The following is a 206,710-nucleotide window of genomic DNA, read 5'->3' on the forward strand; positions in this document are numbered from 1 at the left end:
ACCAAATGCATAATTCTCAATGGCCAGCTTTTGCCTTTGAACCTTGTCACTGAAAACTACTGCTTTAATTATTCTGATTGTTTTTGTAATGTCCTTTATCCATTATGTATCTTAGTTTCTCATTGTCTTTGTCCTTCAGCACAATGTTTATCTGTTCTTCAGCCCAAAAAAACCAAAACTATCTACCATATTTACACTTTCATTCTGCTGCTTTCCATGTCAGTAATAGCAGCAGCTTAAAGCTACCATTTCATTTTGATAATTCAGTTCTAGCTACCTTACTTGCATTTTTGTGTGACAAGGATGCTAGAATTCTAAAAGCATTCTAGAATGCTAATGTACATTAGCTACAGCAAAACAAAGATTGAAATACTGAAAGAATTCAATTATCCTATATTTCACCAGAGGTGTCCCATTTATTTTATATCATCTTCCACTTGTGTTTACCTACCTGTGTTTAACTGTGCATACTTTGAGAGATGGAAGAACTCTCTGAAATGTGAGTTTTAAAGTTTAAAGTTATGTGAATGTCATACTCAGGATAAAGTATTCTCTACATGATTAAAATATGGATCAATTTCAAAACTTAAATTGTTTTCAGATGCATCAGATGTTTTAAACCACAAGGGAACAGAACAGAATAGAACTACAATCAGCATGACATCCTTCTAATTCCAAACCTAGAATAATAAAGGAAGAAGAGGTAAAAGTAGTATCAAGTGTTTGAAATATTGCTGAACTTGGAAGCAAAAAAAGGGGGTGCGGGGAGGAAAGGAAAGGATTGGACCAAACTCAAAACCAAAACCTTAAAACCTTGGAAAGAATCGACTCAGTTACCCAAATGTGGGATGTGGTCTTGTTTCTTTTGCAGGATCAGTACCTCCTGAGTCCTGCCCCATCCCCAACATCCTGAGAATATTTTGAATGTTACAAACTTGCCCCACTCTTAGAATTCAACAATATAAACATTTTTTTTTTTACTTCTGTAGTTGAATTTTCACACTTTATAAGATTTTGGACATACATTTTGGTTCATTGTGGGCCCTGGCTTATGATGATGCCCTGTTCCTAATAGATGAATTTTAAATAGAATCATTTTAATGGATCAATGGTTTCTGACTTGCCCAAGAGTAAGGGGTTACATGCTGAAAGGAACAGTGATTTGAACATGATTGACACATCTAAATCTTATTTATTATTATTATTAATATTTCTATGCCACCCACTCTCCGAGGACTCTGGGCAGCTTACACCAAAGACAGTATACTAAATAGCATATTGCCCCCAACAATCTGGGTCCTCATTTTACCCACCTCGGAAGGATGGAAGGCTGAGTCAACCTTGAGCCAGTGAGATTTGATCCGCTGATCTGCTGAACTAGCAGTCAGCTGAAGTAGCTGCAGTACTGCACCCTAACCACTACGCCACCTCAGTTCTTATAAAGTTCAAAACTTCAAAAGTTTAAGTACTTTTTTAAGTACTAAAAGTACTCATCAATATAAGATATGTGTTAGCAAAATTTACAATAGATGTAGGAATCAGAAAGAGGGGAAATATTGTTATGTATACTATATAATGTTTTAAAATTAATATGTAAAGGGAAGGATTAGTTGAAAAATGATAGTATTATATGTCCTCAAATAATATTATTAAGGTTACCATGGTTATTAGCATTGAGTAAGATAAAATAATATTGAATAATTAAATGATGAGGGATTATGTATAAGGTGGAGTAAATATTATAATGTTAACACTTTCAATTGCATATTTATAATGATATAATGATGTGAGTATGACTAATGTAAGAAATATAACTACAATGGACAAGAGATGAAGGATAGAAATAGAATACTTAGAATAAGAATGGTGTTATCAAGATAGGAAATAGAGGCAGAAATTAGAAAGGGGGAAATAATACAATGAATGTTGTTATATAACATGCTAAAATCAGCAGATAGATGAAAGGATAAGAAGTTTAAAGATGATTGTATTTTGTATAATGTGATCAGAAAGACGTGAGTATGATTAATGTAGGAGATCAAAATTATTAATTCTATCATTATTGAGGCAGGTCTTGAGAGAGTTATCTGGGAGGAGTTCGATCCTGTGGCTCCCGAGGACGTGGACAGGATTCTGGGACGGCTGAACGCGACCACATGTTTATTGGACCCGTGTCCCTCCTGGTTGGTGCTGGCTTCCTGGGAGGTTACACGAGGCTGGCTCCAGAGGATTATTAACGCTTCCTTGAGGGAGGGTGTCCTGCCGGCCACCTTGAAAGAGGTGGTGGTGAGGCCCCTCCTCAAGAAGCCCTCTCTGGATCCGGCTATTTTGGTTAACTATCATCCAGTCTCCAACCTTCGCTTTATTGCGAAGGTTGTTGAGAGTGTGGTGGCGCGGCAGCTGCCACAGTACCTGGATGAAGCTGTCTATCTAGATCCGTTCCAGTCCGGCTTCAGGCCTGGGCACAGCACGGAAACAGCATTGGTCACGTTGGTGGATGATCTCTGGAGGGCTCGGGATAGGGGTTGCTCCTCTATCCTGGTCCTATTAGATCTCTCAGCGGCTTTTGATACCATCGACCATGGTATCATGTTGCGCCGATTGGAGGGGTTGGGGGTGGGGGGCACCATTTTGCGGTGGTTCTCCTCCTACCTCTCTGATCAGTCGCAATCTGTGTTGACAGGGGGGCAGCGGTCGACCCCGAGGCACCTTGTTTGTGGGGTGCTGTACATCTGTACATCTGTACATCTCCACCCCAGGCCACTCCAACAATGCCCTTGAAGTGATGTCCCAGTTCCTGGAGGCCGTGTGGACCTGGATGGGTAGAAACAGGCTCCGACTCAACCCTTCCAAGACCGAGTGGCTGTGGCTTCCGGCGTCCCGATATAGCCAGCTGGTGCCATCGCTGCTTATTGGGGGCAAATCACTGGCTCCTACAGAGAGGGCTCACAACTTGGGCGTCCTCCTGGATACACGGCTGTCTTTAGAAGAGCATATGACGGCCATGGCCAGCGGGGCTTTTTATCAGGTTCGCCTGATACGCCAGTCGCGTCCCTTTCTAGATCGGGACTCCCTATGCACGGTCACTCAGGCACTCGTCACCTCCCGCCTGGACTACTGCAATGCTCTCTACATGGGGCTCCCCCTGGGGTGCACCAGGAGGCTCCAGCTGGTCCAGAATGCGACCACGCGGGGGATTATGGGAGCGATGGGGCGCTCCCATGTGATACCTCTCCTGCGCGAGCTGTACTGGCTCCCAGTGGTCTTCCGGGTGCGCTTCAAGGTGTTGGTGACCACCTTTAAAGCGCTCCATGGCTTAGGGCCAGGGTATTTACAAGACTGCCTTCTGCCACCAATAGCCTCCCACCGGCCAGTACGCTCGCACAGAGAGGGCCTCCTCAGGGTGCTGTCCGCCAGACAGTGTCGGCTGGCGACCCCCAGGGGGAGAGCCTTCTCTGTGGCAGCGCCTGCCCTCTGGAACAACCTCCCCCCAGAGATACGTACAATAACAGACCTCCGGACTTTTTGTCGGGCCCTGAAAACTTATTTATTTCACCTAGCCGGGCTGGCTTGATCCCATAGCTTTGGTTAATTTTAATTTATTTTAATTGGGTGTTTTAAATTGCGGCCAAAAATATTTAATTATTTTTAAACTGTTTTTAAATTTTGTGTGTTCTGTTTTATTCTGGCTGTTCACCGCCCTGAGTCCTGCAGGAGAAGGGCGGTATACAAATTAAAACAAATAAATAAATAAATAAATTATTGTTGGGTATCAAAACCAATACCCAGAAGCCACACTGTTCATGTATTTAATATTCATACACATTTAAAAATAAAATAACTTATTTGGGAAAAAAAGTTTAAGTAAAAGTTAAATATGAGAGGCTGACAACTGGAAGTTCTTAAGTCTTCTTCAAAAGACTTCTTCCTGCATCTTCTAAGAAAAAAGAAAGGAAATCCTTTTAAAAATCCTTCCAGGATTTCCAGTCCAGAAATATAGCATTAACAAAACTTTATGAAATAGAGGAGATGCAATTTTACATATGAAGATATTTTCTCTTCCTTCCTTCTTTCCTTTCTTCCTTCCTTCCTTCCTCCCTCCCTCCCTTCCTTCCTACAGACACACACAGCCTCCAGCCTAATCCTATCCCAATGCTATGCTTTTAAAGCTATGAACCAAATCTCCAAACATTAAAAAAAGTTTATTGAGAAAGAGACAATGCCAAAAAAAAAAAAAAACTACAGAATTCCAAGTAACAACATTAAATTAATTAACTTACATATTATCTGTTCAAGTAAGATCTTGATTTTAAGAATATGTTTGGAGTTCACTGAGAGTTGATGGCTTGAGTTAAATTATTTGGAATTGTTTTGTTTCTTATTGTCCCTCTGACTCCACCCACCCACCCCCATTTTATATAATATATATTTATATAAATATATATATTTATATAAGAATAAATGAAAGACAGTATCTGGACATACGCTTTGCCCAATCAGACAAAAGGCTTCTATGTTGATGTTGTGGATGTAACTAATAAAATGAAAAATTGCCTGATTGCTGAAATGACCATCCTAATAACCCCATGAATGAATTATAAAGATGCTAACTAGTTTACAATAATTATGTATTTTATTACTGTGCATAAGTTATCTTTTTGCAAAAAAAGAAAAAGATGGATCCTGTCTATTCTGGCCTGTCAGCATGGAAATCAACTACTGTATCGTACTCTTAAAAATCTAGAGCTGTCCTGTGACTCATCCCCTAAGTACATTGGACAACCAGAAAAATTCTTACACATTTGGAAGAAACCGGAAGCATTGCGGCAAGATCGGCTGGAGAAATAGTGGGTTCCGATGAGGCCCGGCAAAATCCAGCCGGACAAACTGCTGTCGGGGGGGGGGGGGTATTTGGACCGGAACTGTCCTGTAGGGATGATGAAGAAGGAGAAGTGCTTTGGATGACCAAGAGGAACAGGCAAGTTCCTCGAAAGGTCGGAGGCTGCTCTTCAAACCAGCGGCGGGGGCGGCGGCCATTAAAAATGAAGCTGGGGCAACCAGACTAAGTTGTTTGTGCAGGAGCAGTGTCTGAAAGGAGTGCTGGTACCGGGTGAGTGATTGGCCAACTCACAGGTAAAAAAGAACATTTTTAACAACTTTAAAAGGTGTCCGGAGCAGAAATGAGCAGCTAATTGACACTTGGGAAAGTTAATGGAGGGAGAAGAACAAAGAGGAGGTTAAAATACTACAGCCCAAAAAAGAAAATTTTACAACTGGATTTAAAATTGGATTTGGAGAAATTAAAAATAATAAAAGAAAAAAAAACCCGAGGGAAGGTACTTTTTAGGTGGATTAAAATATTTTTGATAGTTTTGACATCTGAAGGAAAAGAACAAAGAGGAAGTTAAAATACTAAAGTCCAAGAAAGAAAATTGTTTATCTGGATTTAAAATTGAATTTGGAGAAACTAAAAAAACAAAAGAAAAAGAAATCCAAGGAAAATAACTCTTTATGTGGATTTAAAATATTTTTGACAGCTTGGATACTTAGTTGCCCTGAGAATATTGTGGATTTGAGAAAGACATCTGCTGGTGGAAAGTGAATACTGCAATATTGGTGGGAAGACAGAAGAAAAAACAACAGCTGTGACCATGATTTAATCTGGAAAATGTGAGAATTTTTAAGGAGTATCTGCTTTTCTGAACTGCTTGGTTTTGACTGTCAAAAATTGTGGAAAATAACAAAGCTTTAATTTGGAGTAGATTGGGTAAATATTTGAATTGGATAACATTTGGAATTAAAAAGAGACTATATGGACTTTAGAATTTCAATTAAATATAAAGTAAAAGTGTTAACAATTTTTTAAATTGACAATATAGAGTTTTGGATGTGTGAAGAATTAATTGAGATGTTTAAAAATATGCGTAAATCACTAAAGGGTAATAAAAAGTTAGAAATTTTGCTGGAACTTACAGAGCAGGAAAAAGAGAGTATAAGTGAGGAGCAAGAAAATAATACTGAAAGAAAAGGAATTGAAAGCAAAAAGCAGTTAGATGATTTCACTGGGATTAACAGTGGCAAAAAAAGAGTGGATGGGGGGAATATTCCCCCCAAAAAAATCAAACAAAGGGAAAAGAAGGAAATAGTGAAAAGAGACTAGGAGAAAACTTAGGGAGAATTACTTGAGTAATATATTTAAAAGTGAGAAAAAGGATTCTGGAGAAAAGACATAATAAATATGTCTAAAAGAATGGGATAAAAGGAGGAAATTACTAAGAAGTGGAATTTTGGAGAGACCAAGAGAAAATGGCTAAAGAGGGGAAGAATAGTGGAAAGGAGGAGGGGAAATAAGGTATATATTAGTAGATTTAAGGGAATTGTATTAATATTATTAATTGTGAAAGTCAATTAAGTTAAAGGATTTTAATTTAAGAAGTCAATATGATGATGTATATTGCATATAGTAAAACAGAATAGCAGATGAAATATGAAATGGTAATTGGGTTTAATTATGAAGACAAATTAAATTAATAGACAAAATTGAAATGTTAAAAAGTGGGATTAGGATTTTCAAAAACATATGCTGTAAATGTAAATGAAGAAATAAGATAATTAATTGATGTTATTGTATGAAATTAGGAATCAAGGGTGGATAGTGATACGGTTTATGTATTATGTATTAAGAAGAGAGTAAGATAAGATGTGGATAGCTAATTAAGTTAAAGGGTTTTAATATAAGAATTGAACATGATGACATATATTGTGTGTAGTTGAAAAGTGGGGAATTTTGAGAAATATATTTAGCAAATGGAGAAATAAGACAATTAATTGATGTTATTGTAAGAAATTAGGAGTTAAAGGGCAGATAGTGATACGGTTGATGTATTATGTATTAAGAAGAGATTAAGATAAGATAAAGAAGTATGGAAAGAATATTATGGCCAAAATTGGAAATATGTAAAATGTTTTTTTGGGGAAAAAAAAGAGATGAAATAACAAGACATGGTGAAAAATGATGGATTTGTGATAAAGACTTATATAAAAAGGATGAATATGGAAAAGGCGATGTATAAGATGTGACCCGGTCAACACTCTGTTCATAAAGTATGTATAATGAAAGAAAATTTTTAATACAACTTGTTTACAAAAAAAAAAATTGTTACACATTTAACACTGTGAAAGAAAAGTTTCTTGCCAGCTGATCTTGATTGCTGCTGAGAAAATGTGTATAGAAAATGCATTCCATACACAAGGACTTCTTTACCAAAAACAGGTGCCATATTTTAAAAATCTATGAACTATGTTCTTACACTTCTACCTTTGTATTTTCTTTAAGATACACATTGTAACTCAAATTAATTACAAATGTAAAAAGTCCATATAAAAAAGAACCATGCTATTGATGACTCTGTAATATAATTTCAGGATATTTTCAATGCACAATTTCTTAAAGATATGTGAACATTTGATGTATGAGTCTTTATATCTTAATACTTGAAAAAACCAATAATTGTGATTCCAAATCCTTTTAAAATTTGCAGCAAATTGCATCTTGTAAACTAATTTCTTTTGAATTTAGATTTTAAACTTTTTACTAGTTACAAATAGACGAAAATAAACAAGGGCTAAATTCAGCCATTTCAAACTGGTTTAATTTCAAATATTAAATTATTATTATTTCTATGTTATCATCTTTATTATAGTCTTTTATAGTGAAGCCAGTCAGTGATTCTTAATGTATTTTATATATTTTTGAAGCTTTTGACTGATAAAAATTCTTTCTATTCACAGGAAATATTTATTTATTTATTTATTTATTTATTTATTTATTTATTTATTTATTTATTTATTTATTTATTTAAATTTGTATACCGCCCTTCTCCCGAAGGACTCAGAGCGGTGAACAGCCAAAATTAAAATACATACAATATAAAATTTAAAATAATTTAAAAGCAGAATTAAATCGAATTGGCTTCCCAAAAATTAAAACCCATTACCCTTAAAATAACCCATTAAAATTTTAAGCCAGCCCAGCTTGCTGAAATAAGAAGGTCTTCAAAGCTCGACGGAAGGTCCGGAGGTCCGGGATTAGTCGTATTCCTGGGGGTAGCTCGTTCCAGAGGGCGGGTGCCCCCACAGAGAAGGCTTTCCCCCTGGGGGTCATCAGTTGATATTGCTTGACCGACGGCACCCTGAGGAGGCCCTCTCTGTGGGACCGAGTTGGCCAGTGGGAGGTTATCGGTGGCAGAAGGTGGTCTCGTAAATAACCGGGCCCTAAGCCATGGAGCGCTTTAAAGGTGAGAACCAATACCTTGAAGCGCACCCGGAAGACCACCGGAAGCCAGTGCAGCTCGTGCAGGCAAGGTGTCACATGGGAGCGCCATGTCGCCCCCATAATTACCCGCGCGGCCGCATTCTGGACCAGCTGGAGCTTCCGAGTGCTCCTCAAGGGGAGCCCCATGTAGAGAGCATTGCAGTGGCCCAGGCGAGAGGTGACGAGGGCATGAGTGACCATGCATAGGGAGTCCCGATCCAGAAAGGGACGCAACTGACGTATCAGGCGAACCTGATAGAAAGCCCTCTTTAACAAAAAGGAACTCAACAGGACTGCCCACTCACTATTGCTTCATGTATTAGTTATTGGACCGTTAATGATAGATTTAAAAACTAAAGAGAAAATCAAAGGAATATAAATGAGAGAAAAAATTTTTTGCTGAGATTTATTTGCACATTGCACAATTCAAAAATTATATAATTTCAGGGGTTTTAGAAGCTTAGCAATAAAGGAGAATATTTGTAGTTCAGGATTGAAATGAAGGTTCCCTGGTGCTCTCTGAGCTTGATGATATTCTTGCAGACATTTCATTACCCAAATTAAGAAACATCAACAATGCTAGTGCTAGCACTGATGATGTTACCAACTTTGGGTAATGAAACAACTGCAAGAAAATAACCAAGCTCAGACACCACCAAAGACCCCTCATTTAGAACCTTAAGAAAACATCCTTTCCTTGTGCCAGCTTCTGTCTCTTCTCTTCTCCTCTCCTCTCCTCTCCTCTCCTCTCCTCTCCTCTCCTCTCCTCTCCTCTCCTCTCCTCTCCTCTCCTCTCCCTCCTTCCCTCCCTCTAGGGGTGGGTTCTACTTACCTTTACTACCAGTTTGTAGTGGGGCCATGCACACGCACACGCACACGCACACGCACACGCACACTCTTCTGCGCAGGTGCAGAAGCGTTTTGATGACGTCGGGGTCGGTGGGTGGAGCCTCCTGCCGGTTTTACTACTGGTTCTATAGAACTGGTGTGAACTGGGGGCAACCTACCACTGCCTCCCTCCCCTCCTCTCTCCCCCCTCCCCCCCCTCTCGTTATTCTTAACTTTGTTCCCTCATTTTACTGCCCTAGGTTCTAGGGCAGACTTCTTTTCCTGTTTGCATTCTGTTGGAAGTTAAACCACAACAAATCTTCTTCTTATTTCCATCATTGCTATCTCTCTGGACTAACTAAAAACCACATAAATAACATAAAAATGCCCTGTTCCAGTTTTGAACATTAGGGAGTTAGTTTTACTAACAATAGTTTTCCACTTTAAAATTTTCAGAGATCTTTTCATAAACGATCCCATCACTCACAAACTGGCAGAGAAAAAGGGTTACGCTGTACTGGCTGCTGGCTGCTTTCAAGCATTGCCCTAGTAAAAGGTGATTAGGAGAGGCTGCCATCAGACAGGTTGAACCACCTGATGCATCCCTAACCTGTGCAGTTGGTGAATCCTTAGCTCTTCTTCCAAAGAAAGCTAGTCCCATCAGCCTAGCTCCAGGAAAAACAAAAAGGAAGGTGGCTTGGATTTTCCTATCCAAAGCCTACAACTGCAGAACTTATCAAAACCTTGTAAAAGCTGTACAATTATTTAGTCTTGCATGTAGCAAAAATTATAAAGGGAGATTTCATTTTAACCCAATTAAGCTAAAATTACTAAATGTAAAAAGGTATTTATTGGAAATGTAAAATACAGATAGACTCTGTCATCTGGTTTACTGCAGTTGCATTTATCCACCATATATATAATAACATTATCTATATAAAACATTATTCATGGTAAAGAGTTTTGAATATCTAGTTTTTATCACATGGTTCTGATCCTTTTGTAAGAGAACTGGGGGTGGGGTGGCACACGTATTCAGTGGCCTCTACTGACCTTACCCCACCCCACCCCCAGTTCTCTTACACTGAAGGCCTCATTATCCAGACTTCCATTATCTGTGATGCATTCCACTGCAATGTAATTCTGGCAAATGCCAAGGTCTGCACGTATAGGTAAAAAAGCGAAAGGGTAAAGTGAAATATTCATTCTGCCTTTCTTTCGATTGTTTTTACAGGTAAGTGCCAAAATGCCTATAACCTTGACACACATTTTTCCAAACATTTTATACTTTCATATATGAATGGCTGTAAAAATATGGGCATGAGGATTCCCTATATGAATTTTTACATTCTTGTTTTGCAAGAAAAACTAGAACTATCAGGAAAAGAGTTGAATGAATCTGATTTTTGGAGAACATACTATCTATACATACTATATCTATACTGTACACATATTGTCTGTAAGCTAGTTTGGCATATTGGAGAGGCAGTTTGGTCTAGTGGTTAAGGCAATAGGATAGAAATCAGGAGGGTGTGAGTTGTAAGGCATGAAAGCTGACTGGGTGATTTCTCAGCCCAACTCACCTCATAGGGATGTTGTGAAAAAAATAGGAGGAAGAAGTACGTATGCTGCCTTAAGTTATTTATAAAATAATAAAAGTAGGATAAAAAAAAATAGGCATCAAGCAAGAAACTGGGAAACCCTGAGTTCTACTCCCACCTTAAGCATGAAGCCAGCTGAGTGATCTTGGTCAACCATTCTCTCTCAGCCCTAGAAAATAGGCAATGGCAAACCACTTCTGAAATCTTGCCAAGAAAATTACAGAATCCTGCCCAGGCAATCACCAGGCCTGACTTGAAGATAACACACCCACGTACAAACAAACACAGATACACATACATGCATAGTAGTTCTTAAAGCAGGATGCTACACAGATTTCTAAGAGACAGTTCTAGCTTTACTTTTTACCTTTATAACTATTATTTTACAAAGTGTGTTTTAGAGCCTTTTAAAAATCAGACAAAGAAGCCAATCTCAAATCAATAGAAAATGTGTTCCAGAGACTTGGGAAGTTAATTTCCATTTCTGAATGTAGGAATTGGTGACTCACATAATATTCTTCTACTAATCAGCAATCAGGCTAGGTTTCTGATATCAAAGAATAACACACACCTTCCTTCCTTCCTTCCTTCCTTCCTTCCTTCCTTCCTTCCTTCCTTCCTTCCTTTCTGTCTTCCTTCCTTCCTTCCTGTTTACAATCTATCATGTAAAACACAACTCTGGGCAGTTCATAATAGCAAAACTAAAACCCAAGCATCTGACCTATCACCCCCAATTCCATCAGTCCATACAATCCTCAGGCTCCTTACTTTATTGAGTTCCTAGGGGAAAGCCAGCTTTTTATAGCTTTCTGGAAGACCAAAAGGATGAGGTGCTGCTGGATCTCAGGGGAGGGTGTTGCATAGGGCAGGGGATGCTACAGAAAAGACATGCTTCCTAAGTCATATTAGATAGTAACAGTTCAGGGATGGGACCTGGTATATACCCACCTTATGTGGAGCAGGAAGACCATGTCAGAGAGAGGTGGTCTCTCAAACAAACCTGACCCCATGCAATGTAGGGTTTATAAAGCTAATAGCCAGCACCTGGGAAAAAACTGAGAACCAGCACACAGCAATGATGTAACATGGGCAAACCAAGGGACATCCAGCACTGTGCAAGCTGCCATGTCCTGGACCAGTTGTAACTTCCAGGCAGTCTTCAAGGGCAGCCCCTTGTAAAGTTCAAGGCAATGGTCTAACCAGTAATGACCAAGGAGTGAGAGACCACGAGTAAGCCTTCTAGTCCAAAAATGTACACAATTGGTGCACAATACATTTGTGCAAAGATCTCTTTAGCCAGAGCTGCCACCTGCTCTTCAAGCAGGAGCTGCAAGATGGGAGGGACTTCTGAATTGTGTACCAGCTCTGTTTGAGGAAAGTCTAGCTGAGGTGTGAAAGGTAAACACATCGCCAGACCCTGAATAGGAGCAAAAACCAAAGCTACTTTATCTTGCTAGGGTAGAGTTAAAGTTAGTTCCTCCCCATCCAGTCCCTCATAGTCTCAGGGCACCAGGCCAGCAGTAAAACAATGTCAATGGCCAGATCAAGGGTGGATGAATATAATTGCGTATCTTCACATCCTGATGATACTGTAAACTGTTCCATCAAAGAACCTCACCCAGCAGTTTCATATAGAGGTTAGAGGAGAAATGAGAGGCCCAAGACCTGAAGCACCCCACTTTGCAGGGGCCTAGGGCTTGATCAATCCCCACCCCCAATGCTGACTGAAATTGGCCAGTGAAAAAGGAGGAGAACTACTGCAAAACGATGTCTCCTTCTCTCAGTCCCTGAAGCTGGGTGAGAAGAACACCGTGGCTGATGGCATCAAAAGCTGCAGAGAGATCCGGGAAGACCAGAATGGTCCACATTATGACTTTGGGACTGATGAATAACCAGTAGAATTATTGCCTACCCATATTCCTATGTTTCAAGCATCTTCCTTGAAACTCTTTAGCATTATCAAGCCGACACTGAGCTAGTCACGTGAACACAATTTCCCCAAGTGAGAGTTGGGGAACTGAAAATGCAATACAATTTACACACCCTGGCTCTATGGTAGCTTAGGCAGAAAAATGAAAATGAAGAAAGAGCCCAAAGCTCTTTCTAAAGACGTTCTAAATTATTTTGTTCTGTTTACATTCCATATTCCTATTCAAGGTTGCTAACCAATGAACAAAAAAGAGATTCCAAAACTAAAAACACGTTAACATGAATTTTAATTTAATATTAAAAGCCTGGTGAAAAAGAAGCCTCTTTACATATTTTTAAAATGCTGATAGTGGTTAGCATAATTTCTGAGGAAGTATATTTCACCGGTTGGGTAATGCAGAAGGGCTTCTCCCCAATAGAAGGCCTCTGACAGCAGGAACTCCTTTAGAAAGACTTCTGCAGTTCTTAGCTCCTGGGCAGGACACTAATAAACTCTCCTGAGCCTTAAGCCATAACCAGTGCAGATCATCTATTACAGAGATTGTGTGATCCAATATATTACAAACATCCCATAGTTTGGTCTACATTTAGAAACATTAAGAGAAAGGCAATAAAGTTGCCATCAGAACTGCTCCAGAATACATTGTTTCAGATAATTTACTTAAGTTTATTGAGAAATTTAAAAAATAATTTCCCTCTTATATTTCAATTGGAATATGTTATATTATTACACATGTACTATATCAGTCAGGCTGCAGATTCCCAACTACCAACTGATAAAAATTTATCTTCTTCTGGGAAAGATGGGTCCAAAAATGATGGACTGTTATTTCTGTAAAACAAGAGAAAGGTCAATTCGAGCTGGAAGGAAATGCATGTCTATGTATGCTGCCCTGAGTCTCTGGAGAAAGGTGGCATATAAATTGAACTAATAAATAAATAATAAATCTAAGACCTGCAGACAAAAGGAACTGTAGACAAGATTTTGGGGGTGGGAATTTGAAGTGGATAAAGATGCTGGAACCTACTCCCAGGAAGCTGGAGGTAGCCATGGTTGAGGCAGTGGTGAAATGCTACCGGTTCGCACTGGTTCAGGAGAACTGGTAGTGATAAAAAACTACCGGTTCGGGCAAACTGGTAGTTTAAAAAAAGCTACCGGTTCCTGCTAACAGGTATTTCCGACAATCAGCTGTGCCACACAATTTAAAATCTCTAGAAAGCAGGAAATCCTGCTCCTCACTGTTCTACTTACCTTCCTAAGCCTTTTTCCATGTGCAGTGCACGTTTGGCACGTACTGCACATGCACGCATGTGTTTGGCACACAGTGCGCATGTGTGGGCAGCATGTGTTGGTGTGCAGTGCACGTGCGCTATGTGCATTTGGTTCATACCGCACATGTGCGGGCAGTGAACTGGTGGCAAACCAGGAAAGATTTCACCACTGGGTTGAGGCCTAAACACAAAGGTACAAGAGTCGGGTTAGCTGAAGGAAGTATTTGCTGAAACAATATTTTTACTGTCTTTGCACAGGTGGAAAATTGAATTCAAGGCAACAACTTTGAGGTTCAATCAGGGGTAAAATCCAGCAGGTTCTGACAGGTTCTGGAGAACCGGTAGTGGAAATTTTGAGTAGTTTGGAGAACCGGCAAATACCACCTTTGGCTGGCCCCAGAGTGGGGTGGGAATGGAGATTTTGCAGTATCCTTCCCCTGCCATGCCCACCAAGCCACACCCACCAAGCCATGCCCACAGAACCAGTAGTAAAAAAATTTGGATTTCATCACTGCGTTCAAAGAATGCAGGCAACTGACTGACCATGATTAAAAGAACGATAGCCAGCACACCTATTGCTGTTCTCCTATAGGAGAACAGGTAGAAAAAGAGAAGCCGAGAGAAGAAAATCAAACTGTAGAAAGAAGAAGTGAAGGAAAAGAGACAGTGAAAATCCCAGGCAGAGAAAGGAGAAACATCAGCTTGTTGATATGCTTGTGTGTTTTATTAACTTAGCCTTTGTGATTGTTCTGTTGTATTAAAGAGGGAATTGTGTTGAATTGTGGATAACTCAGTCCTAATATTCCTGACTATTGCTGGTCATAATGCTGAGCCTGCTGGGTTTTGTGGAGGACAACATCTAAAAAGGAACCTCCACTCTCCCTCCCCTCCTTTTCTTTCCCCCTTTCCTTAGGCAGCTTGACTGGGAATAATCAGGATCACCTTTGATCGCCTGTCCCAGATGTGCAAAGTGAATCTGAACTACAACCGACAAAGTGATCCTATTCAGTTATTCTAATAAGCAGCAGAGATACTCATGGATGAACCAGGTTTCTCTAAAGACAGTGATCACTGGAGAGAACTGCAAATGTTCCTAACTTCTATCTCCTGTTAAAAGGACTATTTTCAACTTGGGAATGGTTTTGTTTGCATGATACATCAGGTACAACTGTGACAACCGAGTTTTAATCAAGCACCTTCTTTGAACTTACAAAAATTCACAAATTATCCTTAGACCATGATTATAAAGAGTTTGGTCTAGTGGTTAAAACACCAGACTAGAATGTTGGAGACTACGAGTTCAGGTCTCACCTTAGACATGAAAGCCAGTTGGATGTTTTTGCGCCAGTCTCTCCCAGCTCATCACCTCACGGGGTTTTTGTTGTGGGGGAAAATAGGAGGAAGGAATGTGGTATGTGTTCACTGCCTTGAGTTATTTGTAAAAACAATAAAGATGCAATACAAATAAAATAAATAAACCATGGGTAAGCATGTAAATAAACAAGGCCTATGTAAATCAGTCTAAGCATTCAAATGCATAAGTATTATTATTACAGTGCCAGGTAAAAAAAGCAAATTGTGTATGCCACTTTTACTACACAGAGACTGGGGGGAAAAGTGATAGCTCTTTTTATTCTATGTGGCCCATTCTTTCCCAATTTCTTGCTCTCCAGATACCAATTTCCATTACACTCTTCAGAATCCGGTTCAGGACGGCTTGTAATCAGTATCCACTTCAGAGAACAATACTGTCAATTTCTATTTCATACAGGAATATTTGTGGAAGAGGGGGATTAAAATGTTTTTAAAAAATTTAGTTCAGTTTGCATTCTGGCCAAAAATACGTAACTGGAAAGAGTGGTCAGTATACTACTGGTATTAAAAAATTACAAAACTCCCTTAATCAGATCATTAGTTTATTTAGACCAATTTCCTGGATCTGGGTACATCTTCTGCTGATCCAAACTTTATTGGGGCTGCAACTTTCCAAATTATAGTTGGTGAGGCATTCTTTGCACTGCAGCTCCGATGTTTCTGGGGGGAGTCAGGTTGGAGAAGACTGACCTGGACCCCACTAGGGCACATTCTAGCTTGGAACCATCATTTGTCTATTCTGAGGCCTCAGCAGCTGCAGTTTAAACAAAATGATGCTCCGTAATGACAAAAGTAGGAAAATATCCTCTTTTAGAACTTTATTTGTGCCAAGGTTCCATGCACAAGTTCCATCTGAGATGGTAGTTTCAGAATAAAAGTTTTTGTGTGTGATTTGCCCAGGCTTGTTCAAATTCTCAGTGGCAAAATTAAATCTGTTGGTGCAATCTGCGCTGTGCTTCGCTTTTAGTGTGGGTCTTTTAAAAAGCCCGATCCAAGATGTCGGAATGTAGCAAGTTAGTCCACTGTAGGTATACCCCATCTCCCCCATGCCAGCCTATCCTTGAATGGCAACTCCCCCACACAAGAGTTTTTCCTCTGGAAAACTAGCACGAAGAGCAAGCCAGCTCTTTCAAGCCAGCAAAGAGCAGGAGGCTGGGAGATGGCCTTGGACACAACTACCTCCCCTCTTCGCTTGACTAGGGCTTGCTTCTGCCTGCTCACCCTCAGCAAGGGAGGAGAATTTCGCTGAAGCCGATTCCATTTAAATATATAAATAAACATATCAAATACAAATAAGGATTAATAAGAAACCGGAGGTCCCGGTTCCCTCTTCGGCAAGGCTGCTTGCTCCCTGAGGACGAAATTCGCCGGCGAGGATTTCAGGTAGACGGAACGAACCAATCCACCCCTCCCGCTTCAGCCCGTCTGGAGGGGCTTGGGAGCCGCACGGGGGCTGCCAAGAGTGTGTCTGCGTTGAGTGCGAGTGCCCTGGGAAGGTTTGGCTCGGCTTGGCTCGCAACTCCCAATGGCTGCTGTACAAAGCAGGTGGGGGGGGGATGCCGGGCGGGGGCGACTGCATTCTGCTCCCAGGCGAAGCCGGAGCTGCACGCGGAAACGGGAAGGGAGAACCACACGGTCAAGGCCCGCCGCTCTTGACCGATGTCAAGGAGCTGAAGCGGGTACGAAGGAGCGGAGAAGCCGGAGCCTGGGTAACTCTGGGCCGTCGTTCGGGGGCTGCACCGCACCACCTTCCGCCGGAGTTGGGGATTCGGCTGTGGTGGCTACGCTGCGGTTGGTCCCCTGCGAGGCTTCCCGGCCCCCCTTGCCCCACATAAAGACGAAGCAGCGCTGCCCAAGGCAACAGGCACGCGACGTTCTCGCTGGCCCCGGAGACCAGCTGCGGCAGCGGGGGTGGCCCTCTCGGCGCCCGCAGCGGTAGAGCGGGCTTCTCTCCCCACAGTCAGGCGGGAGAAGCTTCATCCAATCTGTGGGGAGGAAGAAGGACAGCACCCAACCTCACTGCTGGGCAAGCCATTGGCTGGGGAGCGGATCTCTCTTCCCCCCCCCCTTGAGGGTTTGGGGAGCGGCCTGGTTTCGTTCTGTAGAGGAGATCCTAGCCTCGTCTTCCTCTGCCGCCCCACGGTTCTCGGGGGCAGTGTGGCCCTGCTCTCGTCCCTCTGGTGCAGAAGAATAGAATCTGGCCCCCTTTAGAATTTGGCGGGGGCCAAAAGGCAGCCAGATCTCTCGCCACAGCCCAGCCGTTTATTTAAGGAGAGACGGCTCCCCTCCCTTAATCGGCGAAGGAGGTGGGGCGGGGGTAGAAAGAAAAGAATAGCGACGGAGCTTTTCTTCACTCGCCACCCCATTGTTGGCCGCGAAGAGGGAACAAGTTGACCTGCTCAATTTCCCTCATTGTTTGGGCGCGAATATGGGGGCGGCCTGGCTACGTCCTGCTCCTAAACTCCGGGGCAGAAAGCCCACCCGGTTTTCCTCTCCCCCTCCCCCTCTTGAAGCGGAATAGGTTTAAGAGGTCGGCCAGGCGCCCTGGTCAACCCCATGGATGTGGCGAAGGACAGCTCAGACTCAGCGGCACCACGTGCACCGGAGAGAACCCCGGGACGGCACTAAGCCCGGTTGGCTGGTGGTCACGGGGCGTCAGGAGGACTCCCCCCTCCCCTTATTTCAGGCTGGCAAGGAAAGCGGCGGCTGCCCAGCGGGTGGGTGGACGAGCTGAACAGCCACCATCTTTGCTCGCTCGTGCTCTCTCCCGCACCGCTTGGCGGGGGAGCTAGCAAAGGCCTGGCCTCGCAGGCGGCGCCCTGCCTGGGGTGGCTTGGTACGAAACGACTTGTTTAGGCTGCGTGGAAGGACGGGTGCTGGCGCTGGCCGCGAGATAGGCTGGGCTTGTCCAGCGCGGGCAGAGAGGAGAGCTTCGGCGCCATGTGCAGTGGGAAGGAAGGGAGGGAGGCCGAGGTTAGGCCGGGCAGAATTGCTCGCTCACAACCAGCCCTCGGGAGCAGGCTATGGAGGTAGTCAGTGGAAGGAGCCAGAGGTGGGGCAGGAGGGGCTGCAGCAGTGAGCACTAGGGGGCAGCGACAAGCACACAGGGCCGTGTGGTGCCCAAAGGGGACAGGAGCGGGTGCGCCCGCTCTGATTGGACAGCGCCGCGTTTGCAGCTGCTGAACCCCAAGAGTCAGTCAGGGGGCGCGCGCGAGCGCGCACGGGGGACAGCAGTAGCGGCGGCGGGGGCGCGCCTGCGGCGGGGGCGCGCCTGAGCGGAAAAGAGCGAGCGAGCTAAGCGCAAGAGGCCGGCAGGCTGCTGTGCTGGAGTCGGAGCGGGTAGGGGCCGGAGGAGCCAAGTCGGCTCTTCGTTTTGGCCCCGCACTGAGGGAGGGGGCAGGTAAATTTCAGGAACGACTTCCCCGTTCTCCAAAAAGGCTTTAAAGCGTTTTCTTCAGCCAAATCCCATCCGGACATGGCAAGGGCGCTGCAGCCCACTCCAGATGGGCCTTTGCAAAGGGGAGGGGGGGAAATCCTTGCTAGCTTCTGTCGGGCCTAGTAGGGAAGCCGGGCGGTAGGAAAAGGAGGAGGGATGAAAAGTCCAGAAGCCTTTGCTAAACCGTTCACTGTGTAGCAGCTGGAGCTTTCGGGGAGGTGGGGGGGAGTGCGGCAAGGCCAGGCCGGGCCTGCTCTGCTCTGCTCTGCGGTGCTCCCGGCAAGCAACAGCAGGATGGATGCTGCCCTTGTTTTGAAGGCAACGTCAGATTGTGGCGATTAGGAGGCAACGTTGCTGGAAGTGGAGAGTCGGGGGAAGGAGCCCGCAGCCGGCTTGTTAGACGTTCTGCGGCCTCCGGGCCAGAGCAGAAGGCGGCTGTTGGGCCTCTGCCGCGGTAGCGGCCGCCGAGAAAAGGAGGAGGAGCAGGAGGAATGGCTGCCATTTTGGAGAACAAGGCCATGGAGGGCTTGGCTGACCCCATTGTTGCTGTGTTTACTTCACAGGTTGATGCCCGCCTCACAGAATGGATCAGGCCTGCGAAGTGAGCAGGAGGGGCTGCCTGCTCTCTTTCGCCACTCCCTTGGGGCTAGACGCGCTGGAGGAGGACGGGGACAGCAGCCCCTACGTGGGGGAGGGTCGGAGCGGTAGCCCCGAGCTCCCTAATGGGTGCTCCGTGGGGGTTCCTCCAGCAGCGTCCGAGGCTGCATTCGGCCAAGACCCTTATATCCCACTGCGGAAGCTGCAGGATTTGGCCTCCATGGGCAATGCTGAATATTTCAATGGCTCAAAAGATGGCTCTGATTCCTTGCAGGAGCTGGAAATGAACGACTCCAGCCGGGATTCCCTGGAGCTTTGCAGTTCGTCGTTGTCGTTAGATGGCTCCAGAGACTACCCTCTGCAGGATTCTGCCAGGATTCTGGATTTTGACTCTTTTTCTTCATCCGAGGAAGACAAGGAGGTGGATTCAGAAGCCTCATTCGTCACATCTGAGGAAAACGCAGAGGAAGAAATTCACTTGAGGATGGAAAATAGAGCTACACCTACCTGCAGTAAGGAAACCGACTCTGAAAACAGGGCAGACCTCCATCTAGGAGACTGTATAGAAATTAAACCCAATGAGACCATTTCTGCCCTCTTATCGACCCCAGTTTCTTCTCCAGAGCATGTACAAAATAATGCTTACCAAGAGTCTGCTATAGGGAGCAGGACTGAGAAAACTGATCTACCCTCAATGCCTTATTTACCTGGAGATGCTGATCTGAGAAAAGAAAACCAATTCAGTCTCATGAAAGTATCTGAAAAGGAAGATCCAAATCCGACTCCTATCACCTTAGAAAACTTGATAGAAAGGCTTGAATCTTCAATTACTGCAAATCCACCAACTTCAGGATTACCATCTGTAAGCAGCCTTGGGGTACCAAATAAGTTTTCTGGAAATTTATTTTACTGTGACCACCTGCTGCTGTAGAGAAGCACAAATAGAGGGGAGGAAAGTCAGTCAGTTATGGGGCAGCTTTCTGCAACCTGGTGCCCTTCAGATAGTCTTGTTCTTAGAACCATTAACTCTCTGAACTAGGATGCTAAAATTTAATTCATCTGGAAGACATTATGCTGAAGAAAGTTGTGGGGCAGATTTTTCCATATATCTGTTTATGTGTTTCAGATGAAAATTGAAATGGGAATGATTTAGTGAAGTGAATAATACAAATTTAGCTTATTCTGCTTGGCGCATAATCATCAGAGTTGGTATATTGAAAAGTAACTTATTACAGAAGCAGGATTGAATCATTATTTTTTTTTCTTTTATAGGAATTTACATCTTTTCTTCTTATTGACAACCATTTGGCAGAATTGGGATGTGATATTGATTATTTAAAAAAATTATTACTTTAATTATTTTTTTAAAAAAGTTTCATTTACAACATTTTCTTCTTCCTGCTTACAGTTTCAATTATTAGTATAAATCTGGAATTTTAAAACTACTTTAAAGCGAAAATATTATTTGGATAGAACATTTATATATAGAACTAATGTCTAGAGTTCTATGTAATTTCTGAGTATAGGTTATCTTTAAATCAATGAAAAATAAACCAGTTCTACGAACTAAAAGGTTATTCTTGCATTTCTGATTTGATTTGCAAGATTGGTAGAACTCTCTCATATAAAGATTTCCCTGCAAGATTAATAGCAAAAATATGAAAATAAGTGTAATTTTGAGCATTTCTTTTGCACAGAACACGTTTCAAATAGTTGCTGTCAATTTTGTCTTTTTAGTGCATGTACATATGATACAACGATTTGACATAGTGTGGTACACTATACATTGTATAGTATACATGTGATGTCAACAAGTGTCACATGCCAGATAGCCATGCATATATATCAGGATAAAATAACATGCATGAAGAAGGGGAAATATGCTATAGAAAGATTTAACTAAAAAAGTAGGTTTGAAGATTACATTTTTTATAGGTATAAGAAGTTGATCTGTTCATGGGCTGGAGTTGATAGGGAATGACAGAGCCATGATACTGATAATATCTGGAATCAAAAGTTTACTTTTCAGGAGTAATTTTGCAAATAATTATGTTTTGCTGTGGCCCTATATTCATTGCTCTGAGTGGAAGTATTAAAGAATAAACACAGGGATTGGCTTAAGAATTTTCATTGTGGTTGGTTTGTAAAGGTTGTGCTGTGGCAGTAAATAAATAGAAAAAAGAGTGTGATATAAGAGTAATAGAACAATTCTGCATTTGCCCATTCAGAAGTACATTCCATGTAATTAAATGGAACCTATTTCTAGGTAAAAGAAAAGGATTGTGAACAGTTGTCTGCGTGCATGCACGCACCACCTCTAAGTTTGGACATGATATGGTGAGATTTTTGAGTTTGCTTGTTACGTGAACCAGACTATTATGAGTTTTTGTGTAGATGCAAACAATGTATTTGTACCAAGTGCTGCTGTAAGAATTTTTTATCTTCAACTGTAACATTGGTTACTTTACTGAAGGCTAGGTAATTCAGGGGGAAAATAGTTGCATTTAAAAATAGCAGCTAACCCAACAATATTTTTTGCAGCAGAATTTATACTTCATTGCATGAAATGGTTATTCCAACTATTAAGTGCACATATTTATGTGAATGTGTATGTATACACACACACAAACATTTTGCACAATATAAACAAGAAAAGTTCTTAAAGCAGTCGTCCAGTTGAAGCAACCTGAATTATATGAATTGAGTAATTTATTATATTTGTGGATAGGTGAAATTGATCTGACTAAAGAACCTTATTTATTGTTTTAAATAAAGCAAGCATAATCCTACAAGAGACATTCTCTCCTGTGCAAGGCCAAACAAGAATATCTCTGAAGTAGTTATTTTATGATGTTGCTACTATTTGTAACTGCTTGCATTAAAACGTTTGGCTTTTTGTTCAAGTGAGGTGCAAAGGACAGGCAATGCAAGAGTTAGTCATAGGAATATCGCTGTCCTGAATATAATTACAAGTTTCATTTCCAAATCACTTTGTGTCTAGTTTTTTTGAGTTAGAATCTCTGTTCTCTTAAGCCTTCTAAGTCTTGAGTGTCCATGATTGGGTCCTGTGGTGGTTATTGCAAAATAAGAGGCATATTAGATGAACATTGCTTGCTTGTGTGTGATGCTGTTAAGATAGAGAAAAGTAAGAAATCTTTTAAAAAAGAGATTTTTGTCTTTTAGAATTCAATATTATAATTTCTCTTTTAAAATGTTTTGGCTAAGATTAAATCAGACTAAAAGTATGTTAGCTTACTGGGTCAGTTTTGTGAGTTTATATATAAACAATAATAAACCAAGTAAATTCTAGGCAGTTATTAGCAATATGTAACAAACTGTAGTTTTCTCTTTCATTCAATTGAAAGTAATATTTTTGTAAGAAATTATGGTTAATGGTGTGAGTTCTCATACTTGAAGAAAATGGAAACCTTTATAGGTATTCCTTGACTTGATTCCTTGACCACCATTTGTTTGTAACTTTTGTTAGTGACTATTTGAAGTTATGATGAGCCCTCACACTTATGACTGTCTTAGTGTCCCTGCAGTTACATGATTTCAGTCTGGATGCTTGGCAACCAGCTTACATTTACAACAGTTTTTTAGTGTCCTGGGTCATGTGATTGCCATTTGTGATCTTCCCAACAGCGTCTGACAAGTTAGTGAAGAAGCTGGCAGGGTAGGTCACAGATCACAATCGTGATGTATTTTTTAACCAACAAAATTAAGTGCGGTCATGATGCTTTGCTTAATGACCACACTGCTTAACAACATATTTTCCAGTTCCAGTTATGTTCATAAGACGAGAATTACTTATAGCCTGTGACAAACTGGAAACAGGCTTTACTTGTATGGAGTTTAGGTGAGTACAGAAGCACGTGGCCTGCAGTGTTTCAGTGGGATGCTAAAGATTGCTATTACTTTAAACCTGAACCCCTTGTAGTAAACTCATAGGTAGGTAGAACTGTTGCTTTTCTGTGTAGAATAATAGTGGATATTATTATTTTTTTTGCTGCAAAAAAGAAAAAATAATTTGATGGACTTGATGATTGGAAAGGGTAGATTATGGAAAGAAAGAAAGTTTGATATATTCCTTCTTAGTAAGAGAGAGTAAAACACAAATATTCTTATAACTGCTGTTAAATAGATTAAAAGCCACTTCTTTATTATTTCTTTTTCCTTCATTTCTACTTCATTTCTTTTTTCTTTCCTATTATTTTTCTCTATTTCTCTTTAAAAATGTGTAATGTTTTTATTTGGAGGAAAATTGTCTGTCTATCTGTCTGTCTGTCTATTCTATCTATTCTATCTATCATCTAATATCAGAAATGGGGATCTGGCAAGTTCTTGTAGCTGGGGGGATCTGTAGCCTGTGCCCCTGGGAGATCCCATCTCAGGTTTCTCAAGGCAAAAATTTGACTTAGGTCATCTTTTCTGCATCTGTTTCTGTATTTACCACCACTCAAATTATGAAGGGCTCGCTAAAAATAAATTGTTTCCATTCTACCCCACATACTCTGCCCATAACTAATGAGACCTTCTGACAAACATAATGGACAGGTAAAAATAATTTTGTGGGTTCATGCTAAATATATTAATACCACACATATTAAGTTTTAGTTGTTTAAAATTAATCAACATTATTTACAAAATATTTGTTGTAGTCATAGAAAAAATGGAATAGCCTTTTAATTAATTTAAACCAATATTATTTATTATAATGTAGACTGTTTTTTAAAATGTGATTCTAGGACCCCTGGGTGTCCCCCTAAGACCTCTTAAGGGTCTGCAAAATAAAATTTGCCAACCTATTTTGAAAAATAATATCCGAGGAAGCATCTTGTCCCAATTTCGTCAACCCATTGCATCAGGTCAGGCAGGAAGGTATGTTACCGGCCCGATTGGTTAGAGAATTTTGACTGGCAGGAACTAGATAAAGAGCCTTTTCTGCCATTACCATTGTCCTATAAAATATCTTGCCTCCAGAGGTGAGATTGTACCCAGCTCTTTTGGCCTTCCAGAAGGGTATAAAGACCTGGATTTGCCAACTGGCACTGGGATTGAAGAGTCAGAGGTGACCCTGAGATTGGTTGGTGGTTTGTTTCTGCTTTGTTTCCATTCAGGTTTTCAATTAAGTCTCTTTTACATAGTTTTATGGTTTGTATCTGTAAATAATCCAGAGTCACTTGGGTAGTGAGATGGGCAGTGTCTAAATTTGATAAATTAATAATGCAATATTAAAATTCCATCAAACAATCATAAGAAGTGGCAGTGTGACAGCAAATGTGGCAGTTTTAATTTTTAATATGATAAATAAAGATAAAAGTAACCCATACAAACAAAAGCTCTTTTGGGAATCAGCCATAAATTTTAGAAGGGTCCTGAGAGCACAAAAACCATAAGAAACACTGATACAATAGTTTTGCATCATTGATTGTATATAATAAAGTAGTTTGCCCATAATATCAATATAGAGGAAGAATGTTTCAGGTAGTCTGGCCTATCTGTGAGAGTTTTTACTCGGAGAGAAATAAATCTACCTACTAAACGCTCCCTTGTCTTTGCTCTGGGGTCCTTCCTGATGTGTTGGATTAAAAGGATCCTCTGCCCCTTTGCTGTCCAAAAGTGTCAGTCCTAGATTCTGGTGTATTTTTTTAAAAAAATAAATTTTATTCATATTAAAATATTTGACACAGTGTGACCATCCTGGCGTTATCTCCACCATGTACAGTAAAATATAAAGCAAATATCATATATACTCATCATACATTACTGATAATATACAATTATTCTGCCCATATACTCCAGTGGTGGGTTGCTACCAGTTTGCCCTGGATTGGGCAAATCGGTAGCGACAACAGCGGGAGGCTCCTCCCACCCACACGCAGAAGCGTCATGGGTGGATGGAGTGAACCGGTAGCAAACTAAATTGAAACCCACTACTGATATACTCATTTATATTTACATATATTACATCACATTTCAGGTTTACAAATCCTGATTATTTCCTGTTCCAACTCCCACCTCTCAGTTCCAACCACTGGTAAAATCTATTCCATATATCATGATATTCTGTCTCTCCTTTATTTTTTAATTCTAACGTCAATCTATCCAATTCTGCGCAAACCAATATTTTCTTTATTATCTCCCTTTCTAAAGGTATATTTTCACTTTTCCATTGTTGGGTGTATACCATTCTTGCTGCTGTTATAATGTGTAATATTAAATATGTTGATGTTTTACCATAGCCCTCTGTTGTGATTCCTAATAAGAATAGTTCTGGTGTATTCTTATAGTGGCCTGAGAGCCTTTTAAGAATGAAATGTTTTTTTTAAAAGAGGTAGTAACTAGGAGAAGAAACTGGCCGTGTTCCCCAAGACCAAATTAAACAGAGCAAACCCTAGTGAAGCTCCTCCACCCATTACTGGAGGACTCTTCTTGGGCAGTCAGCTTCTTTTTGTTATTGCAAACTGCAATAACACAGCCCCCCTCCCCCTTCTCATCTTTATGGCTTAGGAAACGTTGGAATCACAGAAAAGAGGCAGTACTTAAACTTGACTTTCTGGCAGACTGGTGGTTTCCCCAAGAAATGTGTTGGATCTTGGTTCCCATAATTCTCGGCCAGACTGGTATTAGGTTGTGAATTAAGTCTAATGCATCTGGAGAGGTTCTTGGGAGGATTTGCTCTTCCTGTGGAAGTTTGCGAAAACTAACTTGTATCTTAGGGGGCTTGATACTGTAATGCTACTGTGCAACCTTCAGATAGATTATCTTCATTGTTTTCAGAGAAGAACAATGTATCTTCATAGCAGTATTCCTTATGACAGATTGAACAATCCAGGCTAGGCCTGGAAAACATAATGAATTTAGGGATTGATCCAGAATGTTCCTTTCATGGAGACTTCTGCTGAAAATAATGGGGGAGGCAGTTTCTGCCCTCCCCCGGGCTCCAGTGGCAGCAAAAACTTCAATTCTGAAACATTTCTAGTTCTCCATAGCTTTTAAGAGTCATGGGGTTTTCTGGAGATACTAAAATGGGCAAAAATTTCTTTTACCTCTCCCCATATACTTTAGATCAGAGGTGTCAAACTCGTGTCATCATGGCGTCATCACATGATGTATCGTGACCTTTTTCCCTTCGCTAAACTGGGTGTGGGCATGGCTAGTGCGTGACGCATTTGGCCTGTGAGTTTGACACCCCTGCTTTAGATTATTCCATAAATGAGATACAAGAGGCTCTCTATTTTATGATTGTACACAAACTGCTTAACAACTTTGTTCATTGTGTTTCTGTTCAGAAGTAAGTAAAATGGCTTTTTAAGTTCATAAGACATGTATTTAATTCCTCCATTTTCAGTGGCTATTTTTAGTTTGCTTGTCACAATTAATTTGTGGAAAATCATAAAAATAGGTGAAGTGAGGCATCTATTAAACATTATGTTGTTTCTTATATCTTGGTCTGTAAATGACCTTTCTATCAGTCAATAATAATTTTTGCTAAATGAGGATGAGAAGACGTGGTAGTTGGGTCAATTAAGAAAGTTAAAGATCTGTATCAAAATATCACTTTAGATGCACTGAGCTGAGGATCATTTCAACCAGTTAGTTATTGATTAGAAGACTAGGGTATAGGTTACTACAAATGTTCATTTGAGAGTAACCAGACAAAAGTATTGATAGCAGGCATGGTCTTCTGCTTCACATAAGTATCATAAAACATCTATGATATGGACAATATATATTCATGCACAGTTTTTGGACAAGCCCATGAATGTACAACACACACAATGTTTGCTAGAGGTAGCCAAATGTTTATATTCAGAAAAATACAGGGTATTTCTTGGTGCTTTTTTGGGGGGGAGGGAAGCACAGTACTTTTGGTCATAGGGCATTTAATAATTGGAATATATATATATATATCTTTGGGGATTATGGTGACTATTAAGATAAAACTATTTCTGACAGAGCTCAAGTTATACTTGGACAAGGTTGGCTGTACTGAAATATTGCTTCCTTTCTCATATTCACATAAGCAATATGTTTCAATAAAGTAGCTCCTACACAAAATTCAGTAAAGTATAATTTTTTTCAGAGAGTGGTTGAAGCACCAGCCTAGAAACTGGGAGACCATAATTTCTAGTCTCCCCTCAACCAGCTGGGTCTTTCAGCAATGGTAAATCACCCCTGAAAGATGGTGCCAAGAAAATTGCAGGAACCTTTCTAGGTAGTCACTAGGAGTTAAGACTGACTCAAAGGTACCAAATAATCATTTTCTTTGTGCTTAAAATGGGATCTATAATTAGTGTAAGTCAGATTTAATTGTGTACTTACAGAAAGAAGTAGTTCATTGTTTAACAGGCCAAATACTCCAAAGAATATTGCCCAGTGGATGAGTGCAGCCAGGTTAACATATGGATTAGATTGTGAATTAAACTTGGATTGAATATTAGTAGTTCTTGATTTATTACCGTAATTGTGACAGGAATGACAGTCATAAGTCTTTGCGGTCATAAGTTGAGATATCATATGACTGGATTCAAAGTTGTTTGTTTGTTTATTTATTTATTTATTTATTGGATTTGTATGCCGCCCTTCTCCCAAAGGACTCAGGACGGCTCACAACAATAAGAAACAGAGAATACAAAAGTTAAAAGACAAATTAAAACAGAATATCCAATAAATAAGGTTAAACAGAATACCAATTCAAATTTAAGATTTAAGAATTTAAAAAGCTACAAAATCAGTTTAGAGTCAACCCAGGCCCACCCATTGGAAGACCCAGGTCTTCAAGGCCCGGCGGAAGGTTCGGAGGTCGGGGATTATCCAGAGCTCCAGGGGTAACGTATTCCAGAGGGTAGGGGCTCCCACAGAGAAGGCTCTCCCCCTAGGGGTCACCAGTCGACATTGTCTAGCCGAAGGTACCCTGAGGAGGCCAACTCTGTGGTAGCGAACCGAGCGATGGAAGACTACCGGTGGCAGTTATGACTTTTCTCCTCAACTATCATATAGCATTGAACTAAAGGATACCTAATTGTAGTAAGATATTGTTCCTAATTGTTCCTAATATAGAAAATGTGTTTAATGTATATTTCTATTTTTTTGTCAAAAGAAGAACAAATATTTAATGTTCTCCTTTTTTCTTGTCATACATTTTACATTGTTGCAAGCTTTCTAAAACTATGGGGAACAAAAACTAGTAACATCTCTCAGTGACTTGGAATAATTTTTTTTCTATTGTTACCTATTAGTATTGGAATGTTTACTGAGAAAAATTCTAGCCCAGGAGATTACCTAATTGCATATGTACACTAAATGACAAAATTAATTGCATTTTTTCTTCTGTTACTAAGGCCAGAATGAATGAATTAATTTGAAGACAAAAGGTTGCTTTTCACTGCTTTTGGAAACCAGGTAGTGTCAGCCCTGGTTAGTATTTGAATGGGAGACCACAGGGAAATTTTAGGCTTTTAGCCTAGATTAGGATATTGAAAAAAATACCCTGGAAGAAGGCAGCAGGCACTCACTTCTGTATGGTTGCTAACAGGACTCAATAGGACTCAAACTCAATTTGAAAGAAGAATTTACATGTAAATGAGGTAGTACTTAAGGAAACAGTAGTTTAAATGTTATGTATTTTCCTTTCTAAAACTTCCTTTGAATATCATAATGCTTTTTCTTCATAACTAATTAAACGTGAGGGAAGCTGCTGGCAATTTTATGCTTTCTTCAATCTCATTGCCATCTTCTTTTACTTCAGCTTTCCTTATTATCTTTACTTTACTTTCTATTTTACCTTTTCGAAGAAGTCAGATCTGCTTTCTTGTAGATGATGATGATGATGATGATGATAGTCTTCTATTCTGACCCATTTTCCAATTTTTTTTCAGATACAATCATAGAGTATGGAAGTGGCTGTTCCATGCATTGGCAAAACCGATATAGACAACATTTCTCAGGTCCCGACACATAATTCTGTAGACATAAGTGTCTACATAAGTAAAATAGGAAAAAAGGGATTGGGGACTCCTCGTGACAAAGAATGGGGTCATTTTTTTTCCCAGCAGTGATACTTCCTTTATCAGTAGGAAAATATGTTATAGTATCACAGAGAAATCATGACATTTCTTTCACAAATGAAAAGGAATTTGCTGACATAAATTGGAGACTACTGCATTTAATTAATGGAAATTCATTTTTATTCTCTATTTTAGTAAGAGTCTATGCTGTTAGAAAAAGAAAAAAACATCCACTTGACTTACAACAACAAATACAATGTGTGAGGGGAAAGAGCATTTTAGTGCATTATAGCAGGGGTCTCTGACCTTGGCAACTTTAAGCCTGGCGGACTTCAACTCCCAGAATTCCCCAGCCAGGCTTAAAGTTGCCAAGGTCAGAGACCCTGCATTATAGTCAAAAGAGAAAGAAAGCCGGAGAATGTGATATTAGGAAGAAAGTACTCTTAGGTATGCAGTATGGAGTAATTGCCTGGTTTCCATTTTGTAATAAGGATTTTTTAAAAATCAGAAAATATTGTAATAGTAGATTCCACTGACTTTGAGAAATCTTAGAGATCTTATTCTCTTATAAACGTTAGTTGTGGCTTATGCTGCAGCAAGAAATTTGAGAGCACGAATAATGGCTATACAATGCATAGCCATTACACATTGTACAATGTATGTTTAGTATACTGAGGAGCTAACATCAAAGTTATTGGTATCACTAATAAATGCCGCTACTTATTAAATAGATTTATATGGCCACCCAACTCACATTCAATGACTCCAACAGGCACACAATGTTAAAAATCAATATAAAACCCCCCAAAACAACATCCCCGCACCCAGCACTGAGAAACCTGATCATACAAGCCACTTAATTGACTCTGAATCATCCTGGAGTCCTCAGGGCCTTCCAAAGAAGTATCAAGGAGAGGGCCAACCTTATTTCTGAGGGAATGATATTCCAAGGGAGGGAGCCATTGCAGGGAAGGCCCTACTTCTAGGTCCCATCGGGTATATTTCCTTAGTAGACAGGACCAGCAACATACGCTGCCTTCCCACTCTGGTGGGTTGGGTAAATATATCCAGGGAAAGGGAAATATTTACAGGAATATTTAATTTTTTTACACAGAAGAATGAAATTCAATATGAACATGGCTTCTTTTCATCTATTTCTGTTATTAATCATGGTGTATAGCTAATCTGGCAGCATTATTTATATATTGATCCTACCAGTTGTGTCTATTACAGCATTAAGCACTAATTATTTTGGGGTGCATTTTTTAAAAAGACATAATTCATATTGTTGGTTGGAGCTTGACCTTGAAACATTTCCTCTTTTTTTTAAATGTACTGTTGGAAGAGAAAATACACAGAGAAAGTACAGTTGTTTAATATATACATCAATTCTCCTCAGACTGGTGGACTACAAATCTACAATCCACGTCTTGCCAGGGCTTGTAAGGACACTACACAAGATAGCAATATGCAATAGGACAGTGATGGTGAGCCTTTTAGGCACAGAGTGCCCAAACTGGAAGGTGCATGTGGGTGCCAGAGCACCAGAAACCCGACAACCAGCTGGCTGAGTCGGTCCCCACAGAGAGGGCTCTGAGTGCCACAGGTTTGCCATCACGGCAATAGGATAACACAGCACTATATAGGAAATTTATAACAAAAAGAGTGTTCCTATACACTGATAATATTACATGTATCAATTTGTAAGTGACAGTATTTTGGGATATAAAAATATTAGAATTTTGAAGTGTTTTGCAGGCTCAGTTAGGGGATAAGTCAGAAAATAAATTTGTTAGCCTTTTTTGTCCAATGTCTTTTTAAAAATCTTTTTCTCCATTCCAAGGTGCTGAAGTTTTTAAGACATTTTCCTTTTATTTTTCATCTAAATTCTAAGAAAATTCTAGTATTTCTGTAGAAAAATATGAAGTTTTTTCCAAGGCACTAGTGTTGCATAGAAATAGTATTTATAATGAAACTTCAACTTCTGTCTGAACTTCTCTCTCTTGTTTTGGTGATAAAGACTCTTGAGTTTGATTCCCATAAACAAATCTACCTTTATGTGTGTAGATAATTTCTGGTATTTCTGCTGAACAACTATAAAACGTTGGGTTTTTTTTAAAAAAAAGCATTAATTGGGCTGATGTATAGATTCTAAACCAGGTGCTGCACAGTTAATTTTTGAATCCCTATATGTAGCTATGTCATCTTGCACAGCACTGTGGCAACTGGGGGAGTAAGAACTATGCTAAGATTCTTTATATGGGGTAAGTTGGGTACAGCTGCATATTTTATATTCCGTTTAGTTAGTACTGAATGCTAACTTTTTCTCTCTCTGCAGTGAGAAGAACTTTTATTGTGCCTATAGCTTTTAAAACATCATTACGGGGGTGGGAACTCCTGCTAAATTTATTGTTAGATTAATCTTGGAATTAGAATCACTAGTAGGCATGTTAAATAATGAATGGAGTTGAAAAAAGAAAGGTCCTAAATTTATAAAAGGAGAACCACAAATCATTACTACATTACTATATTATTAATGTTTGAAACAAGTTTTCCGTTTCCTGTTTTCTCATTTGGATTGTTTAAATTTAATTATGAGTTAGCCCAAAATCTTAAATTCTTTGCTCTTTGGAAACAATGTGTTGCACAAATATGGCAACATATAGTTTTTCTTTTATAAAGGAACATATTTTATACAGTGTTTTAATTTTATTGTAATTTAGTTTAACCTTAAATCAGTTGTAGTTTTTGCCTCTCTTCTTCCCTTTCTCATTCTGGCCTCCCTACATTCCACTCAAAAATTAAATGTGGTACTCCATCCAACAAAATACAGCATTATCACGTTGTACTATGTCTGAACCATGTTGTTATAGGAAAATAAAATTAAAATACATTTTCGAGGTAAATAAAATTCCATAATAACAATGAAGCAAAGCCATTGGGGGTTTGAAACAAAATATCCTCTGGCAAGACAATGTCATACCATTCTTTACTTTTATAATGCTGATAACAGTTGATCCCCAAAGTCTAGCAAATGAGACAATGAAGAAAATAGTCCAGATTAGATTAAAATTATTTTGACTTCTTTGAACTTTTGAAATAACAGAGTTGCTCACAATATAAATCAAATTAACATGAATTTAATGCAAGCCAGAGTTCTTATAAAAAAGATAAGAGAACTACAGCTGCCTACTCTTGTGAAGGGTCACAGAAGGTAAAATACTGCTATGTTTTCCATTCTTATCTTTTGAGAAGAATGATAGGGGATATCCTAAAATAAGTAGGACATTTAAAATTTTGTTCTGTATGTAAGGGCATTTTGCATCATGTAAGATAGATAGATAGATAGATAGATAGATAGATAGATAGATAGATAGATAGATAGATAGATAGATTGATAGATAGATAGATAGATAGATAGATAGATAGATAGATAGATAGATAGATAGATATGCTTTTTTATACATCCCTGTTATAGTCAGTGGGGCTTTGGAGAATCAAATCTAAATCTACATACTTTGTCTCTCTATTCTATTAGTCTATATTTGTTATGTTAAGGGATCTATTTATTTGTCACTTTCTATCCTGCTTTCATTGTGCCCCTCATTTCCTAACATTGTTAAATATAATGTTTCAGTGTTTATAGATAAAAGGGAATGGCATTAGAACATGTAAATTAACAAGGTGGCCTTTTGAATGTGTAGATTGTCTGTTTTCTAGAACTTGTTTGTGATGATAAGAATATTATTGCTGAAATGCGTCTAACCAGTCTGCTTAGTAACCAGTATGTTCTCTTTGGAAATTGTCTTAATGACCAGTATGTTCCATTTGGAGATGTTCTGTCTGTACCCAATAGACTTCTGTCTGCTACTTTCTCCTTTCTTGATTGTTTTCTTTCTTTTTCCTTTGTGCAGGACTTTGATATGCTTCAGAGGTGTATTGGATAAGGCTATAGTATTAATACTTATGGTTGTTTTATGTGTTTGCCAAATTGTAACTTCATACTTAGTACTCCTACTTATTTAAATGCACTGCTGACTACTAATATTGGCCTGGATCCTAAATAATGCTTAGTCAGTGGCAGCTTCTTCTCAGATGGTTATCAGATTGGCTGCAAACATCTAGATGACCATCAGGTGGCAAGAGTGGTTTAGATCAGGGCTGTCAAACTCTCGTCCCGCTGGTCGGATGCATCATGTGCTGGCCACGCCCATGCACGGTTTAGTGAAGGGGAAAAGGCCTGATACATCATGTGATGCCGCCATGACAACGCATGTTTGACACCTCTGGTTTAGAACTTTTTTTTACTACAATCTAATGGTCATCTGGAGTTATTGTTTCCCATATCTAGTTCTCAACCTCTCTGTACATGCATAAAAATGTGTCCATATGCACTTTGCTCATGTCATACTTTCTTCAGTATTATTAACTGCTTTCTCAAAGAATGTTTGTTAGCAGTATGAGTTGAATTTTTATCACCAGTGAAATCTGGATTATAAGAAAATTACACATTTCTTTAGGATGAATATCTCTTCGCTGTTTGGACCCCTTTTATTTCCATAGCCTTGAAAATATCAAGTAACAGAATTTAAGTTTGGAAGATATCTTTATGAATTATTCAAGTGGGTACAACTTATCCTTGCTTCTTAGAGCAAAATAATAGGGAGGGTAGTATGCAAGTTCAGAATAGAGATCGAGCTAATGTCAGCACTTTGCCTGTCAAATGGGTAGGTTTGAGGTACTTTTATAGGATATGGGGATGAGAGTCGAGAAGCCAGAGGCTTGGTTGGATGAAGCACTGTCCCACTTGGAGTATTCCTCCTAGCAAAAAAAAGGAGCCATATTTGCCAGCCATCCCTTTCAGGACTGAGCCCAGTACCATCTCTTTCATTGTCCAGATGAGTTCTCTAATCCGTAAAAAATCTTTTTCAGAGCCACAGAGGCTATAAGTTAATCCAAAACCCTATCAAGCCCTTGCTTTTTTTCAGCTTGCTAACAAAATTGCCCACTGAATTAAAAGCTGATTAAAAATGATCCTGGTCCAATCTATAGAGTTAACATTTGAACAATTTAAAACATTATAGAAGTGTTACTATTGCAGAAGGAACTGTTTTTGTGGCCATACTCCCATTTTTAAAAAACACAATTAAATATCCTTTCAGCCACATTAATAAACATAACCAGAAAGGGGGTGCCATTGTGACCATTGAATGCTAAATCAGTTCAATAGGAAACTACAAAGTGTAATATTTCCTCTCCTTTCTAATGAGTAAGAAAATCAGTCAATGAGAAAAAAAGAGAAAGCTGCAGAAATAATATTCCCTGTAGATAACACACACAGTGTTAATTTATGCAAACATGAATTATTCTGGTGCTTTCAACAAGCTCAGCGGAGCTGAAAATAAGTTTAAAGTACATTATGAAAAGGCACTTATTGGACATGTGCAATAATTATAGCTATGGATAGGTGGATTATTTAAAAAAAGGTTTGGCTAGGCTTGATTTGTTAGTTTCTGCCATGTGCATATTTTAATCTTGTATTAATATCAAAATTTATCTAGTTTTTTACTTCGTACAGGAGAATTCAAAACATACTAGGTACCTATATTGATTTTTAAGTGAATATATTTTCAAATGTGTAGGTGAGATTAATTGTAAATTGAATATGTAATTGAGCTTGTAGGGTAGTACGTGTATATTAAATTCAGGCATATATACTGTAGATAGCTAATTCTCAACTGATATAATTGCTATAGGGAATTACATTTTGGATGATTGCTTCTGCAGTAAAATCTGTAGATATTTGGGGTTTTGAAATGCTTTCACCATCATTAAGCACCGTTTAAATTCAATTCAAACAATAAATATTGCATATATATATTGTCAGAAAAACCCATTTCCGGTATATTAAATATGGGCCTTTGATGGGAAGTGGGATAGATATAGTTTAAATAATGAAATCATGTGCAGAAAACTCACTTCCTATACTTCTGTGGACATTCTCTAGATAAACAGCAGAAACCTTTCAAATCCTTTTGAAACTTCTGCAGAATCTTAATGTTCAAGACAAGGGGACAGTATTCTGACTCAGTGGTCCCCAATCTTTCTGGCTCCATGGACCAGCAGCAGCAGTGGCGGTGGTAGCGGGAGGGGAGGGGATAGCTTTGCATGCAGAACCTAGCTCGTGCACATGCAGAAATGAGTCTTTGCTTGTTCGCCCGTTACTTGTGCAATACGGTTCCCAATGGGCCACAGATTGGTACCAGTCTGTGGCCCAGGGGCTGGGGACCTCTGTTCCAACTGAAATATGTCTTTCCATAAAGAATGAGTTAGGATGCATTCTTTTGAAAGAAATTCATTTTAGACAATTCAATAACACATAGTGAAGAATTGCTTCCACAAGAGATATGGCAGATGTGTCCTCCAAAAAGTTGATGCTGTTGTTGTGAAGGTCATACATCCATGGATTTTGCAAGCATAGAAGGCATTTCCATCAGGACTATTTGCAGCTGCTTTGTTTCACCATTAGCCCTGCTCGAAGAGCCTATGCATGCAGAAATATATCCACTTGGCAGTGGAAGGCCTTCACAGCAGCTGTACCAAATTGTTGGGAAACTCTGATTATTTGGACACTTGAAGAGATGCTTTGTTCAAAATGCTATGTAAAAAAAACACATGATTTATACAATACTCATGGATAGTGTTTACTGGAATCCAAACTGGCTCAATCCGAATGGAATTAACTTTTTATCCTGAAACCCTCATTAGCAGATGCATCGCCAGATTTTTGGTTCACATTGTCCATTACCTCCAGCTGGGGACTCTGTAGGTGACATGGCTATGTGGCATCTTTCCACAGAGGAAGGAGGCATCCTCATTACCTATCTGCTATACAATTTGTGGAACAAAAGTACAGTATGCTCAGATTATTTCAGTGGCACAGCCAGCAATGACCCACATATAGCTGGCCTAGAAGATGCGCTTTGAAGTTTCTTAGGCCACTGTTTTGGAGCCCTAAGTTGGAGGTTCTGCAACCAGGGTTATAGTTTTTTAGGTGGAATTTACATACTAGGAATCTGATGTGATTGGTGCTGAGTTATAGTGAACTTCTGTCAAACTTTTGACAGAGTTTGCATGCAGTTATTAACTGATAGTAGTTTAAAAAGAATCCCCCCCCCAAACTTCTCATTACTCTAAAACTGCATTTCTTTAAAGGAATATTGATTGCTCATGATTTATGTATTGAGAATTGGTCTATGAATTTTTTACACTGGTTGGCTTGCTTTTCTTCATAAAGAAGATAGAAGAACAAGAGAGATAGAAAAAGGAAAATATTGTGAAAAACTGTCATAAAGAAGCACTTACCGGTAGTAATATAATGATACAATGCATTGAAATTTTGGGTTTTTTGAATAATTTTTTGTGCTATCAAAGGAATATTATATTTATACAAATTATTACAGTTCATTTTTTAAAATCATAGTTGAACCTAGAATATCCTTTTCTTGAATGCAAGTATGTATGGGGAATGCATCTTCCATACAATGGGAGAGACAAGTAGTTTCCATAGTGCAAAATAATTTCAGATTTGTATATTTCCACTTCAGAAAAGGTGATAAATTGTGATTTTTATTATATTTCAGAGTCAGTATGATGTTTTTGAGATGAAAAATCTTGATGGGAGGAAAGTTATTTGAAAAGAGAAGTAGGAAAAGGAAAAGGATTTTCTGAGCCCTTCCAGTGTTTCCAAATTTATTATTTCTCATGCCTAGGGAAAGAAATAAGGTTTGTCCCTATATTCTTCAATTTATTTTCAGTTTTTAAGACCACCATTTGAAGTGTAGCTAAAATTTCTTCTTGAAAAATTAGTGATTGTATCTATATTCTTTAATATTACTTGTCTCAGGCTTATTAGGAGGTTACCCTGTAAATAGTAGAACTTTAATTGGTTATCAGCTGAATGAATTCTATAAACTTTTTTACAACATGTCTTTAAGTCTTCTGAGGCCACAAATTACATAAAGATGCTGCAGAAGAATGTTCTTGTTTATAGATAGGTGCAGAGATCAGCAAATTATTTATAGAGATTTGCATAGTTAGATTCTGTTCAAAAATTGCATCTAACAAAGGAAGTTTGCTGTGTATTATGTTATTTATGTGGTTCATTTACTCTGGAATTTGAAGTGAGGCCATAATTAATACATTTTCAATCTTGGCTTAGCAATTATAGTCATATTTATGTCCAATATCAGTGGCCCCCAACCTTTTGGGCACCAGGGACCAGTTCCTTGGACAGGTTTTTCCACGGACCAGAGGGGACATGGTTTTCTGTGCTGCCTGCATCCCGCGGATGGGGCTTTGCTTGTTTGGACGAACCGGTTTCTGGCATGACATGGACTAGTGCCAGTCCACGGACTGAGAATTGGGGGGCCCTATTCTATATAATAACTGCTATAAAATTCCAAGTAACATTTAGCTTGGGAAGGCATTGAAGAGAAAACTATTCTCCTATGGTAAGAACTATACAAGAACTATAATCTCATATGAACAAGCAAGCCTATTGGTACACATTGTTTAATTGCTCCCCCTTAGCTTTTCTTGGCATTTGATGCCTCTAGCCAACTTGGGAGAACTAAAAAATGTCAGAGGAAACAACAGATAAGCAATCAAGAAGATGACTAATTGGAAATTAAGTGTATAGTTCTTCGTCAAGAATTGAAATGGGATCTGGCAGTATTTATAGGCTGTTAAGGTCATCAAGAAGCAATGAATAACACAGTAGTTCAAGTATGATGAAAATTAAGATAGGGGATAATCCTACACTTTCACAAATCCAAAATAATTACAGCAATAGACTCTCATTCTCTATTGAATAAAAGAGGTAACAACTGAGTTAATCAGATTCAAAAGATATAGAGATAAGAGAAGGACCTTTAACCAATTGTTTTGTGTTAACGGGTAGATGTTTAGCTACTACCATTGGGACCTATATCTTGGTTGTTAAACAAAGAAGTCACTAAGTGAAACAGCAACTGTGCCTATGACCTTACTTCAGCTTTCCTTTGCTTTACAGACCTGTGAAGGTCATAAATGCAAAGATTGGTTGTAAAGTTCCTTTTTTCATTATAGCCATAACTCCAAACAGTTGCTGAACAAGTACTGTCTGTACTCAATAGAACAAACCAGAGTAAATGGTCAGTGAAATGCAATATTTTGGATTAGTGTAATTTCTTACTTAGTGGTTTTTGCAATCACTAAGAAATGTTAAAATTGATAAAAGATTTTTTCCCCCTGTGAAAATCATATATTTATGATTTTAAAAGGAAAATAATAATGGGTAGATATAATAATAATTAGATATTTTGCATAAGCATCCACTTGAGGCTAGCTATTTAAGTAGGAACATCTGTTTTGAATTGTTTGTATTTCTAATTAAAACTCAAGTACAATAATTCAATTGGTTGAGGAAGAACTATTATGTAAAGAAATTCTATTAAATATTCCAAATTTTAGCTATTCGTTAACTATTTCCAATGGTATGCTGGGTTACAACTCCCCAGCCAGCATAATCATTTAGCAAACAAAGATGATAAGAGTTGTTGGTCAGTGCTGGCTAGTAGAATGTTCGAATTAGCCATCATTTCTGAATCCCAAGCAATTTGTATCTTTGGAGATAGCATGCTTTGTCGTCTACAAGATTAGAGAAGAAATGAGTGTGCAGTAATGTTGACTCAGAATTAGCTCCATTAAAATTCATTGTTTACTCTTAGCCTTGTTTACCCTTAGCCAATAGAATTGCAGCTCAATACTCACATGATCTTCATATTAGAATAGGATGAGCAGATACAAAAGAAGTTTGGGCTTCATTTATTCTTTGCAAATTTAATCTTCTGAAATTTCCTCTATACAACTGTTAAAGAAGAAACTAGTTCTCCTTTACCTATAATTTAGCTACCTGAATATAAGTAATTTCTGTGAGGGATACGAGTTCTAATTTTTCTACTTGACAGAATGGCTGGGTTTAGATGTCTCACTAAGCCATTATATGACCATTATATTTTCAAGCTATGATTAAAACAAGCCACAACTCGATATAAAGTAACAAGTCATAGTGACCTGGTTCACAAAATACTGAGAGGGAATGGCTGTGTTTTTGGCTTGTGGCCCCTGAGAATTCTGAAAGCATATTGTGGATCATGTCATAAAATTTGACTTTGTAATAAAAGATAGTTTATTCAAGAATGGCTGCTCCACTGGCTCTGTTAATCATAAATATTTGTTTATTACATAATAAACTGATGAAGTTATTCTTGATGATTTATGTTGTTAGATGCATATACATTTATCATAGTGTTCCTTTTTGGGATAAGCCATGCACAAAAAATAAGTGAGAAATAGTGAACAAAAGACATTAAAACATTAGATTAAACTCTGACATTAGAATTTAAAAATGGAAGTATAGCTAAATCCTGTTTATACTGGCTCCACTATCTATATTTCTCCAAAACTTTCTATCTTTATATCATCGCTTTGAGGTCTCTTCAACTGGAACCCAGAACGTAATGGTGTAGGCAGTGCTGATTATGCCTCAGTATGCCCATATAACACCTCCGCTTCAGGAACTGCATTGGTTGCCTGTTTGTTTCCAAGTAAACAATTCAAAGTGCTGGTTGCTACCTTTAAAAACCTACATGGCACAGGGCTCGATTACTGGAAGGACCACTTGCCTCCCATAGAATCTACCCAGCTGATCCAATCTGGCAGGGTTGGCACACTCCAAGTTCCTTTCATTAAACAATGCAATCTATCAGGACTCTAGAAGCATGCCTTCTTGATAATGCCAGACCTCTGGAATGGGGTATTCCCCAAGATTTGAAAGGCCTCCACCCTACTGCTGTTTCAAAGGACCCCAAAAAAACTGGCTCTTGATCCAGACTTTTAGTGGGTGTGACTGAAGACTCCCTTCTTCTTTTTTCCCATTTGGGTTTATCATCTCTGCCAACTTTACTCTTTTTTCTGTGTAGTTTTCTTAATTTAAATGTACTTAATGTTTAAAATGATCAGAGTTGCTGAGAGTTGGGCAGCTTTTGAATTTAATATATTATTATTGTTGGTCATATAGTCGGCCCGATGTTTAGACTGGATTTGGCATTTTTACCACCTATTGAGTCCTTCCCAAAGGCCTACGATAGTTAAATGTTGTTTCATGATGTTAAAGGTATCATCACAGGATGTAAGCTGTTTGAAGTAAAGCTTACTTTTGACGATGATTTTCTCACTTGGTGATAGATGGTGCTGCAGTTGTTTTGGGATTGCACCCAAGGTGCCTATTACTGTTCGGTACTATCTTTGCGTTCTTTTCCAATAGAGTTGTTTTACCTCTATTTGCAGGTCTTTGTATTTTGTTATTTTTCCAATGGTTTCTCTTCTATTTTGCTGTTTTCAGTTACTGTAGCATCCACCATCCAGACTTTTTTTGTGTGTTTCTTAACTGTTATTAATTCTGGGGTGTTAACATGGCAGTGTGCTTATCTGTTTGAATTCTAAAGTCCAAGAACACTTTAGCTTCTTCATTTTCTTTTATTTTCTCTACTTTGTGGTTCTACTGGTTCTTGATAAATGGTGATTCTTGCAGATACTCCAGTGCAGCATTGTTGGTACTTTGTCATGCCATTGTCTGTGTGATCTTACAGCATCTAACTAGCTGGTCCATTGTTTCTTCAGCTTCTTTGCAGAGGTGGCATTTGCTGTCTGTGGCTATCTTCTCTATTCTGGCTTTGCCTGCATTTGTTCTTAAGGCTTGGTCTTGTGCAGCCAGAATTAGCTCCTCTGCATTCTGTTATTAAACTAAACCTACAATCCACTATGATCTATATTCTACAGTACTACAGGTAGTGCTCAACTTACAACAGTTCATTTAGTGACTGTTCAAAGTTACAATGGCACTGAGAAAAAATGATTTATGACCATTTTTTACACTTATGACCATTGCAGCATCCCCATGATCACGTCATCAAAATTTGGCTGCTAGGCAACTGACTCATATTTATGATAGCTACAGTGTCCCAAGGTCATGTAATCCCCTTTTACAACCTTCTGGCAAGCAAAGTCAATGGGGAAGCCAGATTCACTTAAACACTATGTTACTAGCTTAACAATTGCAGTGATTCACTTAACAACTGTGGCAAGAAAGGTCATAAAATGGGGCAAAACTCACTTAACAAATATCTCACTTAGCAACAGAAATTTTGGGATTAATTGTGGTTGTAAGTCGAGGATTAACTGTGTTGTAGTATGTAGTAGTATGTTGTAGATCTATATTATTGCATTTTCCTAATACTATACTAAACTAAACCTACATCCACATCCTAGTCAACATATCTTTAATATCATCACAAGCGTTCCTTATATTTTTCCAAGGGAATGTCACACATCATTATCTTAATCCATGCTCAATGTTGAACTATTCACTACGCATTCCTTACATTTCCTTGCATTATTTACTTATTTGATAGGTTTATATCCCATCTCATTTTATAACTCACTTTATAGCTCTAAATTCACCCTGTGAAGTTCTATGGCTATTTCTATTACTTGCATCTGGATCTCCCCAATTCTCATCCTGCATTTTAGCCATTGCCCACTGTAATTCTATTTTCTAAGAATGCCTACAAGTAGCTTTATATATCCTGGGGGTATTCTTGGAAATAATTGTGAAAATAAAGCTGGACTGTTTTCTGTTTCTGCATTGTGCCATGCCAGATTCCTAATTACTTTTTTAATTAAAAGAATCTTTTAAAAATGAGTGGAACTTAGAGCCTGTTGAATCCCAAGAGAGATATTTGTAGATACATCGTTGCTTATTGAGATTGCATTGCACATTTGAAGAACCTTATATTAAATTATGCATTATGAATTTTAAAACACAATAGATATGTTCACATATAGCACCAAGTCAAAATAGGCAAGTACTGTCAATGGTATATGACAAAGGCTAATTATCTCATATGTATGTATGAATGTATGCATGTATGTATACACACACACACATACACATACATATGTGTATATGTGTGCGCGCGCGCCAAAAGCAAACATATTCCTGGAAATATTGTATGCATAATTATGCAAACATTGCTATTTCATAAATACTTGAAATCAAGATTTGTAACAATGGTCTCTTGAATAAACCATGTTAGCTGAATTTGCTCATGAAGCTAATCTATAATGGCAAGGTTATGCAAAGCCATGATAGAGTTGACTTTGTTTTACTTAGTATATTATGAGAATCTTTGCAAACTAGGCCATTATGGATTGTTCAGTGCTCATGAGATAAAGTCATTTTTTTTAGCTTTATATATGAATTTTCCTGCATGCTGGTCTCCCGTGGAATATACTGTATAGTTTTTAGGAATGGGTATATGAAACCTAAAGAGAACAGAAATCCAGACACCTGCACAAAGGATATGGTGCAGAAATAAATGTGGGAGTCATAGGAAAACTTGCAATTCATCTACATGACACAGATCCTACTTCTATAAAGAATTAATTTTATTATTATTAATTTTTGTGTTTAAGAGAATTCAGACTTACATTTAGTTTCTGTGGTGCTATTGTATGCAAATACAATCTAAGTACAGAAAGTTTGATATTGAAATAACATTTTATCAGGCTGTTTGATTTAAAATAATCTTTCAAAGGAATTAAGTATTGATCTACATGATAAAGCCCAAAAAGGTCTTTCTCAAGACATATTTTATCTTATTCCTGACACATGCTATATCTTACACCTGATTTTGCTTTAAGATCTTAGTTCTTAAATTTTTAATTTTTTTGCACAAATGTATCAGATCATATTAGCATATATTAGCACAAATGTGTTATACCTGCTGTAGTCATTCCTTAGTTGATATTTCCTGTTCCAAAATTTTCCTGTGTTCCATTAGGAATATCCAACGTTTGTAATTTTTCTCTTTTCTGTCCTACTAAGCAAGAGCAGAGACTACTTTTTCTTGTTGTCCAAAAGTTTATAAAACTGTGCATTGGGGGCGGATGGTAACTCTATATTTACATAATCCTAACAATGGAGTCAAATGAACATCCTTAGATGTTCACATAAATGAACATCCTTAGATGAACACCCTAGAGGAAATGTCTAGAATTGAAAGCAACAATCTTCCTTTGATATGCCAGTAGGAACAAGAAGATTGCCAGTAATGCTTGTGAACTTGTAAACAATAATTAAAATGTATGTACATGCTGACAGAGGTTGCATAATATGCCAATGTCGGTGAATTATTTTTCTAATACTTTTCAACAAATAAATTAACTCCAGACTAGCAATTACTATGCTATGCTAGGATTCCCCAGTAAAAAAAAAAAAATCCTTATGTTGAAACAATTATAAGCCTGCTCATAAACACACCGTGTTTCCCCAAAAATAAGTCCCTGTCTTATATTTTTTTGAACCCCGAAATAAGCGCTTGGCCTTATTTTCAGGGAGGACTTATTATTTTGGGGCACATGGAGGAAACCAGAGGAAATGGCTGCGCATGCATTTAAATAGTTTTGGGTTGGGCTTATTTTCAGGGGGGGCTTATTTTAGGGGAAACAGGATAGAAAATATATCATGTAAGGCAAAAGTGAAGACGTCTCTTTCTCCAGATATTGATCAATGGCATCTTCTGGTTGCTAGAGTCAACCTTGACCATTGGTGAGAGATTCTGATACTCTAATTCTTCATTCTGGAAGCCACAATAGCTTCCCATGCTTACTGCAAACAGGATATACGGTCTCATTTTCTAATTCAGATTTTGCTTATTTATTTGAAGCACAAATTCTTTTCAAACTTAAGATATATATATATATATATATTAGATTCCAATCTCTGCTTTATGGTTATATTTTTATTAAGCCTTTAGAAATATTTTGATCTCTTCCATGGCAGGCAAGATTTCAAAATTGGAGAAGGAAAGAAGAAGAAGGCAAAAAGTTTGAAGTCAATGTCTGCAGATGAAGTCTAGTTAGAGGCAGAGGCTGCACATAATACTGTGCTGATACGGTTAATATAAAATGGCTTCTGAGGTTTCTGGAATTAAGAAGAAATAAACAAATAGATTATTCCTGAAAATAGGAAGTCTGATTGTACAGAAATCAGTTTATTCTTATGCAAAGAAACAAATGTTTCTTAGTAGTAGAAAACAGAAGGAGGGAGTAGTAGTGGACAGTGTTGTGGTAATAAAGTTGGACCCTGGGAGTAATTTTACCTAGTAGGTACAGGGGCTTCTTGCTATTTTTGTTGTTATTATTTTACATTCATTGATCACCCAACTCCAATGGACTCTTGGTTTATACCTCTTCAGAGAATGTAGCATTGTTCCTGTTTCAGATGGCATAACATTCCTTTTTCCCCTATATAATTTATCTGCAATTATGCAGATGACTACCATTAAAAATATTAATTATAGTTTAGAAATCTATATGAGTAGCTAATCATGGTCTCATGGTAATATCCTGGAATGATGATTAAAGTTCAAAGTTTATTATTTGCAGCCCAAGATCAAACCCAGGAAAAAGACCCAACCCCACAATAAATATAATAATAATAATAATAATAATAATAATAATAATAATAATAATAATAATAATAATAATAATAATAAAAATGTATGTATCTTGCAACTTTCTTAAGTTTGTTTAAAAGTGGGCACCCAAAAGAAGGATAATGGTATTCTGGTCACAGTGACAATATTAAGTGGATAGCAACTGGGAAAAGTAAGTAAGTTCAGTTGCCAGTGGGACATTTTAATAGCACATGTGAAATAGTTTTTATCTCCATGACTGAGTAGAAACAAGCATGGCTTTTGTATGGGATAATTATTTCTACCAGTTGTTGCCATAATAGGTAATATACCAATTGGGCCAGTGTAAAGGAGGGTAGTATAGAATACTGGGGGAAAAAATCCAGGGACAGTCCAGGGAGGGGAGGAAATTATGTTATAAAAGAGGTTGCATATCTAGATTGAGTATCTAATTTAACAGAAAAACAACACCACTAATTTAGTAGGTTAAGATGGAAGATGTTGAGATTACTGAACAGTGCAATCATGTGCACATCTTCTCAGAAGCAAATAACATTGGATTCATTAGTCTTTGGATGGGTGATATAAGGCTAAAATGATTAAAAAAAATCTATATCAGCACTATCAGCCTTCAGCAGGATGGGCAACATACAAATTTAATAAATAAATGTATTTCTTTCCTGTGTTGCACTTATGCTGAATTTAATGTATTGAATGCCTGTGAATTCTTCATAGCAACACCCTTAGTTTTCCAAAGGAAAATGCTGTTGATCATGGTATGTTTAAGTGGAAAAAAATTATGCTTGGGTAGATTATTTTGGATGTCTGCCATTTTGCTACCTCTTTTTACAATACTGTTGTGGCAAATTTTTAATACTTGAGCTGTGTTCTGGTTTGTGTGTGCTGTGATCTGTGGAGTGGGAAAGCCATACTACCATAAAAAAGCAGATTCTGGATTCCAGTTCTTCTTCCTTTCATGCTAATAAAAATTGTTTTTCTAACACTGTTTTATTTTCCTTAAGGAAGATGCTACTAATAGAGCCCTAACAAGGTACAAAGCATCTCCGTGATTAAATATTTTGTACTAGTAATATAAATTCGTTTCCCCATTTTTATTGGCAATATCATGGTTAAGACCAGAGCTCTTTCCTTTCAGAAGAGAGCAGAAATACTAGTTAGGGTTTGTTCACAGATTTTAAAGTTGATAGATGTATGATTTATAAATGTTCAAAACATTAACTTTATACAAAATTTTGTAATTAGGTTTGCCTTGAAGTGAAATACTCTTTTGACTATTTTAATTTCCAATTCATATGGTGCACTTTTACAGTGAGGAAGGATGAGAACTAATTCAGCAACTGATTTATTGTGATTTCTTGTTTTACTTCAAAGGGTCGAACCAAGAAACCTGCTCCAGTGAAATATGAAGCTGGAGATCTTGTATGGGCCAAATTGAACAGACGTCCGTGGTGGCCCTGTAAAGTTTGTCATGATCCTGTATTAGATACTCATTCAAAAATGAAAGGTAATCTACTCATCCTGCGTTATATAAGTTTTGAGTTTTATTATTGAACATCATTAAGTACATGTAACATTTTGTAAATGATTTATTTGCATTGTGTAGATTAATCATGATCAGTTGATAGGGAAGAAATAGAAATGACTAAGCTAGTCCTAAACTAATCATATTTGTAATTGAGATTTTCTTTTTTTTTCCCAAGTTTTTTATTTTTTACATTTTTACAAACATATCAATGCGTGAACAGTGTGGCACCTGAGTGTCATACATTTTAGTACAAATAATATTCATCATATTTACTACATTTGACAAGCTTATATAGTTCTGGTAATAGTACACCAATTTATGTTGAATTATAATCTTTCATTATTTAGTTATTCAATATTTCAATATGTTATTTTTATGACAATCACCATATTCTGAGTGTCATTCCTTTTAATAACCTATTTCCCCCAAAATAAGACCTCTCCGGATAATAAGCCCAGTCAGGCTTTTGAGTGCACGTGCTAAAATAAGCCCTCCCCGAAAATATTTAAATGAATGCGCAGCCGGTCCGTGCCATTTCCTCTGGTTAGGGTTAGGGAGACAGAGCTGGAAAACAGGTAAGATGGCAAGAGGAGCCCCGTCTTGCTCCACGTGCCCAAAATAATAAGACCTCCCCGAAAATAAGGCCAAGCGCTTATTTTGGAGTTCAAAAAAATATAAGGCAGGGTCTTATTTTCGGGGAAACACGGTATAAATAAAATATTATTAATAATATTTGTTACATTGAATAAGCTTAAATGGTTCTAATAATAATACACATATTTATGTTGTTATAATCTTCCATTATTTAATTATTCAATATTTCAATATGTTATTTTTATGCCAATCACCATATTATTCAAGCATACTTAATAATACCATCTGATTTCCCCTTTTATTATTACTTCACCTTATTATATAAAAATGTGTATTCCATTAATCCCCCTCTCTCTAGTTTCCATCCCTATTTTTTTAATTATGTCACTATTATATTTAAAAATACTCTCTTTCTATCCATTGTTTCTTGCCCGCTTTAAAGCTTTAATTGTTCATTTCTTAGCTTGCCTCCCATATTCCTCTCTTGGATCTTCATCTGCTTCCACATCTTGAATAATCATTTTAAACATTTCTCCCTTCTCTGCCCTTTTCCATTGTCTAATTTTCAAAATATCTACTCTTGCCTTTATCTTTCTTCCAAAAAAGTCTTCCTGCAATTTTTAATTCCTTTTTTTAATTCCCTTAAAATACTCTCCCCTCAGCTTATTTCATCAGTCATTATTATTTTTGTTGTTATCTCCTTCCTGTCATCTTATTTTATTTGTTGGTTTATCTGTTCTGTTTTTTCATCTATTCTTTCAATTGGCTCCTCTTCTTCTTGGGTGTCCTGATCACTCCTTGTCCTTTGTATCATGTTTTCCAGCTGTCCATCTACGCTCTGCATTTTATTCATAATCTCCTTGCATTTTCTTGTCAAAGTATTACCTTGAATTAACAACACAATTTCTTCCCAAATTCCATTCATTTCTTCCTGGTAAAGTATCTTGTTTAGTTTTATTTTATCCCACTTTTGTCCAATAATCCAAAAACGATATATTCAAACCTAAAGTCACTTCTCAAAAAGTTCAATATTTGTAAATCTTTATATCCCAAAGCTGATCGACCTGTTCCTCTGGATAGTCCCAATTTTTTTTCCAGAACCTTCATAAGTCCCTCTATAAATTCAGTCTTGTGTTATAGCCTTCAGGGATCACTTTAATAATAATGTCTTTCTTATTCTCACATTTAAATCTCCAATAGCCAAGTATTTCTAGGATTTTGGGAATGTGTTATGCCTTCCTTTTGTAAGCAGGTGGCACTCTCTTACGTCAAATTTCAATATTAACCAGTTTTATCCAATTTTAATCCAAATTTATCCAATTTTAGTCCAAAATATAAAGTTGATATTAATTTTTAAGTAAATATTTCCAGCATTTTGAAATGCCTATCCAAAACAATGCCTGTTCACTTTAAAAATCCAATTTTTTTTATCTTTAAAGGTTTTTGCCTTTCTTCCTTTGAATCTTTTTCCTTCAATTTTGAAATTCTTCTCAAAATGTTAAATCACTGCTTTTAAAAATAGCAGTAAGCCCCTCTTTTCCTCGATATTCTTTTGGGGTTAAATTTTAAATAAAAAGGATTCTTCTCACCCCAAACACTATTCACCAACTCCGCTCCAGTAAAGTTCCATAGGTTTTCCTTGGCTGTCCCAGCTTTGTGGCAGCCATCTTTAGGCTGCCTCTTCTCCTCGCTATGCTGGAGTGGGAAAAAAGCCTAGGGTTCAGCAGGAGAGTTGTGATCTCTTCCCCAACTTCTCAGGGTGCCCCTCCTTAGCTTTGCCGCCCCTACAAGGTGGCTTTGGCGCCTCTCAAAGCCCACAAACAGGGAGAACTCAGCAGAGGAAACTCGGAGATCTGTTCCCTGTGTTTGATATCGCCGCTACGTCAGCTGCAAGTCCCTGAGTGAGATTTTTCTTAATGGGGAGAAGGGAAGTACAGAATATTTGTTAGATAGTGAGTGGGCTTGCTTTGAGTGTGGATCAAGTTCAGGACAGTCCAAATTTCCAAAGCACCCGAAGGCCAGACAAGGAACAATGGATGAAAACTGATCAAGGAGAGGTTCAACCTAGAAATAAGGAGAACTTTTCTGACAGTCAGAACAATTAACCAGTGGAACAGCTTGCCTTCAGAAGTTGTGGGTGCTTCATCACTGGAGGCTTTCAAGAAGAGACTGGACAGCCACTTGTCTGAAATGGTATAGGGTCTCCTGCTTGAATAGGGAATTAAACTAGATGACCTACAAAGGTCCCTTCCAATTCTGTTATTCTGTATTTCAAGTGACTGTTTTAAAGTCAGAATATTCTTGAATGGAATATTTTGATCTTCCTGAGTACTATCCATATGAGTGCAGTCATGCAGCAAAATTCTAAACTGGTCTATTTTGAAGTTAGCTGTTGGGTTTATTTTTTAAAAAAATGCATGTGAAGATTTTTATAACTATAATCTTATGCAGAATAATTTTTTCAGTTCTTAAGAATTCCTCAGATGCAACTACTAAGGCCTTTTTAAAGTGCATATCTTTAAAAATAAAGTTTACAATAAAAGGGGGCAGCAGAACAATCACAGTTATGGGGATATTTTAAAAAATAATTGCAGTACAGAGTATGTATAGTCCTCAACTATTTGTTTAGCAAATTTTTGATGTGACAATCGAACTATAAAAAAAGCAACTTATAACAGGTTCTCATACTTGCAACCGTCATAGCATCCCTGTGGTCATCTGATCAAAATTTGGGTGCTTGGCAGATGGCATGTGTTTATAAAAATTGCGGTATCCCAGGATCACATGATTGCCATTTGTGAACTTCCCAGCTGGCTTCTGACAAGCAAAATCAGTGAGGGAAGCCAGATTTGCTTAATGATCATGTGATTCACTTAACCAATGAGGTGATTCATTAACTGTAGAAAAAAAGGTTATAAAATCGGGCATGATTCATTTAACAACCACCTTGTATAGCTGAGGGTTGAAATGAAGGGTTCTTGATGCTCTCTGAGCTTGGTTGTTTTCTTGCAGATGTTTCATTACCCAAACTAGGTAACATCATCAGTGCAAATGATGAACATCACTAATGATTTTACCTTCATTTGGGTAAATGTCTATGGAGATTCTCAATCATCCAGGTCATGGTTGTCCCAAAGGTGCTTTCTCCAAAAGGCAGCTGGATTTTCTTGGGTTTTTTTTTCTTTGAAAACATTTAGCTTCTCATCCAAGAAGCTTCTTCAGTTCTCCAAAAAACAGCAAAATGTTTTCAAAGAAAGAAAAACAAACAAAGTCCAGTTGCCTTTTGGAGAAAGCACCTTTGGGACTTCATTTGGGTAATGTCTTCAAGAAAATGTTGCGGTCTGCCAGCAGCCTGTGGAGCTGGCAGTTGAGTCGGACAGTGAGGAGGCTGGGGAGGAACATGGGCCAGTCCTGGAGTCTGGGGAAGGCCTGGACGAGGGCTCTGCATCGGAGAAAGAGATGGGACCAGGGCCATCTGGGAGTGATGCGCGGACTCGAGCCTCCAGGGTCGGACAGCAGAGAGGCAGAGGAACAGGAGGAGCATGTTCCTAATGTGCACATGCGCAGAGCTGCCAGAAGGCACGAACAGTTAAAACAAAAGGGATGACTCGGGAGTAAGGCCTGGAGATGATTGGCCCCTCCCATAAGGATTAAAAGAGGAGCAAAAGCACATGGGCACTTTGCAGGAAAACAATGTTGTTAATTCTGTTCCCAGTCGGCATCTCTGTTTGCTTCTGGAATCCATGTGGCTTTGTCAAGTAGGTTTTTGGCAGTGTGTCAAGGGAGATAAAGGTTGGTGATTATCCCGAAGGACTTCTCCCGAAGGAGTTTCTGCAACCAATTGGGACTCAGCTGTGAATGAACGTAATTCACAGCTATTGCAATAAAAGAGGTTTTTGGGACTACTCGTGTGTTTTAATGACTCAGGAAGCCTAGGTCACAGCAGAAAACAACCAAGCTCAAAGAGGACCCCTCATAACAACATCCTTGCTTAGCAGCCGAATTTCCAGTCCCGATTCTGGTCTTTAAGTTGAGGAGTACCTGTATTGGTGTGAAGGAGATAGGGGAAAAAGTTATCTCTCTACTCCTAGTTAAGTGTTATTAAAGAATAATGCTAGGAAGAAGAAGAAAGAAGATATACATTATAGCCATCTAATAATAATGAAAAGGGGAGTGAGAAGGATAGATTCCTGGGGATGGATGGATTAATTCCAAGTGCAGCTCATTTTTTCCTGTACCTTCCTCTCCCCACACACATTCACCAGTTGGAAAAGAAGACTCACTGTTTCTATTGGAAGGGTTTTTTTTTAAAAAAAAAATGAATGACCACAAGGAAAGAGCAGTTTTCAAAGTCTCTTGGTGGACCCAGGAGAAAAGGGTTAACTTTGTCTTGCCTTCTGTCCCCAAAATGGTTTGCTATGCTGCATGTAGGAATTGGAGATCCTCCAGTGTTGCTGAATACTGCTCTGTAGTCTGCCTCATTGGCCGTGTTGTGGGCCAGGAATTGTGGTTCAGCAATTTCTGACCCTGCATTGGATTCACCACTTCTGCCTAATAGGGGCAGTTGAAGCTTAATATGGAGAAAAAGGAAGCTCAGATGACCTTTGAGGGAACCACCATAGACTGACTGCATCTTGCTCATAAAATAAAGCAGTAGCTATAGAGATATATTTATTTATTAGATTTCTTTTCTGCCTTTATTCTTTTACAAATAACTCAAGGCAGCAAACACATGCAATATTCCTTCCTCCCAACAATTTTTTCCATCACAGGCCATGTGATGCAGGTGGGATTGAGAGAAAGTGACTGGGCCAAAGTCACCCAGCTGGCTTTCATGCCTAAAGCAAGACTAGAGCTCACAGTCTCCTGTTTTTAGGCCAGCACCTTAACCACTACATCAAATTGGCTCTTTTAATTTTAGAAATATGCAGCTCCTATTAAAATTAAGCCTCTCGCAAGATTGGGATTGCTTTGGAGCAATTCTTAGGATATTTAAAGAAAGAAAGGCTTATTTGTTTGGTTTACTTTTTTTAATAGTGAACTTTGATGCCACTAGGTATGAAAGGTATCAAAAAGTGCTGAGAATGGTGAAGTTTACTGAAACGCCACCTTTAAATATATGGAGGGTGATAAGGTTTCTTTACATCCTACATGGGTGGTTGGTGGGGGTTGTGGGTTCTTACATTGTGAAATTTTAATCTTGTAAATTACCTAGTGTCATTGTACATGAGTTTATTTTATTTATTTATTAAATTTGTTTGCTGCCCATCTTGCTGCGAGGTGACTCTGAGCAGATTACAACAGTTAAATTGCCATATACATTTATTTCATAAATAAATAATAAATTTAATAAATAAAATCACAGGCAGAAAAGAACATTCTTACTGGTCATGAAATGTTCTGGGGATGCATATTTGGAAAGTCTAATGTATTTTCCTTGAGCTCTTGATTCTAAAAGAAAGCTGACAGAAATCATGCAAAGGATTCTCCTATAATAAAGTGAACATGCGTTTCAGTAACTTATTTTAGGCTCCATTTGCTAATCCTAAATTGGCAGTTTCAGGCCGTTCTTTTCTGAACCAAGTACAAAATGTAAATATAGCTATTTTTATTTCAATAGTTACTAATCGCAAGCCATATCGAGAGTATTACGTGGAAGTATTGGGTGATCCATCTGAAAGAGCCTGGGTGGTAGGAAAAGCTATTGTGATTTTTGAAGGAAGACATCAGTTTGAAGAACTACCTGTCCTTCGGAGAAGAGGGAAACAAAAAGAGAAAGGTTACAGGCACAAGGTAAATCTCTTGTTCTCATGCATATACTGTGTTTAGGCTTCTTGCTGAAATATAACATATAAGTAAGGATCCAGCCAAAGTGAACTATTATTGAAAGAAGCATAGATTGCAGTTGGAATGAAACCTCTTGTATAAATACCTCATTGAAATTAGTAGGATGTCAGTTTTATTTTGATTATGGCCATAACATTTTCCAGCTGTAATGATTGATATAATTTGATACTTGAAACTTGTTAGTAGAGTAATGTTTTATGTATTGGTATATTCAAATGGATTAGAAATGGATTAGAAAATGGCATTTGTTTTCCTTTTCTTTTTTAATAAAACAGTAGAACTGATAATTTTGAGAACAAGTCACAATATTTCTAATGATGAAGCATTTGCCCTGGAAGTGCAGGTATAGGATAAGATGACCAGGATGGGACTTATTTTAGAATACTGGTTCCAGTAAGAACTCATTGATTTCCGGTTCCTAGCTCTGCATTCCTTTTTCTAATCCTGAAGTGGTAGTATTAACTATCCAGGGAATTGTTTCATTTGAAATACTCCAGGCTGACCAGTGGAATTCTTAACAATTCCATTAGGCTTCATTTAGGATCGGTATTTTCTCAAGATACCTGAATGTAATAATGCTGCTCAAATCTGAGTTGTATATTTTGTTATACATCACAAATAAACTTTGTGAAGGAAAGTATGATAATCTCTTAGTGTGATACTATCTTTTGCATATAAGTATTTATTTTCTAATTTCCTCTTGTTCTGTCTTCATTTATTTTTAAGGTTCCTAAGAAATTTATGGCTAAATGGGAGATCAGTGTTGGCCTTACTACTGAATATCTTAAGCAGAATGGCATGAAAAAATGTATCCGGACTTCTAGCAAATTGGAGAGCGTCCATTTAATGGGATCATATAAAAAGGATTCCTTAAACGAGCAGAGCAGGCATCTGAATGGATATTTGAAACCGTTAGCATTTGATTCTAAACATTTGACCCATGTTAAAGGGAAAATATTCACTAAATCACAAATGAGGAAGAACTCTGATGCAAGGAAGGGGAATAGAATTAAAAAATGTAGCATTAAGAAAGAGTGTGAAGGGGAAGTGCCAATGAGCAAAGTTAAAAATACAATTTCTGAAAACATGCCAGATAAGCAGGCATCTCATGAACTTTGCAGAGCAGCAGAAAGCCTTATAGGTTCCAAATGTACCGTGGAAAACTATTTGCTCTCTTCTTTTGGAGAAAGACAATTTGAAAATAAATCTAAGAGAGGAGAATACGACATCTCTCAAAGAGACTGCCAACTTGAACCCCCCAAAATAGATTTGAAGAAAATGAAAAGCCCCTCAGGCTTCATGTCCAGTTCAACACAACAGCAGCCATATTCTGGAACTGATGGTAGAAATGAGAGAAAAAAAGAAATGGACTCTGATGGTATCTGCGATCTAGAGCCTCTTGACCAAAATATTACAGCAGCATATAGAGATCTAAAAATTTGTGACTCTATAAACAAAACAGGAAAGGAACTGTCTTTGGGGCAAAGAAGCATTAAACGTCCTGTATCTTTCTCCAAAAGTAGTAATAGAAATCAGAAACCTCTGGAAGGCTCTTTAGATAGGAATGCCAATGTTGAAACAGGAGGTGAGCAATTCCAGCAGCCATCCTTTGAAGCTGAGAGGAAGGCATTTGCTTACAGGAAGGACAATCTTACCATTGTAGATAAGCACACTACACTCCAAAGCAAAGGGTTTACAAGTCACATGGATATTAAACAGTTTCAATTCAGAACTATAAAATGCAAACAAAAAGGATCTGCTGCCACCGCCACCACAGAATCATCTCTTAAGAAAGACGAATGTATCCCTGACTGCTGCTTTTCTACTACCAAAGGTGCCCCTGGGTTTCAACTAGATACACCTGCCAAAAGTGGGAAGCTTGATGGCCCCAAACTGCCAAACAGCACTAGAGAGAAATCTCATGATTCTGCTGAAATAGAAACAGCTGTTGTGAAACATGTACTTTCTGAACTGACGGAGCTGTCCTATAGGTCCATGAATGATAAAGCTAAAGACTATGGGCCACCTAAGACTGCAATGCCCTTACTCTTTTCATCTGTCTCGGGGCAAAATCACTTGCCTATTGAGCCTGATTACAAATACAGCACCTTATTAATGATGTTGAAAGATATGCATGACAGTAAGACAAAAGAGAAACAGATCATGACTTCGCAGAACATTGTCTCCTACAGAAGTTCTAGCAATGGTGAAAGTGCTGGAAGTAATACTCCGAGCGATTTGACATCTTTGTCTACAATGGGAGCAACTCCTAAAATAGAAAAAAATCAAGATAGTGTTCAAGAACCAGAATGCCATAAACCCAAAGAAGGTCAGTCTTCTTTTTCACATGATATCACAACCAAGTTGATCAATCCTGGTGCTAAAAAAAGGGAACTCACAAATACGGCTGTTGCTGATACACACTGCACCGCAAGGCGCAGCTATCAAAAATCTAAGCAACTATCTAAACTAATAGTTAACACAACATCAAAGAGCAAATCATTAAAACATTTATTCAGTACAGCAAAGAGAGTGTCCCACCAGCATAGAGCTACCCTAAGCTCAGTTGCTAGATCTCTAGACAAAACCCAGGAAGATTTTGCAAGGAAAGTACCTTGGGAGTTGATTCAACACTCTCCTGGTGAAGACTCTTCAAGTTCCTCTGATGGCAGTTTAGTTCATGTAAAAATGAAGTCAGAATCTGGTAAAAAGAAAGAGAGCTACAGGCCCTTTGAAAATGGGGAGTGCCTAGAGTTGGAAACGGGACTGAATAGAGAAGGCTCCATGGGGGATGAGTCTAAAGATGTAAGCCACGTAGCACCCAAAAAGCGATGGAAGCGTTTTAACCAAAGCAGTTCTAAAGCTGGTAAGCACATCAGTAGCTCTAGGGAAGCAGAAGGGGAAATATTTTGCCCATCTTTGGCTGGTACTGAACGAAACAATTTTGACAGAGTGGAAATCTCTCCTTGCTTTTCAGGGTGACTAAATAAGACCCCTAAACAGGCAAAGTTTGTGAAAACTTTTTTTTTAATTTGATTTATATGCCGCCCTTCTCTGAAGACTCAGGGCGGCTTACAATGCGTTAAACAATAGCCTTCATACTTTTGTATATTTATACAAAGTCAGCTTATTGCCCCCACAATCTGGGTCCTCATTTTACCTACCTTAGAAAGGATGGAAGGCTGAGTCAACCTTGAGCCTGGTGAGATTTGAACTTGCAGTAATTGCAGGCAGCTGATGTTAATAACAGCGCTTTAGTCTGCTGCGCTACCAGAGCTCCCTCCTTTTTAGCCGAGTAATGTTTTCTTGTTTATAATAAGAACTGCAAGTGGGCTGTTTGATTTCCTATAGCTGCAGGTGGAATTTACTGTGAAATCCTGTAGATAAAAATCATTTTTAAAAAGGTGGACTAGAACTTGGTTCTTTGATATCTAATTTTCCAGGATAATTCTCTGTTTGTTAATACAAGGGGTAGTAGTAAAATGTGTGCCTGTACCAGTAGTTTGAAGTGGTACAGCTGTTAAATTACTTATTGTCTCATTTGTAGGTTGTGAAAACTAAGTGTTGCAAAGATATAGAAGCAAGCTAACTTTGACAGGAGAGAAAATCTTAGGAGAATAGCCTGGCATATATTATATTGTATTGAATTCTTCGAACACTTCTCTTCTTTTAAACTTAATCTAGGCTTCTAATTTTTAGAAGTCAAATCAACAACTGTCCAAATAAGAAAAGAAATACATTAAGAGTTGTTGTTGTTTTTTTACTTTGCAAAAGGATATTATTTTCAAATGAAACTGTTGTGGAATCAAGCCCAGCTGTACTATAAGCAGTTCAAAATAGCAGGAATTTTAGTGTGTCTGTTGTGACACACAACTAAATGGTATAAATAAATTTATTAGAAACAAAAATTTGGTTTACATGTGGTAAGAAGTGTAAGATGTAGAATGGACTGTATTAGGCCTACTGTATCTGGGCTGCGCATACCCAGATGACAATATAGGTGGCAATAATTCTGAATCTCTTTGCTGCTATCTAGTGTTGCCTCAGTTTTTGCAGCCCAGAGATAATACACTTAGTCTGTATCATTTCAATCCATGGGCTGTAGATTGTATCTTTAAGTGTTCACCTACATCATTCATGTCCAACCTTGGGGTTGCCTGTTATGCTGTTCCCCAAATCTTAAATAGTTGCTTGAGTCCTGCCAGACTATAATAATCAGTATGACAAAAGAGAAGTATTATTTAATGCATGAGAAATTAATTTATTAACCATAGTTTATCTGAATATCTTGACTTGAAGAACCTCTGCAAATAGGCAAACAGAATTGAAAACAATGGGCTGAACTACAATTCTCCTCTTCTCATATAATAGCATGTGTTTTATGTCCTGCTTTGTTTTTAACTGAGGGAGCATTGAAAAGAATATCTCCACCATAGGTTAAAATGGTGTAAGCCATCTTCCCATTTCAGTAATGTGGAGGTAGGTTGAGATCTGAAGGCGAAGAAAGCAGGATAAAGGTCAGTTATAATTTGGTAGTGCCAAAGATATTAATTTGTACCTTCTTTATGTATAAAATATATATTCATACATATGCGCTTGTATGAATAAGGTTAGGAGTTAAGAGGTTGCTATCACAAACGGCATCTCGACCTGCTGTTTTATAAACGTAAATTAAACGCACTCATAATTAGGTTGCTCCCAAATATGACCTCAGATTTATTCTAGTAATTCCACTTCATGTTGAAAATAGACCTTGCAATATGCATTGAAGGACAGATATATTTGATTTAAAATTTCAACATATAGACTGTTGTTTTAGTAGAACAAGGTAATATTGCAAGTAGCTGATCCTGCCTAACAATAAGTTACTGCACTTTTTATCTAATGTAGTGTTTGGAGGTAGCTACTTACACATTATATTGGTTTTGTAGGCTCAGCATTAATTACAGTACCAGTAGTTTTCTAGGTGAATTAAGTGTTGATTTTAACTTATGAAATCCATATAGCTTGGGACTTGGATACCTGCAGAATCAACTACTTCATATGGAGCCTACTGATCCGGTGTGCACACCCTGGGTTGGAACCTTAAAGGGGGAGAGGAGAATTTCAGTACTTCTAAGATGGTTGAAAGGTTCACCACAGTCTGTGGGATTGACCTTTGCTGAGAAGTCTAAAACAGTAAAGAGGGATGCAATTCCCCCCAATCCAGATCCCATTGCAGATCATCCTATGAAGTTTCTGCTACTTGCTCAGACCTGAATTCTGACTGAACGGAATCAGATCATCCAATTAGTTTTGGATATTTTGCAGTTGAAGTACTATCACAACCTTCCCCAGAATTGGGAGATTTGAAAATGTTTTCTAACAGGGCAAAATCAAAGGAGGGCTTCTTCGTGAGCAGGGGTATTTTTTCAAGGAGGATAATACTAATCCTTCACCAACCTTGGCTTTAACTCCCTGACACAGCTGATAACCCTTACTTTCTTCCTGAAGGGAGGTCAGTAGGTATAAGTATAAGTATAATTTTATTTCTATACCGCCCTTCTCCCGAAGGACTCAGGGCGGTGTACAGCCTATTTAAAAACACAAGACAAACATCAATTTAAAATTTAAAATTATTAAATAAATTCGGCTGAATTTAAAACCCCAAAAATTTAAAATACCCCAATTTAAAATTGTTATATTGATAGCCCGGCCTGGCGGAACAACAGGGTCTTCAGTGCACAGCGAAATACCCAGAGGTCGGAGGTCAGGCAGGATTTCCATTCACATGTGGGAGAACTGATACTCTTCTCTTCACCAGGGTGCTCAGAATGAAATGAACTATAGATAACATTGTAAAATGCTTATCTCTGTTTGTTTGTTTTTTATTTGATTTATATGCTGCCCTTCTCCGGAGACTCAGGGTGGCTTACAATGCGTTAAGCAATAGCCTTCATACTTTTTTTAAAAAAAAATTTGATTTATATGCCGCCCTTCTCCGGAGACTCAGGGCGGCTTACAATGCGTTAAGCAATAGCCTTCATACTTTTGTATATTTATACAAAGTCAGCTTATTGCCCCCACAAACTGGGTCCTCGATTTACCTACCTTAGAAAGGATGGAAGGCTGAGTCAACCTTGAGCCTGGTGAGATTCGAACTTACAGTAATTGCAGACAGCTGGTGTTAATGCTATTAGTCTGCTGCGCCACCAGGCTCTGTATTACCTCTTACCTCCATTGATTCTGTCCTTTTGGCATCTACTTTTTAAAAAAATAAAAAAGTTTAATTTTATTGGCAAAATGTTATGGGTTTGTGGACAGTTTTTTCCCAACTCTTGCTATACAAAAGGAAGTGGGTCACCCTGAACAATACTGCTGGGACCCAGCCTGCCAGCACAATAAAGACAACTAAGAATACTTCATCACGCATATCACTATAGCATAGACACAAATATGAGCTTGTACCGGGTTTGTTTAAGCCCACTTCTATCTTTCTTCATCAATGGTCCTGTTATTTCATTTCCCAGAACTTCTTAATAAATTACTGGGCACCTTGGAATGTATGAACAGGGGGAGAGAGCACTCAAAAGTGTTTAGGGTTCTCCTCTGCAGAATTTTAGGTGACTACCATTAGGCAAACGAGTAAGACATTTAGCCATGGCAAATACTACCAGTCTCATCCTCAAGCATAGATTACTAGCAGCTGCTCCAAGGTGAATACTTAATATGATGGGTGACTGCTTACATCTATCAGACCAGACATTTATGTTAATGCAAATATTCTCAACTGTTTTCTTCATGTCGCCACTACATCATCATCAAAAGCTTTTACCCTATAAACTAGAGTTCAGTAGTATGGCAATTGTGGATACCATAGCATATGAGATTCTGGCCATGAGCAAGAGTAACTCCTAAAAGGCAAACTCTGAAGACACGATGGTAAAGCTACTGGTTGCATCCTATTTGTTTTCCAGACTTGTGGGGCTAAGGGAGATGAGGATGGAATCCTCTCTGAAGAAGTGAAATTGATATTTAGAGGGCAAAGATACATAAAAATAATTTTAAAAAAAGCTTGTGATGATGATGATGAAGACGATGGTGATATTTTACAATGGAAGATTCTATCCCACCCCCATTGTTCCTTTTTGAAGTCTGTGAAGCTGTTTCTCTCTTCTCTCAGTTGTAAATGCAGAGAAGAAGCGCCTTAGAAAACCAAGTAAGAGGCTTCTAGAATACGCAGAGGAATATGATCACATATTTGCATCAAAGAAGAAAAAAAAGAGTCAGGAATCATTTCAAAAGGTGGGTGTTGAATCAAACTAGGAATTTATGAAAAATGGGGAAAACTTAATTTTTTTTTATGGCTAAAAATTAGGACTAGAATTCAAAATAGGAATAGTATAGAGTGGGGAGAAGCAATTTCCTCTTCTGAGTATAGTTTTTGTTTAATGTGTGAATATACGGGTAGTCATTTAGTGACTGTCTCATTTAGTGACTATTCGCAGGACAATAATAAAAAAATAACTTTACAACCAGTTCTTTTAACAACTTTTGCAGGTCTGTAAAGCAAAGAAAAGCTGAAGTAAGTGAAGCTCACTCTTGGCTTCGCTTAGTGATGGCTTTGCTTAACAACTGAATTGGTGGTCCCAATTGCACTAAACAAGGCCTATCTCTAGTAGGAATGAGGAAGGATGGATAGTAAATTACAAGTGACACAAATACCCCCAAATATTTGACTCCTCCTATAAAGGAAGTTTTTTTAATATAATAAACAACTTCTATATCATGCTTGCTTCCTACGAAGGAATAGGATTTGAGTATATCACCAGTCAGAAAATTGTTCACAGAAGTATTATAGTACTTGCCAATCTACCTTGAGTACACAATGTTTAATCTCTAAACTAGTCAGATTACTGTAGTTCTTTAAATTATGATTAGGGATGAGAGGAATACATTTGGTCATGAATGAATAAAGAATTAATTCGTTGTTTTAATATAATCTGGTTTTTCCCCAATTCGTAACTTTAAAATCTTGTGATTAAAATAATCATATTAAAAATGGTAAAATAAACCAATTGTATTTTTAAAATTATAAGTCTTATTTTTTTAAAGCACATATCTTAAGGAATATAGGGATTTGCTTATGCGAATTGCATCACCATGATTAATTTTTTTCCTTCATTCTTAGAAATGTCTATTGGCTCTCCATGATCCAAAGCCATCAATTTATTGCTTCCCTCATTCCCACTTAATGGTTATCATGGACAGAGAAGAAAGTCAGAGAAACCTCTAGTCTAACAATACTGTATCATGTGGTGTAATATTAGTTATGGAAGTACCAAGTAGTGGCAATACTGTGCCTTCATTATTTCTCCTTTTAATCTTATATTGTTGTTTTTTAAAAAAGCAGAAGTTTATTATATACCTGCATAACTGCTTCCACTAGTAGAGCTGAAAGTAAACTTGATTTTCATTGACTGCTACCTAAAATATGCTGAAATAGGTCAAATCCTATATAACTTTGCTAATGATTCGCACTGATTCCTGCACTGACCACTATTTCTCTGCTAACAGACAAGTTCTCTGGAGAAGTCTGAAACCAAACAGAAAAGCAGCATTGAGAAACAAGCATGTAATAAACCTCTAGAGCAGAAGCCCTTGGACTCCATTTCATCAGCTTCTTCATCAAAAGAATCTCCCCCAGTCCTTGAAGCCGAGCGTCCTCTGTCAGAGGAGTCTGATGTCCAATCCAGGGAACCCAGATTAGAAATGCCAGTTTTGACGTTATCTTCACCAGACGTGTTGGAATCTGTTGCCTCTGCTCCGGATTCTCATTCGCAGGGAGAAGAACCAATAGTGAAACCAGGTATGGAGATATGCTTTCTGTGTAACTCCATTTGGAAACCTAAGATATTGCATGTAGTATTTATTGGATGGATTTCATTTATACCTTGCCTTTCCAGCCAGGCAAATATTGAAGTAGTATAATTTTTTTTTAAAAAAAAAATCTCATCCCACCCCAGGTTAAAATTAACATTAAAACAGGTACCAGAAACATTTAAAAATTAAAGGCTTCAAGAAAGAGAAACATTTATAAATTATGTAAATTATTCTCTTGGAAGCATTCCACTTCACAATTTTATTTGTTCAAAATATTACTTATGCATTTATTTCTGTCTGCTTCAATGTTTACAAGCTGTTTAACTCTGACAAAATGCAGAAATACAATTTTCAGACTTGTAGCTTATAAAATAAAATGTCAGTTTATAACAGGGTTTTTTTTTTTGTAATGTTTTGAGAATTACATTAATTACTATGTGAACATTGCAAAACATTTTAATGTGAATATGGAATGCATTCTACTTTATTGTTTCCAGGCATTTCTGTTCAACTAAGCATAAGAAAATCACTGTGGTACTCTTACATTTTCTAACTTGCTAGTTAGACTAGTTATGGTAAAACAACCTGTTAAGAAGACCATGAATCCAGCCAGATCTGGAATTTTTCATGTTTGACTTGGCTTTAGTTTTTCTTACATCTCGCCTTTTCCCAAGAGCCATCAATCCACAGGTAAAGACACTATAGGTCACGGGTGTCAAACTTGCAGTGTCACATTGCCATTATGTAATGTTTTGTGACCTTTTTCCCATTCGTGGAGCTGGGGTAGGCATGGCCTGCACATGATGCATCTGGCCCACGGGCCACCAGTTTGACACTCCTGCTTAGGAGCCCAGTTTGCAGTATATTAAGAGTATAGAGGTTTACCACTGCCTAGGAGGGGTCCCTAAACTTTTTTCCATTGCACATCACTTTAGCATAATCTTAATGTATACAAGTCCCCTAAAAATCCAAACACCAAAATGAACACAAATTAACAATGAAAACAATACAATGAAATTTATTATTGGAGTTTTTTCCCATTCAATCCTGTCCAATTCTGAGAGGCTTCCTGAACCTGCAGTTTTCTTGGCAAGGTTTTTCAGAAGTGGTTTGCCATTGCCTTTTTCCTAGGGCTGAGAGGAAGTGACTCCAAGGTAGAAGAGAATTTACATCCAGTTCTCTGCAGCCCAAGGGCATTAACTGATTCATTCATTCATTGGAACGGGACTTTGCATCATAACACTTTCCTCACAAGTGGATTGTACAAGTGGAAACACTGCCATTTTTACTTGTTTTAGATTTTATAATAGAGAAACAGGAAAGTATGGGAATTGGGCTTCTAGGAGTTCATTCACTAGTAATTACCAGAGTTGCAGCTGCAGTTGAATAATTTGGGATATTTTATTTATTCTTGCTTTTTTTTCCTTCTGTTATAAAGAAGCTTAATAAATGATGCTATTGTTCTTAGTTGTTTGATGCTGCTTTTTTAATCCAGTGAAGTCACTGTTTTATATATACATTTTTCTTGTAGGAAGCTTTGAGAGTAAGCGCCAGCGAAAGCCAACGAAAAAGCTCTTAGAATCCAATGATTTGGATACAACATTTATACCAAAGAGAGAGTGGACCTCTATAAAGAAGGTAAATTGATCTTTCTTTCAGTTTAAAAATAAGTCTTAAAATATTACCATTTACTCTGAAAATCAGTTACTTTCAAGACCTGGCTATATGACCAGGCTTGGGGCTTCCATGGAACCAGAGGCTTCTGTAGATGGCTCCATTGTTAAGGAGGTGTTTTTTATTCTCCTTCACTTCTGGCTTGTCTTTTTAGTTGTTATATTTATTATTGTTGTTTTTATACCTGTACTTGCTGTTTTTATATGTTCTGTTGTAAGATATTGTGCATAACACAGAGTTGCCTTGTGCACCTATATAAATGTGATCAATCAATAAAACTCCTTGTTTGCGACCCTGTAATCCCTTAATTAGGAATAGAGTTGGGGTGACTGGATGGAGCTGAGCATTTACTGGCTCAATGCCCTTCCTGATGCCACATAGAGTGCACAGCAGATATATTTTCTTTGTGCTCTAAGAGAGAAATACATGCCGCTACCTAGGATTGAACTCTCAATCTTTTGAGTGAGAGCCAAGAGTCTTCAACACTAGGCCACCATGCCACTCAAAAAAATTAATAACTAAATAAATTGCAGAAGTATGAAATTTTAGACAGCATATGTTTGATTAACGCATAGGAGCTGAGGGAAAAAATCCATGTAATATATTTCAGAAGATGATCTATAACATTCCCATTGCATATTCTTTAAAATACATGTGTATACACGGAGGTTACAGTATGACATGGTGATCTGAATTGTGAACTATTTGGTAAAGAAACCTGGATTGGAACTGAATTGCTTTATGAATTGTGCCCACTCTTAGGAGGAGTCAGATAGCAGTAATTGGGCATGCTCAATGAAATATGATTCCAGAGGGGAGGGGTGGGAGTGAAAAAAGCATCCCAGAAAGGACCATTCCTAGTTTTCGGGTGAGTAAAAGTGAGGGAGGGAAGAGATACTTTTAGTATGGAATTGTTGCTGCTCTCTGAACTTGGATGCTTGCTGGCAGAAATTTCAGTGATGGAAGAAAGTGGAGTTTGCTCTGTTTTATATATATACTGCTAGACAATAGTTTTCCCTATCAATGTTAGTGGGGGTGTTATTTTCTTTTTGGTAGTGCCTTGATTAGGCTATTGTTTACTCCTTGTTTTTCTAAGTTGCTAGTTCCTTGATTAGGGTATTTTTACTGCTTGATTATTTCTCTGGTTTTACTCCTGATGTTAATCCCTGTTTATCTGGATATTGATTGGGGAGATATTCTGGTCTGACTTTTCTTTTTAATTTTTTAATCGTCTCTTTTGAATGGTGTGTAATATTGTTTATTTTATAATTTGCCTGTTGACTGAATACCAAGCTTCCAGGAATTCTGTGATGCTTTTGGATTTACCTTGATCTAGAATGCTGACAGTTTCCCTGTTGAAATCATTGTTGAGTCTGGCTGTATGTTATGAGATTAAGGAATGTTTATTGTGTCTTCTTACTGCTAGTTGATATTCATGGATGCACTCTGCTAGTCTTCTGCCTATCTTTCCTGCATAGTGACTGTTACAGTTATTTTACTATTGTATGTTGAACAAGTAGTCCTCAATTTATAACCACAATTGGGACTGGAATCTCGGTCATTGAGCGTAGTGGTCATTTAGCCCATGTGACTGAATTACTTTGACTGGCTGCAGGAATGGAGCTGGGATTTTCAATATTTAGGAAATTAATAATACATTATGTATTATATATCCATGCATCCCACCATCCAGCCCCACTTCTGCATCTTTCTCATTTAATTTTTTTTGTAACATATTAACTGGTATTTTTAGACAAATTTAGTAAAAATATGTCCTTGTAGAACAATGTGTTTTCATGTTCTAAATTATCAATGGTGCTTATCCACAGTGTTCTGAGGCTGGTCCTTTGGATACTGAAATGCCTGAGTTTTATTCCACATCTCGGCTTTCAAATGCTGTCGAAGGTAAGAAATGCATACATAAGTAAATAATACTAAAGTGAGCCAGGGTTTGGGATTGCATCTCAGAATCCATCAGCTATGGTGAATGTAAGTATCTTCATATGAACCAAGTATAAACTGAGCCCAATAAAAAGGACTATATTTTTATCTCATTAGACTGAACTGATTTAAAATGAAATCTTTGTTCTACCTGGAATTCCTCAGGAACATTCTGAGGAATAATTCAGGAACATTCAAAAACATGAACAAAAACATGAACATATGAAGAGTATGAATAGAAGTCATCTTGAGAAGAAGGTTGCATGAGAATCAGGTCTTCTTTGATTTAACTTTGAGGGGTTCAGCTCCAACTGGACTTTTTTTGGTTATATTCTAAAGGGTGAGACATCCACAATCAATTGAGGTGATTTCTTAATTTTGATATGTAGTTTTCAAAGAGATTCTTAAACTGCTGCATTTATCTAGACGTAAACTCTCTGCATTAAAGATGAACATGCCCTACAAAGGAAGAATACGTAGGAAAAATATAATTTTAGAATAGAATATAATTCTTTATTGGCCAAGTGTGATTAGACACACAAGAAATTTGTCTTGGTGCATACGTTCTCGGTGTACATAAAAGAAAAGATACATTCATCAAAAATCATAAGGTACAACACTTAATGATAGTCATAGGGAAACAATCAATATAAATCTTAAGGATACCAGCAACAAGGTTACAGTCATACAGTCATAAGTGGGAGGAGATGGGTGATAGGAACGATGAGAAGATTAATAGTAATGCAGACCTAGTAACTAGTTTGACAGTGTTGAGGGAATTATTTGTTTAGCAGAGTGATGGCGTTCTTGTGTCTAGTTCTGGTGTTCAGTGCTCTATAGCGTCGTTTTGAGGGTAGGAGTTGAAACAGTTTATGTCCAGGATGCAAGGGGTCTGTAAATATTTTCTCAGCCCTCTTTTTGACTCGTGCAGTATACAGGTCCTCGATGGAAGGCAGGTTGGTAGTAATTGTTTTTTCTGCAGTTCTAATTATTCTCTGACAATAATTATTATTGTCTGTCTTTGCTTTGGGTTGGGTTAATTCCACATTTTCTTGATTATTTGCTTTCATACACAGAAATGGTCAGGTATTCTCATGTTCTGCTCTCTCCTAGCAAAAACAGTAAGGAGGAGGAGAAAGATGATGGAAGGGCAGTTGTATTAAGAATGCAAGCAGAGAAAAGGGACATCAAAACACTATGGAGATGATGGGGGAAAGAGGTTACTAGGCAAAGAAGAGAAGCCTGTTAAAAGAGTTAAATTTTTCAAGCAAATAGGGTGTACCAAGCAATGGCTGGTCTTCAAAGTCACATCTTTTCAGCATTATCTTGTAACTTCTATCCATTTGCTTATTTAAAACACTGTCCCTCTATTGTTCTCTGAATACAAAGATCAGTTTTTAGGTAATTACTTGAACCCAACTAATTCACAGATAAATTATTTGTTGCACAATGGTCCTACAGAATAAGTAGGGTGTGCTGTTTGCAAATGGACAGACACATTTTTCAAACAGTTAGAACCAAAATATGGAATACATATACATTGTCATTACACTGTCTATATAGCCACTGAAGGGGAATCAAAATTTGCAGAAGTTTTTGCTCAATTAACAGACCAGGGTTAGATTATGGTATTCAGTTCTGAGGACCAGGGATGCCACAATTGTATTGTGGGGAAGTTAACTCATATAGCTCCAGTTGTGTGGTCTTCCTTGCTGCAGCTCCTGAAAAGGTTCCTGGGAAACAGAGGAAGAGAAAGCGGCAGCGACGCAGCTTGGCAGCAACTCCCTGTAAAAAAGAAAAGAGTGACAATAGCCAGGAAGAAACTCCAAACATGGAGGTACTGCTAAGCTTTGTATGATGTGACTTTGCAATTTTGATTGAGGAATAAACTTTTCTTATATTTATAACAACAACATATAAGAAGGAACATTTTAATAAATACTGTTTTGCTAACAAATATTTCCCTGCTAAAGTAGGCACTTGCTTTAAAAATCCTAATCATGTTAATTTTAAAAGATATTGTTGAGACAGTCACATGACCAGGATAAGCTAGAGGTTTTTGGGTAATTTTGTTCTGAAATTTGAGAGGTGTCTAATAATAGTAACTTTTGTTGTTCAGTCACTGAGTTACGTCCAACTCTTTGCAACCTCATGGATCACAACAAGCCAGCCCCCCCCCCTTCTGGGTCTTCCACTGTCTCTCACAGTTTGCCCAAATTCATGTTCGTTGTGTTGATGACACTATCTAACCATCTCATCTTCTGCTATCCCCTTCTCCCTTTGCCTTCAATCTTTCCCAACATCAGAGTCTTTTCCAATGAGTCCTCTCTTTTCATTTGGTGGGGAAAATATTTGGCCTTCAGCTTTAGTACCTGTCCTTCCAAAGAACAGTCAGAATGGATTTCCTTTAGGATTGTCTGATGTGATCTCCTTGCAGTTCAAGAGACTCTCAAGAATCTTTACAGTGTCTCAGTTTTTTACTTTATATTGGTATAAAATCATATACTTTATAAAAGGTTTTCCCCCTCTTTTATGCTCTGGATGGTTGTTTTCATTTACTTGGTTTTATTTTAAAAATGAAAGTGTTCACATGAGCGGAAGAATTAAACTAATTTATTAAACTTTCATGTGTGTAATGGCTGATGGAACGTCTGGAAACCACCAGGGATATATTAAATATGGGGTTGGTGTGTTTAAAATCTCTATTTTTTCTTCTTTTTAAAGGGTGACAGATCTCATGGAATAGCTGGAAGCCCGAAGGAAACTACTGAGGAAGGTTCTGAAAATGATCCTGGGTTGCCTTCATCCAAAAAGATGCAGGGGGAACGAGGTGGAGGAGCTGCTCTCAAGGAGAATGTGTGTCAGGTAGTAGCCTCCAGTATTTGTCCTAACACAGTAACTGTAAGGATGGCTTGAAACAATTAGACAACCAGAAACACTCCACGTTCCTTGATTCTTTATAGAGTGTTTGTATAGTAACTGCTTTTGTTCGCATTGCTCTTTTCCTCCTAAATACACTTTTGCAAACAAGACTTACTTGTAACTACAAACTGCCCAGAATTATGGGAGTGGGCAGATAAAAATTTGAAGTCATCATAATCATCATTATTGTCATCATGATCTTTTATTCTTGAAAGTCACTTTGTTGCATTCAGCTTCACTTACAAGCTTCTTCCATTGCATGTTAGTGTTTCTAATGTCCTTTCTGCCTTTGCTGATTATCTCCTTGCTGATTCCTTCTCTTCTGTTTTTCCTATATCTGTTACTTTTAACTCCCAGCTGAGTTAAAAGCTCCCTATGTATTCATAATGATTTCTTAAGCTTCCTGCTTCCCATTTTTTTCCTAATGGAATAGTGTGCAGTAATACTTCCAGAAAACTTTTGAGAAAGCCCAAGCCTTTCTGTACTGTCTTTTATCTAAGGATTTCTGTTAATGAGATCCATTTTACTGCTACTGAGTTGTTCATTATTGAGTAGCTGCATATCCCTCTTGGTCTAAATACATGGCATTATGCTGTTTTCTGGGATCTCTTCCCCCACTCACCCCCACTTGCCCCATCCTGATAGTTTCAATGTAAAGCTCTCCAGATGAGGGTTGCAAAGTGATTTCCAAATACTTTCTTCCCCTTTCATATGTGGGTCAGTTTACCAGAGTCCTTTATCTTGGAAGTATCAAAATTTCTTCCATTCTATACTATCTGTATGACAGATTTTTCACGTCCAGTATTATTATTATTTTCTTACTGGGCTATGCTCTACAACAGGGAGAGGTGAAAAAACACTTGTTTCTTCATTCCCTTCACCCAATCTATCAGTATATCATAGCACCTTGTAGTGTCTTCAAGGCTCTGACAAGTTGTAACATTTGTTCCTATGTAGATCGTTAGGAAGGGATATTTTTCAGCAGGTGTACAGGTAGTCCTTGACATACAACCGTAATGGAACCTGTCCATCACACTCATATGTCATGATGGTCAAAAGGCAGTTCGCCCATACTATAAAATGCAGTCATGTGATTGCAGGATGCTGCAAACTGCTGTAAATGTGAGCTTGTTGCTGGACACTCAAAATATGGTCATGTGACCATCAGTGAGGGGATGTCATGACTTCAGAACTAGGTTGTAAGTTCCCTTGGGAGGTTTTTCGTAACTTTGAATGGTCACTAAGGGGACCGGTCATACGTGAAGGACTACCTGTAAAAGTTTTGGGGAATTGTTCCATTATTTCTGCTCTTTCAGTAAGCTTCTTCTGGGAGTCTTCTTGATGCTGCGGTCCCAGTGTGACTATTTCCTGCACCTGATTTAAAAATTCTCCATCTTCCCTGATAACCCTAGTGATACTTAATTTGGCGTTCTCTTTCAGAGGAGCAGTCAGTTTACACTTATAGCATGTATTTGTCTTCAAGGGGAAAAAAACACCCCAAATACAACACATCCCCTGCAGGTCATAAGAGCAGGTCCCTCACCGTCTCTATGTTCCAATAAGCAACAATTTAAAAAGTTGGTTTCTGAGTAACTGACTTCCTTGTACGTCCTATAAAGATGCCCTACCTATACCCACAGCAAACAGAATTCCAGCTACACCCCAACATTACTCAGGAAACATTAAGCAAGCAAACACAGGAACACCCAAGAAGCAGTCAGCAGCAGAAGCAGCAATCAATCAATCACCAGTCTCTCCAGTTTTTCCTCTTTTCCACTTTTCCCTTCCCTCTTTTCTGCCTCTTTCCTCCTCTCTGTTGAATTCCTCTGCCTAATAAATGTCTGCTCTTCTTATTCATTTGCTTAGTGACCTCTCGGTTTGGGAACTAGCTCCCTTATATTTCAGTGTATAAAATGTTTTCCTATTGACTTTACGGTAGATAAGAAATGCATGTAAACACATTTGCTGGGGGAAGGGGATACGGGAATCGAGCTAAATTTTGCCTTGTAGGATGGACTTAAATTTAACTTTTGAAATAGTCTAAATTGCTTATATTTCTACAAAAGAATCTGTATACTTCAGAAAAAAGTATTATTGAATGTTTCCAAATGAAGTTTCAATTGGAGTTTTGTATATTATTGTACATACAAAAAAAAACAGCTTATGGTGACATACTGTTCATTTACATGCAGATCTGTGAAAAGCCAGGTGAATTGTTGCTGTGTGAAGCTCAGTGCTGTGGTGCTTTCCACCTGCAGTGCCTCGGGCTCTCAGAAATGCCGAAGGGCAAGTTTATCTGCACTGAGTGTTCCACAGGTACAGTACTGGATGGATGGAAAGAACTTACTATCAAATGTTGCTGTCTGTCAGCTTGGCAGCCTTCAAAAAGGGTTGGACCAATTAATGGAAAGCATGGGGAACAAATGGCTGTTAGCCTTGATGGCATTGTGACTGCCCCTGAAGAATATCTGCTGGAGGCTACTGAGCTTCCTTGTAAAGTCAGCTGGCCACTGTGAGAACAGACAGCTGGACTAGATAGTCCAGGGGGTCTAATCCAGCAGGGCATTGCTTAGGTTCTTATATTCTTAGGTAAGTGTTTGAACTTGTTGCAAACAAGTGGTTTTCCTATGGGGAACAGATGGCCTTGTGGTCAACTGATTTAGAATATATTTGAACTCTTTTGAGACCTTCTCTCTGGTCTTAATTATAAATTTTGGTTGTTGTTGTGTCTGTATTTGAATGCCTGTATCTCTTGTTCTTGATTTCTCCTTTAGGAGTTCACACATGTTTTGTATGCAAGAATAGTGGGGAGAATGCAAAGCGTTGTTTACTTCCTCTGTGTGGCAAATACTATCATGAAGAATGTATACAGAAATATCCTCCCACAGTCATGCAGAACAAGGGCTTTCGCTGCTCACTGCATATCTGTATGACATGCCATGCTGCTAACCCAGCTAATATTTCTGCATCTAAAGGTACATACAGGGGACTTCTTTATGTAGTCAGTTCAGAGATGCCAAAATTTGGAGCATGATGTGGGTTTTATTTGTAGACATTTAAAGAATCAATGGACTTTTTTAAAAATTGAAATTTGAATTTTATTATTTCCCTGACATATTAATTTTTAGAACTGCAATTCAATATATTTCTGTTTAGGTCGCTTGATGCGTTGTGTGCGGTGCCCTGTTGCATACCACTCAAATGATTTCTGCCTTGCTGCTGGGACAGTGATACTTGCTTCCAACAGCATTATCTGCCCCAATCATTTTACCCCGCGAAGAGGCTGTAGAAACCATGAGCATGTAAATGTCAGCTGGTGTTTTGTTTGCTCAGAAGGTAATGCATTGTTTGCTGGATGTGATGCATTGTATATATTTTAATGAAGACTTCTTTGTTGTTGTATTGGAAGACACCTCTGAAGATAGGAGAGGGGATTTGTGATGGGTGTATCAGAAGAATAAAGCAAAAATATCCTAGATATTATCCCCGTGCAAAGTCTGATAAAACTAAACCTCAGCATAAGAAGTTAAGATGAGTTAGGGCTTGATTGTGCAGAAGCTTCATTTATATATCTGTTAAGTTTTTCTCTGCATCTTTTCTGAAAAGTATAGGGATGATTCCTCACTGATTCCTTTATTATCTTGTGAACTATTTGTGGTATACAATTAGATGAAAGATGCTGGCCAGTCGAAAAAGCAATCCCAGTTCTACAAGGGCATCTCTGCACAACTAGTGTTGTAGTATTAAATACCTGCATGTTACATTGGCTTTAAGGCCTCTAATTATAAATCCTATTACTAATGGTAACTTGGTTCTGACGACTGTTATAACCCACCTTTCGTCCTTATAGGTGGTAGCCTTTTGTGCTGCGAGTCGTGCCCTGCTGCCTTCCATCGGGAGTGTCTGAGCATTGACATGCCAGAAGGGAGCTGGTATTGTAATGATTGCAAGGCTGGCAAGAAGCCACACTATAAGGAAGTGGTCTGGGTGAAAGTGGGGCGTTACAGGTAAGTGAAAGAAGCAATTCATGTTACACCTAAATTACTGATTTTGTCTCAGATACTCTGAGTCTGTCCATTAGAAGAAGAAATCACCACCATCTTTATAGTTCAGGTAGTCCTCAACTTACGACAGTTCATTTAGAGATTGTTCATTTAGAGATTGTTCGGAGTTATAACAGGACTGAAAAAAAGTTACCTATGACCATTTTTCACACTTACAACTGTTGCGGCATCCCCATTGTCATGTGATCAAAATTCAGACACTTGGCAGCTGACTCATATTTATGATGGTTGCAGTGTCCGGGGGTCATGTGATCCCCTTTTGCGAGCTTCTGACAAGCAAAGTCAATGGGGAAGCCAGATTCACTTAACAGCCAGGTTACTAATTTATCAACAGCAGTGATTCATTTAACAACTGAGGCAAGAAAGGTCGTAAAGTGGGGCAAAATTAACAACTAATTTCTCACTTAACAACAGAAATTTTGGGCTCAATTGAGGTCGTAAGTCGAGAACTACCTGAAATGACAATTAAGTTACCTTAACACACGTGTATGTTTTATCCTCAGTTTTTCCTGCTGAGGCTTTCACATTGTGTGGAGAACATGTAAAACATGTCTAACTCAAGGCCTGTGGGCCGGATCCAGCCCATGGGGTGCTTACATCTGGCCCATGGGGCTGTCCTGGAAAAAGCAAAGGATTGGCCCGCGGTGCCTCTGCCAGCAAAAATGGGCTCCCATTTTTGGCTGCGACGGCCTCCTGCAACCCTCTGCCAGTGAAAACAGAACTCAGGGCCGCCTGCGGTCATTGCAGCGAAAACAGAGTTTGGGAGCCCATTTTCACTGACAGAGCACTTGGGCCACCACAGGCACCCACGCCCACCCCAGCCCCCCAAGGTCAAACACAACCCTGATGTGGCCCTCAATGAAATCGAGTTTTGACACCTCTGATGTAAAGCATCTGGTCTTGTCCTATTGTGACTGAGTTAGCAAAGCTGATGCGTATCTGAGAAGAGAAGTTGCAGTAGAAGTTGCATCTCTTCATTACTTTACCTTGTGTTCAGGGGTGAAATGCTACCAGTTCGCTCTGATTCGTGCGAACCGGTAGTGATACAAACTACCTGTTCAGGCAAACCGGTAGTAAAAAAAAAAAAAAAGTGACGATCTGATGATCAGCAGGAAATCCTGCTTTCTAGCAAAGCTAAACCGCACAGCACAGCTGATCTCCACCCCTCCCTGCTGTTCTACTTACTATCCCAAGCCTCCTTTCGGCACGTACTGCACATGTGCGCGCGCACAGCACGCACCAAAAGGAGGCTTGGGAAGGTAAGTAGAACAGCGGGGGGGGGGGGGAAATCAGCTGTGCCGCGGGTTTAGCTTCGCTAGAAAGCAGGATATCCTGCTTTCTAGCAAAGCTAAACCACTGATCATTGGATCGTAGCTTTTTTTAACTACCGGTTCGACCGAACTGGTAGCTTTTTAAACGCGTAGCGCGCATTTGGTGTGCACTACGCACACCGTGTGCATTTGGTGAGCAACGCGCATGTGCGGCCAGCAAACTGGTAGCAAACTGGTTCAGATTTCACCACTGCTTGTGTTTTTTATCATCAGGTGGTGGCCAGCTGAGGTTTGCCACCCTAGGACCATTCCTATCAACATTCAGAAGATGAAACATGTCATTGGTGAATTCCCTGTTCTTTTTTTCGGATCAAATGATTACCTTTGGACTCACCAGGCTCGAGTGTTTCCTTATATGGAAGGAGATGTGAGCAGCAAGGATAAGATCGCAAAGGGAGTCGATGGCATTTATAAGAAGGGTAACTTACTTTAATCCAATCCAATCTGAGAGAGTGCTTAACTATCATAAAATCAAAAAGTACTTGGCTGATACTGTGATATATCAACTTACTTTATTATTTGTGGTCTCAGAGCAAAGGTAAGCTAAAACATTGACAATCTGATATTTGCATTTTTATCATAGTTAATGAATCTGCCTGTGAGTTATTTATGCAACATGTCAATTTTGTGCAGGAGTTCAGGATATTATATTTGTTTTGATTTTGTTGAAGTGAAGCCACCATAATATTCTATAGATATGTGTCTCACTCTTGAAGGCTTCTCATTGATTTGGGTCTCTAGTCACTGACCATACAATGCAAACTTTAACCTAACTTCCTCCTTGGTTCAGTCAGAGCATGCTTCATTTTCCAAACTTCCCTGATCTACATATCTCATTGCTGATGCTGGAAAGATGAATTTGAGTTGAAGCTTTGCATAGCTTAGGTTATGTCCTCCTCCTTATTTTGGGGGCCTATTGCACATTTATTCACATATGATTCTTCATACAAAAATCTTGAGAAATGACCCAGATTGCCAGAAAGGTATATAAAAGTGTCTGTTCAAATATAATAAAAAAAGCAATTCTCAACTTAGCTTTACAGGAAGCTGCTGTAAGATTTGAAGAATTAAAGGCACAGAAAGAACTGCGTCAGCTACAAGAAGACAAAAAGAATGATAAGAAACCACCACCATATAAACACATTAAGGTCAGAATGCACAACATAAGAGATCTGATGATACCTTAAATGTAATTGAGTGGTTAATGACGTTGATTGTATGTGACTTTTGCAAGCTTTAATTGTATATTAAGCTTTAGTTTTAATCAGGAATTGCTGTCAACTAGTACATATATTTCTTGCTTAGCTTGGATTTAAATTTCTATGTTTCCTAATATCCAACCAAGTCAATCCTGGATATAACTTGAAGGAAGGAAGGAAGGAAATTCTTGCAGCCTTTGCTATTGTACCCTAGCACTGTTAAACGAACCACACAAGTAGATTCCCAAACTTTTTGTCCCATCCCATCATATGCAAATTAGCTGTTAGCTACACTGAGTTGAACTTGGTGCTAACCTGCAATAACTCAGTATAAGGGAGTCTTCTGGTTCAGCAAAGATATAATATTTACATATATATTATTGGAAGGCCAACCCATCTGACAGCCAGTATATGGTCACATAAAGGAAGTGAAATATGTACTATTTCTTCTGGTAGTGGTAGTAATAAAGTAGCTCAAAGTACTCTCTGCAGCTGTAAAAAAAATTTAGTAACTATTTCAACATTGTTTCCTCATCATTTATGCTGGCAAAAGTTATTTATCTTTCACTGAATTTCAGCGTACTGCCAGACAGTGCATCTGAGTGGTGTTTTCAAGATGTACACTTCCTAAGGGGTTCACTTCAAATTGTCTATTTCTGCTTGTAGGTAAACAGGTCTGTGGGCAAAGTGCAGATCTTCACAGCAGATTTGTCTGAAATACCACGCTGCAATTGCAAGCCTACAGATGAAAACCCCTGTGGCTTGGATTCAGAGTGTATTAATCGCATGCTGCTCTACGAATGTCACCCTGCGGCTTGCCTAGCTGGAGAACGCTGCCAAAACCAGTGTTTCACCAAGAGACAGTATCCAGAAGTAGAAATCGTCCGTACTTTAGCACGTGGCTGGGGTTTGCAAGCTAAGAGAGACATTAAAAAGGTATTTTTGCTTTTTTATTTTCATTATAGTTACCACATATCTAAAAACAAAGAAAAAGCCAGTTTTCTTGTTTCCATATACATCATAAAGACATGGTAGAAGTTTTATTTCTCATGGTACTTTTTCTACCTACATAGAGGTTACATTATGCAACAATGGAATCTTAAATTACATCCCTCAAATCTGTGTATTCCTTACACTAATTGCCTTTCCGTGTCAATTATTTCTTTTTTCAGTGTCAATTATTTGACATACAAATTCTGATTTAAAAGACACAAATTATCTATGGCAGCTCACTGTTTCTGATACCCATGTTGTTACATCAAATTACTACTGAATATTCATAATATTCTTAAACTGTGCTATAAATAACATGATCCTAAATTATTGTATCAGGAAGCAATTGAACAAACGTTCCTTAAAATATTTGCCAGTTTTAGTATAACAGGTACTACAGATTAGGGGTGAAATGCTCCCAGTTCGGACCAGATTGCCCGATCTGGTAGTGATGGCAGCGGGAGGTTCGGAGAATCGGTAGCAAAAATCTCTGCCCCCCCTCCCCATGCCCAGCTGAGCTACACAATCATCAGAGACTTTTTTTAAAGCATTTTTTCTACAATTTCTTTGCCTGAAAAAATGCTTTTAAAAGAAAAAAAAAAGCCTCTGATGATCGCATGGCTCAGCTGGGATCGTCAGAGGCTTTTAAAACCATTTTTTCTACAACCTCTTCGGCTGAAGAGGTTGTCAAAAAATGTTTTTAAAAGGCTCTGGCGATCCCAGCTGAGTTACCTAATCGTCAGAGGCTTTTAAAAGCATTTTTTGACAACCTCTTCGACCAAAGAGGTTGTAGAAAAAATGGTTTTAAAAGAAAAAAAAAAGTTGCCCACCCAGTCATATTACCCCACACACACACCAAGCCATGCCCACAGAACCGGCAGTAACAAATTTTAGATATCACCACTGCTACAGATGCTTCAATAGTCAGGTTTTTGTAAGTGTTTAATAGCAGCCCTGAGAAAAAGCAGAGTGGGAAACTGTAATCTGTAAGCCCATGTAGGCTTCTTAGATTTTGAGTGGAATATAATATAAATATATAATCTTAATGTAGCCCAATTCCAAATTGTTAAGAGTTCTAAAGTTCAAAAGCATTTTTTTTTTTACTGATTATAGAAATAAGTTGGTTATATTTCACTTATGTTGGTTACCTGTGTGACAAATATATAGGCTGCTTGGGTCTCTCTAGCAGCCTCATAGGTTCTGGATTTTCAAAAGCATGTAGGCTTATTCTTATAGTAAGAGTGAGAACATTATTGAATATGAAACAGATTGGTGCCTCCTCAGACTTTTCTCAAAAAAGTAGCTTGGAATATTGACATTAACGAAGAACTTTTTGTTTTCCTAGTTTTGTAATCAGAGCACTTACTTGTTCTTCCATTCCTGGGAATTTCAGGGTGAGTTTGTGAATGAGTATGTGGGAGAATTGATAGATGAAGAAGAATGTCGGGCCAGAATCCGCTATGCTCAAGAACATGATATCACCAACTTTTACATGCTGACCTTGGACAAGGTGAGTTAAAAACTTCTTTGTTTGCTGTACATTGAGTGACAGGTGGATATATAAAAACAATTTTGTTTCAACATTTGGAGTATTTAATAAAATGTCAAAAACCCTTGGAAAAAACAAATGCTCCTTTGATAAGTTTGTGCACACTGTGCTTTCTGAACTGTTCAGTTTGCTCACCTTTGTATTTTTTAAAGTGCTCTACATATAAGCTAGTCTCAGCTAAAAAAGATTAAAGCTATGTTTTTAAAAGATGTTATTCCATTTGGTGATTTTAGGATCGAATAATTGATGCTGGACCAAAGGGCAATTATGCTCGATTCATGAACCATTGTTGCCAGCCAAATTGTGAGACACAGAAGTGGTCAGTGAATGGAGATACTCGTGTTGGGCTGTTTGCCCTTGTAAATATTAAGGCAGGTCAGTATATCTCATAAAAGCTCTCTTTAGAAACATTTGGGGTGTCTTAAATGCTTAGCCTTTGCTGTCTGGTGATGATTATAAAACCCATGACAAATATATTGGTGTTTAGGAGATAAGTTGTTTGGGTGGATAGTTTGTTCCCTGAGTACGTGGACCTTCTGCTAGCCAGAACTGACTCATCCTGACTCCATCTGCAATTTGTCTTTTTCCTCTACATTTTCTCTGCTCATTTATTTCCTGAAAGATGGCAGAGGACTGTTTGCTGTAGATGCATGGTTCTTCATTTCTTTTCTCTAAATACCCCACAATGAAGGTTTATTTTTTTTAACCTCATGTCTTCTTTCCCCCCTTCTCTGCTACTTTCCTGCATAGTTTTTGATACCAGTGTTTCTTTCATTTGGTTGAAGAAATCAGTGGTGGGATTCTACCCGTTTGCACTGGTTCGGGCGAACTGTTAGCTCTGACTTTCAGCCATGAGCGAACCGGTTCGCTCCGACTTTGAAGTGGGCCCACCCGCCTGCCCCTGCATTATACTCACCTATATTTCCGTTTCCGAAGCCCAGCTGATTGGGGCAGCAGAGTGGATTGCCTCGCCTCAGCTCTTTTCCTTGCCGGCTGCAATTCAGAAGGTGACTTTTCTCAAAACTATGCAAACTGTCTGGCGTGTGCACGCGCTCAGCGAACTGGTTGTTAAACCAGTAGGATCCCACCACTGGAAGAAATCCTGCCTGTTTTGTCAGCATTAGTAAGACTGCACTTCTCTAGGAGCCTATAGAAGTCTTGTACCCTGTTTCCCCAAAAATAAGACATCCCCTTATAATAAGCCCAATCGGGCTTTTGAGTGCATGTGCTAAAATAAGCCTCCCCCCAAAAATAAGCCCTCTCTGAAAATATTTAAACGCAGAGGTGAAAATCAGGTAAGATGGCAAGAGGAGCCCTATCTTGCTCCATGTACCTCCTTGAAAATAAGGCCAAGCACTTATTTCGGGGTTCAAAAAATATAAGACAGGGTCTTATTTTCGGGGCAACACGGTAGCTGCTGAAAGAGTTTTGAAAGGTGGGGGAGAAATGGTATAAAAGGAACAGTGAAGAAACGCCAATGTTTTATTTACTGGGATTAGGTTCTGCAAAGAGCCTAATTACTAATCTCTAATAATTGCATTACTAACCCATGGATACTGCTCTGTGTTGCAGTCATTCTGTTAGAAAAAACATGTTACAGCTATACTTCAGAAACAGTACTGAGATATAGGCTAGTAGATACTGCCTAACACAATAGAAATAGATTTACCTCAGCACTTTTAATTTTTCTTCTGGTTTTATTTATTTATTTATTAAATTTATTGGCCACCTATCCTGCCACAGAGTAACTCTGGATGGCTTACAATATTATAAAACTACATGAATAAAATGCTATATATTCATCCCCATGGTCATCCCCAGCATGAGTGGGCCAATCCCAGTGGGATGAGATCATCCCTCAAGTAACCTGGACCCATGCTTTAAAAGTGATTACCAACACCTCAAATTGCACCTAGAAGCTGGCAGCTAGTGCAGCTTGCGGAGCAGTGGTGTTACATGGGCCACCCTTGGAGTCCCAAGAATTGCTATGCCACTGCACTCTGTACCACTATAGCTTCCAAATGCACTTCAAGGGTAACCCAATGTAGAGTGTGTTGCAGTAGTCCAACTTGAGATGACGGGGGCTGGAATGACTGAGCGCAGAGACTCCTAATTCAGGAGAGGCCGCAACTGACGTACAACTTAAAGTTGTACAAACGTTCTTGTTTGGTTGACTTTTGATCTTTCATTCCTTTATTAGATACCGAATCTCATGCTCTAAAACCTGTATGTTATCATCCAGGTAGGTCTTACTGATTTCTTTCATTACCAGGGACTGAGCTGACTTTTAACTACAACCTGGAATGTTTGGGGAATGGGAAAACAGTTTGCAAGTGTGGAGCACCAAACTGCAGTGGCTTCCTTGGAGTACGACCAAAGGTATAACAGTGTATCTTTGGATATTTTTCATTAGATGCAGCTGTATTAACCTCACATATACTGGATACACAGGAATTGTTTATACTGCTGTGGTCCTCTATTATTTGTGCAATTTGCTCCAGTTAATAAAAGTAGCATTCCTGTTGTCTATTCTGCATTATTTAAACAGCTGAGAATACAAAGTAAAAAGAAGAAGAAGAAGAACAATTCTTGTTTTCCTTGTAGTTGTTCACCTAGTAATGGACCAACTAGGATTATACATTTCATTATGTACCTTATTTAAACAAGTTAAAAAAAAACTAGTTATACGAGAACAAGGATTTTTTTTCCATCCTGAAGAATTGCTCACTGGAATTTTTTTTTCTGTCTTCAGAATCAGCCACCTGCTACAGAAGAGAAATCTAAGAAATGTAAGAGGCGGCATGGGAAGCGCAAGTCACAGACAGAAGTCACAAAAGAGCGGGAAGATGAATGTTTCAGTTGTGGAGATGGTGGGCAGTTGGTTTCCTGTAAGAGACCAGGCTGCCCCAAAGTCTACCATGCTGACTGCCTCAATCTGACTAGGCGACCTGCAGGTCAGTCGTGTATTCTCCTATTTTGTTACTGCAGAAAGTATTTCCAGGATGAAAACAGTAGCTCATACGCATGTAGGGAAGACAAAAGAACATATTGCTACATATTGGCTAAAGTTCTGTTCTTTAAAATAAACCTATAAACATAATTTTCTTTTAAGGTGTTCTGTTTTTTTCTTCTCACAGAAACATCTTGTGTTAATGAATCAAAAACTAGGACAAAGTTTGAAAATGAAATTCTTTCCTTCATACATTAAGTGCAGTACTAATAGAAAAAAAATTATTTTGGATGAATTGGGAGTCAGTTATCTCCCCTATACCTTTTTTCTCATTAAAGTATTCCACTTTAACAAGCTTTTAAATACCAGCTGTTAAATGATTCAGTTACAACTTCTGTCTATCTAATTTGATTCTCTTATAAATGGTTCCTAGAGTTTGAATTAAGTAATTTAATGGTTACCTGAAGCAGCATTTATCATTAGAGTGAACTAGGAACAAAGTCAGATCAAAAGAATTGAGGAAAGGAGCCCAGGGGAACCAGACATACGCTTATCAGATCTTAAACAGCAATTAGTTGAAACCCACAAGAAGCTATACCATCTCTAACTTTTTTTTTTTTTGAAGTGGGAGAATTGGAAATTTTTATATCTCGTTAAATTCTGTCTTAGTTAAATTCCCGTTAGCCCATCCCTAATCCTATAGGGTATAAACTGTTTTAGTGAAAAAGCACATGTGTTCCATTGCAATGCAAGGACTGTTTGTGTGCTAATGTTCCCTTGAAACTCCAGCTCTCTAATGGCATGGGTCTGGAAAGACCCTCGTCCCTGAATCTGAAAGAGAAACAATATACCTTTGCAAAGTGTTTTTTTCCTCCAGTGCGCCCCTCTTTGCAGTACTAAGCACAAATACTTCGGGTAAAGCAAAGACATTTTATTAAGGGGGGGGGAGTCTTGATACAGGGGACAGAAACAAACAATACATTTGATATTTATAAGATGACAGAAAGCAACAAATCAAACAATAAAAGACATTGATTAGATACAGGGAAAGATAAACACTCTTACAATATGTGGCATCTTCTCCTTTCCTGTCTGGGTTTGTTTCTTTAGCACTTGCAGCACTCAAGGATTTCAGAATACAATCCTATTGTTAAATCTCTGAATAGGCTAGTTTTGCACATCGAGGGAAATGGCTTTGGCTAAAGGAAAAACAAGATTTCCTAAACTTCAAAAAGAGGCATGGTTGTCATGTTAAAATGCTAATATCACCTTAATTAAAAAGCTCATCATAAAGCCTAAAATTCCAGGTAACGCTAAGGCCCTGTTTGTTTCTGATCGTAGATATCCTTTCTTGTTCTATAGATGGAGGTGCCTGCAGTTGGAGCTAGGGCAAAATTGAAACACAATAATAGTTACATAACAGTGGAATGAAACCATTGTATGTAATGAATTGGCCTTTGTGGGTTATATCCTCTGAGCAATTTAATACCAGCATCTGGATGTCTGGGAATCTGGAGCTGAATTTAGCAATTTTCCCTGAACAGCTTTCACCAGTCAGGGTTTCCTAGAAACTGCCATCAGTCATTTCAGTCATGCTTTTTCCCGTATTGCAGGAAAATGGGAATGTCCTTGGCATCAGTGTGATGTGTGTAACAAAGATGCAGCCTCCTTCTGTGAGATGTGTCCCCGATCATTCTGCAAACAGCATCGGGAAGGCATGCTGTTCATCTCCAAACTGGATGGACGCCTGTCATGCACAGAACACGATCCTTGTGGACCTAATCCTCTAGAGCCAGGAGAGATTCGTGAGTATGCGCCTTCCACAGAATCAGCAGCTGGCTGCCAAAACACTCAGCCATCAGACCAGCAGCCTGCAGCTACAGGCCCGAAATCTCAGTCCTCAGAGAGTCTTCCTCTGACTGTGTCTCTGAGGCTGCAATCCTCAGATAAACCACCTTCCTCTTCATTGGCTCTGAGACTACAGTCCTCAGACAAGCCGCCTTCCTCGGTGGCCCTGAAGCTACAGCCCTCAGATAAACCACCCTCTACAATGGCACTGCGGCTTCAACCAGCAGACAAACTGCCCTCCACCCTAGCCCTGAGTTTAAAGCCCTCTGACAAATTGCCCTCCACCCTGGCCTTGAGGTTCAAGCCATCAGACAAACTATCCTCTGCCCTGGCCCTTAGATTGCAGTCATCAGACAAGCCACTTTCGGCAGTGGCTCTTAGGCTACACCCCTCAGAGAAGTCAGCACCCACGGTGGCCCTCAGGCTGCGGGCCTCAGAAAAGCTAGCTTCCCCTGGGGCCCGAAAGGGGCAACCCCCTGAGAAGCTGTCCCCCGCCATAGTTTGGGAGGAACAGTCCTCTGTCGCCACTGAGGAAAAACCACCTGGATCTGAGACAGCAGCCAACTGCTCGGCCCTAGAGGCGCCCAGGAATTCAGACCCATCACTGATGGGTGCTTCCCAGCCCCTATTGCTAGATAAGTGCCCCACCACCCCACCGCCCCATGGGCAGGTAGTGGACAGAGCTGCAGAACCTGACTCTCTGAGGCCTGAGCCGCAGGGCAGAGCCATTTCTGTGGGGCCGCTGCCTCAGCCTTCAGGGAAGGCAGCTCCTTCACTGAGCCTGAAGCCGCAGCCGCCAGTCAGACCTGTCACCCCGGTAGCTCTGAGGTCTAAGCCGTCAGAGAAGCTAGTCGCTCCGACCGGCTCACCGCCTCAGACGCCCAGCAGGCTGCCTACCCCTGTGGACACTCGGCCTGTACCATCTGACAAGCCTTCTACCGCCGCGGGCCTGAGGCCTCAGCTCTCAGACAGGCTTCCTGCCCCACTAAACCCCAGGCCTTTGCTTTCAGAGAAAGCACTGCGGCCAGTCGACCAGAATGCTCAACCCAAAGAAAGAGGCTTTGTGACTGTGGAGCAGAACCCTCAGCCGAAAGAACGGACATCTGTATCTGGCGAGCAGTCTTGTCGGCCAACGGGGAAATGTCCACCATTCCCAGGGCAAACCTCCTGTCCGCTAGAGAACTTGCAAATGCACGAAAAGACCTCTTGGCTTAGTGCAAAAGGGCTGCCATCCATGGAGCCATCTTTTTGGACAGCTGAGAAACTACAGTCTCCTGAGCACAGTCTCTGTCCAGGCCAAGAAGCAATATCTGCACCCTCCACGGAGCAGACATTTTGGTCAACAGAGAGATTGTCTGCATTTGAACAACCCCCTTGGCCTGGAAGGGAAGCTCTACTACCTTCTGGGCAAACCTCATGGCTGACCAGAAACATTCAGACATTGGAGCAGATCTCTTGGCTCTCTGGGAAAATACAAACACCTGTGGGGCAGGGCATCTTGCCTTTGTCTGAGCAAAATGCGGTGCTAGGACTGGACCAGGACTCCCCTGGCCACGAATCTCCTGAGTCTAAATCTAAATGAAGCCAGTTTGAGGCCAGACGGGTCACCTATTTGTTTTGATTGGTTTTTTAATTGTATGGGAAAGGATTGTTTTTGTTTGTTGTTTTCTTTTTAATTCACTTCCCCAGTTTCTTTAACCTCCAGCAACATCCTGCTCAAGCTATACAGACATATTTTAACTAAATCTCTATGATGCCCAACCAAGGAGCAAGAATGTAGGTGGTCTTTACCTTCATTTTGCAGACAATAATGCTGAAATAAAGGAATCCACTTGGGATAAAATATTTAATTCCATTAATCAGTTTACTAATTTTGTGAGTCTGAATCTAGGAACAGACTTGGATTCCTAGATTATTCCCATGTAGTTCCAAAGAAATAGTTTGTTATCATAACAAACTTCCACACTGGCCCCTCGTATTTCCAAAATGTTTAACTAATGAACCCAGATATTGAGGGCACACAAGGAAATGCAGCAGGTTTTTAGTCCTTAATTTTCATTCCTTGCAGTCTAACTGCTGTCAGGGTGGAGCTTTTCAAATGCAGGTGCTTTTAAAAAAAAAAATACTTGAAGTTAGTTGAGGACCTCAGTTCTGCAAAACAGAAGAACTCGTGCCTCAATGAACCTAGGTCTTATAGCGGGAGTATTCAGAAATACTATCTGGTAGATTCTTTGGGACTTTGACCTTTAGTGCAATGGCACTAGAGCTCCCTTTTTAACAGAATTTTGACCACTACAGACACGAGCAGTTTAGAAAAATAAGTACATTATTTGTCTAGCTTTTCAGTACAGCATTGCTGTGTTGGATTTTGTTTTGTTTTTACAGTTTGTTCACCAAAGTCATCTTGTAGTCAAACTGATAGTGTGGACAAATAAAACTAATTTTCCTCTTTTCCATGGCAAATCTGCTTAAAAATAATGTTTGCATTATGTATGGGTGTATTTCTAAATTATAAGCTAATTCAGAAAACTAAACAGTTGACCTATATGAGAATAAATGTTCAAAATGAAAAGTGAATATTACTACCTGTATTCTGATTAGTATCTAGCTTAGCAAGCCTTTCATATTGTCTCCTGCAACACTCCCACACCCCACCTACAGAAAATTGACTTGAATTTAGTGGGGCAGCCCTAAGGTGTCCTGTTGTTTAAAGAGAGAGATAGCTAAGGTTATAGTTCTCACACTGGAACATGAAGAGCTCTAGCACTTGCCTGAGGTTCCTGTTTTTTTTTCTTTATTTTCCGGTTAATGCAACATTTTAGTCCCAACTGGTGGCTAGGTTGGTAATACTGTCTTTCCATTAAGGAGAAGCATTTATTACATAAAGAGGCAGATATATTATCTGCACCACAGAAATATAGCTTGCGATGGTACTGATGGTGGTTTCTTTAAACTGTAGCTGGGGAATCAAATAAATTATTATTTCACCCTGTATATGGCGATATTATTCACTCTGCAGGGCCTTCACATATATAATATGGCTTCCATTTCATACTACAAAATTGGCAAACTATTTTACCATTTTTATATTGCCACCCTATTCTATTTGCCTGGGCATCTGACTCTCACAGACGGTTAAGCTCCAGTTTGAAGCAAAAACTTTTTGAATAGCTCCCATTTGGTCCTCTTTAGATGTTCACATTTTGGCACAGAGCAGAAATTCTAACTCTGTCCCAATCTAGAGCCTCTCATCTTGGAATAGATAACTCTGGGGTATTCAGGGCCTGTAGGCAATCATCAATGTTGCAGTGGCAGTTCAAATTCAGATCCATTACTTTTTTCAATGTTGGCTTTCCACAATGACAATAGCAACTCGGCACTGCGAAATATTCCCTACCTGGTTGTGCATCTCATCTTCTCTGATTCATTTCATTCTCTCCAAGTACAGCTAATGACTTTGTAAAAAGCATTATGACTAAATGGAACCTTAGTGCTTAAAGTTGGTTTTCCTTGAACACCTGCAGGCCGAGCGCTGCTAATTGCTGAAAATGGCGAAATGCAAACACCTTTTGTTTCTGCGTGACTCCTGCACAAAAGGAAACAGGACAGTTCTTCTGAATGAGACAGATACAAGAAACCAAGGGCATTTTACCAAAACTTTTTAAAATGAAAAGACCCACCTTTTTGAACAATCAAGCAAGTCAAGCCAATCACGAGGCTCAGCATATTAAACATTACTCATGCGGAAACAAAATGAGGCTCTAAATTTTACGTCTCTAGGCCTTCCCGTGAACTGGACTTTATCATGTAGATTATGTGTTTAGGGCTTCCTTTGTGCCAGCCCCTGCCCTCCCTTCACAGCTGTACTTGTAAGAAGAGAGATATCTGCACTGCTTTATCCAACTTGGTTCTTGCAATGTCATGTGTTTTAACTAGGTATTTGTTTCATGAAAAAAAAAATAAACTGTGAATATTTTTGGTGGAGGCTATTTTAAATCTTTAAAACTCAGAACTTTTTTTTTTGAGTTCTTTTGTTCAGATTCCTAGGGATCATGTAGGTGACTGTAAGAACTGGGATTTATGTAGCAGCACATTCTGAATTTTTGGCTAGGAACTCATGATTGACCCAATTTAAACTTTTCAAGTGGTATTTCAAAACAATTGCCCAGTGATTTATTTAATATTACACCTTTCCTCTTTTCAGTCTCCTGAAACTAAACTTGTTTAAAGTACAAAGCTGTTAATTGAACTAAGCAATGAAATAGAAAACGCTGCAAAAGTATAGCTGGAGCAACTTGAATATTTTATCAAACACAACAGACCTCTCCAAGTCCAGAGGTTAATGTCCAGTTCATTAAGCTAAGTAAAGAAACTACAAGATGTAACCTCAGGAAAATATGAGGCATAAGGAGGAATCACCACCTAGGGTCTTGGTTAGCATAAGGTAAGAAGTTACGGTCTCTATAACCAGATGATCACGTGAGGCAGGAAATTCTACATTAGAAGGAACTGGTCAAATAGAGAATGCCATCAGTCCAAAAGAAAAGAGCAAATAAGGGTTGGAGAACATAGTTGATAAGAGTTGAATTCCCAGGGGCTAAAATAGTCTTGAATTTATTCAAGAATTAGTCTTGAATAAAGTTATTTGGGCGTATTTTCTCTGCTGTTGAGTAATGGGCAAAGTGATGCGCTTATGTGCAAATATTTTACTTTGCTATCATGTTTATTTTAGACAGAAAAAGATGGTCTATAATTAAGAGTCTGGTCTAGGGCCATGCAATTTTGGTAGATGGGGGTCTGAGATCATATTTTGCCTTTGAAAAATGGGCCAAGAAGGCACATTCCAAAAATTAAAAAGATTGGGGAATTGAGAACAATCTGGGCTAGAATTTAATGTAAAAACATACATACATACATACATACATACATACATACATACATACATACATGCAGTGTGCATTATACAGTTCAAGTGACTGTATAGAACTGTAAAGTATACAATTTGTGCCTCTCCTTTTTCCAAACATTTTATCTAAGCTTTTGAGAAGGGAGAAGTGAACCTTAAAGCCTGCAGGTGCCTAGATCTGTTCAAAAACTCATGAAGCTGTTAAAAGGTTTATTTTTTAATATATAGGCTACTTGTGGAAAGTGTACAGTGTAAAACTAAATTGAGGGCACTCCTTGGTCAGTCTTGTAATAGTTACAAGTTAAACATAAGTTTATTACCCAGAGGTTTGAATGGGGCTTGTTGAAACAATAGATATACATGATCATGATAATATTGAAGTATATGGAGAATTCTGGCCAGTACGGTTCAGTAATGTGCTGCTAACCATTCCATATTTCATGCTTCTCTGTACCAGTTTTCTGCATTTTCCTGAAGATGTCAAATTGACTGCAAGTCCTTTAATTTAGGATGTATAGTTTCAAAATGTGGGCATATTTTTAATTAAAAATGGGAATTTAGAATTATATGTAATATTCTGCAGCATTCATATGCTTATATTCAATTTTTTAAAAAGTCTTTCCTCCAAATACACATAATTACTAATGAGCTACATAAAAAGTATTCCCCTTGTGTTAATATATGAGATTTTACAGTGTGCTTGAATTCCTTGGAATGTACAAAGCTGTCAAAATTAGATACGACCAGGATTGACCATTTAAAAACATTGCAGTACAGGAATTGAGAGAACATTCACATCCAAGATCAAGATATATTAGTGTATTCAAATATTGACAGAAAGTTACACTAAATAATGGACACATTTCTGTCTCCTTTTCTAGATTTGCAATTGTTAGCATATTCAAGATGGTATATCTTGTCAATTTATATGTGACAGCCACTTGAATGCGCTAGTTCTTGTGGACTTCAGGTCGCGCTAGTCCTTTTGGTCTCCAGGTCGTTGTATGCTTTGTGCTTCTGCAAAGCAACATCTTGAAAAGTTGTAAAGTGCAGCTCAAATTCATCCTGCACTCTTGACTAGATAAATCCCTAAAGCTGTCCATTCTGCTCATCACCAATTAAACCAGATTACAGAGAGCATGCTCTTTTGGTTGTAAAGTTGAAAAACCCTTGAGGCAGCAGGATATCCCAGTGATCATTTTTTACTATACTTTATGGTGTGACGATTTTACATTTGCTAGGTCTAGGTCTGTCATCATCTGAAGAGAGATACTTTCGTAAAAGCTTAAGAGCCTATCCTAGTATGTGGTCAAAAGTATTTGGAGAGGTTTACTTACATTTGAGGGCTCAAAACAAAAGTAATATTGATTCGGGGGGGCGGGGCGGATGGTGGAAGAGGATCTTGTGTTTATCTTTTGCAGCAAAAGCAAATTCCTTGCAGCATTTTAGAGACTAACAAATTTATGACAGAAGTTTGGGGATTGCAGTTCTTAAAACAGCTGCAGTATTGTTCATACTTTTGGTTATTTATAAAAGTGATGTTAAACTTTTTTTAAAAATCATACGTTATCTTTATGAAACCAAAATAAAAATGGGTGAGATAAGGTAATTGGCACTTAGCAAAGCTAACGTAAGAGAGGGGGTGGGGGACTGTTTCTCCAAGCAATATGCATTGTTTCATTCTCAGGCATGTTGGTTACTGATTGTGGAGAGCGCATCAATGGGAATTATGGCTAAGCAGAGCTGTTTGCAGGAGTAAACAGTATATGCTGCCATAACCCTCCAGTGCTTAATTTTATCTGCATGGATGATGAAAAGGGGTCAACAAAACATATACCTGTATTAATGAAAAAAATCAACCCAATATGGCTACGCAGAGCTGCCCAATTCTACAGAGATCTGGCTGTCAGGAGTTTTTGGAATAGCTACATTGGAAGAAGAGGAAGTGTCTTTGGGTTATTAATTTCATTTTGCTTCCCATACCTAGTTGACTGTATGTGAAATTTATATTGGGGGAGGGGGGAAGGTTGCCCTACCCAGGCATTCCCAAAATATGTACTGTAATTCTTTGTATATAAAAGAACATAATTACTGTAAAGTAAAGTTTAACTTTACTCTTATCTGTGTGCATTGTCTCATTAAGGCCTGGCAGAGCATTAAAATCTACCTTAAAGAAAAGCTACTTTTACATCACAGGTAGTTTCCCCATCCAAACAGTAAATGGGCCCAACAGTGCTTAGCCCCCAAGACAGCACAATGTTGTCTGCCACTCGGACAAGGTGAAGTCTAGCTTATTTCTGGTGATTTATTAAAACTGTCCAGACTAAATTATTAAAAACTGTTTAAAGTGTGCTGCAAAATTAAAATGTACTTTTTACTGGATGCTTAACACAAGGCATTTTAACTTCTACCTTACTATAGCTAGAAACTTAGGTAAGTTTCCCAAGATTGTTGTGAGCTTATTGGTAGCGAAATGTGGAAAGTGTTTTCTATTTTCCCAAATGAAAAGCAAAACCACCATACATCAAAATAGATGGACAGGTTTTAATCATTGATAGCCTCAATACTTTTGAGAAGCTGAGGGCTATGGAGTAACTGCCTCCTGTACAGAACATATTGGGCTTGTGTGGTAGGCAATAAGATGGTTTGGGGCAGTTTAACTAATTTGCTGTTTTGTGACACACACTTTGCTTGCATTTTTCATAAAAATAATGGATAGTTTCCTCGGAAAAAATCATGCTTTGGGAATTAAGCCACAAAGCAAAATTCAGAGGCTGCATTTGTCAACCAATTTTAAGAGATAGGTTGCAGCTAAAAAGTTATGGCTCCTCTGTCCTGCTGCTTCTTGTCAGTTACATCTACATAACAAAGAATGATCCGAGACCTTGTTCCAGCTGAGCAAAAATATAGGAAAACTCCCATTTGCTTATTCACCATCCTAAAATGATGGAGCCACTTTCTATCATTAACCAAAACAATGTGCAGCCTTCTTTTTAGTGCCTTTGTAAAAGGTTGTCCTACTTTTAAAACTCCAAAGGTAGAAAAACCATTTTGCAGTGACAAATTAACAGGTAAAGTGTAAATATATTGTACACCTTACTACTGCTAGTGTTTATAAAAGAAAACATTACCACCCATCCGTCAGGAAAGGAAAAGCATTTTCAGAATTACATCTGTGATCATCTCACTCTACAGCCTTCTAGCATTCTCTAGCTCCCATATTGCACCAGGCTGTAACTGCACTGGAACGCCAGTATCCTAATTTCTATGTAGTTCTACTCAGTGTAAAATTTAGAAACAAATCCTTTCATAGTATTGGGCCTTATTATTTTGTATGCATTCTTGTATTAAATTACTTTGGCCAACTCTGATTAAGCTATCTCAATAGAGACCCCTATTTGAAAGAAGGGTTGTTTCTGTTGCTACATTGACAGCTGCTAATTGGCAGAAACTGATGGTTATCCCTAAACCACTCTGAGATGGCTTGGAGGTAAGAAAGTTTCCTCATATGGCCCTGACGGATAGCCCTCATTTAACAACAGTGACCAATACCGTAATTTCTATCACTAAGCAATGCAGTTGTAAAGTGTGAGGTTATGTAACCATGTCACTTTATGATAGAAATTCCTGCATTTTCAGTTGCCATCATTAAACATCATCACACCATCACTATTTGCAACCTATACATTTCCCTGTTGACTTTGGTTATAGGAAACTGACAAAGGTGGTCACAAATGGCAATCGTGACCACAGGTATGCTGTGACCATCCCAAGTATCAGAAGAGGTAAGTATCACTCCTTCAGCTCCATTATAAGTATGGTCACTGAACAAGTGGTTATTAAGTGAGGACCACCTGTGTATGACATATGCAGTCAAACCAGGACACAGATTCTTTTCCTAATTTTCTGCAGTTCTGGACATACTGTAATTGCAGATAAATTCTCATCCCCAAGTGCTTCTCCAAATCTGAAATTTTTTCAGCAGAAATAGAAAGTTGACCATATCCCTCAACACACAAGACCACACTGCCTTTTATTTACATGTAGATAACTTATTAGAAGCCATTTAAATAAGCTTAAGAATCAGGCAACATCTTCAAAATAGCAGAAACAACCCTAGTCAGCAGAAGGTCTCTTGTGCATAGTGATGAAAAATAATAATTCTTGACACAGTTCAATAATTTAGTCAATATCTGCTGGGAAGGGAGCACAAGGCAATCAAGTCTTCCACTCAACAAGGCAGCGCGTTTTGCAGCATATTCATATCCTTGATCTATTTCTCTTCTGTTTCCTTGGATAACGGCCAACAAATGATGTTCTACATATCCAAAGGGCAAGGCATTCCAACTAGCAAGTAGAAGATGTGACCCACCAGAAAAAGCATGAATTGCTATCTCTGGTGGAAAATGTTACTTTTGGCAAAATAAAGAATTCAGTGATGACAACAGCTGTAAAAATAGGTGGTAGTGTTCTTTTGATTCAGATCAACTCCTTTTTCCTCTGAAAGCAAAACACATACAGGTTATACAAGTTGTACAGATTTCAAACAAATTAAGGTTAAGGCTCCATTAAAATTTCTGTGGAAAAATTTGGCAGTCACAATTCACTTAAATGTGTGTAACACATAAAAGCTAATACCTTTCTTCTGTGGTCATCATTCCTAATCCTCCCTGTTACTGATAAGACAGGAGCGTGTATTTGGAAAAGATGCTCATAGATTCTGCTGCCTTCCATACTTCTCAGGACACATTCATAACTATTCTTCTAAATTTAGTTAAAGGTCTCCAGGTCTCAGTTTCACAGGGAATAATATGCTGGATATGTCTTAATTCAGGAATACAGCAAATGATTTAGAAGTGGATGTAGATGCTCAGAACTCACCTGGTTCAGCAACTCACCTGTTAACTCAAAGGCAGCAAAATGCACATAATCTTCAGCCACCTTCTGGAAAAGCTCATCTTAAAAAATAGAGATAATAAAATCACATAGAGCAATGAAACACTCAAAATACAGCAAACAATGAAAATCCCATTGATAAACTGCTGAGGCAGCCAAAAATGTAATCCTTTTAGTCTGTCTATTTGTATACCCTCAGTGGGATAGTTAATTTAACTAAGTACAACTTGTTTCTGAACAGATCTGCTTAAGAGTTATATTGTAGTTCTAGCTCAGGGATCTGCAACCTTAAATACTCAAAAGAGCCATTTGGACCAGTTTCCCACAGAAAAGAAAAGAACCAGGAGCCACAAAACCTGGATGGGCGTGACCAACTCGATGTCACTCACTCCCACCCAGTCATATGACACACTCCCAGCCACGCCTACTCAGGTTCTATTGCTCCCAGTGCTTTCTTTTCTGTAGGAAACAGGTATCTCTGTCTGTCTGTCTGTCTGTCTCTCTCTCTCTCTCTCTCATATATATAGGCCAGGCGAGGAATGACTTGGAGGGGAGGGTGAGGGATGGGGCCAGCCAGTGGTGGTTCAGCCAATAGGGAGCCACAGCAGGGGGACAAAAGAGCTGCATGCGGCTCCAGAGCCGCAAATTGCTGACCCCTGTTCTAGTTGAAGAGAAGGTAAAAATAGTTGCTTTGTCTTTTCTCATCAAGAAAAGATAAAAAATAACTCCATTCACACTCTCCTATCTCCAACACTAGGAGAGAAAAATAGGGGAATGAACATATGATTAAACACATTCTACCTATTCTGGAATTAGGTTGTTCCAAGAATGCCAGACATGTTTAGCATAATGCATGTAATGCACAGAAACAAGATACGCACCTACATTCTGTCCACTCTTGCTTGAGGTTTCAAACAGCTCAGCTTTGATCTCTGGAATGATGTGTCAGAAGGCAAGGATAAATGCTTTGCTTTGTATTAAAACTCTCAACTGTTAGTAACTGATATCAACTATTACAACCCTCAACCTCTGGGCTAGATCTAGAGCAGGAGCAATCTATACAAATTACAGCCATTTTGGAATCAGATCATTTCCCCCTCCCCTTCAACAAACATGAATATTCCAGCCAACTACTGCAACGCTCTCTACACGGGGCTCCCCTTGAGGAGCACTCGGAGGCTCCAACTGGTGCAGAATGCGGCCGCGCGGGTACTTATGGGGGCGACATGGCGCTCCCACGTGACACCTCTCCTGCGCGAGCTGCATTGGCTTCCAGTGGTCTTCCGAGTGCGCTTCAAGGTGTTGGTTCTCATCTTCAAAGCGCTCCATGGCTTAGGACCTGGTTATTTACGAGACCATCTTCTGCCTCCGATAACCTCCCACCGGCCAACACGCTCCCACAGAGAGGGCCTCCTCAGGGTGCCGTCTGTCAGGCAATGTCAGCTGGCGACCCCCCGGGGAAGAGCCTTCTCTGTGGGGGCACCCGCCCTCTGGAATGAGCTACCCCCAGGGATACAACTAATCCCGGACCTCCGGACCTTCCGCCGGGCCCTAAAGACTTTTTTATTTCAGCAAGCAGGGCTGGGTTAAAAAATTTTTAATTGGGGAATTTTATAGGTAAGGGGTTTTAAATTGGAGAAGCCAAAGATAATTTAATTTCGTTTTAATGTTTTTTAATATTTGCATTGTGTGTTTTTAATTCTGGCTGTTCACCGCCCCGAGTCCTTCGGGAGAGGGGGCGGTATAAAAATTTAATTAATTAATTAATTAATTAATTAATTAATTAATAAAATAAATGACATTGCTCCAAAAAGGTGGATGCACATTATTTTCCCTGAAGGGCAACACCTAACTCACATAATTGCAAACCTTAAACTGCTGTATTAGAAAAGACGACAGTGGAACCGTTTGCCCTCCTCTCAAAACTGAGCAATTTTAAGCAGTGTCATTTTCATGAGGAATTATAACCAATAAATAAACATGGTCTGCCTTTCCAAGGACATAGTCAATGGAACATTTGAACCTCCTATAAATGACTTACAGGGACAAGAAGGACACTGATCTATAACAGAATAAAACAAAAACACACCATCTGCATAGTCCTGTACATCATGGAAGTCTATTTCTCGTCTTCTCTTATCCTCTTCAAGTAAGTCGCTTTTGGTACCACACAAATAGATCCTGCAGTTCTACAAAGAAAGAAACAAGGTAAGTACTTTCAATATATGAAGTGTCCACTGACACTTTGCTCCTCATAGGAATCACTATAGTTTGTATTTATACTGTGAAAGCTAGTTAGTCTTCATTCTGTTTAGTATTTTAACTAGAAACATCTCAGAAGGTCCCCCAAAGCAGTTTTGAACTTAACAAACACTGGGAGATAAATTAGATAAACATAATGACCAAGCCAAGTTCCCAAAATGTACTTCCAGTGTCTCAATTGCCTACATCAATGCCTAACATAAGCATCTCCTATGGAGGTGAGGGAATTTATTCTCTTTAAAAACTAATAGCAGTATTTTTATATGCTATTGCTATCCAATTCCAAAAGAAGTCTACGAGGCTTATACTTTAAACACCAGAAAAACAATAAACAGATAATCTGAACCATCCAAACAACCCTAATCCACATATTATAAAAAGGTACCACTGATAGGACCCCATAAACATCATCCCACAATTTTTCTTGATGTTGTCCTGGAAAAGCCAAGTACCCAATTTTTCTCTGCCTACAAATAGAGATCAACGTACTTCCTCAAAGTTCTGTAGTTCATTCACCCAGAATTTTGCTCTCTGGAAACTGCTTCTGTCAGTAAGATCTGTGGAAAGAGGAAGTATCAGGACTAGATCCCACCCCTGAGATTAAATAAAGCAATTCCATTCATCCTTGCATAAGTAAACTATGTCAAGAAACTAGAAGGATCAATTCAGTTGAGAAAGTACAAATATCTTCGTCAAGGGCTCTTATTAAAGCCAGTGTTGACCTGACACCATAGCCATTTGGGCTACTTTATGTGCATGTTAAGCAAGGTTATCAGATACCTGTCATTTTTATTGGCTCAATCCCCCAAAGAGACCCAATTCATTAAATCACAACAGAATCTGTGTACCAAAGTACAATTTCAATTCTGTATATATAAGAGCCAAGATGGTGCAGTGGTTAGGGTGCAGTACTGCAGCTACTTCAGCTGACTGCTAGCTCCGCAGATCAGTGGATCAAATCTCACCGGCTCAAGGTTGACTCATCCTTCCATCCTTCCGAGATGGGTAAAATGAGGACCCAGATTGTTGGGGGCAATATGCTATTTAGTATACTGTCGATTGTTGTAAGCCACCCAGAGTCCTCAGAGAGTGGGCGGCATAGAAATATGAATAATAATAATATACTTTCGTGCTGAAAATTATGTTGTTCTTTTTGAATTTTCAGTATTTCTGCAAAAATATGTAGTATGTTTTCCACACAAGTCACTTACTAGATAGAAAAACCCAATTAAATAAATTAGAAAATTATATTTATTTATTCATTTATTTATTTATTTATTGAGGAAAACTGATTTAAAGGAACATATTTGTATGTGACAAAAAATAAGTCAACCTTTGTTTTTGGTAACTAGTGAACTCCCCTTGAACAGCAGTAACCAACTAAACATTTCCAATAACTATTGATCGGTCCTGAACATGAGCTAGAGGAAATTTAGCCCATTCCTCCTCACAGAACAGCTTTCAGAAGTCTTCAGAAATCTCCTTTTGTCAAACTGTGACAGACTTCCACGTTCTTGTTTTGTGAAGATCAGACTTCAGAGTGAATATCCAGAATTCTGTTGTTTATATTATTTTATTATTATTTTATTCAATTTATATCCCACCCTTCTCCTAGTGGACTCAGGGCGGTGCACAGCCAGAACTAAAACACATACCAATACAAAATTTAAAATTTTTAAAAGAATTATATAACTTTGGCCCAAAATTTAAAACAGTCAAACTAAAACCCATTGACAATTTAAAAGGCTAAAAAAAAAAAAAAAGGGGGTGGGGGTTTCACGTCAGCCCTGCTTGATGGAAAAGTTTTTAGGGCACGGCGAAAAACTCGGAGATCCGATATCCTTCGTATCTCCGGGGGCAAATCGTTCCAGAGGGCAGGAGCTGCCACAGAGAAGGCCCTCCCCCTGGGGGTCGCCAGCCGACATTGCCTGGCTGACGGTACCCTGAGGAGTCCCCCTCTGTGGGAGCGTACTGGTCAGTGGGAGGCTATCGGCGGCAGAAGGCGGTCCCGCAAATACCCAGGTCCTATGCCATGGAGCGCTTTAAAGGTGGTAACCAACACCTTGAAGCGCACCCAGAAGACCACTGGAAGCCAATGCAGCTCACGCAGGAGGTGTCACATGGAAGTGCCCCCTCGCTCCCATAATCCCCCGCGCGGCCGCATTCTGCACCAGTTGGATCCTCTGGGTGCTCCTCAAGGGGAGCCCCATGTAGAGAGCATTGCAGTAGTCCAGGTGGGAAGTGACGAGAGCCTGAGTGACTGTGCGTAAGGAGTCCGGATCCAGAAAGGGACGCAACTGGTGAATCAGGCAAACCTGATAAAAAGCCCCCCTGGCCACGGCCGTCATATGCTCTTCTAAAGACAGCCGTGCATCCAGGAGGACACCCAAGTTGCGAGCCCTCTCCGTGGGGACCAATAACTCGTCCCCAATAGCCAGCAATGGCACCAGCTGGCTATACCGGGACGCCGGAAGCCACAGCCGCTCGGTCTTGGAAGGGTTGAGTCAAAGCCTGTTACTCCCCTTCCAGGTCCGCACGGCCTCCAGGCACCGGGACATCACTTCAAGGGCCTCGCTGGGATGGCCTGGGGTGGAGATGTACAGCTGAGTATCATCAGCGTACTGATGGAACTCCACCCCAAAGCCACGGATGATCTCACCCAGCGGCTTCACATAAATGTTGAACAGAAGGGGCGAGAGGACCGACCCCTGAGGCACCCCACAAACAAGGTGCCTGGGGTCGACCTCTGCCCCCCGGCCAACACCGACTGCGACCGGTCGGAGAGATAGGAGAACCACTGCAAAACGGTGCCCGCCACTCGCAACCCCTCCAACCAGCACAGCAGGATACCATGGTCGATGATATCAAAAGCCGCTGAGAGATCTAATAGGACCAGGATAGAGGAGCAACCCCTATCCCGAGCCCTCCAGAGATCATCCACCAACGCGACCAATGCCGTTTCCGTGCTGTGCCCAGGCCTGAAACCGGACTGGAGCAGATCCAGATAGATAGCTTCATCCTGGTACCCAGGAAGCTGTCGCGCCACCACACTCTCAACAACCTTCACCAAGAAGGGAAGGTTGGAGGCCGGACGGTAGTTAGCCAAAACAGCCGGATCCAGAGCAGGCTTCTTGAGGAGGGGCCTCACCACCGCCTCTTTCAAGGCGGATGGCAAGACACCCTCACTCAAGGAAGCGTTGATAATCCCCTGGAGCCAGCTTCGCGTAACCTCCCGGGAGGCCAGCACCAACCAGGAGGGACACGGGTCCAATAAACATGTGGTCGCATTCAGCCGCCCCAGTATCCTATCCACGTCCTCGGGAGCAACAGGGTCAAACTTCTCCCAAATGGCAGTCCCAAGACCGGCACCCATCATCCCATCTGTACCTACCCAGTCAGAGACCAAGCCTTCCCGAATCCGAGTGATTTTATCGTGCAGATACTGAACAAAATCCTCAGCACGACCCTGCAAGGGATCCTCCCGCGCTCCCAGATGGAGGAGGGAGCGGGTCACCCTAAACAGGGCAGCTGGGCGGTTATCTGCCGATGCGATAAGAGCAGAAAAATAGTTACATTTTGCCGCTTTTATCGTGATATTAACAATCCCATGTGTGACCATGGGATTGTTCTGGCCCAGGTTGCCTAGGCAGGCTTCCATAGACTCCTTTATTGCTCTGCTAATTCCACAACAAATGGCCGGTAAAGCTCCATCCCAAACTTCCCTGAAGGCAGCCACCCACAATTCCACAAACAAAGCCAATAATCATGAGCCAAATCGCAAAAGCCCAGAAGTCCAAAAATAAAGTGGAAGTCCACAAAGCAAGATCCGTAAGTCATACACAAGATTCCAGGTCCATAGGGCAAGGTCAGAGTCCACAAGCAAGAGTTGAATTCCACAGGCAGAAACACAATACAAGGCAGAGTTTTTCCAAGGCAGGAAAATGCATGTTAAAGCAAAGCAATTGTTCCCGACAAAGATGACCTCCCTCCCACCCCCGGCTTCTGTTTAAGTCAACCCAATCCTGGTGTTCCTTGTGAGGAGGGACGGGGAGATGCCATCCCCATCGGACACTCCCAGTTCCAACTCCTCCTCCGAACTGGGATCAGATGAGGCCATGACAGGGACAATGTGATGATCCTAAATACCTGCCAATTTTGAAGTTTCCAAATCCTAATTGCATGACTGTGGGGATGCTGCAAAGATGCTGCAATGGCCATAAGTTTGAGGACCAGTCATAAATTACCTTTTTCAGTGTTGTAAAGTTTGGTTGCTGAACAGAGCAGTCATTAACTGAAGACTATGTATAACTTATTTAACTGGGCTCTCTTTAACTAGTTTTAGTACTTTTGTGGACAATAGATATTTTAGGTCCTACTTATGCAGAAATATTGAAAATTCAAAAAGTTTCACAAACTTTTAAGCACTATTGTACAGTTATGAAATTGTTTGATTAGAAAAAGAAAATCAGATTTTCCCCACTGATAATATTTCCTGACCAGGACGAGTCTCACAGTGTTCTATTAGATTTAAGTATATAATATTTGCTGTTAAGCAGCTCAACTATGGTTGCTGGGTGATCGAACAGAAGAATAATTTCTATAGCATTGCCCTCAAACCCAGCTGTATTATAGATGTAGCTCTATCCGTCCTGGTCTTTGTAGCAATAGATTTTAGCTAGAGCCTATTGCAAGATATTTCAGGGTGAAATGACTTCCTTCAAGTGGTAACATAGGAGGAGGGAGCTAAATGAAAATAGCAGTTGGTGTCCGAACAGTACAAAAAAATTTGCCTTTTCCAACTTGGCATTTTCTAATTGCACTTTCCCACGATTCCAAGCTAAGATGGTCAGCTTTGCTCTAGAAATCTGCCTGAACCAACATGCAAATAAATGCTTACCATAATGTAAATGATGGCTTTATGCAAATGAATGCTTACCATAACATACAATGGCAGCTTTTGCTCCACGATAGTATATTCGGCTCATAGCTTCATACCTCTCTGAGCCAGCTGTATCCTAGAGAAAGGTAATGGAGAAGAGTCAGATTTCCACTTAGTGGGAAAGTATAGTTCCACATTACAGAGAACTATGCATAATGCAATACAAACATTGATTAAACATATCTACTGTCAGTATTGTGAAGTAAAATTAAGAAACATTCTCTTTATACAAAATGTCCTTCATCACCTTGCACAACGTAAGTTCCATAAGTGCTCTTGTTTTTTATTGTTTACTGTAGCCCACATATCTATTATTTCAACTGTGACTTACCCAGATACCCAAGGTTACTGTGCGGCCTCCCACTTGCATTACTTTAGCCACGAATGCAGCACCTATTGTCTAAAATAACAAAGGTAGATGTGAACACAGCTATGATATCCCTGTCAGTTTTGGAAAGCAGCTATGCACACAGTCAAGTTACAACCATAATTGACCCCAGAATTACAGCTGTAAATTGCTGCAATCCTAACTTAAGGCATCATGTGAATGGATCCATTTTTAAAAAATATTTTTATAGTGGTTGCTATGCAAATTTATTTCACCCAATGGACTCCCCCCCCCAAACCAGAAGTAAACACCAGAAGCCAGCAAAAATGTTGTAAATGCAGTCACTTGACTGTCGGACCTTGCAAAGACCCTGTTGCCAAATGCCCAAAATGCGATCATATTGATGGAGGAAAGGGAGAGAAGCTACCTCCATATCTTTGAAAACATGTCATAAGTAACTCTGGGGAAGTCCATCTTAACTTCAAACCAGTCATTAAACAACTAGTTGTGAATCAAAGACTTCTTTTAGAGGCAAATGTATCATATCCAAGCAACTGTGGCATAAATGATTTATAAACAGGAAAAACAAGTGCTTTAACCTTTTCTCTTCTTAGTGTGCATTACTGAGTGAAATACATGCTGGCAGATAAGACGCTATATATTGAGAATCAATAACTTCTCAGAAATTTTTTTTTGCAAAGCTTCCTTAAACTGAAAGTAGATTTCTCTGCCCCAGTTAAAATGGCTCCTTTTTAAAATAGTTTCACTTCAGTTTATCAACCGCTCCCCATTTCACAATAAGTAATGTAAAAACCCTCTGAGATTCAAATCCTGATGACTAGAGCCACAGGGCTGTCATTTATCTGTTTATTCAGTCTCTACTTCTGAAATCCAATAGAACTGTAATAGTAGTTCTATAACAGAATAGCAACAGAAGAATATTAAAAAGGTCATCAGGAACAATAACATCCAGGCCCAACCCAGAGTGGGGCTTTCATCTTGTACCAGGTCTCTTTTCTCAGGACTTTCTTTAATAGCTATGTTTTATAGCTCTCCTTAACACTCAGCAAGATAGGGGCTAGTCTAACCTTAAGAAATAAAATATTTCAATTATGTGACTGCACCAAGGGAACTCAACTCTATAAATAAAAAAGGAGCTCTTGGCATCATTTAGCAAAATGATTTGCCATTGTTTTCCTCCTGGATGTTTGAGGACTATCCAATCTAGCCAATGGCCCTGGGATTTCCCAGGCAATTTCTTATCTGAATGTCAATCAAGACCAACTCTGCTTAGCTGAAAATATCAGCTAATATTGATTAGATGTTGCTTATAACATTAAAATAAAACCAAGCCTGAGAATCCAAACTTAGTGAAATTTGGGGAAAGAAATGGCTGGAATTGTGAAGGATTCAGTCCAATTGAGCGGAAAAACTTTCAGCACAAAAAAAGAGACAAAACTCACATTTTGATAAGGTCCTACTAGGAAGCGGTTGTGAACATATCGCTCCACCAAGCTGGTCTTGCCTACGTACTCTTTGCCCAGCATCACAACTTTGGCATCCACACGCTGCCCGCTCATTCTCCTGCCCTGGCAGCCGAGTGTTGCCCTCCAGAGGGATCCTAAGCTCCCCCAACTCAGTCGGGTGGAGCAGCCAAAGAGGTGCAGCTCAGTTAGGCAAGTTCACCTGAAGCAAGGAGAGGAGGAAGTGCAGTGATTCATCACAATGGAGAAGATAATTTGACCAAAAGCTAAGGCATCCTTCTCTTCTGTTCTCCTTCTGTATTTGGCTACCAAGAGTGATGGCGCCTTGGATGAAGACACCCAACACTCCTTTTCTTACGAACAGCAGGTTAAATACTCCTACCCGTGAGAAGACAATGTCACCAGACCAGAAGCACAAGTTTTTTACCCTTCCAGTTCAGAGACTTCGCCTACTATCAGTAGCTAACATCAGAAGTAGAACAGAGCTGGAAGAGACCTTGTAGTCCAGCCCTCTGCTCAAGCAGGAGACCCTATGCCAGGGGTGGGCAAATGTGGCCCTTTTACAACCTGTGGACTTCAACTCCCAGAATTCCTGAGAGAGCTCGGCTGTCTCAGGAATTCTGGGAGTTGAAGTCCACGGGTTGTAAAAGGGCCACATTTGCCCACCCCTGCCCTAAGCCATTCCAGACAAGTGGCTGTCCAGTCCCTTCTTAAAAGCCTCCAGTGATGAAAGGCAAGCAGTTCCACTGGTTGGCAGCTCGAGAGGCAGGAATCGACCTCGGCGGCGCGAAAAGGAAGATCTGACTTGGATTCGAGGAATGGCTGCCCGCTGCAATTAGCATTACATCGGAGCACGCCGGGGGTACGGACCACTTGTCCCCAAGGACCGAAGCGCTGAACGAGGCCCGGCAGGTACTGAGGGAAACGCTACACGATACTCACCCCGGCCTCATGTCGCTGGACCCGGCCGACCACCCTTACTGGAGACGAGGCGAAGAAAAGCAGCGGCCTCCTTCCGGGCCGCCTCGGCCGAGCAGTTTCCCAGGACATACCCGGGGAAAGGGGCGGGGCTTCTCCCCGGGAGCGCAAGCGCGTTCTGAGGCGGGGGGCGGGGCCTGGGCTGAAAGCGGGAGGGGAGGAGGAGGAGGAGGAAGCGGCGGAAGAAGCGCCGCCGTCGCCCCGCGGAAGTCGTTACGGCTCTCCTGTTTCTGCATGGCGGCTGCGGTGCGCCTGCAGCTGCTGCTCCCGCCGCCATCTTTAGCGCTGCCCGCTTTGCGGGGACGGGACGGCGGGAGAGCGTGAGGCCGGGTCGGAGCAAGCCGAGCCGGGTGACGCCTCCCCCGCTCTCCGCCGGCTCCTTCCTCCTCCTCCTCTCCCGTCTCCCGTCGGATCGGTGACCGCGGAGCCGATGGGGAAGTACTTCCTGACCCTGAGCGTCCTGAAAGGGCCTTGGGACCAAGTCTTCACCGCCTTTTGGCAGCGCTACCCGAACCCTTACAGGTCAGGGGGAGCGCGCGGGAACGGACCGCGGGACTCTTCTCCGCCTCGCCGTCTGCGGGGCGGGACCCTCGTCTCCTGGCCGCGGGGCGGGTGGGGGGCTGAGAGAGGGAGAGAGAGAGAGAGGGAGGTGTGTGGGTTGGGCGGAGAGGGGGGGCCATAGTTGCACGCAGCAGGTTCTTCTTTCGGGGCAAGACGCGAAAAAGGGCTGCCGTTTGGAAACCTCGCCTCGTTCATCCCGCTTGCTATTGGAAAAAAAAAGCGCAGCTGTTTTGCGATGACTTCCCGAGTAAGTACGCGGGTGGCTCCGGCTGCAGCCTCGATCATGGGGAGGAAAAGCTCTGCGCCGACCCGGGATTCCCGCCCCAGGGGTAAAAGCTGAAGCCGCGGGCAGCTGATGGAGAAGTCGAAAGGGGAGAAAACGGAGGGATTGCAAATCTCAGCCCTCCTTTTTTTCCCACCACTCCCCTCCTAATGGCGAAGAGGCCGCCGTGTGATGATCTCTTCCCACTAGAGGGAGGAAGGGAGCGAGCGAGCGGTGCTGAGCTGAGCTGAGCCGAGTTTGTGGCTGCTTCGAGCGTCATCTGAGAGAGCTTTACTACTGCGAGTGGAAGCTGAAATAATAGGAAGGTGGGGTGGGGTTTTTCTTGGCTGCTGTGTTTAGAAAGAAATGCAAAGATTCCTGCGGGAAAAGAATGATCAATAATAATGGTTTGGCTCGGTTTAACTGGTGCTAGAAGAAACCGTTGTCAAAATGAGCCCCTCTTAGGGAAAGACCCCAATAGTATAGAATAATACTCCTGAGGTAAATTTAGTTAGCAACTGCTTATCTTCTCAAGCCAGTAGGCAAAGCCTCTTTTATCCTGATCTCATTAACTTAACAAGGTTAATCTTGGTCACTGTACTGTCCTACTTAACTTACTTTCCCTACTTTAACATCTATATTTGGCTGGAATAATTAAAAGGTGGTCGACCTAATTAAACATGAGACCACTTCTTTTGCCCATTGGATTCTGAAATAAAATAAATGCATGCTAGTAGAACTGCAAATCTGTCAAAAGTAAACTTGAAAGCAATGCTGCTCCATTTCTCCTTCCCAATCAGGACAGGTGTGCTTTTGACAAGATTCTAGATATGAAAATAGGGTAGCTAAGACAGAAATATTATTTGACTCCACTGATTTGCATGACTAGATAAGTAGGGAGTGTTATACTGCTATTTAATTATAGTTGCACAACATAGGGTAGTATCTTAAATTCTCTTTTGTCTTTTTTACCTAGCAAGCATGTCCTAACAGAAGATATCTTGCACCGAGAGGTGACCGATGACCAGAAACTGCTTTCCAGGAGGCTGCTAACCAAAACCAACCGGATGCCACGCTGGGCAGAACATTTCTTTCCACCTAATGTTGGCCGCCATGTCTACATCCTAGAAGATTCCATTGTGGACCTACAGAATCGAACCATGACCACATTCACCTGGAACATTAATCATGCACGTCTTATGGTAATAGTAAAATGTTTTACATTTACTTGCAGCCACTATTGCAACATAAAATGACTCAGAAGGTTTGGGGAAGTGATTGTTATTTTGGAATGCTGTCTCCCTTGCAGGTAGTGGAGGAGAGATGTGTTTACAGAGAGAACCCAGAAAACAGTAGCTGGACAGAAGTCAAGCGGGAAGCCTGGGTCTCCTCCCGTCTCTTTGGCGTTTCCCGTGCTATCCAGGTAAGGGAGCTACAGATCTGTGTTTGCATGACAGAGAAGAGACTGCCTGTAATAAACAATCTGGGACTACTGGTATCTAGTTGAAAAACCAGGCTGATTGCTCAATATTTAAGCTCTCCTAATAAGTACAGAAGAGGCTATTTTTATCTCTGCTTCTTGCTCAACTGATTGTTCTCTTGTTTTAGGAATTTGGCTTGGCTAGATTCAAGAGCAATGTGACCAAGACTACTAAAGGTTTTGAATATGTGCTAGGAAAAATGCAAGGTGGGTACATTTGTAATAGCAACTACAAAGGCAGATTAAGAAAATTCTTAATTGCTTTCTTGGACTTGTTTGAAGTACCACAGGTAGTCCTCAACTTAAAACCACAATTGAGCCCAGAATTTCTGTTGCTAAGTGAGACAGTTATATCCCATTTTACAACCTACTTTGCCACAGTTAAATGAATCATTGCAGTTATTAAGCTATTAAGACAGTTAAGTGAATCTGGTTTCACCACTGCATGTCAGAAAGTCGCAAAAAATGATCACATGAACCCAGGATATAGCAACTGTCATAAATATAAGCCAGTTGCCAAATATTTGATTACGTGACCATGGGGATCCTGCAAGATCATAAAGTGTGGAAAAACTGTCATAAGTTACTTTTTTTCAGTGCCATTGTAACTTTGGTCATTAAACAAATGATTGTAAATTGAGGACTACCTGTATTAAAAATGTAAAATCATTCCTCATAGGTAATGACTATTAAAATTTTATACAATATTTTCCAAACCAGAGTTTTACAGAAAAACTAGGTACTGTGGATATATTTATTTACTCCTGGACTTTTGGCTTATTGATTTTACAGGTGAAGCACCATCTAAAACACTAGTGGAAACGGCCAAGGAGACTGCCTTGGCAGTTACTGAGAAGGCAAAGGACTTTGCTGGCAAGGCAGCTACTACAAAAAAGCAACAGTACGTGTGAGAAAACAGTTTTTCCACTGAAGGAACTAAATGCCACTGGCAAGAGTGGTACAATAATACTGGAAGGTTCACTTTAACTTAAGCTTCCCTTCCTTTGGAAGTTGACCAGAATGTCTGTAGATTTTATGTTTTTTTAATTGAGACTGTACAAATATGACAATCATCTTCTTTCTTAAAGGTGTATTTATCATTAAAAGAATAGACTTCAATTTATTTCAGTATCAGGATCTGTTTTTCATCAATGATTTAATTATCTTCCTATTTACACTTGCCTCTTATGCAACTCAAAAGCAAGCCTTCGTATATGAGACTTCAGAGAATTGGTAGCTATTGGTGAATAAATGTTACAAATTACTAGGTTAGGTTATAATTAAAAATGCCAGTTATCAAAAACCCACTGAGTACATCTTAAGGTGGTTCACCTAAGTCAAAAGGTCAGAAAAACCTAGATTTTGCAATGGCAAAAGGGTCTCTTGAAGCAAAACTTTAATATTAGTCCATTCAACAAGACCCATCCATATAAAAAAAAGCTGAGCATAGCATTTACCTGTTGTGATGTGGATTTTTAAAATCCTCCCTGTAGATAAGAGCTAAGTATCTTTTGTTTAAAATGCCTGGGGGTCCTCAGCAGCCCAAGTCTCTGCAGAATGGACTTGCCTGTTCCACAAACCTTAACTAGGATGGGGTGTAAGATGCAGCTATCCAAACCAAGTGTATATCAATTATTTTGAAACCTCACTCTTCTTTCTCTTGCCACCATGTGTTACGTGTAGTTAGCCAGCTTCAGTATGTAACTCTTTTAACAATTGTCCTAGTTGGTTTTGTGAAGAAGGTGGAGATGCAAGACTTGGTTTGATGAGGAGGTGCATAGTCTTTTTTGTAAGAAAGGGGGGCTCCTCTTTACTTACAGAAAACAGTCTTATAAACCATGTATCAGTTACCCTGCCACGAAGTAATTTCTGGAAAGCTTGAAGCTTGTCTAGATGAATGCTGTCCTCCTAACTGAACTTCTGTCCATAACCAGAAGTTGCTGACATTGGAATAGCTGTGCTCCTGCTGAGTACTGAAGGCAGCCATGACATCTCCAATGCTAGCAGATGCCAGGCCTTCTACATCCACTTCCTCTTCTGCAACAGAACAAAAAAAAACAAACCCTTAGCATTATGCTTTATTCAAATGGAATGCAGTCTCTCTTATACTAGCTTCCTTTTCAACATAGCCATAGCCAGTTTTCCTCGAGACCACATATTTCCTGTTGCCTCTGCCTGTCCAGTTCAGCCCAACAGAAGGGTATATTCTGGGTCCTGTCAATTAAAGTCATCTTGCAGGACCCCAGGAAGCCTACATATTGTTGTAATTCTTGCCCTCTGGAACGATCTCCCCTGCTCTGAGATTTCGTAAGCCTTCCTTGTGGGAAGCCTCACTCCCTTTTTTTGTTTTAATAAGTTGTTTTTTAGTTGTAGGCTGGGAGCCATGTGGCCTATAAAATGAAAACAAATGTAAATCTGGCTCAGTCATCCTCACCCTAGGAGGTAATCACCAAATTTACCATGCCTTTTTATCATTAACATTGTAGCCAGTGACTTTCTGCTTATCAGACCGTGCATTTTTTTGCTGCATAACTTGTCTGCATCATGAAGATGTAGCACTAGAATGATTACTGGGCATTGCCCACCTGAGTCAGAATGCTCAGAGGAGAACCGAGAAGAATCCAGGCTATCTGCTTCTGCCTTTTCCATATTCAGATGGGCTTGCAATTCTTCTAAGCGCTGGTGCAAATTCTGCTGCTCACAACGTAGCCTCTCTTTCACTTCTTGAGCTTTCTGTTCCTGGTGTTCTAGCTTCTGGGAGTGAAAGAAAATAATATTTGGAGTTACAATTGAGATTCTTTTATTTCATATCTCCTAGAAACATTACACTGATTACTGTTGGAAACAAAAAATAATACAGCTTCTTTCTCAAATTCAGCTGGAAGCATTTACTAGGTAGTCCATCCTAAACACAAAACTGAAGAAATTATAAAAAGTTACTCTTGGATGGATTTACGATTTCTCCCTTTGCTTTCATTGGTTCTTAAAACTTACTTGAAGGCTGACAGGGTTTTGTTTTTAATATAAATTTTATTAAAAGTTTAAAAGAAAACATAACTAATACAGAATAAAGGAAACAAAAGAAAACATGCAGAAAAAAGCTTCTGATTTTCTTTGTAGCATATATGTAATGTTATATAATTGTCTTATTCTATGATAACAAAAAAAGCTCACTTTTTTCTATTCAATTTTTTTTAATCAAAACCATGTCATAGGTATAATTTTTTCCATTTCATGGAAAAAGTCTACAAGGGTTTTCCAGTAATCAAAATCAAGGAAGTCAATTTAGCCATCTCTGCAAGTTCCATCATCTTCACCAACCATTCCTCTATTGTGGATAGTCAATTTTTTCCTCTTGAATTTTTTTGAATAATCTGCAAATGTCATACATAAAAGCACAAGTTCTATGTGTTTTTTTCTAGCTATCCATAAATCCCAGTTCAGAAAGTTCTGATTTCAATTGTACATTAATCTTTAAAATCTTCTGGATTAATGTATTTATTTGTACCCATTTTGTTTTGGATTTTTTACATGTCCACCATATATGATAAAATGTCCCTTCATATTGTTCAAATTTCCAACAGAGATTTGAAGTTCCTTTATACATTCTAGACAATTTCTCAGATGACAAATTGGTTTTTCCTTCTTTATTCATTTCCATTTATTGACTTGATCATGCTTAAACCTTTTTTTCTATTTTTCAGCTTCAAAGGCCATGGGTTATTTCTAATAAAATATTAAAACTAGAAAACTCAATACCGTTTGCAAATTACCAACAACTAAACCAGTCAAGAAAGGCAGTCTAGTTATTCCCAATATTATTACAGCTTCCTGGAAGAAGCGAGGTACATTACTTACTTTAATGTGCAATCTGGCACAATGCAGGAGACTAAGCATTGTGCAACGAGAACGCTCTGTATTTGTGGGGATCTGCTGCTTCAACTGTTCTAAACACTGCCGTAGCTGGGCCCTTCTGCTGGGAAGAAACACAGACTGTGGACAATCACATTTTAGGCAAAGCCTTAATTGAATTCTAGATTCCAGAACAAGGCAGAACCACATTTTCCAAAGAGTAGATCATTAATATATGTCTGATCTCAATAATTCCTTAATTCCCGGATTTTCATATTGAGTCACCACTTTCTGGGTGGAATCAATTCAGAGGAGACAGGGTTTTTAAAACTAATTGGACCTGAAAGTGATGTCATTGACAAGACTCATTCATACTTTGCATGTGCAAGCCCACGGCAGGCTTGCTCAGGCATGTAGGAAACTAAACCAATGAGTTTAGCCATCTACTAATCACAGTAATTTCATTGGGTAAATAGGTTATCTATAGCAATTTATCATTTTTTAGCATTACAATACTGAAAATCTAAGGATTGGTGTTATACTAGGCATATTTGTATACTATGGAATCTGAATCTTTTATATTCCTTTGCTAATAAGAATATAAGTAACTCTGGTCATTGAGATGTGTATGAAAGAGACAAGCAAAGAGTTAATGGTCTTGGTCTGCATTTCAACTTGAAAATACATACATAGAAAATATTATCTACCATCAACTGTATTCCCAGTTCAGTTTCATTGACCTGAAATGAGAACAGCAGTAATAACAAGCTAATGAAGAATCAGCTATTCGCACTTTAGGAAGCCTGAAATATATGGATACTTAAAATATTTAGGAAAAATAAATCTGGAAAAGAATTACAAAGAGCATGAATTCATTGTCTTGAATTAATGAAATATTCTTACCAGGGCAAGATAAAGACCAAAAATATGCATTTTCTCAAAACTAAATTTGGCCAATGTTAACCTTATTCACTTGTTGGTGCTTAGTTTGTTATGCAAATTCAGCCTGGTTAATTGATGGTATGATACATTGTGTAAGATAGAAAATGGTTAACTTGGTAAACAGTTCAAATGAACATATGAATAGTATGAAATTATTGAGAAACAGGTGAGGGGTGTCCTTGCACATAAATGGAAGGAAGGACCCAGAAAGGTCATTTCCTGGTTCAGAAAAAGAAAAACATGTTTTTAAATCATGACTCTGGAGCCTAAACTAACCCTGAAAATTAATGGAGGAATTGGGGCTCCTAATTATTAATATAGCTGGGACCAGGCAGAAATGAGTCCATCCTTCCTCCCTAGCCAAGAAAATGTGGGAGAGAGGAGCCTAAAAAAACTCAATTAGAATATTCCTTCTTAAGTGTACCTGTGTTTCTCCAACTCATTGTGTACAGACCTGAAAGGAAATAGAAACACAAATCAAAAATGAGCTATATTTAAAATTCCAACAATTGATAATTTTTTTCTATTGACATCATTCAGTGAAGCAAACTAAGCACGCATTCAGCCACACCGAAATCTCTTATGTTCAATTTCAACCTTCCTCTTTTATGCAAAGAAGTAAGAGAGGGGTCAATAATCTTTTCCATTCAAAAGAAAACCAAAAACTTGCTGGATTTGCTAAAAGAGAGAATCTCATGCTTATGCAACAGTGGCAAAATCAATTAAAAAAATATGAATACCAGTAACTTCAATATTAAGAAGTAACATCTTCATTCATTGCACAACCTTAAAAGAGGTAAAATATGAACTTTGCTTCATTTCTCAATGTTTTGGTATTATATAATGAAGTCTATAAGACTCAAACTCAAGTCAAAGACTTAAACCCAAGTCTATATATACTTCCGTACAAAGTGGAAAAGTATTATGAAGCATCATTCAGAAGTGCTAAAGGAATAATTAGTCAATCTAATTGCTACTAAAAAAATACTTCCAACAGGTATCCTTTCAGTTAAATCCTGCTTAAATTTCACACCCAGCCTCCATTTCCTTTTGATTGTATCTTTTTCTTTCAATTGAAAAGGCATTATGAAGCACCTAGCTCATTCAGAAACTCCAAAGGAATTTGTCTTGTTTTCTTAAACACAGTACTAGTCAATCTAATTGCTACTAAAAAAATACTTCCTGATATTCCAGCAGTCATTCCTTCAGTTAAATCCTTCTTAAATTTCACACCCAGCTCCACTTACTTTTGACTATATCTTGTTCTTTCAATTGGAAAGGCTTGGTTACTACACCCCTGTGTGAATAGTACCTTTCTTCTTCTATTCGACTGCTCTTCCAAGTACTTTTTCTCCTTTTAGTGAGAGAAATGAAACTAAAAGTAGACGTAAAAACACAAAAACTTGGTCTAGGGATTAGTGGCTCTCAAATTCTGGCCTCAGGACACCTTTACATTGTTAAAAATGACTGAGGACCCCAAAGAGCTTTGGTTTCTTGTGGATCATGTAATTAGTATTTATTAAAAATTAAAACAAATTTTAAAGCTTTTGACTTCACAGACCCCCTCCCCCCCAAAAAGGGTCCCCAGACCACACTTTTAACGCTGGCCTGAAGGAAATGCAACCTTTTCCAAAGACTTGGTTTTCCAGATCAGGGCAGTGCTCCTCCTCGTCTTAAAGTCTTCAGGGAAAAAGGTATAAAAACAAACAGTTTGAGGTTTAACTGAAGAAGCCTTACCGGAGGTTTCTCAGGGCCTTTCGTGTTTTCGGCCTTCTCTGCGATTGTAACGCATCTGGTCCGCAGTAAGGCGAGAGAGAAGCATAGCCATGTTCGGCTTCTGGTGTGGATAGATAGATAGATAGATAGATAGATAGATAGATAGATAGATGGTAGGTAGGTAAGTAGGTAGATAGATGATAGATTGATAAGATGATAGATGATAGATAGAGATAGATAGATAGATAGATAGATAGATAGATAGATAGATAGATAGATAGAGATAGATAGATAGATGATAGATAGATAGATGGTAGGTAGGTAGGTAGGTAGGTAGATAGATGATAGATAGAGATAGATAGATAGATAGAGATAGATAGATAGATAGATAGATAGATAGATAGATAGATAGATAGATATAGGTAGGTAGGTAGGTAGGTAGGTAGATATAGATAGATAAGATATATAGATATATAGGTAGGTAGATAGATACATATAAATATATAGGTAGGTAGGTAGGTAGGTAGGTAGATAGATAGATAGATAGATAGATAGATAGATAGATAGATAGATAGATAGATAGATAGATAGATAGATAAAGATGTATAAATATGTTTTAGAGGTTTCAGTCTGCCCCCGCTTTCCCACTCTCTCCCTTCCTCCCGAGAAGACCCAGTTCAGCCGCCCTCCGGTTAAAAGCCATAGACGCGTCGCCCCCTTTTACCGCCCTTAAGAGAATAAGGAATACCTCTCTCTCTGCGCTCCAAATAGTCGGCCGCTTGAAGCAACACCTGAATGTTGCTACTCGTGAGCTCCATGACAACGGGGGACCCGCGCAAATAAGAACTTCTTTGCAGTCCTGATCACGCAACCGGCCCACCGCCTTCAGCAACCAACCCCGGCCATACCCCGCCCCTTCGAACGCTCCGGGGTTCTGGTTCCACCCCTTCTCATCCACGCAGCAGCTCTTCCTCCGTGGGTCTCCTTCGGGGAGCGCAAATCAAGAAGGATGAAAGCCAAGCGGGGTTTTTTTTTTTTTTTTAGGCTCGGGGCGTCCTCGCTGCCTTGTTTTGAATCTTAACCTGTGTGCTGGGCGCGGCTAGGGAAAGCAGCGCCTGTCATTGGCTGGAAGACGCGACCAGACGTTTATCCATCGCTGCCCTTTCGAAACAAATTTGGGCGGGTAACGAGGAGGCCTGGTATTTGAACGGAGGGCGGGGCCTGCACTCTGCTTATTGTTTGGAGGAAATAGAACCAGACACTTTTTAATGCTGCTTGGGCACAGCTCGGTTTTATAAATTACAGGCTTTCGCTTTCGTAAATTACACGCTTTTATGTGTGTACATAGTGAATGAATAAAAAAAGAGCGTGGTAAAATATCCCGATCCGTTAAGAGTAGAGTAGAGTAGAGTAGAATAGAATAGAATAGAATAGAATAGAATAGAATAGAATAGAATAGAATAGAATAGAATAGAATAGATCAGATCTGGAAGGGACCTTGGAGGTCTTCTAGTCCAGCCCCCTACTCAAGCAGGAGAACCTATACAATTTCAGATAAGTGGCTGTCTAGTCTCTTAATCTCCGGTGATGAAGTACCCACAACTTCTGATGGCCAGCTGTTCCACTGGTTAATTGTCCTCACTGTTAGGAAGTTTCTCTTTAATTCCAGGTTGCTTCTGTGGATTAGTTTCCATCCATTGTTTCTTGTCCTGCCCTCTGGTGGTTTGGAGAATAATTTGATCCCCTCTTCTTTGTGGCAGCCCCTCAAATACTGGAATACTGCTATCATGTCACTCCTAATTCTTCTTTTCTCTAGACTAGCCAAACCCAGATCCTGCAGCTGTTCTTCATATGTTTTAGTCTCTGGGCCTTTGATCATCTTAGTTGCTCTTCTCTGAACTTTTTCCAAAGTCTCAACATCTTTTGTAGTATGGTGAGCAAAATAGGTTGCAGTATTCCAGGGGTGGTCTTACTAGGGTTTTTATAGGGTTTTTATTATTTATTTCACCCTTACTAGGGTTTGATCTTGAGTAATTATGATCTATGTTTACAATGCCCATCGATATGTAGATTCATGTGTGTGTGTGCTGCTAATCTGAACCTAGTTAGAAACATGATCAGCATATACATTACTACTTTTAGGGAGAAAAAAATATTTAGAAGGCAAGAGGCAACACATTCCTTTAAGCAATACACATTTATAATCTATTCCATAGAATAATTCAGGCAACTGGGCTGTGATACATCAGTACAGTAATAGAAACAAACTTCATTTACTTTACTTTTACTTTACTTTATTCAAATTTCTATACCGCCCTTCTCCTTTCGGACTCAGGGCGGTGAACAGCCAAGATAAAAACATCTATACAAAACATCACAGTTAAAAAATAAAGTTAAAATAATTTATAAATTTGGCCCATAATTTAAAACTTGTCAATTAAAATCAATATTAAAATTTTAAAACTAACCCTAAAATCAAGACAGACCGGCTAACTGGAAAAAATGAGTTTTTAGGGCCCGACGAAAAATCTGAAGGTCGGAGATCACTCGTATCTCTGGGGGTAGATTGTTCCATAGGGTAGGTGCCACCACAGAGAAGGCTCTCCTCCTGGGGGTCGTCAGCCAGCATTGTCTGGCCGACGGCACCCTGAGGAGGCCCTCTCTGTGGGAGCGAACCGGCCGGTGGGAGGCTATTGGTGGCAGAAGGCGGTCCCATAAGTACCCTGGCCCTAAGCCATGGATTATTTATTTATCCTTAATTATCCTTATTTATCCTTAATAAGGCTGAGTGTTGCTATAAAAGCTCCTGAAACCATATGATTCTACCTGGTGATCTCCAGCTATGCTTAATTGATTATGATTCTTGATGAACGTATCTTTTCTTTTATGTACACTGAGAGCATATGCATCAAGACAAATTCTTTGTGTATCCAATCACACTTGCCGAATAAAAAATTCAATTCTATTAATTATAATTCTCATATTGCACAATTAATAGGTGTTGCAAAAAAACCCCACAACCCTTCCTGCTATAAATTCACAATGTAGTCTTACCTTCAGATGTAATCCACCCCTTAAACTTTCTCATATGCAACCTTAGTATACATTTAAGGCATTCCAAGGATCATGCGACTTGCAAGGAGTCAAGACAACATATCAATTTAGTAAATTATCCTCATCCATAAACAAAGCTTCCTGCATAGAAGTGTTTTTATTTTAAAAAATAATTGTAGCATGGAGTTTTATTTATTTATTTATTTATTTATTTTTATAGAAAAAGCACACGATTCCAATTTATACTCACAGACAGCCTCACTGATAGGCAGAATGAGAAATCACCTTAGGCAATTCATGCTAGGAATCATGAAAGGGTACATCTATGACTAGCTATTTATTATTTTTGTATCCATGTTGCCTGCAAGCAGATGTTCTGAAGATATTCTGCCTCAGCTACCACTACCATGGCTCTGTTTTTGGAAATGAGTGGGTGGAGGAATGTTATTTGTTACAGAACAAAATTGTGTTGGTGTTGCCATAGTTGGCAAGATATGAGGGACAGAAAGCAGCAGTCCATTCCAGAAGCAACTTTATTCAGCAGAGAGGCAAAACTCCGATGATTAAGATCTAGTGCAAGCATGTCTAATGTAAAGATATATTAGAAGCCAAATTTATTGTATTTAATTAATGGTAGAGGGAGGGCTGCACTCCCTAACACATCTTTAAAACATACAATTGTAAACATAGGGTGTGCAATGAAGATGTGGAATCAAGTACCTTCTTTTCTTCTCACCTGGACATTGTTTTTCAAAATTTGAATGGGATGAGTTTGTTTGTAATATGTCATATTTTTCAGTGAAAAGGTTCTTCTGCAGCTACAGTATGAGAAACAGCAAATCTGAAATGAGATGGTATCTTAATGGATATGAATTTGCATACCTACATACTTGGGGGCATATTAAAGTTTATGCTCCATTCCAATGGCATTTTTCTTTTACTGGCTTAAACATAGCCATTGTTAGGCCCAAGCCCAAATGTAACATAGCAAAATTTAATCCAATTCAATCTTTTGTTTGTTTATACCTAATGGACTAACTCTTACCAGATTAAAGCTGTAACTTTCTCTAAATACATCCTAAGAGATTCTAGGAAGTAGCTACACTGAACTTCTTCCTCCTTCTCCCCCATCCAAGGGGTGATCTGGGCCTCTGGTAAGATTTACCCCTTCCTGGGAAAGCTCTTCTGTTGCCCAAACTCCTATCTACCAATTCTCCAGATCAGACATGAGCATTTTACTGCTCTGGGACACATCCGGGCCTTTGGCTGTCTCTGGCCTGCATGAGGTCAATTGGAAATTAGAAAATAAAATGTAAATAAACGAGTTGCAGGACGTGGGAGAAGCAGCAGACTGCACTCCTTTAATTGTCTGGAGAGAGAAAAGCTTTTCTGAGTGGCAGAATGTGGCTAGGTTGAAGCACGATGTGGCTCTGCACTCCCTCCTCCCTTCTGCCAGTGGCAGAATTAAATTCAATCTATTAATTTGGCCCTTTGTAACAGTCCCGGTTTCTCATGTGGCCCCTTGCTCACCCCTGCTCCAGGTGCACATTCCATCATAGCCTTGCACTCAATAATTTCTAAATTGTGAATGAATTTGTAGAGGACTATGGCTTGAATATTTTTAAAGAATTATTTGGACCCTCGTTATAAATTCTGTTTTTTTAAACCGGAGTAACACTTCTTTGTTGCATATCAGCAATGCAGGTAGGGGAAAATCATCAGAAAACAGATTTTTTCTGATCATGAACAAATTGTGCAGATCTTAGGCAAGAAAGACCAACAAGGGAAAGATTATTGAAATCCTGATTTACATGTTACTGTTAATAGAGATCTATATACTACTTCAGTCAATAATGTTACATAGCATTCTTATAATATTCAAGTATAAAAATGTCAAAATCTCTTCCCATGCTAGCCAGGTGGTTCAAGTTCCCCTTTAAGCTTCTCCTGGATGACTCATGGGCTGAAAGACATGCATACGTTTTGTGTGCAGTTAATAAATGCTGATACTTGCTATTCAACTGACATCAAAGAGATTATCTAGCACATAAGGCACTAGAGCCAAAACCAGTCACCCACATTTACACAAGCTGACAAATACACAAAATCCTCTGGTTGAAATGAGGTAGAAAAGAAAAATAGCACAGCAACAAGATTTGTAGAGTCTGTATTTGCAGCAGCAGATTCTGTCTGTCAACACCCAACAGCTAAATCCAGCAAAAGCAATTATTTTGAATTCAGAATACACAAGATGGCAATAGTAACAGACAACATTTTTCAAGTAAAAAGTTACTTTATTCAAGTCAGACTTGATTTTATGCAGTTTCCTTGGCAGCATTATGGAAATGATTTGTATTGCCTTCTGGGATGGATGGATGGAGATGAGAGAGAGAGAGAGAGAGGAGAGAGAGGGGGGGGAAGAGAGAGAGAAAGAAAGAGAGAGAGAAAGAGAAGAGACAGGGAGCGAGAGAGAGAGATATATCTTTTAGTGTAGCTAAGTTTGCAGGATGATAATCAGCTCATAAGTCATTTCAGAAAGAGTTGTATGAATCCCAGATACTGTAGGTTTCCAAAGCATCTCCCACAGTGTGGCAGAAGAGTTTACATATATACATTGCATATGAACAGTGTTGCAGCCCTTACGTACATCAAGAACTGAAGAGCAAAAGCCCATGGCTGTCCTCCACAAATTATTGTTGGAAATCGAGGTCCTGCCTTTCAGTTCCAACCATAAGTATCCTAAAGCCCTTATTGCACATGCATCCAAATCTGATAACACAATCTCATTTTTTTGGTTAAAAACCAACCTTAGGACAATAAATTACTCTTAGGTTTTAACAGAAGTCAGGTAAATAGCACCAAGTAATTTCTACATGGGCCATCACTCCATTATAGAAAAAGCCAGCTTTATTAGCACATAGAAGAGTTTGTTCAGACTTCTTTAATGATAGATTCTAGTTCCCACTCCACAAATCCCAAGAGTTCTTTATTATAAAAATGCAAGAGTTCATTCCCCCTTTCAAGAACATAGTGCTTCTTCCTCCAACCCAACTCTTGTCTGACAACCAAAAGCCCTTTGTTTCACCCCCTGGAGAATCCTAGTAAGACAGGTGTGATTGCTCCCATAATCCTTTGCTGGTGAGACAAGCTGCAATTATCTTCCAGTTCTTGGAGGTTCCTCAGGCACAGATGGCATTTGATAAATCCAGAAACTGATGCTCACAGGCAACTGGCATTCTTATTTGTTGAAGGCAAGTGGGTAGTGTAGCAGTGTGTACAGATGCGGACTGGCTTCAGATGCCTAAAATGGGGCAGTGCTGCCAAGTGGGATGAGCAACGAGAGCAGAAGATCTGAAAAAAAAATGTCCATCAAGAGCAACTTGATAACAAGCCTCATTTCCTTTGTATAAAAGAAAGTAATAATGAACCCAGTGGTGGGATTCAGCCAGTTCACACCACTTCGGGAGAACCGGTTAACAACTTTCTGAGCAGTTTGGCAAACTGGTTGTTGGAAGAAATCATTAGGGCAGAGAACCAGTTGTTAAATTACTTGAATCCCACCACTGAATGAACCTATGTATGAACTTGAATTTAATAAATGTATGTATAACTAGAAACATCCAATGAAGCAAACTGAAGTAGAAAGGATAATAACCATGGTTTAACACCCAATCATAATTCAATTTAAGGCCCAACACAGGAATACCCAACAAGCTGCAATTTAATCCTTTCTTTTACATGATAGGCTACTCCATTCCTCTTTCTTACTGCTCTTAACTGCCTGGTAGCTCAGTCCCAAACCCCTGAATAGATTGCCTCTTTCAGTTTGTCTTACCTAGAGATCTGCATTTCCGATCCCCCTTCCAGGCACAAGAAGGATCTTTTTGGAAAATAATCTAATTCATGAATTGAATTGAACTACAGCTCCCACCATTCTTGACTCCTGGTTCATCTACCCCAAAGTAGCCCTGATCGCTTACCTTCCCACAACTCCGGCAGTGGTGCCGTCGCCGAAGAAAAGTGAAAGACACATGGCAAGCCATACAGTGGCTAGAAGTGCTGTCTGGTACCCAGTCTGGTGGCACCAAAGTATCTATAAAGGTATAGAAGAGTAGTTGGCAAGATAGTTGTGTATCAGTCTTCTAAAGCCACTCAGAATCATAAAGTCCCCTGTCCCAATTTTTCAAGTGTCTAGTGTCTTTATTCAAGTAAATATCCCAGAATAGTCAGGCACAGAGTTCATTAAATGGAAAAAAACCCCCTAAATTAAGGAAGCAAAAACCTAGGGAAACCCAGGGAGCTTCAGAATAGGAAAAACTAATACAGCTCAGGACATCAGACTGATATGCCTCTATAAGATATCAATGGACTATGAACACTTGACAAGTGAAGCGTCATTTATCAGATAATGTATTTACGTGAGTGTGGGTGTGTACACACATGCCTTTGAGTCAGTCTTGACTCCTGGTTACTGCCTGGACAACTCCCTGCACTTTTCATGGCAAGGTTTTTCAGAAGTGGTTTGCCACTGCCTGCTCTCTAGGGCTGAGAGAGAGATTGGTCCAGTGGTGAAATCTGAACCGGTTTGCCACCTGTTTGCTGGCCGCGCATGTGCGGTGTGCACCAAGTGCGTGGTGCACATGCACAGTGTGCAGTGCATGCCAAATGTGTGCTATGCGCATGCGCAGTGTGTGCAAAACACATGGTGTGTGCATGCGCAGTGCATGCCAAATGCCCGCTGTGTGCACATGTGCAATGCGCACCAAATGCACTCTGTGCACGTGCACATGCATAGTACATGCCAAAGGCATGCTTCACACAGAAAAAGGAGGCTTGGGAAGGTAAGTAGAACAGCAGGGGGGGAACAGCTGTGCCTTGCGATTTAGATTCACTAGAAAGCAGGATTTCCTGCTTTCTAGCAATTTTAAATTGCATGGCACAGCTGATCGTCAGAAATACCGGTTGGGAGGACTACTGGTTCGCCCGAACCGGTGTGAACCAGTAGCATTTCACTACTGGATTGGCCCCAGGTCACCGAATTGGCTTTGTATCTTAGGTGGGACTAGAACTCCCAGTTTCTAGCCTGGTACTTTAACCACTACTCCAAACTGATCCTCAGTAGTGACCCTAACTATACCTAGATTATTCCTAAACACAGGAACATTTTCTCTTGCAAATATTGGTTGCAGCCACTTTGTGAACAAGGTCATCAGAGGCAGAACCCTTGCTTATTAGGAGCCTGTAGAGAACCCATTGCACACTTGGAACTCTTACCTTCTCTCCTCACACCTTCTCTGCTACTGGAGCAGAGAGCACAGTCTGTTAAGAAAGGCGCTGTTGGTGCCACACGGAGATCCAACTCTGAAAAGGGGAAAGATATTAGCCTACAGGGGCTGCTGCCACTTAACGGAAACATTTCTGTTCCAAATATTGAGCAAATAAAACATTAATAGCCATTCCCAGAACTGTCCCAAAGGTGTTTTTTCAAGAGGCAACTGGACTTTCTTGTCTTAGATGACTGAGAATCTCCATAGACATTTAGCTAGACACTTTGGGATGAACGCCCTTCAAATGGTATGTATATGTTTACGTACAGTAATTTTTTTAAAGTGCAGAGTGAGGAAAAGACGTAAGAAATAGCAAACCGAATAAATTAAAGGCAAGAAATGAAAAAGAAAACATAACTATTTTATGTATACTATTCACTATATCTTTCCATATCCTGTTATCCTTTCAAACCACCTCAATTCTGTGACATTCATACACCTTTTCATAATTGCTTTTTGTTTTTCTCAACTGTTTTCTCATGAACCCCATCTGACTATGACTCTCTTGGCCTTCCCCTTCCTCTCAACCTATTCATTTTCCTCTTCATATATTTGTTTTGCAACCTGATCTTCATTCATTCTATGTGACCAAACCAACTCAATATACTTCCTTTCACTGGTGGTTCATGATTGTATACAATCCACATTCATTCATCATTTGTTTAGTTTTTTTTGCCCTGTGGTTTTACTATGCACCCTTAAATTCAGCCAGTCACTCACTTAATGACCATTCATTCAGCAACCACTTGAAGATACAACAACACTGAACAAATGGTAGTTACTGTATGACTGTCCTTGAAGTTACGAACATGGTATCATCCTCAGTCACATAGACAAAATTTGGGCACTTGGCAGTCTGCCTGCATTTATGAGCACAGTGTGTGCTTAACTCATGTGGCCTTGTGAAGGCTCTTGGGCACATCTTGTCAGCAGCTAAGGAAGACAATAATGACCAGCAGGGGTAAGTGGTGGTGGTGGAGGAGTGCAAAGGAGCCAAAAGGGAATAGATGGGAGTGAGATAAATGGAGAGGGGAAGCTGAAGTTGAAGTGAGCATGCAGGGCAGGAGAAACATGAAGTCCTTGCCTGTCGGTCCTCATCTAACAACCACAACCAGGACTCTTGGAACTGCTGTCACTGCATGATGCAGTCACATTATGCTTCGCCTAACAACTGCTTTGCTTACTAATGGAAATTTTGGTCCTGATTAGAGTTGTTAAATGAGGACTACTTATACCCCATTTTTACAGCATTCATTTTTTCTTAATATTCCTAGCTCTTTCCTCCATATAACAAAGTGATAGAAGCATGTTTTTCTTCAGTTTTTTTTTCTTCTTTCAACAAACATCCATTCACAATGGATCATATACTGGCCACAGCCTTCCTCCTGCTATTTCCACAGCAGTTCTCCACCCATTTTCTCATCCTTAGGATACATTCCATCAATGTACACAAATCCTATTTGCTCTAGCTTTCCATCATCTATGTAAAATTTGTAAGCTTTCAGTCTGTTTTCCTCTAAAATGCAACTACTACTGTACATGCATTCATTTTGATGAAGGAACATGATTGTCCTAACAGGTTATACTTTGAATTCTCTTAGGGTTCAATTCAAACTGGTTTGGGAGAAATAGAATCATGCTACCTCTGGAGTAATGTGAACTTGATCCAAATGTAAACCAATATGTGCAGTTAATAGAGTTGAGGCTTGTCAGTTGTGGCACCTAAGTGAGAAATAAGTTTCCTTATTTGAACCTTTTAGGTGATTTTATTCTGGCAGATTTTTTTTTTTCATTTAGAATTTCTGACATTTTTACTTTGCTCATTCTCCAACTGAAAGAAAGTAACAAGGGAAGATGATTGATGAATCACTTGGAGCAAGGGATCCGATCAACTACAGCTATCCTGGTAATTAAATGCAACTGATCTAAGTGTTACAGGATCCCGAATCCTGATGCAACACTAACACTATTACAGAACCTGGTAATTTTTGGAACAGCACTGTATGCCCTCATCATAACATGCCATCTTCTTCTCATGCTGCTTTGCACATGGTGACAAGGTTATGGAGCTGTAGGTTAGCAAAGAAGATTCACTCACGTCCAGTGTCTGTCACCTCCAATTCTTCCACTTGGGAGGTCACAATTTTAAAGACACTCTTCAGAATGCTGCGCAGGTCACTTGCAAAATTAGTTTGGAGCTGGTCTGCCACTCCTGCCAAAACACAGCATTTTGAGCATTTCACTTGCACATGGGGAGGGGATCATGGCAGACTTTGGTACAAAAGACTCCTTTCATAATAAAACAAAATGCACAATAAGCAAATATTTTTATTTGAATGTAATCGATACAAAATGCCCTCTTTTATTAAATTATCTAAAACAGAGCAGACATTTAAATATCTAAATAGGTCAGCATGTTAGAAAAGAAAACTGGTATACAATGATTTAAATAAATACATTTAAAGATTATTTGGGAGCCAACTAGAAAGTCAGCACAATGCCTAAAATGAGTTGAGATGTACCCAATTCAAACATATTAAGCCATCTATTCTCAGTTTTGCCATTTAGGGGTAGTACTAGCCATTCTTACAAGATGATTGTCAAAAATTTCTAAACTAAAGCAAAAAAACAAAATATAATGTACAACAAATGAAACAAATCCCCTTTATAAGCAACAAGGAACTGGGCACATTGTTGTAACATACCACATATGAATCTGCCCAATTTTATTTTCCTAACATGATTAAGATTACTTTTAGGCTAAGCCTTGGTTTTTTGGAACTTTGCTTCATTTTAGTAGGACGTTCAGTTCTTTTCTTCTCTCCGCTATTTTTTCCAAAAAAGCTACAAAAATACATCAGATCTTGGGGCATTTATCTGGTACACTGAACTTGTTCTACTGTACATTTATTTCCAAAAGGAAATACCTCACCACTTTAATAGGCTTTATACTTGTTCCTAACATAAATAGTTCCCAGTTACTGATCTTATCAGTAAAAATGAACCATGGTAGCGATGGATAGCTTGAAGAAAACCATATCCTTAATTACTACTGACATTTCTATGTTGCTCCACCCTAAATGATTGTGAGTGGCTTACAGCAGAATATCCTTGTTTAATCATTATTTTGCAAACTGTTAGATAAAAGCTAATAGCCATCATGCTATAGAATACAAGCAATGGAGCACTCACCAGAAATACAGACAAATAATGTGTGAATCATGTCCTCTATATTGCGGTAACGGCCTCGTAATTCCAACCATCGAGAGTTCAGTGGAATATCTGTGAACATTCCTCTCTGAGCACTATCAGATGCCTGCACAAAAGGCCTGTTAAGAGGAGAACAAGCCTTTAGAAAAAATGTAAAGAGCTTATTTTTATTATTGTTTTTCAACCATACCCTCCCTTAAAAATCTGTGTGCCACTCAAGGAACTACTGAAACAATGTTATGCACACATCGTGTCTCTGCTTTAGCTTGGGGACAAATGAAAATATCAACTCTTTACATATTTTTTAGGAAAGAGAAACATGACCACATGAGACTGCAAGATATAAGATTAAGGATCAAACAGGCTTGAGTCTGTGGCTTCTCTCTCTGACAGCTTCTGTTATCCATCCACCCCTTTCATCTCAAGTAGTTAATGCTGGACAAAAACTTCCCATTTAACTGCATACTACAAAGTATCTCGTGGTCCTGACCTTTTGATGACCACAAAAGACCTTCTCAGCAAGTTGTATATGGATAGCACTCCCAATTTATAAAATGAAGTTAAGCAACCCTACATTCAAATGGGTAGGTGGAGACTGCAGGGGAGGAGAAGGTTCTTAGTCACTCACTACCTTGGTACAGATGGGCAGGCACACTCCCTATTCCTGCAGGGCTGTGAATCTGCAGTGCATTCATTCAGCACACGTTTCTCCAGCTTGTATAACTCCTCCTTGGAAAGCACACGCAGCAAATCCCTGTAAGAGGAAGGGTCCATGAAGGAAACATCAGTGGCAACAAAATTAAGTGATCCTAATCTACAGGATGGACAGCTGTGTTCCAACAATACATCGGAAGGAATGTCCTAAGGGTGCTTTTTCAAGAGGCAACAGGATTTTCTGGTTTTTCTTTGAAGACGTTTCGCTTTTCATCCAAGAAGTTTTTTTAGCTCTGACTGGATGCTGGATTTATAAATCCTTCCATTCCCTACCATCAAGTCAGAGTTGAAGAAGCTTCTTGGATGAGAAGCGAAACGTCTTCAAAGAAAAACCAGAAAGTCCAGTTCTCTCTTGAAAAAGCACCTTTGGGACAACCATGACCTGGATGACTGGGAATCTCCATAGACATTGGAAGGAATTGCTGCTCCAAATTGCCCATATGGTATGACGTGAAAAGTAATGCAAAGCTAAGCATTTAAAAAAACGGGGGAGGAGCTCATAACATGCACAAATATATTGGCCCTGCTGCCCACTAAAGTAGTAAACTATTGCATTTCTCCATGATATGCATCATACTTCATTTTCAGAATGTCTCATCTCATCTTCTGCTAACTATTTAGAGAAGAAAGTCACTTTTACAGTCATTGCCTCCTACTTTTAATGACTACCTTAAAATGGATAATTTTGATGGCAATCTTTTATCTGTTAAAATGTACTCAGGGTTGCTTCATTTCATCAGAGAGCAACACAACAAGAACTGAAGTTTTAAAAAAACCATCCCTCTTTTTTAAACCCATGACTATGTTAAATCATTGCATCAGTGAGAACACATAAACAAAAAACTACGTCTCTCTCCTGTACTTAATTACTAGATATAGAGAATGTCATCCCAAGTGAAAGAATTTAGGCTGCAATCTGAAGTGCTTTGGTCCAGGAAAAACACACTTCTGTTCTGTGGAATATACAATTTGGAAGCAAAAACTTCCACTAAACCCCCCCCCCCCCACTCCTTAATGATTAATTGTATTCCTATATAGCAATGCTATAGTCACATACCTGATTTTTCTAAGCAAGACATAAAAAGGGCTGAAGACTCGAGAAATCTCCTCTGGTCTCCTTTCCAAATTGAGAGGTCCATCTGGATAGATCAGAAGGCCACTGCATAGAAGGCAATAAAATAAAATGCCAATTGGGGTACCTGACGTCCATTAGAATAAAAGTACTTGACATATACACACAGAGTCTCATGGAAAGCACAATCTTAGTAAAACCAGATTGTTCATTTTTTAATTCCTTTTAGCAATCATTTTTGAGCATATTAATGACACCGTCATAAGTGTCACCTTGCTTTCTGGAAGGCCTTGAAGAGCTGATTCTTCCCTCAAGCATTGGTGTAGGATGAACCCAACAAGATGATATGTGGATGTGTGGGAGAGTGTTGCCCTAGGGGTACCAGAGTTTTTATTACGCTTGTTTGGTTGTTTGGTTGTTTTTATTATCTTGTGATTTGCCCAGGATTGTGTTTGTAATCCATAGCTACAATATATAAGTCTTTTAAATAAAATAAGAAAAGCTATACAGTACACCAAGTTGACTAAGCCTTTCATAAATAAGCTTTCATTTTCAACAGCTTTCAGAATTACTTTTCTTGAGCCCTTTCATTTCTTACCAGTGGCTAATGTTGACCATAATGCATCTTATAGAAGTACCATTACTGCTTTTTGCCAAGATAGGAGATACAATGTTTTGAAAGACTATTGTAATTGGCATTTGGCAAAACCAGAAATGAATAGATTTGCCATTAGCAAATACTATCTTAGTAAGGATCCATAGTAAAATAAAATTTGCTTTTGAAAGACCAACCCAATTAAAAAGTTGCCACTTCTTCCATCCTTATCCCCACCTCAGGAAAGGCAGGCAAGAGGGCTGTTTGAAAAGAGAGCTATCCAGAAAATTTGAATTAACAATCTTAGTTCATGTTCTACACCAGCTACTAAGAATAACTTGATGGCAGTGTTGAGAGATCAGCAGGGTTCCTTTCTATATCAGGAACAAATCTGATATGCAGACTCCTGTGCTTTAAAAAGCAGAAACAAGTTCATACATATGATGAAGATCACAAAAACATGAAATGTGATTTTCAGATGAAGGGAACTAATATGTCACAAGAGAATTTCAAAGGAATTTAAAGAAAAGTTGGACCCTTTACTATATAAATTCTAATCAGGAAACAGATTCCCAAAGTTTTATATGAAATAACAATTTTTAGACATAAATCAGGGTTGCAGTTATGTAGCAAAGGAGGAGAAAGAATTTCATAAATTGCAAAGCACTCTTTGGAGGAGCATATTATAATCACCAATGTCAACCATGCAGAAAAGCACAAGACGCAAATTTGAACTCATAGTAATAATTTACTGAGTAAATGTTTTGTCAAATTACTTGTTACAAATTCTTCTGCTAGGAATATATGGATCATGCTACTTTTGATCATTAGAACTCTCACGTCCAACATTTTAAGAATTCCAACCTACAGAAGTCTGCTTCTATAGTTTCCATCTTGTAGGTGGCTGATTTGGTAGTCAAACACCAGCTGTTTACTAAACACATACCTAATAATAGCTAGGCGTGGAATGGTGAACATCAGCTGGGGTTCATATCCATCAATCATCTCCTGAGTCAAATAGCCAAGTTTCAAAGCTCTAGGTAAGCAAAGAGAATGAAGAGGCAGAGAATTAGAAACTAAATCTGTGGATATGTCTAAATTCCAATTGATTATTTTGAATGTACATTGGGCCAAGATAGTTATCCAAAGGAATGCTTAAAGGTTTGCTTACAAAGTCTAGTATCATTGTATTATATATGTGCTGGCTCAGACTACAGAGAGTGAAGAAGCTGTGTCAGAATGCTCACCTAGCCACGGTTTCACAGAAGAGTACAACGATCTCCTGCTGCCTATAGATCTCTTCAGGGGATTTAACAGAAACTAAAGATGACACATAGCTGGAAAAGAGACAAAGTTTGAAGTCCAAATGAACATACAATGCAACCCCTCTGCATTCAAATCCCCAAACAGTTTCCCCCTTTTTGTTTCTTTATCAAATACTATTTTGCTATCACTCCTTAATATAGGTAGCCCTCAACTTACAATCATTCATTTAGTGACTGTTCAAAGTTATAAAGGCACTGAAAAAAGTGACATGATTATTTTTCACACTTATGACTATTTGCACCATCCCTATGGCCACATTATCAAAATTTTGATGCGTGTCAACTGGCATATATTTATGATGGTTGCAGTGTCCCCAGATCATGCGATCACTTCTTGCAACCTTCTGACAAGCAAAGTCAATGGGGAAATTAGATTCACTTTAAAAGCTATATTATTAACAACTGCAGTGATTCACTTAACAACTATGGCAAGAAAGGTTGTAAAATGGGGCAAAATTCACTTAACAAATATCATGCTTAGCAATGGAAATTTGGGGCATAATTTTGGTAATTGTAAATCAAGAATTACAACTGTAAATCCAGGATTATGTGTAACTAATTGGATTTATCCAAGAGGTTTTTGGCATTAGTGTGTTTATGATCCAAAGAACAGCAATTAGGATTTTTCATCTCTGAGTTCAGCTATCACTTATTGCTCCAGTTCAGTTTATTCAGTATATTACCTAATATACTTTACCAAGCCTTGTCCCTGTAGCTACCTTTTATTAATGAGCACCCCCACTCCAAGCAGCTGTTTTCATCTCAAAAGGTTTGTTCTGCTTATTGCTCTCAAGGTCAGGGACTCACAGCCCACACTGTGGTTCCTACTTTTAACTCTGACCAAAGTCCTTTCTAACCCCGATTTCTTTGTGGGATTAATAAGTAGGACATAAACTGATATATAAGTGAATTTAGTCATACCTCAGTTCAAACTCAGCAAAAAGCACATCAAAGCGGATTAATGCTCTCCGGATAGTCTCTGAATAAGGTCCAGGTTGGTTTAAGCTTTGCTCTCGGAGTACCATCCGCACCACCTCTAAACTGCATAGCAAATCTTTGGCCAGAGGACGCAGCCGTACTCCATCTGCCTCCTCCACATCAATGTAGGTGCGTGCCATAAGACACTAAAGGGAAAAAAACCAAGAATACAGGAACGCTCCTTATCCCTCAGCTACCTTTCCACAAGACAACAAGTTCTAACCCAGCTACGTGAAGGATGCTGAACAACAAGGCCCTCCCTATTCACCAGGACATCGCATAGCCCATCACAAGATTGAAATCCTGTAGGCCAGCTTGGAAAACAACTATTCACTTAACATCTACCCAGTTTAACCCTGACAATGCCTGGAAAGAGGAATGGTCCAAGGTACTTTTTGTGGCCTGTCTATTACTGATCCCCCTATCAAACCACCTGATTTTGACTTGCCTCATTTTGTCTGGTTGAAATTGAACAGACTTAGGTGTGATATTGGAAGAAGTGTGAAGAGGAGGACGAGGGGAAGGAAGAGAAGAATGAATAAAGAAGAAAGAAAAGGAGATGATGATGATGAAAGAAGAAGTAAAGGGAGGAGGAGGAAGGGGGAGGAGGAGGAAGGGGAGGAGGGGGAGGAGGAGGAGAAGGAGAAGGAGGAGGAGGAGGAGGAGGAGGAGGAGGAGGAGGAGGAGGAGGAGAAGAAGAAGAAGAAGAAGAAGAAGAAGAAGAAGAAGAAGAAGAAGAAGAAGTAGTAGTAGTAGTAGTAGTAGTAGTAGTAGTAGTAGTAGTAGTAGAAGTCTTTCCCCAACACAAATTGTTGCAGAGCAATACTCACAAGGTACTCTAGTTTTAATTTCTGAAATAATTCCAGGCTATATCTCAGTAAAGATGGAACCTTCATGTCCTAAATATTCAGCAACCATCTGGACCATACTAGATGATTTGTGAGCCACTCAGAGTTGTGGTGTAAAATGGACAATCATATACATATTGTAAATACATAAATAGCATTAAAAAAAAACAGAAGGTGGATATTGGAACAGCAAAACCAGATTATCAGAGAGAATGGTCACTCAAGTGCTTTATATCTGAGTACAACTCCATTTACATTATATATTAAACACAATACAAAAATAGGAGACATTTGATTTTACCAGAGCATATTTTTTAGCTATGGTGGCATCTCAGTGTCTTCCTTCCATGACTCACCTCAGCAGCAAACAACATATGGTTCCGTAAGTTGTCCACTAGAAGGTCTTCAGGGAATTTGATGACATAGTCACGACCATGACGTTCCTTGGGGATACATTCCTCCATGATCTGTTCTATGATAGCCAGTAATTCAGCCTGCCAGAAAGAAAAGAAATGTTTCTACTTTTTCTAAAAATATATTTGACATTCCCAACATATCAATAGACAGTTATCCATTCTTCTCAGATCCATACTGAAGGGCAAATTCATAGCCCTGCATTTGAGCTAGAAATTAATAAAGCTACAAAGAATCAACAAACCATAAGAGAGCACTTGTAATATGCTCTACACCAGGGGTGTCAAACTTGCATCGTTATGACGTTGTCATGTGACATATCGTGAATTTTTCCCCCTTTGCCAAACCGGGTGTGGGCGTGTGATGCATCCAGCCTGCGGCCCACAAGTTTGACAGCTCTGCCCTACACTGAAATCAGTGAAAAGGGGAGGATCCAGAATTGAGTTTGAACCATTTGCAAGAATGGGTCACTTTTTTCCCCTTTAGCTAAGAGATAAAATTTTACTTTGGAAATATAAAATTATTTTAAATAATTAGTAAGACACTGTACATTGCTGCAAAATGTCCATATTTCTTCTTGCCACTCAGTGCATTACAAGCTGCACCACACAACTGGTACTCTGGAAACAAGGAAAACCCAGATTAACCTTTAATGACAGTTTGGTGTAATGGTTAAGGCACCTATCTAGAAACCAGAAGACACGAGTTCTAGTCTTGCCTTGATTCCAAAGCCAGCTGGGTGACCTTGGACCAGTCACTGTTTTTTCAAGTAAAAAGGCAGTGACCAATCACTTTGAAATCTTGGCAAGAAAACTGCAGGGAGTTGTTCAGGCAGTTGCCCGGAATTAACACTAATTTGAAGACACCAACAACAACAACATTAATGTCTCAAATTCAATCCGAAAACATCTGGAGCACCACTTGAACACCATTGGCATTGACAAAATCACCATCAGTCAATTGCAAAAGGCAGCTTTACTTGGAACAGTTTACATCCTGTGACAATACCTTTAATATCATTAAACAACATCTATCTATCCCAGGCTCTTGGAAAGGACTCAAAAGGTGGAAAAAATGCCAATTGCAGTCTAAACACCTGGCTGTTTAGGCAGGGAACCATAATAACAATCCTTTAGTTGGTTTCCCTGAGTATGATCAGAATTGTAATTTAACCCATTTGAAGGACACAGGCTAAGTGGATTAATGAGTCAGGCTACTCAACTACCAGGGTTTGCAGTCCAGCTTGAGTGGAAGTGGTAGGAAATAGGATGACAGTTCATGCCATAAACCTCTTACTTGACAGGAATAACTTCTAGTTCTGGAGTTCCATCAGGACAAAGGCAAATAGAAATCTCTGCAGGGATACATGTGGGCATACAGGAAAAATGCAAGGAGGAAGTTCCACTTCTGTTTGTGAACGCTGTATAGTTACATTCACTCATTCACATACCTGACTAAGATGCAACTGGTTTAACAGTGTCAGATACTGTTGAGGATCAGTCTCTACATCCAGGCAGTTGATTTCTGTTACCACTTGAGTCACTCGTTCATCAGCATAGAAAAACTGTGACAGCAGTCTTGGATCAGAACGCTGAGGAGAGAAAGAGAAGCCTGGATTATACACAGCCATACAATATGAGACAATCAATGTTCAACAGCACCTTAATTGCATGTATACTTTGATATAAACAAAGAAACTCCCTTGGTACAGAAAAGTAGTTGCCAGGTGAATTCTAATCTGGCTTTTTCCCCAATGTGCTTGTTTTCTATATCTGGGTAATTTTTTAAATTAAGGCCCACACAGCCCAACCTGCATTTCATTGTGACAAATGAAGCAAAAATTATATCTGTAATCTAGACATATGCTTATAATATTTTAGACTTTATGTTTCATGTTTCATATTTTGTACTTTTATTTCTTGTGTTTTTATTGAAATGTGATGTGAATGTGCCATACGATAAATAACAGTCCAGCCTGCAATCTTACTCCAGGATGGGGACTGTATGGGCCTTCAGTTAGAAAAGTGCCACCTCTTTTTAAAAGCCCTATTCACGTGTTTATTCCTCTGCTTAGAGCTATTTTGTTTTCCTACAAAGATAAATTAAAGAAGATTTATAATTCCTCCTAAGTCAGTCAATAGCGTGCAAACAGAGTAAAGTCTTCAACTTTAGATGATGGGATGTTGAGGCAGGAGCCTCTGATTCTTATCCCAGAGAAAATGATTGTATAATTAAGGAACGGAGAATAGACACCTTCAAAAGTTGACAGTTTACTGGATATATGGCTGCAGACTCAAAACAAGCTGGAGGGAAAGGTTCAACATTTGGGGGGAGGGGTGCAACAAGCCCAGAGAAGACAGGATTCCAGAGTGTTTCAGACAGAGAACTTTTGTATATGTCAGGTTTCCCAATTCATGATAATCTCCTTGTCTAACATTCTGGTGCCTGTTTGGGAATGCACAGCAGAGAGGTTCATTCTTTTGCCTGATATGAAACCCTGCTATCAAGCACAGAAGGGAGAGAATTTTCTTGTTACACATTTTGCAACTATTTCATTGAGCAGAAATTCTCCAAGGGCTGGTTGCTCAGCAATATCTCTACTTAATTCAAGTATCAGAAACCAATCTCAGTTTTCTAACTGAGCTTATCAACACAATAGAAAGATTAAATGTATACTACAGGAGAACTATGAATGCAATGCAAATTAATATATAACTAAAACAAACATAAAAGAAGCTAAATGGACTACAGAACCTTGCAGTATATACTTGCAAACGGGCGTGCAGAATCTAAAAGGGCATGATGTAATGTATAACAAAGGTGGAGAACGTTTCTGAAAAAGGGTCCACTGATAGGCATTCAGCTGTTTAGGATGATCCAAGGCCCCACAGAACATCTGTGGAACTGCTATGAGTATTAATCAGGCTACCTGGCAGATAAAATTGCTCAGATCCACTCTGATTTAACTGGGCAGATCAGACTGCAGTGCCTGAGGCATGGTCTGGTGGTATGACCTGGGATGAGTTTTACCCAGTGACTCCTGAAGAAGTGACAGGGTTCTCTCTGTTGTCAGCTTGACCCCCATTCCTGGGTTGTAAAAGTGGCCAGAGAGATGAGCCATGATTGGGTCCATGCTATGGTCTTGGCCTTCTTGTATGAGATGGTAGTACCTTTTGCTTTGAGAGAGCTGGTGAGGCAGCCTCTGCTCAAGAGGCTGGAGAAGGTTGTTGAGAAGATTGTCAGTTTGCAGTTGATAAGAACTCTCATCAACTGCAGGAAATGGATTATGTAGACCAGTTTCAGATGGGTTTTGGATTGGGATTTAGCACTGACATTGATCACCTGTGATAGAGAAGGAAGGGAGATGGTAATGGAGGTGGCCACCCCCATCCTTGTGCTTCTTGATCTCTCAGTAGCTTGAATATCATTGACCCGATATCTTTCTGAACCAACTCTGGGGGTTAGGTGTTGCGGTTATGGTTTTATGGGGGTTCACTTTCTTTCTCAACAATTAGTTTCAGTTGTGTAAATTGGGTGGGATAAATCACTTCCTAGGCCATTCCCTCTCTCCCTAGGTCGGCTAGGCTAACCTTTTTGCCATCGTGTGCCAGGAGAGAGGATGGGTGGGGGAGGTTTGCACATGCGCGTGCCCACACCCATAATCTTATGCGCCCTGCCCTGCACAAGCAACACCCTCCCCCCCCCCCGCTCCTGGCACGCAATGGCCTGGTAGACCAGTTTTTATTATTTATTATTATTTAAATTTCTATACTGCCCTTCTCCTTTCGGACTCAGGGCGGTGAACAGCCAAAAATAAAACATTTGTACACAAAAGTTAAAATAGTTTTAAAATAATTAAATAAAGTTTGGCCCATAATTTAAAACATTTCAATTAAAATCAGTATCAATTTTAAAACCAATATAAAATCAGGCCAGCCCGGCTAACTGAAAAAAATAGGTTTTAAGGGCCCGACGAAAAGTCCGGAGGTCTGGGATCATTCGTATCTCTGGGGGTAGATTGTTCCAGAGGGTAGGAGCCATTACAGAGAAGGCTCTCCCCCTGGGGGTCGCCAGCCGACATTGTCTGGCTGACGGCACCCTGAGGAGGCCCTCTCTGTGAGAGCGAACTGGCCGGTGGGAGGCAATTGGTGGCAGAAGACGGTCCCGTAAGTACCCCGGCCCTAAGCCATGGAGCGCTTTAAAGGTGATCACCAACACCTTGAAGCGCACCTGGAAGTCCACCGGAAGCCAATGCAGCTCGCTCAGGAGAGGAGTCACATGAGAGCGCCCCGTCGCTCCCATAATCCCCCGCGCAGCCGCATTCTGCACCAGTTGGAGCCTCCGGGTGCACCCCAAGGGAAGCTCCATGTAGAGAGCGTTACAACAGTCCAGACGAGAAATGACGAGTGCTTGAATGACCGTGCGTAAGGAGTCCTGATCTAGAAAGGGGCGCAACTGGCGTATCAGGTGAACCTGATAGAAGGCCCCCCTGGCCACGGCCGTCATATGCTCTTCTAAAGACAGCTGTGCATCCAGGAGGACGCCCAAGTTACAAGCCCTTTCCGTGGGAGCCAGTGATTCGCCCCCAATAACCAGCGATGGCGCCAGCTGGCTATATCGGGACGCCGGCAGCCACAGCCACTCGGTCTTGGAAGGGTTGAGTCGAAGCCTGTTTCTTCCCATCCAGACCCGCACGGCCTCCAGGCACTGGGACATCACTTCCAAGGCATCATTGGGATGGTTTTTCTTTCTCACCTGGCTCCAGGTCCCCTCTATGCATCTGGGAAGGGGAAAACAACCCCTCCAGAGGCCTGAAACGGCCCATTTCCCAATGCCCGGTGGAACAGGAAGTGACTTTTTTGCTGTCCCCAGCCTCCAGAGCCTCTCTAGGAGCCAGGTGAGAAAGAAAAACGGGCCTTCCACACACCCTCCCAGGCCCTCCGGAGGCAGGAAACAGCCTGTTTCCCTACTTCTGGTGGGCCCAGAAGGCCCGAAAATTAGCTGGCTGGCACGCACATGTATGCCAGAACTGAGCTGGCGTGCCCACTGATATGGCTATGCATGCACCTGTGGCACGCATGCCATAGGTTCGCCATCACAGCCCTAGGTTATCTAGCATAAGATTATCCACTGGTTTGGGGTTTGGTATCATCAATACATTGATGACATACAATTATATCTTTTGATGGTGGGCTGGTCAAATGGGGCTGCTGATATTCTGTCCTAGTGCCTGGACATTTTGTGGGTATAAATAGGGAAGAACTATCTCTGACTTAATCCTACCAAGATCAAGTGACTTGAGATAGAAATGTTCCACCTACACTATAATTCTGAACAAAGTAGCACTTCCCCATTCAAGAGTGGTGCACAGTCTGGAGGCCTTCCTAGACCCACAACTGTTACTCCTTGAGCAAATGGAGGTTGTGACAGAAAGGCCTTTGCATCAGCTGTATGAGTTGAAAGCTCTCCAAATTGGGAAGCCCTTGAGACAATCACTCATGCCTTGGTCAGCTCATGGCTTGATGAGCTCTACGTAGGGCTGTCTTTGAAGTTCATATACAAGCTTAACTGGTCCAGAATGCAGAGGTACAGATAATGATGGGCAAGCCTCAGTATGCCCATGTAACACCTTTACTTTGCAAGTTGCATTAGTTACTAGTTTGCTTCTGGGTATAATTCAAGATGTTGGTAGTTGCCTATACATGGCAAACAGCCTGATTACTTGAAGGAATGCCTTTCTTCCATAGTATCTGCCTGACCAATTAGATCTGGCAGAGTTGATGTGCTCTAGGTTCCTTTGATTAAAACAATGTTATCTATCAGAAGCAGATGTTCTCTGCTGTAGCACCTGCCTTCTGGAATAAAGATCCCCTCGAGATCCAGGAGGGTTCTGCACTGCTGGTATTTTGGAGAGCCTTGAAGCCCTGGCTCTTCATACAGAGCTTTGGCAAGGTAACTGAAATCTTTTCTGAGTAATGTGAGATTACTTTGCTTGTTGTCTGGTTTGTGCCACCTTTGTTCTTTGCTTCTATTATTGCATTATTTTATTGTTCTGAGTGTTTTTAATCTGTTCAGAGTTGCCATAAGTTAGGCAGTGTAAAAAATGCAATATAGTATTATAAATAAGAATAGTAATAGGAGAAGAGGCAGAAGGAACAAGATATGAAAATTATTATTACCAGTTTAGTTCATAACAGCAGATTAACCTTGGGATCAAGCTTGAAGTTTGAAAATACTGCACTGAAATCAGACAGTAACAGCTAAGGGATAACATCTGTTATCCCTTTGAGCCCATTCCAAAGAAGAGATGCAGTTCAAATCTCAGACAGAAATGAACCCTAGCTTTTCACTCAGGTTCCACTAACAGGTAGGACTATTAATGTGTTATGTTCAAAGGTCTGAAGGTTTTCTATCACTGCAATAAACAAAATGACAATACAGCCCCATTAATCGGCTGCTTTGTTCTATTCAGATGGGGAGATTTGGGTTGTTTGTAATGGTAAAACAGGGTAGAAATTTGGTAAACAAAAACAAAATAGGTTGTTTCCCAAGTTAAGTCATGTCATAATGAATCTTTAAAAACACAAAACACTTCCTTTTTCTTGCTACAGACCAATAGCTACAGTAGCTATTTCTCAAGGACTGCTAACATTTAATCAACTCAGTCATTCATACTAAGCACCGTGTTCTTGTTGTTTCTGACTCTTTGTCAGCTGACAGAGATAATTTTGTGAGGATAGTTTCTCAGTAACGGCTTCTTTGAGGTCTGGTATGCTCATGTTTATGTCACTAGTGTTGGTATCTTGTCATCTTTTCTCCCATCAACTTTTTGTTTGCGTTGTCCTTGATTTTTCAAACATCTTTCTTGCCTCTGCATTATGTGTCCAACTTTTCAATATTAGTGTTTCCAGTCAGCCATTTGGTTTTACTCCTTCTAATACTAAATTATTTTGTTTTTTCTTGAAGTATTCTCAAAAACTGTCTGCAGCATTATAATTCAAAGGAATACATCTTTCTTTGTTCGTGTTCTCACAGGGCTTTCCTAAGTGTTACACAGCTGTGAAATCTAGACCACGTCCTTGACAGTATATAATCTTGTCAGTCTGATGTCTCTAAATATGAATGATTTGTCTCAATCTGACTTTGTTTTTGCCAAGTAGCAACATGTTTTTATTTCATGGCTACAATTACTGTGTTTCTGAACTTTTGATTTTTTACAAAAAAAAGATCTGTTATTAATTCAACTTCGTTTCCACTGTTTGCTTTGAGTTGACACTGCTTGTTATTATAATCTTATCTTTTTTGTTATTGTCATTTTGTTACTATTGATCATCATGCCACATTTGACCTCCCTTTGTTATCTTCAAAAGAGACTTCATAAGTACTCCTAACATCCAGCCACCAGTCTGGGTTGTTGAGGTTTCTCCTAGCATTTTTAATTCCAGTTTCTATTTCTTGTAGTATGTTCTGTAGGCAAGCCAAACAAATAAACTAACATTAGTTCTTTTCACAATTTTAAGACAATTTGAAATTATTTAATTGTTCCATTATTCCAATCTAACTGGTCACCATACAAATTCAATAGGCCTGCTTTTCTTATGTTTTTGAAGACTACTGAAAATTTGTTGTGGTCGAACACCACTGGAAGTTTTTCTATACTATCATCTATTAAGAAAAATGAGCTTTGCTGTTCCCATTATTCTTTGGAAGTTAGCAATATGATCTCAGGTACTCCTGCATCTTCTGAATCCAACTTGTACTTTGTACCGTTTTTATCCCATGTACTGTTGAAGTCTAGATTGCAAAAGCTTGAGCATTATCTTACTAGTATATAAAACTACCATGTGAGATAAATACAATTGTTCAATAAGTTGAACACAACACTGTACTTTTTTAGTATTGGAATATAAATTATTTTTTCATTTCTTTGGTCTGCTGCTGGGTTGGTGCCTACAAACTGCAGACACCAATTTAACAGCATGATTTGGTAAAATTTTAAACAGTTCTGCTGCTTTATCATCAACTCTGCAGCATTATTTGCAAAATTTCCTAGAGTCCCTTTAACTTCACTTTCTGGTATATCTGTTTCTAGTTCAGTTAGATCAACAGTTTTAGAAACTTTTTGATAAAGTTCTTCAACACATTTGTACCATCTCTAATTTCTTTCTTCCTTTTGCAATACAATTTTGCTTTCATATTTTATCACATTCATTTTTGTATATGGGCTTACTTGATTTCTGTACTTTTCTTTAATAAATCTCTTGTCCTTCCCATTCTATTTTTTTGCACTGTTTATTTAAATACATCTTCTTATTCCTTCTTTATCTTCTGTAGAACTCGATGTTTAATTGAACAATTTTTGCTCTGTGGTTATTTGTCTTTTGCTTACCACATTTTTTCAGTTACTTTTGATGGTTTAGCAGACAACCATTTTGCTTCTTCTTTTTTTTTTTACTTTTTGCATTTTGGGATATTTTTGTTCACTTCATTTTAATGAAGTTACAGATTTTAGTCAATAGTTCTTCACACAGTCTATCAAATTAAGTCCATTAAACCTTTACTTTCAACATTCATATAATGTTGAGCTCATAGCTTGATTGGTCTGTCGGTTTTGGAGGGTTTTGTTTTGTTTTGAATTGTAATTTTGCGATAGGTTATGATCTGAGCAGGTCTTGTTTTCACTGACTTATAGAATTTATCTGTCTTTGCTTACAGAACAAAAAAGAGAGTTTGATTTTGGTGTTGTCCATCTAGTGATGTCCCTGAGTAGAGGTGTCTTCTAGATAGTGGTGTCCTATTTAATATCTGCACCAAGCCCAAATTTTCTTATCATTCAAGATACTATTCTAGCTACAATTAGTATGAAGTCTGTTTTGAGAATGGGAGTAGCTCAAACTTTTGCAAGAGATCTTTTCAAGTTCTGTTTTATTTATTGATTTAAAAAAATATTGCCTGAATTACACCTATACTTGGAGTACAGATGTAGATCAGATGTTAATTAATTTACCTAGAATTCCATTTGAGGTCATTTTATCATTTTTGGGATTGCATTTATGGTAAGTATTCAACTTTGATCCATTCCTTTTCAACAAAAATAGCAGCTGCATTTTTCCATGATTTTCTTGTCTTCAATACAATTTCTGATATGAAGTGAACCATTCTGGTCTACTTCATTGTCCTGTTTTCTGAATGTTCATTTTGTTTGTTTGGCAGAATACTGGAAGTGTTTCTTCTTTTTGTCTCCAGTGGATCTTCATCCCATCCTGTCTACAATATGACCTAATCTTTCTGAACACATTATTAAGCTGTGCAAGCCCCTTCACTATTGCAAGTTAATAATCCATGAAGGGAATTGAGTATCCTAATGGCCATTAAATAAACTCTATTCCTCTTCATTGGAGCAAAGGACAGATATAATATAAATTATAATGGCATTCTTTAAGAAAGTAGAAACCATTATAATACTTCCAGTACAATGTTTTTTCTGCCCGTGTAAACAAAGCCCATATACAGTGGTTACTAGATACGGTTTATAGAACCTTTTTTTAAGGATCTTCACCTCCCTGGGAAAAAATAATTCTGATTGTACCTTAACAAGGCCAAAGAGCTGTACAAATAATAACTAAGAAACCTCAGTGAATGGGGCTGTGTTTCCTATTTATCTTAAGCACATCACCATAACTAGTACAGTAAATGTAGTAGAGTACTAATTCTTAAATTTCCTTGTAAGCTATTTGCCTTCTTGTTTTTCATGCTGTACCTCTCCCTCTGCAAAACAAATAAGAGGGTGTAGGCCTAATCTTAAAAATGTTCTAGGGCCACCAAAACTATTTCTTACTCAGCACAGAAAAGTTAACCCTTTTCCAATATACAGCATTCTCCAAATGACACTGGATCAGAACAAGCAAAGTCAGCACCACAGATTTTAAAAGATTGTCTTTTTTAAAGTGACAGAATTGTCTAACTTAGACAGAGAGCTTTCTCCCACTACTAAATTAAAGTGCAACCCATCTGCTAAAGCAAAGAAAAACAGAAAACTAAACAGTGACTACCTCCACAAAACTGGAAATAACAAGAAGTAAACAAACTTTACAAGAGGAAGAAACAATAAAAGAAGTAAACAAATGTACAAGAGGAAGAAACAATAAAAATATAATAGATATAATAGATATCACCATTAAACATCAACATCTGCCTATCTCTAGGCCTTCGGAAGGACTCAATAGGTAGATAAAAATGTCAAATCTTGTCTAAACATCTGGCTGACTGTGCGACAAACCATATTTAATAAGAGCAGCTTTGTGCAGTGGCTAAGGATCCAGGCTAGAAACCAGGAGACTGAGTTCTAGTTCCACTTTAAGCACAAAGTCAGTTGGTGATTCTGGTCCAGTCACTCCTTCTCAGACCTAGGAAGGAGGCAAGAGCAAATCATTTCTGAAAATCTTGCCCAGAAAACTGCCAGGACTAGTCCAGGCAATTACCAGGAATCAGCATTGAAACACAGACCTGAAGGTACATGCACACACATAATAAGTATGTCATAGAATTAGAATATTTCATAACCATGCTATTCTAAGTCCTGGCAAGTAATTTCCTTTATTTTTCATTGGTTGCTCTAAGAGACAATAACAAAATGAAGGAAGAAGGGGCTGACCAGAAAGTTGGAACATATCTACAACAGGCTGAAATAGCTAGTAAGCCCTTCTTTGCTATCGGTCTTCTGAATTTCTTCTTAAGTACTACAGAACGAAGTTTAACACAGCAGAGCTATTGTTGAATTGGGGTGTGGGAAAAGCACTATTTCAACAAAGATAATTTAAATGTGATATGAACTTACCTATATATCTTCTAGGATATGGTGAACTGGGCTTTCTGCCTCCCTCAAGGGGTTCTCTAAAACTTTCCCACAATGTCCTGCTTACTTTGTTTGCAACAGCTTGGGAGATGTTGCTGTTCCTCCTTTGACAAACAAGGCTAAACAAAGCAAAAAAAAGTGGCACCCTGACTTTGTTAAAGTTCTTGAAATTTCCTAGGTTTTAATGGTCTCTGCCTGCTCATTATCTAGATCAACAGATTGGATTTTATTGACAAATCAAAATCAAACAGTTTTCTTTAACTTTTACATATCTAAACTTCTTGGCCTGGGGTTTTTCCCATTAACTAACTTGTTCATAGGCTGGAAAGGAGGTGAAGGCAATTTTTGGAGACTTAGAGGGGGTGGGGAGAGAGAGAGGGAGAGAGAGAGAGAGAAGTATCCAGAGCATTTTTGTATCATGATTAGACACAAATGCAGAAAGGCGCAAGGTCACACAGACAGAATAGCATCATTGTTTAGCAAGAATTTCCTTTCCTCCCTCTAGTATGATTAAGAATATCAAAAACAGATGACAAGGAACTAACTGGGTTGGATTGTAAATTTGCACAGTGTAGTAATCATTTTCAAATAGTTGACTTTGTAGTGGCATTTTAGAGTCAAGATAAATTATAATGCAATTTCAGGATGTGCCCATCCTTTTGGTATAAAGTCATACCACATGCTTGGGAAGGCAGGAAGCTTTAACCAAAAAAAAAAAAAAAAAAGGATGTTCTCATAAGTACAAACACTGCACTTGTAGCAATCACTAGCCAACTAATTCTACTCATTTAGCTGATGACACCCCTTGAGTTCACATAATTATTAAATAAAAACCCAGAGAAATGGTACAGGTTGAAAAGTCAAATCTACTAAAGCTAAGCCTGACTGGAATTCCATTAGGATTTTTACATAGGCTTACTCCTTGCAATCTAAGATCTGTTATGAGTCACAGACTGCTTAATTTTCCCCCCAGAAACCGAGAATAGTAATTTGGTTTTGTTGGTTAAAAAGTCAGCTCCCAGAAAGACATTAGATTCCATAATAAAAAGCCAGGTAAGGGATGTAGCAGTTCTTAGCCAAAGATTCCAATCAGAAAGGAGGTGATGCTAAAAGACCTTGTAAGACTCCAAGAGAGATTACATCTCCATACTTAGCCTCTTCCAGTAAAACTTCTCTGGGTGGGAAATGTGGACTTCTTAAACAGGATTTTTGCTGAGATGTTAAAATTTTGGGACAGATTTGCTTAGACCTTCACATCTGATCGTGAAACACTTTGAGGATAACACTCATATGGATTGTCCCATACAGTTTTAGTTTCAGTGCCTCTGGAATGGGTGTTGTAGGATAGGTTGCAGTTCCTGAGGCCCACTTAACATCTGTCCACTTGTTTCTCCTCAATCATTACAACAAAATGAGAATGTATAGATTGACTAGTTTCCTAAGGTTATAAATGTGTCTATGTAGGTGGGAATAATATCTTAGCACCCTGATTTAAATTACAATGCCATCATCCAAGTACAAATACATCTCTTTTGGACAAGATATATGTGTTGCAGCATTGCTAATCAAGATAACTTTGGAGGACTGGGATTCTCTGAATCTATTATAAATTGATTCCTCACTTTTTGTTGACACTGAAATATCTTCAGTTTAATATGTGGCCTGTTTGGCATGACAAGAGAAATTTGACCCTATTCATTAACCAATATATTTCAACATCTTTCAGTACCAAGGCAGTATTCTGCAGGGTTATATGACTCTGAGAGAAGTTGTCTTGGAACAGAGAAGTACTGATGGCTCACAACTCCATTTATCTTCCTTAAAATCATGCAAAGTTGCAGGAATACTCTGTAGACTGAACACAAGCCAGTAAATTGAAGCTGAATTCAGACAAGGCAGAGGAACTTAAAGCAATAGTTTGGCCAGAAAGGTGGGAGTTAATACATTCTAGATGAAGGCTTAGTTATATTTAACTCTGTTTTAATTATGGAGTGTTATTTCATCCATTCTTCACTATGGTCTTTAGCTGGCCATAGAGATACAGTAGATATTCTGGTTGGTTGGTATTCTGCTTAACTACCAGAATATGTTTTACATGGGACCCTAACCTGTTGAGAAAGTCCAGACGCAGACCCCGCTGAAGATGTCACCTAGTTTGTTAATGAAACGTCCAGCAGTTAAACAGAAAGCTCCGAGAACAGACCCCTGCCAAAAGTCCAGATGGCACACAAATGTAGTCAGATTACACTTAGGGAATAAATATTTGAAATATGAATACAAAAAAATAGAAGCAAATATGCGCTTCATTGATTATAGAAAGAGCTTTCATTTGTTGATCATGCAAAGCTGTGCAATGTGCTTAGAAAAATGGGAAGCCCAGAATATCACACTCTCCTAATGCAAAACCTGTAGATAGGTTGGTAAGCCACAGTCTGAAATATGGAGAAACAGACTGGCTCCAGGATGGCAGATAGCTGTATAGTACATTCTGTCTTTGTGTGTTGAATATATACAGTATTGAGGTAACCTGAATTGGAAGATGATAAGCACAGTTTAAAATGGAGGAAGGAACATGCACTAGCAGTATTCTGATTATTGAAGTGCAAACAATCTGCAACTCTACTGAAAGTCAAAGAGCACAGTTAGTAAGATTAAATATAAAGAAGATGATAAGAGATACAGAAGCCAGTCTTAGAATTGACAAATTAAGATATGAAAGAGCTGGATAGCTTCCATCTTTCAATAGTAAAGGAACCAATCATTAGGAAATACTCTGCAGACCAGGACTTGGTCAAATAGCAATGAAAACCTTGGAAAAGGTTTTCTAATATCTATTAGAAATTATTCTAATATCTACAAAGATCAGAATACTGTAGTGCAGATAATGGCTCAAAATATTGAGATACTGTGACACTCTATGGAAGTGAGTTTAGGACCTTGAAGAAGGTCAACAGAAAGAATATTGACACTTTTGAATTTTGGTATTGGAATGGACAATGCGGTTTAGAATATCATGGATAGCCAAGGAAACAAACAAATGATGATCAAACAAATTAACTCAGAGTTCTCACTGAAGTCTCAAATGACTAGGCTCAAATTATCCTACTTTGGGCATATTATGTGAAAAACTCACTCTCTGGAGAAGTGTATATAATGCTGGAAAAAGAGAGAAGGAAAGAGAAGAAGAGGATGACCAGCAACAAGACACAATTACAGTAGCAATGGATGCATATCTGAAAACCTGAAGGACTCAGATGAGGAACAGAATATCTTGGAGAAAGTCCATCTATATGATCACTAAGAGTCAACAATGATTTGATGGCACATGATCAACCAATTCCACTTCAAATATTCAATTCTAACTTTAAAGCAACTAAAGTAGCACCTATTTTGGTTCTAAGAAGTTTTGGTCTTGATATTCACTGTTTGCTCCTCCATGAGTTTTTTTCCATATTCTGATCTTTTAAATCTTTCTATCTCTCCTACACAGGTAAAAACCTAAAAAAATGTGCTTATTCAGTAACAGCAACCTGTCTTTATATTTGTTATAACTTGTTTTCCAACAACCAGGGGCTGCAAATAGGTATGTACAAATAAATAACAATTTTCTCCTGTCCTGATCCATTTCATGTCTTTTATACAGCACTCATTCCAAATCCACAGCCTTTTTGAAATAAAAGCTACACAGAATGCAGTAGACTGAACCTTTTATGCAGTTTATTACTTTTTTGTGTTCAGCTCAAATTTTCCATTTATTGGACCATTTATTGAGCTATTGTCATAACCACAAATGATGTCATCAAACCAGATTTTACACTGACCTGTATAACAAGACTGTCAGTTTGACCAATTCAGCCTCTATACTATTTCTTGAATAACTTGAATTACACACATTCATTCTTATGACTGACACAGGAAGCTGGACTTAAGGTGTGATGATCAGAATCTTTTGGCTATCCAGTATAATTAAATCAACATGCAGTGTCCCCATCTGTACGTCATCAGATAACAGCATCCAAATACTAAAAATCTGCGCATGACTAGGTTCAGTTTGGCTTAAACCTATTATGTGTACCTAGCCGCTGTGGTTTGCAAAGTATTGTTTACAGTTCTGGTTTATTTGATTATTAAATAAGTCACAATTATATTTATACAAACTATCATTAATGAAACCATGTCTTAGCATATGTGAAATAAGTCTATATACTTTCGGAACAAGTTCCTTTTCTCCAAACAAGCACTTCCAACTATTTAGTGGTTTGCTGGATTAATATAGATCCGTCATGGATGATTGTAACAAATTATGGCCTCAGTTTATTGATAAATGTAAATATACATTTTTATACTTTTTTAGTTTTGCCTCTTTTTATAATTTAGTATATTTTTTTAAAAAAGTATTAATAAAAAAATTAAAAAGTTACTTTCCCTTAAGAAAAATCATGATGCAGGAAAATAATAGCAAGAGACTATGTATAAAATCTTACACAGTCTGCAAAATACAACAGCTAACAGAATTCAGCACTAAGATATATGCAAATGGCCTTTTAGCAATGTTGTGTTAACAAATACAAAGCATGTTACTGGAAAAACATGATGAAACACTATAATGTGGAAGATACATGCTCAGCTAATTATATATAAACTTTACTTCATCCAGACATCACAATGGTGACCTATTTTCTGTTCCTGGTGTTTTATACGCAACAAAATTATTAGACATACTATGTTGAAAATATTTGTATCCAGACATTCCTTTAGGTGGAATATCACAAATAATTATTAACATTAAATCTAGGAACATTAGAAAAGGGTCAGATGCCATTCAACATATACTTGGGCTAATGTTTGAGGAAGACTGGATAAAGAACAAGGGTTAGTATGTAATTATTTAACCCTAGAATAAACTCAATGAAAAAGCTGCTGAGGGATCCTTTTATTGCAAAGAGCTAAAAGGTTAAATCAATTATTTTCAAAAAGGGCTCCTTGTTAAGCAAACCTTATTTTAACCTTCAATGACATTATGAGTTTAAAACCAAGCTAAAAGTATTACACAACTTATAAAAAATATTGACTCAGCTCAGGATATTTATAGAGGAGGCCCATGATAATGAAATCCTGAAAAGATTGCCAGAAAATCTGAAGGTCTTTGTCAACTCTGAAGCGAACCTGGCTGAAGCCATCTTGTGCTGCCTCATAGTTGCCATGAAGCCAGAGACGGTGGAGGAATGGAGGAAGTAGATAGCCAGGCTCTAGTCAAAACAAAATGCTTTCTTGTGGGAACCAAGGTCATTGAAACAGATGGCTGTTGAAAGAGAAGAGCCTGCCTTCCATTTTCATTGGACAATGTGACTGGTGACATCTGGGAGGGGGGGGTTGATTCTTTTAATTAGGTGGAAACTGTGGGAACTGTCAGAGTTGGTTTTTACCCACTATACCGATATGATGTATCCAATAAACATATCCTTTGAGGAATCTACCTGCCTCGGAGTTATGCTTTCAATGGGTGCCTTACTCAGAACACTGACATTCTTTGGCTAAAAGTGCTCAGCAATAAAATACAAGTGATCCTCAAATTACAAAGGTTCATTTAGTGTCTGTTTGAAGTTACGATGACACTGAAAAAAAGAGACTTATGACAATTTTTCACACTTACAACCGTTCCAGCATCCTCAGGGTCACGTGATCCAAATTTGGATGCTTGGCAACTGGCTCATATTTATGAGTCATGTGAGTCATGTGATCCTCTTTTGTGACCTTCTGACAAGCAAAGTCAATGGGGAAGCCGGATTCACTTAACAAACATGTTACTAACTTAACAGCTTCAGTGATTCACTTAGCAATTGTGGCAAGAAAGGCTGTAAAATGGGGCAAAATTCACTTAACAACTGTCTTGCTTAGCAACTGAAATGTTGGGCTTGATTGTGGTCCTAGGTCGAGGGCTACCTGTACCCTCTCTCTTTCTGAGCTTTGCAACTCACTGAAAACCTTTGATCTTTTCAGCTAAAGATCATTAAAAATGTAGGATGCAGATATCCACAAATGTTTTAAGTTAAGTTTCTCTCTTCTGCTGACCTCTTCTGAGTCTTCTGAGTGATTTGGAGAGGGTTGGTATTGCAAAGATCTTTCACAGGGCTTCTGTTTGGTCCAAACCATGGAACAAGAAAACTACTTCATAGTTCCCTTTGAACTGTTCGGCATGAGGATGAGACTTTGGGAAGGAGCTACTGTATGATGACCCCAAACTTGTTTTGGTTACTGGGCAAAGCAAGTTTTTGTGGGACGCTGCTCACAATACATACCAACAGTGGTGACCACAAGTCTTGAGGAAAGAAGCTGATTTCTTTGAGTAAAATATAATTCGTAGTGACTTCATGGATGAGCTCATGTGGTTTTCTTATTAATAATGCAGAAGTGGTTTGCCTTCTTCCAGGATGTTTTTCTTCAACTTCCTAGTTTAACCACCAGCCAATGACATAAATCTAATGAAGACCAGGGAAACAGTCACCCTGGCACCTGCAGGTAAGAAGAATCATGGCTATCCCCGTCTGCTGCTCATTCCTTTCCCCAAACAGAAAGGTGTCAAATACGGGGGGGGGAGGAGGGGGGGAGTCAATGTATAGAAGTCCACATATAAGGTCTATCAACAGACGCATCATGTCCTCAAAGGCCTCTCCATGGAAAGGTAAGAGCTTTGTGCCTGTTTCCCTGGCATGGGTGGGAGGCGTACAAAAAAAAAAAAAAGCAAGGGAATCTACCAATTGGAAACTGTGGAAAGCGTGGTATAGACAGAACTCAAGAAAATGGAAACTTTAATGTTTGAACTACTGGAGTACAGTCAAGTTGTGACAATTACATCAAATCTTTTTCTCCTATGTACCTAGATTGATAAAATGGCAACTTAATGCAGGAAAACATGCCTGTCTTCCTAATGGCAGCAATAAGCTACGCTCATTTTAGAACCTAGACTTATAGACTTACAATAACTTTATTGTCACTTTGAATGTACACTAATTGGCATACATTAAAATGAAATTTCATTGCATACAGCTCTCAAAGGGTCACCACCTCCAATATACACTACATATAGTGTATATATACACTAACTGACTGACTGACTGACTAATTAACTAACTAAATAAATAAATAAATATGCATATACCCACATATATTATATGACACGGAGAAACAACACAGTCTAGTTTGGATGTCTACATGTACATGGCGAGAAAAACAGAATTCAATTTGATATCACACAACTGATTCAATTTGATACCATACAACTGATATCATTTTTACACTACATATAATCACTGATTTATTTTTTCAGAACAGGATTGTTTAACACACACCCAACCCACAATGGCTTACACCCTCAATTTGTGATTCCCAAAGCATCCTGTTTACCCCACTAAAATTTAGTGACAACATAACTGGATTGATTTTCAACCGTTATAAGAGTAGGATGTAAATAAATTAAAGATTAAACATAATTTAAACTTCTGTAAACTCCATGTTTTAATAAAACAATTAACTTGTCTAATATGCACAGTAATTTAGTGAAGGTCTGATACAGCACAGTCCTCCATGCCAATAAAATTAAAATCAACACATATAGAAAATAAAAACTGAAAGGAAGAGGTTAATATATTATGGAAAAACATGTCGCTCCCATATACATTCAAAGTATAATGCTCAGGCATAGCGTTACTCAGTATTAAACAGGTTCTCCTTAAGCCACAGCATGGCTAAAACAAATTATAGACTGTGTTGAAAAAACTTCCCCAACACCCTCCTTTGAGCATGCTGCCTAGGAGTTCAGAGACTTGATGTCCCAACAGGTCCAGAAGATACCAAACTGGGAAGAGATTGTGTTGGCACATACATGAAGTTCAACTGATGCATTCCTTTGATGTCGGGTGAAACCCAGTTATCTTAAATCAAACAATACTTGAATAACTAGTTATATGAATTCCAGCATGAGTGTAAATCAGGAATACAAAGAGAGAAAAAGTTCTGGTATAAAACCATGCTGTCATGTTGCACTTTTCTGTACTCTTGGTGGCTCTTTAAGATTCCAATGCCATGTGTTGCTATTGTTAGGTTCTATTAAATCCTACTTGACTCCTGGTAACTCTACGGATAACTATCTGAGCCATCCTGGCTCTTGCTGCTTACACATTTCTTGCAGATGTATTTATGTGAACTCCCATAAGGCTCCAGAATTGATAGGGATGGTGCAAAAAAAAAAAAAAATCAGAAAAGAACAAAAATGATGAAAAAAAAAGGCCCTTGGTGTCATAGATATCCTCCTGGAAGACTGAGATATTTCAATCAAGGCAAAATTTAAGATAGTCAACTCAGCGGAATTCCATTATGATGTTCAGATGTGAAGGATGGGCTCTGTGCAAGAAGAAGAGGGTTAACTCCCTTGAGCTAAGGAGGAGATTGCTTCAGATTCATCAGAAACACTGGCTGAAAAACCAACCATTTGTTACTAGAAGAAATCAAGCCAGAATGCTCACTGCAAGTAAGAAACAAAACAAACCTTTATACTTTTGATATGAAGACTGATGCATCTGCAGAAAAGATGATAATGCTGGGCAAGGTGGGTGGCACACGAGGTGGACAAATTACCATAAACTACAGAAACGCAATGCAATTTACAGCTTACACGCCATATGGCAAACTTTACAGGTCTACCAAGTGTATAGTATACTTCTCAAATTATATCTTGCAAAATTCAAGCCTGAGTGGAAAGTGAGTCATAAAATAAATCCGCAGGAAGCCATTCTCTTGCCAACCAATAGTCGGTAATGCTCCCTGTAAAGCCTGTTGCACTCACACCTTCATCTAAAGAAGTGATGCGGCAAGACAACTCACACAAACTCAACTTCTCCGCTCCACCCAGAGTCAGCCTAGATCTTCCCTCTGTAGGCAACTATTCTGAGACTTTTTTTTTTTTTTTTTTGTACAAAAGGCAGAATGTAAGACTTCTTCCCAGGCAGAATTTTTACAGGTCTAGGCTAAAAATTGTTGATCGATACAATGTTTCTCAGCTGTATATATTTGTTTGCCTGTTGTAATGTATATACTTGGTTCCCCCCCTTCCTTTTTTTTTTTTTTTTTTTTTTGCTCAAAAACTAGCATATCTTGTTACATACCAGAAAGTCAGATACAAGTATGAATCACAAGCCTTGCCTCAACAGCTTCCTGCAGGATTAGGAATACTGAACCCAACTCAAAACGAACTATGTCTCCTCCAACGGTGAGGAAACGTTTGCGACCCAATTGCCAAGCTCGGAGCTCAAACCAACAGCCCCATGTACTATGACAGCCAAGGTCCCGAATTCAAACTGCTGAAACGGAGCTCAGGGAGGAAGAACCCTTTTAAAGCACTCTTGGTGGCAACACCAAGCCTTGGTGGCACAGCAGACTAATGTGCTGTTAAATAGCTTACTATTTACTGCAAGTTTAAATCTCACCAGGCTCAAGGTTGACTCAGCCTTCCATCCTTTCGAGGTAGGTAAAATGAGGACCCGGATTGTGGGGGCAATAAGCTGACTGTATAAAAAAGAACACCGCTTTGGGTGGGGGGGAGCGAAAGCCCTACTAAGCAAGTATATACAAAAGTATGAATGCTATTGCTTAATGCATTGTAAGTGGCCTTGAGTCTCCGGAGAAGGGCGGCATATAAATCCAATCAATCAGGTTGACAAGACAAGAGGGAAAGTTGGAGCTGCAATGGCCATCACAGGCGCTATCCTGGAGCTTTCTGGAGTAGTATCAACTCATAAACGGAGCAAGAAAGAAGCCAAAAAAAAAAAAAAAAGACAAACAAAAACAAGAGAGATCCCTACTTAACCCGACACAATTACCGCCGGAAGGGAGCGCAGACACACCGCGCGTCTCGGGCACCGCTGGAGCTCCCGGGTTTAATCACCGCCGCGGCTATAAAACCGCACGAGGCGGACCAAGACAAAGGGGGGGGGAGAGACGGAACACCCAGCTAACAATCCCGCACACTCGCGTAACAAGAGTCCGGTCTTCGAATACGAACAACCGCCGTTGTTTCCGAAGGACTCCAAAGAAACGCACATTGATCAAAGCGGACGGCAGCCGCCCATCCCTCCCCTCCCCTCCCCAGCAGAAGCCGAAAAAGCTGGGAAAAGAAAGCAGCGCTCGGGTTACTCAGCGAAGGGAAAAGCTCCGTTTCACAGCCTTCGCACAAAAGGAGACCGAGCTCCCGCCAAGTCGGAGCCTGAACAGAGACGGTCTTTCGGTCCCACCCCCACCCCCCAAAAAAAAAAGAGAGAGAGAGAGAGAGAGACGGAATCGAAGCCAGGAGAAGCTGCGCGGGTTGCGCTCGGGGAAGAAAGACCTCCCGGCGGGAGGAGTGGAGTGGGGGGAGGGACGGACGACTCCAGGCCTAGTTCAGCAACTAAGGGGGTAGTGGGGAGGTGGTGGGGTTGGGGTGGCAGAAAGAGGCACCCGGCTTCTGCTCCCCGGGGCTGCCGCCAAGAGCTCCTCCAGCCTCACCTTGGGTCTGTGCAGCCACCTTCGGACAGCGGCGGGCAGCATGGCTGGGGCCGGGAGAGCAGCGGCCGGAGAACTCGCCCTCGCTCTTTAACGCGGCACACCTGCGGCTCGGCGCCCTCCGCCTGAAACTCGCACCGCCTACAGGCGGCTCGAAGGCTTCTATCAGCCCGGCCGGGATATTATAGCGCCTGGCCACGCCCAGAGGAGGGCGGGCCTTTGGACAACAGGAACGTGACCGCGTAGGGTTGCGATTGGTGCGCCCTCGGCCGGCGCTCGGCTGATTGACGGAGCGGCCGCCGCTCCCTCCTGGATGAAAGTTATTGAGGGTGGGAACGGCAGCAGCGGCAGCCAAGTCTCCGCGGGACGGGCGAACGAGACGGTAGTCGGCAGCGGAGAGGAGAGGAGAAGGCGGCAGGACGCCGCACCATCGGTGGGGGCGGGTCTCGCCGGCCTTTCCAGTTGTCTGGTGGTTCGGGACGTGCGGTTGGACGCGCTACCTTGACCGGCTCATCCTGATACAAAGCTTGGGTAGCAATGAGAGGCTGGGCGATTCCCTTGCCTTACAGCTGCCATTTCAGGTACATAAAACCACAAGGATGGTCGCTTTGGCTTCCTTGTGGGTTTCTTCCCCGACTGAAGTTCTCCAGGTGCACCGACCGAATGCCAACTGAGGCAAAGGCTCCGGTGTTGAAGTCCAACCAGTGGTGGGATTCAAATAATTTAACAACCGGTTCTCCCGAAGTGGTGCGAACTGGCTGAATCCCACCACTGGATTCAGCCAGTTCGCACCACTTCGGGAGAACCGGTTGTTAACTTTCTGAGTAGTTTTGCAAACTGGTTGTTGGAAGAAATCATTAGGGCAGAGAACCGGTTATTAAATTACTTGAATCCCACCACTGGCTGAATCCCACCACGGAGTCCAACCCATCTGAAGGGCACTAGTTGGGTGCACGCTGGTGCAGTTCCAAAAGCGATCTTCAGGACAGGCACTACCAGTGATGATCCTCCTCGACCAACAAACTCCACGGGTGAGATGGTGGCCTCCCGTGCTCACTTTTAGAAAACGGCCCTGCAACTTATTTCAGCTCGGATTTTGTGTATTTAAGGAAGAAGAGGTTTTAACCCCGTTGTCTTTTTTTCTGTATTGACTACTGCATAAGAAACATTTAACCGCCCTATTATATTGATTTGAAAAAAAGGGATTTCCCCACTTTGAGATGCCTAGCTAGAAATACTTATAAGGAATGAAGAGCAAGGAACATCTTTTACTCAATATAACTCTCAGTCAGGAGGAAGAGGCCAAGGCAGGGGTGAAACCCAGCAGGTTCTGACAAGTTCTGGAGAACCTGTAGTGGAAATTTTGAGTAGTTCGGAGAATCAGCAAATATTACCTCTGGCTGGCCCCAGAGTGGGGTGGGAATGGAGATTTTGCAGTATTCTTCCGCTGCCACACCACCAAGCCACGCCTACCAAGTCACACCACGCCCACCAAGCCATGCCCATAGAACCGGTAGTAAAAAAATTTGGATTTCACCACTGGGCAAAGGCACTTCTAAATATGCACTCACTCACAAGCAGTCCTTCTGACAGCCCCTCTTTATCTGAATTCTCTACTCTTGGCATGGTAATGTAACTATGTGGCTGCTGCTCCTCTTAGTGTTTGGTCACATAGTGAGGATTGCTAGGAGGCAAGCAGGAAGGAATGGATCCCAAACACCAACTAGGATCAGAGAGAATAAAATCTGAATGGCTCCCTCACTGAGAGTCAGCAAGACTGGAGTCCTGGACGTATGGTACACAATAGAGATATTAGCTATAGAGTTTCATGCTGAAGAAGAGCAGTTTAAGATTTTGCACAGGAGGCCTTCAAAGTATAATGTAGAGTCAGTCCACAGATCCTTCATGCACTGAGTTCCACATCCTTCCCTATCCCTCTGACCCAATAAAAAATAGTCTCAGAAAGAGTGTTAAGATTGTGTAGTTTCAGAGAATCTGAACTGGCATATTTTTATTCTCCTACATTTACACTTTATATTTTCAGATATAATTATTCCTGAAGTAGTTGTACAATTTCTTCTTAGGGATTTCACAGGCAGTTACAATTTACTGACCAGATGGATGTTTCACAAGCAGAGATGAACTGTTTCCATCATTATTTGGGATTATAAACACAACTGTTCTGCTACTACTGGACTGAACTACTCCTTAGTTAACTGGCTGTAAATCCGTAGCTTGTATAGATGTGCTAATAGCTAATTAAAGGGGAAGGGTGGATTTTCACAAATCTAAATGTAAAAATAGTTTTCTTTGCCAAATATTCTGGTTTTGCTCTTGAAGAAATGTACAAATGTTTTATCCAGAATTTTGGATAAACCTATATCTACAATTGCCTATAGTTTGGGAAATTGGCCTTATGACGATATACCAAATTAAAACAACAACAACCCTCATGCTCTCCTTTTTCCTGAGGTCACTTTCCATGGCCTTTTTCTAAACAAAGGTTGCTGCTGTCGTAGACAAGAAGATTAAGAGATACTATCATTATAAATGAAGTGATGCTTACATAATCCCACAGGGAAGATTAGAGATGACATCACTGAGATACCCAGACACTGACATAAGTACCTGCATAACCTAATGTGACGTTTTTTGGTTTAAATGTGGGTATCAAGGTTAACATTTGTTCTTGCATTCCATAGTGTAAGGGAATTAGATGTCTATAGAAAATGATAGTTTTAACCTTGACTGACAAGAAGTACTCTTAAGTGACTGTATAGTAGTTATAGAAATGGAAATAATTAATTCAAGATTAATTCTATATAATTTCTAAAAGTTCTGGTTCCAATAAGAAATTACAAATCTATTGGTATTAAAATGAATTGGTATTCATTTTAAATTAGACCAGAAATCTTGTCTATATTAAATTTATTAACCTCTCAGGTTAAAGTCATATTTATAACAACAAGCCAGTGAGTTTTGCTCACTTTCTTGCAACAGTTGTTAAATGAACCTGGCTTCGTCATTGACTTTGCTTGTCAGAGGATGGCAAGCGAAGTGATCACATGACCCTGGGACACTGCAATCATCATAAATACATGCCAGTTGCCAGGTGTCCAAATTTTTATCACATGACCATAAGGATGCTGCAAAGTTGTGTGAAAAATAGTGATAAATCATTTTTTTCAAAGTCATTAACTTTGGATGGTCACTAAATGAATGGTTGTAAGTCAAGGACTACCTGTATGACTTTTTAACATTTTATTAAAGGTATTTTGAGCCATAAAACAAGAATAAATACAACAGATGAACAAAATAATGAATATAACACTATCCATTAATAAAAAATGAAACAAAAACCAAAAGGACTATCAGAATTACATACAGTACACAAATGAAACAAACAAAATGTTAAAAAGTTATGATATTTATATAGTTACTTATCAAGCACATCTAAATTATATTAAACTAACCAAAATATCTTTATAATCCCCAAGGCATGTCACAACTTTTGAGCACCCCTAGTGTTTGGAAATTGACAGTTGAAAAATTTGACACGCCCTAAAATTACCCAGGGACAAACAAAGCTATCAGGTAGTCAACTATTGGGCCTAACATTGCAGAAAACACTGAGATAAAGTTATCCAAATGGAAAGTATCCAAATGCTACATGAAGCAAATGTTAGCTTTTCAGAACTTCATTTCATCTGGAAGATAAAATAAAATTGCATCTTATATCAGCAATGCACAATTGTGGTTTTTTTTAAAAAAAATTGTTAATGCAAATTACTGTTTTAGATCTAGATATGACAGAGATTCAGCACCTTTTCAGTAGTTAAGAATACTGAAATCTATTTTTTAAAAGTTATGTAGGCAGAGATTTATTATATTTGGGGGTATGCTCTAGTATAATCACTGTTAAATATCAGAATAATTTAATAGTACATTTTCTAATGTCTGCAGATTCAACTGATTACTAAATTAAATCCAATGAATACATTTCTGAATACAATAGAATTCTTGGCCCAAATTTTTCTTCCTAAATTATTCTTATCTCGGTCAGTTAACCTTGGCGAAATAAATTTATAAAAATAAGTATTAGCATTGTTTAACTGATTGACATAATGCCTAATTATATATTCAGTGTTGAATAATATGAATTCTGTTTACCACTGGTAAGTGATATTGTGGTAAGTGACCAGCTTACCATTAAACTGTTCTTTAAGAAAAAAGTATGTTTTCAATTTCTCACTTAAGGTGCCTGAGTCACAAAAATGATTGTATCCCATTTATGGCTACCTGAAGCTGAAAGATGTAATCAAAGGTTTAAGAAAGATCTAATCACACTTGGATTATGAGTAACTCAGATGTAGCAGACAAAGTCACATTAAAACTGAAGGTACCTTGGATAGCACCTGAAGTGCTGCAGAATAAAGTCCCCCTATCCTCAATTGATCTTGGAGTAATCTTTGACAAACATCAGATCAATAATCAAGTAAACAATACCCCAATCAAGGACCTGCCAAATAAACCAAAAGTGAACAGCCCAACCAAAGAACTTCTAAGACCACCCTTGCCAACACTGACAGGGCAAGCCACTAGAATATAAATTGAGAGCAAAGCCCACTCCTTATCAGCCCTGAGGATGTTATCTAGTTTGGGCAATAAAGCATCTGCAAGAAAACAACCAAGCTCAGAGAACACCAAGGACCCCTCATTTCAACCCTGAGCTACAAATATTATCCTTTATTGATATATATTAAAGATCAATTAAAGACATAGCTACCATCAAACAGCATGCTACACTGGACTAATTTTAGCTTGGTTGTGTGTGTGTGTGTGTGTGCTTGCTATATTGTGTGAATCCAATCTATTAGGTTAGTTTATTATTCAATGTCTACGCAAACTCAGAAGTAAGTTGATTCAGTAACCAGATGAAGTATGTTGTACAAAGCCCTTTTATTATAGGATGCATTATAATAGATGGGTGTCCATTTCTCAGATACACGAGAAGCAAGCATTTGCTGCAAAAAGAGAAATATTGAGTGAAGTCATTGCTAGGACTTTTTTCAAACCGTCTAAAAATTGAAAATCTATACAGTAATCATTTGTTTACTGTTTTCAGAACAAAAAGGCTTAAGTTTCCTTGTAGGCCTGGTGGTATTGAGTAAAACTTAATGATTAAAAGACATGTTACTATGAATAAGCGAACAGAGCTAACTGGAAAGACTCTGGAAAGCAGACAATAGTCTGATAGATAAAACTGAAAATAAAAATCCCACAAGAAGGGCTTTTTTGAAGGAGTAAAAATTAATGCAAATTAACAGAGTTTGGGTAGTTGGCCATTTTTTAAAATGGAAGAGGCAAAGCATTTCTGTTTAAGTCCACATTTTAGCTTGCAATTATTAAATTAATGCAGGTTAAATGATATATGATAAAATAATCTGTATTGATGTTGTCTGGAATGAAGGAACAGTGCCCTCTGCTGTAACTATAAAGTAACATATCAAAGTAAAATGAATATTAGGCCCTGTCCTTGAAGACCTACATCTTCCTAGTCTAGATACAAGCAGCAAAATGCAGCATGCTTCACGTAGCAGCTCTAATCCCCCCTCCCAATTTTGTTAAAAGAATGTACATGCTATCTTGCCTTTCTCAAATGTGAAGCATTGCCTTGGATAGATTCTCTTTATATATATCACGAAATAAAGCAAAAGCACAAATGGCTTTATGGCAGGGGTGAAATCCTCCACCCGCCTGGATGTCGTTACTTTCTGGTTTTAACCAGGAAGTAATATGTTATTTACCTTCTGCGCATGCACAGAAGGTCTGTGCGTGCATGTGCACTTCTGAACCGGTAAGGAAGGTAAGTAGATTTCACCCCTACTTCATGGATACATATACATGTTCCTGGATAAATATACAGCCAATATATAAATGTTGTATACATGCAACTCAATAAATAATAGGTTTATTTCTTTGCATACCTCAATTGCTAATCTACATCAATGGGTAATTTGTTCATAACTTGCTAATATCGCCGCAGACTACTGGATAGTAAAAGGAAAAGTATAAAGCATATAAAGTAATTTGTAGTATGGAAAATGTAGATAGAGGGAAGTTTTGATCTTTTTCCCATAGAGAGTCATCCATTAAACTTGAATACAGGTAGTCCTTGATTTACAACTGTTCGCTTAATGACTGTTCGAAGTTATAACGGCACTGAAAAAAGTGACTTATGGCTGTTTTTCACACTTATGACCATTGCAGCATCCCCATGGCCACATAATCAAAATTTGGATGTTTGGCAACTGCCTTATATTTATGACGATTGCAGTGTCCCTGGATCATGTGATCACCTTTTGCAACCTTCTGTCAGGCAAAGTCAATGGGAAAGCCAGATTCACTTAACAACCAGGTTACTGATTTAACTGCAGTGATTCACTTAACTGTAGTAAGAAAGATAAAATAGGGCAAAACTCACTTAACGAATGTCTCACTTAGCAATAGAAACTTTGGGCTTAATTGTGATCCTAAGTCAAGGACTACCTGTATAGGGAGATTTATTTACTTAATGGATATTTACATGGTAGAATTTGCTGTCATCAGATTGGGAATGGTTAATTTTGAGAGGTTAAAATGGACACCGGATAAATTCATGATTAGACTATTAGTATCTGCCAGACTGGATATCTATTTACAGTTTTGCTGCAAGAATTACAAGCCGCACATCTGTCTAAATTTGAAAGCTTGCAGAATGTATTTATTTGCCTTATATATCACAGAGAATGCTGGAGTAGATGGGCCATTAGCGGAACTCTTTTAGGTACTGTTTCCAGCATTGATTGAAGACAGACCATTTTGCTCAACTTTTTCCGTTTTCCTGACAAAATATGTGGTGTCATTTTTATGAACACTGTTTTACTGAAATAGTTTTACGTTGTTTTACTTTATACATTGCGTAGGGACTATTTTAACAATGTGGTTTAGAAATGTTTCAAAATCTACAGTGGTCAAGCTTTCAAATACACATAAAAACTACATACTGCAAGTTTCTTCTAAACTGCACCGGCAATTTAACTGAGGCGATCAGAGAAGGTGCTAATGACTAATTGCAAGGACACGTAGTTGGAGAGCGAAAAGTCAACGGGACAGGGACGAGAGGGGACGGCCTATACAGATGAGGGCGACGACCCCTTTTATTGGATGGAAAGGTAAAATGCTCAGTTAACATGTCCAAACACTCTCCCTTCTGCATCAGTGCCCGGGGATAAATGTTACCTGAACTGCACCCGTTTGTGCTAAAAGAAGCCTTCCCGCTCTCGAAAGCTGCCTCCAAAAGACAAATCAGCCAGCTGAGCCCGTCAGAAACGTTGCAGAGGGAAGGGAGGGAGGGAGAGGCCTGGGATCTCCCTGCCCAAAGCCACAGGCTTTCCTCCCGGGCCATTTAACCTCCGCCGTGCGCTCAGCCTGCTTCCAATGGCGTCTCCTCCAGCCGCTGGGGGGCGCGCTGCCCAGGCACTGCCCGCCTCGGCGATGGCGGCGAAGGCTTCCCCCGCGGGCAGGGGCCGGACGGGCCGCGCCGCCATATTGGCTGTTGTCCTGTCTGAAAGCAGCAGCGGCGGTGGCGGCGAGCGGCGTTAGCGGCGGCGAGCGGCAACGGCATTATCGGCGGAGAGCAGCGGCGGCGGGAGCTACTGCGCGGGGTGCAGGACAAGCATGACTCGCAGGCGGAATAAGGCGGTGGGCGCGGCTGGGGCGCGGCGGGAGCGGGCGGGGGGAGCAGCCCCCCCGGAGCCGCCCGCGCCCCCCGCCGGGCCCGGCCTTCCCGAGACCCCCGAGGTGGCGGCGGCGGTGGCGGCGGCAGCGGCGGCGGCGGCGGCGAGTGGCGCGGAGCAGGGAAGAGCCTCACAGGTACTGGGCGCGCGCGCCCCCCATCTTCGCCCGCCGTCAGCCCCGATCCTGCATCCACACCCCTCAGCCCGCTTATCCCCGCATCCATCGGCGGCGCGATCCACCCTTCACCCACATTGCTCCTAGCGCAGTCGGATCACCCGCATTCAGCCATCCGGAGTAGCCTCTCGCCATCCCTCCTCCGCACGGTGGGATCGCCCTCCCGAAATTGCGGCTCCCGCAGCACGTTGCTTCAGCACCCTCTTTCCGTGCCACCGTGCATCCAGCAGCACCCTGGTGCTGGTCGCTTGGCGGTCACCTCAAGATCCACCTTGGATCCAGCCTGCCTAAATCCCGACAGGGCATTGTGTGTGCCTTTTACCAGCCCCTCCACCACCCCACCCGCAGCCACCTGCTCCCCCGACATCTAGCACCTATCAGGCCCGGAGCCCCTCCACTTATTCACCACCACCACCACCACCATCACCTGCCTTCAACCCTCCCGATTAGATAAACAGTTAGCCTGAAATAATGTCTGCTGTGCTTGTCGGTATTATTTCGCCTTTCAATTGCCACCTTTTTCCTTGTATGCTATCCTAACTGATTGTGCATATAGTCCACTCCAGGATGCAGAAGGCAGGGCTGCTTGCACATTTGCTGCAATTTCCCTCTCATTTCAGTAGAGAAGCACCATATGCTGGTTGCACCTTGTAATCATCACCAAAAGCTATTCAGATTTCTTTTGCAAAAGCAGTTACATATTTCTTAAATCTTAAATCTTACTCTGTATTCTGCCTGTCAGGCATACAAAGACAGGCCTTTCCCAATATAATCAGTTAGTGTTACACATCTATATCCTAGCATTCTGTTTATATTTTGAGTACTGTATTTCATTTGCTTTTCAGTGGGCCCTGCCCTGGGACTATGCTGCATCTTGTCCTTTAGATTGTGCCTAGGCCTATTTCAGAATCCCTTTCAATGCGTGAATCCTTTCCTACTAGGTACTAGGAGATGGCAGTTAATTGGATCTTATGCGGTTGAAACATCCTTTATTAAACAATAAAGAGTTAATTGCAAGCAGGAGATGGTTACCAAAATACTTTTTACAAGAAGGCTGCCTTGCAAGAAGGACATATGTAGATCAAAGATTCCTGTAAGGCCAAAAGGAGACATTGACCATGTTCCACAAAAGTCATTGTGTAAGTGATGTTATGTCCCCCAAGAGGCTCACCGAGTGGACCTCAGCAGTAACTTTACTTTACTGATTTATTGTGGGAGAACTGAAATGGATCTTTGCTACAAACATAATGCAGTTTGCCCCAAAGAAAGAACTAGAACCTAATGTATGCCAGGACTAGTTCAGTATAGCTGTTGAGCCCTATTCTGGACAGGTGGCATCTGTTCTATTGGCACAGGGCAAAATGCTTCTACATCTGTATTGTTCACCACGTATAGTGAGGTGGCAAATGCTTAGGATATTTTTGTGCAAACTAAGGCCTGTGAATTAAACTGGGAAGCCAGACTGCCATTGGTAGACAGACATGCATAAGACTCAGTCAAAGCAATACAGAATATGTAGAAATAGGGCCTTGTCTATATACTGTGCCAGTTGGCAAGACATTTACAGTCTTAGGAAGCTGCAGGCTACTGCTCTTGTTTACATATTTTTCTGTATGGCTAACAAGAACTGTTTGATGGGCATTTTAAGTGAAACAAGGACAGAGAGTTTTCTAGAGTTAGAATCCAGCTCACCTAAAATGACATTAGTTTCTAGCCCAAGGTTAAAAAAATGTCTATGCTGCCATTACCTAGCTGCTTGTATGCAATCCTCTATTTACTTGTCCCTTGTTATTTTCAGGAATAATTGTATAGCTATCATTTATAAATGTTAATGAAATGGCATCAGACCCAGAAATGGCTTGAAATACGCTTGAATAAAATAAATGGTTTTCCCAATCAAATCTGTAAGTCCTAGGTGTGATTCCAATTTTAGCCAAACACATCAGCCCACTTACTCTTTTTAGTCTTTCGAAAGTGGTTATGATGGCCTTTGGTATAGAAATTAAAGAAACTAGGACTCTTCTGATCTATCACAGAATGTTCTATCTTCTGAATTCAGAGAATCAAAATTAAGACAATGAGTTTTTTCTGAGATACCTAGCATCAGGATTCCCCCTTAACTAAGAGTATTTTCCTTGCTTTTTAATGCATGATATCCTTTTTTCTACAGATGACTTTTATTTAGAAAAGTATTCCCGACTTGCCTTGTGGCCAGGAAAACACTCCTACAACTTATAAAACTTCAGCTGTCTTAACAACTAAAATCACCATAGGCATCAGCATTGGAGAAAAATAGTCTCACACATACATATACACAATTCCATTGAGTTCAGTGGATTTTACTTTAGATAACGGGGCCCTAGATTGTGGTTTAGGATTTCTTGCTTTGGTGCTTAACAGATATATTTATTAGAGAAATCAAGATTTTGACAGATTGGCACAAACATGAACTAAGCCAGATAAGCAGCAGCATGGCAGCTCTGAAAGTTAAGAAAGAAATTAACATCAGCCTGCTTTATCTGTCATAAAAATAGCTAGCACTCTGTTTATGCTTGCTTTTTATTTTTTGCTCCCCAACTATTTTACCATTGTTAAACACCATGGCATGACTTTTCAACCTTTATCAATTTGGTAAGGTTAAGTTGCAGTACTGCATTTTAAAATCCAAATATTGTATGATGTGTGGATAGACTAGGAAGCCACAGTTTGCTTCTGACCTTCTGATGGGAAGTGGAGACAGATTCCCCTGAAATAAGAGAAGATACCACTTTCAAGAAGCAGAGCACTTACAGGACACAGCTGACACAATTAATTGCTCCACTTTGGGAAATACTCCTTTGCATTTTGGGCAAAGGATGCCCTAATCAAATTGGAAGTAACTGTTTTTGACAGCTTCCCTGTCAAAAGAAACAAAAGATTATCACCACCTGTCATTTTTATTTTTTTGTATTATTAAAAAAATCTAAGGTGTGGATAATTGGCCCAGTGTTGACATAGTTGAAGGAGACTTCTCTGCTTGTTTCTTTCCATTTTAGCCCCCATGTAGTGGGTATACAAAAGTAAAACAAGCTGTAAGGTGTTACTAGAGCTGCCTTTTTTTTGTAGGGCCACTCTAGGATTTTGTCTCTTTGTCAGCAGTAGCAAGAGATTTTATGCAGCATAACTGAGGGAAGCTAATGTAACCCTGTTGCTTCTTAAGTTTGTCAGTGTGAACAGTATGTATCTTTGTCTCTCATCATTTTCAGGAAGAATGGTCCTTGCCAGGTTGCTGGCATAAGGGGTAATGAAATTAGAGATATGCACCTTCAGCAGTTTGGCCAGGATGAATCTATCACCTGTTATTCAATTGTAATCTAGATTGAAAAATTATTAAAATATATATAAAGGGATATCTCCCTTTAGATATCCTAAACAACCTATTTGTGGCAATATCATATTTGAATTGTGAAGATTAAAATTTAGCTTCAAGTCATCCTTTTATGTGAAAGAGGGATGGGTTTAAATATCTGATTGAAAGAACGTTTTGTACAAGATGCTGCCCAAAGCATCCCTGTAGCCTCAGTTTTTGAAGACCCAAATCCACATGTTTGAAGTTGTCAGCTGTCTCAGTTACTATAACTGATCACCCTGTTGGGGTGCTGACTGAATTATGAAGGGTATGACCTAGGTATTAAATAGATGATTGGCTAAGAACACAGATGTCTTGGTTTTCTATAGTACTTAAGACAATGAAGCACTTAAATAGATGACCAGGCTGACTTTTGGTAAAGCAAATTAAGGCCTTCTTTGTAACTGATAAATCATTTCTCTCTAGCCCAATGTTCTCCCATAGAATTATTTTGGGTTCTTCAGTGACTATTACATTCCAAGTAATGAGAGTAATTTCCACAAAACCTATTATGATAAACTTTATAACCTTCTTCTGATAAAATCACCCTTTTCACATTAAGGTATATTACGTAGCTTCTAATGTAACTGAGGCAACGATTTCTTTAGTTTTGATAAATGGGATTCACTTAAGGCCATGAGCCAGGTTGCCTAGAGAAATAAGGCTGATTGCTCATTACAAGGGACGTAAGTCTAACGATTTGAATTGTCTTGAAAATGAAAAGCAAAGATGATTAATTTCAACTCCTCTAATAATAATTTTGCAAAACAAAGTCTTTATTTAATCCTCTAGATAACAGTCAGCAAATATCCCATTTTTAAAATATAGTCGATATTCCCAGACATGACACCACAACTCTAGGTATTCTCGGATGAAGACTATTCTTTCAACCTATTCCATTTTGGGTTCAAGCTTCAGTAAACCCTTGAGAAGGTCATGCTGGGATCTAAACAATAGGAATGCATTTCTGTTAGTTGTTTTGGACCTTCCAGCACTACCAGGAGCATTATAAATGCATCTTTCAGAAACTGGCTAATTCAGGATTGAGGGATAATATATTACAGGGGTTCCTGAATGTATTGACCATATGTTTCCAGAAAGTGCTACTAGAAGACAATTTCAGTGCCTTTTGGTCCTTGGCTTATTAGGTAGATCCTTCAGGCATATATGTATTACCAAAACTCTTGTGTCTATGATTGTTTGTAATCTTCAATTGGGTGAAACAGTACATCATAGGACAGTAATTTTTTAATCAATGTACCTCAAATGGGCTAACTTAAAAAAATGTGTCCAAACTCTGGGACTCCTGATTTCTGTAGGATTGAAATTTGGCAAGGTGGTGACCCCTTCAGTGCTGCTACACTGCTGTGGTCAACCACCATCAGATGACCATCATTTCCAATGCTCTCTGTCAGCTTCCTGCAAGAAAACCAGTGAGGAAGCCAGCAGGAAGGTGGAACTTGCTCTTTGTCCCACTACTTTTTGCCTGCCCTTAGTCATTTTGTTTGTTTAGGTAAGGAAATATTGCTGAAGCAATGACCCAATGGGGTCATTGTATAGTATATACTATCCCTGTAGTTCTTATTTATTACATTTATATGGCACTTCTTCAACAGAAGCTCAAAGTGTGTACATAATGCTTCACCTATTTTTTTCTCAAAACAGCCCTGTGAGTTGGTTGGGCTAAGAGATAGTAACTCTGTGAACTTCCAAGAGGGAGAGTGGACTGGGTCTCCCCTTCCTAATCCTACAGCCAGTGGTGAAACTGGTAGCGCCGGTGGCGGGAGGCTCCGCCCACCCGCCCGGACGTCATCACATCCCGTTTTTGATGCTCTGCGGATGTGCAGAAGGTCCTGCGCATGCACAGAGGTGTCGTACGTGAGCGAAGCGCGCATGTGTACGCGTGCTCTCCCATTTGCGAACCGGTAGCGAAGGTAAGTGGTTTTCACCCCTGCCTATGGCTTAACCATTTCACCATCTGGTTCTTATCACATCATCACAGAAATGTTGGGAAAAATATACTATGCTGATGACATTTAACTCTTTTTTTCAATTGAGCCAAGAAGGCTATGGATGTTCTGGACAATATGAAGGACTGAATATTAGCACACAATGAGAGGCTCAGTTGAGATAAAATGAAGGTTTTACTGGTCAGTTGATGTAATGATATGTGGGGAAGGCCTTGAGAATAGAATGAAGAGATGCTGCTTAGGGAATGGTCAGATAAGAGACCACCCAGCCTGCAACTGCATAGTGGATAGAGCAAGAAGCTCAGAGAGGACCCTCTCTAGGTTCTTGGGCTGTAATGGTGATGGTAAAAGAATTTTACTTTCAGACTTGCATGATTCTGTTAACGTTTAGAATTAGTTTATCTCAGTGATGGCTAACCTTTTTGCCGTCGCGTGCCAAAAGCGGGGGGAGTGCGGGGAAGTTTAGTTTAGTTTAGTTTATTCATACTTATATGCCACCCTTCTCCCGAAGGACTCGGGGTGGCTCAAAACAATAAAACAACAGAACAATAAAAATTAGCACTAAAATAATCCAATTAAAATCCCCAACAGATTAAAACTAACAACTCCCAGCAGATCAGGAGATTTGTTGGAAAAGCCATGTCTTCAGGTCACCGCAGAAACAGCGGAGGTCGGGGGCCGTCCGGAGTCCAGTGGGTAATTCGTTCCAGAGGCTCGGTGCGCCCACAGACGTGTCACCCACATGTGTGCCCACACCCATAATACAATGCACCCCGCCACTGCGCATGTGTGCGGACGCCACCCCCCCGCTTTTAGCATGTGATGGCCCGGTGGGCCCGGTAGGCCTGTTTTTCAACCTCCCCAGGCTCCAGAGGCTTTCTAGGAGCCTGGGGAGGGCGAAAACGGCCTTCCCCACCTCCCCCCGGAGGCCCTCTGGAAGCAGGAAACAGCTCATTTCCCAACTTCCGGTGGGCCCAAAAGGCCCAAAAATCAGCTGGCCAGCGCACACATGCATGCTGGAGTTGAGCTACGGCAACGCTTACGTGCCCACTGATATGGTTCCATGTGCCACCTGTGGCACCCGTGCCATAGGTTCGCCATCACGGGTTTATCTGATCATGTTTCCTGTTTGGTCCACCTCATAAGATTGACAACAGACAAACAAACCTGGAATTTGGGCACAATGTGTAATGGATGGATTTGTATCCTTTTATTTTTTTTATTTGTTTTTTTTTTACAATTTTGCATGTTTTGTGGCCTGACGGGAGCGTGGATTCTTAGACCTAGCACTGCTTTTAGACAGTCAAGTAGTCACAGTAGCCAAGCATTCTTTTCTTTATGCTAGTTACATTGCTTCCTGGGGATAGTAAATCTAGTCTGTAATCATGCCTTGGCTACCTCTTGGGTGATTACTGTAACATTCTGACTGGGTTTGCACTTCACACAATTGTAGTATTTCAATAAATTGGTAGTTAACCAATTATGGCTTAGCACGATGTGTGAAACCAGCTTTTGTACTGGCTGCCCTTGAAAAACTTTGGACTTCAGCTAATGCGAATCACAGCTGACAAAACTACTATATGATTTATGCTTTAGAAACTAGACATCAGCAGATATTAATTACATTGGGTCTCCACTTCTTTCTAAACCCAAAACAAAATGATGTTTTTGATCACAGACTGGAGCCTTGAATATCTGAACGCTGTAATATCGCAGAGTTTTTAATCACAGGCCTATGTCGTATCACCAATGAGATTAGATTGTATTTGTTAGGTTCATGGGATAGGGTTGTTTTGGTTATACTTCAGTTATGGAATGTCCTTCTGGAAGAGATCGAGTTGGTTCCATTCCTTTAGTTTTAGTTTTAGCTGTAATAGTAGTATTGTTTGAATAGCTATATTTTAAGGTCTCAGATATTTTTTAAAAAATGTTTTTATTTCTAGTAATTCAAGTGTACTGCACCTTTTGTGTTTTTTTACTGCTCAGTATTTTTATTGAAATACTGAGCAGTTTTTACTGAAGTATAAAAATAATGATCTATTGTACTCATTTTTTATTAGGCTACTTCTATATTTTCAGTATTTTAAACACAAAGTCACAGGGTTGACAGGCTTTTCCCCAGTTTTTACTCTGGGACAGAGACTGCAAGATATTTTAGGTTTCTCAATTGTTCACATATTATCTTTAATTATAATTTGTGCAACAAATTGTGCCTGGTTCATGTTAAGTAATAAATGTTATCTTATAGACCATAGTGTTAAATGTATGCATCGTGTTAAATGAAAACCAGACATACCACATTGTCACATAGTATGATGTGTGAACCATCTTTCAGTTGCAACATCTTAACCATCTAACCATCTAACCATTCTAAATGAGTTTATAAAATAGTGTTAAGAAAAAGAACAAACCACAGCAACACTTGAATTTAGGAAACAGAGAAGGAATTATTAATGTTGTGCATTCCTAATTTAAAGACAAAAATGGAGTATCATTGAGGTTTCTTCTCTATTTCCTCAAAGTCATCTTAAAGTAATGAATTTTTAATTCTTTTTTGTTTAAGAGTGATTAATAGTGGCCACACAGATAGAAATTCTAGGACACTAGATGAGGTTTCTGATGATAATATATGGTTTAGCTGTATGATAAGACTGTTACAAGATCTGGGCCACAAAAATCTGGACAACAACTAGATGAGAGTACAGAACATTTTCTTTCTTTCTTTCTTTCTTTCTTTCTTTCATTCATTCATTCATTCATTCATTCATTCATTCATTTATTTTACATCTAATAATCATCCAGAATTTTGTAGCTCAGATCTTGTAGTTTTAAGTATATTCCCAGAAAGTTCTACTATTAAATTCATTAATGTAGACATGTTCATTTGACCTTGTCCTGTCTCAAAATGCTTATTCAAAGCATAAATGATGTGGTACAGTAATGATGAAATTAGAATAGTAGAAGCTCTGCTAAAAACAAAATAAGTATTTTGAATTTAAGTATTATTTTCAGGTGTTCAAGTGCTTTTCAGGCAATTGCATTTACACAATGCAATTGCCTGAACAGTGTTCTGGCGTATGTGTGATGCTTAGTAGAGGAGAACCAAAATAAAAGATAGTTCAATGGAAGGATAAATAGAAGTTTGCCTTTAACTTATGGATACTAAAAGTACTGCATGAAAGAAAGAGTACAAATATTTGCACATTTGCCATACTTTTACTAAGTGAGATTTTAGGAAACATTCTTCTTCAAACCTGACACACATCTTTCATGCAGCATAGCTGAAATTGTGTAGTCTGTGCATATCTGGATACCCAGATTTCAACATACGCACATTTTTCTCTTCATCATCTGGAAGCTTTTATCACAAACTGAAAACTAGCAAGTGGCATACAGGTAGTCTTTGACTTGCAACAATTTGTTTAGTGACCATTCAAAGTTACAGTGGCACTGAAAAAAGTGACTTACAATGGGTCCTCACCCTTACAACCATCACAGCATCCCCAGGGTCACATGATCAGAATCCGGGTGCTTGGCAGCCGGCATGCATTTACAATGGTTGCGGTGTTCTGGGGGTTATGGGATCACCCTTTGTAACTTTCCCAGGTGACTTTGCTTGTCAAAGTCAGTGGGGGAAGCCAGATTCATTTAATGATTGCATGATTCACTTAATAACTACAGCAATTTGCTTAACAACGGTGGCAGAAAGATTGTAAAATCTAGCCTGACTCACTTAACAGCCACTAGCAATGGAAATTATGATCCCAATTATGGTCCTACATTGAGGATTACCTCTACTAAGAAATAACTGTTGCCCTTCATCAGATAGGACAGAATTTATGTGTCTTTAAAAATAAGAAGCCAGGAAAACCAATAGGTGTAATTTCTTTTATTGTTGTATCAGAACAGCAGTGCCTACTCATCCTCTTCCTCTTATACAGCTTGTAAAAACATAGGAGTCTGTTATTAAATTGACATACCTGCTTCACTGCAGTGAGGAAAAATTCTCTTCTCATTTCTAACCCATTAAGAGTGTAATGACAGGGCTGACTTTTCATAGCTCTTGCTCCTGAGCTTTATTGAGGATAACTTACAATCATTTAATTAAAGTTATTAAAATGAAAGTTGTCTTCAAGGCAAAAGAGACAGGATGCTGCCTGAATACACATTGGCACTCACGTGTTACTATTTTCCAAAGCAGATTAATAATACTAAGCATAGTTTCACACAGTGGAGTTTCTTACCTGCCATATAATTTAAGACACAGAAAACAAATAAGGAAGCTATCCAAGTTGAAGTTGAAGTTGAAGTCTTCAGGTTTAATATACAGAATGCAAATATTTTATAATTTGGAGATTACTTCTTATAGTTACAAATGATATATGCTATAAAAGACTTATAAGCACTGTAGGAAAATGTTGCTACAGAAATTCAACCAGTATCTAAATTCCTTATCAGAATGCTGTCTTGTCACTGTTAAATTTATTTGGAGTTTTCTTGGACTTAACTGTCCCGTCCAGGTGGAGATTGTGCTGCTTATATTTGATCTCATCTTTGATTTTCATTTGCTATAAACCAAGTCCTGCCCGTGGTCATCTTGGTGTTAGAAACAGATTGTGACAATACGATTTAACAAATTCCCTGATGGTATCAGTCAGTCTGTGGGAGCAAAAGGTGCTACAGGATTCTTTTCTGATGAGTTAACATTGCTGGTCAACAAATCTCCTCCTTGATTGAAGTACCAGTTGCACTCTTAATACCCAGGGCCACAATCCAGAGGTGCATTAACAGAAGTTATTTTTGTATGTTTCTTTTTTGCAGCTGTCACACCAAGTCAGACTTGTAGTTGGCATCTGTCTCTGGATTAGAATCTAAATGGCTAATTGCATACCAGCAACAGAGCCCCCTGCAAGATTATGCTGAAGACAAAATGATATGCAGTGGACCGAACATCTTTTTATTCTTTAGCATTAAATACCTAGCAACTTCACCATTAAAAGGGAAGTAACCTGCACAAAGTGTTTGTAGTCTTGTGATAAAATGCTATAGATGCTGTTCTCCTAATTAGTGTATGGGTAGTCCTTGACTTACAACATTTTGTTTAGTGATCATTCGAAGCAGGGGTGAAATGCTCCCGGTTCAGACGGGATCACCCGATCCGGTAGCGATGGAGGCGGGTGGTTCAGAGAACCGGTAGCAAAAATCCCTGCCCCGCCCCCATGCCCAGCTGAGCCGCGCGATCATCAGAGGCTGTTTTTTTTTTACTTTTAAAAGCATTTTTTCTACAACTTCTTCGGCCGAAAAAATGCTTTTAAAAGTAAAAAAAAAAAAAGCCTCTGATGATCGTGTGGCTCAGCTGGGATCGTCAGAGGCTTCTAAAAGCATTTTTTTTCTGCAACCTCTTCGGCCGAAGAGGTTGCAGAAAAAAAAAAGCCTTTAAAAGCCTCTGGCAATCCCAGCTGAGTTGCTTGATCATCAGAGGCTTCTAAAAGCATTTTTTTCTGCAACCTTTTAAGGTTGTAGAAAAAATGCTTTTAAAAGTTAAAAAAAAAAAGGCCACGCCCACCCAGTCACATTACCCCACAAGCCACGCCCACAGAACCGGTAGTAACAAATTTTAGATTTCACCCCTGATTCGAAGGTACAATGGCATTGAAAAAAATAACAGTTTTTCATGATTTATTTATTTATTTTTATTTTAGTCAGATTTATATGCCGCCTTTCTCCCGTAGGACTCGGGGCAGCTCACAACAATAGAACAATCCCACAATAAGTGAAAATTAAATACTATTAAAACCAATTTCAAATCCCCAAATCCCCAAGTTAAAATCCGCGGCAGATCAGGGAAGTTGGTGGAAGAGGTCGGGGGCCGTCCGGAGCTCGGTGGGCAACCCATTCCAGAGGGTCAGTGCGGCCACAGAGAACGCCCTCATCCTGGGGACCGCCAGCCGACACTGTCTAGCTGAGGGGACCCGGAGGAGGGCAGCCCTACGTGAGCGCACTGGGCGGTGGGAGGCCGGTAGGAGGTGATCCTGCAAATACCCTGGGCCCATGCCATGAATCATTGCAGCCTCTCCGTGATCAGGTGATCAAAATTCAGATGCTTGATAAGTGACTGATATCTATGATGGTTGAAGTATCCCAGGATCACCTTTTGTGTGCAAGCAAAGTCAATGGGGAAGCCAGATTCACTTAAGAACCAGGTTACTAATTTAACATCTGCAGTGATTTACTTCACACTGTGGCAAGAAAGGCCATAAAAGTGGGGGAAACTCAATAAATGTTTCACTTAGCAACAGAAATTTGGGGCTATACAGAGAGAGAGAGAGAGAGAGAGAGAGGGAGGGAGGGAGGGAGAGAGAAAACTGTTGTAAGTCAAGAACTACCTGTAATGGATATCTACCTTGATGTACGACCACAATTGAGCCAAAATTTCTATTGTTAAGTGGGACATTTGTTAAGTGAGCTTTTGATCACATGATCATGGGGATGCTGCAAAGGCTGTAACTTTGGAAAACGGTTGTAAGTCATATTTTTCAGTGCCGCTGTAACTTTGAACGGTCACTAAACAAACTGTTGTAAGTTGATATCTTCCATTACAGGTAGTTCTTGACTTACAACAGTTCATTTACTGACTGTTCAAAGTTACAACAGCACTGAAAAAAGTGACTTATGTCCGTTTTTCACACTTACGACCGTTGCAGCATTCCTGTGGTCACGTGATCAAAATTCCGATGCTTGGCAACTGACTCATGATGATTGCAATGTCCCTGGATCATGTGATTACCTTTTGCGACCTTCTGACATGCAAAGTCAGTGGGGAAGCCAGATTCACTTTAGAGGTGCAATGATAACAACTGTGGCAAGGACGGTCATAAAATGGAGGGAAATTAATTTTACAAGTGCTTAGCAACAGAACTACTTGTATAGATGAATCAGTGTAATTTTTGTACTAAAGTATTTGTCAGTTCCTGGAGAGTTTTGTGGAAGTGTTTAATTTAAAAACCATATATTATTTGGGAAAAGGAATGTCCTTCCCCTAAGCCCTTCCCTCTTTTGGGTCAAAGCCCAAATTGGACAGAAAACTCTAGCAATAAAAGCCTGAACTAAAGTTAAGCTATATTAATTAATTAATTAATTTTAATGTCCTGTCTTTCTGGTAGGAGCTGAAGGCAGTTTACAGGAGGATTTTCATTTTACCTTCACAATAAGAAGCCTATAAGGTTTGAGGTAGGCTGGGCCAAGAGAATGCGATTTGGTGAAAGTCTCTTGGTGAGTTTCCACAGCTGAGGATCAACGTGACTCTGCCAGTACTAATCCAACACCTTAACCACCTCACAGCAGCTCTGCTATGCTTACACTAAGAATTCTGTAGTTAATAGCCTCTGTAAAACGTTATATCATTTGTTCACAGGAAAGTGACTGGGAACATAAACAGTGGGAAAAAAAATATAACAAATAATACTTGAATAGGCATTTTACCGATAAAACTTTGCATCATAAAATAATTTAAACCCATTCTGTCCAAAATGATCCCACCCCCTCCTTTGCTCCAACAGAGCTCCTCTACATAGTTCATGCTTAAAGAGTGCCAAAGGGGTTTAGAGACATGGAGAATGAATAAGAAGAAGATTTTAAGAGTAGCATCATGGAGATACTCACATTATTTGTTAGTTTGTTCAGGCACAGCATACTATGCTCTCCCCCCTCCCCCATCCACTATTTTCTGTTCCATAGGAAATTTTTCTCTTTTTTACCCTATACGCTCATTGACAAAGCTCAACTGCAAATAAATCGACCCTCTAAATATTTATGTTTTAATTTTCACAACTGACTTATTTGCAGGCAGCAGATTTTCCATGGTATTTTGGTTAAAAAATTGAGGGCTTACTTTATCCATGGATGAGTTTATTTGTGAATATATATGGGATTTACAGATACTTTAAAAAAGTAATACTTTTTCAGTAATACAGTAATACTAAACATGTATACTTGCAGATAAGGTCATCCCTGGATAAACCAAACTTAATTTGCGGGGTATATTTGGCACCTAAAATTCTCGGTTTACCCGTGAGTGTATGGTATTTTCGCCATTTAAAGTTTGCATCAACCTTAGTGACTTCCAGATGGTGTTGGCGCTGCAGCTCCCAGAATTCTCAGCCAGGAAGGCTACTGGCAAAGAATTCTGGGAACTGCAGTCCCAACACCATCTGGAGGGTGCTAGGCTGAAGAAGCTAGGGCTCGCTTTGCAAAGGATTTCTCATCAGACGCCACCCACCAGAAATCCAGAAATTAAGAAGCACTGTCATATGATTTCATGTAGCAGCAGCTATTTTATGTTGTCTGTTAAGTCCTAAGTAGATAAATGTTCCATCTGTTCTGTTATAAGGACAAACCCGAATTGTTAAAGCATTATAAGTAGAACCCCTTCATGAAAATTGTCATCATGCTATTGCCAAGAGAGGTTTTCTGCCTCACTAGATTCTTTTTCATATAGTTAACTCGCATTTCATGGTGTCATTTAGAACCATTAAAACAGAAATGTTGAATTGTTGAATATCAGACTATTTTCACATAAATTTGCATGTTATTAATAGGCCTGTGTTTGTTTTTTTCACTATAGTAATATACCAGAAAGCTTTAAAAAAGGTAAACAAGCTATTAACTCACAAGCTTACCAGTTAAAATTTCTCTTGAGAATTTGTTGAATGCTTGGCTGTTTAGTCTACAGATTTAGAAAGTACAGATATAATTCAAATAAATATTATTCATTATCCTTTACGTCAGCTTCCTCACTCCCCTGCACTCAAAATTCCCCTATCCTTCATTGCCCAAAGGTTAAATTAATTATCTAAGACAGTTTAAAGAGCAACATTATTCTCTAGGATATCTTTAAAATGAGGTTTTAGCAAGCTTCCTACAGATGAGAAGAATCAAAACGAGGCACTCTCAAGAGACAGGATGCAGCCCGTACACTTCAACTTGAACAACTTTAAAGACAATCCTCTTAGTAATTAACCAAGAAGAAAGAAAGAAAAAAACATAAACTAGTGAATACTTCAGCATGATGGGAAGTTTGTTGGTTAAGTATCTTTACCTAGGAAGCAAAAGATACTCTTACTCGAAACAGATCTAAAAGCAGTAGAAAACTCTTTGTCATGCAGTATTTTTCCCCAAGTATTTGAAAGGGGATCTCTGGGGGCCCACCTGCTTAGCATCAGGTGTTAGCTAGAAACATAGTATCTAAGCTAGTTAACATTACAGTTAAAATAAGTTTGGAACTTAATTTGATCAAGGCTTTAATTAATAAATTAAGTTCAGGGATGTAAGTGGGGGGAATAAAAACTGTTTATCCAGTTATATTCCAAAACATTTTCCGAAATAGGATTGTGATCACTATCATATTTTATTTCTCTCTTCTCTCTTAATATTATCCTGAAAGATAACAACCCCTGAGATTTGTCTGAGCATGCTCAATAATTCTTTTTCCTGGTTAAGTACAGGATCTAGAAAGAATGTACCGGTAATTGAAACCACAGATTCTAATTAGGATTTTATTTTTTCAGTATTTTTGATCTAATATAGTACGTGGAACCAGTTTAAATAATAAATATGAGAGAGCTATTTTCTTTCAAATTGTTGTCTTTAATTGAGACTAATTATTTTCATTTTGTAAAGTATATGGTAAGGAAGTAGTGTTTTTGTTTAAATTTAGGGTTGGTAAACCTAGAATTGATTTAAAACATTTACATCAATACACTTTTTCTTGTAGCATTTCCTTGGCATGTGCTCTTTGACACAGTCTCTTCCATAAGCATAATTCACTTTTATCAATTACAGGTAATATGGGTGATAACATGTTTATTCTCTGAAGAAGTAGTGCTGGTTATATATTTTGTTGCAAATTGGAAAGGTTTGTCAAATAGGCGAGGTTCTACAGAATAGTCATTGAATGTGTCTTAATGATGTTGGGAGAGATGGCTGTATTATGGAAGAATAGAATTCTTTGCAATAGCGTTTGCGTAAAATAGTTGTTATAAAACCTATTTTATGGATTTGAGGTTTAGTTTATAAATGATATGCAGAGATTAAGGTTTGAAACTAGGTTGGTTGGTATTAAATGCTCAAAGTTTCATGCAGGGACTTGTAAATAAGCTCCCAATAAATCAATACTTTAAAGTATTAAATATATAATAAATACCAGGTTTCCCCCAAAATAAGACCCAACCAGAAAATAAGCCCTAGCATGATTTTTTTCCCAGCATGGTCACAATATAAACCCTACCCCAAAAATAAGCCCCAATTAAGATTGTGGGGGGGCATGGCCAGAACAAGAGGTGGCGAACGCTCAGAGGCCAATGGTGTCTGGCAGCAGCCGCAGCCTGCTGGCCCGTTGGTCGCCACACTCTGGGGCTGTGCAGCCCACGCACCGCAGGTGAGTCCAAGTGGTGCAACCACCAGGCTGGCCCTCCAAGCAGCAGGCGGAGGCAGAGGTGCGGGGGGAGGCACGTGATCTGGCATATGATTTGTAAGTCTATAAATGACATAAAATTGGGTAGTAAGATAACTTTGGGCCGTACATGAATGAATAATTAACAGAAAATATTATTGAGCATTGTGGGTAGGCTGCTTACTATTATATTCAGTGGTTAGCTGCTGTTTTGCTAGCATTCATCATCATATTGAAATAATATATGCTATGATAATATACAGATATGCATGTTCTAAAAAAGCCTAAATATTAGGAGCAACCAGACGGCAGACAACTTTAATAGGAGGCCTTTTATATAATGTAGTACTCTGCTCATGGAGAAACAAGTTAGAAGAACATTGAACACTGTGAATATTTGACAGTTCTAAATGTAATCAGCTAAAAACAGGCTAATGTGGAAGCAAAACGTCTTATTGTTTAGAAAAGTGCCAGATGTTGGATCTGACTGAGCAATAATCTCTATAGCAAAATTAAGAAAAATTAAGAAACCCTTACTGCATAGTCAGTGGCGAGAACATAACCTAACACACGTTAATGATTCATTTCTTTGAAACTGAGGCACCAGTTATGACGTGATCAAGTTTCAGATAATATTTTTTTACAGAGGTTCCTTCTGAGACATGTATATGTTTTTTAATTAGTTCAAATGAATTTCCTTCTGAATTAAAGCTAGGGTCCAATATAAAGGTCCTCACCTACGTTTCATCAGTCTTGGGGACCATAATATCTCCTTTTTATAGAGAAGATAGAGCATGTTTACTTTTTCATAAAAGTAGTCTGCTAACTTAGTCTCTCATTTATGTCCTGGCCTTTCTTCAAAGCAGCATACAATATATGGAGTTATGCTTGAAAACAAGATTCAGAGATGAATAGGTCTTTAAATCTAGTGAAGTATATTCATATATGACTGAGGATGTTACTTGGAAACAGTGCTTTCTCCACCTCTATTTTAGTTTTAATAATTTAATATAGTGTATTATTTACTACTGTTATTTTAATGTTTGTAGATTGCATAAGAGTCCACTAGAATTGAGGCAGTGGATAAATTGCATAAATAAATATTTTATGCAAGGGGCATGAGATGATGGAGACAAAAGTTCTCATTTATTCAAAGACAGCAAGAAGGGGACGTGGGCTGATGAGATCTAACACTGCATCTTTCCATCATTGATACACTCGGCAGACATGAGGCATTGTCATGTATACCAATGTAGGAGTCCCAAAAAACGGTGCATTGAATGATTGGGCATTTTTTCTCTCCCTGCCGACAAATAGCTGATTCTGTTACCAAAGATGGCTCTTTGGAAGCATGCTCCCCAGTTTTGAATGGGAGTAACTTTGAATGACCCACTATGACCATGTACTTACCTGGGAAGAAAAATCAAAAGGATTGCAGCTCTTGGGAAGAGGGTCTTCATCTTGCTGATTTGCCTATACCCTTTAGCTTCATTACAGATGTCAAAATTCATCATCTTATTTCAGAGCTTTAAAATACTTTTCCTTACGCCACAAAGAAGTCAGCCGCATAGGGTTTTTTTTCTTTTTTGTTTTGCAGTAAAAGTGATTTGATCTGATTTATACTGGATTTTTACTCTTAAGGATTTTGTATTTTACTAGTTTTTCTAAAAGAACTCCATTGCTTCATTTTACTTTTGTACATATTCTTGTCTTTTTATTTTTCAAAAAGATGGGAATTTTTCCCCTCTCCTCCCCTTTTTTTAAACTTTCTGCTGTGAGAATCATTATCTTAGCTCCTTCTGTGGTTCATTTGTTATGGAACATCTACTTTCTTTGTCCTTCAAAAAGAACTGTTTACATTCTACTGTGAAAACTTGGTCATAAGAGAGATTTGGATTTTATAAAATGAAAGCAATAATAAATTAAGGGCTTTGAATATTATACATTATATATGTTCTACAGTAGGCCTCCGCCCCCCCTAAAAAAAAAGATATATAAGACAGATGGGATTCAGATGACTAATGTTAAAACCTTATTGGAAACTTTTGAAAAGAAGTGTTTGTCAACTTACGCATTTTAAATGAAAAATTAGATAAAAGGTTTGATGAATTTGTCACAATTTCAGATCCTTCTAAAGAAGACATTCAGATATAGGCAACAATAATCAGCTATGCAATTGGATGGATTGGAAATAAATTCGCTGTCCATAGATTTGAAAGAGAAGGAGTTTTGCTTGAAAACTGGAGATTTTGCTAGAGGAACTGAAGGGGGCATTAACAAACAGGAATTTCTTAGGAAAGTTGATGAAGTCTATGGAATAGAATCATCACGTGTAACTAGAAGATAGCTGTCAAGGTGTTCCAATTTGCAGGAAAATTTACTGAACAAGTGCTATAGAGATATATTCATGGAGACCTACTTTTTTGGGAGTGAGAAGCAGCTGTTAGGAAAGATTCCATTTACAATTTTAAAGAAAAGTAACGATGATAAACTGGAAGGCGTTGTTTTTATTACCAAGAATCAATCAACAGTATTTGATCCTGGATGGATTAGAGACAATGGTTGCAATGTTTATGAGAGACTAGAGGCCACTTGTGGACTTTCTGTGAGTTAAATACAGTACAGAAATAGACAGTTAACAGAGGGCTTTGAAGTTTAGCTTTGTTGTTGGGATTACCTGTTAACTGGGTTTTTTTTAAAATAGTAGATATGAAAGGTCAAATTGGTTGATTGATAATGGATTTTGATATTTGTGATATTTTATAATGCCATATAGCCATTTTGCAAATATAGATGTAGAAGTTCATAAACTGTGGACCTGTTTTTCAGAGGGGTGGGAGAACTATTATTGTGGAAATATATTTATCAGTATTCAACTGGGGTGGGGGGATATTTTATGTGTATCTTTAATATTTTGTTTTATATAAATTTTTTCTTCATCTTTGTTTTTGCCTTGTATTCTTTCTTTCTTTCTTTCTTTCTTTCTTTTTCTTTCTTTCTTTCTTTCTTTCTTTCTTTCTTTCTTTCTTTCTTTTTTGATTCTGTATTTTAATTTTGGAATAAAATTATCAAAAGTCAGATATACCAATGTTTTTGTGCAGAACTCTTCTATACAGTGGGCATTTCAATTAGCCCAGGTTGCCCTTATGTGGAGGAATTTAGATGATTTAATTAATAAAATTTAGATAACCTTTGCACACATGACTACTATGGTGTGTGGATGGGAGGAGAGGCTGGGGTCCACTTCAGATTATTTTACTTTCTCCTTTCTTCTTCAAAGCACAAGGGATGATTTTAGAATGCTATACTATATCATTAATGTTTTATACATGCATGGAAATTCCTCTTCAGAATCTCTTATTGGGGAAACTGACATTTCAGGCTTACATCTGATTGGCTGATCCCTGTGTTATTACTATCACTTCCTTCATTAACTTTTATAGCTTCTTTAATTATATCATTGTCAACATCTACAAATGGGGCTCTTATAGTTTGTGATTTCTGTGCTTAAAAATGTTTTCTTTAAAATGAGACAGCCTGTTTGAATCAGGAAGAGGCAAAATAGAGTACTGAGTCAGAACTAGATATGCTGATTAGTCTGCCTGAAGAATTGCAAAGATAGGGGAATGCTCAGTTCAAGCTGCGTGCGTGGAAAAAGAACAGCAGCTCTGATTTTGAACCATGACTGTACATAGTCTAGGCTGCCTATATATAAACACATTCTAGCCCATTTCAGTGGCTCTCTGCCACTTTCAGCAGAAAGCTTCAGGGAAGTAGCATTCTGACATAAAGTATGTGAATGTAGTAGCATGTATATATCTTCAGGTACAGTACTGTACAGTAATATAAGTACACAGTGAATACTTGAATCAGGCCTATGACGAACAGACAAATCAGGCCTATGGCAACTGTTTAGCTTCTGTGAAGCTAGTGATACATAGCTTCATTTGAGGCCTAATAGAGGAAGAATAATCAGGTTAATAATTTAATAAATAAATAAATAAAGACGAAAGAGGTTTGCCAAGATCGTAATTCCTTAAAATTCCTCTTTTACGTAAAAGAGCCTTGGTAGTACAGGGGTTTAAGGCACCCTGTTATTAAGCTTATTAAGACCAGCTGCCTGCAATTACTGCAGGGTTCGAATCTCGCCAAGGCTCAAGGTTGACTCAGCCTTCCATCCTTTCTAAGGTAGGTGAAATGAGGACCCAGTTTGTGGGGGCAATAAGCTGACTTTGTATAAATATACAAAAGGATGAAGGCTATTGCTGAGCACATTGTAAGCCGCCCTGAGTCTTCGGAGAAGGGCGGCATATAAATCAAATTTAAAAAAAAAAAAATTCCTTAATGAATAGAAAAGTCACTAAAAGTGGGCAGAAATGCTATGGAATAGACTTTCACTCCATTTAACCAGAGAAAAGGGTTTAGCTATGGCTAAAACTATATTGATGAGAGAGCAAGGTATGAGACGGCTTTGTACCTGAAAGCTAAAACTTTATGAAATCTATGAGGGTTTATGAGGACCTATGTCAGCTTTGGAAGCCATATTAACACTGGAAGCTTCCACGCTGCCACCTTCTTGTGCTTGGGGAAGTAGGAGGGAGGATTTAGTAGAGGGATTGTAGTTAGACATAATAGCATTCTTCTTTTTGGTCAAGGTCAGGGTGTTCCTGCATCTGGAGGAGGAGTGGTTGAAGTGGTGGCTCAAGTTGGGATGGATGGTGATTGGGCCATGTGATGGACTGAGGGGTGCAGGGGCTGGATTTGGGATTTTGATTTTCTGAGAGAAAACCCAGAACTCTCAGATTTGGGTTTTCCCAGATGTGCCAGTAAACCTACTCTAATAAACGGAAGCTTTAAGAAGATGAATGTCTCGGAGTCTTTACTTGGAGCTGGGGTTTTCTGGAACGCTGACAACCTATGAGGTTTTTTTTTAATCTAGGCAGGATTGCTTTGTATTATATAATTAATGCTTTATTTTTACTTGTCTGTGAAACATAAGCAAAATAATCTAATGAGAAGTGGTAGTAATATATATTAGAAGATCTGTAAGCTAGACTGATTTAAAATCTTTTGGAATAAATACTATATTTATGTACTATATTTATTAAAAGATTTTTGCTGCAACATATCTTCAAAATATCCATTATTGTATCTCTCAGAAATACAATAATGGAGGTAGATCTTTCTTCTCTCCTTTTTCTTTTTAATTATGTGGGACATTATCTTAAGTTCAGGTAAATGTAGGATATTGACTTTCATCAAAATAGCCTCCAATATTTAATAGATGAGCTTTCATCTAATAGATGAGGCAATCAGGTGTTCTCTAGATGTGTTGGATCTGCTGGGAAATTTAGCTTACCTGAGAAAAGCCAGTTTAAATTACCCTGAGAAATATTTCAGTTGAATACAAAAGAAGTTTACAGCTGCCTTTAGTGCAACATTTTTAATGTCTATAACTCAAGCATTCTTAATGGCAGTACTCCAAAACTTGGCCAGCTTATGTCCCTCGTAAGTTAGGTTATCTAGGTGAGTAGTAGACAACTTGTGCTGAAAAAATTACTTGCCTTCTGGCAAATCAATACAAGTAGATTTATTTATTTGTTTGGCTATTTTGCTTTTTTCTATTGTGCGCGTATGATTGATTTACCATGTATGATCTGATGTTAGCAGATTTGGGTACGATATGAAATTTTTCCCTTGTCACTTTGATTGGCCATCCCAGCCCCCTGAGCACACCTGTTCCTAAAGATGTTATGAGGCGCACAGACCAGCATGCCTTCTGTCTCTCACTAATGCATTTTTTGCGCTTTGAGTCACCTGGGACTGAGACAGGCCATCTGCTTTCCAAAAGCCATTCAGTGCACAGCCTATTGTCCCAGTTTTTTTTTCTTAGTGGGAGGCAATACAACCTTCCCTTAACACTTCATGCTTGTTGCCCTTTCTTCACAGTCCTGGGGTCCGATTTGTTGCCAAGCTTCCACCTCATGGCCAGGCATTGTGGTATGGGAGAAAGGAAAGGAACAGCAAGGAGAAGATCTCTCCGTGTTGTGTGTTGCAGCTGTTCTTCCATCTTCACTCACACTAAATATCAAGTAGAGGGACATAGTCACTTGTTTGACCTAGGTGTGCCATATAAATTGAATGAATAAAAATAAAGAAAGAATAGGCTGAGCCCAAGGATCCTTGACATAACCCTGAAAATATGTGTATTGGTGGGTGGGGGGGAGGCAGCATACTAGCTGAGACAGAAGTTGAAAGGCATCTGAAGAGATGTTTTACAAAATGTATTGTTATATATTGGTCCTTGAAGCATTGAAGTAGTTGCATCCTCCAAATCAGGGCTCTCCAATTTTGGCAACTTTAAGACTTGGGGACTTCAACTCCCAGAATTCTTGAGCCAGACATGCTAGATGGGGAATTCTGGGAGTTCTGGGGAAGTCTGTAAGTCTTAAAGTTGCCATGATTGGAGAACCCTGCTTCAGAAGACTCAGCATAACTTCTTCAAAGGTTTCATAGATTATCTGCTTGCCCAGTTTCTTTGTTTCACCAGGAGATCCAGAGCTTGTTCAATCTGTGTCTGCATGCAGACAGTCCAAATAAGCCTTTGAAACAATCACACTTTTAGAAAACATAACTGCCTCAGGGTTTTGAGGCAGATTGCTCCATTTAGACCAAGGGTGTCAAACTCGATTTCATGGAGGGCCGCATCAGGGTTGCTTTTGACCTCAGGTGGACATGGCCAGCTCGTTATCACTTGTATTGTGGGCACCTGTGGTGGCCTGGACTAGGCTGGGTAGATCCATTGTCTCCAGTGGAAGAAGGAGAGACCAGGGAGAGGGGCAAACCCTTGTCCTCCAGAGCAGCCTCACCGTCCCTCTCAGGCCACGTGGAGGATACAAAACATTTCTCGATGCCTCCTTGCCTTGTGATCAAATGCCACTTTTACTAGTAGTTTGTTTTGCTAGCACTCTGCCAGCGAAAAAGGGACTTGGGACAGCTGTGCTCCGGAGCTCCATTTTCAGCTGCCACGGCCTCCTATAGCATGCTACCAGCGAAAATGGAGCTCGGGAGGGGCACAGGCTCTGCCAGGTTGTAAATCAGTGTCGGGCCCAGACACCATGGGCCGATCCTTCACTGTTTCCAGGGTGGCCTCGTGGGCCAGATCTAAGCACCCTGCAGGCCGGATGCGGCCCACGGGCCTTGAATTTGACACCCCTGATTTAGATCAATGCATTTTGCAAAGCACTTACAACTTAAGCAAGGCCCTGTAGTTACGTACCTTGAGAAAAAATGGCTGTCTGGATGCTTCCTCTGAGCAACGTGTCTTGAGTATGTTTTTGTTGTTCTGCTGCAGGTTCTGCCTACTTCCAACCAGTCGGTGCAGACGTGCTGCTTGCTCTGCCATCGGGAGCGCAAAGACTGGCTTGGGCCATCCCATAATGGGCTGGTATCCCCAGGTGAGCGGCTGCCCCCAGACTTTGTACCAACTTTGGTGCAGAACCTTCTGGGAGAGATGCCCCTGTGGATCTGCCAAAGCTGTCGGCAGAGTGTAGAAGAGGAAGAAAGAAGAGCAGTCCAGGAACAGGCTCTGGCGGTAAGCATTTAAATGTAGATAAACATTTGAAGGCCCAGTTGTTTATTCCAGGCAGATGCCATTGGGTAACAAAGGGTAATATCAATATCAAAGCTTAGTCTGGATTTGGGCATTCTCAAACTCAATGAACACAATTCTAATTGCTTTGGGGCAAGGCTGTGAGAGTTGCCAGCTGCGACATGGTTAGATGCTTTTTGAACAGTTATAGGCTTTTTTTTAGTCACTGTTTCTTTTTTGGTGGTAAAAAAGGAAATACAGTTAAAGGCAAGACTAGACAGGTCTATCCTCACCCTAAAGAGTACTCTTTTGTGCTATTGCTATGAAAGGTGCTACTGAGTAGAAGGAAACTTTAGTCCAATGTTATATTCCCACATAGATTAATCAGCAGCTTACTTCCCCAAACAAAAGTGATAAATTGGAATGAGTGGCTACTTAGCCATCAACTCTTTTCCCAGGTCTCACTGTCACATACAGCCTGTAAGTCACAATCCTGCGGGGCAGGCTCCCACTCCTCTTCGTCTTCATCATCTTCATCCTCGTGCCATGGGAACTCGGGAGACTGGGACCCTAGCTCCTTCCTGTCCGCGCACAAGCTCTCGGGGCTCTGGAACTCCCAGCATGCAAATGGGGCAGCTCAAGGGAGCTCCCTTGGGGGAACACCTGTTGTACCAGGTGAGTTCATGTTGGCCCTGGACCAGTGCTTGTTTTATCCCTTTTGGTAGTGGAATTCTCCCTATAGCTTCTTCATGGAGGCTTTTGTCAGTTATGGGGATGGATATTGTAGAATTATATTAAGAAAGTGTTTACATCTGCTGGTCCAGAGAAGGTAAGGTGTCTTCTCTTGGGGCCACAGAATGCTCATAGGAAAGCTTCTGCTTACTAGGTTTATCTCTAGAGACCTCTATGATCTTGGACCAGGAAAAGGTTCCACAAGTGGGGAGGTGAGCTAGGGGCCTGGAGAGCAGCCAGCTCCATTTCTGACTCCATTTCAGGTGACAAGCACCCCGGCCTTCCTCCGGAGTGTGTCAACCAGGCCCCTGCTGTAGGAGGTGGGCTCAAAGCCTGTCCTTACAGTCACGCGCTCACCCCAGCTCCCAGCGGCACCCCAGACTCACCTCTGCCTACCTCACTCGACTTCTGCAAAACGCTTCCCAAGCAGTTCAAGAGCATGTGTCGGAGACCCACCCCGCCAGGTCTGTATATGCAGGGCCTAGGGAAGGCCAACAGACCAAATTGGCAGGGCAAAAAAACCCCCACCACTATATTGTTGGGCTCCCAACTGAAGGCTCTTTCTTCCTCCTGGGCTACAGAGAGCCTTTTTCTTTTGGTTGAATTTGGGGCTTTTGTGTGACAGATCCAAGCCAGCCATGGTTGACTTCTTTACCCATCTCTATGGGTTATTGAATGGGCTTAGAACTTAAAGCATCCTTTGAGCCATGGTAGCACAGTGGTTAAAGTGCAGTACTGCAGGCTACTTCTGCTGACTGCCAGCTGCCTGCAATTTGGCAGTTCGGATCTCACCAGGCTCAAGGTTGCCTCAGCCTTCCATCCTTCCGAGGTGGGTAAAATGAGGACCCAGATTGTTGGGGGCAATATGATGACTCTGTAAACCGCTTAGAGAGGGCTGTAAAGCACTGTAAAGTGGTATATAAGTCTAGGTGCTATTGCTATTTATGTCCTGTATTGAGTTAGACTTTCTAAAATGCTCTGGGAGGAATGTCACTTGTGGAAATGCCAAGTGTGAGAAGACATATAGTTGGGTTGGGTTGGATTTTACTGTGGTGTCTAGATATGTAGCCTTAGACCCTTTGAGATATTACAGAAGGAAGATGTTTTGTGGAAGGAAACAGTTTATGGTGGGGTGTATTTGATGTATCAGCTTAGTGACTCGGGGTATTTTTACCCTCTCCGTAATTTATGGAAATTTCTGCTGGAAGGATTAGACCTAACATTACTTTGTTCCCATCTGGCTGCAGGAGAGGCCTTCCACTCCTCGGAGCACCACCGGCATGTGGACCTCACTGCTCCACCCAACAGTCCCACAGGTCTCCCCTCACAGCCACCGGCACTCCTTCCTGCAAAGCAGATGCCTGCCCACACCGGGCCCTACAGCTCTCCTCCTCATGTTCACTTGAGCTCTTCACCGCAGGCGGCCCCATTTCCTACACCAGCCCTTAGTCCACATGCACCGGTCCCCAAACCAGGAGCAGAGTCCTCTCCTACTGGATCTTGTAAGAGCCCACACTTACCCACTGCCAATGTGCCACTCCTGAAGATTCCACCTCCTGTAGGCTGCACCCATCCCTGCAACGGGCACTGCAGCGCTTCCTTGGGTCCTCCTACCGCATCACATCAGCTACCCAGCACCAACAGGTAATTAAGTGGAGTTCTGATTGCTGGGCACTCCCAATATTATTAATCAGGATTCTTGTTGCGTTTCCCTCCATAGTTTGCCTGTTTGCCTTGCCAAATCTGTTGAAAATCATAGCTCTCATTGGATACATAATTTTGGAATATCTGATTTTAGATTGAGAATAACATCGTCATGTTTGGAACATCATATCTACTTGGTGTAAATGAATCCTTAAAACATCAGGCAAACTAATGGCAAAATAGGCAGTGTTAAGTCTCTTTTTCAAGTACGGTTTTATAGGTATTTGATAATCTGATCTTTTCCTCCTGTGTTCTTTCTGGCTACCAAAGAGGGATGTTGAAGAATTCCTGTCAAGCTATTGTCTTTTGGACTTGATTGAAACTCTTAAATCAAAATCCTAGCTCTAGCTCCATTTTATGCCTATTTGTCCCACTGATGAGTGAATCCTAATATGTTTCATCAAGCGTTAATGTTGCCATATGGAAGGATATGTGACAGAAATTAAATAAGAATACAGTGTTGCTTATTGCTTTTATTGCTTTTAACTTTTTTACTGACAACAGTAAAAAAGTGAAAAAGTATCTAAAAATTTGTACCATAAAATAAACAACTCCAGGCAATTTACTACTTTAATCAAAAATCCTCTGCCTTGCCCCACTGTCAATAAAAGAATAATTCATATTATTTGACAAACACACATATCAGCGTCTACTCTACTAACTAGGAGTAGCTTTATCTTTCCAGCATTGTGTTATTTCAGTATTGATAAATCCCTGTGTATAAAGGAATTACAATTTTTGATGCCTTGTTAAATTTTAACTACTGGAGAAATAGCTAAAAAGAGTGTAGTTATTTCTTTATTTAGACAATTTATATGACTTCCCATCTTAAATAATTCTGAGTACATAGCAACTATCACAACAGCAATATAAGAAAAAAAAACCACAACAAAAATTACAATTAAAATAATTTTTATTTCAGAAGCAGCAGTTGACCTAAGATAATTTGACAGTTCTGTGAATTTTGACCTTTACTATTTATTTATTAGTCGTATTTCTATGCCACCCAACTCCCTAGGGACTCTGGGCGGCTATGGCAAGAATCGAATAGAATAAGCCAAAATTGTAATGAATTAATATTCCATCTTCTAATTGTAAACAACCATAAGAAAGAGCAAGACATCCATAACAAATCATTGCTGAATATGTTCTGGGATGCAGTATTCCTGTAGAAAAAAGAGTACTTTTTTCTTGTTGTATTAATCACATTTTTATCAGAAGACACTCATTTTTCAGTTTTAAAAACAATCTGTCATTACTTTTCTAGAACAGGACATTCAGATCAAAAGATCATAATAAATACTATTGGTCTCTTACTCATTTGGGAGCGTCAGATAATTCTTCCAAGTTCTTTATTAAATGCAGACTTTCAAAAGCAGTGATATTTCAAGTCCAAATAATGGTTCAAAGCTATCAAAGAGAATTCTGAAATAAATCAAATTCTTAAGTTTTATAAAGTTTTAAAACTCCTTTAACAGAGCTACTTTGGTCTAAGTTAATCATGTTTTAAGGAACTGAATATGTCTTCCATTATTCTTAATTACAGTTGATCTTAATTAAGTTCTTGATGGATAAGTGATCCAAACTATATTGGTTACCGAATATTTTCCATATATTTCTTGCAGCATAAAGTGTAGGTATTGAAACTTCCCTTGAGAAGGATCCCAGTATTTTTCAAGATTTTGGTAGCTTTAGTAATAACTTTTCAACTGATCCCCCCAAAAAATAATTAAATTCTGAAAAACCTTGTTCCAAGGAGTAATTGAAGTAAAGAGAGAACAGGATTGGCCTAAAGTCACTCAGGGATAAGGGTGGACTTGGGTTTTTCCTATAGTGACATATCACCTGAACTAGGTGATATATACCCTAAGCAAGTATAAGATTTACAGATTAGTTTAAGATGGCCTATATCACGTTCTGTCCTCCTATTTTTCCCTGTAACAGTCGTGCGAGGTAGACTGGTCTGGGAGAGAATCTGTGGCCCAAAGATTTGCTCTTTTAGAGGAAGTGCAACCTTGTTTCTCAAACATGTCTTCTGTCATAGTCAAACAAACCTTTTACTGACAGTATTTCTATCTTACCTGGATGGGGCTTTAATATACTGGCATTCATTCAACTCATTGCAGACATTAGGCATCAATCTACCATGTCCATAAGAAGTTGAGAATCCAGTGTGTGCCTTTTCTTACCTCCTTTTCCCCCTCTTTCTCTCGCAGGGACCCTGCCTGCAAGGGTCATAAGTTCCCAAACGGTACAAGCTGTCATGCACCACAGTCCTGTGAGGCAGATGAGGGGCTTGGGGAGGATGAGGACAGCAGCTCTGAGCGTAGCTCCTGCACCTCATCCTCCACTACCCAGAAAGATGGGAAATTTTGTGACTGCTGCTACTGTGAGTTCTTTGGCCACAACGCGGTAAGTGAAAGCACTGCCAGCAGCCATTCTTAATCTATACTTTTAGACTTCATGTGAAGCTTGGAAGGACACCTTTCTGGCAATGGAGGCACTGCCCTTCCCTTTCTCATTCTAGTGCTGGCCTTCCTCAAGTTGACTTTGCTCTATCTAGACTGTTGTTTTTGTTCCAAGATTTGAATTCTGTTATATTTTGTACTCAAGTGTTTCAGCTGGGGTTTCTTCAACAATGAAGGTAAATGCTTTAGATCAGCGTGTTTCTCAACTTTAAGATGCATGGACTTCAATTCCCAGAATTTCCCAATCCATGCATCTTAAAGTTGTCAAAGTTGAGGAATGCTGGCTTAGATGGATGAGACTTGCTTGGCAAAACTTTGGGCCAAGGAAGGGGAGAACAGGAAAGATGGGAGTGGTATCCCTTGGGAATAATGTTGGGGTGGCAACTCAATGTTTTACACTCAACTAACAATCAGCTCTGTCCACAGCCTCCAGCTGCTCCAACAAGCCGGAACTATGCTGAGATCCGGGAAAAGCTGCGCTCCAGGCTGACCAAGAGGAAAGAGGAACTTCCTCAAAAGCTGGGGCATAGCAGTAGCTCGGGAGAACCAGCTGTAGACCACCGGGATGTAGATGAGCTGCTGGATTACATTAACAGCACTGAGCCGAAGCCTCTGAACAGCGCTAAGGCTGCCAAGCGTGCACGCCACAAGCAGAAGAAGAAGGTGGGCTTGTGTCCATGTGAGGAGTGGGTAAAAATGAGCACCCTAGACCAAGCAAAATGATGTAAGAATGCTACATAATAGATGGCTGTTTATTTATTTAAAAGATGTGTATGGCTCTAGAAACACAGCTCTAGGCAGCTCTCAACAGCAACAAAGCTGAAAAGTCATTAAAGCTTTTGTAGAAACAAAAAACAAAATGCTTCTAAGAAAACTTTCCACAAATGTCCATTTCATCCTTCCCCCAGCACTTGGGGAAAGAGCTAACTCTTTATGGCCTTCCTCAAATCTAAATATCAAATAAGGGTAGGTTTGGACAAGAACTGCCTCAGAAGTATAAACGGTAGTTCCTGAATCTGGGTGTATGGACAGGTAAGAGGTTTGATGAAATGAAATACAGTGGTACTTCAGTGCTCGGTGTTACTTGGTTATAGGAGGTGCAACGGGTACTAAAATGGGCAAGTCATAAACAAACCATGTAATTTACCATGTAATCCTTTGTTTTGGCCAAGAAGATTTTTCTGTCTGTCCGTGTCAAGTGCCGGGGAAATCAGGAGATTCAGGCAGTTCAAATTAATATAAAAATTTATTGCAAGCTTAAGCTCTCTACAAAAATCTGAGCTACTAACGGTCAAGGAAAAGGAACAGGAATAAGAATGCATTCACGGTGGACTGGACTTAGATCTCTTGCTGACGCGCAGGGACTCATGATATGTTTGACCCCCTTCGGGTTCCGCCTGGTCATCTCCTACAGTCCCTTTTCCTATATCGGTGACCTTCCCAGCATGGTTGACTTCCTGTCCATCCTCTGGGGCTGTCCTCCGCTTTTTGCAGCAGCCTTTCCAGCATGGGAACTTCCTGTCCATTCACCACAGCTGTCCCCCTCTTCCTATAGCAGCGCGTTGAGTACTAAACAGAGGTTGAGTACTGCGACAACATTTTCACATCAAAATACATCGAGTACCAAATTCGTTTCGAAGAAGTCGAATACTGAGATACCACTGTATGTAATACATTTATAGTCCTCCAAAGTCTATTTGGATATATTTTCATGATTAACATAAATTCCAAAAATGTGTGACATAATTAGCTCATAACATTTGAACTTATAAATGGATTGTGAGCCCTCCTCCCCCCCCCCCAAATTCTGCAGAAAATGTAAACTTGAAAATACCATATGGCTGCCTCTGAGTTTAGTAGCAGGAGTCTATTAAATATATGTGTGAATCTCCCCAAAGCATTGTAGACCCTTTAGGGATTAATTCAAAAACCTTTTTCTCCATCTGGGTATTCTTGAGGCTGAAAATATGAAGGTGCATTACACCAAATCAGACTACTATGTTCTTCTGGAGGCCTGCCAACCTGAATGGGTGAATGTGAGAGAACGGCTCTAAATGCAGCTGACATGAAGTGCGCAAATATTTTCCTGCTACCTTTGCATGGAAGATAAAATAACTTGGCTTTACTGTCACTTTCCAGTGGTAAGATATAAATAAAGTCCATGCTCTTGCTACAGGATCTGATCTGCCCCCTGTAATATATAAATAAACCAGAAGTTAGAATGAGTTGACGATTTTTTCCTATGGTTAATTAAACAAACACTTCAACGATTTTACACCTTGAACTGGGTCAGGCAGCTTGAAAGTTTATATTTGTTTTTCTGCTCACATCTTTCATTCTTTCCTGAATGTTGCACTGCCATGAGCTGAGCTTAGAGCTAGGGATGTAGGAGTCTTGGGACTTGTATACAGAGGAAAATTGCTGTGGGAAATTGCTGTGGGAAATTGCTGGCAGTGCGTCTCTTCCCTAAGGTTTGTTACTATAGCACAGACTTTGTATATACCATCTTATTAGTTTCCAGGGTCAATTCCCTAGGATGCTCTGTGGTTTGTGGCAGCGCTTTTCTAGCTGTGTAAGAGTTGAGTGTGACAGGCTGAAAAGCAGAGGCCAATTCATTAGCCTGGGATTGACTATTATCCTTCATCCCTTCAGCCACAGAGCTATTCTTTCAGTGGCTATTCGATTTTCTGAAGCTATTGAGGGATTCATACTGCTAATTCTGGTTTTGTAGGAGAAAGAAAAGGCCCAGCTAGAAGCTGAGGCTCAGAAGCGTGTGGATCGAAGCCCGCCTACAGGTCAAGATCAGGAGCTGCCTGAAGAAAAGCTTCTGGAGTGGCCCCAGCTAGAACTAGAGCGAGTGAACAGCTTTCTGAGCAGCCGACTACAGGAGATCAAGAACACAATCAAGGATTCCATCCGTGCCAGCTTCAGCGTCTATGATCTCAACTTAGATGTGAATGACTTTCCCAAAAAAGCTGCTGTGCTGGAACAGAAGAACCTTCTCTCCCACCTCAATGGCTCCTCTGAGCTGCAAGAGATTGACCTTGACCTGTCTCCACTTAGCCTGAATGCACCCCATAATCATTCATTACTGAGAAATGAAGTGGGTCCTCGATGGGCTGAAAGCCCTGGAGAGGTAGTACCGTCACCGGCCTCCGAAAATGGTGTGGTGAAAAGGCTGAATGCTGTACCCAATCTCTCTCGCATGATTTGGGTACAATCACCCAAGCCGACAGACTCTCCCCAAGAGATTGGAACTAACCATGAATCCAAGGAGGCAGCGCTGGGCAGGGGAATGGAAGTGCTAGAACAAGTGCCCATTACTGGAAAGCAGAGGAAGGGTAAGCGGCAGGGCTGCCTGGCAAAGAAGGGGGAAGCTATCTCTTCTAATGATAATTCTGGCTCCAAGGGGATGGGGCAGAAGAATCCCTCCAAGGGCAACCTTTCCGAAGCTCCAAGAGGCAGCAGTCATGCAGAGCAAGGCGATGGTGCCAGAGGGCTGCGACAGAGCCAAGGATGGAGTTGCAGTGGCTCTAAGGCAGACAAAGAGAAGAGCATTGAGGGGAAGAACCGGAGAGGTGAAGGCAGAGCTGATCAGACTGAGCAAGAGCCTGCTCTATCCGGGCCTGGGGACCGACATCCCCCCCACATAGCCATCCCAGATGATTTGCCTCAACCAAAGGGCAAAGGCAAGAAGAGTAGGAACAAAATGGAGAAAACAAGCCCTTCCATTGGTGAGTAACAGATACTCTCCATGCTTTTACTCTGCAACTATTCTTTAGGTATAAGCAGTGGTGAAATCCTCCCTGGTTTGCCACCGGTTAGCTATCCAGGCATGCACAGTACGTGCCAAACGCATTCTTTGCGTGAAAAAAGGAAGCGTGGGAAGGTAAGTAGAACAGCGGGGAGGGGGTGGGACAACTGTGCCACGTGATTTAGATTCACTAAAAAGCAGGATTTCCTGCTTTCTAGCTATTTTAAATCGCGCAGCACAGCTGATTGTCAGAAATACTGGTTCGGACAAACTGGTAGCTTTTTTTTACTACCGGTTCGCCTGAACCGGTAGTTTTTATCACTCGCCCAAACCGGTGTGAACTGGTAGCATTTCACCGCTGTGTATAAGCCACTTAACACTCCAAAGGGCTGGTAGTTCTAGACCTCCTTACACCTATCAAACGTATATGATGATGTCACTGTCAGTTGATTGCAAGTCAGGAAGGCCACTGAAATAGGAGAGTTGTTAGGTTTCCTCTGGGATGATATAAACAGTTTGCCATAGTCACATTTTACAGCGCTACAGCAGCCTTTTCCAAGCTGGCATTCTAGATTGACCCCATTGCCAAAGGCAATTCTTAGGGCCCCTTGAGTGGTCCATGTTACACCACTGCTTCATGAGCTGCACTGATTGCCAGTTTGCTTCCGGGTGCAATTCAGGGTGTTGGTTATCACCTTTAAAGCCTTGCATGGCATGAGTCCAGGCTACTTGAGGAACCATCTTGCCCCGATGGGACTGGCCCACCTCACCCACACCAGCAGAGGGGGCATTCTGCAAATCTCGTCATTTAAGTAACTTCAGCTGACGGGGTCCAGGAGAACAGCCTTCTCTGCTGTGGCTCCTGCCCTTTGGAATACCTTACCTCCTGAGGTGAGATTGGCTCCCTTCCTCCTGACTTTTCGTAAGAGACTTAAGACCTGGCTCTGGCAGATGGCTAGGGAACCCAGTGGGGGAGCTTTTCACTGGAGGTGGTTGACTAATGAAAAGCTAATTTCCCCCCCCCCCCCCCCGGTATATCGGCTCCCTCCTTCGCCATCTTGTGCTAATGATTTTATTCTATCTGTTTTGTTATCTTATATTTGATGATTTTAATGTTTTTAATGTTTTTATGCTATAAGTTTCCAAGAATCATTTGACATGAGATGGGCAGCAAATACATTTCATAATAAAATAAATAAATTCTGGGAGATGCAGTCCCACTCTATCTGAAAGATAAAAGTTTGGGAATAGCTGGCTTAGAATCTTAGCATGCTTTACAAAAAGGCCTTAACATGGTATTAGGGAGAATTTTACTGAGTCAGGAAAGTAAACTATAAATACTTTTTATGCCTAGTTTACATTTTCATGTAAGATTTTGAGAGGCTGGAATGTTTTGGCAGGGGCTGATGTGGCTAACAGAAGAGAGAGGTGTGTAGATAGAGAAAGAATTATTGTGTATGGAAAAAGGAGAGAGAGAACATTAATGTTAAATACAACCCGGAGCTCCCAAAATGTTTTTGGCCTTCAGTTCCCTCCAAAACCAGCCATTATGCCCAGTGATTCTGGGATGTGCATGCAAAGTAACTGGAGGGCATCAGGATTTCTGCCTCTTGCTAAAGTCTGCTTTTCATTTTACTCTTATATAGTTCCCTTGCAGTTGTGAGAGTGAACAATATTATGGATTTATTTAATGTTGAGAATCACATGAAACCAAGGAGGGCCACGTGGAATTTGTCGTTCAGATATTTGTGTTTCCCCAGAAAATGTTCTTTCCACCTCAACCTGCCAAGTGTGTTGCTGTGACACAAATATAGAATAAATTACAATGAAGCGTGGAAGACGCTTTGTTTTCTTTCTTTTAACCTGCAGGATGTGGCCTTCAACACATTTTGCATCAACATAAGAAAGCACATGCTGTGCTTATCAAGGGAAGGAGATCCTCACCATTGACCTTTCTTTTGAATTACTAACCTTCTTGTATTGTACATTGCTAGATGACGTGTTCCTGCCCAAAGACTTGGATAGCGTGGAGATGGATGAGACTGACAGAGAAGTGGAATACTTCAAGCGGTAAGATTTTGTCACATTAAAACTGACCTTTGGGATCTTTTTACCACGGGAAAGAGATTGGCGGCATGCAGCTCTAATCCAAATGTCACAATAAATGAATCTGGTTTGTTGAATAAGCCACAGCTTGTTCAGTGCACACTATATATGAAACAACAAACCAGAGTTTATACATCACAGTGCTAAATTGTTGCCCAACTCTACACCAAACCATATTACGGCTTAACACAGTGTCTGAACCCTATTGCAAGGATGAGATTGGCTCAACGGGAATGGAAAAAGAATATTGTTTCGGATTGCAAAGTATTAATTTGTAAGGAGGTGCACTGATATGCACACCAGCCTCGCAGAGTCCCTAATTATAAGCATCATCCATCAGGGAAATGGTTAGGAAGTGGAAGTTCAGATGCACTATACCGGAAGGAAGAGTTCCCTGGTTGTTGTTGTTTTCCTCATGAATTTGGTAGTTCATGATTTTATATTTACTCACTATTGCTAGTAGTGAAGGAAATGTTCTCTCAGCATTTCCAGGGAATGGTTGGAAATGTAGAGTTCACACAGATCCCACAGCATTCCTGGCTATCCACTGTCTCTAATCCAGTTTTTATTTTGTTTTATTTTTTGTTTTATTGTTTAAGTTACCTTAGATGGGCAATAGACCTATATCTTACACCCTTTGCTTCTTCTGCAATTGCCTTGCCATGTGGGCTAAAAAAAAATTCTTCAGAGTAAAGGAAAAGGTTGAGAGAGTTGCAGGCAGGATAAGCTTTGCTATTAACCAAAGGGCAAATATTAAAAGAAAAAGGATTGATTAGGCAGGTGGAGGGGGTGGAATGGAAGGCCAATCTGCTGTGGGTGGGAGAAGCAAAAGGGAATGTTGGAGTTGTCAGCGGTGATGGTGAAGACATAGTAGAAGAAGAAAGATCAACTCAATAAGTTTTGGGGAACAGAGGGAAAAAAAGCAGTCAGACGAATGGAAGGAGATGTGGGGAAGAAGGAAAGAAAACAAAAGGGAAATAAGCCCAAACCTTCATCTATTTATACCAAGACAGAATTCACATACCATGATACATCACCATGTATTTTATTAGGTTTTCTGATGTGGAATTCCTGCTATTATGCTTTGCAAAGCATGGCTAATGGGTAGATCAGTAAGCGAAGGGTGGTTGGTGCTCTCTGAGCTTGGTTGTTTTCTTACACGTTTCATTACGAAACTAGGTAACATCATCAGTGCTAGTATGGAGTGAGGGTTGCTCTCAATTTATACTCTTTCAAAGCATTCCTGTTAAAACGAAACTAGATATTATGAGTCATCCAAGATAAGAGTATTGTCTATCTTAGTGTTCTGTTCAGGCACTTTGATAGCTGAATATATATTGTTAATAAATATTAAATAATAATTGCTAATTGAAAGCCAATTTCCAGCTCTGGTTAATTTTTGGCCATTTTCTTCGAATAAACTATAAAACGACTCTGAACAATATATACAACAATATGTATACAAGATATACATCTTCTGTATTTTATTCCTCTAATGTTTACCTCCCCATTGCCTTTATGGTAATCTGTCTCAAAGCTTCCTACATACATCACAAATTCTTTTCAAATGTGGCCCTATTTTTCCTCCTTATGTACAGTTTTTTAAAATTTTTCAATTCATTAACTTTGAGTTTACTCTAGTTTTCGATAGACTGCTTCATCACCCATTTTACTTCTATTACCTACTGTCTAAGAGTGTTCATCAAATACAATATTAAAAAATCAAATCAAATCTTTTGGCTTGAAATTCAATACAAGGTAGTCGCACTTGAAGCATTTTAGAATGTTCTGTAAAACAAAACTTGAAACATATTTAATGTTTCATCCTTGGGAATAAGGGGACTTGAATAAACTCCTTGTTCCCTTATTTATATCTTAGGGCCACGAAAGTATATGGAGTGGGAATCCATGCTAAATGTTATTTGCTATCCATCCACTCAACAGAAAAATTGACAGAAATAGAAGCAATACAGTAGTGAACCATACTTTTTACACTCTGCCAGCAGCAATATCTGCAAGATTGAGCTTAGCAAAGTGACACCAATGAAGTCATGTCAACATAAACAGTAAATGACACAAAAGCAAGCAAAACCATCTTTCTCTGGATATTGATTTAAAGCTTCTACCTAACACTACCTCTATGCACATTTGTATTTGGCAACGTTACCTACCTGAAAAAAGGAAGTACAACAGAAGGCACGGCAACATTATTGTATTCCAACCCATGAGCATTACTTCCCCATAAGTAAATAGCTAAAAATTTCCTAGCAGTTAACCATCTTCTCTCTGGCTATTTAGCCATTCAAAATTGTGTCTGATGCAAGTTCAGTACTAAAGCGCTTTGTCCAATCTTTATAAGTCATCAGGGGCTAACAATGTCATTATTGGCTACGGACAAATATTAGTTTTGGTGAAGAATGACTGATGGGCAACTGCTGGTGGTTTGGGGATTAAACCCAAGGAAGTCTAAGAGGAGGAGGTTGATTTTCAGAAAGATCGACTTCTCCACTGAATCAGTGTCCAAGTATGAGGGGGAGGGGGTGCAGGATCCTAGTTGTTAGGCATGACATGTGCTACTGTAAAGCAGTCAGTTAATAGTTGTGAGCTCTGTTGAGATCTGCACATTAATTAATTAATTGCCTGAGAGAGGCCTGGATCCATCTACCGTTTTTCTCTGGCTTTGCTGGTGCAGCATAAACCATTTCTTTTCTGCAATATTGAGTACTCTATAAATACCTTGAAAAGAAGCCAGGCACATACCTCTGTCCCAAGTTCTGGGAAAAGCACGTGTGCACTTGTCAAGGAGAAGCAATCAAAGTAATATTAACAGTAGGGAACTGAATGAGGGGGGAAATGTCTGAAAGAATCGATTTCTCTGATCCGCAAATCAGTCTGTGGTCTCAAATTGGTTACTCTTCATAAAGTAGCTGCCTCACAAGTTCCTGATGTCTCATTCTATGTCTGTAGACAAAGGCGTGACCAATGTTTGTGTGTGCATATGGGGAAGATAATGAAGTATAGATTTGTATGCCTATACAGTAAGAACAAATTACTACTCTGTTCCGGGATTCATCACCCTTTTATATCCCTCCCTCCCTTGTTATTGCAGGTTTTGCCTGGACTCAGCCAAGCAGACCCGACAAAAAGTGGCTGTGAACTGGACCAATTTCACCCTGAAGAAAACCACTTCGAGTGCAGCTCAGTGAGGTGTGCGGTGCAGCCCTGGTATATCCGCAGGGCCCCACACCTCGCCTTCCCTCTCCCCAAACCCATAGAGAGACACTTGACCTCACTGACCCCTGGCCCTCCCCTTTCCCCCTCCCCATGGGGCTCCCTATCCCTAGCCCATAGGCAGGGCCTGGACAGCCCGTGTCCCTCACCTCTCAGTGTTCGACGTTCGGGGAGATGCTGACTGAGCCGCCCCAAGCCCAGGGGCAGTCTTATTCGGCCAAGGCCCAGCGTGGCACAGGGACCAGGCTGCACCCAATAAAGGACTTTTTAATTTTTTATTTTATTTAAAAAATCCATCTTCTCTGTTGTTTGTTCTGCCTTCACTGGGCCTTTGATGCCAGGGCGTGGCCCTCTTCGTGGCAGGTGTAGCATGATGGAACCCCCTCTGCTCCTGAGCGCTTTCTTACATGTTGCTTCAACACTGTTGAGTTTCAAAAGGGCAGGAGGTGCACAAGGAGCTCCCCTTACGAAGGAGCAAGAAGTTGTCTTCTGCTTTGAGAACCAGATATTCCCTTGCAAAATTACAGTGGCAGAGCTTGTTTGTGATACAGCCCTTGTCTGTTTCTGTGTGTGATACAGCCCTTGTCCATTTCCAGAAATTGCACATGTCATTCAATGTGGCTGTGTTACCTTACTTCTCAGGGAATGTTATTCTCTCAGATCAACACACCGTAAAGTACAGTATTGCTACTAGGATCCTACTGGTAGTAATAAGAGCTGCAGTTTCATTTCAGACAGGTAGCCCATGGCCTCTGACAGCCAGCCTGAGCAATGCTGATAAAGTCTGCAAATTTTAATCTTTTCTCTTATTGTCTTCTCCCCTGCATCTAATAATCATTCTGGACAGATATTTCTTCAGCACAGGCAATTCTGTACACTTTCTACGTATGAACAGCACACACCTCTTTGTTTCTCCATAAGCACACACAACAGAATTACCCCCAATTGGCTGCATCAAACATAGTTGTGCTCTTTGCACATGAAGATATATGTGTTACGTCCTACAAAGACATATTTATGGAGAGTCCTCATGTAAAATAGACTTACTGAAGAGTAAAACTGCACATCTGCTGTGTCATAGATTATGTATTTAAAATCAAATGTGGAGTGTGACTCCATTCTTTCTTGCTGCACTAAAAGTCCATCATTCCATGACTGTTACCCTTTTCACGTGTTTGCAAACTCTAGCCTCTGTCTAAGGGTTTGGTTCTTGCTGCAGTTGGTCACCCAATTCATCCGATACAGGTGTATCTGATAGTGCTCCCTGTGTATGGCTGCAGAAATCTGATTGCTTCTACTGCAGATAATCTCACAATCCCACAGCAGAGCCCTATTATTTTTCAGTTCACGTACTGGGTAAGCTATTGTCATACCAATGATAGTGCATCTGAAAAAAGTGCAAATGATGGAATTCCTTCTAAGATGTTTCTAAGCAAAGGTTCTCTCCTGCTGTTGTTTTACCATGGATCTCTGTTTGGCTTATACATATTTGCACTTATTCCCTTAGAGCAGGGGTGTCAAACTCGCAATGACACATCACGTGACATATCGCAACTTTTCCCCCCTTCACTAAAATAGGGGTGGAGGTGGTCAGCACGTCACGCATCTGGCCTGCGGGCCGCGAGTTTGACACCCCTGCCTTAGAGTCGCTTATACAACATTACTTCTTGAGCTCTACTGGATTTAAATTTGCCCTTGAATATTATACTGAAACACACTGGTTTCACCCCTCTAGCAACGTAATTGGGATTATCATCTCCCCATATGTAATACTAGCTACTTTACTGTGCCAAGTTTTGTGGGGGATTCCCCCCTTTGTATCAGTGCATGACTGGGCAATCATTGTTGCCTGCGTGATATTGTTTGTCGCATATCACTCTGTCTCAACAAATGAGTATGGTCCATTGCCGAACTAACTTTTTGGAGGTATCCTGCCTCCTCCTCTATCTTATGAGATGGATGCCCTTCCTACATCCCAGAGGGTTTGAAATATGTGACATCATTATCAGCAAACTGATCAGATTTTCTGTTTCTTTAAAGATGCTGTGAAATACTTTATGTGAGATAATAAGCTATGCAGCAGCAGCATCTGAAGTCAACTTCAGTGACACTATACCTTTTTCGTAAAAACTCCACAGTTACATACTTGAATTCTGATGTTGATGCAAACGTCTACCTGTATGCTGGTTCATTTGTTCCCCCTGACGCCCTTCTGCAGATGCTCATGCTGACGTAGTCAGAAATCAACAGTGTAATTACAGCCTATATGATAAGTGCTAAGAACCTGGAGTTTTGGTCATTAAGTCACAATACAGAAAGCTTAGAGAATTTCACTAAGGCCAAGGCTAGTTGATGACAATTTATAACTTTTTTTTTTTTAATTTGATTTATATGCCGCCCTTCTCCGGGGACTCAGGGTGGCTTACAATGCGTTAAGCAATAGCCTTCATACTTTTGTATATTTATACAAAGTCAGCTTATTGCCCCCACAAACTGGGTCCTCAATTTACCTACCTTAGAAAGGATGGAAGGCTGAGTCAACCTTGAGCCTGGTGAGTACAGCCTACTGTACGAACTTACAGTAATTGCAGACAGCTGGTGTTAATCACAATGCTATCAGTCTGCTGAGCCACTAGGCTCATTTGAAGTAAGCTCAACTTGCTTACTGATATCAGCCTCTCTTCCCCCCCCCTTTTCAAGAATTCATCTGGATTATTGGTAGGTGCTTTATTGCAGAAGCAGGGAACAATGAATTTATAGCACTTAGTATTGATTCAGAGCTGAAGGCATTCATCAGTGCAACACAAGGTAAGACGTGTCATCCTTCCAATTCTAAAAAACCAAATATCTTTAAATCATATCAGACGTTTTCTACAACTGGAGTGCACATTGTCTAGTTCTCCAATGCTATTATTTTGAATTGTTAGAATATTTAATATCTAAAAAGCTAAGATTGAAATGGGGCGGGAGATATGGCAGCAAAGTAATCTTTTCTGCATTGGTTAACTTAAACCATGCATATAGCAGGAAGAACAGAAATAAATAGTAGAATTCCCACAGTGTGGCATATTAGATTTTTCTTGTATACTAGTTCATTCTGTATTTGAAAATCTTGTTGCTCATAATAGTTTCATGAAATACATAAAATGGTGTTCATAAGCAAGTGTTTCTGAACCGTGGCAACTTGAAGAGGTGTGGACTTGTAACTCCCAGAATTGCCCAGCCAAAGTGATCTAAACCATACAGGTTTGTAGCAAGCATTGTTCATCAAAACACTGCATAGGTACCGTATGATATAGTTCTCTGCTAGTATCTGGTGGAGAAAAGTACAGTATATATTCTATGGGGACGTTTGGTTAAGCCCAACCAACAACAAAAATCCAGCTAGTCCAGAAAGCCACACTTCTGTAGACAGAATAAAATCAACTTTTACTTTTTTACACTATTTGAATGTTTATGCCCCCCTAGAGATGTTAGCAGAATGGTAGCTGGAGTAGGGCGTAGTGGGGAAGGTATACTTTCTAGATTGGGAAAGAATAAGGGCTGCCTTTCTAGATGTATCAAAAATTGATCTGCATTTGCAAGGTCCAAAAGATCCCAGGCTGGACATGAAGGCAGCAAACTTTTGTTTTTTTGCCTTCAGAACCTGGTAAAAAGTATGATATACTATATTGAACCAACAGGCCTCAACTTGTCTGGTTTGGGGTTTTTTTTAAAGTTATCTAAGCCACTTGTAATGATGTACTCTATTATACTATTACTTGTTTTCATCTGTCTGCAACCTGAGATGCTGTAATCTCAGAATAATAGTGTTCCAAGAAAAGCACAAGTTTTTCACACAGGATGCTGAAAATTTAAATCACTAACCAAACACCACATATAAGACACACTAATTTCTTATGAGTTAGTCCAGAATCCTAAATATGGACCCCTTTAAGTTCCCTCAGGAGGAAGGGAAGTACACAAAAATATCTACTGTGGAGTAAACCTCACTGAATTCAGAGGATTGCCTTCTTTCCCACATCGTTCACATCCTTTATTAGAAGATCAGTATCCCAAAAAGGACTAGATATACTGGTAAGGAAATGATGATACAATATACACCTTATTTTAATTCACATTTCTAATCATTAACATTCTTCATTGCAGGTATACAGTATTTTATCAAATATACTGATTTGATAAAAGTTGGCAAGGTTTTCACCAACTGATTTTATTTCCATTTGCTTACTATCAATTTGGGATCCATCTCCTTTCCCTACATCTCTTTGTTAGTAATTTACATTTTTTATTTTTCTTCCACTCAGTCATGTCCGATTCTCAGAAGTTGCTTGGACAAATTCCTCCCTGACCTCTCAGCAAGGTCAGATTAACTCAGTATCAGCTACTCTGAATGACGTTCTTTCCCCAGCATCTCTTAATCTCAGTAATTTTTGATATTATCTGCCATGACCCATCTCAGCCTTGTAAAGCATATTGTGTATATTGAGCAATAGTGCCTCACTTACAAATAATTTGCTTGGGTTTAATGTGATCCTAGAATGAGTTAAAGTGCAGTAAATTGCACATCTAATACCTTGTTTCCTAGTCCTTGTCCTAACAATAAATCATTTGAAAGAAAAGAGAAAACACTTCAGGGTTGTCTGTATGTGCCTAAAACCATCCGTTAGGCATAACTACTGGTAATCATGCTTGTGCCAAATTCATGGTAAAAGTTGGGCCTTCAGATATGACATATTTTGCTTCTCTAAGCAAAGCATGCATAACCTGAATATGACAAAAAGGGTTATCAAAATACCCAAAGATTAAAACTAAGGAATAAATACAAATCCCATCCCAACTAGTTGTTCCAAACATAAGGTCCTTTCTTTTCTCTAGATATAAAATAGACAAAACAAATAGGATGAATTTTCAGTAACTGCTAGATCAGAATACCTGCTCAGCAGGTGCTTCCAGGGAGATTCTGATTGGGATAACCTGGCTAATGCCTTCCAGATAGTTTGGAATTCGATTCTCAGAATCCTTGATCATTGACCATTTTAAGCCTTATGGGAATATAATCTGAAACTTCAAGTTGCCTGTAACACAGGTATGGCATAATAATTTATATATCAAACTATCACCAGTGAATATGGAGATTCCACACAGTCATTCTTAGTCACATATAAACTTAAGGACATGTTACATATTTTTTATTAAATCAGCAGTTTAAATTTGAATTGATATTTGAATATTATGAACATCTAGATGAATATGAGCTGGACCGAAATGATGTGTTTTCAATTAAATAATGTACTATGCAAACTTCACATTCCAAAGCCAAGATGCCAACCTTAAAAAAGGCTAACTTCTATAGCCATTTGCCAAACTCCTGATGGCACCAAGTTTCTGAACACAGAGAAAGGACTTAATAGATATTTTAGACCATTCTGGTTTTTAAAGAAAATACTTTGAATTAGGCTTAGAAACATACTTTGAATATAGTAAATGTATACTGAAGCATCTGACTTTTAAAATTAATTTTAAGGCATCCTGTATTTATCACATAATCAAATCTGGATGTAATTAAATAATCAGTTATAGGCTAATGTACCAATCTGCAGAAGAGGCATATTAAAATGCCTTGTGCTTCAGAAATTTGCCATATATATATGTAAGTTTTCTAACTGTACACACACACACACACACACACACACACACACACACACACACATAATCCTTGTTTAGCTACTGCTTCACATAGTAATAAAAATGTAACTTTCCGACCAAACCTTGCATGTAGGACCTTCACAGTTCTGTAAAACAAACCTGAAGTAAGATTATAGATTTACCTAGCAACTGCTTTGCTTAACAACCAAGTTGCCAGTCTCAATTGTGGTCAATAACCGAGGATTACCTGTAAAATCCAAAATTGTACAAGTGATTATTATGAGAATGCAATATGCATCATCAGCTCTGATTCAAAAAATAAATTATAATGCTAGGACATAATTAAAAAATAGTAGGGTGTCATCTGTATATTGATGTCATTCAAAGTTAATATAAGAATTCACCCTAAATCCACCTCATTCAAATTTTTCAACAAATTTTAACAGACATTTCAATCCTATTGCTAGAGGAAAGATAAAACAAATGTCACATGCCATTTACATTGTGTGGGCCATTGTTTAATTTAGATTTAAAAAAATGCAAATTTCAGATTTGGAAAAAGTAAGTATACCCTTATTATCTCTCACAACCTCAAATAACTAAAATTAGGATCAGGAGCATCATATCAAGTGTAGTGTTTAAAAAAACAGTACAAAGGATCAGGGAGTCTTATTTAAACCTCAGGTGTTTAGTTGGATTTGCTCTATGTTGTTAGAGTTTGAAATCACCATGACTAGACTGAAAACTCTTTGAGGCTTCCAGTGAGTTTATAAACACCTATGAATCTGGGAAGGGATTTAACAGATTAACAGAATTGGAAGGGACTTTATAGCAGTGGTGAAATCCAATTTTTTTTACTACTGGTTCTGTGGGCGTGGCTTGGTGGGCATGGTGTGGCTTGGTGGGCGTGGCAGGGGAAGGATACTGCAAAATCTCCCTTCCCACCCCACTCGGGGGCCAGCCAGAGGTGGCATTTGTCGATTCTCTGAACTACTCAAAATTTCTGCTACCGGTTCTCCAGAACCTGTCAGAACCTGCTGGATTTCACCCCTGCCTTATAGGTCATCTAATCCAACCCCCTGTTCAAGCAGGAGACCCTATACCATTCCTGACAAATGGCAGTCCAATCTTTTCTTGAAAGTCTCAAGTGATGAAGCTCCCACAACTTCCGAAGGCAAGCTGTTCCATTGGTTGATTGTTCTCACTGTCAGAAAGTTCCTCCTCATTTCTTTAAAAAGATTGTCAAATGATTCAACATCAATTATTCCATTGCCTGGAAAATCTTCCACAAGTAGAGATTTCAAACAACTGCCAATCTGCTCAGACCAGGCCTTCTGCAAGACCAGAACACACAATGCTGAAAGAAGTATCTAAGAACCCCAGAATATCCTGTAATTTACAGGTAGCTCTCACCATTAATGATGTCAAAGTGCATGACTGAACTTTTAGAAAGAAGCTGCTCAAATTAGATCTACATGGAAGGTGTACCAGGAGGAAAACTCTGCTGCCCAGAAAGAACGGGACAAAGTTAAAAGTCAGTGTGACGGACTTGTGCTTATGAAGAGGGATATATTGGTTGGGCTACAGTGAAACAGCAGTTTCTCAGGAAAGAAGGAACACATTCTAAGGAGTAGGTTAAAACAAAAGATAATATCCAAGAGCTGGATCAGAAACAAAAGAGAGCTAGGACAGCCACTTCCTTGAAGTTCCCAGGTTACATCCGCTAAGGTCAGAGTAGTATAGGTTTAGTCTATTAAGATTCTGTCTATTTGGTACAAGCAAATAAAGAACTGAAGTTTGGCAAGGATTATTCTATGTCATTCTTGGGCTGAGCTTATAGTTACTTATGGAATAGCTAGGCAAAGGCCAAGACTCGTGGAATAATGTGCTCTGACAGATGAAGCAAAGATAGTATTATTTGGCCACAGTACCAAAATACAGCATGTTTGACCAAAACCAAAGACACCATTTCACCACAGGGGTGTCAAACTGGATTTCTTCGAGGGCTGGATCAGTATTGTGGTTTTCTGCAGGGCGGGAGCAGGGGGAGACGGGATGGACTCCTGCAGCATCCTGCTGGCCAAAATGGGCCACGTGTGTGTGCAGCCCCCTCTGCCCTGTTTTTGGCCTGAACAGCCTCCTGCAGCACTTTACCAACCAAAACAGGGCATGTAGGGCCGTACGCGGTCACTCCACACCTTATTTTTGCCCTCCATGGCCTCCTGCAACACTCTGCTTGCCAAAAACGGCCCTCACGGAGGCCCCGCAAGGCCTCTGCTTGGCCATTTTTGGCCGCAGTGTTGCAGGAGGCCCTGGAGGCCTAAAATGGGCCGTGGAGGGAGCGCATGCAACCGTTTTGGCTGGCAAAGGCACTGAGGGCTGGTCCTTTGGTATTTCCAGGCCATCCCCATGGCCGGTTGCAGCCCACAGGCCTTGAGTTTTACACCCGTTTCACCAGAAGAACCTGATGGCAGCTATACAATGTGGTGGTGGAAATGTTATGATTATCTGCAGTAGAGCCTGGGAAGCTCTCTATTACAGAATTCAATATGAATTCTTCATTGTACTAGAGGGTCTATGAGAATGTGAGAGCATCTATCAGAAATCTGAAGCTCAACTAAAAGTGAAACTTGCTACATGATGACCCTAAATATTCCAGTAAATCCACCAAGAATTGGGGAGGGGGGGATGGAGGGTTCTGGAACAGAGAAAAGGCCCGGCTATAAATCCCATTGAGATACTGTAGACTGTGCATGCAAGAAACCCTTTTAAACAACTATAGCTGAAAAAATTCTGCATGAACGAGTGGGAAAAATGCCTGTCAGTCAATGTCAGAGATTGGCAGACTATTATAATAAATGCCTACTTGAGGTTGTTTCTGCCAAAGGGGGAAGAGTAGTAGAGCCAAGAGCGTACTTGCCTTTTCCATAGAAGAAAATTTATTTTTTACTTTTTTTATTGAATAAATATTTGCAAAGTTGAGTTTTTATAGTTTTATGTTCAAAGTTATGTTTTTATGCATCTTTATATACAGTTTGAAGATTAAATATTGCTGTGTCCACATATGTCCAAAGAGAGGGGGAATTTTTTTTTACATGGGTGCACTTATGTTTTCACATGACTGTCTGTTAAATCATCAGGGTGGGGGAAGAGAGAAAAGCTATTCAGTTTCCCATTATATCATAGACATTTTCTCCCTATTTCTCTTATATTATCTTGGAAAAAATGTTTTATAAGATATACATTTTTTTTCATGCTCTTAAGTATGTCAAACTTTGTTCCAACTTTAATCTGAAAGCAACTGGGTAGTGGTAATGAAGAAGGCCACTTAACTGAGAGAAATAGCATATATAGGAACAATTAATTAATATAAATTGAAAATAAATTACTCCAATGAACTAAAAGAGGTAGTACAAGTTATTTTAAGAATTTGCTATGACTACAAAAATTGGCTTCACTTTTGTAAAATTTACTTCCATTAATTTTAAAATCAGTTTATTGGTCAGCTTTTAACTATACGACAAAAATGGTCATATAAGGCTTTATGCACATATCTTTTAAGTATTACATTTAATCACAACTGCAGAAGTTGTGAATGCCACAATACTGGAAATTTTTAAGATGCTGGATAACCATTTGTCTGAAGTGGTGTAGGGTTTCCTGCCTGGGCAGGGGGTTGGACTAGAAGACCTCCAAGGTCCCTTCCAACTCTTGTTATTCTATTCTATTCTATTCTATTCTATTCTATTCTATTCTATTCTATTCTATTCTATTCTATTCTATTTAATGATTTTTCAACAGTAGGTTGTTTAAAAGTGAAACATTCTGAAAAATCGCATGTCCAGGGAAGTGCTAAAATAATGTAATACAAGCAAAGAGACTACTTGGATGATTTACATAATTATGGTAGGACTGGATAAGAAATTCTCGCCAAACATAATTTCTGTATCTAGTTTTAATTTGAAAATTCAAAACCCTATACACACCAGAATTCAAGAACTGCATCAACAAATAGAGTTTTGTGGTGGCTGAAATATCTTTGGAATCATCCTTTTTGTCTGTTTTATGACCACCTACTGTATGCCCATCTTGTCTGATCCATTATGGATCTATGCATATGAAAACTGCAGAATTTCCTAATCATTTACTTCTATTAAGCTTATCATTTATAATGTTTCAGAATATTACATAATTTTTAACAATCTTTCGTAGTCAGCTTCTTCATTGGTTCATTCCATACAGTGGAGATTGAAAGAATTCAATCATGAATTACAAATGAATACTTTGTTTTAAAATTTAGGAAAGACTACACTATAGGAGGCATTCCTGTACAGCTACTTTCTATGACTATAAAGATGATTGCCCTCCAAGAATGGGAGTGTATAGTACTATTCCAACTTTTCAATTTGAATGGTTAGTCAACAGAATGCTTGAATGGTATGGGGTTGTTCTACAATATGACACAGAAGCAAATGAATAACAATTGCATGTATGCGCATCTGTCTGTCCTAGAGCCAGTTTGATCTAGTGGTTAGGCAATCAATACTTGGTGGATCCAAAAAAAACCCCAGACCCTGCGTTTATGGGAAAAACCTTAGGAAGAAAAGTCTATAATCAGGGCAGGATTCAATCTATGAATTAAGAGTTTTGATGCATGCATGAAAACCGATAATGAAGAGAGTGATCACGTGGAATAACCTTTTCAGATTCTCTATGTTTATTTAATGTGAAGAATGCTCATGACTTATAGTAGTTCAATTATTTACATAAAAATATGGGTTCCCCTAACTTTTTCTAAAATATGTTGAATGCTGAAGCTCACCATTTATTATCCTATTTAATTATGCATTGTTTGCTAAATTCTGGATCACTTGTAAACAGCAGGGGCATTTATTTCTGAATTTTACATTTTATTAGATTAGGATTCCTTTTCATATTATACTACAGTATTAATACACAAGCAAATATCAGAACAAATCAAGGGATTCTATTGTTTGAAACCCTATTAGTTGTATCTCAATAGCCCAGACGACTGGAATATGTACATACACGTAGCCCTGAATTGTCATGGTATCACAAATTCTGCAGGTTGCAAATATCTACAGGGACCAAAGGGATATCCATGCATGTGGCTTAAAAGCAAACGGCTTCTAAAAAATTAACTTATGAGGTCCATCCACCACTAATGAAGCAGCTTCAGGAATCAAAGGGGGGGGGGACGGGGACAGGACAATGACGACCTCAAATTCAGCCTAAAAATAAACCCTAACTTTGAAAAAACAGCACTTTAAAAGTAGTTGCCTATATTATTCTGCACACCCAGAGCCAAGAAAGCCCAAGTAGCATCAGGCTTAAGGTTTACGAAAAGCGCTCTTAGAATTGGTCTCCACGTTCTCCACGCCAGGCAGGATAGTCTTGCTGCCCACTAACCCAGAGAGAAGCAGAATAATAACAGAATAACAGAGTTGGAAGGGACTTTGTTGGTAGGTCATCTAGTCCAGGGGTGGGCAATTGTGGCTCTTTTACAACCTGTGGACTTCCAAGTTCCAGAATTCCTGAGACAGCTTGGCTTTTTTTGGAGTTGAAGTCCACAGGTTGTAAAAGAGCCACAATTGCCCACCCCTGATCTAGTCCAAGTCCCCCCCCACACGCCTAAGCAGGAGACCCTGCCTACACAATTCCTGACAGATGGCAGACCAGAAACACGACCCTCCATCTGCTAATTCAGCAGCGACTCCAGCCACACAGAATGGGACCAATAAAGGAGAATATTTGTAACTCAGGATTGACATGCGGGGCGCTTGGTGCTCTCTGAGCTGGTTTGTTTTCTTGCAGACGTTTCATTACCCGAACTAAGTAACATCACCAGGGATGGGTCATGAAACGTCTCCAAGAAAACAAGCCAGCTCAGAGAGCCC

The 206,710-nt window shown here is 39.6% G+C and overlaps 6 protein-coding genes across 33 annotated transcripts; 3 read left to right on the forward strand and 3 right to left on the reverse strand.

The window, feature by feature from the left end:
• The first annotated feature begins 16,895 nt into the window (after positions 1-16,895).
• On the forward strand, positions 16,896-89,291 carry NSD1 (nuclear receptor binding SET domain protein 1). Of its 21 annotated transcripts, XM_034442361.3 has the most exons (24): positions 18,575-18,718; positions 19,318-20,228; positions 46,338-46,470; positions 52,706-52,878; positions 53,659-55,798; positions 60,095-60,216; positions 61,489-61,780; positions 63,326-63,432; positions 65,298-65,373; positions 67,128-67,246; positions 68,134-68,274; positions 70,524-70,647; positions 71,106-71,306; positions 71,488-71,667; positions 72,182-72,338; positions 73,940-74,145; positions 74,762-74,874; positions 75,592-75,861; positions 77,312-77,428; positions 77,701-77,842; positions 79,740-79,846; positions 80,220-80,421; positions 82,031-82,222; positions 83,276-89,291. In XM_034442361.3, exons 2-24 carry the CDS (start codon positions 19,338-19,340, stop codon positions 83,845-83,847), a joined length of 6,777 nt encoding a protein of 2,258 aa, XP_034298252.2. In that variant the 5' UTR covers positions 18,575-18,718; positions 19,318-19,337; the 3' UTR covers positions 83,848-89,291. The 21 variants fall into 21 exon arrangements, with proteins under 21 accessions (XP_087743751.1, XP_087743755.1, XP_087743747.1 ...); XM_087887625.1 differs by lacking the exon at positions 18,575-18,718 and adding an exon at positions 16,896-16,997 and having other exon boundaries at positions 19,318-20,213; positions 82,031-89,291; XM_087887629.1 differs by lacking the exon at positions 18,575-18,718 and adding an exon at positions 16,896-16,997 and having other exon boundaries at positions 19,318-20,213; positions 53,659-55,261; positions 82,031-89,291.
• Positions 89,292-89,701: 410 nt separating this feature from the next.
• On the reverse strand, positions 89,702-102,178 carry RAB24 (RAB24, member RAS oncogene family). 2 transcript variants are annotated; one of them, XM_034442420.3, is made up of 9 exons: positions 102,023-102,178; positions 101,060-101,282; positions 99,600-99,668; positions 99,266-99,344; positions 94,819-94,886; positions 94,157-94,256; positions 92,949-92,999; positions 92,070-92,129; positions 89,702-91,671 (listed from the first exon to the last, which is right to left on the reverse strand). In XM_034442420.3, the coding sequence occupies exons 2-9, from the start codon at positions 101,174-101,176 to the stop codon at positions 91,604-91,606; spliced, it is 612 nt and encodes a 203-aa protein (XP_034298311.1). In that variant the 5' UTR covers positions 101,177-101,282; positions 102,023-102,178; the 3' UTR covers positions 89,702-91,603. The 2 variants fall into 2 exon arrangements, with proteins under 2 accessions (XP_034298311.1, XP_087743761.1); XM_087887635.1 differs by having other exon boundaries at positions 92,053-92,129.
• A 24-nt stretch (positions 102,179-102,202) lies between these two features.
• PRELID1 (PRELI domain containing 1) lies at positions 102,203-105,484 on the forward strand. The gene is made up of 5 exons (XM_034442407.3): positions 102,203-102,580; positions 103,858-104,083; positions 104,191-104,304; positions 104,490-104,568; positions 105,154-105,484. The coding sequence occupies exons 1-5, from the start codon at positions 102,489-102,491 to the stop codon at positions 105,270-105,272; spliced, it is 630 nt and encodes a 209-aa protein (XP_034298298.1). The 5' UTR covers positions 102,203-102,488; the 3' UTR covers positions 105,273-105,484.
• Positions 105,485-105,500: 16 nt separating this feature from the next.
• On the reverse strand, positions 105,501-112,056 carry MXD3 (MAX dimerization protein 3). Of its 4 annotated transcripts, none has more exons than XM_034442386.3 (6): positions 111,620-112,056; positions 110,893-110,992; positions 109,580-109,609; positions 108,220-108,334; positions 106,947-107,115; positions 105,501-106,398 (listed from the first exon to the last, which is right to left on the reverse strand). In XM_034442386.3, exons 1-6 carry the CDS (start codon positions 111,687-111,689, stop codon positions 106,205-106,207), a joined length of 678 nt encoding a protein of 225 aa, XP_034298277.2. In that variant the 5' UTR covers positions 111,690-112,056; the 3' UTR covers positions 105,501-106,204. The 4 variants fall into 4 exon arrangements, with proteins under 4 accessions (XP_034298277.2, XP_034298267.2, XP_087743760.1 ...); XM_034442376.3 differs by having other exon boundaries at positions 108,220-108,337; positions 111,620-112,048; XM_087887634.1 differs by having other exon boundaries at positions 110,893-110,989; positions 111,620-112,043.
• Positions 112,057-116,076: 4,020 nt separating this feature from the next.
• On the reverse strand, positions 116,077-150,024 carry ZFYVE28 (zinc finger FYVE-type containing 28). Of its 3 annotated transcripts, XR_015732611.1 has the most exons (14): positions 149,800-150,024; positions 129,859-129,999; positions 128,351-128,488; positions 127,090-127,292; positions 126,091-126,180; positions 125,790-125,879; positions 124,234-124,335; positions 123,094-123,216; positions 122,445-122,581; positions 121,351-121,464; positions 120,896-120,974; positions 119,200-119,286; positions 117,906-118,018; positions 116,077-117,276 (listed from the first exon to the last, which is right to left on the reverse strand). XR_015732611.1 is itself a non-coding variant. In XM_087887636.1 (13 exons), exons 1-13 carry the CDS (start codon positions 149,839-149,841, stop codon positions 117,145-117,147), a joined length of 1,512 nt encoding a protein of 503 aa, XP_087743762.1. In that variant the 5' UTR covers positions 149,842-150,024; the 3' UTR covers positions 116,077-117,144. The 3 variants fall into 3 exon arrangements, 2 of the variants coding, with proteins under 2 accessions (XP_087743762.1, XP_087743763.1); XM_087887636.1 differs by lacking the exon at positions 120,896-120,974; XM_087887637.1 differs by lacking the exons at positions 120,896-120,974; positions 149,800-150,024 and adding an exon at positions 131,579-131,750.
• A 7,364-nt stretch (positions 150,025-157,388) lies between these two features.
• Positions 157,389-196,244, forward strand: FAM193B (family with sequence similarity 193 member B). Of its 2 annotated transcripts, XM_034442239.3 has the most exons (10): positions 157,389-157,710; positions 180,912-181,151; positions 181,607-181,823; positions 182,144-182,344; positions 183,128-183,524; positions 185,801-185,996; positions 186,479-186,715; positions 188,784-189,786; positions 191,801-191,876; positions 195,022-196,244. In XM_034442239.3, the coding sequence occupies exons 1-10, from the start codon at positions 157,516-157,518 to the stop codon at positions 195,116-195,118; spliced, it is 2,859 nt and encodes a 952-aa protein (XP_034298130.3). In that variant the 5' UTR covers positions 157,389-157,515; the 3' UTR covers positions 195,119-196,244. The 2 variants fall into 2 exon arrangements, with proteins under 2 accessions (XP_034298130.3, XP_060544453.2); XM_060688470.2 differs by lacking the exon at positions 182,144-182,344.
• Positions 196,245-206,710: the final 10,466 nt, after the last annotated feature.

This window comes from Pantherophis guttatus, chromosome 2 (genome assembly GCF_059756535.1).
Source record: "Pantherophis guttatus breed Tessera chromosome 2, ASM5975653v1, whole genome shotgun sequence".
NCBI classification, from domain to species: domain Eukaryota; kingdom Metazoa; phylum Chordata; class Lepidosauria; order Squamata; family Colubridae; genus Pantherophis; species Pantherophis guttatus.

Excerpts from the sequence above, each read along its gene's own strand:
- ZFYVE28 (XM_087887636.1), bottom strand. The coding sequence starts at position 149,841 with ATGCTGCCCGCCGCTGTCCGAAGGTGGCTGCACAGACCCAAG. Across the intron at positions 122,582-123,093 it reads GCCTGCCCATCTGTACCAAG|GCCTTTTGTGCAGGCATCTG; the intron begins GTAGTGAGTGAC and ends TCCTCTTAACAG. Across the intron at positions 118,019-119,199 it reads AGAAGGTGTGAGGAGAGAAG|ATACTTTGGTGCCACCAGAC; the intron begins GTAAGAGTTCCA and ends ATACCTTTATAG.
- NSD1 (XM_087887621.1), top strand. The coding sequence starts at position 19,338 with ATGGATCAGGCCTGCGAAGTGAGCAGGAGGGGCTGCCTGCTCTCTTTC. Across the intron at positions 70,648-71,105 it reads CTGCACTGAGTGTTCCACAG|GAGTTCACACATGTTTTGTA; the intron begins GTACAGTACTGG and ends TTTCTCCTTTAG. Across the intron at positions 74,146-74,761 it reads CGATGGCATTTATAAGAAGG|CTTTACAGGAAGCTGCTGTA; the intron begins GTAACTTACTTT and ends TTCTCAACTTAG.
- PRELID1 (XM_034442407.3), top strand. The coding sequence starts at position 102,489 with ATGGGGAAGTACTTCCTGACCCTGAGCGTCCTGAAAGGGCCTTGGGAC. Across the intron at positions 102,581-103,857 it reads CGCTACCCGAACCCTTACAG|CAAGCATGTCCTAACAGAAG; the intron begins GTCAGGGGGAGC and ends TTTTTTACCTAG. Across the intron at positions 104,305-104,489 it reads GCGTTTCCCGTGCTATCCAG|GAATTTGGCTTGGCTAGATT; the intron begins GTAAGGGAGCTA and ends CTCTTGTTTTAG.
- FAM193B (XM_034442239.3), top strand. The coding sequence starts at position 157,516 with ATGACTCGCAGGCGGAATAAGGCGGTGGGCGCGGCTGGGGCGCGGCGG. Across the intron at positions 182,345-183,127 it reads TCGGAGACCCACCCCGCCAG|GAGAGGCCTTCCACTCCTCG; the intron begins GTCTGTATATGC and ends ATCTGGCTGCAG. Across the intron at positions 191,877-195,021 it reads GAAGTGGAATACTTCAAGCG|GTTTTGCCTGGACTCAGCCA; the intron begins GTAAGATTTTGT and ends TTGTTATTGCAG.
- RAB24 (XM_034442420.3), bottom strand. The coding sequence starts at position 101,176 with ATGAGCGGGCAGCGTGTGGATGCCAAAGTTGTGATGCTGGGCAAAGAG. Across the intron at positions 99,669-101,059 it reads TAGTAGGACCTTATCAAAAT|ACAATAGGTGCTGCATTCGT; the intron begins GTGAGTTTTGTC and ends TTGTTATTTTAG. Across the intron at positions 92,130-92,948 it reads CAAGAGTGGACAGAATGTAG|ATGAGCTTTTCCAGAAGGTG; the intron begins GTGCGTATCTTG and ends CTATTTTTTAAG.
- MXD3 (XM_034442376.3), bottom strand. The coding sequence starts at position 111,689 with ATGGAGCTCACGAGTAGCAACATTCAGGTGTTGCTTCAAGCGGCCGAC. Across the intron at positions 109,610-110,892 it reads AAGGCCCTGAGAAACCTCCG|GTCTGTACACAATGAGTTGG; the intron begins GTAAGGCTTCTT and ends ATTTCCTTTCAG. Across the intron at positions 108,338-109,579 it reads AATGAGTTGGAGAAACACAG|CAGAAGGGCCCAGCTACGGC; the intron begins GTACACTTAAGA and ends GTTTCTTCCCAG.